Source organism: Natrix helvetica, assembly GCF_964273705.1.
Source record: "Natrix helvetica genome assembly, chromosome: 4".
NCBI lineage: Eukaryota > Metazoa > Chordata > Lepidosauria > Squamata > Natricidae > Natrix > Natrix helvetica.
Genome location: NC_138550.1, coordinates 20,759,317 through 21,015,296, shown reverse-complemented (window position 1 = coordinate 21,015,296; position 255,980 = coordinate 20,759,317). Strand labels below are relative to the sequence as shown.

Genomic DNA, 255,980 nt, shown 5'->3' with positions numbered 1-255,980 from the left:
TACCTCAGAGTGCAAAGATGGCAGGAAAGATACACAAAAAGGACACATAGACTGACCTTTTTTAACAGGACATAATTATCAAGGAGGTAATTCGTATATAATATATAAATTTACCCAAATAGCTAACAACTTCCTCTGTAGTTCAGATATGAACTTGTGTCTGGCTATGGCTATTTTGCAAAGCAGAAGTTGTGTAAGGTAACAATTAAGTTATATTTTGCTTCTGTCTGCATTGGCCACCAAGCAAGGTTTGTAATATGGGAACAACAGCTACATTTCCAGTGAGCAATCAATACAACATATATTTGTAAAAAATGTGTTTCTTGCATTTGTACGACATGGAATCCTTAACTTATGACCAGAAATGTCATGACTAAGCAAGATGGTTGTTAAATGAATCACGTCTGATTTTACAAGCTTTTTTTTTTTTTTGGCCATCATTGAGGGAATAACTGCAATTGTTAAGTGAATCACGCAGCCAGCTGGGAAAGTTGCAAATGGTGATCGCATGACCCTGGAATCCTGCAACCATTGTAAATATATGCTGGCTGCCAAGTGCCCAAATTTTGATCATGTGACTCTGAGAATTTTACAATGATCAATTTTACAGTTTTAGAGAACTGGTCGTAAGTCATGTTTTTCAGTGCCATTTTAAGTTTGAATAGTTGCATGTTGAGGACTACCTGTACAAATTTAATGTAGTCAGTCCAAACTGTAAAAGGCAGAGGTTTTTTTTCCTTTCAAGTTCTCCCCCATCTTCCTAGGTAGTATTTACATGGAAGTGAGTCTTTTTGATTGCTGCCACATTCTCTGGAATGTGAAGCTTTGATTCTTCTCTGGTTTTGGTTAGCTTTATTCACTTACTCGTCTAACTGGTTCTCATCCTTCCGATTGATTGTTTTAAGTATTGTTTTTACATTTTGTGTGGTTTTACAAGGGGCAAAGCAATTTACAAACACAACTGGGACCAGAACTGCTATCATTAAATGTGGGGGTCATTAAGCAAGCCGTGCCTTATTTTACTATCTTTTTGTAACAGTAGTTACGTGAATTATTGTGGTTCTTAAGTGAATCATGTGGTCATTTAGCAAATCCATTAAGCAATTACACTTCCTTGTTGGAAGCTGACTGGGAGGATTGCTATTCTTCTGCAATTTTGATCATGCGACCACAGGGATATTTCAATCGTTTTAAGTACGAAGGCCAGTCGTAAGTCATTTTTTTCAGCACTGTTGTGACGCTGAATGATTGCTAAACAAATGGTCGTAAGTCAACCTATCCAGGACACTTGGAGAGCATTAGATTGGGGAAATATACTAAATCATACGGGCCTCTGCAACTGAATGTGCTGATGGCTTTTGAATCTTTAATTGAAAATAGGAATAGAGATTTGAAATATTAAAAGTTAGATATGCCTTACCCTAGAACAGGGATAAGGAATTTATTCCCCAAGCTTTTGGTATGAATGAATGGGCTTTTTTTTTTTTTTACTTTGACATAATGCTGTAAACTGATAGCACGGTTGCCTACCATTATAAGGTGTAACAACAAAATACTGTAGCATATGCCTTAAAATAGACCTAACATAGTTTAAAATGGAATTTCAAATGGAAAATGGACACTTTCCATCAAAAATTGTCCAACTTTCAAAACATGATAAACAGGCTTCCAGTCACCAAATGTGTGTCTGTTCCTGGCTTCAAATCCCTTTAAATTCAGAAGTTTTAACTTGTTTCCTATTTTTATAGTAGTCATATAATTTCTTTAACTCAGTTTTCTGGAACTGCATAATATACTGATCACGGGTTGGGTTTGCATAATAAAATAGGCTACATAAGCCAATGGGTCAGATACTGTACATTATCCACATCTGCCAAATTGATTCATGAACAAAACCTGGTGTTCTAATTCCATCTCTGTTCTGCCTTTGAGTACATTTTTGACTCTTGGCAAGCTCCTGGGCAGGTCCCTGCAGTTTTTTGGCAAGGTTTTCAGAAGTTATTTTCATTACTTCTTCCTGGGACTAAGAGTGAAAAAGCCTACCTGGCGTTATGCCTAAGGCAGGACTAAAAAAACCAGTCTCCTGGTTTCTAGCTAGATGCCTTAACCACTGCAGCAAATTGATTCCATAAAAGAATTAAGGCTGGAATAACCAAAGGCCACTGCCTTTGATATTGTCCATACTAACTATTGTATCTACAGTAGTGTTTGGAAAGTGGATGGATGGATGGATACATAGATACAGTAGTGGCCAAAATTGTGGAAACCTTTTGGGAAAAGTGTACAGTATTCTTGAGATCTGATGGCTAATAACATCACGTTTTTTAGTAGTTGTAGAGATAGAGGAAAGGTTATGTAGAGGCATGCGCAGCACACTGTCATGACCTCAGTAGCTGTTTACCTCAGATGCCTATGATCTCACCTATGTAGCTTCACCAGGCAGTACCGGGAACCATCTAGATATGTGAGGCTGTACCCTGGGTGGGATGTTCTTAGAGACTGACAAGGAGAATATGCCAATAACAATGCTGTTGCTATATGCTCTTTGCTTTGCTTGTAAAAACTGTATAAAAAGAATAAACTCTGCGGAGGCAGGGAGGCATTTTGGAACGAACCCTCCTATGACTGATCTCTGAACCCATCAAGTAGTACCATAAAATTATATATCAATGGAAAGATATTTTAATCAAGAATGTAATGCAACAAAGTTTGTTCAATTATTGTATTCTATGAAAAGTTATAGCCAAATATAGCCACCAACAACACCCAGTTTAATAGTAGCAATCATTTAATCTTGGTTTCACATTATAACAGCTGCAGAACTAAAAGACTTGGTTCACTCCATGGGAAGACGTTGTAAGGCTGTAATTCATGCTAAAGATTACCCAATTAAGTATTAACTGACATGGTGATAATTTTTGTATCTCTTTTATTTCTATGGTGATAATTTTTGTATATCTCATTTTTTTTTATGTGTTTCACTTTCCTTCTTTATAACTGCTATTCTAATAGCAAATCCTTCATAAAAGTTATTGCATTATATTCTTGATTAAATTATCTTTCCATTGATATATAATTTTATGGTACTATTCAAAAAAAAAAGTGGTGTTATTAGCCATCAAACCTCAAAAATACTGTATACTTTTCCCAAAAGGTTTCCACAATTTTGGCCACTACTGTACAGACAGATGACAGACAGACAGACAGACAGATAGATAGATAATTTAATAGTTAATTTAATACATAAACATCAAGCTATATTTTTGCTAGCCGAACTGAATGATGTCTGCTTGCTCTGATCTGAATATAAGGATTAACTGAGAGGGTGCTGGATGCAGTCTAAAATGGAAATTATCTGCCCTAATTTTCAACACAATATTCATATTCTAGTTTGCTCAAGCAACTATGAAATGATTTCATGGTTAAGACAGTAATTTAAAAATTCAGCTTTGCATAGTGCAGATGGGCAACACCTTTTAATCAATTCAGGGTCTGTGCTTCCATCAATTTCACACTTTAGGCTCTTTTGCAGATCTCATACTCTAATCAATGCAGTAGATTAGGAGAAAAACAAGGAAATTAAACAGAAGAATTCTGTAAGGGCATTTATTTATTTATTTATTTAATTAGATTTCTAGACCGCCCCCTCTCCCCGAAGGGACTCAGGGCGGTGTACAGGTATAAATTTAAAAAACCATACAAACAATAGTACACATAGCTAAAATTAGATTAAATAGCCCCTGTACGAATTTATAAAAATTAAAAACTTAGACCATAAAACCAATCATAAAAATTTGAAAATAAAACTGAGGTGGGAAAGCTGGAATTAGGCCAGGCCGGCTAGCTGAAACAGGTGGGTTTTGAGTTTCTGACGGAAGGAGCGGAGGTCCGTAGTCATTCTAATGTCAGGGGGAAGGTCATTCCAGAGGGTCGGGCCCATCACAGAGAAGGCCCTTCCCCTAGGCGTCGCCCGCTGGCACAGCCTAGTGGACGGCACCCGGAGGAGTCCCTCTCTGTGTGAGCGAATCGGCCGAAGGGATGTATGGGGCAGGATACAATCCCGCAAATAACTAGGTCCTGTGCCATGGATCGCCTTGAAGATGATGGTCAACACCTTGAAATGCACCTGAAAAGCCACAGGCAGCCAGTGTAGCCCGCGCAGGAGAGGTGTTACGTGGGAGTAGCTAAAGACTCCCGAAATTGCCCGCGCGGCCGCATTCTGAACCAGCTGCAGCCTTCGGGTGCATCCCAAGGGGAGCCCCATGTAGAGAGCGTTGCAGTAGTCTAGCCGGGACGTCACAAGCGCATGAGTGACTGTGCGAAATCATCATGGCTAAGATGAGAACTGCCTTGTAGTGGAAAGACAACAACCCAAATGAGGAACAATTTGGCAGAGACCACACCCTGGAAGAGAACTCAAATGGCGTTTCTTAACATTCATCAAACCCACTGATGATAAATGATTTAGGGGCTTTTGGTGAGAGCAATGTCTAAGTAAGAAGAATTTGGTAATGTTGTACAAGTAGAATTATTCATAGTGTGGAAAATTTACAGGGAAACCCTTTTATCTAATTGAGATATTGAAGCAGACACAAGGCCCTGGCTCATCTCTAGCTCACTGTAGAGAATTCTGTAGGACATCCATGGGGGTGAAGGATTTGATTGTGTGCTTGCAATTGCCATTCTGATTTTACACACACACACACACACACACACACACACACACACACACACACACTTCAGCAGTTGCCCTGGTACTTTGAATAGTTTTATTAGAAGATGAATAAGCAATTTAAGGCAGCAGAAAGCAATGAAGAGCAATTAGTCATGGTACTTAGATGTTACATGTATGTACAGAGGTAGCATGTCTGTCAATAGCTGCCACTGGGAATTGCAAACCGAAAAGACTTGCATTTACTGTATATCCTGGTCGTGAAGTTTCCATAAACTTGTCATTGACTGTGAGATTAAAATGCTGGCTCATAAATGCAGTACAGTGGTTTTTCCTGCAACACAATTGAACTAAGATATCACTTTTAAGTCTTTATGAATGGTGCTCGGTGCTGACAGCATTGTTCTGGCTATAGCTGACCACATTGGCTAGGAACAATGAGCTGCTGCGATCAGCAAATGAAATAAAGGCAGGGATATATTGTATTGTGCGTGGCCCAGGATGATTTGCTGAAGATGGGAGGGTGGCCGTGTCAATGCCCTAAATAAATTAAATGAGTCTGAGCACACAACACTGTCCGCAAAATATTTATTCTAAACCCTCTTGTCTTGCCTGGCAGTCAAAGAGAGGCCATGCTGTTCAGATGTCAATAATAAGCAAGATAATTTAAGTAAATGTTCCTGTTCCATGAGTGAAGGGCTAATGCTTAAGATCTGAAGTTACGAAAGCTCCTTTGTCCGGCGCAGCCTGACAACCCTTCAGGATGAAGCTGTTCAGGAATGGAGGTCATGCAGCCAGCATCCTGTCTCACCAGGCGTGCAGACACACACCCAGTTCAGAAGTTGCTCTCCAGCTCTTGCTATATTTGCTTCTTTTTTGATGAGGAGGAAATTCAATCAATATCAAATCCTCCAGGGGCGTCCACAGAAAAGAGGTAAAAAAGTCAAAATAGAGGTTACAGACCTGTGATTGAAGCCCTTTAAAATGCAGTCCCTCCCTCCCTCCCTCCCTTGCAACCTCAATAATGTCTTTTCAAAGAAGAGAGTACCAAAACAGATTAAACCATTCTGCCTTTTTTTAGTGCCTGTTAGCATTTTGCTCTCTTCACTGAGGAGCTCTTGCACTTTTATTTGAAATAGATTCCAAAAAGTTTTTTATTCCTCTTAGCAGCCTTTGCCTAATCCTGCGTCTTGTGATTTTTAGCTTTCCCAGCACTGCCTTGACCTACTCTGGATAGAGTATTTGTTCTCACTCTTGGGCACTTTCACTCCCAGGTTCCTTCTCTGATTTGCAGTCTTTTGTTATTTCCTTCAATAGCTCTTTTGTAATAATGAGAGTCATCTCATGTCTTAGCTATAACTATTCAATCATATTCACTTTCCTGTTCTAAGAGTTCAAGCTCATCTTATTTCCTTTACTCTGAGCAGTACTCTATGGACCCTGAAGGCAATGAACTTGAGGATTCTTCCTGGTTTTTTTCACAGTGGCTCAGGAGGTCTAAGTAAGGTTATCCCTCTCTTACACCTGCAATGTATCAGCTTTTGTCTGAAGTTCTCACACCATTGAAGTGTCCCTGATCAGGTTTGATTGCTTTGTCCAAACACTTTTTTACTCATCTTTGGAGGAACAACCTATCTCATAGTTAATCATTTAGATACTGTACGGTCTGAGAAACCATCTTCCGTGGACATTATTTCCATGATAGTATATTTTTCCTGTTTCCAATGCTCTTCCATGGACAAGAAGGATGGTGGAGAACATCATCTAAATCCTCAGGTTCTTCATTCCTTGAGTTTCAGAACCCAAGATGTGGATAGACTTAGGAACCTTCTAACTCAGTGGTTCCCAAACTTTTTCAGTCCACCGCCCCCTTGGTGCTACAATCTGATCCTCAGTGCCCCCCACCCAGTGGTGGAATGCAATTTTTTTTACGACTGGTTCTGTGGGCGTGGCTTGATGGGCGTGGCTGGGGGAGTCATGTGACTGGGTGGTTTGCATGAAGGAATAAAGATAGTAACAGTAAAATTCAAAACTGTAACAATTAATTGCAAATTTATTCAAAATCCAATTTAAAAATCTTTGTAGTTAGTTAATTCAACAAAATTGTTGAACATGATCCAGTGATACCAGGTTTTCAAAGTCTGATAGTCATTTATCAAGAACCTTAATAACCAGTAACTTAGTAAACTCAGTAGAATTTAGTAACTACTTCATTGTTCAGTAAATTCTTAATGTGATGGATGGCTTGATGAAGTGATGCCAGTTTCCCAATGTCTTGTTTTAAGTCACTTAGCAGGAGTCTTAAATCACCACGTTCAGTAATCTGGAGTCGATTTCTTTGCTTGGAGACCACACTAAAGCCATGTTCCACCAAATATGATGTTGGAAATGCAACAAGGAGCTTCTTAACCACTGTCCATAGTGCAGGATAGCGATCAGAAATTTCTTTCTGTAACTAAAACTCATGGTACAATTTCTTGAACTTTGGCTTCAGCTCAATGTCACCAACATTTGCTTGAGGGCCCAATCTAACTGATAACCCTTTCCGTCTGTCTACACATGAATGAGTTGAAAGGATTATCAGGTGGCAATCTTCTTGAATCTTGCCAGCTTCTCTATTACATTCCTTATTCAAACTCCCATAAGCCCAGTTTTGTTCTTTTTCTTCCTAATTGCTGTTCAGGTGCATATTTGTTCCTTTCTTAGATTAGCTGACTGCATACTATCAGAAAGAAAAGTAGTTGCTTTCTGAATTCGTCTTCTGAGCATCTTGCCCATATTCGTTAGCTATCCCTGTTTGTTATGTGGCTTATCCTATATTCCTCCTCTAAGCACCCTCTACTTTCTCAGCAAAAAGCAATTACTCAGTCACCCTTAATAAAGCCTTCAGCAGCTTTCAGGACACACCTAGTGCAATTAACATCTATTCAGGAAATGACCTTTTAACCCAGATAGCTAAGCATAGAGTCGCAGCTCAGAACTTCTTTTACTCCTGTCCAATTCTGCCGCCAAGCTTTTGGTATCTCTTCCCAATTTCTTGTTCAGAGATCTGAGAAGATTTGAGAAGACACCTTGTGTTGTGGCCCAGCAGGATCCAGTTGAGCTGCTGATGGACTCGGATAGCGAGGAACCATATGAGTTTGCCCTGGATGATGTGGAGGACGCTGTGTAGGGTTCAGACTCAGAGCAGGGACCAGAGAGGCTGGTTGGCCACCAGGAGGCACTTGAGGCATGGAGCAGTGGGCAGGATCAAAGGGAGTTTGTCCCTGATGCTAGATTGAGAAAGGCTGAGAAATGGAAGCAGCAACTCCGTAGGCAGACTCACAGAAGATGATTAAGCACAGGTGGTTGTGGATTGGCCCCTCCCAAGAGAGATTATAGGTGAGGCGTTGGGAGGGGACATTTGCAGGAAACAACCGTTCGAATTAGTAGTTAAGAAAATCTATCTGTGTATTCTAGCCGTGTCTGCTCGTTTGGACTATCTGCGTTGCTTCATTTGAATTATCTGGGTTGCTCTATTGAATGTGAGTTGTTCTGGGCCCTCAGCCAAAAAATTCGTTATCTCAGTAATTAAACTGTGGCAAACAGCCAGGCCTGCATTCTGGTTTATTCACAGGTGTGGAGAGGGGGGTCAGAACACCTTGTTATGCAGATTAGGGCTACAATATATGCTCCAAATATCCAGGTTGGATGGGAACAATGGTTTCTCTATTTCTCTGCTGCCATTTAATGGAACACATGTACCCATCAGTGGTGGGTTCCGGATCCTGGTGCAAATGGTACGGTGCAACGGGGCCGGAGGTCCACCACATACACACGCGCAGCATGCATGCAGCGCGCACATGCGTACTTACCACCCATGACGCTCCACAACACTCCGTGATGCTCCAGCTGCTTGGCAGAGCATCACACAGGCGCCATATGCTCCATGTACGTGTGCATAAGCCCTGATTGGCTCAAATACAGGTAAGGAGGGCGGGCAGGTGGGTGGGCCCTCCGGAGCACCGTACCGGAAGTGTTCCTGGTGCTCTCAGTAGGCACCAGTACACCTATACCAGGGTGTACCGGTCGTATCCCACCACTGGTACCCCTCCATCCCACTGCTGATGTATCTATCTGCTTTTTGCTTTCTTTATCCTAATGCATATTACAAGCCTTTGGAACAGAAACTGCATCTAACTCACAGCTAGGGCTAAATCAGTTGCATTCCTGACTAAAGCCAGACCAACGTACCAAGCAGAGGACTGGGGTTTATGTTGGACCCAGAATGATGAAGATATACAATTCCATACAGCCACAAAGCAAACAAACTATGACTTTGGGTTAGCATAGTGTGCAAACCCGACAATTAACCTCTTCTTTTTTCTAAAGCATTGGAGAACGGCAATGATATGGCAATTACATATTTTTTTTCCAAACAGCCTGAGATAGATAAGCATGTATTTCTCCAGTTCTTCTGAGCAAGCGATGTCTTTTGATATTATTATTAACAACATATTGACTACCCTATTTTTGGGAGTATAAGACACATCTTTTCCCTCAAAAAAGAGGCTGAAAATCTGGGTGCGTCTTATACACTGAATACAGCATTTTTTTGCCTCCCAAAACCCCGCCCCCTTCACCAAAATGGCCATGCATAGCCTTTAGGAGGCTTCCAGAGTGCTCCTGGGGGCAGAAATGAGTGAAAAATGGGCCATTTGTTGCTCAATTATGTCCCCCCCAGCCCCCAGGAGCATTCTATCAGCCTCCTAAAAGTTTTCCATGCCCTTTTTTAAATAAAAAAAAATCTGGCCCATTTTCACAAAAAACGGGCCATTTTTGGGAGGTTTGCAGAGTGTAAAAACTTTTTTTTTTAAATTTGCCTCTTCAAAACCTTGGTGCGTCTTATACTCCGAAAAATACAGTATATGTTTCCCATTTGGGCATTAGATTGCCTGTAAAATCTAATCCAACCTGTTTTAGGCTGTTCAAAGGAGGAGTTTTTGGATATATTCCTTCTTTTTAACACTGCATAAGCAAAAGCCACTGAGATGTTTTAATTAGAGAGCAAGCACAGCCGGTTGCTTTCCGCTGCGTGACGCATGTAAAAACCTATCTGCTCGGATGTGCACAGAACAGAAGGTCTAAAGGAAAGCTGCTGTTCTCTTCCCCTCGGCTTTAAGCATTTTATACGCCCATGGTCATTCACAAAAAGATAGGCTCAAATACATAGTTCAGCCAAATGAACGACTAAAAGAAAGAAAATCCAGGGCATTGAAAGGAGGAAGAAATTCTGAAAGTTTTAGCATTTCTTAATTTGAAATTTATAGTAGTAAATACTAATTAAGATGTACTCAAGGGTTCTTGGTTTACAATTCTGATCAACCTAAATAAAATGATAGGCGAAAAGAGTTGGGGAGGATAGAATTCCAGTTTAATAACGCAGGAGGGAAGGCCGTTTTAAAATATGAATTTGGAGAAGTGAGAAAAATGGACTGCTCTAGCAGAAAATAATAGTTTATGCATAGAAACTATACAGTAGGAGAAAAAAGTTGGTGAAGAAATATAGTTTTCAATAATTATCCCACCTTACAACGTAGCCTTCTCCAGTCTGATATATTCTACAAGACCTAAAATTGCCATTTACAGAACTTTGAACATATTGACCATGCTGGTTGAGAAGTTCTGGAGTTAAAGGCCCAAAACATTAAGTGGAAGAGGACAAATTGTCATACTATGTCAGCAATATAACCAATCACATGTAACTTCCCAATACTCTACTACTAGCATTATGGCAACCATGGATCATAAATTTGACTGACAGGAGGTTAGGTAAGGGGAGACTGGTTATAGGAGTACTGTACTCTATGGCATAGCTTACACTTCACACTAAGCCATGCTTGGTGTAACCACATTTTATTGAATAAGCATTATTGGCTGAGTTCATGTAAAATACTAAGCCAAAACCAGAGAAACCATATTGATATATGAATTCAGTCTATGATAATTAAAACAGACTGTATGTTGTGCTCTCAATAACAGAAGTATATTCTACATACCACTTCACAAGGTCATCTAAGTGTTACAGAGATAGCTTAATCTCCTTGTTTTGCAAACTGTGGACCAAAATCTTGGAGGATAAGATAAAGTAAAAAGAGTCAAGAAGAATTTATTCTATCTCATAAAAAAATCAGATTGGGGCTTCTGTAGGCCCTCAATCTTTTTTTTTTTTAAAGCTATTCATTGTGTGAAGAAAGCACATTGTTTGTATAAAGATGACTCCAGATACAATCTGTCATGTTTTCTAAATGTTGAAGTTGCAGTGATGGGGAAGATCTTTCTGTGACACCTAGAAAGCTCCATCCAAAATAAGATAAACAATAGGTCACCCTTCCCCAATCTGTTTCCTTAAAGATACGTTGGAACTCCAACTCCTGCCATTCTTAGTGGACCATGGTGGTTGGGTAATTCTGGGAGATGTAATCATTACACAACTGGAGAGCACTTGTTGGGAAGAAAAATTGGGCTACCAGAAAGGTAGTCCAGCCATAAGATCATTTCCTATATTTCTAATATTGTCTACAGGTTTGTAGACCAAGTTTGTTTTTATTCTGCATTTGCTTTTGGAAACCAGTTATTATTTTGCCCACTTTAGTGGACAGGATAAGTGGCAAAACAGATATTCCAGGTCTAACCCAGCCTCATGAGTCATAAAAGCCCACTCAACATCAGATTATAGCTCACACAACAGAAACGGAAATAGAAAATGGCTAAAAATGGAAAATAAAGCCATGACGACTGATGAGCTTTTCAGATTAAAAAGTAACTACCCTTAAAATAAGCTAAAAATGGTACCTGGTGTGGGCAGAAAGTTCAGCACGAAGATGGCAAATCAATGAAAAAGCCCTTCAAAAACCTAGGAAGGAAGCAATAGTGAGATGAGAGTACCAAATAAGTCCAAATGTCTTAATTAATATGCTGCTTGTTTTCAATGGGAATTCTTTTCAACACGCAAGACAATATCTATGTGTGCCCCATTTAAAAACAATAACAACACCAAATCTCTGTAAATGAGTAAGTGTTAGATCTGGGCAACGAGAGACAGACTGCGGACACGAAGTGACTTAACAGCTCTTTATTAGTAGTAATAGTGATCCAGCTTACTCTGAGGTCGGAGGGTTCCCCTTTTATAGGGAGTGGGCACGCCCCTCGACCAATCAGAGGAATACCTGTTTCCCGCTGTAGGAGCGGACCAGAGGGAAGACTTATTTCGATATATGTTAATATCTAACACCCCTCCCCTCCTAGATGGGACGTTACGGTAGGTGACATAGTCCTTTAGGTAGGTGGGTGTTTGTCTTGCTCGGGCGGAACGTCGTAGTTCAGGTTGGGTTGAAGTGTTTGCAGGATCGGGTGCATGTTGGTTCGAAGTAGTTGCAGGATCGGGTGCATTTCCTTTTTTCCGTTCTGGAGGTCTTTCGCTTTCGTTGCTTGGGCATTCAGGAGCTAGTTCGGCTGCGTTGACTGGGGGTTCTTCAGCTGCGTGCGTGTTGTCCTGTTCTACGCTTAGCTCGCCGGTGTCGTTGTTCCCTGCGATGGAGTTTTCCTGCGGTTGGCTCTCTGTAGACAGGAAACTTTCGCCTTCATCCCTGATGTTGGAGTGTGTAAGGCGACCTCGAAGTTGATCGATGTGCCTTTTCCAATTTCGCCCATCTTCTAGCTCCAGCAAATACGATCGAGGACCCGTGATGCCAATGACCTTTGCTGGCATCCACAATGTCCCCCCTGTGTAGTTGTGAGCATATACTGAGTCCCCTACTCTGAAAGACCGGACCTTACTTGTAGAGTCTGGGGGAGCCGTGGCAGAGTAATTCGGGTGGAGCCGGTCCAGGTGAGACCTTAGGCGGCGACCCATGAGTAGTTCAGCGGGGCTCCTACCCGTCGTTGCGCTCGGGGTAATGTGTTGAATGAGGAGGTAATGGTCAATGCGTGTTTGCCAATCACCTGGACCCATCCTAGCGAGGGCCTCTTTCGCGAATCGCACCATTCTCTCTGCCTGACCGTTGGATGCTGGATGGAATGGCGCGATGAGGGCATGCCTGATTCCCAAACCCGCTAAAAATGTTTCAAACTGCATGGCCGTGAATTGGGGCCCGTTATCGGATACTAAAAGATCTGGTAGACCATGGGTGGCGAAGAGCCGCCGAAGAACCTTTATGACTGCCTCTGCCGTGGTTGACGTCATTAAGACTACATCTAGCCATTTAGAATAAGCATCTACAACTATGAGGAAGGTTTGACCCTGGAATGGCCCTGCAAAATCAATGTGTATACGTGACCAGGGTGCCTTGGGTTTCTCCCATTCTGTGGCGGGCGCTTCCGGGGGTGCTGGTCTCGACTCCTGACATGGGTCGCAAGTGGCCACCCACTCCTCTATTTCTTTGTCCATGTTTGGCCACCACACGTAACTTCTCGCTAACGCTTTCATTCTCACGATCCCCGGGTGACCCATATGCAAAGCATCTAATACATTTTTTCGTAGAGCATAAGGAATAACAACTCGATCCCCCCACAACAAACATCCCTGTAATACTGAGAGTTCGTCCCGTTTCGACCAAAACATTTTGAATTCCGGGTCCACATTTCCCTTCGGCCACCCCCTCCATACCCAAGTTTGCACTTGCTTTATTAAACTGTCTTTAGAGGAGAACCTTGCAACATCGTAGGAAGAAACCGGTCCCGAATCCAAATAGTCAATGAGCAATACCGGTACTTCTGGAGTGGGGTCTGGCAAAATGTCTGGTAATGGGCAACGGCTGAGCGCGTCTGCGTGCCCTAGAGTGGAGCCCGGTCGATGAATTAACTTGTAGGAGTACGCAGCCAGGAAAACAGTCCACCTGGTCATGCGTGGAGAAAGGGAGACCGGAGTGGGGCGGTTTCCCGCCAAAAGTCCCAACAGCGGTTTGTGATCTGTGATCAGTTCAAAATCGCGGCCGTAGAGGTATTCATGGAAACGTTTTACACCCGCTACGGCAGCCAACGCTTCTCTGTCCATTTGGCTGTAGTTCCTTTCGGCCGATGAAAGAGTTCTGGAGTAGAAAGCAATGGGTGCTTCTTTTCCGTTGGGCATCCTGTGGCTGAGGACTGCTCCAACTCCAAAAGGCGATGCGTCGCAGGTCAATACTAGCGGTAGAGTCTGACTGTATTGAACAAGTAGTGAGTCAGCGGTGAGCAGGCGCTTTACCCCGGCGAAAGCTGCAGCTTCGGCTCGTCCCCATTTCCATGGTGCGTTCCTCTGGAGTAGACGGTGTAGAGGCTCAGCAACGGTCGCCTTCTGTCTCAGAAAAACGCTGTAGAAGTTAAGTAATCCGAGGAAGGCCTGCAACTCGGTCTGATTCCATGGTGTGGGGGCGTCCTGGATCGCCTTAATTTTCTTTGAAGTGGGGTGTATTCCCTGACCATCGATTCTATAACCCAGGAATTCTACACTAGGCACGTTAATTTGGCATTTTTCTTTTTTAAGGCGGAGACCCTTTTCTCTGATTCTGGCCAAAACAGATCTGACTCTTTTGTTTAATTGCTCCTCATTTGCAGCGGACACCAAGATGTCGTCAAAATAGGGGACGACTCCTGGTATCCCTTGCAAAAGCCGTTCCATGACGCTCTGGAACAATCCTGGGGCAATGCTTACGCCAAATTGTAGCCGGTTGCATTTGAATGCTCCTCTATGCGTCACTATAGTTTGGGCCTCCGCTGTGGCGCTATCCACTGGCAGTTGCTGGTAAGCTTGTGCCATGTCTAACTTTGCAAATATCTTTCCTGGCCCCAACGAGTGCAATAAGTGCTGTACTACAGGCACAGGATATGCGCTCTGTTGTAGCGCGACATTAATTGTGCACTTATAGTCCGCGCAGACGCGGACTGATCCGTCTGGTTTGACTGGGGTCACGATAGGTGTTTCCCAGCGCGCGTGATCTACCGGCTCAAGGATCCCTTGTTCCACTAACTTATCTATCTCCTTATCTATTTTTGGGCGGAGTGCAAAAGGCACTCATCTCGGTTTAAGTCGGATTGGCGCCACATTTGGGTCTAAATTAAATGATATTGGTTTGCCCACATACTTACCAAGACCGGGGCTGAACACATCCTCGAACTCCTTAAAAATCTTTTCAGCGCTGCTGTTTCTCACGGCGTTGATTCCGGTGACTTCTAATCCCAGGGCTTCAAACCAATCAAGCCCCAGAAGGTTCTGCAATGGCGCGCTGGCGATGGTCACGGGCAGCTGGGCTTCGATGTCCTTGAAACGGATGCGGAATGTGCCTTGGCCCACGATGGGGACTTGGTTCCCCTGGTAGTCTCGTAGCAGGACGTCTGGAGCACGCAGTTGGCTCTTTCTGAGGCTAGGGATAGCCTGTTTCATGGATGCCCATGAAATGATCGTCAGGGTTGATCCTGTGTCAACTTCTAGCTCGCAGGGTGAGCCCTCCAAGAGGACTGTGACTTTCAGCCTTTTGGGCCGCTTAGGGCGGACCTGATGTATCGTGGTGAGATACGTTCGCAACTCCTCTCTCTGGGTCAACTCTATCTCATCGTCAACATCCTGAAAATACTCTTGTTGAGCGTCTTGATAGAACGCTCTTTCAGCTCTCTGTGTGTATTCTCTCTGGGGATACGCTCGCTCACTTCCTTGTGAGTAGTCTCTCTGGGAATACGCTCGTTCAGCTCTTTGGAAATTTTCTCTCTGGGTAAACACTTGTGGATTTCTCTCTGGGCGCCCTTTTTGATTTCGCCAAGCCCCTGGGTTGGGCTTCTGTTGGCGGTACATGGGTGGCTGCCGTGAGGCAGGGACTCCGCTCCGGCACACTCGTGCGATGTGCCCAAGTTTGTTGCAATGCGAACAAACAACGTTCCTGAACCTACAAGTAGACCTGGGGTGATTCCCTCCGCAGCTTGCGCAGGGCGGCAAACGGGATCCGGGTCTCCCCCCAGGCCTCACGTGACTGCTCTGCATTAGGTGACTGTCCTCGAACTCGGGATTCTCGTAGTCGGGGCTTGTGTCCTCGTAGTGAACTCTGGTTTGCCTCGGTGCTGGCTGGTTTACGCTGGCCCCTCGTTGTATGGTCACCGATGATTTCTCCGCTGATTCTGACGCTCTTGCTTCGTTTAACGCTGTCTGTAGGGTTAAACTCGGGTTTGCCAACAGCTTCTTTTGCAACGAAATGTCTCTTATCCCACAGATGAGCCGCTCTAAGATGTGTTCTTCCAGATCCCTGTATTCGCAGTGAGCTGCTGCTTTTCGTAGGGCTGCAATATATTGATTAACGGATTCTCCCGCCTTCTGAGTCCTCATGTTGAATTCCTTGCGGCAGACATGGCGGGAAGGTTTTGGCGCGTAATGGGTTTGCAGAGTCTGTTGCAACGTTGCCCACGATACTGCTTGTATTGGAGTAGGCGCGGTGAGGTCTCTGGCCGTATTGAAGACTTCTTTTCCGCAGTAGCCGAGGAAGATGTTTTTCTTCCTCGCATCGGTGATCCCCGTGTATTCGTTCGCTTCGAGGAAACACTCGAAACGAATCATGAAGGCTTCCCATTCGTCGTTTTCTGGGTCGAAAGGAGCGGGGGGAGCATGCATCGCCATCTTCTCTGTTTGAATTTGCCGCGCTGCGGTGATCTGAGATGGCTGTCGGAATTTCTGCCGAATTCCTGGGCTGGATCAAATCCGGAGATTCTGGAGGTAGCGTTCTTCGTCCTATCTGTCTCTCAATCCCACCTTCGTCGCCAATGTTAGATCTGGGCAACGAGAGACAGACTGCGGACACGAAGTGACTTAACAGCTCTTTATTAGTAGTAATAGTGATCCAGCTTACTCTGAGGTCGGAGGGTTCCCCTTTTATAGGGAGTGGGCACGCCCCTCGACCAATCAGAGGAATACCTGTTTCCCGCTGTAGGAGCGGACCAGAGGGAAGACTTATCCCGATATATGTTAATATCTAACAGTAAGAGTTTTACAGGGAATGTTCAGTACTCTCTTTTCAGCTGTTTTGCAGTGCAATCCTGCACGTATCTATTCATAGTAAACCCTGATTAGGATTCTGTACATTCAAATTGTTTTCAACTCCTGGTGCAGAGATGGTATTCAGCCAGTTATGATAGGTTCTGGAGAACCGGTAGCAGAGATTTTGAGAGTGGGGAAGGATTGGGGATTTTGCAGTATCCTTCCCCTGCCACACCCACAAAGCCACACCCTCAGAACCCGTAGTAAAAAAAAATTGAATCTCACCACTGCCCTAGTGACTATGTAGATTTTTCCCATTACAACCAGAGGTAGTATTCGCCCAGTTCGCCCAGTATTTATTTACTGCTGGTACCCTCCCTCATGCACAATTTGTACACTGAGCCACAGTAGCTTCACACAATCCAGCTATAGCCATAGCTCCATCTTTGCAGTCACCAACAGTATGTTTTTTTTTTCTATGTGAATCCTAAAGACAATAAAGAGTAAATAAATTAATTCTCTGCTAAGGTTTATAGTATGTATTATGTCTCCAAAGAAGCTTATTGAAGCAATTCTCCTAGTCATATTCTATCTCATAATCTCTGGGTCTACATACCAGCATACTGAGCGTGAGGTTTCCTCCTCCTCCTCCTCCTCCTCCTCCTCCTTTCTTCTTCAAAAAAGCTTTTCTCATAGTACATTTTTGAAGTCGTCTCAAGTAGTAAACAAGATGCCAATCTCTGAACTAGTTTAGGGGTCATTTTGAAATCTTACATTCTTTCCATGAACTCTGGATTAGATGACAATAATGAAATACCTGTGGCTGATTTATGGTTAGCATTCCCAGGATTCCTTGTCAGCCTAGAAAAGTTCCTTAGACTTCTTTTGTTGACTTTAACATTGTTGGCCTCAATTCCCCAGGCGGTATTATCATTCTTATTATTAGGCTGCAAAGCTTTTGATAGTCAGGGAATGTTTTGGGGTGTGGTTGAAGGTCAACAGTATACATTTTCAGTTTTGAGTAAAGGTAGAAGGCTGTGGATCCTAAGAGTAGGTGAAGGCGCAAATAGGTGATATCATGAACATATAGGACTGGTGTTCTTGCTAAAATACAAACTGTATAGGTAGATCTCAACGTAACAATAGTTCATTTCGTAACCGTTCAAAGTTACAATGGTATTGGAAAAAAGTGACTTATGACGGTTTTTCACACTTAAACTGATGAAGCATCCCCGTGGTCACATAATCAAAATTCAGCTGCTTAGCAACTGACTCAAATTTATGACGATTGCAGTATCCCAAGGCCTTGTGATCACCTTTTGTGAGCGCCCTACAAGCAAAGTCAATGTGAAAGTCAGATTCACTTAACAACCATGTTACCAACTTAACAACTGTCATGATTCACTTAACAACTGTGGCGAGAAAAGTAGCAAAATGAGGCAAAATTCACTTAACAAGTGTTTCACTTTAAGGCTCAGTTATGATCATAAGTCGAGGACTAGCTGTATTGCTTGATCTTGAGCAAGTATCTTTTCTGCAAGTTGATTTCTCATTACCATTAATGAATGCTACAGTATATGATCATGATCTCGCCCATGTGTGCCTTATAGTAGCAGGAAATGCACACATACACACACTTCCCAGTCTGATGCTGTCTAAATGTGGGACTACATCTCCCACAAACCCCAGTTGTGAGGGTTGGGAACACATTTAGAGGGCAGTAGGCTTAGGAAAGATGCTGACTTCTAGACTAGACATTTTTTGGCAAGCATGGGTATTCGGCATGCTAAGAATTCAAGTTGGGTGGATGTCTAGTGACAAGTTATGTCACCACCTTTTCACTAATCCTACCCACAACTCAGAGATAAAAAATGGGATTGTTTGTTGCATAGCCTTTGAAACAGGAGTAAAATCCTCCCAGTTTGGCCCGGTAGGGACAATTGTCCCTGGTTCTGCGAATCGGTAGTAAAAAAAAAAGCTTCCGAGGATCGTGGGAAGCTTTTTTCCCTGCTTTTTAAAGCATTTTTTTTTCTGGCTATTTGCCCAAACCGGCAGGGAACAAATGCTTTAAAAAGTGAAAAAAAGTTGTCCACGCCCACCCAGTCACATGACACCACTCCCCACCAAGCCACACCCACAGAACCGGTGAGCAAAAAAATTAGATTTCACCACTGCTTTCAAACCAGGTTAATGTCAAGCCATTGTTTAGGTCACAGTACATTCTCCGTGGTCCAGATTCAGATTCACAGCCCATGAGTACAATGACTCATGAGAAAAGACCTGATCAACAAAAACTAAATCCAAGGAAGGGTTCTTTTAATTTTTCCGAACGCCCATAAAAATGGTCTCATATCTATCATGTTTCCCCGAAAATAAGAGAGGGTCTTATTTTCGGGGAAACGTGGGAGATTTTCTTTTGAATTCTGAAATAAGTGCTTGGCCTTATTTTTGGGGAAGTCTTATTATTTTTGAGGTGCAGGAGGCGGTGAGCGTGGTCACCTCATGGCCGCTGCTGTGTTGCACGTTGCTGAGCCTGCCGCTCATTTTGTGGTGGCCATTAGCGTGACAGAAGGAGCGCGGTGGCTAAGGTTGCAGGAGCAGCCAATAGGTAAGGGCGTGTGGAGTGCATAGGGTATGTTCCCCCCTCTGTTCCCCCCCCTCTGGCCTCACCTCCTCACCTCGTGTTGTTTGCATGGCAAGCAACCAGAGGAAATGGCTAGGACCAGCTGCGCATGTATTTAAATGCTTTCGGGGAGGGCTTATTATAGTGCATGCGCTCAAAACCGATTGGGCTTATTATCCGGAGAGGTCTTATTTTGGGGGAAACAGGCTATTACAAACTCTGTGACATGTAAGCATAACACAGAGAATAGAATCAGACTCTTTGCTACCAATGTTGTAGAATATATAGCAGTATGAAAACCATAGCTAATGTTAAACAATCAGACTAAGAAATAAAACGGCAAATTTGCATTTAAAACTAATACTGTACAGCATCATTTCATAACGTCTATATATAATGTTTCCCTTTTAGCATAAGCATTCTTGTGATTCTGGGCTTGCACATCCTACTGAATAATTGTTTAAGTACAGCTGGTTGAATTACCATTGGCTGCATGCACATATCAGGCTAAGTGATAAACCAAGGTTTATAAATCTTGGTAGTTGTCTTTACATGTTACGCTAAGCCAAAACCAAACAAACATCACAGTTTTCAGATTTTCAGCTTTGAGCTAATATTTAGTGTATGCAGGCAATGCATCAATCCTGCTATTGATTTAACAGCTTCTACACAGTGGCAACCAATTAGCAATCACTTTTTACTTTTTTTCATGGTTACAGTTACCAGACTCAAAACCTCTTTAAATGTTGCTGTGGTATTACATATATTTCCTATGCCAATCTGATGAGATCAATAGGGTTCTAGTCCAAAACATCTGGTGGGCACCTTATTGAGGGAAAGGCTGTTCAAAGTCATTCTCTCCTGCATGGTAAAGGTTTTTGAAGAGTAGATCACAAAATCAGAGAAATAAGTTTAGATTGATGACTATTCCTATGTCTTTGGGATACTGATTATTTGCATCTCCAAGTACCATTTCATTGCTAATAATGTATGCACAATCCTCAACATAGGACCACAACTGAGCCCAAAATATCTGTTGCTAAGCAAGACATTTGTTAAGTGAAATTTGCCCCACTTTGCAAACTTTCTTGCCACAGTTCTTAAGTGAATTGCTGCCGTTGTTAAGTTAGCAACATGGTTGTTAAGTGAATCTGGCTTCCCCACTGACTTTGCTTGTTAGAAGGTCACAAAAGGTGATCGTGCAACCCTGGGACACTGCGACCGTTATAAGTATGAGCCAGTTACCAAGTTTCCAAATTTTGATCACATGACCTCGGGGATACTGCAACATAAAGTCACTTGTTCAGTGGCGTTGAAACTTTGTACAGTCACTAAATGAAGCATCTAAAGTATCATACAGCCAAATTAAGACCATCACTCTATCTCTAAATGGACTAGTCCAGGGGTCAGCAATCTGCGGCTCTGGAGCCGCATGTGGCTCTTTCATCCGTCTGCTGTGGCTCCCTTTTGCTGGTCGGCTCCATAATTGATAGGGCTTTTGATTAGGACAGGTAGAGGACGCCGTGCTAGGAGAAGACTCTATGGTAGGGAAACCAGTCAGCTCCAGAATTGACTAGTCAGATACAAGGAAACTGAGGTGATCAATGAATACACATGTCACAATATTCCAGGATTGGAAATGACCAGGCGTCATTTTAAAAGACCATATAGGGAACAAAGTCTCTTTGATGTACAAAAAAGAAATGTAATGTTTAACATACAAGGCAAAGCATACATTAAACCATGAGAAGTGGACGTAGAGTATGATGCATGCTTATAAGCACTATCAACATCCCAAGGCTTTTGTGGGAGCAATGCAACAAACATTGCTGAGCAAACTATTGTCTGTTACCCCACTGGCTTCCTCTAGTCATTAGCTACCAAACTGTTACTTCACAATGGCAATAGTATGACCTCCAATATCTTGCTTTTTAAATACTGTTCCAAGCAGACTGTTGGAGTGTAAAATTAGTCAATATGAACTGTTAAAAATAAACTGCATAATTTTGGCTACGCACACACACACGCACACTTCCCCTTTTAACAATCTAAGGGCAGTATTATACTTGTTCCCAGAGGTATTTTTGATTCACATATGTAACATTATTTTTAGGTGTGCTTTATAAGCCAGACTTATTGGGAAAGCACCATTAAGCAATAATCTAATTTAGGCAATCACATTGCCAGGCTTCATGGGACAAGCATTACAATAATTCAAAAAATGAAGTTCTACTGCTTTGCTTATATGATTTCAATCTTATTTAAGGTTGGCTGGTATTTGATAATTACAGAAGGAACTCCATTCTTTTAGCCCGCAAGTTTCTGAAGAACTTAAGGATTTTCTTCTCTCATCTGAACTACAGTTTATTTTCCAACTTCTCACCAAGAAATGATTCTTAAGGACTAACTCTGGGTGTTTTACACAAATTAATTAATGGAATGACTTGTCTCCATAGGCTGTAGGTGGTCCAGTATTGGAGTTTTTAAGAAGAGATTGGACAAGCATTTGTCTGAAATGGTATAGGGTTTCCTGCCTGAGCAGAGGGTTGGACTAGAAGACCTCCAAGGTCCCTTCCAACTCTGTTATTCTGCTAAATAATTGGCAGGATAATTGAAGTACCAAATATTCCTGAAGCCACATTTTCTTCATTTTTAAGGGGAGAAAAATGCAAAAACTATTTTTTTTAAAAAAACTGGTTTTTAAAAAAAGATTGAAGATTGAAATTGAGATGGCAAGGAGATATCAGTCATACATACGTCTGATTAGAGGATTCATAAAGAAGTCTAAGCAAAACTTTTTGTGTCAGAGTATAATAGAATTTGAAGGGCCAAGGGATGAGCATTTTAATTGTTTTATTTACTGGGGGAGTATTTATCCTATTATCCTACTTCAGACATACTGGTTACCAAAGGTGGTATTCAGCCAGTTCTGACAGGTTCTGGAGAACCGGTAGCAGAAATTTTGAGGAGCTCGGAGAATGGGCAAACAGGCTGGCCCCGCCCTCTCTGCCTCCCAGCCTCCCAGTTGATCTTCTTTTGTTGCCCTGGACAGGAGGACGGAGGTGGAAAGCAGGTTAGTGGGTTGGGGAGGGAATGGAGATTTTGCAGTAACCTTCTCCCAGAAGTGGGGAGGGAATGGGGATTTTGCAGTATCTTTCTCCTGCCACGCCCACAAAGTCACGCCCATAAAGCCATGCCACACCCACAAAATCACAAAGCCATGCCCACAGAATTGGGAGTAAAAATGTTTTTGAATCCCACCACTGACCAGTACGATGCAAAGATCCAGGTCTATGGAAAAGGTAGCTGGGAAATGTGGCAGGAAAGAGTATGACCAGCAGCATAGTGGATGGATTCTGTTTCAGTAGTGATGAGTGGCACCACTGGAAGATTCGAAAGAACAGGTTAGGGATAGATCATGATGGAGAACATCTATCTATGGGGTCGCTAGGTGTCAACAACAATGTGATGGTACATAGTCAAATAACTTGTGAGTACCATTTGTTTTATTTTAGTGCCTTCAAATCGGTGTCGACCTTGGCAACTGCCTTGACACGTCCCTGCAGTTTGCTTGGGAAAACTACCCTGCTGTTGCTTGGTGGCTTTCTAATGAATTTCAGCAGCCCAATCTTGAGACTGTTGGAGTCACAAAACATGGGTGGAGGCTGCAGCTGGTCACGGATTGCTTCCTTCCAAGTTCATTCCAACTTCTTGCTATTGCAGGATCTACAATTCAGTACATAGTTAGAACATTTCCCAACAGATGGCTGTTCCGCTTAAATACTTGAATGAAAGAAGAAACCACAACCTCCTCAAACAGCCTGTTCCACTGACATTTTCACCCACTGGTTTAGTAGTCCTTCTAAAGCAAATATTTCAGTTTCCTTACTCTTCTGCATAGTAACCTTATTGCAATTGCATTTTCCTGTGGTCTTTTTGCCTTGGATGAACATAGCTAACTCTTTCAATGGTTCCTCACCAAACTTGATTTCTGAATACTCACCCTACCGGTCATTCTTCTACAGAAGGACACACCAACAATTGGCTACAGCTCTCTAAATGTTGTTTTAATAACATGCAAAAGAGTATAATTATTTCATATAATCTGCACTAATGCCACCCAATATTACATTATTTTTTTTAATTCTGTAGAGAACTAGATGCTAATTTATATTCAATATGAGATCCACCAGAATATTCAGTTCAGGGATTGATTTGCTGGCCTACCCTGTTCCTTCCAGGTTGAAATATTTGGGAATAAGGATGGAAATCCTGCTTCCCTTCAGTAAACATTACTAGATACTCTTACCTTTCTGCAGGCTGAATCCCCATCTGGAGTAGAGATCTCCTCTGTGATTTTCATCTTTTTCCACATATACAGTTTGCAAGCTAAGTCATCTTCTTTATCTCATACCTGTGTCTGCTTGGGGGAAGAACAGGGACTGTACCTAAATCTAGTACTTTCCCTTGGATTTCATTTTGCCATCTTTGTGTGTTCTAGCTTGTCAAGTTCCTTCTGGATCTCAAAAACTGGCATAATAAGCCAGACTAAAATGTGTGCAGACTCAGAGCTAACCATTATAGTTAACTTATGATTCTGTGTACTTTGCAAATCCAGTAATTGGGTTAATTCAGTAAAGTACAGCTCTTACTATAAATTCAGTAAGTGCCATGTGATGACTTTTGTGTAGACACACTCTGTCTTCCCAAATGCTTGCCACTTATCTAGCTCTGTGTTATTTGCACACTTGTTTAGCAACCACATATATCTACTGATGGAATATAAAAATAAGACAAGGACAAAAAACCTGCAATAGTCCCCTTGAGCCGTTTCTCTAGTAGGCTGATATTGTATGTAAGCATTCCTTTGTTCACACATTATGCTCAAGTTATTGTCTGCTTAGTAAGGAGTAAGCCACATTTGGCTGATTTCACACAGTCTACTAAGCTAATACCACACTGCATAATTTGTTGATATACTTTGTGAATTATTCCAGTTGCAGATCATTCAATGAACCATTATTAAATGAACCATCAGTTCACACAACGTGTGAATTCAATCTCCATCTCTGCTTAACCACCTGCTAGTCCATCTAATAGCAGTAGCTAATTAAGTCAAAAAACGGAGCATAAAGCAAATCTGCCTTTCCTTTCAACATTTTTCCAGTGTATGATGCCTCTGAACTATTTTAACATGGTTAATACTGAGACAAATATACTCTGTGACTGTATTAAGTGAACCATGGTTTTCTTAGTTACGGTAATTCAATTTTCTGCACTGGCAAACACCTCCAGCATTAACTACTTGGAATAGGTTTACATAGTAATAAATTGAAGTAACAGGCACTTAGAGGTGGTTTAATGTTTTATGTGGAGAAAGCCTAGGGTTTTTTATTAATCAAAAGTCCTTAGATTTCCTTACTAATGTACTCTAAGGTCTTTACTTCCACTTTATTATGTGCAGCCATGCCCTGACTATACCAATCTCAGCCCTTGCGCATGACATTACTTTCATCTCAACCACCCTGAGTTGAGTTAGACAGTTAAAAAGAAACGCAGACATTTGGAAGATACAACTATCGATCTGAGATCAATAAAAGCAGATAAACTCCCAGAAAGAATCTTTTAAAAGACAAACCACGAAAATTGAACAAGGAGAATACCACTTATCGTTAACTTACAACACACAATTCAAACCAGTCACATGCATGATTAATAAACTGCAGCCCATACTGGACAATGGTACCTACTAATGAGTGACAAACCCAGGCTTGTATACTGACAAGCATCTGACCTGAAGCAGTTTCGCACAAGGAACAGGAAGCAACAGGACAGTGATGCTAACACGGGAAGCAGATCCTGCAATAAACCCAGATGTTTACGTTGCCCCCACATCTACACCAACAGCCCCACCAGAGGTCTCAAAAAATACACAGACAAAATCAGAGATGCTTTCTCACGTTTTCCCACTAAAGTGATATGTGCCACATTCTTCAGCAATGAATTGTAGATTCTGTGAATGATAAATGGGACAAACTTTCCTCCTAAGGCAAGTTGATTGAGGGGTGAAATGCTATTGGTTCAGACTAGTTCGCCTGAACCGGTAGTTTAAAAATGCTACCGGTTCGGACGAACTGTTTTTTCCGATGATCAGCTGTGACGCGTGATTTATATTAGCTTGAAAGCAGGTTTTCCTGCTTTCTAGCTAATCTAAATCGCATGGGACAGTGGATTCCCTCCCTCACTGTTTGCTTACGTTTGCAGGCGTGCTCGGTAGCAGGCTCCGCCCACCCACCCAGATGTCATCACTTCCGTTTTTGAAGCTCTGCGCATATGTGGATGGTCCTGCGCATCCAAACCGGTAGCAAAGGTAAGTTGATTTCACCCCTGAATTGGTTAATTACTTAAGCTTGATAACCAACTTAACCAAAACCACTGAGTAAGTTTGCAATTAAAACAAATAAAAAACAAGTCAGTAGGAATTTCAGCAAACAAATACAATTAATAGTTGAAATCAACAGTGAAAAATGTATAAAACATGTATTTTAAAGTCTTTTTTTAAGCTAATGAACAGGCCTCTCAACGCTGCAGGAAGTGTTTCTCAAAGATCTGGGGCAGCAGTAGCAGAGAACTTTTAATTTTAATCTAATTTTTAAAATGTTATTGTTAATATTAATTGGGTTTGATTTTGGATAGTCTATCTAATTTCCTTTTTAACTTTTGTAATATGTGGGGTTTTTTTATGTTGTACGCCGCCCTGAGTCCTTTGGGAGAAGGGCGGCATATAAATCCAATAAACAAACAAACAAACAGAATGATCAATCTTGAGTCGCTGCCACATAAACTTACAGCAACTCTCAATACATCTGGAGGTTCCTATAGAAAGAGGCATCTTCTCCGCCCTTAGTCTGGATCTTTGTTGGTGGCCTACGTGGTGCTGAAAAGCAAATGTCACATGATACAAAACCTACCTACCAAAATCTTGAATTAACTGACGTTTGTGGACCAGACACTTCCCTCCCTTAGAATATATCATATTAACAAAGGCATTTCTAATAACCTCACAGGTCAAAGTTCCTGTTCAAGTTGAACAAGGATCTAAAGAAAAAGCAGTAGACGATACATCTCCAAGCAACCTGCCTACATCCTAAGGTATCTCAAAATGAAAGTGAACTGGTCTAACAATAAAAGAAGACTGACTAGACACCGTCATAGTAGTGTGTACTGTACATCAAAGCTGGCATCCAGATTGACTTGAACATGAGAGATTTAATCTGAAAAACACTAATTGAAAGCAGAAACCTCTGAGGATGCCATGAAAGAATGCCTGGAGGAGTAGGTGTGGATCTAATTCAGCCCTTTCCTAGCATAAAACAACTCAGCAGGCAAATGTAATACATGCAGAATCCCCCCAAAACCCAAAACCCCACCATTGACTTTCCTATGACTCTGGCTTTGCCCTCTCAAATTTGAGTTAATGTTCTTCCATCATTGCTTTAGCTGTTTACTTTGCTGTTTCAGCTTCATTGTTCATCTGTATGTTTTAGAAGCATTTTTGAAAGAGATCAAAGAGAACACTTTGGAGAAATTGTGTTGACTTTCCTAGTAAGCATTTTATTCCTGGTACCAAGCAGATCATAAAATCACTAGTGTAGTCATCCAAAACCCTTCCATAGTCTCTTGGAATCCAGCTGAATCCAATATTTTTTTCAGGTAGATCATCTTAATAAGTCCATTAGTCTGCAAAGGTCAGATGGAGTGACTATAGCAACTTGAACAGGATAGGGCTTTGTCTATAATACAGGTAGTCTTCGTTCAGCAATCAGTTACAATGGTGCTGAAAAAGAGACTTGGGAACAATCCTTGAAATTGCAGCCATTGTAGCATCTCCCCAGTCATGTGATCACAATAGGAATACTTGGCACCCATTTTCAGGTGGCAGTTTCCCATGGCCACATGGTCACCATTAATGAGGTCACAGCTGGCTTCTGAAAAGCAAAGTCAATGGGGAAGCTGGCAGGAAGTCGCATGTTAGGATCACATGACATCACACTTAATGGTCCACGATATTTTGCATAACGGCTGCAGCTAGATGCTGGAACGTGATGATCTTAGGTTATAAATTGACACAGTCACATGACTCCATTTTACAACCATGTTACTTAGTTAGAATTGCTGGTCCTAATTGTAGTAAGTGAGGACTACCTGTAATTGGGAAACTTGAGGTGTCCCCAACCATGGAATACCTCTCTAATCAGAACACAATGATGTGAATCATGTCTTGGCCTTGCAATCAATTAGGATGGGCTCATACATGGCTGCTATATGTTGAACTGTTCCTGAGGAACCAGTCCCAAGTAAATATTGAAATTCTCCAACACCAAAAACCTAGAAGTTTCCAATGCTGAAACCAGTTCAGTTAATGTATCACAACTGCTAAAGTCACGTCACACTCAGAATAAATCACTTCCCTCCCAGGTATTGTCCAATTTTTGGCAGCCAACTGCAACCAAAGCATGACATTTCCCAGTTTCCTTCAACAATATTTGTTAAAGAGGAGTAGACTACAAATATCTTAGCAGCTATATTGCTTTGATTTTAGAACTCACCTGACTGCTCCATTTGCTGAGGCAGAAACTCAGAAGGGGGTCATTGATTTTGGATTTACTAATAGCCTCTGTGAACTGGTGTTGTGGCCCGCCAGCGGCCAATGGAGTTGGCAGCAGATTCAGACAGTGAAGAGGTTGGGGAGGAACCTGGGCCAGCCCTGGAGTCTGGGGAAGGCTCTGATGAGGGCTTTGTGTCAGAGGCAGAGAGGGGGCCAGAGCCATATGCCAGCTATCAGCTGCCTTCAGAGTCAGACGTCAGTCAGGCAGACAAACAGCTGCAGCCTGTTCCCAGTGTGCGCATGAACAGCATTGCCAGACGAAGGGAACAACTAAAGAACAGGGGTTGACTTGGTAGTAAGGCCAGATGATGAATGGCCCCTCCCAGAGGAAATAAAAGAGGAGCAAAAGGGGAGTGGAGTTTGCAGGAGGCAATTAGTTTGCTTAATTGGTTCATGACTCTCCAAGACTCCTTGCAATGTTTTGCAGATATCGGCCTGGCACAGTAATGGTATCCTCTTTTCTTCACTACCGGTTCGGGAGCGGGAGCATGCGCAGAAGGTCTGTGCTGATGTCTGGGTGGGTGGCTGGTGCGAACTGGCAGAATACTACCTCTGGCATGGCAGCTCTTCAAGCCAGATAAGGTCTGTGACTGTGAATCCTCCCTTGAAAGACTTTGCCAGATGTGAATGAGCAGAACCAGGAGTTTGCTTCATGCTCTTGGGAAGCCTCGGTCAGAACAATTGGCAAGAAGACCATTTTTTAGATCCTGGAAATTAAGAAATGGGAAGTGTCACTCCATCAAGATAGATCAGACTAGGAATCCAATATCTTGTACATCAGTACAGGCAGTCCCCGACTTACAACCATAATTGAGGCCAAAATTTCTGTTGCTAAGTGAGACATGTGTTAAGTGAGTTTTGCCCCATGTTAGACTTTTCTTACCACAGCTGTTAAGTGAATCATTGCAGTTGTGGTAACACAGTTGTTAAGTGAAGTAGGTTCCCCCACTGACTTTGTCAGGGCACAAAAGGGAATCACATGGCCCAGTGGGACACGGCAACCGTCATTAATATGAACCAGTTCCCAAGCATCTGAATTTTGATCACATGACCATGGGGATGCTGCAACAGTCGAGAGTGTGAAAAACTAAGTGTCATGGGTCACTTTTTTTTTACTGCTGTTGTAACTTTAAAGAATCACTAAACAAACTGTTTGTACATCGAGGACTACTTGTACTACTTTCATTGTACAGTTATAGTAAAAGAATTTTGCAAATCTAAATGCACTTCCCACCCTCTTTCCTTTTAACTTTGTGAGAACTCGAGAGGAGCTTGTTCGAGACATTTAGTCAGATTACATTCCTGTGCTGTCTTGGTCATGACTGTTTCTCCCATCCCTCAAGGCCATTCCTTCTTCCCTCTACAGAAGCTGCCAAAGGTTTCCCAACCAGTCTATGAATCTCTCAGGCCCTGAACTTACCATGACAAGTATCCTGATAAGGGGAAGATCGTTCTTATGAATCACAGTCACACCACTTCCCAAATGCTTTCCCCTGGCTAGTTCTACTATATCCCAGCCAATTCTCTGTCATTCAAAGCATATTAGCTTCCTTGGAAATACAGAACTTATTTTGGACCAACCTGCCACTACAGGGGAGCAAAGCCAGGTTCTTATGAAGGCAAAAACTAGTCTCTGAGGCTTGACAGATAACCAGGCCAGAGAAAGGGAGAATTATTCATTCAATTTATACAGCCGCCAATCCAAATCCATACCTTTGATCTGAAACACACACACTAACTGACCCTCCCAAAACAACATGAAAACAGTAAAAAATGATTACTTATTCAACTTACGATGATTGAGCCCCAAATTTCTGTTGCTGAGATTTTTAAGTGAGTTTTGTCCCATTTTATGGCCTTTCTTGACACAGTTGTTAAGTGAACCACTGCAGTTGTTAAATTAGTAAAACCGTTGTTAAGTTATTTTGGCTTCCCCATTCACTTTGCTTGCCAGAAGGTGGCAAAAGGCGAACACGTGACTCTAGAACACTGCAACCATAATAAATATGAACCAGTTGCCAAGCATCTGAATTTTGTTCACAGGGATGCTTCAACATTCGTAAGTGTGAAAAACGCTCATAAGTCATTTTTTTCATGCTTTTGTAACTACTAACGATCACTAAATGAATGGCTGTAAGTCAAGGACTATCTGTATTCTAATCCCCCTTCCCTTGTAAAGACCCACGAGGCTGTTAATACTAAAATTTATATTCTCAATTACTAGAAACATGAAACTCATGGAATTATTGAGTTGGGATAAACACATGGATCCTCCAGTATCTTTGCAATGTGCAGGAAAACAAATTGTCTATCTTTAAAAGCTCCAGAGATGGAAAACCCACAGCTTTTAGGGTTCCATAGGTGCAGCCCCTGCGTCCTCCCCTACAGGTGGGGCAGAAGAAACAGGGAGCAACAAGGACTGAGAGAATTGGACTGTTGCAATTCAAACTCTATTGCTATTGTATTTGCACAATGATTTGTATTCAAGTATCTCAGGAACCGGGCTTTTTTCATTGTCATATTGTGGTCGGTTGAGGATGATTCTGCCCCCACACACTCTGATAAACTGGCCAAATACTAAAGGGATAGTGTGTGTGTATGCATATACCACACGTGCCTCGCACACACCCAGACACACAAAGGAATCCATCCACTCAGCATCAAAGCAGGAAGACTGTTAGGAATCCTTATCTTATCACCCACCAGCAGCCTTGGGAACGCCTGAAGTACTCCGTGCTCTACCTTTCACCAGATTTTTTTTTTAAAAAAGACTCTAATGACTGAGGTTCAATCTGCAATAGACATCCCATCTTTTATACAGGCTGAATGTTATAATAGCCTTATTTTGTATTTCTTTTAAAGCTTTATCCAGGCCAACCACACTAGATGAGGCTGGTAAGAAAGCTCTGTCAGTCCCTTGCAACAAGGAAAAAAAGCACAGCAAGATTAAAGCATTTTAAAAGCTTTTTGGGGGGTGGGGTGGTCTTTGAGCTGTCTAATACAAGGTTTGCCCTAAAATGGATTTGATAACTTTTATTGTCCCTTTTCTATGTATACAACGGCACACATTACAATGAAATTCTGATACCTGCTCTCAAAATATATACACCCCCATACAGTGTGTGTGTGTGTGTGTGTGTATACAGACGCGTATGCGCACACATGTGATATTTTATTAAGGAATATGTCATTTATTATTTTATTACACAAACATAAAAACATAATACATATTATGAGTTATATTTGGAGTTTTATTTTTATATAAATAATTTTTATTGAGCTTTTTACAAAACAAAACATAAAAACCATATTCTACATCCATTCTTCCCATTCCTAAGACATTGGTATATCCCATTTTGTTTATCGTCATGTATACTTTCCATTCGTTTTACATTTGCTGTTTCCTTTTTACATTTATAATTCCCACAACCTAATGTTACATGTATTTTATGTTTTATTTTTAGATGCAGTAATTATATTGATCTGCAAGCTTGGAAGGTGTTAGATTGGGTAATGGATAGGCACATACAGGCTTACGGTAACAACAGCTCTTTATTGTAACAGAATAAGTGAGAACAATCAGCGAAGGTTGACAGCAGCCCTTTTATAGGGAGCTGTCAGACCCTTCGACCAATAGGACAGCAGCCCTTTTATAGGGAGCTGTCAGACCAATAGGATTAAACCTCTGTTCCCGCCGGAACAGAGGACCTTGGTGGAAACCACTGCAGTTAGTACAAGTATCTAACACCCCTCCTCTCTTAGATGGAACAATCCTACTGGTAATGTAGTCACTCAGGTAGGCGGGCTTTTGGGTAGCTCTGCCTGACCTGCGCAGTTCAGTAGGAGGGGTTTCCTTGGACAGGTCGAACGGACCTGTTTGCTCCGCAGCTCCGCTTGATGGTAGCTCCTGGAACCTTTCACAGGCCGCGGCTGGAGCTTCTAGAGCCGGTTCGCTTGGAGCTCGCTGCAGGCCTGCAACAAAATCAGATAAGTTTCCCGGTAGTCTCGGGCTTGAGCTGGCCATGGAAGGAGTAGACGTTTGCTCCGTTTGGGTAGGGCTTTGGCTAACTCGTGCAGGAGTTACCTCTGGTTGTCTCAGAGTGGAATTGGAGAGGCGGCCATGGAGTTGGTCAACATGCCTTCTCCAATTCCTACCATCCTTGAGCTCTAGGAGGTAAGAGCGAGGGCCGGTGATGCCTATCACTGTGACAGGAATCCACAGAGTTCCCCCGGCGTAGTTGTGGGTGTATGCTGAATCCCCTACGCTAAACGTCCGAATCTTGCTTGTGGAGTCTGGGGGCGATGAGGCAGAATAATTGGGGTGTAGCCAGTCTAAGTGGGACCTTAGCAGGTGACCCATGAGAAGTTCGGAGGGCCTTCTCCCAGTAGTGGCACTGGGTGTGATGTGCTGAATTAGCAAATAATGGTCAACCCGTGTTTGCCAATCTCCTGGGCCAATCCTAGAGAGGACCTCTTTTGCAGATCTCACCATTCTCTCTGCCTGACCATTGGAGGCCGGATGGAATGGCGCGATCGGGGCATGCCTGATTCCCTGAGCTGCTAGGAAGGTCTCAAATTGCATGGCCGTGAATTGGGGCCCATTGTCAGAGACCAAGACGTTGGGCAGGCCGTGCATGGAGAAAAGTCTCTGTAGCACCTTGATGACCGCTTCTGCCATTGTGGAGTTCATCAGGACTACCTCTAACCATTTTGAGTAAGCGTCCACAACTACTAAGAATGTCTGGCCATGAACTGGGCCAGCAAAGTAAATGTGCACCCTTGATCCTGGTGCTTGAGGTTGCTCCTACTCCTTAGTGGGCGCCTCTGGGGGAGCTGGTCTGGACTCCTGGCATGGTGTGCAGGTAGTCACCCATTCTTTAATCTCGGAATTCGCAGTACGCTGTGGCCTTGCGGAGCGCAGCAACGTACTTGTTAATTGACTCGCCCTCCTTTTGATTTCTGATGTTGAATTCATGCTGGCGAACGTGCTTGGACGGCTTGGGCACGTAATGGGTCCTAAGCGTCTGCTGGAGTACGGACCAGGCGACTGATTGGAGCGGTGTCGGCTCAGAGAGGTCTTTCGCCGTCTCAAACACTTCCTGGCCACAGTACCGGAGGAACATGTTCTTCTTGAGGCCTTTCGAAATGCCCATGAGGTCGTTTGCCTCGAGGAAGCAGTCATATCGTAGCATGTACGAGTCCCAGTGCTCGGTGACTGGGTCATACAGAGTCGGTGGGGCATGCATGGCCATTTTGTGTTCAGAGGGCGTTTTGAGTTTGCCGCTCAAAAATGGCTGCTCGAAACTGCGCTGAGCTATGGGCTGGATGTATTTGCTGGATTGCTACGCTCTTTTCGGTTCGCCTAGTTGCCTACCAATCCCATCCTCGTCGCCAGTGTTAGATTGGGTAATGGATAGGCACACACAGGCTTACGGTAACAACAGCTCTTTATTGTAACACAACAAGTGAGAACAATCAGCGAAGGTTGAGTCTGACAGCAGCCCTTTTATAGAGAGCTGTCAGACCCTTCGACCAATAGGATTAAACCTCTGTTCCCACCGGAACAGAGGACCTTGGTGGAAACCACTGCAGTTAGTACAAGTATCTAACAGAAAGTGATCCCAAATTGAATGGGGTTTATTTCAAAACAACCAATGTTTCGGGATATGATGGTAAGAATGGCGCTCAAGACAACTCTTGTTAAAGGTGCAGGGCACATAATATGAAAGCTTTGCACGTCCAGTCTATTTTCAAATAAAAAAGAATCAGAATGTCTCCATTAGAATAGACCTGTTGAGCTGGCTAGACCAGCTCATTAACTTCACCCCTGAATCACACCTTGCCCAGTTTGCTGAGCTAGACAAGTACTTTGCGGGAAAAGCCAAAATTAAATCAGTTCATAGTCTTATAAATCATAACTTAAAAACCGCAAATGTGTTAGGTTCACCCATGCAATTCAAAACTAAACCGCATTCTGGATAAGCAACATGTATGAACCAGTCAGTAAACCAGAGTCTAGTTTCACCCAGCATCACACTAAGAAGCCCCGGTTTTTTGTTTACCATTATTTATTTATTGAATAAGCCAACATCGCACTGACACACTCAACCGTAAGCCACGCTAGATAAAGCCAACGGCTGGTTTTGCACCATGTTTCGGTTGAGCTGTGAGGGAATCAGTTCTGGGAGTCCGGGTTATAGTATATTGGGGTTTATCTTTGTTTTATTTTTATAAAAGAACTGACGCGGCTCCACGTCAGTTCATTTATAAAAAAATAAAATAAAGATAAACCCCAATATGCTATAACCTTTCACGCTTGCAGCGATCCGGCAATCGCGCAGGCAGACTCAACGAGCCCTCACGGCGTTGCCTCAGCCAAGCTCTTACCGCCCAAAAAGCCCCCCCCCTTTTTTTTTTTTTGCTTCAGAACGGAGCGCCACGAAGGGGGCGGGGCAGACGTTTTCCGGCTGGCTCCGCCCTGCCGGTGTTTGACGGGCAGGACCTCACGATCTCGCCACCCTCCCCTCCCGCCGGCCCCGCTCCCCGCTGGTATGCGAAAAGGGAGGGAGATGGAATGACGCCGAGCCCGGGTCACGTGGGGCGTGTGGAATGCTAACAATGTAGCGAATGTCCCAACTGTGTCCCGCGGCCGCCGCATTCGGAGCCCGAGAGTGGGAAAGAGGAGAATGGAGAGAGAGCCGCGCGCCGGAGGCGGACGCCGCCGCCTCTGCCGCCGCAGCAGCCACAGGAGGGGAGTCGCGGAAGCTGCCCCCAGACTTTCCATTGGGCGTTAAGGAGAAAGAAGGGGGGGGGGGTGAGTACGGGAAACCCCGTTCCTGCTTAGTGCGAGGGCTGCGGAGGGGTGGGGCCAGGGTTTCCCCCCGGGGGGGGTGGCGCGGGCAGGCTGGTTCCCCCCCTCCCTCTTTCTTTTGCTCCTTTGCAGCTTTCTGCCGTCCTTCGTTTAAAGACCAAGGTGGGCACCGTTCTGGGAAAGGGGAGGGGGGCATTTGGCCCCGGGAGCTTCTTCGGCTCTGGTGCAAAAAATTACTCTTAATTGCTTGGGGCGGGCAAAGAGAGTCGGGGAGCCGGCCAAGGGCAGCCGTGACTTCTTGGAAGTTGGAAGAGGTTCAGGAAAGCAAAGTTGGTCCCATGCCGCGGAGGAGAGGGAGCTCCGGGGCCGAGGAGCGGAAAACGGAGTGGCGGGGTCGCGGGCAGGAACGGCCGGGGAAGACAGGGATAATAACCGAGTAAGTCTTGGGAAGGGAAGGGACTCCGGGATGGAAGGAGGTAGAAGGGCCGGATCGGCCGGCCTTCTTAAATAGGCGTGACTGGTCAGCCGTTGGAGGCCCCCGGGCCAAACCCACCCGTTGCCCTCTGAGGCTGAGATGAAGTCCGCTCAACCCCGCCGCCAAATCTGGACGCGGAAAATGGCCCAGCCGTTCGGAAGGCGGATCTTCGGCCGCTGAAATTGGCCGGTCTTATATATTCGGCGAAAGTTGGGACATCTATTATTCTCTGTCCCGGGCTCGGCGGGGAAAAAAATTGTTGCCGACCAGAAAAACCCTTTTGCCTCCATCCTGCCTTTTTGTGTGTGTGTGGCCAAGAGAAAGCCGAACTCTTCGCCTGCCCTTCGGTGTCGCCAGAACGAGTTCTAGCTGAGAACGCGGGGGCAGACGGACGGCGTCCCCCCGGGCGGGCGCTGCAGCCGTCTGGAAAGGCGCTGCGTGCAGCCCGATCCCGTCTAGGGAGCGTTTTGGGATGTCAGGGGATGCGCGTTTGTTTTCGTCTCGTGAGAATGGGGACGGCGGAGCGTTGTCTAGACGGGCGTGCCGCGGGGAAACGGAGCGTTTTGCACGCGAACGAAAAGTGCAAGGCTCAGTGGAGGGATGCGGTAGCGGGACTTGTGGAAACGTTGGAACCGTTGATCGACGCTTCTTGGAAAGTGTTTATTCACTCCTACAAGTCGACCTGTCCGAGCCGGCGGTAGTGTTAGGAGGAGGTCCGGTCCTTTCCGAGCGTAACATGGCGGAATCTGAACAGTCTTGGGGGGGGGGGGAGGTTTATTTCGGATTAAAAATGTACGGAGTGCGAGAGTGTGGCTTTTATGATTTTAATTCTGTGTGCCGTGAATGCACAATCCCAAGGTGGAACTCCACGCCGCCCGATCCTATACAACGCAACGTGTCTGAGATTTTGTGTGTGTGTGTGTGTGTTTTAAACCAGGGGTGTCCAAACTTGGGAACTTTAAGACTTGTGGACTTCAACTCCCAGAACTTTAAGACTTGTGGACTTCAACTCCCAGAATTCCCCAGCCAGCATGGCTGGCTGGGGAATTCTGGGAGTTGAAGTCCACAAGTCTTAAAGTTCCCAAGTTTGGACACCCCTGGTTTAAACAAAAGAAACAGACGCCAAAGGACGGTGCGAAAGGTTCGCGGTCTTGCAACCCTTGGCGGACAGGAGTGGCCGAGGGACCTTCGCTCATTCTCCAAAGAAGCATCGAGGGCTTCATCCTCTCCGGGGTGGTTGTTTTAGTGCGCCTTTCCAGGAGACATTTTCTTAACCCGACGAGTTTGAAGGATCGGGCCGAAAGGTTTTGGGTGCCTGGCCATTCCTGAGCCCGCCGCCCTTGGGCCGGAGCGAGCGCTTCCTCTGACCGCGCTGAAGGCCTCTCGCTGCTCCCACCGGAAGAGCCGCAGCCAACGCCGAATAAACTTTCCAGCTTTTAGTCAGTCAGGCCCCGCGCTCCGCTGAAGGAAGAAGCTGCGCCTTATTCCGCTCTGTCCTTAAACTTTCCGTCGGAGGAGCCGCCGCCGCCGCCGCCGCCTCTTCCCTGGGCTTGGCTTGGCTTCTGGGGTCGATGGGAGTTAGCATGAGGAATGGGCAGGACAGTCCCGGCGCCGTTGCCTTGAGGACCACCGCCCCTTGCTGATATTTCCTGGATGGGACGCTGGGCGAAGGTTGAGAAAGATGGGGAGGGGGGAATGAGCCACGGTTATAAATGGATTTTTTCTTTTATTGCCTCATGTGTTTCATAGAATCATAGTGTTGAAAGGGACTCTTGGAGGTCTTCTAGTCCAGCCCTTGCCTTGGGCAGGAATCTTCGTTGCACCTAGACAAATGACTTTTAAAATCCCCAGGCACCACTCCAGGAGAGAGGCTGTTCCCTTGCTTAATAATTCCCATGGTCATGAAATTTTTCCTTATTTCAAGTTTGGATCTCTGTTTGCCCACCAGCTGATTTTTGTTAGCCTATCCTATCCTGCCCACTAGTAGTTATCCCATTTTCAGGTGCTCTGTCTGGAGAATAAATGTGCACCCTCTGATTTGTGACCGTTTTTTGTGTATTGAAAGAGTGCTATCAAACATCCCTGAGCCTGCTCTTTTTTAGGCTAAAGGTATCGTTTCTTTCAGCCATCTTCATAGGGTTTAGTCATCAGCGTCTTTGTCCCTCTTTCCAGTTTCTCAGCATCCTTGTATTATGGCAACTGGAACTGAACATGGTATTCCAGATGTCATTTGACGGGGGCAGCCTAAAGCAAAACTATTCCTGCACATTTACTTATTTATTTATCTGCTTACAGATTTATATAGCCATCCAAATCACATGGGGTGGCTTCAGCCAGTTTACAACATTAAAACAATTCAAAGCATCAAACCTATACATCCCCTCCTTACCCTCCCTAGTGGCAACAAATACAATCATATCAACCACTTGATTTTCTGTATCAGCCTATGGGGTCCTCAGGCCTACAGATAGTACCATATCTTTAGTGCTTCCCAGAAAAGTAATTAGGTGCGGTCTTATCTCTGTGGGAATGTACTCCATAGGGAGGACACTACCACTGAGAAGACCCTTTGCTTGTACCACCAATTGTATTTCCCTAATAGATGGGACGTGGTGGCTCAGTGGCTAAGATGCTGAGCTTGTCAATCAGAAGATTGGCAGTTCAGCGGTTTGAATCCCTAGCACCGCGTAACGGAGTGAGTTCCCATTATTTGTCCCAGCTTCTGTCAACCTAGCAATTCGAAAGCACATTTAAAAATGCAAGTAGAAAATTAGGGACCATCTTTGGTGGGAAGGTAACAGTGCTTTGTACACCTTTGACATTTAGTCATGCTGGCCACATGACCACAGAGACATCTTTGGACAGCGTTGGCTCTTTGGCTTAGAAATGGAGATGAGCACTGCCCCCTAGAGTTGAGAACAACTAGCACACATGGGCAGAGGAACCTTTACCTTTTAATAGATGGGACCTGTAACATGTCATGCCTTTCCACCCCGGCGAGTCAGATCAATGTATCTGAAGAAAGGTAAGAGAGGTATTAACCTGGCCCCAAATCATATAGGATTTTAAAGGTGATAACCAGAATCTTGAATTGCACCCAGAATCAAATCAGCAACCAATGCAGCTTCTGCAAAAGAGGTGGCATATGCACCAATCTAGACTTGCACAAAACTGTGCAGGCTGCATTATTTCGAACCATTTGAAGCATCTGGACACTCTTCAAGGACCACACCATTTAGAGCACATTACTATAGTCCAGGGGTGGGTTCTAGCCGGTTCGCTCATGTGCATGCTTCATGTGTGCTCACATGCGCAGTTCAATGGAACTTCTTCTGCATGCGCAGAACTAAAAAAAAAGATTGTGATGGCAGCAACCGGGGAACCAATTCAGGAGTGTGGCCAGCCTCGGTCGCTGCTGGTTCTGCGACCCAGGCCAGCATACTACTACCAGTTTGGCTGATCCAGGCCGAACCGGTAGGAACCCAACCTCTGCTATAGTCCAAATGAGAGGTGACTAGGACATGCGTGACTGAGAAGGACATATCGGTTCAGTAGAAGCATAACTGGCAAACAACTTAAACTTCTGCAAAGGGCAGGAGTTGTGACTCCAGGAGATGCCTAGATTACAGACTGTGTCTATTTGGGGCAGTGCAGTCCCATCCATAATCAGAGATGGGATTCCTCCAGAGCCAAGGAGCCCCAAACCCAAAGCCTTTCTGTGTTGCCAGCGTTCAGGTTTAGCCTGTTGCTCCTCAACAACCTCCTGGCACAAAGGGAAGGTGGTTGCAACATTGCATAACTCACCATGGGCAGCGATGTTCAACTGAGTGTCATCAGCCTCCTGACAATATCTCACTCCCCATGGTGATGGATCATCTCCCAAAGCAGTTTCATTTAGAAGTTAAACAGGAGCAGACACAGTCTGGCCCTTGTGGCTTTATACCTCTACCAATAGAGCTCAAGATTGCACTGGCTACATGGGCAGCTGTAGGAGAACCTTGCATCTTTTTTGACATGCAGCTGCATTTTGTTGGATAGGGCAGAGTGTTGGAAGTCTCTCAAAATCCCTTTTTCAAACCTTTATTGTCAGAGTACAACATGTGTACAGTGAGATTGGCTGAGCCTCCCTTCGTGCACCTCCCAACACAATACAACTCACAGTGAAAGACAAAAAATCCCTAGTCCAGTGAATTCTACTAACAAAGGGCATAACCCAGTCCTATTGCACCATTGTGAACTTATTGTACGTTGCTCCGGCCTGCAAGTCAATTGTACTATATTATTGTAGAGTTGTTTTTCATTCGGGAGTCTGACAGCCCATGGATAAAAAGTGTCCTTCAGTCTGTTTTTACCTATGCTTCTATATCTCCTTCCAGATGGTAGGAGAATAAAGAAGGGCTATCCAGAGTGTGAGTAGTTCCTGAGGATTTTCCTCACTCTTTTAAAGCAGCAAGCCCTAGCGATCTTATCTAGTGGTATCAGGGAACAGCCCACAATGTTTTGTGCTGTGCTCACCACCCTCTGTAATGTCTTTCTATCTCCGGCTGTCAAGCCAGCATACCACACCGTAATACAATGAGTGAGGATGCTTTCTATTGTGGACCGGTAAAAGGAGGTAATCCGTTGTTGTTTCACTTTATTTTTTTTGCAAGACCCTAAGGAAGTGGCGTCTCTGTTGGGCCTTTCTAGCCACCTGGGTCATATTGAAACTTGGAGTCTGGTTTTAGTGATGTTGTTAACAACCTGACCAAACTTGGTGTCATCTGCAGATTTGTTGAGCATCCCCTTGCCTAACTTATTGATAAAAATGAACACTGGACCCAGAAAAGAACCTCTTGCATAACTCTACCCTATAGACATTTCTACATGTGGTGCTAAACCTATTATATTCCATATGAAGGTGAAGTCTATATGGTTAGAAATGTGACTTTCTTTTGTTCCCCTGACAAAGTTATTGAGCAGGAGGAATTCTTTTGCAGTTTGAGAAATAGCAGCAGTGATATCATAAAAAGTTAAATGATACCCTATTGGACAGAAATATGGGACTGCTAGGACATAATTGATAACTTTGGTAAGAGAGGAAGCTAATTTTGACATTTATAAATACTAGTTTCCCGTTCTTCAGGGATAAGTATTTTTTAGTTTCATATATTTCATCAATAATTTTTAGAATGTCCTGAATAGAGTTAGTTTTCTCTTGAGAATTCGACCTTCCCTGGTGACTTTTATTGAGAGTAGGTAGATCAAATTTTTCAACTATTTATTTTTTAAAAATTGCTCATCTTATATATTAAGGCCTTTTATAGTCAACAGTTCTGTTTTATCACACTCAGGCAAGTAGCTAATGAATCTTTCCTATGAAAACTAATGTTACAAAAATGTTTTTGGCCACAAAATGAGGGGTTTTTTTTGTTGTTGTCTGCTGCATTCAGCTGATTTTAATTCCAGAAAGAAAAGTTCAGTATTGACAATAATTGTTCCATGAAAATACAAGCTTCTACATGCTTGCCAACTACCCAGAGTTGGTTAGAATCGGGTAGCATCAGAATTAAATTAATATAAACACCTTTATAGTATATTAAACTTGACCCAATGAACAATATATCAGCATCAGATTGCACCAGAGTGATTTTAATTGATATAACTATAGAAAACTGAAATGTAAAATAGAATTTAGGCCAACAAAACTGATACCTTCATATGATTATGTTATGTTATGAAACAGTTCCAAAGAACAGAAATTCATGAGGAAGTAATCACAGATTGATGCATGTCTGCAGTATGGGACTTTGATTTGTGTGGGCTTGTCTTTGCTATTTGTTGTGTCCTTACCTTACTCTATGAGTGATGCTTCCAAGAGATGAGATTTTTCTTTCTGCAGACAAATTATGCTGGGCCAAAGGTGAAGTCTTTAGGGACATGTGGGAATGGTTTGCACCCAAGATATTGCAGTTGTTTGTCTGTATTAAGTTCACATTGGGATAACTGGGCTGTTACTTAGCCTTTTTTTCTTCAAGGTGCCAAGGGAATTGTGCAATGTTCTGCTCTCTCCATATGTCAAACACACAAATGAATGTAATGTAGCAGCAATTAGAATGCCATTAAACTGATTTGGCAAATTTGCAAATGCAAATTGCAGAATTGTGTAGCACAGGGCTTGCGGGTGGAGGGGGGATGTAATGGAAGGGCAAGGTGAGAAACATCAGGTAGGAGGCTATGCATAAACTTTCCTGTTTTAAAAGAGGGCATATTACCTAGATTGGTAACGAAAACCATAAATGCTCTTTGCATAGTGCATTACTGTACTGTGTTGTTAAATTTCTGACTGCATAGTAATTTTTTCTCTGGAAGATTGCTTTGGGAATATTTCAATTCTAGTTTCCAGTGAAATAAACCCATGCGCATTAAAATAATCTTCTTGGAATTCCATTGGCAATCCGTGAAAAGTAAATGATCTTATTATTGCGTATGCTTCTTACTAATATGAATAAGAAACCAATGAAGACAAATTCATCATGTTGTATGTTAAAAGTCATTATTACTCTTAACTGGTTGAAGCTGCAGATAGAGAAACCTATCATAAATTAGTTCTGGCATATTTCTTAACAGTGATAATTTAACAAAACAACAGAGTTGGAAGGGATTTTGGAAATCTTCTAGTCCAATCCCTTGCTCCGGCAGGAAACCCTGTACCATTTCAGACAAATGGTTGTTCAAACCCTTCTTAAAAACCTCTGTTGGAACACTCACAACTTTTGGAAGCAAGCCATCCCACCGATTAATTATTCTAACTGTCTGGAAATTTCTCCTTGATTAGTTTCCATTCATTGCTTCTTATCCTGCCCTCGCGTGCTTTGGAGAATTGGAGGTTGACCCCTTCTTTTTGGGGCTGCCCCTTAGATACTGGAACACTGTTACCATGTTGCCCCAGTTGTTCTTTTCCCTAGGCTAGACATGTTCAATTCCTGCAACTGTTCTTCATATGTTTTATCCTCCTGTCCCCTAATCATCTTTGTTGCTCTTATCTCCAGAGTCTCAACCTTCTTTTTATATCATGGTAACTTAAACTGGATTCAATATTCGAAGTGTGGCTTATCAAGGCATTACAACATGGTATTAACACTTGTATGATCTTGATTCTATACTTCTGTTAATGCAGCCTAGGACTCTGTTGGCTTTTTTGGCAGCTGCAGCACATTGCTGGCTCATATTTAAGTGATTGTCCACCAGGACTCCAAGATACCTCTCACAGTTTATATCTGAAATGGAGCATAGTTTCTTTACTGAATATGTAACAACTAGTTGTATAGCATAGTTTGATCTTCCTCAAGAATTTACAGTAGTCCTTTTGAGGAATACTTTTCTCCATCTTAATGAGGACTGGCTTATTCATGGAGAATTGAAATAGCAGGAGTCCTTATCAGGAGATGTGTCCCTGAGCATATATAAAATGCTAAAAGAATATCAAAAATTAAATTATAGCATTCCTTATTTAAAAAAAAACACTTATAAACTTTGTCTTGGATGAAGATTGCAGGCTAAACTGATGGTAGCAAACATTGATTATATGTGAAATAAAATGTAGACGTATTGAGAAGAATACAGGAAAATGTTATGGTAGAATTTAGAATATAGATAATGTTTTTCATGCTCAAAGGCAACTTATGCCATTTTTTCATTTTGTGTTTTATTTTGCTCTACTAATATTGACGATAGCATACCAAAGAGCAGAGACATCACTCTGCCAGCAAAAGTGTGTATAGTCAAGTCTATGGTTTTCCCAGTTGCAATATATGGCTGTAAAAAATGGACTATAAGAAAGGCTGAGCGCCAAATAATTGAGGCCTTTGAACTATGGTGCTGGAGAAGACTCCTGGGAGTCCCTTGGACTGCCAAGGTGATCAAACGAATCAGTCCTAGAGGAGATCAATCCTGTCTGCTCTTTAGAAGGCCAGATCCTGAAAATGAAACTCAAATACTTTGGCCACCTAATGGGAAGGAAGGACTCACTGGAGAAGAGCTTAATGCTGGGAAAGATTGGGAAAGATTGAAGGCAAAAGACAAAGGGGACGACAGAGAATGAAGTGGCTGGAGGGAGACACCGAAGCAGTAGGCGTGAGCGTAAATGGATTCCAGAGGATGGTAGAGGATAGGAAGGCCTGGAGGAATGTTGTCCATGGGGTTGCGATGGGACGGACACGACTTCACAACTAACAACAATATTGATTATATTGTATTGATTGTTCTCTAGGTATTTTAGAAATCAACTCTTGCCAGTTTAGTATGACAGGTGCTAAAAGTTAAATTCAAGGCATCTAGAGAGTAGGAAAATGTCTACTTCTGCTTCAGACTCTAAATATGTGGGTCATATAGGACACACAGCTCTGCCTAATTCCCACTCTTCAGAATCTGCTGTTTTAAGTAATTGCCTTTGCTGAAGAATTAGGTAGTTCCTGCAACATACAAAATAAGATTCCTTACCTCTGGTGGAAATTGTGATAAGGAGCTTTATGAAATTCATTTAATGTCAGATATGGCTTTCTATGTTCTACTGAGAAAATCTTTAGTAAATTACAAGGTGAGGGTTGCAACATGTAAGTTATACATTAGCCGCTAGATAGTATTGTAATTGCCAGATTCAGGGTAAAAGAATTTTAAGTAGTCAAGATAAGCAATGAAGAAGGTGTCTGTATCATATTGTTGAGACTGCCTCCTTTTCTAAAGCTTCTTGGATGTAAGTGGGATGTAGTGAAACATTCTGCCTGTTTAATGTTCATATTTCTTTGATAACTCCTTAGGTCATGGAGGCACAAAACCTCCTTTTCAAGAAGTCCATGCAATTCTAAACTATCAAAACTGTTCTGATCTTGCATGAATGTCACAGTGATTGAATCCAGCGCTGGCAATAATCAGACAAGCTGTGGTTTATGGGGATTATGATATTTTTTTTTAGAATCCCAAATTTGGATGCAGAGCTCAGCTAGGTGAAAAGTAATGGTAGGATGGGGAAATTTCAATCCATGGATCCTACACCAAATGTACAAATCTGTATCTGCGTCAACAACAGATCAGGAATTCTAATATGCACTTTTCAAAGTATCCAGGAGATTTTTCTAAAGACTTGGTCAAAGATTACAAATAAGATAAGAGAACCATTATTGTCATTTTTTTACTGTGAGCACGCTCATTTAAGGTTGCCTCCCCATGTCAGAAACCTTTTTTTTAATGGTTTTATTTAGTAATGCTAAAACATTGGGAGTCAAGAATTCTTGTTGATGTACAGTAAGTCCTAAACTACATCTATTTAGACCTGAGGAGTACATTCTATTCCCAGATGTTCCTCTTAATCTGTTTTGAAATGAATTAAAATGTATATTTGCTTTCAGAACTTCAATGTACTTTTCAAATTTGCCCTAGACATTATGTTTCACCAGATAACAACATTTGATGACTCTTGTCTGGGCTGAGAAGCTAAGTTGAGTCGGACATTTTACGCGGAGAATAAACTCCTGGTGAATATGATGAGGGCTTTGGACTAATTGAAAATGCATCCAAAAAGAAGGGAATGACAAAATACCTTTGTATTATCACCAAGAAAACGTATGGATTTACAAGAGTCAAGTATGAGTTGAAGGAGTTTTTGATTTTTTTTAAAGAATTAGATTTAATAGCTTATATTATAGTTCATGGTACTGTACTTTTTAATATATTTTAATTGGTGATTTGGAAGAGGAATATATGCTTCCCAAAATTTAATATCTATACTCAGTTATTGTAAAATAAATGTGTGTGGCTGATCTTTATATTCTTTCAGTATACATGTGGTTGTTGTAGCTATTTATAGAAGAAAAGGGGCTTTCCATTTTGCAAAAAAATCTGAGTTGTAAGAACTGGAATGAAAATATGCCTCCTTTCCAAAGCAGTGACAGAAATGGTTGTGGTTTATTCCCATTCTTCGGCATGGCTAGAGAGGAAAAATGTTTAAATACTTAATTTTGTTTTGTATATTTCCTGCTTAGAAATATTATTTCTAAGCTGCCTGGTATTGTATTGTTAAATAGACTGCAGGAAAATCTCTTTTGCTCTACAAATTACGATGAATGTATAAGAATGATAATGAACACATAAGTCTTAATAGAACTGCAAAGATTCTTTTTTGTTCTTAATTGAAAGACGAAGTTCTGTATACATTGGCTCTGGCATCAGGATCCTAACCATGCATTTGGCTCTGGAACAATCTCCTACATAAGTACCGGTAAATGGGAATTTCATGAGAGCATCAAAATGCTGAAAATACATACTGTAGGTTGCAGCACAGAAGAAATAAGATACTACATGGCTTGAAATTAGGGATCCTAAGTCATAGAATCATTGAATTATAGGGCTGGAAGGGATCTTGGAGATCTTCTAGTTCCAACCCCCTTGTGGAATGAGGCTTTATTCCATTCCAGACAAATGATTGTCCAATCTTTCTTGAAAACCTCTAGCAATGAAGCACCCATGATTCTGGAAGGCAACCTCTTCCATTAATTAGTCATTCCCACTCTCAGGAAATTCCTCCTTAGTTCCAGGTTGGATATCTCTCTGATGAGCTTCTACCCGTTGTTTTTTGTCCTGCCCTCGGTTGGAGAACAAATTTACCCCCTCTTCCATATAACATTCCTTTCAAGTGTTGGAAGTCAGCTATCATGTAACCCCAACGCTTCTCTTTGTTAGGCTGAAGATACCTTGTTCCCTTAGTCATCATTGTATAGTTTAGCTTCAGAGCCAAATCACCTTTGTTGCTCTTCTCTACACTCTTTCTAGGGCGTCGTATCTTTTTTTGTACCATGGTGACCAGAACTGGACACAATATTCCCAAGTGTGGCCTTACCAGTGCTATATAGAGCAGCAATAGGCTGACATTGTAAACTGTCATCATTGCATCTTGCTGGATGGGTCCAATGCTCAAGTCTGTCAAGATCCTTCTGAATCTTAAGTCCGTCTTCCAAACTATTATAAGTCACACCCAAGCTTGATATCATCTACAAATTTGATGAGTGTCCCTCACCTAGATAATTTATGAAGAGCACTGGGCCCAAGACAGAACCTTGAGGTATCCCACTGCATGCTTCTCTCCACATAGATGTAGTTCTGTTGAGAAGCATATGCTGTGTGCAGTTGGTCAGCCAAGTGCAAATCTATCTAGTGGTGGTAATGTCTATCCCATTGTTCTGTCTTACTAAGACAGTGGTCTATTTTATCAAATACCTTATTGAAGTCTAAGTATATTGTATGCACAGCATTTCCTTGATCCACTAATTTAGTCACTTTATCAAAAGAAGGCAATAAGGTCTGCTTGGCATGACCTGTTTTTAACAAACCCATACAGGTTTCTTTCAATCATCTTGTTCATTTCTCACAGATCCTCTACTTTCTTATCTTTTCGAGGGTTTACTCAAGTACTGATTCATGCTGATTGGTCTATAGTTTCCTGGAACTACTTTTTATGAAGATTGGAATCACAGCAGCTTTTTTTCTGATTGTCTAACAGTTCCCCTGTGCTCCAGGAACTATGAAAGATTTTATTCAGTGGTTCCATGATCATATGTGCCAGCTCCTTCAGTACCCTGGGATATCAACTATCTGGTCCTGACAATTTGAACTCATCCAAAGTGGATAGATGTTCTCTTACCATTTTTTTTTTAGAAATATTTTTTGACTTGTATTCCTGTTCTGTCTCCCACAGTGCTGCTTTTCATAGGCTGGGCTGTTTTTTTCCCCTTGTGTATAAAGACAGTTGTAAAGAAGGAATGAAGCAGTTCTGCTTTATTGATCTACCTTTTCATGAATGCTTGGATGGATTTCCCCTCCCCCTCCCCCCCAAAAAACTGTCCAAGCCTTTGCTTTTAACTACTGCATCAACCTTGCTTTCTTCAAGAAGTTGTCATCTTGTGGTTTCTGAGCATTTGGTGTAGAGGTGGTATTCAGCAGGTTCTGACCAGTTCTGGAGAACTGTTAGCGAAAATTTTGAGTAGTTCAGAGAACTGGTAAATACCACCTCTGACTGGCCTCGCCCCCATCGGGAGGGAATGGGGATTTTGCAGTATCCTTCCCCTGCCATGCACACCGAGCCACGCCCACAGAACTGGTAATAAAAAAATAATAATCCCACCACAGATCTGGTGTATGTGTGTCTTTGGTTCATCATGCTTCTTGAAGACTTCTTTATTCCAACTTTTCTGGTCTGGTCTCTGTGTGCTTCATCTTTCATTATTCATTCCTTTTAGATGATCCCATTTCTTTCTGGGAACAGCCAATATGCTTTGTCCCACTAGGTCCCTGTATGTTTATGAGTATTATGACTGAACTATTGTACCATGTTGCAAGGTGGAGGAGTGCAAATTTCCTGGTCATCTTGCTGCATAGCAATTTATCTCATCACGCTTCAGTCCCCACTGCATTCCATTCCCCCATAACTTGCTTTTGAGCAACTTGCCTTTTCCCCCAGTCCTGTTCATTTTGTGTTGCAGACTGTAAACTATAAAAGTCGGTGCCCATTCTCAACTGCTGGAAAAACAATTCCAGATCAGAAAAATGAACCCAATGACTTGTAAAGGGATTGGATCCATTCCTGTGGTTCTCTCATTATTGCCATTGATGAAATGAACTCCAATATTCTTCCCCTAAACTAAAGACAATATGAAGGGTGGGGAGGGTGGGGGAAATCTCAGGATCATTTTCTCTGGGAAACTCCCGTAAGTGATTTGTGCAGTGATCTAGTCTTCATAGATTAGGTTTAAAACATAAGGTTCCTTGTTCTACTTTCAACCTTGAACTGCCTGTTTTTGTTATTTCATTTCTTTAGAATTTCCTTCTAATCTGCTTCCTCTAACATGTAATGCTGTTAAACAAAAAGATTAAGAATTTCTTACATGTGGTTTTTAAAAAAAAACTGTGTTTAGTGCTGAATTGGTGTAATATGAAATGTTATGGTTGAATCTAACCGAGGATGTTTTATATCCTGCATAGTTTTAATATTTTATTATTTATTGATTTTGGTTTTATAAAACAATTACTATATAAATAAAAGCAAGGTAATTCCAGGTAATTCTTAAGGAATACATTAAGAAAAAAAATTAAAGTACGACTTGCATAACAGTATCTTTGTTCTTTTTTCTTTCAGACACTGGAGAGAAAAGAAGAGATTGGAAAACCATTTGTCTGAAATGGTATAGGCTTTCAGCTTGAGCAGGGGGTTGGACTAGAAAGCCTCCAAGATCCCTTCCAACTCTTGTTATTTTTTAAAAATCAGCAAGAGGTTTTTAGGATTTGTGTCTGACCATAGGAACTATAAAAACTGGGCTGAAGAGAAAGGATATCAGCTACTGCTCCATGACTATTGATCCTTCTGTGTTCCAGAGACTGGGAAAAGTGACAAGATTTGCTGTGGAGGTTTGCCACCTGCCTGTGAATTGATTTCAGGGAATAATGTTTTATAACAAACTGATACCTTCCAGAAGAACGACACTGAATATCCACATCCCTTTGGTTATATGCAAAAGAAGTTGGTATTGATGCTGAAACGACATTGGATTAACCATGAGGCCAAAGACTTTCCCTGCTACTACTTACTCTGGGAACAGCAGACAAAGATTACAGGAGATCAGGGAAGGTCTGAAACAGCCTGCCAAAGCTTCTAGTCAGGGATTACCCATTGGACCAAGCAGTGAAAGTTCTCTGGACTCTAAAATTCTAGTAGGAAAGGATGCTGCCAGACAGCAGCAAATCCGACCGGCTGCCAAATTTGGAAATTACCAGAAAGCATTGCGAGAAATCAGATATTCTCTATTGCCCTTTGCTAATGAGTTGGGCACTACCTCGGCAGTTGTTGAAGTCAATAGACAAATGTTGCAGGAACTGGTAAATGCAGGATGCGACCAGGTGAGTATGCATTTACAGGGGAGATGGGCCAGAAGGCCCATTCTGTGCAGGTTGTGTTGACTTCTGGATATATTGGAATTACAAGTGGGCAATTAAGCTGCTGTTCAGTACATTTAGTGCATTGATTTAGGATATGACTTTTGTTCTATGGTCCTATTGCCATTTCATATGCTTGGCGATCATCCCACGGTTTGCTAATCAGAGTTTGTTGAGTAGGCCGTAACTCATTAGGTCACACTTCATACCGTAGGAATAGATAAACTACTAGAGATAAACACCTTTTTTGGCCAAGGGGCCACACTTTTAAAATTATGATGTTGATCTGTGAAGGCTTCATGTTCTTAACTGCACCAGATGAACAGCCAAATATTTTCATTTTAACTTTTTTTTTTTTGCAAGGTTTTCTGGAAGCCTTAAGAGCCCAAATGAATGTGGAATTTAATGCACCCCTTTTAAGCTTCATTTCAGTGAAAACAGTAGTAAAAATTCATCATTCAAAATCTGACAGTTTGCCTATTGGAGAAATGTAGGATGCTGTAACCAAATGGGGCTGACAGCTGCTTGTAGCCTGTAGGTCATGAGCTGGCCTATAGTCATAAACCCTAGTTTGTAAATCACAATGTTAGGGGAGAAACAGCATTCCAAGCCAACAATAATCAGGCTACTTCATGTCATATGTGAATACAGGCTCTGTATATTACAACCATCAATTTGAAGATTTTGGATAATGTTGGAGTTGTGAACCAAGCCATTGTGTTTTGTACCTGGCTGATAATCAGTAGTTTTGGACTATTACTGCTTTCCCCAAAATTGAACATTCTACATTCCTTTGAACTCCTAAATATCTTTGAGTAATGGTGATCAGAGGAAGCATTTTTCACTGCATAGGATTAATTCTGCTTTGTAGGAATCTGCCTGATACTAAATCAAGCCTTTGATCCAGCTAATCCAACATTGTTTTACCAACCTTTGATTTGTTTCCCAACTCCAGAATGTCAGTCTATAATCCAGGGGTGTCCAAACTTGGGAACTTTAAGACTTGTGGACTTCAATTCCCAGAATTCCCCAGCCAGCCATGCTGGCTGGGGAATTCTGGGAATTGAAGTCCACAAGTCTTAAAGTTCTCAAGTTTGGACACCCCTGCTATAATCTTTCTGATCCTGAAAGATGCTTCATAAATAAGGAGAGCTTGCACAAAAGCGTCTTCTTTCAGAATGTTAAAGCAGCTCTGTCTTATAGTCCAAGCTTGCACTATTTTCCAGGCTTGTGTGGCTGTTTCAGAAGCCGTTCTTTATCCTTAACCATTCAAAACGAGGTGCTCCAAATCTGCTCCCATGCAGTCCAAGGCAAAATCTTGCTCTACAGAGATCCAAAGGATTACATTTGGAATCTTCTCCATCACTGCTTTTTCGATTTAGCAACTTTTAAAATATGTGGATTTGAACTCCCAGAGTCCCATTGTCTGAGGAACTCTAGGACCATGATGGCGAACCTATGGCATGCAGGCACAGCAACCGTTGCCCATTTCTCTTCCGGGTTCCAGCACACATATGCGCACCGGCCAGCTGGTCTTTGCATGGGTGTGAGCAGGAAAAACTCAAAGCTCCCTGGTATGCATGTGCGTGCTGGGACTTCCGGTTTCGCACTGGCCAGCTGGTCTTTGTGTGCGTATGCGCGCCAGAATGTGACTTGGTGCTGAAAAGGTTTGCCAACACTACTGTAGAAGTTGAAGTCCACACATCATACACTTCTACGTAAAAACTGTACTACTGAACTAAAGAGAAATACACCCTCTGACACTTCCTGAAAAACGCTCTTAAAAGCACTGTGGCTAGATTTGGGGGGGGGGGGGAATGTTGGGGGGGGAATGTTGTTTTTGCGTTTGCTTTTTGCCTAGTCCTCAGTTCTTTCAGATTTATTGAAAGTCATGTGATGTAAACACTGCAAAACCTGGGGTTATAAATCCAACAACTAGAATGCTCTGAAAATTTTATGACTGCAGTTGAAAGTTTAACACTGAAGCCAAGCAATCATTTGTTGAAAAATAATGTTTTTTTTTAACCATTTATTGAATTGCTTCATAAATGTTGCAACTGTTCCCACATTGTGTGAAGTGGCCTGTTGTGTTAACCCAGGCATTGTGGTTGGTAAACTGTCACTTATGATTAGCATTAGGTATGATCCCAGATAGTTGTGGCTTATTTAGCAAAGCATAGTTAGGCGGGGTATCGCATAATCCTGTATGTGAGCCCAGTCTCTTAAGTATTTTAAATTTTATCTGTATAACTATCTACTAAGAAAGTCTTTATAAAACCACAACAATTAATTTTACTCTCTTAGTAATATCTGCATGAAGCTCACACTGCTTTAGATGTTACTCTTTCAATGATTATAAGATAGTCCCAGAACTTGTACAACTTCATACCAAAAGGCATGACCTTGCTCATTTAAAAAATATGAAGCCAGAAATGCTGTTAGTGGCCTATCCAACTGGTAAACAAAATTTGCTTAGCTTGAGAGTGCTTGTTGCAGCCTTTCAAGAAAGAGTGGAGCACAAGCCAGATGTGTTTCTTGCAGATCAGTAAGCCATTTAGAAGCACCGCAGGCTATTAAATGTGGAATGCTGTGTGCAGTTATAGATAGTAGCTTTCAGCATTTTAATTTCATGGAATGCAACCGAGCATGTGATTGGAAGAGTTCAACCACTTGAAGAGCTTTAAATTGTATTGTGATCTTTCTCTCTCTCACTGTTTGAGATGAAAAAAAAAAAAGCTGGCATGGTTTTCTTGTTTCCATTGTAAATCAGTAATGCGGATATACCTTTTTGAATTGTTGCAATTTGTCATTGGATTACAAAGATGCCTTGAGCAACTATGTGAATGCACTTGGTTTTTCCACTAATACTATTTTCCATTATTGCCTTCTGGTTTGTTTGTACTTCCCACTATCCACTGTAGCCCTGAGATTTAGTGGTGGCTATTGTTGTTGTTGTTGATGTTATAAATCTGCCCTTTAGATTGTTAAGGGCACCCAACTACAAAAAAAAAAAAAAAAAAAAAAGACTAGGCAGCTTACAAAACAGATCTGATCATACTCCATTCTTTTCAAGTCAGCTGCATCAGTCCCCTGCCCCATTTCTTGGTATTAGGATCAACAGAAAACCCAGGATTGTAGGGTGAAAAAAACATCGTTGTAAAATATATTGAAAGAAGACAAAAGGCAGACCATTTCTTTACTTGAAAAAAAATGCATAGATGCATTCATGTTTTCACTAGAATTCAAGCTCAGCTCAGTAGCATTTTTGCTTCTTGACACTCAGTTAAATTCTTCTCCTCCTCCTCTTTTCTTTGGCATCTGAAGTTTCAGCTGTGGTTGTCAGAATGCTAAATTTTGTATCCACTTCCCAGTTCTTTGCTTGGGCAGAGCTGAAGGATGTCCCTAAGGGGCTGCTCTTTAGATTAATAGCTATACAACTGATGCCCTATTGGGTCATCATTTCAGAGATATTTCCTTACCTAAACAGAGAAATGGAATAACCAAAAGGCAGTGGGAGCAGGAGAAGCTTCCAACTTCCTGCCAACTTGACCTGCAGCTGACTGCTCTCCGGCAGGCTATGGTGGGACCAGCCTACCTGGCCTCCACAGGGCTTGGGCGGGACCAGTCTACTAAACCTCTGGGCAGTGGCTCAGGAGACTTAAGTGACCACAAATTTGAAAATTTCAAGCACAAATGTCAATCCCATTGAAGACATGGTTCCCAGAATTTGGGTGCTTTGTGTAAATTAGCCCATTTGAGGCACCTTGGTTCAAAAATGTTGCCTTAGTTCAGAGGTCGGCAACCTTAAACACTCAAAGAGCTACAAAGTTCCTAACCGGAAGCCCCCCATTCAATTCTTGAGCTGACTGGAAGTCCGGTTCCCCCACCTTAGAGTCTCTTCCTAGTGCGGCATCCTTTTTCCTCTGCAAACCGGAAGTCCGGTTCCCCCACCATAGAGTCTCCTCCTAGCATGGCATCCTTTTTCCTCTACCTGTCCTAACCAAAAGCCCTATCAATTGTGGAGCTGACCGGCGACAGGGAGCCTCAGCAGAGGGATGAAAGGGCCACATGCAGCTCCAGAACCATGGGTTGCTGATCCCTGCCCTAGTTAAAAGTTATAGACAAAAGAGTTTTAGTATTGTATAGCTACATTATATAGGAATCTGAAATATTAAACACTTGATCTTAGCCAAAAGACTGAGAAGCAGTGGAATATTTATAACTACTTATGGACAAGGGTCAGCATATCTGAGAACATCTGCTTATGCCTATCTTAAAGTTACAAGGTTGAAATTTGTTATGGCCGCATTCTTGATTATACTGCATTGTGCTAGATGCATTCTGAAATGATAAGGTCCCCTAAAAGCTAATGCATCCATTAATTTGTTGTGTTTTTTTGTGGATGACAATGCTTTTTCCCCCAATCTGATGTAAGAGACTAATATTGCTGTGTTTCTAGAAAATGCAGCAGTATATATTTATGATGCTTGAAAGCCTTTCCTTAGAAAAGGAGCCTTTCCTTAGAAAAGGAGCCAACATTGTCAGATCAAATACTTATGCAAATACGGGGAGGTTTTTTTCATCTGCCGGGAAAGTTAATAACACAGTTCCTGGTAAAAAGCTTGAGCTGGGAAAGAGGTGACTCTGGTTTCATAATATGCAAGTGACTTACAGGATGCTCTTCTCTAGTGAAGGTGGATGACGCAGACAGGTAGGAGGAGCAAGATGGTTGAATGTTCAATTATGCATAGAATTGGGAACAGTCTGCTTGTGGATAAAAATTTCTGCCTAGCTATAATTGTAGAATGTATTATGAATTTTCCTCTCTTTTCAAATATGTACATCTCCAGCCAAAAATAATCTGTTTTTGTTTCCCAGTGTCTGATTTCCTCCTTAAAAGAAATGTCATTTTTATACTGGCTAATTTTCCTGTAAAATTCATTGGCAGAGCTGAAGCCTTTCCCCCAAATTGTTAATTAAACAGATATATAAACAATAAGACATAGGAGTTTCCAGTTCTCAGGATTTTTTTTTTTATGAAGAGCATTCACAGGACTAAAAAAAAAGACTCAGTATATTTCTTGTTTTCTATGAATATGCAACTAAAGAACAGGACAACAGTTTTGTAGAAGCAATATAAATCATGCATTAAAATCTATCTCTTCCAAACTGTAGGGCTATGCAGTGCTTTATATTCAAAAATAAAAAGGTACTTCAGAACACACAGGAATGCACAATATAGCACTCCCTGCAGTTTACCTGAAACTAAATATAGGTACCGTATTTTTTGGAGTATAAGACGCACCAAAATTTTGAAGAAGCAAATTAAGAAAAAAAAAGTTTTTGCACTCTGCAAACCTCCCAAAAATGGCCTGTTTTTCATGAAAGCGTGCCCGTTTTTTTTAAAAGGGCATGAATAGCCTTTAGGAGGCTTGTAGAGTGCTTCTGCGGGGTGGGGGCAAAAACAAGCAAAAAAAAGGCTCATTTTTCGCTCATTTCTGCCCTCCCAAGCCCCCAGGAGCATTCTGGAAGCCTCCTAAAAGCTATGCACAGCCATTTTTACAAAGGGGCAGGGTTTCGGGAGGCAAAAAATGCTGTATTCAGTGTATAAGATGCACCCAGATTTTCAGCTTCTTTTTGGGGGGGAAAAGGTGCGTCTTTTTAATTTATTTTTTAAATTTTTGACAAACAAAAACAAACAAAACATAAAACAAAACCTTCTTCAATTGCATATAGCGTGTCATTTGGTTACAGGCTTTTGTGCATAGATATCAAATATATATAAATACATTATCATTATACAACATTTGTTCAACTGCAATTGTTATTCCTTCATTTTGAACAAAGTATTCCAGGTATTGGGTTCATATGTATAATAACATTTCATTGCATCAATCTTAATCTATTTAATAATAATATATCTTTATAATATCACTTATAGCATTTTATTATTCTTATGGTATGAAAAATTCTCCAACCTGTTTCATTTCCATTTCATTTTTTTAACCCCTTATAGAATAAATCCCATACCTTATAAAATTGTTCATCTTCTTCTTCTCTAATTTCAAATGTCAATTTACTCATTTCAGCACATTCCATTATTAAGAAAAGAAAAAAGAAAAAGGTGCGTCTTATACTCTGGAAAATACGGTATTCCTTGACTAATAACCATTCATTTAGTGACATTTAAAGTTAAAACAACTCTGAAAAAATCACTTACAACCTGTCCTCATATTTTATGACTGCCACAGCATCCCTATGCTCATATGGTCAAAATTTGGGAGCTTGTCAACTACTATTGACAATTACAATTTCAGTATCCCGGGGTCACATGATATCTATTTGGGGACTTTCCTTACTGGCCTCCGACAAGCAAAGTGAATGGTGGAAGCCAGAATCACTTAACCACCACAGCAAAAAAGGTTGTAACATTAGGCATGACTAACTTAACCACCACCTTGCTTAGCAACAGAAATCAACTACCAATTATAATTGTAAATGAAGGACTACTTTTATGCCTTTTCCCAGGACTGAACTGCAGATGCAGAGAGCACTTGCAAAAGCTTCAGAAAAGACACAGCTGCTTTCAGAAGATGCAGAGAGATAGGTGTTTCATCTTTGTGCTTTTGACTCTGAAGCACTTTGCAATCCTATTAAATTGAAATATTCTTTCTTGCATTTAACCAAATTGTGTTAAACTTTTACTTAATATCATTATTTAATTTTATTATGAGTATTATCACTTTTAAGAAGAACTTGCTGACTTTCTAATCATAAATAATATAAAAGTTAACAAGAGAGCATTTAGAATGCACTCCGTTGCCTGGTTCTAAATATGGTTTATTTGATTTTGTCTTAGTGTGTTGTATGGTTCTAGCAAGTAGGTTGTGTAATACTTACCTGTATCATTTGGCACTATATATGACTCCAGTTGTTGAACAAGCCAGGGCTTAATGTGGCCAAGATTTCATATTCAAGAGAGATATTTTTCCTCTCTTTTTTGCAGTTTATCATAGAAATCTTGGTTTCTATATTTAAATATGCAGGTAGTACATTAGATATTTGGAAGCCAAAGGAGGTACAGGCATATCAGATAGGGAAATACTAGTCTTTCTGATATTTTGAACCCCGTGTCCCACTATTGTCTTACATTAAGTCATAAATTATGGTTTATAATAGCAGGGTTAATATATCATGCACATTTAATCAATGTGTTTTGCCTGATCAGCTGAGCAACCCAGGGTCTTTTCAGTGAGGTTAGCTTGTAAAACATTGCACTTGTGGAATAATTAAAAACAAATGTCATATCTTAATTCCATACATAAAATCAGTTTCCTTATAATAGGATGTGGCTGCTTTTGTGTAAGCAAAGTATAAAGTAATGCTGTAATAACTCACATGGTAGTATTTTATCCATGTATTTGCCTACATTAAAGAAAAATAAGGAGTTAAAATAAATAAAACGAGCTATATATGCATGAGAACTGCATCTTATTTTGCAAAGAGGAAACGGCTTCACCAGGTCATAGATATTTCTATTACTTGTACCTTTGTATGGTCAAAAAAGTAACTTCTGACCAAAAGGTTAAGAATGCTATTAATGCTTCCGGAAGTGATATCACAATATTATCAGGGTGTAGTGGTTCCTCTTGGAAGGTTTTTATGAAACCTTGATTCTTCTTGATAACTTAGCCTTGACAAGATTCTAAATTGTTTTGGGAAAAACACAAAAGCTATGTTTTGCAGATAGACCAATCTTCTTTTTAAAAAAAAACTTATAGAAAAACCAGTTTCTTATAAGGCAGTTTTGGTGATCTCCATCCAAGATTAGGCTTTTAGCTCAATATTTTTATATTTCTTGATTTTCAGATAGTCTCCTCTTTTTTCTTGACCTCAAAGAATGTGGATTTTAAAGTATGAAGTAACAATATATTGATTTTACTGACCAGGAAATGTTTGTCATTAGAACAGATTTCACCAGAAGTAGCAGAGCTCCTTGTTTGACTTGTATAATGAACACAGGTAGTCCTCAACATCCGACCATTCATTTAATGACTACAGTTATGATAGTGCTAAAAAAAAATGGTCCTCACATATGGCTGTCACAGTGTCAGAGTATGGCAACCAGCATTTATTTAGGATGGTTGCAGGATGGTGGAGTTTCCATCAGTGGTGGGTTTGTACTGGTATTACTACCGGTTTGCTCGTTCGCATGTGCAGAAGCATCCGGGCAGGTGGATGGAGCCTCCTGCCGCCACCACTATTAGTTCGGCTGAACGGGGAGCAACCCACCTCTGGTTTCCATGATTGCTATTTGCAATCTTGGGGCTTCCAACAAGCAAAATCACTGGGGAAAGTTGGATTTGCTTAATGTCCACATGATTTTCTTAATGACTGTGGCAATAAGTTAGTAAAATTGGATGCAACTCACTTCGCCTCATTGCTTAGTAACAGTTCCAGTCCCAACTGGGCTTGCAAATTGACGACTGCCTTATATACAATACAATGTAAGGATTTGCATTTGTTGTTATAGCAATTCATCCATTTAGATTTGTCCCTTAAAATTACAGGCGATTAGCAATTTCTTCCTAAGAAAGACTTTGAGTTTATATATAGTTTCCATGGAAGCTAAAATGTAACAAAATTAATTGTGGTCAGGATCTTTATGGAATCCAAATTATGCACATCACCTTATAAACTATGAATCAGATTTATCAGTCACAATGACTGGTGGCACACATTTTAAGCCGTGATGTGGTTTGCTTAGCTTTGGCTTAGTATGTTGAATGAAACCCAGCCACTGAAGTGGTTTATGGCTTATACAAAGAGATTTTGACAATATGAACCAAGTTAAAATGAATAATCCAGTCGTCGGAATGAACTGGAGATGGCTTATTACAACAAACTAAATACAACTAAGTACAGTGTGTAAATATTACTTTTGCTTTCGTACCTTGGCTCAAAATTAGAAAACAAGCAGTTAGAAACACAGAGGCTGAATGTGAGAGGATCAAATCCTGAGCTATTGCCTTAAAAGAGATACTGGCTAAAAAGTAATAGTTGTCTTCCAAGCATCAGAACCAGAGGAGGCATTCAGTGGTTCGAACTAGTTCTGGGGTACCGGTAGCGGAAATTTTAAGTAGTTCGGAGAACCGGCAAATACCACCTCTGGCTGGTCCCGCCTCCGCCATTACCTGTCCTATATTCCCTTGTTTTTTAGCTCAGCTGATTCTCACGGCAGAGCGGATTGTTGTGCCTCAGGTTAGCTAAACAACAGCTCAGCGCACCAGCACTGACACCGAGGGCGGTCTTTGAGTGCTGCGGCAGGAAAATATTTGGAATCCCACCGCTGATCAGAACCATAGGTTGGTTCTACACTGGTGATGCGCTTGTTTCTTTGTTTCCAGAGATTTAGTACATGAACGACAGCACAGAGAGGTGAAAATAGACTTCATCTACTAGTCAGGGAAGGGGAGAACATTCATTAAATTGATATTGTTCATTCTAGAGTTTGCAGATGCTTACATCACCATGTTTCACCTGGTGACAGGTAGGTGAATAAGAGAGAGATTGTAAGCAAGTAATTGCATGACTCACAGTACAAATGCAGTTGTGAAAAGGTAAACAATTTAATAGATCTTGAAAACAGAAGACGCTGAAAACTGAGTTGCCGGAGACATCCTACGCTAAAGGATATTAATGCCAGTAATAGTCAGGAAAGTATGACGAGGTGCTTTGGAATGCACAAGCTACATGCCAGTTTGCACTGGGCTATCATTTAAGGCACCATATGGATATGGGGTGGAATCAAGATTTTCAGGTTTTTCTCCTAGTTTGGGGGACAAGTGTTGAAAAAGTTTGCTTTTAAAATTTATACCCAATCCCTATACTACAGCTTGTGTATATTTTTTTAACTAGAAACATCCAATTTCTAACAGTTTACAGACTGTCCCAGGCTTTGTAGCATATCAGGGGCCCTCAACAAAACTGAGTGGTTCAGAATCTTTAATAAAACATATTTAGAAGCGAAATGAGCGTCTTAAGCCTCTGTAAAGCTTGTCCATTAAACCCCTAATTACAAGTAAAAGATATTATAGAAGGAGGTGAAATGTTTGGCTTTGTGTACTCTAGGGGGACTCCAGGGGGATTCAGGTGGGCTGTGTTTCTGTCTTTTTGGCTTCAACTGGTGTTTTTCAAATTTTAAGAGGTGCAGAAGTCCACACGTCGTAAAGTTGCCAAGACTGAGAAACGCTGCTCTAATAGGAAATTCTGCTGCTGCTTTGTAGCAGTAGTGGCCAAAAAAAGACACCAAAGGGCCACAAAAAGGAATTTGGGACCATTTGTGGCCATTGATAATCTTTGGAAAAACATAAATATTTGGAAGAAGATGATTCAGGGTGATCATTCTCAGCTTTAACTTGTAAGAATTCATTAATTTGGAAATGTACCTTATTTGTTGAAAGCATAATATAGTTCTAAAATCTAGAAACTTCAGACCATATTTCAAGATTGGGGAACTTTAACATCAAGAAAAAAAGTCATTGTGTTATGAACATTTATTGAGCTAATACATGTGGAAATGATACTGTTCTGTAATTAACTTGTGCTTTCATAAAATTGCAGCAAGCTAAGTTTAATAACTAATGATATGGCTGAAGTTATTACACACACACACACACACACACACACACACACACACAAAACAGACGCATACACACTCATACACATATCTTACATGAAGTATGTTTCTTGCAGCACTTTTTACATTAGTTCCATGATGAAAGAAACAGAATATTTAAACAGATTTGAAACTGCAGCCACATTTACAAAAGTCAATAAAGGCTGGGCAAGAGTCATAAGCTACCTGGTCTCAAATAATTTATGTGGTGGTCTCCAATTTATTTGGCACTATCGTATTTGCCCGAAAATGAAACAGGGTCCTATTTTCTTTTGACCTCTGAAAGAAGCACTTGGCCTTATTTTCAGGGGGTCTTATTATTTTTGAGGTGCAGGAGGGAGCGAACATGGTCACCTCATGGCTGCTGCTGCGTGTTACAATATTTTTGGGAAGGGCTTATTTTCAGGGGAGGGCTTATTTTAGCGCATGCGCTCAAAAGCCCAATTGGGCTTATTATACAGGGACGTCTTATTTTCAGGGAAACAGAGTAGACAAATTCTGAAAATTGGGGTGGGAAATATGGTCTGTCTTGAATATTTTATGCTACCTATTTTGCTGTGGAAATTTTATGTTATGTACCACCAAGAGTTGTATGATTGTGGTGGCATACAAATATTTCCAAAACAAGGTTTAGGTGAATGCCCAATAGCTGTGGTGATTCCAGGTTTAAGACTTCTAAACAAGATCAGTACCTTGAATTGAGTCTAGCAACGCATTGGAAACAGCTGCAATTAATGTTAGAGTGGTATAATGGTCATGCAATAGTTAATACGGTATATTTTCCTGTTTTCTGAGATGAAGGTCCTGCAGCTGTTGCTTGCTTTCTCCCTGGAATCTTATTCTTGGTCAATTGTAGACATAGACAGAAATTGAATAATATTGCTGCAGCTGCTTTGCATGGAAATGCCTGACCTTTTGGATGTTTCATCTAGCTGATTCTTTTGCCTCCAGCAGGCACGGAACAATTCAAAAATTGTACCCTACCTTTTTCAAACTCAAAGCAAACTGATGGCGTATTAATTAACAAGCCTTCCTTCTAATGGTCTAGTATGTTGACAGTCTAAATTCCAGTCTTGCAGCTGTTCAGGCTGTATCATAAGAATATATTCAAAGAGGAGTTCTATTTTTCCCTTCTCTCGGGATTTTAATATTCCCTTCCTTCTCTGTCATTTGTTGTGTTCTGTCTGTATGTTATGTACAAGTTGGTTTGGAATGTCCTGGCAGCTTTAGTGGAGATTTAAAGACTTCAAGGGAGTCTGACCAGAGAGCTGTGGAAGGATTAGTACACTGCAGATAAAAATAATAATTTATTAGATTTCTAAGGCCACCGATTCAAAAAGACTCAAGAGGGCATGCAGAATAAAAACCATGATAAGAAGACAAAACCAGTACAGAAAAACCAATGTATTATCTCTCCAATTGTTTCTGGGTACCATCATCTAGGGCAGGGATTGGCAACCTTAAACAATCAAAGCCATTTGGACCCGTTTCCCATTGACTGTTTCCGGCCACAAAACTTAGCATATGTAGTTGAATTAAACATTCTGTTTCCTTCTGAAACTTTTCTTTTCTTGGCTGGCCTACTGGGGGGTCGGAAAGCTCAATAAATTGCATGCCAGCGGGTGTCGCACATTGGCAGTTGTGACGCATATTTTGAGCGACAGGGAGCTGCAGCAGAAGGATAAAAAAGCCACATGCAGCTCCAGAGTCGTGGGTTGCCCACCCCTGAGCATCAGCTGCCGGTGTCTTGAAAGAGAGCCTTTTCTGCTGCGGTTCCTGCCCTTTGAAACATCAATTCCCCTGGGATTCGATTGGCCCTGTCCCTGTTGGCTTTTCATGAGATCAGGTCTTATAAAATTATCATTCTCTTCCCATCTTTCAAAGAATGATAATTTGATAATACAAACCCCCAAAGGCATCTGTGCTGTAAAATAGATAGTCCTCAAATTACAACTGGAATTTCAGTCATAGGAAACATTAAGCGGGTCACCATGAGACCAGGCCCAGTGTTGTGTCCTTTTTGTGGCGCTCATTAGGCAAACGTGCCAGTTGTTAAGCTTACACATTGTACCCAACGAGCGGTTTTTGCTGAAACAGATGTAAACACCAATTTCTGGCAAAAAAAAAAAAAAGCCATATCATAGTCACATGATCACGAGACACTGCAAATTGTGAGCCGGTTTCCAAGTGCCCCAAATGTGGGGAAGGAGCTCTATCGGAACTTTGACATTGGGTCATAAGTAGCTCTGGGAGGGTCATCATAAATTTGAATATTTGCTAAGGTACAGGTCGTAAGTTGAGGACTACCTGTTCTATAACAAGTGGAAGAAAGGCTAACTGCACAAACTAGGAATCATTCCCTACACCAATGATAGCGAACCTTTTTTGGCTCGCATGCCAAAAGTGGGGGGAGCGCAGGGGGGTTGTGTGGAGGCGTGCCACTCCCATAATACTATGCGCATGACCCCAGTGCGCATGCACGCATCAACAAAGCTTCCCCCTGTTTTTAGCATGCTTTTTTCGCCCTCCCTGGGCTCCAGAGGCTTTATAGGAGCCTGGGGAGGGCGAAAACAGCCTCCCCCGCCTCCCTGGAGGCCCTCTGGAGGCTTCAGGAGCTTCCCTGAAGCCTCTAGAGCGTGACAAACTGGCCCTACGGGCAAACCGGAAGTTTGGGAATGGACTTCCAGTTTGCTTGTAGAGTCGTTTTTTGCACTCCAGAGCCTTCATGGGAGAACGAAAAAGGGCCCTACGGACAAACCAGAAGTAATTTCCGGTTCACACGAAGGGTCATTTTTTGTCCTCCGGAGCCTTCAGGGAAGTCTCCTGAAGGCCCCTGAAGGCTCCAGAGGGCTAAAACAGGCCCTATGAGCAAACCAGAAGTACGTTCCTGAAAAATGGCCTCAAAAGAAGGCATAAGTCAGCTGGTCACCGCGTGCATGCGTGCTGGCCAGATAACAGAGCACCGTCTCGCGTGCCCTGACAAATGGCTCTGTGTGCCACCTGTGTCACAGCCCTACACCAATTCTTACCTTCAGCTGGATCAGAAGGGCTATTCATTTTCATAGAAGAAATAGGGGAAAACAATTTGTACAGAATAATGTAAAGATCAGTGGTGGGATTCACAAGTTTTTACTACCGGTTCTGTGGACGTGGATTGGTGAGTGTGGCATGGATTGGTGGGCGTGGCATGGTGGGCATGGCAGGGGAAGGATACTGTAAAATCTCCGAACTACTCAAAATTTCTGCTACTGGTTCTCCAGAACTGGTCATAACCTGCTGAATACCACCTCTGGTAAAGATCCACATTGAAGCAATACCTTTTTGTTAGATGAATTCCGACCTTTTTGATTCTGGACTCTGTCAAGGAAAATGGCAAACAAAGCAAAAAGTAGATGGAAAGAAAAGAACTGGCAGAGATTCAAGCCGTATCTGTATTTTGTTACTGACTCGGATGAAATGTGGGAATGAGCCACAGACATTCATACAGGGTTCCCATCAGGTGCGAAGAGAGTGTCAAGTTGCATCAAAATTCTTTGAATGACTGCTAGGGAGAAGAAGAAGCAAGCATATATCGTACAATTCACCAGTACAGAATAATCTCGAATCTTTGGCAAACATACCGGTACATAGATCATTTCGAGGGGGCTGGGAGTAAAAGATAAAGAAGGGGGGAAATGGAGATTGTTTAAAACATCTTATTTGATGATCAAAGATGAATTCTCTTTAAAAAAAAAAACCTGCCTTGATATATTTCAAAACCAAAACGAACCAGGGGAGTGAAAAACATTTTCCCCAGCTGGAGGTCTTGACTGGGGAGAGTTTATCATCCATCATACATTGAGAGCTGAACACTCAACTGGAGAAGGCTGATGGAGACAATTCGAGGACCAAAAAACAGATTGTGGAGAAATGAAGCAGCAGATGGTGGACGGAAGAGCAGTGTGTGGGAGGCATCCGTGCTTAGAGGAAATAATCAGCCAGAGATAAGGAATGGCAGATAGCAAAGAGAAAGCACAGAGGTTCAAGAAAATTACCAGGATCCGCATAAGAAGAGCGAGATGAAGAAAACAGGATGCAGAAATGGGGAGTCTCATATGGCAACTGGTTTAGGAGTTTGTTACCCACACCAGAAGCTCTTACGATGCAGCTCAATTTATAAGGGAGAGGAAGGAAGGATTTGTGTATGTGTTGAATGGGATACTTTTTGCTATAAAATTATGCCCCATAGTTCTGTCCTCTGAGCTAACAAAAATTGTGCTTAAGCTATGTATCCCACACAGAGAGAAAGTTCCCAAAGAAAAATATGATTTAAATAGAGCCATTCAGATCAGCTAACCCTAAGGATTTATTGCCTTTAATGTTTTTCTGAGGTCATCTTAAAGATAAAAATGAGACTCTTTAACTGAATAAAATAGTTGGAAGGGACTTTGGAGGTCTTCTAATCCGACTCCCTGCTCAAGCAGGAGACTACCATTTTCAGATACTAAATGGTTGTCCAATTTCTTCTAAAAAATTTCCATTGTTGGAGCACTCATAATTTTTGGAGGCAGATTCTTCCACTGACCAATTGTTCTCATTGTCAGGAAATTTCTCCTTAGTTCTGGGATGATTCTCTCCTTGAGTTGTAGACTGTCAACAAAATCAAGAAATTCAGGTTTGTGTAAGCAAAGCTTCCATTACAAAATAGTATGGTTACGCTACATCTTCTTATATTTTCAAAATTTCAATTTTAAGGGGAGATGCTTTGCAGGCATTTTGCGGTGGGGCACAATTTGGGGGTGGCAGGTGGGGCAGAGAATGGGGTGCTCTGGCAGCTGCTTCTTGGAGCCCACTGCCCAAGGCCTTAAGTGTCGCTGCCAGTGACCTTGGTTTCATGCCCCCTCTCCCGGATAACAGCCACAGAAGACAAGAGGCAGCGTGCCGGGTGAAGTTTCACCACCCTCGCCCCAACGAGCGAGGGCAGAGGAGAGTCCAGCAGTCCAGCACCGGCACCTCTTCGTCACTGCCAGTGCTGGATTCTCCCCTGCCATCGCTCGTTGGGGCGAGGGTGGTGAAACTTCACGTGGCGCACTGCCTCTCCTCTCCTGTCGGCTGTTATCCAGGAGAGGGGGCGCGAAACTGTGGTCGCTGGCAGCGACTCTTAAGGGCATGGGCAGTGGATTCCAAGTACTGGCTGCTAGGGCACCACATTCCCTGCCCCACCCAAATTGTGCCCCACTGCGAAATGCGCATTTTAATAGAGCCACAACACAGGTTTCCTTTGCTGCCTGCGCATTCCGGGTGGCCAGCAGCCAAGGCGCCAAGCCAGCAATTGGCCGGCTGCCTCTAATCTGCCTGCCCTGTGTCCACGCTCGGCTCCTGCACCTTCGCCCGACTGCGCTGCACTCTCGCTTTTCTCCCTGCCTCTCCCAGCTGACGGTGCTGGCCAGGAGAAAACAGGCGGCGAGTCTGTAGAGGAGGAGGAGGGTGCATGGCTCTGCAATGTGCACCGGGGAACTGGGAAGGAAAGCATTTTCAGGTGGCAGCGTGTGCTGGAACTGCCTGCCATCTTAAACATGATGCACTTGTTTGGCCTCTGCATGCGCCCTTTTTGGAATTGGGAAAGGGACCCTACAGCCCCAAAACACCTTTGAAAAGGCTTTCATCGGAGTTCCCCAGGCAGCTTCAGGAATCAGGCGCCATATGAAAGTGAGGATCCCCGCGGCATGGAACCCCCTGAAAATGCAACGCACGGAGCGGGTGGGTGGAGCTACATTCGGAGTATAAGACGCACCCAGATTTTCACCCTCTTTTGGGGGGGTAAAAAGGTGCGTCTTATACTCCGAAAAATACGGTATGTATTTCTTCAAGATATTCTGTGGGCAGTTGGTTTAATAATTTGATCTGCACACAACTGATGGATTTCTTGTGTTCTGTCTGACAGGATTATTCTCTTTGAATCCTAAACAGATTTGTAGACAGAACAGATTTTGTACATAATTTACATTTTTCTCTGTGACAACATAGAAGGAATTAATAGAATCTAGTTGTTTCAAAAGTAGTAACTGCAATGCTGAAATGGTTAACATATTATACCTTTTATAAAAACAATGTCAGTCAGCAGTATTTTGTTATAAATACAGTGTTTGGAAAAAGTGTATAGGGTAAAATTAGCAAAATGCATCATTGATGCTAATGACGGAGAATAACCTCATCACAGAAGTTCATTGGAAGTGCTATCCAGACAGATTGCTTACCCTGAAAGTTGAGGTCAAGATGTTGCTATCAAGTGTATTTGTGTTTGTGGCTATGGGAGAACGCAATAGAATGAATGGTTGCTATTTATGATGTGGTATAATTACACTCTTGACAGCTGAACACATGGAGAGTATGTCTTGATGATAACTAGTAGAACATGGGGGGAGGACCTGTTATCACAACTCATTGCTCTTAAAAAGCCACGTATCAATCACTATTTTTAATTAAAGATAAACAAGCAAGTGCATCTTGCTTGAATGCTGTTTTGCATATGTTGTTCTTTACAGAGGAGAATATGGCATCTGAGATCCTTCAACATGGTTATGCTATTATGAATGAACTGAAGTAATAAAGTAATGAAAAGAAGGATTAGGGATGACATGATAGCAGTGTTCTAATATTTGAGGGTCTGCCACAAAGAACAGGGGATCAACCTATTTTCCAGAGCACCTGAAGGCAGGATAAGAAGCAATGGATGGAAACTAATCAAGGAGAGACACAACCTAGAATTAAGGAGAAATTGCCTGACAGTTAGAACAGTTAATCAGGGGAACAACTTGCCTCCAGAAGTTGTGCTCCAACACTGGAGGTGTTTAAGAAGAGGTTGGACAACCATTTGTCTGAAATGTTATAGGGCCGTGATTGTGAACCTATGGCATGTGTGGCGTCCCCCGTTCTCTTCTGGGTTACTGGCGCACAAGCATGGCCGATGTTCAGCTGGCCTTCATGTGTGTGGCAATGCCGGAAACTGGAAGAGCTGGTCTTCCCTTTTCTGGCATGACCATGCGCGCTGGCAAGCTGATCGTCATGCGCGCATGTGCGCCAGTAACCGGAAGTCTAACTGGCTGGCATGCATTTTCCAGCATGGGCATGTTCCCTGGACAGTTCCTCTTCCAGGTTGCGTCCCAAACTTGGTGCTGAAAAGGTTCGCCATCGCTGGGATAGGGTTTCCTGCCTGAGCAGGGGCTTGGACGAGAAGACCCCCAAGGTCCCTTACAACTCTTGTTATTCTGTTACTGTCTTGCAAATGGGAACCTTTCTTCTTTTGACTTACTTTAGTAAATTAGCAAACTGCCATGTCTGAATTCATAAACATGTCAGCCAGGTTTAAAAATTGCCTTTGAAGATGTTGGCGAACTTTCCCTTCCGAAATATCGTTGGATTTCCTTACTGAACATATTGCTGGGTATTGCTATGTAGAGGATGGGAAGCTTTTTTTTAAAGAAATATAGCTCTCAGCTGACTCAGTTGAGTTTTACATCCAGTGGCAGAGCCAGAACAAAACCGGGAAAACAGCTTTTCCTCTACGCATTCCAGAGCTTCCTTAATCGTTTGCACAGCCATAAGTTGCTGCGGACTTTTCAACTCAGCATTAAGTGCTCTTCTGAAGCCAGGTTTTCAAAACTATTTTGGCATGTTTTTAAGATTTAACAATATCAGAACCCGTTCTTTCCTTTTGCAAAATCTCGCTTCTTTTGTGGCAAGTAAAGGTAAAGGAGTTCTGTTGCGTTTTACTATGCTAATTGTTGCCAATCATATGGGTCAGAGCTCTTCTCCATTTCAAGTCCATTGAGCCTGCACTATTAGAAGACATTTCCACAGTCATGTGGCCAGTGTGATGTCACTGGATGCTGTTACCTTTGCACCTAAGTGGTACCTAATTATCTACTTGCATTTGTATGCTTTTGAGCTGCTAGGTTGGCTGGGGCAAGAATGGGAGCTCGCCACATTCCAGGTCTTGAACCTGGGCTGCCAGTTTTCCAGCCAACAAGCCAAGTGTCTTAACTGTTGAGCCAACGCGCCACCCCTCTTGTGTCAAGGGAGAAAGGTAGGATATATAGATAGTCTCATTTAACAACCACAATTGGGATAGGCAACTTTCTGCTAAATGATACAGTCATTAAGTGAAACATGACAATATCTAACTCATGATGTCACTTCTACTGTGGTCAGTAAGTGAATCATCGGCACAATGTCACATGACTACAACTTGTGGCAGCTTTCCCATTTACTTTGCTTGTGATAAATCAGCTGTGAAGGTCACAAGCAAAATTATATATGACCACAGGATGCTATAATAGTTGTTCGAGAACTGCTTTTTCAGTACTGTCCTACATTCAAACGGTTGTTAAATAGGGGAGTCATTAACTGAGGACTTCTGTATATTGAATAAATAGCATATTGAGGGCTGTCAGAGATTTGATATATTTAGATTTTACATTGTAATGCAGTGAAACAAATTCAGCTGCTACATATTGATGAGAAATAAGCATATAAACTGTGGCTGTTAAAGTTACTTTCAACATTACCACTACATTTTCAGTGTGTGTATTCAAAAGGTATTTCAATCCACAATATTAGAGATTGACTTCGAAACAATATGTTGATCTGATCTAATACGAAACTTGTTATATTTATTCAAAACTTTATTGTCTTTTCAGTCTGAAAAATAGAATAATTACAGCAAGATTTTGACAATATACAATTACTAGAGGAACAAATTCAAAAGATTAAAATAAAAGGCTGTATAAAATGGATCCTTTAATCCAAATAAATAAATATAGTTGTCTAAAGCTATACTGATTTTCCTGCAAACGTGGGAAATGCCACTGAAAATATAAAATGGCCTGCCCCAGTTTGTGGCATCCAGTTACATTGTTATAGAAATTACCTTATTTTTCAGAATTTAAGATGCACCTTTTTCCCTTAAAAAAGAGGGTGAAAATCTGTGTGCGTCTTATACACTGAATACAGCGTTTTTGGCCTACCGAAACCCCCACCCCTTTGCAAAAATGGCCATGTAGAAGGTCTGGGAGCCTTCCAGAGTGCTCCTGGGGGCTGGGGAGGGCTAAAATGAGCTAAAAATGGACCTTTCACACCCCCCCCCCAGCCACCAGGAGCACTCTACAAGCCTCCCAAAGCCTCCGCATGCCCTTTTTTTGCTCATCCCCCCCCCAGCCCCCAGGAGCACTCTACAAGCCTCCCAAAGCTCTGCATGCCCCCCCCCTTTTTTTTTTTTTTGCAAAAAACGAGGCATGCAGAGAGTTTGGGAGGCCTGCAGAGAGCAAAAACCTTTTTTTTAATTTACCTCTTCAAAACCATGGTGTGTCTTAAACTGGTGCATCTTATAGTCCAAAAAAATACGGTAAATCAGTTTACATCCATTTTTAAAATTTTGCTTATTATTATTAAAGATTTGTACTGCTTCTTTTTGAAATGGATATTAGTGCTAGGATTAGCAGAGATAATGCTAAATGACAGACACACTTATCTCCAAGTTGTAACAGTTCGCAGAATTCTGACCTTTGGTTGTCTGACTGAAGGTCACTTGGGAAGCTTTTCACAGAATCATTCTGCAGTTTAAATGAAAATCTCATTGGTTTTGTTTTTTTTATCCCAGCCATATTTTCTGGTACGCCCTGTGCTGATTGCTATTATTAGCTAATTTATCATGTAACCCTTACATTTGGGTAGCAGAAAGACATGCATAAATGTTGATGGAGATTCTCAGTCATCCAGGTCATGGTTGTCCCAAAGGTGCTTTTTCACAAGGGAACTGGACTTTCTTGTCTTTCGCTTGTCATCCTTTGAAGACGTTTGGCTTCTCATCATTCCCCACCATCCAGTCAGAGCTGAAGAAGCTTCTTGATGAGAAGCTACACCTCTTCAAAGAAAAAGCAGAAAGTCCAGTTGCCTCTTGAAAAAGCACCTTTGGGACATTGCCATCAGCTCTGAGCCTGTCATTCTAGCCAAATTGGCAAAGGACAGATTTTGACCTGTTCGCCTGACGGTCTTGGCTAGTAGCCCTGAATTTGAGAAACGTGCAGTCATCCAAATTTAGAAAATATAGTCATTGAGGATTATCATTACTTCCAGGTGAAAGCGCCAATTAAGTTGTATCTTATGGTCAAACAGGTGTGGCAATAAGGACTAAACAGCAAAAAAAAGGTTACATATTATTCATAGGTAACTACCATGTTTCCCCGAAAATAAGACAGGGTCTTATTTTCTTTTGACCCCCAAAATAAGCAGTTGGCCGTATTATTTTTAAGGTGCAGGAGATGGTGAGCATGGTCAGCTCATGGCTGCTGCTGTGTTGCAATATTTTTGGGGAGGGCTTATTTTAGCGCATGCGCACCAACGCCCGATTGGGCTTATTATCCGGGAAGGTCTTATTTTCAGGGAAACAGAATAGAAAATTGCTCTAGTTTAAAAAGTTATGGGTGGCATAAGAAAAGAATTTTGCTTATCTCATACAGCTAGTGCTCGACTTACGATCACAACTGAGCCCAAAATTTCCATTGCTAAATGCTGTTAAGTGAGTTTTGCCTCATTTAATGACCTTAGTTGTTAAGTGAATCACAGCACTTGCTAAATTGGTAATATGGTTATTGGTCAGAAGGTCGCAAAAGATGATCACATGACTCTGGAACAGACTCATGTGTTGGTGGCAATATTCCAGAGGAGTGGTGGGATTCAGCCACCTATTCAGGAGAACCGGTTGTTAACTTTCTAAGCAGTTTGGAAAACTAGTTGTTGGAAGAAATCTCATTTTGTTTTGTTTTTTTCACTTTACAGGGCTAATCCTGTAAGGAAGGCAGGAAGGAAACATTCTGGTGTTGTTTTTAGCCTAATCTTCATTGCCCTGCTTACAGAAACCACTTCTCCTTATTACATTGTAACAGCTAAGGCAAAGCGCCCATCAACGTGTGTGATGTTGAGTTGGCCACGGCCACCCAGTCACATGACCACCAAGTCCCGTCTACCCAGCTCGTCATTAGGGCAGAGAATCAATTGTTAAATTGTTTGAATCCCACCACTCCTCTGGAATATTGCCACCAACACATGAGTCAGTTGCCAAGCGTCTGAATTTTGATCACATAACCATGGGGATGACAGTCATACTCATAAGTCACTTTTTTCAGTGCTGTTGTAACTTCAGACAGCCACTAAAGGAAGTGTTGTAAGTCGAGGACTGCCTGTATAGCAATTAGTTCCCATAGAGGTCAGAAAGATGCAGGATATGAATGAATAATGCTCTCCTATCCCAGCAAACGATACCAACAGACATCCTGTCTCTGAATATCAAAAAAATGTAGCCACAATCAACTGAAATCCATCATTACTTCTTAGGTAGTAATGATTTATTTTAGGTTGTTACTTTGCAAAGAGTTTTCTTTTACTTTTCCTCATTTAACTAGCTTTCAGGATTATTGGATGACCTTAGACTTCAATACTGTGAGAGAAAATCTTCCTTTCTGAACTATTTAAATTTTAAATATTTCTACCATATTCCCCCCCTCCCAATTGACTATTTCAGAAGCTAAAAAAGGAAGATACCTCATACATTAGGTCCCTTGATCAATTTAAGTGTTTGTTTCATCCTTTTTGAAGGATAGTTATAAAAAAATATTCCATGTATGAATGCATTACTGATTAAATCATGGCATCTTACTGAAACTATTAATTTTCATCTTATTTCCTAATGATACTTCACTTTTATTTTATTAAGCCCAACAGTACTTTTTGGATCAATCATTGCCACCTCAGATTTCTATCAGTTTATATACTGAATTACTTTTTTTTTGGGGGGGTGTTCTTGTTTGCTTGTATGAATTTCCCTAAATAAATGGATACAATACTAGCAAAATCAGTCAATTCACTTGCTAATCCTAGGTTAATGACCGTAGAATAAATTCAAAAGCAGGGCCCCAATATGTATGCTGCAGGGGTGGATTGCTTGCTGCCTGCATTACTGCTGGTTCGGCACACATTTTGCACAAAAAATGTGTTTGTGCGCATTTGCGCCTAAAAAGGCCTGTGCATGCGCACAATGTTAGAAAAGTTGAAATAAGTTACATTTTTGCAATGAAGATTGTTCTGCACATGCGCAGAACCAAAAATCAAGATGGCAGTGCCGAGGATAGAACGGGTTCGGGGGCGTGGCAGGCCGAGTTACTACCTACTGGTAGGTAGTAACTCGGTCCAAACTGGTAGGAGCCCACCTCTGGTATGCTGGAAAATTCTCACTGTTTAAATTCTCTAGTATACATTATTGATGGATTATTCCTCTCTATTTTCTGTTCTTTAGTCAATGACTGAGTTAAGGAGAGCTCTTGTCTTATGTGCTCGCTGTATTTTCTCAGAAACCTTTTCAAAAGCCTTTTAAAGAGCTCAGGCAGCCATTGTCTGCTAGATTACCTCATTCACATGCTTGTTGACGCCCTCAGAAAATTCAAAAAGGTCAGAGAGGCAACCATGTTGATGATTCCTTAACAGGCTTTATCTTCCTATAAACCCGATCATTTTAACTCTAATAACACTTGGCACCCATTTACCCAGAACAGATGTTTCCTGGAGCTTTCTTGGTTCCTGTACAAAAAGGAACCACTGCCCGGTCCTGTTCTGAAGGTCATCTCACATATATTTGCTGAAGGATCAGCATGTTTATGTTTTAGTGCTTTAAAATCTCTTGGACGGATTCCATCTGAACCAGAGGAATTATTTGTTTTTCATTTGCCTGTTCAACGTAAAACGTATCTTGTCAGCACAATCTTTCCTCAGATTTCTCTCATTAAATTATCAGTTCAGATACGGATATTTGCACTAGGATGCTATGTGCTGACTACTAAGTTACCTTGGGGACATGTCCTAGTTATATTGCTCTTCTTTAGGAATTTGCCCTTCTATAATTTCTAGTTTATAATATGACATTGTGCCTTCTTTCTGAAGTGCCAAGGACAGTATTTCCCATAGACTTTTATGCTGAGATAACTATATGTCCCTATTTGTCTCTTCGTCATTAACGTTCTTTTTAGCCCTATAGCTCTGATCCCCCAAGCACCCCAGTTTCCCCCTACACACACACACACACACACACACACACACACACACACACACACACAGAGTTTTGGCTCAAAGACTTTTAATATTCACTTCTGAACACTTAGGCTGTATGCCTTTATGGAAACATCTCTGCCATATGTGTTGTCATCTGTGAGCGCTTGCCTGCTTTGATTTTCCTGCTTTATAGTTCGTTTATGTCCTACTTTTTAATAATCAAACATTTTTACCTGAACTCTGCAGAGGTGATTGATGCCGAACCAGATGTTTTCCAGCTCATTTCATTTTCCTGGCTGGAGATGGGATGGATCTGCTACTAGTTCTATCCTGTTTTAAATTGTTACCTTCTTTTTAAACACAGTATTATTTCCACAGTGACTATCAAATTGGATTCTTCTGCCCATGCATTCCTTCACACTCCTCAGGTTTTCCTGGTAGCTGATTCTGCATATTCAGTGGTGGGTTCCTACTGGTTTGGACTGGTTCAGCCGAACCGGTAGTGATTTGATGGCCTGAGTCACTGGAACCAGCAGCGACCCAAGCCTTCACGCTGTCGAACCAGTTCTCCTATGGCGGTGCCATCTTGATTTTCAGTTTTGCGCATGCGCAGAATAATTTTCATAGAACAAATGTAATCCCCCCCCCATTTTTAAAAACATTTTGCGCATGCGCAGACCTATTTATGAGCAAATGCGGGGCACGCACCGAACCAGCAGTAATGCCAGAACAACCCATCTCTGCACATATGAGCTATATAACTTTTCAGTTAAATATAGTTTGATCCTCTCAACTTCCTATTTAGAAACCTGCACTTGGCTTCCAGAACCTCAAAAACCACAATGTCATGGGTTCCACATTATTTACGCCATTGTGCATCATGACTGCTGAATCAGTCACAGAATTATTTACCAAGCTAAAGTGAGATGTGTAGTTTCGTTCCATCATGCAGGATGACTTTTACAAATCTTTTTCTCTGTCATATCATCCACTCCTATGAAATCTCAGAAGCATATCCATGACAAAAGAGAGCATCTGTTCATCACCAAGGAATGGAGTAATTCTAATATTTTTCCCTCTTTGGAGTGTTTTCATACAAAAAAGCCAAAAAAACCTCCATAACAGCAGAAGAATTGTTACCTTGCTAATGAAATGACATTGTCTTATCCCTGCAGACCCTCAGCCTCTGAATATTTCCATTTCTCCACATCAGTTTTCCTGAGAAAGAATTCAATCCAGAAAACACTATCCAAGTATATTCTAGATCAGGGGTGTCAAACTCATGGCCCGTAGGCTGGATGCGTCATGCACGCCCGGTTTAGTGGAAGGGAAAAAAGTCACGATATGTCATGTGACGATGCCCTGACAATGCAAGTTTGACACCCTTGTTCTAGATAATAAGTCTAAGCATGCTTATATAAGGTCAAAAAAAGTATTTAAAACTCCATACAAATGTAACCATGTTCAACCATATAGCCTCATCTTTGTTCTAGCTGACCTGTGAAAATGAGGCAGCTGCTTTAATGTGTTGACTCATTAAAGGAGCCATACCCTTTCTTTTCTTTTTGCAGGCTTGCGTAGAAGCATGGAAAAAAATGGCCGCTTTAATGAGAAATAGGTGTGCTTGCATGAAGTTTGAAACAGTTCATTCAAATTATTTGCAAATTGGTCCTCTGCACTATGGGATAGGCCCATATCTCTACTAGTTCTCTACCTCTATAGCTTTCTTCCTTAATTTCATTTTGTTTACTTCCATGCACTATTGCTAAACTCACCTGTCTGCCTAACCTCTTATTATAATGATTTATCATTTAGATGGAGGTGTGTGCTCTCTTAGACTCCCGCTCATGTCCTGAGAACTGTTCTCCATCAATGCTCCTCTAATTTCTAAGCCTCCCCCTCAGGTTTTCCTTTTAAACCCTATGTAAAGGTTCAGTTTCATTCACCAACTCAGGATTGCGTCTCCTAGGACTAGCTGAGTATTTATAGAGCTGAATAGCTGCTGGCCCATCCCCAAGTAGCTAAATAAATCCCTTCAGCCACTACCTTGTGCTCAGTGGAGGTCTATTGTAATGAAGTTGATCCAGTTTTCCCGTGTGTGTGTGTTTTTTTGTGTGTGGTATTTTTCCACGTTTGTTGTCTTAATGCCTTAATGTATGTAACAGGTACAATTTTAAAAATGTAATCATGGGCATATCCTGCAGAAGCCGGGGCCCCTGAGTATACCATTATAAAACCTTCATAAATGGCCCAGAAATAGAAATTACCATGTGTTCTGGGAAACAATATTGTCTTCCTTGAGCTTCCAGTGGACCAGAGACTTAGCAGCATGAATAATCACAATGAACTTTCCTTAAAAGGCTAATTCTCCTTTCTTTTGAAGAAGCCCATTGTTCTGCCACTCCCTTGAAGAGCTCTGGATCTTCTTCCGGCATCTGTTGCCCGTCCTTCTTGTGAATGGAAAAGCACATTGTTTATGTTTGTATTAAGGATGGGATTTTTAGCGGTTTCCTTTGGTCCACCTCTTGAACTGCCTGTTGTCTCCTTCAGGCATACCAATCCTTGGGGAAAGGATTCTTGTCTGTTTTTGAGAAGAGGAGGAATCTTTCCATAAGTTCTTTCACAATCTTTACTTAGGATTATAAATATACTCTGGCAACCAGCTCCCTTCCCTCCCCCCCTCTCAATGAAAAATGTCGCTGGGCAGTCTTATAAAACAACTGGAGTCCTATCCTCTGCCAATGTGAGTGGGGAAGTAAGCCAACACAGAGGCTAAAACAGGGGAAGCTGTCCGCTGCTATTCCAGCCTTGATGAAATAGTATTTAGGTAAAGAGTGCATGGAAATAACTTCTGGCTATGAAACGATATTTATTTTCTCCAAGTGGGGGTGGTTAATGTAGTCCCTGCTTAACAACCAATCATTCAGCCAGTATTTGAAGTTACGACGGCAATGAATAAATGATAGTTACAATTGGTCCTGCAGTTATGGCCACAGCAAGGCCCCACAGTCATGTGATCGTAATTCGGCCACATGGCAGCCTACTTGCATTTATGACAATGGCATACATTTCAACTCTCCCCACCCGCCTGTCTCCTGCCATCTCTGCTCTCTTGGCCACCCTGTACTCCCCAACTATTTGTTCTCATATTAATTATTTTAAAAGAATATGAAGGATGCCATCTGCAGCATATTGTACGAAGAGCTGCTGCAGGGTGGTGTTGTGGCCCGCCAGTGGCCAGTGGAGCTGGTGGCAGACTCAGTCAGTGAGGAGATTGGGGAGAAACATGGGCCAGTCCTTTAGTCTGGGGAAGGCTCTGATGAGTGCTTTGCGTCAGAGGTAGAGATGGGGCCAGGGCTGTCCAACAATTATCAGCTGCCTTCAGAGTCAGATATCAGTGGGGCAAAAGAACAGCTGGAACCTGCTCCTGATGTGCGCATGCACAGAGCTGCCAGGATAAGGGAACAGTGAAGGAACAAGGGCCGACTCAAGAGTAAAGGCACAGGTGGGCAGTGAATGGCCCCTCCCATAGGGAATAAAGAGGAGCGAAAGGGGAGGGGAGTTTGCAGGAGACAATTAGTTCAGTTCATTAGGGTGAAGATCTGTTCCTGACTTCTTGCCAAGTAATTGCTGCTACAGTGTGGCATTTGGATGATATCAGCCTGGCAAGTCTCCAAGCCTGATAAAGGTCTGTAGTTGTAAAAGCTCATGAAAGACTGTTTGCCAGGACTTTGCTGGAGAGGAATTCCCTTTAACCTAAATAAAAGTTTTTATCAGGACGAGGTCTGCTTCATGCTCTTGGGAAGCCTAGGTTAGAACAGGTATCCCTGTAGAACTGAATATTTTTTAAAATATTTGGAGCATTCTAGCTACAGGCCAAAACCTAGTTCATTTGAGTTTGTGTCTTGAGTTGCTAGTGATGTTAGTGAGCATTCTCAGCCAACTAGTTCTAGAAAGCTTTGTTCTACCCCTAATATGTGGGTTTCTAGACCTTTCGAAACACCTCCTTGTTTTCCCTTTTTAGTTGAATAGACAGTTAATTGGGTTGTACATTTTGAAGCTTGAAACTGATTGAACAAAAACCTTAAAACAACCATGCAGCTATGCTTGTTTTTAAAAAATGAAAATGGGAATTACTTTTGCTACCAGTGTTTATAGAAAGATGGTGCAGGAAAGAATGCCTCTTTTAATATAACATTTTCTGTTATATAGAGTGTACATAGAGTGTAGTGGTTCAGATGCCTGGACTAAGACCAGGGAGACTCAGGGTTGGATCTTCTCTCAACCACAGAAATTCATTGGGGGCAGTGGTGGGATTTAAAAAAAAATTACTACTGGTTCTGTGGGCATAGCTTGGTGGGCATGGCATGGCTTGGTGGCCGTGGCTTGGTTGGCATGGCAGGGGAAGGCTACTGTAAAAACTCCATTCCCTCCCCACTCCAGGGGAAGGTTACTGCAAAATCCCCATTTCCTTCCCATCAGCTGGGACTCAGGAGGCAGAGAATAGATGGGAGCGGGGCCAGTCAGAGGTGGTATTTACCCGTTCTCCGGACTACTCAAAATTTCCACTACCGGTTCTCCAAAACCGGTCAGTACAGGCTGAATACCATCTCTGATTGGGGGACTTTGGACTACTCAAAACCCAACTTACCTCATAAAATGGTTGTTGTGGGAAAATCAGAGGAGTGCAATCTATATTATTTTGAGCTGCTGGAGGAAAGGCAGGATACAATAAATAAATATTACTTGCGTTTTTTCTTTTACTTTAAAGGCATAATCTATTCAGATATAATGCATCAATAAAATGCATCAGTTCGTTGTACTTATATTGCATAAAATATTTCCAGATTGTTTACAGATATCTTGTGTTTATTTAATTTTGTCTAGGAAATGGCTATTAGAGCTCTCAAACAGACTGGGAGCAGAAGCATTGAAGCAGCTTTGGAATATATTAGCAAGATGGGATACTTAGACCCTAGAAATGAACAAATAGTCCGTGTAATTAAGCAGACCTCTTCAGGTAAGCAAGTTACAAATCATGTGTTTCTCAACTATTTCAAGGTGGATCTAGCTCTGAATGTACACCAGATTTAAGACTTCAGCTCTCCTAACTTCGCTAGATGTAGCGCCACAGTATAAGGCAGGAGGAAGAGAGATGATGGTCCTATGGAAATCTCTACATGAAGTTCCATGACTAGATCATTTTATGTGATAATCTCTCATGTAACTGGGTGGAATTCTTGCGGAAACTCCATTGCGTTTAATGTTAAAAGATTTGCGATTGAAATTTCCTTTTACAAGGGAAAAACTAGATGTAAGAATTCCATGCTGTTTTCAGCACAAAAATAAAAGGAACAACATAGTCTATGTACATCACTATTTTTCTTTCCCCATTCTTTCACATGTGCAGCAAGACCAATATGCTTATAAAGAAACTTCAAGAACATTTTATTTTTTCCCCAAAATTGATTTCATGCACAACGAAAAGTAAACTTGACCGGGAACCAGTGCTTAAACAGTGGACACAGTGAATAATTGTTTTAAATCTGGCATGGTTACATAAGGCTCTCTCCTTCCTTCTCTCTTTCTGTCTCCCTCTGTGTGTCTGTGTGTGTTTGAAAGAAAGAACAGCATTTATTCATATACCTATCTTTCTGATGTTAATCCATTCATTGTGTTATTCTCCACAGGAAAAAGTATAATGCCAAGCAGTGTAAGCCGAAGGCCAAGTTTTGAAGGATCCACTGAATCTTTTTCACCTTATCACCAGATAACTAACCCAGCCTACGAAGGCACTGGCTTTGGTGCTGAATCTGCTAATGTGCTCAGTGAAGTTCCCAGGCCATATATGGACTATTTACTTTCTGCTTCTCAGTCTGCAACCATGAATGCTCCTGTACAAAGGCCACCATGCTTAAGCTCCCACAACACTCCTGGCAACCTTCAACAGAAAGCTTACCCTACTAACATGGATTCCCCGGTCATCAGCTATCCAGTGGCAGGTCATAGTAACCAAGCTTTGCAGTTGCAGGGTACCCATGGCTCAAATAGTCCACATTACGGCAGACAGCCTGTGATGGTGCAGAGTGAGAGTCTTGGATATGGAATTCAGCGGAGCCATTCTTTTCAAAACAAAATGCAACAAGAAGGAGGGTATCCGAGCCTCCCTAACAAAGCAGCTGTTGCACCTAACAATTCTGGCCATGGGTTCCAGCAGGCACCGGCTGGTCTATACATGCCACATTCCCATCACAAACAGCCAATCCCAAGTTCTCATCCAATTCACGTAATCACCAGAGGTGCTCCGTTTAGTAATGAATTTTCAGACAGCCCACCCCAGGGTCTCTTAACCCCATCTAGGAATAGCCTGAATATGGACCTATATGATTTGAATAACTCTCAGATTCAGCAGTGGCAAACAACCTCTTCCTCCTCTTCCTCTTCTTCATCCCGTCGTGATTCACTACAGAGCCAAGCATTGGAAGCCTCTCCACGGCAACATGTACCCTTCAGGCCCGACGCCTGTGTCCCCAGTAGAACCAATTCTTTTAACAACCACCAGCCACAAATGCCCGTACCTATGAGGCAGGCTGCTTCGGGCAAAGCTGAGGCCTCCATTCCTTCTCCAAATACCATCACGGCTGTCACAGCTACTCATATTCTCCAGCCAGTGAAGAGCACAAGAGTGATGAGGCCTGAACCTCAGACTGCTGTAGGCCCCGCGCATCCAGGTTGGCTACCTTCACAGTCTTCGGCACTCGACAACCTAGGAATGATGGAGCAGCACCCCCTTCCTGTTGGAGGAGCAAATGCCTATCAGTTAGATGTTGATTATAGCAATCAGGAACTCAGGTGTCCTCCACCGCCATATCCCAAACATTTGCTGCTACCCAACAGTTCAGAGCAGTTTGATATGAACTGTTTACGTCCAGGAATGGAACAAACCATTCGGAGAATCCCAAGCTCATCAAGCAACAAATCTGAGGAAAACGGAGAAAGGAATGACAAAATCAAGACGGCTAAATCCGAAAAAGTGGGCAAGGATAAAAAGCAAATACAGACCTCCCCAGTCCCAGTGCGGAAGAATGGCAAAGATGAAGAGAAGAGAGAGTCCCGAATCAAGAGCTACTCACCATTTGCCTTTAAATTCTACATGGAGCAGCACGTGGAGAATGTTATAAAGACCTATCAGCAGAAAATGAATCGCCGGCTGCAGCTAGAGCAGGAAATGGCCAAGGTGATTTACTTTTGTGGGGCGGTGTATTTGATTTTGTAAAACTTGTTACGTTAGGACTTTCCATGCACACATAAATCATACATAACAGTGCTGTATCTAAAGAAAAGCAAGTTTGTAGGTCTTTCTCTTTTTTACATACAGCATCACTTCGTCTAAAACCAAAAGGACATTCCTGTTCCTTTAACATGTATTTGTACCCTATGACTCTCATTAAGTGTTGTACTTTATGATTCTTGACGAATGTATCTTTTCATGTCTTTTTATGTACGCTGAGAACATATGCACTAAAGACAAATTCCTTGTGTGTCCAATCACACTTGGCCAATAAAGAATTCTATTCTATTCTATTCTAAATAAAAAAACATAGATATAAAGTTTTCCTCCAGCATGATTAAGGGCTATTCTGGTGACAGTCCCTGCCACTTTCTTGGCAAGATTGCAGAACTCTTTTGCCATTTTCTGTTTCTTGAGTGTGATTGGACCAAGATCATCCAGCTGGCTTGGTGAAACTAGAACTCACAGTCTCCTGTTTTCTAGCCTCATGCTCTAACCATTATACCAAACTGACCTAAAAAAGCAATTCTCACAATTGCACGTATTGAATCCAACCAGTTTTTATGTTTGTCAATAGTGTCATGAAATGAATACGATTCTGAACACATTGGGAAAAACTCATTGGGGAGGCCTATGCTGAATATACTCCTCCCCTGATATCTAATGGGAAGGTCCTTCTCTGCAGACTTTGGACTGTCCAGGCAGATGTTAGAGGAAGCCTGGCTTATTTAGGCAGTAAACCTGAACATAATTAATCTGTGCTGTATTTAAAAATGTAGAGCCCAGGGGTGGTATTCACTTACCTTCCCTACCAGTTCGCAAATGTGAGCCCATATGCATGGGATGCCATAGAGCTGGGGTGGGTGGGTGGAGCCACCCGCGATTTCTGCTACCGGTTCAGGCGAACCGGTTCGAACCAGCAGAATACCATCTCTGGTAGACCCTCTATCCCAGTGATAGTTAACCTTTTCCTCATCATGTCCCAAAAATGGGGAGAGTGCAGGGAGACCGTGCACGGGCATGCCACACCCATAATGCTATGTGCGTGACCCCACGCACATGCACACACAACCCCACTCGCCCCCGCTTTTGACATGTGATGGACCGGTTTTTCGCCTTCCCCAGGCTCTAGAGGCTTTCTAGGAGCCTGAGGAGGGCAAAAACAGCCTTCCCTGCCCCCCTCCCCCAAGACCCTCCGGAGGCTTCCCTGAAGCCTCCAGAGGGTGAAAAAGGGCCCTATGGGCAACTCGGAAGTTTGGGAACAGACTTTCAGTTTGCCCGTAGGGCCATTTTTCGCACTCCGGGGGCTTCAGGAGGCTTCTCTGAAGCCTCCGGAACGCGAAAGACGGCCCAGCATGCAAACCGGAAGTCCATTCCCAAACTTCCAGTTTGCATGTTAGATTGTTTTTCACCCTCCGGAGGCTTCAGGAAAGCCTCTGGGGGGCGAAAAACGTCCAAAAAAGAAGGCCGAAGTAAGCTGGCTAGTGTGCACATGTGCACTGGAGCTGACAGGGCAACACCTTGCATGCTCCACGGGCCACCTATGGCACGCGTGCCATAGGTTCGCTATCACGGCTCTACCCCCAACCTGATTCCCTCCAAATAAGGGGAAACTAGCTTAGAACTTGAGAATTGGACAAAAAGATGATTGGCTGTAATTTAGAGTTACAGTATAACTAACATACTTGTGTAGGTTTCTGATAATTGTTGCCATGATACTGATTATTTTGCTTCTTTTTCCTCTCTCTCCCCCACCTCCTGATTTTGACTAAGGCTGGGCTTTGTGAAGCAGAGCAAGAGCAGATGAGAAAAATTCTCTACCAGAAAGAATCAAACTATAACAGGCTGAAAAGAGCTAAAATGGATAAATCGATGTTTGTAAAAATCAAGACTCTAGGCATTGGTGCTTTCGGTGAAGTCTGCCTTGCTTGCAAAGTAGATACTCATGCTCTTTACGCCATGAAAACACTGAGGAAGAAAGATGTGCTCAACCGTAACCAAGTGGCTCATGTCAAAGCTGAAAGGGACATCCTTGCAGAAGCAGACAATGAATGGGTGGTCAAGCTCTACTACTCCTTCCAAGATAAGGACAACCTGTACTTTGTGATGGACTACATCCCAGGAGGAGACATGATGAGCCTGTTGATCCGAATGGAAGTCTTCCCAGAAAAATTAGCTCGGTTTTACATTGCTGAACTAACTTTAGCCATAGAAAGTGTCCACAAAATGGGATTTATTCATAGGGACATCAAACCAGATAATATCCTGATTGATCTTGACGGACACATCAAACTGACTGACTTTGGCCTCTGCACTGGATTCAGGTGGACACATAACTCAAAATACTATCAGAAAGGTAGAGTGCCTATATAGTTTTAAAAAGGAATAACTAATAATGCTAGGCTTTGACATTTTGGTTACTAAATTGTCACTTTGCAGGGTATAAGAACCAGATCTCTCTTTTACAAATTTACAATGTAAACATGTTGCCCAGAAAAGAAGAGGGATTGGGTGCAGGGTTATTATAGTAGAAGTGTGCATGTTCTTTTTTATTCATCCTTGGATAAGCTGAAGTGCAATGCAACGACTCTTTAATTTGACAACTTTCTTGAAAAGCAAAGCTAACTGAGAATTCAATTAGACTGCCAGATTGGGTTAGGCTAAAATAGAAAAATATACATCACAGCTGTTTAAAAAGCCCATTCCTGAAGAATATTCAGAAATACAGTAGAAATTTAAGATAGTGTCCAAGGTTTATTTATTTGAAGAATTCATAACTCACTTATTAGGTAAGTTCTTTGAACGGTTTGCAAAACATCAAAAACATCAATATTTTAAACAGAACGATGTAAAATATCTTAAAAGACATAAGAAAGGCAATACCCTGTGGTGTTTTGGGAAGGAATTCCAAGTAGAGATAGCAAGTGAAACCTTGAAGAATCAGGGAATTTTTGGTAAGGTTGGTAAGAGATTGAAGAGTAGAGAAAAAAGGGTGGAAGGCAGACTAAGTAGGAATGTAAAGATAAGAATAAAACTAGGAACAGACACAAAATCAGTACAGCTAGTTTTCAAGTTACAACCATTTAGTGACCATTTGAAGTTAACAACAGCACTGAAAAAAGTGACTTAGCGTATTTTTAGGAGCATAAGACGCAACGGAGTATAAGACGCACCAAGGTTTTGAAGGGGCAAATTTTTTTTAAAAAGGTTTTGCACTCTGCAAACCTTCCCAAAACGGCCCCGTTTTTTGCAAAAACGGACCCGTTTTTCGCAAAAACGGACCCGTTTTTCGTCAAAAAAGGGGCATTAGGAAGCTTATAGAGTGCTCCTGGGGGCTGGGAGGGGGGGAAATTGAGCAAAAAAAGGCCAATTTTTTGCTCATTTCTGCCCTCCTGAGCCCCCAGGATCTCTCTGAAAGCCACCTACAAGCTATGCACAGCCATTTTGGTGAAGGGGCAGGGTTTCAGGAGACAAAAAAATGCTGTATTCAGTGTATAAGACGCACCCAGAATTTCAGCCTCTTTTTTGAGGGAAAGAGGTGCGTCTTATACTCCGAAAAATACGGTATGATCTTTTTTCACACTTGTGACTGTCATGTAATCAAAATTTGGATGCTTGGCAACTGACATATATTTATGATGGCTGCAGTGACCAGAGATCATGGCTCACTTTTTGTGACCTTCTAGTCAATGGGAAAACCAGATTCACTTAATAACCATGTTACCAACTTAACAGCTACAGTGATTCACTTAACAGCTGTGGCAAGAAAGGAAACTCTTTATAAATAAATCACCCACAGAAAAATGTTAATACAAATTGCAACATCAATGAATTGCATTCTTCATATCTAGAATATTGTAATGCAATTCAGTTTGAATAATGTCTGCTTTTGTTTTGTAATTTGGGAATGTTTGTATGGATCTTTGATTGTAATCTGCTTTTTTGTTTTTGTTTGTCTTCTTTTGAAAGGGAGTCACATCAGGCAGGATAGCATGGAGCCAAGTGATCTTTGGGACGATGTATCTAATTGTAGATGCGGAGACAGGTTGAAGACCTTGGAGCAGAGAGTTAAAAAGCAACATCAGAGATGCTTAGCCCATTCCTTAGTTGGCACTCCCAACTATATCGCGCCAGAGGTTCTTCTACGTAAAGGTAGATGGTTTTTATCTTTGTTAGAAAGGCATTGTTACTTTGAGACCCTGTTGTTCTCACTTGTGCTATTTAATATCATCTTAAATCCAACTGTTCATTTATTTATTAAACTGTTATTTACCGTCTGAATATGCCATCCATATCTAGATAAACTCTTAAAAGCTGTAGGAGGTTCATCTTTTCTTATAACAAAGATAGAGTTACAGAAAATCCATAACTGACTTTCCGACCTAGACAATTTCCATGAAAACAGACTTGGCAAAACCATTTTTACAACAAATATTGGGTAAAACAGATGACAACATTCAGGATAGGTGAAATTTTATGAAGAATACAATGCTTTGTATGTTTTCTTAGCTTTACAAGTTCAGTGAATAAAATAAACTGAATATTCTTGAATGCACATTTTGTTTGCATTAGTGGGTTCTAAATGAACCATTTCCATGATTTCATTTTTTTAGATTAAAAGATTTAATAAGCCTGCTTATAATGGGATGTACCTTATGGTGGTAGTGTTGATGGTGATGGTAATAATCATGATCTTTAAATCTAGCACGAAACAATGAAAACATATATTTTTCTGCCTACCTTTCAGGATATACTCAGCTTTGTGATTGGTGGAGTGTTGGTGTAATTCTCTTTGAGATGTTAGTGGGGCAGCCTCCATTTTTGGCATCAACTCCTACAGAAACTCAGCTAAAGGTATATTCACTTATTGTTACGTTTATGTATATTTATGGTGTGTGTGTGTGTGTCATTGGTGGATTCCAGATCCCATTGCAACTGGTACACTGCGACAGGGCCGGGGGTCCACCATGGGCACATGCGCACCCTCTGCCCTGTAACACTCCAGCTGCTCAGAGGTCGCGCAGGTGCTGTACGCTGCTTGTGCGTGCACAAATGGCTCGGTTAGCTCAAATAGAGGTAAGGAACGGGGTGGGCCCTCTATAGCACCATTCCGGTACGTTGGCTGCTGCTCCCAGCTGCCACCAGTACACCTGTACCAGCTGGAACCCACCACTGGTGTGTGTGTGTGTGTGTGTGTGTGTGTGTGTGTGTGTGTGTGTGTGTGTAAAGGGTCAGACTACCTTACATTAAAATCATCTCAGAAAGAACCAGTAAACAAATAGACTATTACAATTATATGTCATTACTATAGGACACAAACCAAATAAAGCCCTTCCAAGTAAATCAAGTATATCCAAAGATCCAGTAGTCCAAGGGAAAAAAATAGGGTTATATACAACATAGATTGTAAGGATTGTAACAGCCACCATGTAGGTCAGGCAGAAGACTAGCAGAATGCATCCACGAACACCAATTAGCAGTCAGAAGACACAATGAAAATGCCTTAATCTCTCAGTACACGGACAGACTCAAATATGGTTTCAGCTTGGAAACTCTGAATATACCAGACCAAGTTAATCCAAAACCGCGATGGAATTCCTGAAAGCGTGGCATTCAGACAAATCAGCCATCAGTAGACACATAGATATAAACTATGTTTACATACCATTCAAAACAGACAATAAAAAACTAAAAAGAAACAAAAAGATCAGAATCCCTAGCAGCCGACACTCAGATAAGAGTAAAAACCAGAAAATAAATACCCCAATCAAGGTACCACTAACGAAATAACTACATCCCCACCAACATTGGTAGGACAAGCTACTGTATATACAGTAGACAGGGAGCAAACTTCATACTAGCACTGAAGATGTTTTCTAGTTGGGTAATGAGACATCGACAAGCAAAGAGAGCACCAAGGATTCCACAGTTAAACTCCGATCTACATATACGTATTCTTTCCTATTGATTATTATATAATTGTGTTGTCCTTGGGGAAAGTTAAAACTGTTCTCTTTTTCACGCAAACACATACACCTATGAACTCTAAATGGGATTGATTGTTATTAAATACTTAATCAAAATAGCTTTATATGTGAGCTAATGTATATCTATATTGGCAATCAAAACTCTTGATTTTTATATTGTATATATAATACATAGACAGGGTACTACCGTGTCTTCCCCAAAATAAGAGCCACCTGGAAAATAAACCCCAGCATGATTTTTCAGGATGCTTGTAACATAAGGTCCACCCCAAAATAAGCCCCAGTTAAGATTGTCCGCCAGACGGACACATTTAGTACCGTATTCCCCCGAAAATAAGACCTAACAAGATAATAATAAGCCCTAATTCGTCTTTTGGAGCAAAAATTAATATAAGACCTGGTCTTATTTTCAGGGAAACATGGTAGACTACTATATTATATCCCTGGGCATCTCTGTCCCTCTAAAGGTGGATCAGGTTATTTGTGGGATATCATTTGTTTAGATAGGCGTATCACTTAAGTCAGGGGTGTCCAAACTTGGCAACTTTAAGACTTGTGGACTTCAACTCCCAGAATTCCCCGGGCTGGGTAATTCTGGGAGTTGAAGTCCACAAGTCTTAAAGTTGCCAAGTTTGGACACCCCTGACTTAAGTGGTCTCTTTATGTAAAAGTAAAGCAATTTAAGGGTTTTTTTGGTTGTGTGGAGATTATTGGAATTATCTGTGCATTAATTTGAAAGCATTTTTGCTTCTTCCGATCATTAAGTAGGGCATATTTAGCAGTGAGATGGGCCCCTTTGCACAATGGTATCTGTAGTTTCACTAAATATTTGCTACTCTCCTTGGTTCAGAGACTGCAAGACTTCAACAAGATTATGATGAAAGAACTGAGTCAACTGAGGACTATGCTAAATATGCAATTAAATTTCTTCCTAGAATCCCTTTATGAAGTAAGAGTCTTTCTGCCGTGATCTGGTTATCTATTAAATTTGCTCTCTTTGTAAGTGAGGTGATACATACAAAATAAAGCAAAAGGCAGAATTGTCTTTGAGTACCAAACAACTGCAGAATTATTTTGCATGCGGATGTCTTGCATTTCATGCAGATTGATATTCAACATTAACTGTATACTTCTATTTTTTTAGGTGATAAACTGGGAGAATACTCTGCACATTCCCTCTCAGATTAAGCTCAGTCCTGAAGCTAGCGACCTTATCACAAAACTCTGTTGCTCCGCTGAAGAGAGACTTGGAAGAAATGGAGCAGATGATATCAAGGCTCACACCTTCTTTGACTCCATAGACTTCTCCACTGACATCCGCAGACAGCCAGCTCCTTACGTCCCAAAGATCAGCCATCCAATGGATACTTCCAATTTTGATCCAGTTGAGGAAGATGGGCCTTGGGATGACTCCAGTGAAGACAATGCCAGGGCATGGGACCCTCAGGCCTCATCTAATGGCAAACATACAGAACATGCCTTCTATGAGTTCACTTTCCGAAGGTTTTTTGATGACAATGGATACCCATTCAGATATCCAAAGCCTTCTGGGCTAGATATAAACCAGCCTAGAAATCCTGATACAGAAGACAAAAATGGGCTGGATCAGAATGGAGCCTGTCAACCTGTATATGTGTAAATGACTGTACAGAATCCTAAAACAAAACTTTATTCATAAATTTAGGGTCTTCCTTACATAGTTCTTGGTTAGGATCAGTTCCAGTTCAGGATCATGCAATTCTGGGGAAAGAAAGACTTGAAAAGAAGGTTCTAAATGCTAACTGTTTCGGATTTTAGGCCATATAGAACTGTAAATAGCTTTGTTGATGAGTGCACTTGAAATCCAGATTTCAGTCTAGTTTCTAAAGTCTGGTGTGTTGCATTCTTAACCAACTTTTTCTTATCTGCTGTTGCATTTACATGCTTCTATGGCATTGTGCTATTTTTTATTTTATTTTAAGTGAGCAAAGAGCACTTACTTTTGTTTATAGCAGGGTTTTTTTTCCTACTAAATTATAGGAATTAACTTTTGACAAATCATGCTGCTGTTCTTCTTTTTCTCATTTGTTAAAATTTGGAATCCATCGCACTTATGTCACATTTTAGGAAAATACATAAGATCGAAGAACATTTGATTAAAAGTATCTGTGCAATAATATTTAGTCAGAGGAAAAAAATGTATTACGTCTAATGTCCTAAATTTACCGGTGCCATTTTTTTGTATTCAGACCCTAATCTTGATGTATATTTTTCCACATTTCAAAATTCTGACACAATTGTCAAAGCTGCTTTTATTTCCCTTTTGAAAAATATGTTGGAATTTAGTATAATCGTAGTCTGAGCAAGTGGCAGTCAGGATGTGATATCAATGATTGGTGTGTGGAGAGTGTTGCATGGCTTGTGTTATTTTGTTTTTCTGTTTGAAATGACCTTTTTCTTGCCATTCACAGGCAGGTCCTGTGCATCTATTTTTAATGAAGATCTTTAACTTTAGACCTTCAATAGGTGTGCTGATAAAGTATTGTGTGGATGGTTTTTCTATTATGATTGCGTGCTATCTATTATACACTACATTGCCAAAAGTATTCACTCACAACTGCTTCTGATTTTGTGGATGGGTGAGCAAATACTTTTGGCAATAGTAGTGTATGTTCTCTAAGACAAATGGCAAAACTCTAACTCATGTAAGGATTGGTGGTGTGTATAGGGGGAAGGAGAGCTTGGTTTAATCAGTTGTCTAACTTCATAGGATACTTAGCCTCCTATAAAAGGATAAACACCAAACCATAGCTTTCAAGATCACTTTGTGATCAAAGTCTATGGCCCATCTACCTAGCACAGTGCACAGTATTCAATGTGTTTGTAAGTTGCCATATAGTATTCATGAATATTATCATTTAGTATCTGTATGCAGAAATATATAATGAGAATGTTCAGTTCTCTGTGCCTTAAAATGGAATCAGGAGCCTTATATTCTTTTTAAAAAATTTATAGGACTCTTCTAAGCTATAATGCTAAGTGACAATGAATTTCTGGAATGTATTGGACATATAAAGTTGATTTATTGATTCAGATGATTAGGTATAATGTACTGACTCCAGGCAGTGCAGGGTAATTTAGCAAGCTGTTTCTTTAAAACAGAGGTTTTCAAAACCCTGTTGTCTAAGACTCTTTTATTGGATATGCTGGAGATTGAAAATGGGACTCTTATCTACAATGCATACACTTCATCAACAGGTTCTTCTAGTCCTCCTTAAAATGCAATTATTCATTGTCGTGATTGCATTTTATGGTGGAAAAATCAAAGTGTGCAGCTTCCCTTAATCATTTAAGCAAGAGTAAAGAACTTTTTCTTCCTTCAGATGTTGCTGGACTAATCATTCCCTTGTTATCAGTTTCCTAGCATAGTCTATAATGAAGAATGTTGGGTTTTAATGAGCGCCAGCATCTGATTTAAGCATCTCTGAGACCAAATGAATATTAACAAATCTTGGGTATGTTTTCTTTTTTGCTTACCCGTGATGATTTCCAGATCTAGAAACTACATACATGATAAAAGCATGGAGGTGTACTTCGTTTCAATCTGCAGGTAAGCCCTATGTCATCAGTATAAAGAAAATCAGAGATGGTACAATCACATAATAGTTTATCTCTACTATGTAAACACAGCAAGGCTGACACCTCCAAGGCTGTGAACTTATGACCTGTTTAAGTGGAGAGATTTATCTTAACCAAGTATATACAGAACAGAATCTATTTAGGTGGCAGCCATAGTTGTCTTAAGTGATGTATCAAAATGTTGGTCTTGATTATACCTGGTCCATTATATTGTTATGTACTATGATAGATCAAACTAATCCTTCATCTCTATCAAAATACAAACATACATTTAAGATTTTTTTTTAATTGTTTAAAATACACATTTTATTAGCTATGTTAACATAAAGAATACTCAAAGTGATAATGGAATGCTAAAGATAATTAAGCCATAAATATCATCATTTATATTCTATATATACCTAAATAGATTTTTCTTTCAAATCCTTAATTCAGATTAGTTTAACAGTCCTATTTTAAATAACTGATTGCAATAACATTTGAGGGCAATATTCCACTGTGTGTTTGCTTATTTTATGTTTTTAAATCTAAAGCTTCAGTTTTTCCTATGTTATTCCATATGTTATTTCTTAATATTTTAATCTATCATATCGTACCCATTGTCTAGATACTATCTAAAACAACATCTTTAAATCCATCAGAGTAAACTAAGCAAAATGATTGTGTATTTGTTTACATTTGTATGAAAGGAGTGTTCTGAGATATGCAGTGCTTGTGGTGTGGTGGTTTATGAAAGATTCAGTATTACTACTTTTTATATAATGCCATTTTTATATTTACATCTATCTGTCATCCTTTTATGTGGTAGGTTCTTCCTCAGGAACTCAGTTTAACTGTTATTTATTTATCATTTGCCTTTTGAAAGCTTCTGCTGGCACAATTTATTATTAAAAAAAAATGAATCAAACTCCAAGATGTCTCTTTTGGGTTCTTATGGGCTATGAAATTTGTTGGAAGATTAAACCAAAATTGTGGTCTGTTGAGCTGAAGATCAGCATGGACTCGGTACAGGGATTCCTCATTCACTTAGCAACTCCTAATTGGAACTGGCAACTCTGTCACCAAGCAGCATGGTCATTAAGTGAAATGTCATGTGACCGCTCTGCTTAGTGGCAGTAGTTCCAGGTAAGCATGAGGTAAAGTTGTCTTAAGTGAAGTATCAAAATATTGGTCTTGATTATACCTGGTGCATTATATTGTTATGTATTGTGATAGATCAAACTAAATCTTCATCTTTATCACAATACATTTTTATTTTAAAAAATACACATTTTATTAGCTATGTTAAAATAAAGAATATTCAAAGTGCTAATGGAATACTTAAGGTAAGTACTTAAGTGTAAGATAAAGGACTTGAGGTAAAGGGACTGTGAGTCCCTTGGACTGCAAGGCGATCAAATTGGTCAGTCCTAGAGGAGATCAACCCTGACTGCTCTTTAGAAGGCCAGACCCTGAAGATGAAACTCAAATACTTTGGCCACCTAATGAGAAGGAAGAAGGACTCACTGGAGAAGAGCCTCGTGCTGGGAAGGATGGAGGGCAAAAGAAGAAGGGGATGACAGAATAAGGTGGCTGGATGGAGTCACTGAAGCAGTAGGCATGAGCTTAAATGGACTCCAGAGGGTGGCAGAGGACAGGAAGGTCTGGAGGAACGTCCATGGGGTCATGATGGGTCGGACACGACTTCGCAACTAACAACAACAACAAAGGACATTAATTCCCCCATCCATCTATCTCACCCCCATCTTTTCCCTTTTGGCTGCCCATAGCCCTCAGCCCTTCCGACTGTGCCCTCAGTGAAAGAAAAACCTGGCTGGCACATGAAAAAGGATTCTGGCCACTGCACAAAAGAACATCCCAGCTGGTAGAGTAGTAGCATGCGATGCAGCGGGTGTGGTGACACAGAGCAGGGCTGGGCAGCTGCTGGCAGCAAGTAGGCAGCCGAAAGTTCATAAATGCAGGTGAACGTGAAATTTGGTTCAGATCAATGCAGGGCACACTGCAAGAGATGAAACTTTGATGGCTCCCCATAAGTCCCTTCGTTCAGCACCATCGTAACTTCAAACAATTGCTGAACAAGTGTTTGTGAAGTGAGAACTACCTGTATAGATTAATCACAATGAGTCAGAAACCAGGAATGCAAACTGTTCAGGAAAAGCTAGGGCGGTGGCAAGAGGTCAGAAGAAGCCATTGAGGTTGAGAATCCAGAAATTGGAGAATGAGAAAAGGCATTAGAATTGTTTCATAATAAGTTGAATGCTAAGTGGAGTATCCACAGTTACAGCTTTACTCTATTTAGGAAACTTGGAGGCTTTAAATTACTTGTTCTTTTTGCCCTGGTATGTTAGCTGTGACAGGGTGAGAAATTGGCCAGCTGTAGCTACAATTTGGATATCTCTTCTATTTCTGAACCTGGACAGAAGAAGGGAAGATGTTCTGCAGCATGGGATGTCCAATAAGATTCCCCTGATCACTGAGACATCATTACTATCATGCATGTTAAATGGTTCAGTGATGATGAGAAATTGGAGAGAGCAGCCAATAAGTTGTCCATGAGATTAATGTGTTACATTTTTGCTAACATGAATAAAAATTTTGCTTTCATAAATATCCCTTTACGGGTTTATTTAAATGGACTAGTAATGGCACCAATCGTGGGTTCTTACAAATAATATTTTCATAGATATTCCTGTTAAGTTGGGTATGTTCCAAGCTGGTTTTAAGAGGTTGCATTTTTAATAGCTGCAGTAAAGTTTGAAAAGAATTTATAAACTTCTTAGGGCAAATGGAAAAACTGACAAGAGAAACCCAAAGAATTTTCATTAATAACATTTCAGAAATAAGAATAGGAGTCACAACATTCTTCTATTAAGCATTTTAGGTATCATTTTAGTTGGAATAAGAAGGCTAGTGATGGTTAAAGTCTGAAGTCTCCAGAGTTAAATTGAAAAAATAATACTAACTTTGTATGAATTCTATACTGTTAGCATGCTCATGAATCCAGACAATTTTGATAACAAATCATAGTTTATTTCAGTGCATGATCCCATCAATTATTTAATTCTAGAATATTTAGCACAGCAACAAGGTAGGTTTTTCTGAATTTTGTGACAAATTAGCTTCCTACACTTTTTTTTTGCCTGCAATTCAGTTCTCTAGCTGTTTCATAACATTCCCATGAATAGCTGCTGGCTTGAATCCTGTAAGTTTGTGGAGAGAAAATTACTAGTCTCCCTTTCTGTGTACAGCCCCCACTTAATTCAGGAAGGGCGCTGAATCTCTAGGAATGCTTTTTCAAAGGGCACAGTAGGCTGAGGGGAGGAATGGGTGGGAAAGTTTCCTTCTATAAACATTCTTAAATCATCTTAGAATCCAAGCCATTGTTCTGTACAAAGCAAAACTTGCCTTTAATGAAAACATTTTGAAAAATGCAGTGATATTGGCAGATAATCAAACATGTCATTCCAAACATATTTCACCCCCCCCCAATACATTTTTTTGTTGTTGAGATGATAGTAAATTTAGAAAGTCATATGGCATAAATTACTGTTACTTGTTATCTTCCCAACCAATTTAAAGAAACTTGAGCAGGAAACAATATATACAGTCAATGTTAGAGCAAACAGAGCTCTGAATATATTTACAAATTATATTAACATTACAAAGAATTATGTTCCCATTAAAACGATGCCAAATCCCTAAGGAATCTCGTGGCTGAATAGATAAAATGTATTTAAAGATATTTAACCAAACTGGTAAAGAATTGTAATGCTCGAGAAACTCTTAGAGGAAATGGATTATTTAGATATTTACCAGTCTGGCTTCAAACAGACATTTGGCATGGAAATGGCCTTAGTTACCTTGATAGATGATCTGTACCTGGGAAGACGCAAGAGGAGTGTTTGATACTCAAGGACCTCTCAGACTTTTGATAATGTTGACTAGGGAATGAGGATGGTTGAGATGAGAGGCCTTATTCAGTATTACCTCCAATTCTACTACTTGTGTGCACCGCAAACCAGAAGTGCATTTCCTCTTCCTGCTTGCAGCCCAGACAGTGTGCGTTCATGCAAAGCACACACTCGCAGTGCTCCCTTTTTGGCATTCAATGCCATGCATGCACATGTTCCCTTTTCGGCACTCGGGGCCAGAAAGGTTTGCCATCCCTGATATATAGCAAAACCTGAATGCACTGAGTTTTATAGTCCGGGTTTTCCATCTGTGACTTAAATTTTCCATTTTCCACAAAACAAAATCCATGAGCATTTAAGATTGAAGCAATGGTGCGTCCCTTCACTCTGGATTCAGTATTTGCTGATTCTGTAATGCTTGGAGATTTAGAAGGCTGATTAGTTTGTGTTAGGAACTATGGGTGAGACCTATGACAAATGAAATGAGATGTGCAGTATACATATTATGGTTACAAAGGGCCCCCTAGTGGTAAAGAAAACATGTGTTTCAATAGTCCTACACAGACCTTACTCAGCTTACAAACTTTTGAGGTTTGAACTCTCATTGATACAAGTCTGTCTGCAACGCCATCCTAAAAGGTTCGAGGAGAAGGCAGGAAAAGATTAGTTTCCAGCATGCCACTTATGTAAGTGACGCAGCAGAAACTAACCTTTTTCCGCCTTCCTCTTGTATACTGTTCACAGATCTCTTTGTCTACTGTAAGATAAGAACTGCATTGTGCATGTTTTTTATGCTTGTTGGACTTGAGGACTTAGGACTTCCCAGGACGTAGCCCACTTGCAAGAAGAGCACTGTCTACTGTATCAACGTTTCTCAATCTGGTGTCTTCTGGGAACGTTGAATAATTCCTTTCATCCTTAGCCAGCAAAGTATGGGGAGACATGATAGCAGTGTTCCAATATCTCAGGGGTTGCCACAAAGAAGAGGGAGTCAAACTATTCTCCAAGGCACCTGAGGGTAGAACAAGAAGCAATGGGTGGACACTAATCAAGGAGAGAAGCAACTTAGAACTGAGGAGACATTTCCTGACAGCTAGAACAATTAATCAGTGGAACAACTTGCCTCCAGACGTTGTGAATGTCCCAACACTGGAAGTCTTTAAGAAGATGTTGGATAGCCTTTTGTCTGAAACGGTATAGGGTTTCCTGCCTAGGCAAGGGGTTGGAGTAGAAGACCTCCAAGGTCCTTTCCAACTCTGCTATTATATTATATTGTATTGTATGCCAGCTAAAGATATGGGAGCTGAAGTTCCACACATCTGCTGTGCATCAGAAAAGGGCAAACTATGTAACGGCTCTTTTTTTAAAAAAATGATACTAATATATACAATTTTTAATTAAATGTAGAGTCAGTTTGATCAAGCAATTTAAGCACCAGGATTGAAATTGGCAGATTGAGAGTTCTAGCCCTACCTTGGGTATAAAGCCAGCGACGTGACCTTATGTCAGTCACTCTCTCAGCCCAACCAACCTTGCAGGATTATTATTGTGCTGAAGATAAGAGGAAGGTGCATTCGGTATGTTCGCCATCTTGAGTTATTTATAAAAATAATAAAGGTGGAATAAAAGTAAATACAATTCAAAAGATTAAGCATTGTTCTTCATTGAAAATCGTTCAGTCAATTTTCTTTAAATGCTAAACAATATTATAATAATCTGAAGAAATATGGTATTATGGTTATATGGGTAAGGTGTTATGGTAATAAAGTGTCATTACCATAACACTTTACAGTGATGAGCAGGTGGGGTTTACAACTGCTCTCTACTGATCATAACCAGTGGTGGGATGATGCTGGTTTACAACCAGTTCAGTAAGCCACATGTGCTTAAAGTGCTTGTGCGCAGCGCTGAAAATGGAGCTTTAGAAGCTCAGCTGCTTTCCTTTCAAGTCAGCAACGGTAAGTAAAACTGCAAAGGGGGGGGAATCAAGAAATAAACGCTAGGATAGAGCAAGGGTGGGTAGGCGGGACCAACTGATCGTCGGAGCTACCGCCGGTTCGCCTGAACCGATCTGAACCGGCTGAATGTCACATAAAATTACCCATTTTTTCACAACTTCTGCGTATTTGGCTGTTACTGAACTCTTCACTAAATTCTAGTTACTAAACTCTCCAAATTCTGTTTCCAATTTTATTTTACCAGCATAGATCCTATCAGCATATGGAAAGTGGTTTTTTTTAAGCAGCACAGTACATTGGTTTGCATTTGTTTTTAATTACATTTCTCATATCTATGATAAGTCACTCTCATTGCATTTGTGAATAAGCCATTTGGAGTTTTTTCTCTGTAACTCCTAATAATCTTCTAGTTAGTGAAGAACTGATGAAACATGAACTTTTATCTAAATAATAAAATATCCACCATATGGACAAGTACAATTTTAATAGTCGAATAATTTAGCTTTATAAGACTATTTATTTCAAGTCCTGAGGCACAATCTGTCTAGAAGATTAGATTCATGATGTACATGCAAGAACACTTTGTCCGGGGATACTGCTGTGTTCCTTACGAAATAATTGGTAAGATTATCGTTTTTATACTATTCTTTTTTAAATAGTATACTAGTTTGCATATTTAGTTTTGAATAACTGTGATATGTGAATCCAGTCACTGTGGTTTATGCCATATCAAACGATATTCAATTAATAGCCGATAACCCGGTGTTGCCCAGGTATATATTTATAGGGGGAACATTGGTCTGGACCAAACGTAATTTCTAATGTTGGATTTTCTCCCTTACCAGAGGAAGTTCCCTTGTGAAGTCCTGTGAAGCCATTACCATGGCAACTCCACTGCGCTGTACAGTAGAAGCCAGTACAGCACAACAGGCTGCATCTTAACAGAACACCCCCCCAGGGGTTTTAGGGTTGTCTTACCCCTCCTCCCAAGTATTTTTCTCCAGAAAGTAAGTCATCTGTGTACCAAGTATGGTTGAAATTGCTTGGTGCATTCCAGAGTTATGCTGGAACATACACACACACACACACAGCTGTTTTTATATATATAGAAGAAATATGATTTATTAATCATCAAACTATATAGCATCTATGTATCGGTGTCCATCCTTGTCCATACTTCTGCACACCTGATTCATGTACAAAATAAATTAATTTTCAGAATTAAAATTTGTCATGCAATGGAATAAAATGCTAGTTTCTAAAATGATTTTCACTTTCAAGAAAGCCCCTGGATCCTACGCAGGCTTATGACTTCCTTACAAATAAAAGTTATTGGCAGTTATAATAATCATTATATTAAAAAGGCAAAAGTGATAACCTTGAGGAAGAGGAGGAAGAATCTCAACTAAGATTATGGTCAGATAAAAGAAATCTGAATCTTTTTCAACACCACAATTCAAAAGTTCAAAGTTCTTTCTACCCTGCTTCTTCGAAGTCCACTTTTTGCTTCCAATAGTGTCACAGATAGAGAATTGTTTGTACAGTTCTGATTTTTGAGGCATAGACACATCACAACGTGTGAATATCTTCTCCCAAGACCTTCAGAAGACCATGGGGGCTGCTCTCCCAGGTCCTATTTTGTGGTTATGCCTTGACTGCTTGTTGTTTTATTAGTGGTGGTTGATCTTAAAAGCCTGAAGTTATCTACCTTTTAGATATGAATTCTAAGGCTGGTTGCTACATCTACTGGCATTAGTTTGGTCTTCTTTATATTTAATTTTAGGCCATGTAGGACGATTGTTTCTTAGCAAACAAAGTTGGAAGTGATGGAAGAAACTGGAAACTAACAGAATTGAAAGATAAAAGAACGGACACAAGTAAGAGAAAGAAACCTCAGGTTCTGGTATCAGTGCACAACATATTTTATTCTGTATATAATCTAGAAGACAGAGTCGGTTCACAGTGAACATAAGACCAAATCAACCAAATAATGTTTTCATATACCGTGTTTCCCTGAAAATAAGGTGGGGTCTTATTTTCTTTTGACCCCATGAAATAAGCACTTAGCCTTATTTTCAGAGAGGTCTTATTATTTTTGAGGTGCAGGAGGCAGTAAGTATGATCACCTCATGGCTGCTGCTGTGTTGCAATATTTTTGGGGAGGGCTTATTTTCAGGCGAGGGCTTATGTTAGTGCATGTGCTCAAAAGCCCGATAGGGCTTATTATCCAGGGAGGTCTTATTTTCAGGGAAACAGGGTAGGTGTTCTTCCATGACATTATGGCTAATATACAATAGATTAATCCCCCCCCCCTCTCCTGGCTCTTTCCTGATTTATCTGAGATTGCATCAAAGCTCTTTTCTCCTTTTGCATTGCTGCAGCTTGTGGGTGGTTTGTTTCTACTTGACAGAAACTCTTGCTTTCTTCCTGTTTCCGTGTTCTGGTCCTAGTACCATCTGCAAGTATTTAACTTGTATGTCTCCTTTTCCCCAGTCCAGTCACAATGTGCAGCCATGATGAAAAACAGTGGGAAAAGTAAATGGTTGCAAAAAGCCCAGTGGCTTCATCCTTTCACCTTCCCAGCTTAAAAGGATTTTAAATTGGCAGCTAGAAAGCATTTCCTTAATGCAACTGATATCTCCCCCTACAAACACACACACACCACGCACACACTTTTGAGACCTGATCAAGGGATCAAATTCAAAATGAATTGAAATGAATTGAACATTGAAAATGTTAAGAGGGAGTATGGGAGGTAGGTAACAGGGGGGATACTGCAATGACGACTTCTTTGCATTCCCCTATTGGTCAAACTATTTTCCAAGGCACCTGAGGGTAGAACAAGAAGCAATGGGTGGAAACTAATCAAGGAGAGAAGCAATTTAGAACTAAGGAGAAACTTCCTGACAGTTAGAACAATTAATCAGTGGAACAGCTTGCCTCCAGAAGTTGTGAATGCCCCAACACTGGAAGTCTTTAAGAAGATGTTGGATAGCCATTTGTCTGAAATGGTATAGGGTTTCCTGCCTAGGCAGGGGGTTGGACTAGAAGACCTCCAAGGTCCCTTCCAACTCTACTATTGTATTGTATTATTGTATTAACTAAAAGTGGGTACTGGGTGACTCAGGGGGTTCTGCAGAGTTTTGAGCATTTTAAGAATGAAAGAAGTGAAGATGAATGAAGATTGTGCTTGAGTTGAAAGCTCCTGGAAGAAAAACCAATACTGTTTACATAATTTAATCACGATGGATCAAGAATGCGGCAACTGCACTCTAAAGTTTAGACCTTTTGGTCTAGATGAGATCATATTCAGAATATGCTAGACATAATGCAGGTGAATGAGTTGAATGGTCAAAAGATATTCTGAAGATTATAAAGATTATAAAGTTGGTCTTCACACAGTAAAAAAAATAACAACCTCGTAAATCAGTTTATTAAAACAAGGAATGGATGGGTACAATATCTCTACCCCAAAGACATTAATTTCTAGAAAAGGGCAGAAGAAATTAAACAATGACCATACAATAAATACAGCTAACATTTGACACACAGCAGTGAATTCTTTCATAATAGCATTGTGGTTTTGTTAAGTAACTCTGCTTACCTGAGCCTTTGTGTCTTGGGAAATACTTTATTGTAGTATATGCCTTGCAAGCCAAGAAAATACTATTTACAGTAGTTACTTCATTTTGTTTTCAATATTGCCCTGGTGTCTCAGGATTGATGATGCTATTCATCAAAGATGAAAACTTTGGGCCAGATAAAATGTATTTGGTAGACAAGTATGATATACAGATTAACAGAGTTGGAGGGGACCTTGTAGGTCATCTAGTCCAACACACCCCACCCCTGTAAAATACCATAAGGATCTCCACACTGTGACTTACAACATCTGATATTAAAATGGATTATATATTATCATGCACTACATATTCTTGCATAATTCTCACTATACTGAATTATTTAAAACAGAAGGCCCTCATAATAGAGATATATATGGTTGGCTCCATGCTTAATTTTAGAGTCAAAATTATATAAATTCCACATTATGTAGTATTATGCAAACTTCTATCACTTTTCTGATGTCTCTCAAAATTTAGCTATATGTTGTGCTTTTTGGGAGAATCTACCCTTAAAAAAAAACCTAAATGCCCCAAACCCCCTAGACGGATTGCATTAGCTTCCAATTTGTTTGGAGAAATAATCCTTTGACCTGGATGACTCTCAAATATTTGAGGGGCTGCCATAGAGAGGAGGGAGTCAAGCTATTTTCCAAAGCACCGGAAGGCCAGACAAGGAATAATGGATGGAAAACTGGCCAACGAGAGATTCAATCTAGAAATAAGGAGGAACTTTCTGACAGTGAGAACAATCAACCAATAGAACAGAAGTTGTGGGGGCTTCATCACTGGAGGCTTTCAAGAAGAGATTGGACTGCCATTTGCCAGAAATGATGGAGGGTCTCCTGCATGGGGGGGGGGGGGTAGACTAGATGACCCATAAGGTCCCTTCCAACTCTTTTAATCTGTTAAATCTCTCTCGAATCCTTTGCGGCTGGGAACGGATTGGAGTTATTTGTGGCTGAGAATGGAAAGGACCAGTCCCACCGGCTTTTCTCGCAGTTTGGCCGGCAAAGGGCTTAAATCAGGAGTCCCAAACTTGGCCACTTTAAGACTTGTGGACTTCAACTCCCAGAATTCTCCAGGCTGGAGAATTCTGGGAGTTGAAGTCCACAAGTCTTAAAGTTCCCAAGTTTGAAGATCTCTGTCTTAAATGAATCTCGAGTTATTGAGAGCTGGTGGGTGTTGGGTCTTCTCGTCGAGGGAGCGTTCAAGGCTTCCGACAACCCGCTCCAAGCCGTCACCTCTTCAGCCCCCGCATGGGCTTCAGGGCTGCGAGGGGTGGGAAAGTCAGGTCGCACACGCCCGCATCCCCCCTTCCCCTCCCGGACCTGACGGAACTGCTCTCTCGCCATTCCCCTTCCCCCCTCCCCACCAACCCCGAAGCCATTTCAGGAGGACAAGCCGCCGCTTCCGCGGCCACCCCCGCAGCCGTCGGGGAAAGCGCCTCACGACGGCTCTGCCCGACCGGCAAGACCTCCCCGGCCCTTCTTCTGCCCCCCTCCTCCGGCCTCGCGGATTGGCTGGCCGGCCGCCTCGTCCCAGAATGCACTGCATGGCGCGTCATTGAAGAGAGACCATGATGGCGGCGGCCGCGGCGGCGGCGGGGGGAGCCTCCGAGGTGATCGCTCAGCTGGAGAGCGCGGCCAAAGTGCTGATGGTGAGGGAGCCCGCGCGGGTCGGCGGGTCGGCCGTGAGGGCGGAGCGGATGACGGGGCGGGATAAGCCGGGCTCTGTCCTTAAGGGGAAGCCCCGTGTCGTGCCCCTTCCCCGGGGATGGCTCTCTTTGGACTCCTAGGGAAGCATCCTCGGATAACCCCGGGAGGTAGCATCGCCTTTCGTGCCCTGGAAACTTTTGCAACAGGACGGGTCTTCCTCTGCCTTCTTGTCTGAAGCGGCAACCCCGTGCATCTTTCCTCCAGCTTTATATAAGCCTCTCCCCCCCCCCCTCCCAGGCGGGCAGAATCACGTTGCTTGGCCACCCTTCGCTTTTGTCCCTGCAGCTTTACCATCACCTCTTTAATGTCCTGCGAGGCTTGGATTCTATTCATTGGTATCATCGTATCCCAACGTAATTCTTTCCTTTTCACTTCGACGTCCACGTGCTCAAATTTGTAACCAGGAGGAGTGGTTCCCCCACTTCCCAGTTTCTATCCTGGTTCTCTTCTCTTCCCCTCCCCCCCTTCCCTTTTAATACCATTTTTCATGTTTCCTGATAAGAATGTTTTAATATCAGCCATCAGCCATTTAATAATAAGAATGTTTTAATATCAGCCATCAGGGGTAGAATTCAGCAGGTTCTGGAGAACCGGCAGCAGGAATTTCGAGTAATCTGGAGAACCAGCAAATACCACCCCTGGCTGGCCCCAGAGTGGGGTGGGAATGGGGATTTTGCAGTACCCTTCCCCTGGAGGGGGGTGGGAATGGGGATTTTGCAGTATCCTTCCCCTGGAAGGGGGAGGGAATGGAGATTTTGCAGTATCCTTCCCCTGGAGTGGGGTGGGAATGGGGATTTTGCAGTACCCTTCCCCTGGAGTGGGGAGGGAATGAGGATTTTGCAGTATCCTTCCCCTGGAGTGGGGTGGGAAGGGGATTTTGCAGTATCCTTCCCCTGGAGTGGGGAGGGAATGGGGATTTTGCAGTACCCTTCCCCTGGAGGGAGGAGGGAATGGGGATTTTGCAGTACCCTTCCCCTGGAGGGAGGGGGGAATGGGGATTTTGCAGTGTTCTTCCCCTGCCACGCCTACCAAGACACGCCCACAGAACTGGTAGTAAAAAAAATTGAATTTCACCACTGCCTCTAATACACAGCCATTTTACCAATACTGCATGTAGTTTATTGTCTTTTCCCTTTTCTCTCTCTCTCTTATATTACACCAGTGTTACCGAAATGGCTGTTCGGTTTGCTTTTTGTCTTTCTCAAGGGTGGATGGATAACAACCAAGTTACAGTAGTAGAAGCTTTTCTTTTGTGAAGGTTTTCTGCAAGGCTAGAAACTCATGCTCCAAAATGCTACTTGTGACTAAGCTAAAATAACTTTGCATTTGTTCTCTCTCAATGAATTAAATGTATTAAAACAGAAAAAGTTCAAAACCATTCTCACAGAGCAAAGAATGCTTGTCTGTAATATGTAATCTTCTAGATTAGTAGCTTTTGCTGTACCAATGTATGGGATGCCTATAGATTTACTGAGTAAATGGATCATAATTTGTTCTAATTCCCAGACAGTAAATAGTGGACATTTTGTATAATAACTCCATGCAAAAAAGAAACAAGCTACAATCAGGCTAGTTTTATCTAGATTTGTTACATTGGCTTTCTTTTCTTAAATTCAGAATGATGCTTCATATTTTTTATTTCCCTCCTTAACAAGTTCTTTGGTGTAATAGGCTATCAGATTGCTTTTTAGAAATAAGAGGGCTACAGACCATATAAACAGATTAAGAATCCAGATGGATTTGAAATAAGATTTTGAAATTAATTATAAGAATCTTCCCTGTGGGAAAATGGTGTTGTTTTGAATTCTTTAAAAAAAACAATTGGAGGGGATTTTGAACATTGAAATTTGACTTACTATTATAGAATGGAGCAATGTCATTTTAGCTAGTGAGATTATTTGTACTTGTTACTGAACATATCTCTGTTTCTTTGTATCAAATATACATCAATAGCTCTTTTATGGCAGGTGCTTTACAGTTTAGCTGTAAAACAATGTTTTTAATGTGCTAGGAGTGCAAAAAGCACTCCTAGCAAATTACAAAGTCAGGACAAAAGAGTCCTAGCTAGTCCTCACTCTCTTGGAACAAAGTTTTATTAGAGGGTAAGATATAGCATTCAGATATAATAATTCTGATATAGTCTATTACTGTACCATATGAGATCTCGGAACATCTAGCTTGGCTCTTAAGAAGTCTATAAACTACCTGAGGCAAGAGTTTAACTTGCTAAGCTTGAGCAATTTTGAAATACAAAGCAGGACTTGCTAATGCAGAAGGTGTGATCCAGGATCCCACTAGATGTGTGCCAATGATATACATTATAGTCTGTACTTGATTGTGAATACATTTTTATAACAATTTTATTGAAATTTAAAATTACAAATAGAAACTAAGAAAAGTAGAAACAAGAAAAAATAGAAATTGCAAAAAAGAGGAGAAATATATATTAAAAAAATTATAGAAAAAATATAGAAAAACATAACTTTCCCTGCAATAAAACAAGTATAAACATTTTCAAAAGCTTAACACATCTAATATTTCAATCCAAACTCTCTTCATCCCATAACTTGTATGTATAAAATGAGAAAATTGATTTCATAATTCACAATTCTAGGTTGACCATGAACAAGTTTAGTTAATTTGCGCTGTTTTCTTCTACCAGTCAATGCAAAGTTTTGACTTTTTAAATTATTTATAGATCTCCAAACCCTCTGAGAGAGAGCAATAAACCACACAGAATGTATATCTAAATCAGGGGTGTCAAACTCACATCGTCACAGCGGTGTCAAGTGACGTATCAGGATTCCCCCCCCCCTTTGCTAAACTGAGTGTGAGCGTGGCCAGTGCGTGATGCATCCGGCCTATGGGCTGGGAGCTTGACAACCCTGATCTAAATGAACTTATTTGGTAGACTTTAAGATTGCCACCTATCATACAAAACTTGAATATAGCCAGGAAATTGGAATATCATAAAGTACAGTAATATGTAAACTTCGGGAATTGGTGAAAGTTTTTTTTTAAAAGAGTGCTAAATAATTTGGCATTACATTATCCCAATTTTATCCACCTTTTTTTAAGGTTCAGACTGCTTTGCACTATTCTGAAGTTGTAATGAATTCCTTGCAAAAGTACACAATGTGTGAACCTAGCAAATAATGCTGAATTACATCTTTTAGTATTCTTTACTATTGACCTAGTGGCTGAGAATTACCCAAATTCTCAGTGTTTGCATTTGTGCACTTTTGATATATAGATTTTAAAGTTTATATATTCATAAGGTAATTTAGAATCACAAACTAAGAACCTTACTATTATAAATTTAGACTACAATTTTGTAAGCATATGTTTGGATATTAGTGCTATTGAACTAAGTGAAGTTTGATTCTGAGTAAGCATATTTAGGACTGCATTTTCAAATAGCATGCCTAGATATAATAAATGTAGGAATTATATAGCTTCTACTTGTATCTTGAACATATCCATAGTTCTTTTCATTTGTCATTTCACTAGTTTTAAGTCAAGTATCTAGTAGAAAATGTGAATAATTTTTATCAGATTTGCCCAAATTGCAAATATTTGATTTCCATAATTGCGAGTATCTATACTGTAATTGTATGAATTTGTACTGTAAATGTACAAATCGGTAAAAAAATGAAAACTTGATGGAATGTTTTTTTCCTCTAGTTTTCCCCAGGACTGTTTGTGTGTGTGATCCTTGACTTTTAGCAACCGTTCAAAATTACGACAATGAAAACAATGACTTATGACCATTTTTCACACTTATGACTGTTGAAGCTTACCCAGAGTCATTTAATCAAAATTCAGATGCTTGGCAATTGGTTCATATTTATGATGGTTGCAGTATCCGGGGACGGGGAGGGTTCATATGATCATCTTTTGCAACCTTCTGACAAACAATGTCAATGAGAAAGTTATATTCACTTAACAACCATGTTATAACTTAATAACTGCAATGATTCGCTTAACAATGGTGACAAGAAAGGTCATAAAATGGGGCAAAATTCACTTCAATTTTGCGCTCAGTCGTAAGTTGAGGACTACCTGTAGCTCCTGCTCTTCCCAGTTGACTCAGTCTTCTTCCTAGTTGCTATCCCTAGTTGCAACTACTTCTTAGTTACTATCCCTTAAGATGCAGCTTTCCTACAGCAGTTGGAACAAGTAAAGGTGCCAGCGATAACCATGAGACCAGCTTTTGATGTTTCAGGTCTTCAAATTGCTTATATACAGTGGTGCTGGGTGGGGGGCAAATTTTAGTTCAGTATGTGATACTTGGATACATTTTGTAAAAACGTCAGTGAATTCATTCAAAAATTAACTTCTTTTTCTTTTTGGTGTAATGAAGCTCAGCAGACTATCAGAGAAAGCAAGGTGTAGCAACTTTGATTGTAACTGATGTACGTAGCTTTACCCTGCATCAATTTTATGAATCAGAGCAGTCTGCATATTAGTATGTGCTGCCATCTGCTTGTAAATCTACAACACGGTACAGTACAAGTGGTCCTTGACTTACAGCAATTCATTTAGTGACCTTTTAATTGAAATGGCGCTGAATAAAATAAACTTATACCAATGTCCAGTTTTTGCACTTAACAACCGTTGCAGCATCTCCATGGTCACGTGATCAAAATTCAAATGCTTGACAATTGATTCGCATTTATGACGGTTGCAGTATCCCAGGATCATGTAATCAACTTTTGCAACCTTCTGACAAGCAAATCAATGGGGAAACCACATTAGTTTAATGATCATGTTACTAACTTAATTACTGCAGTGATTCACTTAATAACTATGGCAAGAAAGCTCATAAAATGGTGCAAACCTCACTTAACAAATGTCTCGCTTAGCAATAGAAATTTTGCGCTCAGTTATGGTCATAAAGTCAAGGACTACCTGTACAGTAAAGCAAACAGACAGAAGTCTTGCCAATGAGAAAGTTCTCTTCTGAAAATAATCCTGAAGAATGGGAGATAATTCATGATAATCATGCCCAGCTTCTAAACACTGTAACATTTCTGGCAAGAGATCAGGCGTCCCTAAAATTTGTGGTTTCTAGATGATTGACTTTTTAATCCCATAATTTTTAGAAATAAAGCTATTAAAATTGCTCAGATTTGCTAGTCATGACCAGCCTAAGTCCCACTGATTTCATTAAGTATATCTCAGCGTGACTAAGTAGGGATCAAACCTTAAGCTTTTATACAATACTGTATTCTTACGGGTTGATAATTCAGATAGTATCTTAATGTATTCTGTGTCATGACTGATGATCTTGGCATGGGCTTTGCTCTCAAAGTTGCCTGTAAATATTTTAAACAAAGAGTTAGTTATAGAATTCTGCCTTTGCCAATAAGTTGTTTGAGGAAAGGGTATGAAAGACTCAGTAAAAGTACCATATTTTTCGGAGTATAAGACGCATTTGAAGAGGCAAATTTAAAAAAAAAGTTTTGGCACTCTGTAGACCTTGCAAAAACTGCCCACTTTTCATGAAAATGGGCCTGTTTTTTGTCAAAAAAAGGGCATGCATAGCCTTTAGGTGGCTTCCAGAATGCTCCTGGGGGCTGTGGGAGCCAAAAACAAGCAAAAAAGGGCCCGTTTTTCGCTTGTTTTTGCCCTCCCCAGCCCCCAGGAGCATTCTGGAAGCCGCCTAAAGGCTATGCATCTTTTTTGAGGGAAAAAGCTGCGTCTTATACTCAGAAAAATACAGTATATAGTACTTTCATTATTAGAGAATATTCTCTAAAGCAGCATTCCAAAACTTCCTATTTTCCTGTAATGCGTCTGGAGTACATCAGTTTGAAGAAGGTTCCTGTAAAGGAATATGGGACTATTAAGGCATCTGGAATGAAAAAACTGGATAAATGAGGATTACAAACATAAAATGGCTAATCTAATTAAATTGAATTGTGGTACTTTTTTTTTAGAGAGACTTGATTTATTGTAAAGAAATCACATCATCTCAGGATTTTGTGACGCCATGGGAAAAATAATTTTAATTTTGCATGCTAAATTCAACATACAAAATACATTTTTAATCCCATAGCCATTCATGAATAAGGAAGTTCCTTCCTAACAAAATATGTACGCTTGCCTGAAAAAAAACACTTAACACATTGACCTGGCTCACACAACTTACTAAGCCATAATGTAATTTGTTTGCTTTTGGCTCAGCATGTCATACAAACTGAGTCAATTATGACTTAAAAAATAAGCATACCAAGCAAATCATGGTTTAGTGCAGTATGTGAATTTAATTACTGACTCCTATGTTTTTTGTATTTTAACAAGTGCTACAGCTTTGAGTATTAAATATCAAAGAGGGTTACTCTACACGTAGATTTCTGTAACATTTAATTTTGGAGTTTCTCAAGAGTTTAAAACACCAAATTCTGCACAAACTGCTAGGTTAGTTAGATATTCTTGTCAGTTGTGATGTTGGTGGCTTATTTTTATTTTTGTTGTGGACTTGCTGCTAAGAATAGCTTTTCAACTGAGATATTATCTTTAGATAGTGTCTTGATTCAATATTACTTACAGAATAATAAAGGAAAGTACTTTTTTTCTTTTTTGTAAAATAATTCGTAAATTGCCTTTTCTATTTCCTTTTTCTTTTGTTTCCATTTAGTTCCTAAATACTTTAAAAAATAAAATACAATAGAAATTAAAAATATTGAAGTGTGTTGAAAGTGCCTGTTAAGAATGTCATGTCAGCAAATTCTGACTTTGAATATAATCTGAGGAAAAAAATGTTCTGTTTTCTTCAACTATAGCCGTTGTCCCTGGATTGTTTTTGAAAGAGCCTTGTGTTGCTGATAGCATTAGCCGTCAGTTATGCAACTAAAGTAAAATTTATCATCTATGTACACATATTGTTATGTTAGTTTTATATCCTGCCTTTCTCTGGCTTTTCAAAACATTCTCCCAAAAAGCTGAATTATAATTATTTACCTCTAATATCTTGAGAGGAACATATATTTTAAACTGGTTTTCTATTTGGCCTATTGTCCTGACTTTCAAAAACTTCCAAGAACTTGCATTTTTCTATCCCTTTATTTTTACATTCCAGCACATCCTTTCCCGTGACCTTCACTTCCCTAGTTCAGTTCAAAGGCTTCCTGCTTTCTCAGAAGATTATATGCTTCCTGTATTTTCTCAACATCTGTAAGATGCTATTTCTTTATCTTTTTTGAAATCCCTCCTCAAAATGCTGCTTTTTCATTAACCATCTGGCAAAGCTTTCTACTTCCTCTTGTATGCCATGTTGGGCAAAAGCTCTGGGAGTCATAATCCTAACGGATCTGGAAAGCAGTGGGTTGAGGAAATCTAACTTAGAGTGATCACACCTGTAATAAAAGAGGAGCCTGCAGGTTTCAGTTATTGTCTATTTTACATTTTACCTGTGCTTCTTTTCATGTGACTGCTTGTTCCTTAGCAAATGTTATATTCCAAGTTCATTGGAACAACAATCTATCTTTTTTGTGCTATCTTTAACCATTTTGCCCATTGATCCCCCCCCCCCTTTCTCTCCTTGTATACATGGCTATGTATGTATGTATGTATGTATGTATTGCAGTGGTGGGTTCTGGCCAGTACGCCCCAGTACGGGCGTACCAGTGGCTGCTGGGAGCAGCAGCCACCGTACCGGAAAGGTGCTTTTTAGGGCCCACCCGCCTGCCCTCGTTCCTTACCTCTATTTAAGCCAACCGGGCCTTTTGTGCATGCACGCGCAGTGTACAGTGCCTGCGTGGCGTTCCGCCGAGCAGCTGGAGCGTCGCAGGGCAGTAGGTGTACATGCATGCACAGTGCGTGTGCCTGTGGTGGATTCCCGGCCTCGTACCGGTTGCGACAGGATCCAGAATCCACCACTGATGTACTGTATGTATTTATGTATGTGTATATATGTGTGTGTGTGTTATTGTGTTCATTAGTTGTCATTAAAAAAAATTTACACTAAGAAGACCAACTTTGGATACATTGGGAAGAGTTGTTCTTTACATAGGAAACAAGCAACATTCACTTAGATACGTTTTCTAATTGGCAATTACAGGTAGCCCTCAAGGTAAGGTGGTAATTAGGACTGAACTTTCCATAGTTAAGTAATGCTGTCAAAGTGTGACTTCATGTGACCTCACTTAGTGACAGCAATTCCCATTGTTGTCATTAACTGAATCCCACTGGGCAAAGACCTACCCTGATCCAAGCCATTCCTGGTTTGTTCTTCCCAGTAAGGAGCTTAAGTGAGATAAGGAACTATTTTCTCTGCCTGCTCTTGAAAGGCCCCACATTCACACACCTATTCCCCCCCCCCACGGCCGCCCTTATTTCTGCCCAAACATCAGCAGTCTTTGCAGTGATGGCGCTGGGACTGAAATAGAGGCCTGGTGCCTTTAGCAGTTTCAATCAGCTACCGTCTCCACCCAGGCCTCTACTTCAGTACCATCACCACTGCTATAGAGTATAGCAATAGCATTTAGACTTGTATACCGCTTCACAGTGCTTTCCAGCCCTCTCTAAGCGGTTTACAGAGTCAACAATTGCCCCCAACAATCTGGCTCCTCATTTTACCCACCTCGGAAGGATGGATGGAAGGCTGAGTCAACCTTGAGCCTGGTGAGATTGGAACTGCCAAATTGAAGGCAGCCAGCAGTCAGCAGACGTAGCCTGCAGTCCTGCATTCTAACCATTGCGCCACTGCGGCTCACGGTATCATTCAAACCCTGTGCCACAGTATCCTGGCCACAGCCAGCAACCTCAGTGCCACAGCACAAAGCCCGACCACTCTCGCTACCTTGCACTCTGCTTGCCCTGCCCTGCCCAGTTAAATTGTGCATTCTTCCACTGCTGCTGAAGTGCATGTGGCATGGCCCTATGCCAGGCAACTGCTGGCCATGCCAGACTTTCTTCCCAAGGCCGCTCATGCTGTTCTCCCAAAAAGTGTGCATCATTCTTGTAGTGCTTCAGAAAGCTTTCAGGGACCTTCTGAAGCATTGCGAGAATGATGGCTGCAACCTGCAGCACAGTGGGTGCAGCTTCAGAAAGAGCCTCGTGTGGCCAGCAACTTCCTCACATAGGGTCAATCTACGGGTGCCTCACCAGCAGTGGGAGGAAGGTCACCTGGTTGTGACAGGGCCTGCAGAGCACAGAGAGGTGGAGGCGGTTGGGCTTTGGGTTGAAATGGTTTGAATTGGCACTCCTCAGTGATAGTGATGCTAGGGTTGTAAGACAGGTAGTCTTTGAGTTACGACCACAACGGACCCCAAAATTTATGTTGCTAAGTGAAACCTTGGTTAAGTGCATTTTCCCCGTTTTACGACTTTTCTTGCCCTAAGTTGTTAAGTGAATCGTTTACATTTGTTAAGTTAGTAACCCGGCTGTTCAATGAATCTGGCTTCCCCATTGACTTTGCTTGTCAGAAGGTCGCAAAAGGGGATCACATGACCCTGGGACACTGCAACCTTCCTAAGTATGAAGGAGTCGCCAAGCCTATGAATTTTCATCATGTGACCACGGGGTATGCTGCAACGGGCATATGCGTGAAAAATGGTCATTTAAATCATTTTTTTCAATGAACTGTTGTAAGTTGAGGGCTACCTGTAGAGGCTGGGGCAGAGGTAGTTGGCCGAGACTGAAATGGCTGAAGACCCTCGGCCAGTCCCAGGGCTGCCACAGAGCAAGGCTCTGTGCAGAGCTGCCAAATGGGCAGAAATGGGGGTGAGGGTGCAGAATATCGAAGCACCCCGTAAGTGATAAGGGCAGTTAGTTTTCCAAACACCTGAATTTTGATAACCATAACTTTGGGGACCAGTCATAAGTACTATATGGTTGTTGAACGAATGGTCATTAAGCAAGGAGTAATTATGTAAGACACGGCTCAGTGGCTAAGACGCTGAGCTTGTCGATCAGAAAGGTCAGCAGTTCGGCGGTTCGAATCCCTAGCACCGCCTAACAGTGAGCTCCTGTTTCTTGTCTCAGCTTCTCTCAACCTAGCAGTTCGAAAGCATGGAAAAATGCAAGTAGAAAAATAGGGACCACCTTTGGTGGGAAGGTAACAGCGCCTTTGGCATTCCATGCGCCTTTGGCATTTAGTCATGCCGACCACATGACCAAGGAAACATCTTTGGATAACGCTGGCTCTTTGGCTTTGAAACGGAGATGAACATTGCCCTCTAGAGTTGGGAACAACTAGCACGTAAATTACCTTTAATTATATTATATAATTACCACACTAAATTATTTTTAGTATGATTCAAAGGCAAAAAGATGTTTTGGAGCACTTGGAAATGCTCCTTATAGCACTTGCCTGCAATTCCTTAAAGCTGCTACATCTTTTCTTGAGGTGGCAGGTAGCACAGCAGGGGTGGGTTCCTGCCAGTTCTAACCTCTTCTAGAGAAGAGGTTCCACAAATCTACAGTGCCGTTTAGAACGGGTTCCAGCTCCCTCCCCCCCACCCCCCCGCCCGTCCGCACATCATCATTCAAGATGAAGAGCGAGAGGAGGAATTCTGGGAGTTGAAGTCCACAAGTCTTAAAGCTGTCAAGTTTGAACACCCCTGGGTTTTTTTTCTAAACGGTTAGAGGTGGAAGGGTCTTGTAACTTGACAGCTTTAAGACTTGCACACTTCAATGCCAGAGTTCCTGAGCCAACATGACTGGAGGAGGAATTCTGGGAGTTGAAGTCCACAAGTCTTAAAGCTGTCACGTTTGAACACCCCTGGTGTTTTTTTTCTAAAGGGTTAGGGAAGGGTCTTGTAACTTGACAGTTTTAAGACTTGCATGCTTCAGATGCCAGAGTTTCTAAGCCAACATTTTGGTTAAACAAGAGCATTGTTAAGTGAATTTCACCACATTTTACAAGTTGGCCACTCCCACCCAGCCACATAGCTGGCAAACCACTCCCACAAAACAGGCAACACCTACAGAAGAGGTTCTAAAAAAATTTGAAACCCACCACTGTAGCATAGCTACTCTTCATAGCTACAAAGAGTTATGAAGACAAGTGTTTTTGGAAGGAGTTGTACACAACTGTGAACTCAAATCCTCAGAAGACCTTTTGCCTTTAGAGCTCAGGTTCTGCATACTTCTATATCTATATTTATATTGCTCAGAAGGGAAAAAAGAATCCCTATCTTCTTCGCTCAAGTTCAGGAATACTTGATAAAATCATTACTTTGAAAACTAAATTTGGACTAAATCACAGGACAAGTCATGTAAAGAAGAGAGCAGTTTCAAAAATACTTTTACTTTTGCTATAATGAGGACTCATCTGTTTGAAAAAAAAAAGTCCACTGAACAATCACAGAAATTGATAAGTTTAAGTAGCTCTCTGGATGGTTGTTGAAGTCTTAATTAGATATCCAGAAATCTCCAGAAATAAAAACTTGTAAGCAAAGCAGTTTTCCCCCTTACAATACAATACAATACAATTGTAGAGTTGGAAGGGACCTTGGAGGTCTTCTAGTCCAACCCCCTGCCTAGGCAGGAAACCCTATACCGTTTCAGACAGATGGATATCCAACATCTTCTTAAAGACTTCCAGTGTTGGGGCATTCACAACTTCTGAAGGCAAGCTGTTTCACTGATTAATTGTTCTCACTGTCAGGAAATTTCTCCTCAGTTCTAAGTTGCTTCTCTCCTTGATTAGTTTCCACCCATTGCTTCTTGTTCTACACTCAGGTGCCTTGGAGAATAGTTTGACTCCCTCTTCTTTGTGGCAACCCCTGAGATATTGGAACACTGCTATTGTGTCTCCCCTAGTCCTTCTTTCTATTAAACTAGACATACCCAGTTCCTGCAACCGTTCTTCATATGTTTTAGTCTCCAGTCCCCTAATCATCTTTGTTGCTCTTCTCTGCACTCTTTCTAGAGTCTCCACATCTTTTTTACCCTTGTGAGATACAAAGTTAATGCTGGTGGTTGACCAGCACAAATGTTACAATTCGTTTTGTAACCAAAATAGGATATATTTGGGGACCCACAATTTTGCCTAGAATTGCAGTGTTTGATGATGATTTGTATTTTGAAAGGGTCGTCATTTGCACAATGGGACTTCCTTTCCCTCATTTTCCTGCAGACCTCCATTCTCTCCCCCCCCCCTTCAATCTCTTACACACAGGGAAAGGAATTGCCATGTTCTCTCGATGGAGGCCATTCCTGTGTACAACTATTCTTAGCTGTGAAATTGCTTATCCGGAGCAATATAAATTCCTTTAGCACGGTCTTGTTAGTCGATTTTTAGTGTTCCTCTCATTCCTATGTGTTATAAAATGCTCATTGGGCTTTTTTATTACTATAAATTAATGCACTGTTGTCAGTTTTTCCCCAAGCTATTTAGAATTCTCATAAATCCTTATAACATTATGGTAGTACTATTATTCACAGGGAGTGGGACAATTTGTCTAGACAAAGCTTTCCTAAGCTCAATATGGCCATTAAAAATATTGCTGTTACAACTTCCTTGTCTGATGTTTTCCCTAAGTAATAACATTTCTCAAGCGTGGGTTTGATCTCAAGTGTCTTTCTGCTTCTTATTGTACTTATTCTCACCACTTGGAACTGATAAGCGTTTTGGAAAAGTATTTTGATCTTTGTAGTGACGTAACTTGCATTACAACCCAACTTTTATTTCAACCCAACAGATGGCAGTACTTCCCCAATTGTGTCTGATTTTAGAAGCTAAACTATATTGGCCATGTTTGGTTGGGGGGCCACCTTGAAACCACAGGACTGTAGGCTAGACATCCTGGAAGAAGGCAGTGGCAAACAACAACCATGCTAAAACTGCATATATGGCATTGTCAGAAGTTGAATATAACTCAAAGGAGATTTCATCTTTTTAGTGATTCTAATTAATCAAACTCAATATGAGCAATCTTGCTTTTTTCTGAATTAGTGCTGGAATTGCACTAGAGGGCAGCATGCTACTAGACTACAGTGTGTGAAAATTCAGGTTTCTAACCTTTAGTTTCTTCCTGGGAAGAAGTATAGTATTCCAGTATTTTTACATAAATGAAGTTAATTTTAAGATGTGCCATTTTGTAAGCAAGAAAATGATAGTAAAGGGTATCTTAATCTTAATTATTTGCGCGCCACTGATAAAGTTTATTTGTAGAACTATGATTTATTGATATATCTTATTTAGTTGCTTCTCAGCTTTGTGAAATGCTAATAAAAAACATCGAAGGTAAAAAAAAAACAAGTACAATAATGATCACACTGTAGGCATGTTACCTTCATAAATTAATATGTCATAATATAACAAATACATCCATAACCGATCCAATGTTCTTTATTGGTAAGAAGATACATAATATTGGAGTTGGAAAGCGCTTTTCCCCACATTTAAATTAACATTTCATTACCCTTTCTGTGAAATATTGGAAAAGAAATCTCAGTAGAATAACTTTCCCTAGCTTTGGCATCCATCAGATGTATAGGCTTTAAGCCCAAGAATTCTCTACCTGTCTATTCTGGTAGGAATTTCTGAGAAAATCTACACATTGGGACGGCGCCCACACAACAGAAAAGCAGCAATAGGACAATTTGATGAATGCAACTAAATGATTCATATGAACACATCTTCAGGGTACTATTGAAAACCACATCATAGAATCATCATTATACAGTCTTATTACTGGAAATTATACCACCATTTCTAGGGATGTTGTCCTTTTACTCTTTGCGCATTATTGTTTTCATTTGGTGGTTTCTTGGTTTTAATCCTGTGCTCACCTTCCAAAGTCACATTTGCAAAATGGATGGCTATACAAATCAATATCATCTGATCTGCAAAAATCCACATAAGCGCTAGATTTCCATCTAGCTAAGACCGTGATGGTGTACCTATGCCAGGCGTGCCACAGGTGGCACATGGAGCCATCTCATCTCTGAGGGCACGCGAGCTGTTGTCCTAGGTCAGCTGCAGCATGGATGCGCACACGGGCCAGCTGATTTTCAGCCTTCGAAGAACCTCTTGGGGGGCTGGGGGAGACCGTTTCAGTCTCTTCAGGCTTCAGGAAAGCCTCTGAAGTCTGGGGAGGGCAAAAACGGGCTTACCGGAAGTTTGGAAATGGGCTGTTTCCGGCTTCTGGGGGGACTGGGGGGAGGCAATTTTCACCCTCCCCAGGCTTTAGGAGGGCGGGGGGTCATGCGCGCATGCACAGGGGGCGGGGCAGCAGGAGGTCATGCACGCATGCACAGCGGCGAAGTAACAAGGGGGCCATGCACACATGCGTGGGGGGGCACGTGGGGGGGAATTGAATTAAGGTTGTGGGCATGCATGCATGCATTATCGCAGCGCTCCCACACACTTTCAGCACCCGAGCGAAAAAAAATTAGCCATCACTGAGCTAAGAGTTAACATTTCTATATTTATTTCTTTATTGTGAACTGTCATACAGAGTTTCTAAGCCAAATATAGTTGTCCTGTTATACTGTCATATCAAATGGTGCTAATTACATAGTGTAGGCTGGATTGGTTTGGATTGGATTAACAGGTTGCAATACAATACTTCAATGGACTAGGTTAAGTGATGAGCTTTCATTTGATGTATTAATTAGTTGCTACTTTATTACTACTGCCTTCATACTACCTTAATTCATTGTGTTTTTTTATAGATGAAAGTAAAGGTTTTTTATTGTGATATATACTTGAATAAGAAATGGCAATTCTTTATATTCTATGGTTAGAAAAAGTCTTTATTTTCTCTGTAGGCACCACCCTCCATGGTCAATAATGAACAACGTCAGCATGCCGAACACATATTTTTATCGTTTAGAAAATCAAAATCGCCGTTTGCAGTTTGCAAACATATTTTAGGTAAGTCCTGTGTTTTGATCAATGTTCCGTTAATTCATAATCATGTAGCTTTCTAAAAAGACTAAGGATATATGTGTGAAATGCTACTTTTTCTAGCCGTGTCAATATGGATGCACATATTAAGCACTGTTAACTTGAAAATAAATAACTCTCATTTATCCTAGTGAGTCTTGGCTTTATGTAAACATGGTTAAGAAGTTTGATTCCAATATTCAAATACAGCTGATTCCAGAAATTGTACCCTTACACCATCTTAAGAACTATGACACTTAATTTATGCTTTTTTTGAAGAAAACTACAGCAATTTAAAATATTTCTTGCTTTCCTTCCAATGAATCAAATACAAAGTGATTTTGCAGTATTTAAAAGATCATCACAAAACCAAACTGGACAGATTATACATGTGTAAGAAATTAATGTTAATAAGGAAATAAATATCCAGATAAAGGTTAACAGAATACAGGTAGTCTTCAGTTAACAGCTATCTTGTTCAGCAACCATTTGAACTTACAACAGCACTGAAAAAGTAGGTTTACAATTTGTCCTTGAGCCAGTTCAAGGTCCTTGTAATCAATAGATCACAATTTGTGCACGTTGCAACTGGCACTCATATATGATGTCATCCTGTGGTCACATGATTTCCATTTGTGACCCTCACAGCTGGCTTCTGACAAGCAAAATCAATTGGAAAACCAACAGGTAGTAGTAGCATTTCGCAATCATGGACATTGTGTTTCATAGCTATGGATGATTTGCTTAACAACTGCAGTGAAACTGACATCCTTGAGTCAGGTGTAGCCATGTGATGCTTCACTTAATGATCACTTCGATTAGCATTGGACTTGCCAGCCCCAATAGCAGTCATTAAATGGGGAATACTTAAAGAACTATTATATTTGGTGGTAAACAGTGAAGCAGTGTTGGTACGAAAGAGAAATGTCTTGGGTAGATGTTACAAAAGCATCCAAACATACTAATAATAGAAAAATGTTAATGGGAAAATTGCTAAAGACAATGGTGTACATCATGGGTGTCAAACTCGTGGCATCACGTTGCTCTCATTTGACGTTTCATGACATTTTTCCCCTTCGTGGAGCTGAGGTGGGTGTGATCTGCGTGTTACGCATCTAGCCCGCAGGCTGCCAGTTTACATGCTTCTCAGGAAAAAATTATACACTATTGGGATAGAATCTTCTGATTTCAGACTGCTGTTTTGTGTTTTCTTGCTAGTGAGATGAGTACAATAGCATCATCCTTTTAGTGGCTGGGCATATGATTGTGGCTAGGATGGTGTTAATACACTGAATTGGAGAAGAGCAAAATATTATGGAATATTTTCATGTCACCACTGGATTTTCACTGGGAGAATTGTCTCTAAAAGTGTCTGCTTTTTGCATTGATGTGTGACCATTCCCTATAAAAAAGTCACTTTGGGTTTAGCACTTATTTATGCCTAATATTTACTTACTTCTAATTTTAACTTTCTGATGCTGGTGCTTCAGTAACTTGTTGTTTCTGCTGTTGATTTATGTGTTTTTATATATTTTTAAATATCTGCTGCAAAATACATATAGCTGTGTTTGAACGTTGCAAAGGACGGGCTTATAATTGCTGTGAATCCTTTAGAAAAAGCTATATAATTTCAGACAAAAGTAAAAATAACGTTAAAATTATATTTTTCATGTGGAGGTCTACAAGGTATGTGTTTCAAGCTTTTGCCTATAGATTATGAGTTTATAAACCTGCATTTCTTTAACAGAAACTAGTAAAGTGGACTATGTCCTTTTTCAAGCCGCCACAGCGATAATGGAAGCAGTTGTACGAGAATGGATTCTGTTGGAGAAAAGCAGTATAGAATCACTACGAACATTCCTTTTAACGTATGTCTTACAAAGGCCAAAGTAAGTACAGAGCATGGTTTAAAACATTGATATAGGTTTTTGAATAAGAACTTTAAAAATTATATGCTTCCCAATTGAGATAAATAAAGTTCTACATTCTACATAATGAATTGGCTTCTGTTTTCATAGTCAAAGAAAACATGATTCCCTGGTGGAGTCAGTGCCAAATATACAATGGGGAGTTTCTGTCCCTGCGATTTCCAGTTTAAAATATGATGTCAAATGTAATGGAGAGACATTCTAGGACCGTGATGGCGAACCTATGGCACAGGTGGCACGCGGAGCCATTTGTTAGGGCACGCAAGGCGTTGCCCTATCAGCTCCAGTGCGCATGTGTGCGCTGGCCAGCTGACTTTGGCCTTCTTTTCAGGCCGTTTTTCACCCTCCGGAGGCTTCCTTGAAGCCTCCAGAGCACGAAAAACTGTCCCTATGGGCAAACCGGAAATTCAGGAACAGACTTCTGGTTTGCTTGTAGGGCTGTTTTTCGCCCTCGCCCAGAAGCTTCCCTGAAAGCTCTGGAAGGCAAAAAATGGCCCTACGAGCAAACCAGAAGTCACCGTTCCCAAACTTCTGGGTTGCCCATAGGGCCGTTTTTTGCCCTCCGGAGCCTTCAGGGAAGCTCCTGAAGCCTCCGGAGGGCCTCCGGGGAACGGTTGGGGCTGTTTTCGCCCTCCCCAGGCTCCTAGAAAGCCTCTGGAGCCTGGGGACGGCAAAAAAAGCGTGCCAAAAGCGGGATGGTGGTGTCATGCTGGCTGACACGCATAGCATTATGAGTGTAGGCATGCCTGTGCACGCCTCCCCCCTGCTGTCCCCCCGCTTTTGGCACGCGATCCAAAAAATGTTAGCCATCACTGTTCTAGGATGATTCCAGGGACAATATTAATTAATACAGACTACTTGATGTAGGTAATATAAAATAACTTCTTATGTTCACATGCATGTTAGTAGTTGGTGGTGATTGTTCTAGAAGTTGGTATAAATTAGGGGGGATGTTCTAGAAGTTGGTATAAATTAGGGGGGATGTTTCACTTTTGGTAGGGCCACTCTAAAAGTAATAGGGGTACTCAAACCCTCCTGGAGGTTTTGCTTATTGGGTTTTTGCTGTTCATTGATTCCTCTTGTCTGTATAAGCCCATCCATTGGCTTAGATCTGTCTGAACAGTGGGGGGATATTGCATGAAAGGAGGGATTGCCCAAATTAAAGGGATTGAAGATACAGTTGAAGCTGTATCTCCAATATAGATACCGTTTGAGAGGTTGTTCTGTGTTCCAGCTTTGAATGATGCACAAAGGGCAGATTAAAGGAGGGAAGAAAAAAAATGACAAAAATCCCTGTCTTTAAGTAAGATTTTCTTCTTAGTCTTGCATAAAACATGGGATTAGGGTACATGGGTAATTAACATACGCCTCTCCATCTCATAGATACCATAATAGGCTTCTCAGAGAAAGAAGATGGCAATTTGCAAAATAATATTAAGTACAGAATATTTGCAGGTTTTTCCTTTATCAGGAAAACAGGTAACTGCCTCCCCATCATTTTCGTGGGTGGTAAGCAAAAAGATCAGAAAAGCTCTGTCCTAACAAACTATAAAGATAAATAGGCTGCTAAAATAAACATATCCAGTTGCTAAATTTTTATAATCTAATTCCATTTTTTTATTTCAATAAATATGATTAATCTTCCAAGCTAATGTTTATTAACTGTTTTAATGTACCATATTTTTCGGAGTATAAGATGCACTTTGTTGCCTCAAAAAAGAGGCTGAAAATCTGGGTGCATTTTATACACTGAGTACAGCATTTTTGGCCTCTTGAAACCCCTTTGCAAAAATGGCTGTGCATAGCCTTTAGGAGGCTTCCAGAGTGCTCCTGGGGGATGGGGAGGGCACAAATAAACGAAAAACAGACCATTTTTTACCCAACCCCCAGGAGCACTCTGAAGCCTCCTAAAGACTATGCATGCTCTCTTTTTTTGACCAAAAAACGGGCCGTTTCTTGCTCATTTGGGGGGGGGCAGGCTCCCTCCCCAGCCCCCAGGAGCACTCTACAAACCTCCTAAAGGCTATACATGCCCTTTTTTGACAAAAAACGGGCCCATTTTCACGAGGTCTGCAGAGTGCAAAACCTTTTTTTTTTTAATTTGCCTCTTCAAAATCTTGGTGCGTCTTATACTCCGGTGCGTCTTATACTCTGAAAAATACAGTACTCCAGAAAGTGAAAAACCTATTGCTGATTACATACTGCAACTAAGTCTAAGAGTACATTTGAAAACCAATAAGCAAAATATCAGGGTTGAATCTTATTTCCTGATCCAAATAAATAGATGTCACCATTCTAGAATTTAATTCAGCCAGATAAAACTATTGTAAACAGCCACAGTCGCTATATAACAATTTAATAAATAAAAATAGAAAGTGTGCTATGTGTATACGAGCTGCGCAAATTACAATGGAAGATGCAACACGGGGGATGCTGAAGGATATGAACTGAATCTGTTCCAAAGACTAGATACTCCCAAGGCTCCTTTCTAAAAGCAGTACAGCTAAGAAGAGTTTGTATGTTTTTGTTTTGTAAACAATAATGTGGTCACTTTGATCAGTGCTGAATGTATCTTATATTTTATTTTGCAGCCTCCAGAAATATGTGCGGGAACAGATATTGTTAGCAGTAGCAGTAATAGTGAAACGAGGTTCTTTAGACAAATCAATTGAATGCAAAAGCATTTTTCATGAAGTCAGTCAGTTGATAAGCAGCGGCAATCCCACAGTGGTAAGTTCCCGTGTTTAAAAACACAAGTTTCTTTACATCATCCTGGACATTTTCTTCCCTGTCATTATACTAATTATTTACTTTCAGGAATAATTTAAATCTCCCTCCATGCTTGTGCCTTCCAAATCTGCCTGGAATTGCTGTATCCATTGAGCATTCTCAAGTCGCAATCGCAACACAGTTGGAAATAAGGAGTTGAGGAAAAAGACACTAATTCAAAGAGATTCCCCATTCTGCTCCATGAGTAGATCAGACCTAAACTGCTCAGGGGGGAAAGTTTGCCATTAAAAGGTAAAAAGGATAGGCAGCTGTACAATATATTTAGCAATTGAAGTATAGCAATAAATTATGTTCTGTTTTTCTGACACCAGTGGTATTGGTATGCTTGGATTCAACTTTGCTCCTTAATTACCGCGTAAATTGTTTTTGAGTCTCATATCTTTTTGACTTCCCAGTTAAATTATTAAGTGATAGATAGAATAACAAAGTTGGAAGGAATCTTGGGGGTCTTCTAGTCCAAGCCCCCTGCTCAGGCAGGAAACCGTATACCAGTGATGGCTAACCTTTTTGTTGTCGTGTGCTGAAAGCATGTGTGTGCCCGCACCCATAATGCAATGCACATGCAACCCCCCCCTGCGCTCCCCCCGCGCATGTGCCCACGACCCCTCCTGCGCCCCGTTTTGGGACTAGTAGGCCTCCCTGAAGCCTCCTGGGACCAAAAACAGGCCATGGGGGTGGCATGTCGTACACCCCCCCGCACTCCCCACACATGCGCGCACATCTCTCACATATCCCCTGCCCCCTGCACAAGCGCAGCAGAGACCTGAAAATCAGCTGGCCAGTGGGAGGTGCGTGCACATGCACGGTGGAGCTGAGCTGGGGTGATGGCTCATGTGCTTGCCGAGAGGGCTCCGCATGCCATCTCTAGCATGTGTGCCACGGATTCACCATCATGGCCCTATACCATTTCAGACGGATGGTTGTCCAATCTTGTCTTAAAAACGCCCGATGTTGGAGCATCCACAACTTCTGAAGGCAAGTTGTGCCACTGATTAATTGTTCTTACGATCAGGAAATTTCTTGATTCTAGGTTGTTCTAGACAGCCAGATAGATGTTGAGGTTGAGCACTGAATTGCCAAATTTGAAGAGTCATCGCTTTTTGTATCTCAATGGGTTTTCAATAAGTTATCAGAGATTTTATTCCTATTTGGTTTGGTTTACATCTGTTCCCTTGCTGTGTTCTGTCCGTAAGTCAGCTGTTGGAATGGCCTAAGGAAAGACCTTTTCCATTCCCCGGGGAAGTGGTAGGGTTGGGTAGAAGGGATGTGTGCCGACTCCGAACTGAAGATGGCAATATAAAATTTACTCGGGTTACATTTTTAGAAGCCGATGGGGAAATATCCTCCACCCCCTCATGCAGCTGTAAATAGAATTCCAGCACCTTATTTCCACTTGCGCCATTAGTTCCAATTCCATATGGTGTGCCAGAAAATGCTCCACTCTGGAAATGAGTTATCTGTACTGCTTGCTAAAACCTTTGGTAGCTAAAACGGAATGGTCCAAGAGAGCTTATCTGCAATAAAATGAATCCAATGCTATGTGTGTAGTGTCAGGATTCCTAGTAACACCCCCAACGAAAGAAAGAAGACTCCGAGGCTTCCAGACCTGACATATAGCAAGAAAAAAAAGGTCTAAGAATAGCAAAACACATGTCAAAGGGCTGCGAAATGTACAGATACTCATAAAATCCTTTACCTGTAATGACGACAACTTCAACCTTATATTAATAAAGCATAAGTTGAGCATTTGTCAGCCATTTGATTAGTTTAAACATTCCCCAGCTTTGTGACTACTTGAACTACTATGTTTTAACTCTCACTGGAAGATTAGGACAAGGTATCCATACTTCATTACAACTTGAATTATTTTTGCTAATAGTTCATACTTAGCACTGTTTCTCCTCTCATCCATTTCCATTCTGAGTAAGGGAAACGATTAGCTTTCAGGTTATTCAACTCCACATCTGCCTTACACTCCCATGTGAGTTTTCAGATATCAATCAAAATAACATCTTTGGTTTTCAACACTTAGAAAGCGGTTCCCTACTGCACATACTCTGGAATATTATTCACAAAGACTTACTACGTTATTGCCAAGTATGGGATATTTACATTTGTACATTTACCTTCACATGTCAACTTTTTATTCTGTGAACTCAGATGACATACATAGTTCCTTCCTTACCACTTTATCCTCACAACAATTTTGTAGGGTTAGGGGTTAATAATTACTGAGTTCCTGCATCTCAGAATAATTGTCTGTTCTGTCATAGTGTAAATGCCATTCTCTTTCTTAGAGTTGACGCTGAGCAATCTGTTTTAACATTTGATTGAGTTAAATTTGATAGTGCTAAGGCCTGATGCAGGCTGCCCATTTATGATCCTTTGGCAAGTGTCCTATATGCACAGTTGATTAGTTCATTACCGTATTTTTCGGAGTATAAGACACACCTTTTTCCCTCAAAAAAGAGGGGGGAAATATGGCTGCGTCTTATAAACGGAATACAGCATTTTTGGCCCACCGAAACCTCGGCCCCTTTGCAAAAATGGCTGTGCATCGCCTTTAGGAGGCTTCCAGATGCTCCTGGGGGCTGGAGATAGCAGAAATGAGTGACAAATGGGCCATTTTTTGCTCATTTCTGCCCCCCCCCGCCCCCAGGAACACTCTATAAGCCTCCTAAAGGCTCTACGTGACCCTTTTTTGACTAAAAACGGCCCCATTTTTGCGAAAAACGGACCGTTTTTGGGAGATCTGCAGAGTGCAAAAACTTTTTTTTTTTAATTTGCCTCTTCAAAAACTTGGTGCGTGTAATACTCCGAAAAATACTGTATGTGCCAGCAGATCGTGTTGGCTCTTAGTGACTACATATATTTTCTCCTCGACAATCTGCTTTTATATACAACTGGTGGTATGTGTAGTCCTCAACCTACGACCACAATTGAGCCCAAAATTTATGTTGTTAAGTGAAAAAATTAAGTGAATTTATCCCATTTTACGACTTTCCTTGCCACATTTGTTTAAGTCAGGGGTGTCCAAACTTGGGAACTTTAAGACTTGTGGACTTCAACTCCCAGTATTCCCCAGCCAGCATGGCTGGCTGGGGAATTCTGGGAGTTGAAGTCCACAAGTCTTAAAGTTCCCAGGTTTGGACACCCCTGGTTTAAGTGAATCACTGCAGTCACTAAATTAGTCGCATGGTTGTTAAGTGAATCTGGGTTCTCCACTGATTTTGCTTGTCAGGAGGTCGCAAAATGACTCCTGAACACTGCAACCGTCATAAATACGAATTAGTTGTCAAGCATCTGAATGCAAATCAGGTGACCATTGGGATGCTGCAATAGTCACAATTTATATGTCACTATTTTCCGTGCCGTCGTAACTTCAAATGTTTGCTAAATGAACTGTTGTAAGTGGAGGGCTATCTTGATTTCGTAAATAGTAATCTACACTTAGAAAGCGTAAAAAAAAAGTTTTAGTTACTCGCTGAGGCAAGGCAAGTACGACATTCATAGAGCATGATTTTATCTCAGGGAACTGATTCAATTACATTTAGTCCCTTTTCCCAGTATAGCTAACATTGGTCTCTGATGGACAGAGCTTCTGCTAAAAAGCCAATTACTAATTTTAGTCTGCTTAATTCATGTTTTCCACCACTGATTCCAAGATGCTGAGGAAATGTATGTGGAATAAATTCCATTTAACCACAAATGCCTGCAGCCCATTGGTCCTGGGCCTCAGTACAGAATTCTCTTTTCTGCTTTGGCTATTTGGAAAGATTCCCTGTTCTGAGATCTAGAGTGTAGGTTCGTGTGTGGGGGTGGGGGTGGGGGGGGTGTTTGCGTGTGGGTGTGCGCGCGCCCATGTGTGGCTGTGTGAACTTTCAGCTGCTGGTGGAGCTTCATATTAATATATAAAAATAGCCTGTTCAACAACTTGTCAAGCGTTGCTCCTAATGTGTTCACTGAGTTATGTGTGCCTGGAGGACTTCACTGAAGGAAGATAAACATGTTCACCACGAGTCATGCAAAATAACAGATTTGGGTAAATTAGATGATGGTTAAAAACTGCATGAATTTAAAAATGGATCACATTTCCATCTTAACCCTGCACACGACAGAGCAGACCCCAAAGGAAATATAAGAAGATGCTAATATATCCTCAGCCCTGGTTTATATTTGACACCAGTAGTCTTTTAAGTCTTTGCATTGTTCCCATTTTTTGTGTATGTTTTGCAATTAGACATGCAGAGTTTGTTTCTGGCTGTAATATAACCTAAAACCCAAGGGAGTTTTTAAAAACTGAAAAAAGGTTTAAAAGATTAAAGTGATTGCAAAGAACAGGATTTCTTCAGATCTGTCAAAGACTGTTAAATCATTTGCATGCCATAAGAAGGAACAATACAAACACCCTTTATGCTAATTACATTTAATATAACACAGATCATTTGTGAAGATTCAGGAAAAGTTGGTTATATAAATGTCATGCTACACTAGTACCCCAAATCCAAAATAACACATTTTAAAAATTCAATAAGAATATGATTTATAGGAATAAATAAGAGCCTCGGTGGCGCAGTGGTTAGAGTGCAGTATTACAGGCTACCTCTGCTGACTGCCAGCTGTCTGCAATTTGGCAGTTCAAATCTCACCAGGCTCAAGGTTGTCTCAGCCTTCCATCGTTTCGAGGGGGGTAAAACAAGGACCCAAATTGTTGGGGGAAATATGCAGACTCTGTACGCTGCTTAGAGAGGGCTGTAAAGCACTGTAAAGCGGTATATAAGTTTAAGTGCTATTGCTAAGTGCTAATAAAAGATAAGAATGCAGTTTATGATTTTATATTTTAGAACAGCTTGTTAATATTATGGGGAGGGCATGGATAGAAAATGTTCGTTAGGTCTAGGAATTAAATTAATTAGAAGTAGTTTCAAGCTTAGAAAAAAAAAGAATAACATTATTCTGTGCATTATTTATTTAATGTATGGCAATGGTACATTAGCCAGGAGACTACATGTTTAATACAGAGTAGTTGTTTGGCTGCCTAAGACTGCTAATCCATTCGGATCACGCTCATGCACTATCCAGAGCGCACCACAAGGAACGAACTAGCTCTGAACTCAATACTATGCATTGAAAGCTGTTCTTGAAAAACTGCATACTCAATGCTGATTTGGCTGACTGTGGTTAACAATGTTTAAACAATGATGCTTTATTGTCGGTTTTCATTTAGGGATGGGAAAAAGACACAAGGAATTTCTGTAGACAATCTCTTCGGTGCCTGACTCATTTCCTTATCCTCACAGAGCCGAGAGATTGGAGAAGAAGGGATTCCAAGAGAATAAGCAGGCACACAGTGGGGAATACAGAGGGCTGTTTGCATAGTGCACTCATGGCTCCCCACCTGTCAGGTGTAAAAAATCGGGAACCAGGGTTGTTCAAATGAGTACCAGTTTATTCCATGCTATCTCTAAACAAGAATCTGAACTAATGATGGCCAAAGCAAATTGGCAATAGATAAAAGTCAAGGGAATTCAAGGAGGGCTGGATTTAGATCTCTTGTGGGTGTGAAGGGATCCTAAACTGATGATGCTCTTGAACCTTCTCTCATGCTCAGCCTGGTCATCTCCTACACAACCCTTCCTGGCTGCTGGTTCCATTACATTGCTTCTGATGTGTTACCTATTTGATGTGTATTATCTATTACTTGCTTGTAATTCCTTCCTCTCCAATCTACGGGATCCACTTGGCAAATGGGGGCAGGAAGCCCAGGTCACATACAAAATAACATGTACTGACAGTAATGGTGATCTTATAACTGAGCAACACTGCAAAGATTGTAAATGTGGGCATTGGTTATAAAGTTATTTTTTTCAGCACTTTTTTCAGTATCTTTCATGCTCCAATTTATCCTTTCTAAAAAATTTATTATTATTTTCAAACAAACATACATAAAATAAAAATGATCAGTTCCCTGCATGTGAAGAAAAAAAAAGGACGAAAAATAACGAAGAAAAACAAAAAAGAAAAATATTTAACTACAACTATATTTCAAGTTCATGTGGTTTAATAACTTTAAAAGGGAAAACTATGCTTTCAGTGTTCACCAAACCTCCCAAAAAAAATTCGCGAAGGGAGAGGTAATTATTTTTTGATTAACAAAATATGTAATTGGCTCAAAAATTGCTAAATCTTATATCTCTGATATCCATCCTTTATATCGTCAGTTGAAATATGTTTCCATCTCCAAAAACATTTGCTTTTTCCTCGGTAATTCAACGTATTGTACAACATTACTCCGAAAGGAGACTAAGAAAGAACATGATAACATTGGCGTTAGAGTGACCTCAAATACCGTATCTTGCAATGGCTAACGCAAATAATCATTAGTGGTAAGTGTGTTGTGTATCATTCAGAGTTTATTTTTATTTGTTAGTTTATGCTTTTGTTATACCTAAAGTGAATTTTTATACCTTTTCTCTGATAGAGGTTGTTCAAGGACAAGAAATTAAAGAAAGTCACTTCTGAGGTAGTCTTTCTAGAGACTGTTTCGATTTCGTTTTGCTTTCATTGCTAGCAGAGTTGTATGGTGGCACCGCGCCTGTTTCCTCCCACTGTATTAGTTATAAGTGTCTCTTGAAGGATGTTATCAAATACTTCCTGTCTTCTTAGGCATCAGTTAACACTGACAATATGGATTTCACAGAAGCATTTGAAAAGAACAGCAGCCCTATAAATCATCTTGACAGTATGGGAGAATGATTTAAGACAGTAGGATTAACTCGATGGGCTAGGAAAACACAACTGTGCCACCTCTTTGCCTAAAGTACATTATTCTTTTGCTGATATAGAGATAAAAATATGTTTTCTTCTGCATAGGAAAAGGGTAAGATCGTCCTAAAGGATTCTGAAGTTTCGAGAGTTAATTTTTTTAACAGCCAATTGGTCTAAACCAAATGTTTCATTTAATGCTGATGACTGAAGCACAAATGCTTGATGCAGACACAACAGTTTTAGCTCTGAAATTTATTCTCTGATCAGTTTCTAAGTTTTGGACAGGTGTGTACTGGCCTCTATATTTTCCTAAACTCTTTGAACTCTTATATCCTTTCATCCTCTGTAACCTAAGCACATTCAAATACTGGTGCACGTTTTCCACCAACCGCCCAGTCACAAGTGTGAAATCCATCCTAACATTCATTAGAGCTTTAATTTTTTTAAATTTAAATGAAATTCTTTTTTTAAAGGCATGAACCATCCTTTATCAGAATGCAATAAAGTACAGAAATATTTCACAATGTTGTCTATTTTTCAGTGCATTGCGGTAGTTTTTCTTTGCTTCTATTTTTAATGGGGAAGTAGCTTTAAGAGGGAGTTTATTAAAAGTTTTTTTTTAAAGAAAAAAAAAACAATGATTGTCTAAGACTGCTTAACTTCCACTGAGTATCTGATTGCCCAGCTAATCTCTCTTAGCACATTCTGATTGATCTCCTGTTAGAGCAGCTGAAAGTCTCTTTTAAGCGTGGCAGACTTTTATAACTACCCAACTGGGGTAAGTGCCAGGCTATTCTAAGAGATAATCCACTCTCCAAACAAGAGAAATATTTTATGTTGTCAGACCAGGGTTATTGTTTGAGTATGTGATTTGTTCATGTGGTAGAACTCATAACATTTCTGTTAAGTGAGGCAGTAGACTAGTTTTATAGGTTCACCCTTAACTGTTCTCTCTGTGCTTGCTCATTAAATCTGCACTATGAGCTGCAGTTGTTAAAAGCACATTTTTTGGCCATCTTTGTTCTAATTTTTATAGAGTTCTACGATATCTGAAAATTAGCGTTCCAACACTAGAAAATGCAGTTTATATAGTTCTTTAGCCTCTTATCTGTTCATGCAGAATCCACACCCTTCCTCGTTCCACAATCAGCTATAATCCATATCTTTCTGGCTGCAGATAATAAGAAAATAAAATTCTCATTAAGGCCAATCCAGACTGTAGTGGTGCATGTAGTTAATGGCTCCTGTTATTCAGTGCACATGACACCACAACTCCATGAGGTACATTGCTTCAAGTATGCTTCTGGGTACAATTCCTGGTTCTGCCAATCACCTTTAAAGCCCTTCATGGTTTGGGGCTGGATTATTTATGGCAGGGGTCCCCAGCCCCTGGGCCAGAGGTGATATTCAGCTGGTTCTCTCTGGTTCGGGCGAACCGGTAGCAGTGCCTGCGGGAGGCTCTGTCCACCCACTCTGACATAATGCACGAGCACTGCACATGCACAGAAGGTGGTGTTTATGCGCAAATGAGGCGCGTACGCTCACATTTGCGAATCAGTAGGGAAGGTAAGTGAATCCCACCGCTGTCCCGGGCCATGGATCACTACTGGGCCATGAGCAGCAGGCAAGCGCGTGCATGCATGTTCCATCTCCTTCCCACCCCCACTATTCCACAAAGCCGGAAAGTTTGGGGAACTCTGACTTATGGGACACTGTCTGAATTGTTTCTATCCATCCCATCTGGTCTGGCAGAATAGACATGCTTTGTGTCCTGTCTCTGGAATATCATCCCTCCAGAGATCAGATTGGCCCCAACTTTGCTGGCCTTCTGCAAGGCTCCGAAAACTCAGTTCTGGGCCCCCGGGTATATAATGAAGTACATTTTCTGGTTGTATTGACTGTATGGTGCTTTTGTAATTTTCTCTCAGGCTATGCAATTTATATTTTTGAGTTCGGCAGCGATATAAATCTAATAAAAAAAGTTTTTAAAAATGAGTATGAAACTTTGTGTTATTGTGGATAGAGAGTCCAGGATCATTATGGAAATCAGCCATTACATTCAGCTTTCATATATATTTCTAAATTGTTCTTTTTATCTCTTTGGGATTTATATAGCAAAGAAGACTATTAATTTTGCACATAGTGACTGTGATAACTAGCTGTGTGTGGGGTCAAGGTATTGACATCAGAGGCATTTCTGAACAAAGGATGTTGCAGTTGGTGGGCGGATGGCACTACTGTCAGCTGTTGCATGACCTCGCATAAATAGTATCATCACAACTTTAATCTTTCGGGAGTTCAGAGGTAGTGTGCATATTTCTGTTTAACCCCTGGACGCTTGCCTGCATTCATGACCCTTTAACAATTCCTATTCCTCTGCCCATCCATGGCACCTTGGCTCCAAATAGTCTAGGAATAAAGCCAATAGTTGTATACTTCCATTGTATGTACATCTATTGTGACAAATATAAAACATGCTACCTTTTGCATAATATGTGGAGGAGCGAGATGTTATGAAATAATCATCTTAATATTTGATACATTAAAATTTACCTTAAATATTCAGCTGTAAATAATTTTGGACGAAGGAAATACCTGTACATTATTCATTTAATTCTGGAAATTTATACACTTAGCATTTGGCTGTTTCACACATGTTTTTCAGTGTCAACTAAACTTACACAGATCTCTGCTACTCTGTAGAAAAGTTTAGTGGTATATATGGTGAGGGTTGTCTTTGCATTTAGCCTTAATTCTAGATAAGCCCTATTAACTTTCAGAATAAAGCTACAGCAAATGCCTTTATTCTTGGGGAACCTTTACTACTAATTTAAAGTTTTAAATTTTCATTAAGAAGGCATTGATTATAAGAATTTCTTAGCTAAGTAGCTGGATTTGACTGACCCAGCAGGCGACTTTCACATATAAGCAAATTTATAGCAATGATTGAAATGTACCATAAAGTCTGTGTAAGTGAACCATAATTTTTGACATTTTTAATTACGGTATTTTGTTTAAACTGATATTTTCCACCAGTATTAACTCACCTTCAATAATTAGATCTATCCTGTTATGAACTCCTTTTGGTGGGCGGGGAAGGAGCGAAAACCTCCTAATGAATCAGTGTCTACTTGATGAAGTTTTAAAATTTGTATGGTTATAATAGTAGTGTTCACCAAGACCAATTGGGGATTTTTAATTAATACGTGGTTTTGGGTAGTATGTTATGATCTTAAAAATTTACAAATATATAAAGTGCAACAAACGATAAATATTGAAGCATCTTAACATGAAGAGTTTACACAAATGTTACTGGTACCCAAGTAACACTTTCAGCCCAAAGATAATTTGCGCTACTTGCCTAGTAAATTATTTGTCTAAAATTATTTCTATACTGTGCTAGATTAGGCCAGAGACACACATACATTCCTGTTGATTTTAGTTCAAAATGTGCTCCCAAAATAGGACAAAAACCAAATCAAGTTGAATTAACTTAAGTCAGGGGTGTCCAAACTTGGCAACTTTAAGACTTGTGGACTTCAACTCCCAGAATTCCCCAGCCTGGCTGGGGAATTCTGGGAGTTGAAGTCCACAAGTCTTAAAGTTGCCAAGTTTGGACACCCCTGACTTAAGTAAAGTCCAGCACTGATTGCTTTGCTGGGATGACTTTCATTGGGGTCTGGAAATGGATAGTTCCCTTCTCTTGGCACTATTAAACTTCTCAGTAGCATTCTGTATCATCAATTATGGCATCTTTCTGGAATGTCTATGAAAATTGGGAGCAAGGGGAACTATATTACACTCTTTTTGGAGTGCCAGTTCCGGTAGCAGGAGAAATTCTCTCCAATGAAATATAGAAAGATGGAGTTACTATTTGTTTATTAAGGTTCTTTGCCACCTGTACTTTTAATTCTGAATAGGTAGTGTTTCCTCTGAAAGAACTTACCCATGATTTTCCATTATGGCTGGAGGGGGTGGTCTTTGCCCAGTTTTAGTTGATGTGCCAGTTCTGGCTTAATGGGTTAAGAGGTTTGGCTGTTGTGGAAGACTCCACCCATGCTTCTTCCTTCCCCTGCATTCTTGGCCTTCATCCTTCATCAGTCCAACTCAGCTGCCAATCAAACAGCACCCACCAATCTAACAAGGGAAGAGGAATGAAAAAGAGAAAATGGCTGCCTGGGAGCTCTGCCATCAAAGGCCTTGTGAGAAAGAAGCTGAATAAACAAAGCCAAAGTTCTGGGGTCAAATAAAGAGACAAACTAAGTGATAGCCAGCCTTGATGAGGTGAGACGCAACTGACTCTCACTGGGGAAGAAAGACCACTTATTTTCTTCCCTTTACCATTTACGAATAAGCATTCAGAAGAAAAGGGAAAGAATCAAGAAGCCCAACAAGCAGAAAATGTGAATACGTGCATATCCCTTAGTGGGTATGCATAGTAAAGACTGACAGAAGAGAAATAAAAAGCAGAAACTAAAAACAATAAATGGCAAATTTAGCTTTGTAAGTTTTTCCATGATAAAATAAAAGCCATCCTCTAAGACAAGGGTGTCCAAACTTGGGAACTTTAAGACTTGTGGACTTGTGGACTTCAATTCTGGGAGTTGAAGTCCACAAGTCTTAAAGTTCCCAAGTTTGGACACCCCTGCTCTAAGAGATAGGCAACCCAACCAACAGCCAAGTTTCCAGTGCTTTGGGCTTATTGAGTCTGGGTCAAACTGGTTACTGGTGATTCAGAAAAGAACGTGCAACAACCACAATAACTCACACCTGTATCATCATATGACTAAATTACTGCAATGAAAAACTACCCAGAAACTGCTGCTGTTGTAAAATGAGGTGGCCTACAGTTTGGTAGATAAAAAGTCCTACAGTGGCTTCTAGTAGGTTTATGGTTGCCATTCAAAGTGCTGATTTTTACATACAAAGCTCTTTGTAGCTTTGCACCTGCTTTTTCCAAATAGAATCAATCCAACAATATTCTCTTGATTTGGGGACGTAAGGATGGAATGATGCTGGAAGCAGTTTTTCCAGTGATGGTCCCGGCTCTATGGATTAGTGTCCTTCTAGATGCCAGTTTGACATTAACCATGACACTATTCTGATAACTGGTGAAAATTGAACTTTTTCTAAAGAACAGGGAGTTCCTCCTGGGGGAACAAGGGAGTAAGCCCCTAGATATGGTGGATTAGACCATTACTATTTTTATGAGTTTCACTCTATTAATATTGTTTTATTGTATTTTATGTCACTGTTTTTCAATAAGTCTGGGGATTGTAATCAAGGCACTATACAGAATTGCTGAATAAATAGATGAATGTCCCTACTTCTGAATTAGTAAGCATTCTCTGAAATATCTATTATGCACAAAATAGTTTCTCCGTATTTTTTAACTACCATGGGGTTCAAAAACAACAATATCAAGACCAAGTAAGAAGTGCTTTTTTGACTAAATTCAAATCGGAGAATAGATGTGACATTATTTTAATGATAAAAGATCTGATACGGCATAATAAAACTTTTGTACAACAAATTATTCAGCTAATAATCTTTTTTATCAAATTTTCTCAGCAAACTCTGGCCTGTTCCATTTTAACCGCATTGCTAAGTGAGTTCTCAAGTTCAAGTAAAACCAGCAACATTGGATTAAGCATGGAGTTTCATGGCAATTGCAAACTAATATTTCAGGTAAGTATGTGTTTCTGTGTTTCCAAGAACAATGTGAACAGGGAAAGATACATGAGATTGCAGATATATGGAAGAGAACCGTGTAATACTAATAATGCAGGAGGAATTAAACTTCATATTAGAAATTGTGGGGGGTTCCTAGGTGATACTTTTGTCTTTTCCTTATCTCTCATATATTTCCAGTTACTCAAATGAAAGTAGTAACAATTGAACTACAATGCATACCATAAGGAAAGGTTGCAAATACTACCAAGAAAGTTATAGAAATAAAAATGAAAGGCTGTCCATAGAGTAGAATTCTTTTCCAAATGATAAGAGCCGTGGTGGCGCAGTGGTTAGAAAATAGTATTGCAGACCAACTTTGCCCACAGTCAGGAGTTTGATCCTGATGGGCTCAAGGTTGACTCAGCCTTCTGTTGGTTGGTAAAGTGAAGACCCATATGGTTGGGGGCAATATGCTGACGCTGTAAGCCACTCAGAGAGTTCTGTAAAGCACTATGGAGCGATATATAAGTTTAAATGCTATTGCTGTAAGAGCTTAGAGGAACACAAGTTTTAATAAATTAAATACAAGCAGACAACAAAAAAAGCATTTGAGCAGCCATACCACTAATGAAGTATTTAAAAATCCAGCAATTAAAAACCACAAAACATTTCTTTACATTTTTTGGAAGCAAAAGATGTTGACATCATTGACTGAAACCAAATAACTAGTTCCAGATGCAATCCATCTAAGTGTTTTTAAAGACTAACATGTGAAATTGCTGATCTTCTAGGAAAAATATGTAGTATTATTCTACTTATTAGAGAACTGGAATGGAACCCAGGAATTATCAAGGAGGTTACATGCCAGAAATTTAACATCTGTTCTGAATAAATGTAGAAAGCACGATTAAAGATAGAATTATCTATCACATCAAAGAAAAATAAGATGAAGAAAAAAGTATACAACTGTCTTTTAAAAGTAAATCTTGAATCCTGTCATATTAACTATATCCTGAGTGTCAGTAAAAATATTTATTAGTCAGGGAGACATTAGTAGGTTTTTCAAAAGCCTTTTGTTAAAACTCTCTAAAAATTCCTGGAAAACTTAATGCCCTTAATTACATATTAACAAACATAATGTCATAGGTTTACATATTAACAAGCAGCAAAATTGGTTCAACGTAAAGGGATGCACATTGAGGGAAAAATCAACTGCCCATATATACTGCTGAGCCTGGTGATCGATTGATTGATTGATTGATTTGATCTGATCTCAGCAGATGTCTCTGGGCAACTCACAGTTCAGAAGCATGTATTATAATTAAAAACTTAAAAATTTTAAAACAATAAAAAACATTAAAACACTTAAAAATATTGAAACATCTTAATTTGAGCACATACAAAATAAGACAAATGGGCTGTTAACAATAGGAGGCATGGCCATTGGTGCAGGTAGCACCACAGGCTCGAGAACATAGCCAGGTCTTTAAAACTTTATGGAAGGCTAGCAGGGTGGGGTTTTAAATTGTTTGGAACTCTTTAAGAAAAAAAGGGAGTAAATGCATTTCTGTTTGAAGAAGCATGAATAATTCATAAAGGGCAAAGACATCTAACTTTACAATTAATTGATGAAGCCAGATGTGTATTGCTAATCATGAAAACAAAGAGTGGTGGCTCAGTGGCTAAGACGCTGAGCTTGTCGATCAGAAAGGTCCAAGAGTTGTAATTAAAATGCTTAATTTGATTTGCATACTGATTTGTATTAGGCAAAATTGAACAATTATTAAAACATCTGGCCTTTATTCTGTGCAGGAGGACGATCTCCGTCAGATCTTTATGCTCACAGTAGAGGTACTACAGGAATTCAGCCGGCGTGAAAATCTTAATGCTCAGATGTCTTCAGTCTTTCAACGTTACCTTGCACTAGCCAATCAGGTCTTAAGCTGGAATTTTCTTCCTCCAAATTATATCCTTTTGATAGTTTGTCAAAATTCTGTGAAAGTATACCTCAGTTTCAGTACTATGAATCTTGTAAAGGAGAAGCAATCTCTTAAATCTAAAGAAGGTTAAAATCTGAGCATGCTAGAAGTCTATCAGGAAGTAGATGTAGTGATTAATCCAAGGTGTGTGTGTGTGTGTGTAGAATCACACCTTTCTTTCTTTTTTCACCCAGAAATATCTACTTAAAAATGCACACGAAAAAGCTAGGTACAGTGTAATAAAAATTGGCTTTATTAGGGTAATATGAGCATAAAGCATAATATTTATTATTGTTATTATTATTCTAATAAGCAAAGTTATTCTCTAAAGCATGTCTTTTTATAGTTACATAAAAGTAAAAGTCACATTCCCCATAATTCAAATTTCTTGGATAGCCAATTGAAAAGACTCTGAAGGGACATTAAAGGAGAGGCAGACAGGCAGAGAAATAGAACAGAAAGGGTGACTTCTGGTCAATATCCTACTGTATATTGCAAACTGAGAGGGGATAGTTTAAAATCTGCCTTCAGATCCCCTTTTCCAAGAGTTCCCTAATAAAGAACTTACATTAGGGCAATGCCAGTTAGATTGAACTTCTTGACACCTTTAATCTATAAACTGGGAACTTCTTGGCTGCTCCGGCAAAAATTTCACTCTTGCCCAGCTCAAGACATTCCCTTATATCAGTGGTTCTCAACATGTGGGTCGGGACCCCTTTAGGGGTCGAATGACCCTTTCACAGGGATCGCCTAAGACCATCGGAAAACACATATTTTCGATGGTCTTAGGAACTGAGACCAATTTTATGGTTGGGGGTCACCACAACATGAGGAATTGTATTAAAGGGTCGCGGCATTGGGAAGGTTGAGAACCACTGCCTTATATCAAAGCTTAGACTGTTATATAGTTAGAAAAGTATACTTATTGGGAAAAGGGAATATACCACATATGCAGAATTGTGAAGAAGATCAACACAATTAGTCTAGGCTGATCAGGTGCTTGTTACATTCTTGAATAAAATCTTGACTGTCGGCATATGAACTGTCACAGTTCGTAGCTAGGGATCTAGTCAGAGGTAGCATCTAGAGCTCCTCATGGAACATTTATATGCTCCACTTCTCTGTCTGTATATTTTGTCCCTCTCTTTTGTCTTTTTTTTAGCACCATCCTCAGTTCTACAGAACATAGAGGAAAAGTGAAAGCCACTTTCTCTGTGAAGGTTGTTTTGTCCAGCAAAGCCAAAATGCTCATCAGCCTTGGATGTTCTGGATCTAGCTAGCAAGTAAAAAAAATATTTAGCAATTAAAGCCATCTTAGTAATCCTTGATAGAATTCTAAAGATGCAGTCTATTTTTCCCAAGTTATGACACTGTATAAATAGGATTACATGCTTTTTAAGGGAACAAAAGCTGAATTGTTTTGATTCTGGCTTCTAACTGTAGGTCCAACTTATCAGACACTTTAGGGGGCACTGTTGTGCCATATCAAAAATCTAGAGATTTGTCTTCTTACCTTATGCCAACAAAATAGTTTGAGAACTGGGATAGCTCCCTAATGTAGAAGGACTACAAATTTGGGATTGTTTAGAACAAAAGACAGTGAAGGGAAAAATAATAGAGGTTTATAAAAGCAAGCTTTATGTACATATTCCCCTTAATGAAAAAAGATTCAAGAGCGACAGAACAAAATGCTTTTTTAAACTACATACCATATTTTTTGAAGTATAAGACGCACCAGAGTATAAGACGCACCAAGGTTTTGAAGAGATAAATTAAAAAAAAGTTTTTGCACTCTGCAGACCTCCCAAAAATGGCCTGTTTTTCGCAAAAATGGGCCCATTTTTTGTCAAAAAAGGGCATGCATAGCCTTTAGGAGGCTTATAGAGTGCTCCTGGGGACTGGGAGGGCCAAAACAATCAAAAAATGGTCTTTTTAAAAATAATTTCTGCCCTCCCCAGCCCCCCAGGAGCACTCTGCAAGACTCCTAAAGGCTATGCACAACCATTTTGGTGAAGGGGACGGGGTTTCGAGAGGCAAAAAAATGCTGTATTCAGCGTATAAGATGCACTTTTTAGCCTCTTTTTTGAAGGAATAAGGTTCGTCTTATACTCTGACAAATACGGTAATCAAAGTGTGAAATCTGTTGCCAGCAATTGTAATGGGTGTTAACTTGGATGGCTTTAAAAAGGGAAGGATTAGGCTATCAATGACTAGTAATAGTCATTTACTACTTTCTGAATTATAGGCAATATGTCTTTTATACAGCTTAAAGAGAAGATAATGCAAGATAATATTGGACCCTGGGTCTTCTCAGTCCAAATATTTAACCACTACACTGTAGCTTGGGCGAACTTCCAAAGTAATCCCTGTCACCGAATGCAGGTTTGAATGGGATTCTTTAACAAGTTTTAATTCATAACTCTTAATTCTTGATTCCATTTCTTCTTCAGAAAACAGATGAATTAAAGGGGAATTTGATGTGTATCCGCTTATGCAAGCCTTAATGTTAAACTGTTTTGAAAGTATGCTGTAAGTGTCAAAGTGAAGAGCTACAGCTTTGGCTTATAGAAAAAAAGGAGAAAATCAATTTTTCTCCAGCAATTGCTATTACAGGACTTACAATAATACAATACAATAACAGAGTTGGAAAGGACCTTGGAGGTCTTCTTGTCCAACCCCCTGCCTAGGCAGGAAACCCTGTACCATTTCAGACAGATGGCTATCCAGTGTTGGGGCTTTCACAACTACCTGGAGGCAAGCTGTTCCACTGATTGATTGTTCTAACTATGAGGAAATTTCTCCTCAGTTCTAAGTTGCTTCTCTCTTTGATTAGTTTCCACCCATTGCTTCTACCCTCGGGTGCCTTGGAGAATAGTTTGACTCCCTCTTCTTTGTGGCAACCCCTGAGATATTGGAACACTGCTATCATGTCTCCCCTAGTCCTTCTTTTCATTAAACTAGATATACCCAGTTCCTGCAACCGTTCTTCATATGTTTTAGTCTCCAGTCCCCTAATCATCTTTGTTGCTCTTCTCTGCACTCTTTCTAGAGTCTCCACATCTTTTCTACATCGTGGCGACCAAAACTGAATGCCGTATTCCAAGTGTGGCCTTCCCAAAGCATTATAAAGTGGTATTAACACTTCACGTGATCTTGATTCTATCCCACGTTTATGCAGCCTAGAACTGTGTCGCCTTTTTTGGCAGCTGCTGCACACTGCTCATATTTAAATGGTTGTCCACTAGGAGTCCAAGATCCCTCTCACAGTTACTACTACTGAGCAAGGTACTACCTATACTGTGCCTGTGCATTTTGTTTTTCTTGCCTAAATGTAGAACCTTACTTTTTTCACCATTAAATTTCATTTTGTTAGATAGTGCCCAGTGTTCAAGTTTGTCAAGATCCTTCTGTATCTTAAGCCTGTCTTCTGGAGTGTTGGCTATTCCTGCCACCTTGGTGCGCAAATTTGATGAGTTTCCCATTTATCCCCTCATCCAAATCATTGAAGTTGTTGAAGAGTACTGGCCTAAAACAGAGCCTTGGGGTACTCCACTGCATACTTCCCTCCATGTAGATGCAGTTCTATTGAGGACTACACGTTGAATGCGGTTGGTCAGCCAGTTAAAAATCCATCTAGTGGTGATGCTGTCTAACACGCATTCTTCTACTTTTTCTAATAGTAGGTTATGGTCTACTTTATCAAATGCCTTACTGAAGTCCAAGTAAACTATATCGACGGCATTCTTCTGGTCCACTTTTATGTTGTCTCTCCTTATTCAAAATTAAAATAGTACTTTTAGTATTTTTAAAATTGAATGCTGTGTGTCTGTCTATCAGCATTTAATATAGAGTATTTTAATAGAAAAAAGTACCTGTTGAGTAATCGACTAAGAACAATTATTATTATTAACCATGTATTATTTTATCATTGCCTTTGATGCTTTTCAAAATAATAAACAGATTTCCTGTGCACAAGAGATTTACTATTAAACATAAACAGACTGCAAAAGGAGAGGGAAATGGAAAAAAACAAGGAGAGAGTATTTCATTCACTCTACATGCTTAACTAAGCCTCAACCTGTGTATCAGAAGTTATGGGCAAAACTTAAAGCTTGTGAAAAAGTTGAATTTTGGATAGCTAATGTTAGGCAGAAATTAGGGGCAGCAGTTTTAAGGCAGCAGTTTCTTTATATATCAAAGAAAAAAGGAAGATTAAAAAGAAACAAAATGTAAGAGAAGATAAGTTCATAGATAAACTAGCAACAGAGTTTTGGACTCGGCTACATGGCCAGTGCAATGGAAAAGGTGTCAATAATGTTCAATAAAATTTAAACTATTATACTTATTTTTTAGAATAATTAGTACTCAGCTACAAAACTAATTGAATTCTATTGTTCTCTGTCGTGTTGTTCTCTCCCCCCAGCCAACCGAAATAAATATCTGAATGTTACATAAGATTCAACAATGTACTCTTTTGTGTTTGTTAACTTTCAAAAACCTCCAAAAGCTGTACATCAATCTTTAGGCAGATTGATAATTAAATTGTCTTCTTTCAAATATACTGTTTTTACCAGATTTACATGTAATTTAGTGAATAGCAAATGCATATGCATTCTGGATAACTGCCCTGTGTTTTAAGTATTCATAGCTTGCAACTTTGGAGTAGTGTTTAATGTAAATGCACAAAATGATATTATGTTTGTATTTTTACACTGATTCTCTATGTATACTAATATCCCTTTTGTAGGATCATCTTGTATTATCTGAAACATAGCATATGTTTTAACTTTTAAAGACTGCTCCTATGTAAAGTTATTAACAAAGAAACTCAATCAAAATTAATGTGATGTGTGTGCATGAGGTTGGGATATAAAGTTCCAGATTTAAACCATGTATCCATTATCCCTGCTGTGAAGTGTGTAGACATGCATGCATATGTGTAATTGATACATTTTTTAATCTAACAAGAAGCTAAACTCAGTTGAATCCTTTGAAGTATGTAGGATATGCTAGTAGGTTTCAAAGACTTACATTTCCAGGCAGCATCTGATAAAACCAGCCAAAAGCATTTTAATATACAAAGCATATTTTGGACAGGTTTGATACCTGTTGAATGTGGTGTCATTTTTGTTCCTTGTCTCATCGGAACGGTTATTACACGATTAAGCCACTATGGAATGTTTCGTCATTGTGATCAAACTGTTATCTGGCATTCCTAGGGTGTTCTTTTTTGCAGTACAATGTCTTTTATTCCTTGTCCTCATGCATGAATTATGCTGTGTATGTGAAGAGGCTTAAATTTTGTTTCCATTGCATTCTTTCTGAATGGGACCTGTTGTATCAGGGATTTAAAAAAAAAGAAAAAGAAGAAGGCCAAATTGGAATGTTGTTGTTGACCTTGACACCAGACAACTAGGCAGACATTATATAGCTATGTTTGAATCCTCACAAAATGTGATGCTAAAGCCAACAGAGTCCTGGCGTGAGACCCTCCTGGACAGCAGAGTGATGGAGCTTTTCTTTACAGTAAGTTCCATTGTTCTCTTTTGCTAGTTTAGTAGCAACAACGCTACAGCTCCCATCACTTCTTTCTCAGATTGTTGTTGGATTTTTCCCTCTCTTGGATGTGGTAGGAAGACTTCAGGTAAGAGTTGCATAAATCATACTCTATGCTTCACCAACACAACCGGTTAAATCTTTTAAATCGGTCAATGTTTGTATTGATTCCTCTGCATTGTGTTCATTTAATTTAATAATGGTTGTGATTTGAACAGCGTTGTTGGATATCTTTCAGCTACTTCTTCAGTATTGCTGGTCAAATAAAATTTCTCTAGTTGAGATTGTAGACACAAATTAAGCTATGCCTGCTCTCCTCTTAGGCATTATGCAAATAGAGTAAAACAAAACTAAAGGGAGCTTAAAGCTGCTTCCCATTTGGCAACTTCCTACATGGGTAAGGTTTCCATTTAGGAAACCTATGTTTATTCTGGCATGTACCATAAGAGTGCCTGCATGATGCATATGGCTTTTCCTCTGGAATCTTAGTTCTGTATAAGAATTTGTGGCATTTCATGTGAACCAGCCTGTGCTATTTGAGTTCTTCATTAAATGTTCAGTCCAGTCATCTGCAAGTTCAATATGCAGGAGAAGGAAATCCAAATTTAACTACGATCAATATCCAGCAAAGGAAAAAAAAGAAAAATTCAGAAGCAACAACCAAGCAGATAGTGTAACAGTCATACTATGTCTAAAAATTAAGCCAAGGTGAGGAACAAATTGAATAAAATATAAGGAAATGGTGTAAAACAAGCTAAAAATAGTTGGTTTTTAAAAGCTCAGAATCTATGGGAATTTTTAAAAGGTTTTTATTTGTTAAATAGAACCAACACGTATTAATCATTCAAAATACAATAAAATACTAATTAGAATGCATTAAAACTAACAAAATCCCATGCAATACCTATTATTCTAGAATTAGCTCAGTGCTTTAATGTATTATTAAATCTAGACCATATGGAAATTGCTCCGTATTCTTATGTTTCTAAAATTGAGAGAGAATACATCTCCTGAATAGCAATAGCAATACTTTTTTCAACATGATGAGTATAAATTTTCTCCCCCAAGGTATGATTATTTTCTATGAATTAATGGAGAAGTGGACTATGTTTTTAGCATTAGACACCTGCCTTAGGTAATCTATTTTTGGAAGATAAACAGCAACTGTTCCCCCTCCGCTAAATTAGAACGAGATAGCTAGAATTTGGGATTATTGCTTGTAAAATAATTGATGAGTTTAAGACTTTTTTAATGCTTTTATATAGCATGCTATTTTTTCAAAACATTTAACATTTAGTTATGGTTATGTAGTTACTTGTACGTTTTTAATCTTGCTCAGGCATTTAAAAAAAAACACTTGCTGGCAGACCACTTAACAGCTGCACACAATATGAACAGCTGTCTAGACAACCAGACAGTTGCTACTGTCAGCTGGGACCTCCTCAAGAAAATAGCTTTTAGGTTTACAGGTTAACCCTTTCTAATGTAATTCTTCATTAGCCAGTTTGGGTTAAATTCCTTTGCTGGTGAAAGAACTATTTTTTAGATTTAAGTATTGTTTTCACCAGATTCACTTTTCCCAATAAACTTCAATTCCACATTAATGAAATGGAGGTTAATAGTTTTATTTGGATCTCCAAAAGAGCTATCTCCTACATATGGTTATAAATTCCTCATTTAGAGTGGATCTGCTCCATTTGTAACTTAATTTAAATAATATATTCCTTGATTGTCAGCAAAATCAGTAGTGAATTTAATTTTTAAAATAAGTACATGTGTCTTTCATTATTATCTAGAGAATATATTCTAGTTTGTAGGTATTCTATTTTTTTTAACTAAACTTCCAATTTTCCCTATAAATAAAAATAAAATCTCCATTTTTCACAACTGTGTATTTTGTTGTAGGTATAACAACTGTACATTATACTTTGTTGTAGGTTTTCTGTATTTATTAAACGCTATGTATTGTGAGCAGTTCATAAAACATGTTAAGCACATCTAATAATATAATAACAATAAATATTAATTTAATGTGCCTTTAAATTGATTGTGAGACTAGTATTTGTTAGGTTATAATGACCATTTGAAGTATTAAATTTGTTTAAACAAGGAGAAAACAGTTGTCCCATATTACTTTATAATAATATATCCTAAAAGCATATCAGGACATTGAATTCAGAAATTCTATTGTGCATCCAAGGTTGTCTTTTAAAGATTGGTCTCTTAATGCCCACACTTGCTATAAATATTCAGTCTACAAATGATTGATCTATAGGAGTGATTTTGTCGTCCATGAGGATCCCTTAAGGAGGCTAGTGCCAAAAAGGAGAGCAGTCTCGCAGACTGAAACAATAGGATTGAGACTAAAGAGGTTTGGGAAGTTATAAGAAGATTTTGCTTCAAGGAAATGCATTTGGTTTCTTGAGAGTTTGGTGTTTACCTCTACTAAAGAAGCATCTATATAATCTTGATTGAACTTGTCGACTAACTTTAGCAAGGCACTGTAGCCCAGGCATAGTTAGCATAATAGAGATGGCTGTCATTATTGCTGTTTTTAGAAGGAGCAGCATGTCTGACTGGCTGGCAACTGTTTCCCTCTCAGACTTAAAATGCATAGGCAGTTTAACATGTAGGTAGGTCCCTGGCTTTGACTAATTTAATATGACTGTTTGAGTTGATCTACTGAAATGGCAGTTTGCATACATACCAAGGAATGACTACTAATACACGAGATACTAGGAAAGGCTGTTTATGTGGTGGGGTGTGTATGTGCGTTTGCTCACGCTCTTTAGGAGTGCGTCATGTGATTATGGTAAAAGAACATCTTCTTTCTTCTCCCCACCTCCTCATGTGGTGTTAACCCTCTCACTTCTGAAAAGGTGCATCGAAAAATTAGAGAAGACACCGATATGGCACAAGACTCTCTGCAGTGTTTAGCCCAGCTAGCCTCTCTTCATGGGCCAATCTTTCCAGATGAAAGCTCTCAAGTTGATTATTTGGCTCACTTCATTGAGGGATTGCTCAATACTATCAATGGGTAGGTAATATGCTTACTTCCTAGAATTCGGGATTGCTGGGGAAGGGAGGTGGGACTTGTGTTCTGTTGTTTGAAGGTCAGTTTGAAGAGTGGCATAGCATTACAACATAAAGATACCTTTCTGAGCAATAATGAACTGTTTTTCAACTTTACAATAAAGTTATTGGGCTATTCTCTTTTTTTAAAAAAATGTTCTGTCTACAGGATTGAGATAGAAGATTCTGAAGCTGTGGGCATATCCAGTATAATCAGCAATTTGATCACTGTATTTCCTCGCAATATATTAACAGCCATTCCAAATGAACTTTTCTCTTCGTTTGTTAACTGCCTCACACATCTCACTTGCTCTTTTGGAAGAAGTGCCGCCTTGGAAGAAGTTGTAAGTAGCAACTTTAATTTTGTGAGGTTCTTCCAAAATGTTGAAACTTTAAAATACTTTTAGTTTTATGTAATGTCTAGCTTATGGTGCTATTTCCCCCCGCTAGTACTCAATTAATTTGTAATGGTTACAGTGAGATGCATCCTTTTCTGTGATCCTGTTCTGATTTATGAAGAAATTTATAGTTGATTTATAGGCTCCTAATGAATTACAAAATCACCCTGACTTAGAGCAATGTTCTAGAACTAGATGCAGAATTAGCAGTTCTGCAGTGAACTATATATTTACGTTGTGTTCTGATATTTTCCTCAGTTTAATATTGTTTGATATTAGCATGAAAAAATGAGGTTTTGGCATTATGTTACTCCAATTAATACATTTTAGTTCCTGTTATAACATTTTGTGTGGGGATTATATGGATATTGTTGGATGTTGCAGGTTGAACTGGATAATTTCTCACATGTGAACGTTTTTGTTGCCTTTACTGCATTATTTATAAGTTTAAAGCAATTAACTGAAAAGAAATAGATAAATCTGTATACCTTGGGATTCATATTATAAGGATTCTTCTGTATAGTGGCTTATAGTTGTAACTGTATTTATAAGGGAAATACAAAACTGAGTAAGAGCAAGGCATGAAAATTGGTAATGTGGGCTTTTTTAAAATCTGAGCTTCTGGTGTTAAAGAATCTGTGTTGGGTCTCCAATTTAATGGGATTTTTTTTCATTTAATTGTTCTTTCCTATAAAGTACTCCATATCTCTCTCATCTTGCATTTTAATCCACATACATTTTATCTCTAATGCTCCTCCACTATTGAGTAAGAGATCTATGTACCATCTGTGTGACATCTAGTTTGGGCTTCCAGAATTGTCTTCAGCTTTTGCTATGTAAAATTAAGATTTAGGAATAAGAGGCGAATTTCAAAGTTCCACTTTTCAAATTTAGCAGAACAGGTCAAGAGTAATTGTTGGATGGACCATCTACTATATATTGCCTGAGTGGATTGGACAGAGCAAACCAATTTCCCTACTGTGTGCTGGTGTTCACTTTTGAAACTATAATAGTGATTTTTTTAATGTATTGGAATAAAAGGTTTTTTTGAACACTTGTGAATTTTGTCTTGAGATTGATAGTTTGAATGAAATATCATTTACATTTTTACCATCATTTAGAATGCATTATCCTCAGAAATTCAGAAAGCCATCTTATCACAGCAATGCTGAAAGCAATTAATAAAATATTTGGTTTTAATTTTAGATATTAAATCATTGTGGCCTTTAGTTTCCTGGTTTTGGCACACATGGCGGTATCTCAAACACCAGATGGGTATATTTCCTGCAGAGGAGTTTGCATTGACAGTTCTTAATACCTTGAAGGTTTATACTGGCACAATATGACCTTGTGTCCCAAAAATGTTTTAAATAGGTGTTCTTAAGTATATGAAGAAGTGATATGGTAAACAATGTATTTTTTCAATTGCAAATGCAATTTCCATGGGTTGGCCACATATTGATAATGACAAGCGTATAGGATATCGCTGCATTGGAATCTAGGAGAGATATCCGATGCTTCAGATCCAATTCTAATTAGATATGTCAGATGATATAGCCATCTATGCCCAGCAAAAGATGCAGCTGCTTTAAAGAGTTGAGATGAATACAATGTATGTGCCTCTAGATACTCAAAATAGCATTTTTTTCCAAATCAGACTGAATCTCTATATAGTTCTAGAATCTAATAAATTCAGCTTTCTACCTTATTTAGGAATATTTCACGCGGTTGTAGCTTGAATTACTAAAGGAATGTTTTATTAGTCCTGTCAACACTACACAGATTTTTAAAAAAACAATAGAAAGTTTGCTCCTTCCTTACAGTATTGATTTTTGCTTTGTGTTTTTAAGTTCATAGTGAAGAAATAGATTTTGAATGAAGCAAAAAAAGGGGGGTGGGTGAGTTTTACTGTTGTGCTGTATTGATTTTCCTTATCACCTTTGATAGATTTTTCCATAATATGTAATAAGTTAGTATGGGGCTAAGGTCCCCAGCGTTCTTGCTAGCATATAGCAAGCAGCAGGCAATTATCTTCCCGCATTCTTCTTAAATAGCAACGGATTTTGGCATTGCAGTGGGCTTTGTAGTAATCAGAAGCGTGAGCCTGTTCCAAAGCTCCGTATAACATGAGATTTACCTCAGACCATTCCACTCATAGAATCATTAGAAACGTTTTGTCATGTTGACTGAGAAAACAAGGAGTGGGATGTGTGAATTGAACCATGCTGATTTCGCTAGCTCTGAAACTTTGAAGTAATGATGTAAGATAGTCCTAAGTCTTCTTCAGGAAGGGCCCGTTGTGCCCCTTTCACTATTGGAAATTCACAACTAATGAATAAACCCCATTACCCTATGTATGAAATTATTAATTGTTCATTAGTTTAAACAGTATGTTGCGCTAACCAGCAGGTTGGGAATTACTGGTTTAATTTTTTTTATGGGGCTTTTGCTAATGTGTCAGTATTAATAGGAAAAAAAATTTTTACGTACCAGCAGATTTGTAAAAGAGATATGAAAACTCCTGTTATTTAATTATTATCTAGAACCTATCTGTTATTAGTTGTAGCATTGTAGCAAATCTAATGCTTAAGTAGGATTTAATTCTTATCTATTAGATTTATAGCCCACCTTTATTTTGTACAAGTCAAGGTAACATGAGGTACACAATATTCTCCCCTCCTATTTTCCTCACGACAACCTTACATAGTAGCCTGAGTAAGAATGACTGTTCAAAAGTTAACTAAGTCGCCTAAGGGGAGACTAGAGCTCATAGTTTTCCAGTTTCTAGCCCAGCACTACGTTAAACTGATTCTCAGTTTTTAAATGAATTTAATTTTTTTAAAAGAAAAATATATATAAAACATTTGATATAAGCAACACGCACATAGGAAAACCATACCATCTTAATCAGCTTGACCCTCTATACCCCACATTTCTTCTGTATATTGTTAACAAAATTTGCAGAATTTGTTAAACAATGAAATAAAATTGGAGCTTTACTTTTACTTTTCAGAATAGTAATTTCTAACATTATTTTCCAGTTGCTTTTTTGTTTTTGTTTGAAAAATCAATTTTGTATAATTTAGTTTGCTTATAGATATATTTTTGGATATGTAGTATATAAAAGTATAGTTTATTCAAGCAACATTCCTTCGTTTTTTGGATTTAATTTACTTTAAATTAGTAAATTTAGTCTCAATTACTTTTATAGACAGATCTACAAACTAACAAAAACCTAAATAATATAGCAAAATTTTTTTAACAAAAAGAGTAAGCCATCAATGTTATTATGTATATTAAAGCCATCAACACTATTATGTATATTAAAGCCATTTTGCCCTTCACTATATTTTGTTACTGCATTGCTTTTCAGAAAAAGAGAATTAACAAAATCAGAGAACACGTTTGCCTTGTGAAATGTTGTAAATCTAAAAGTCTTATCAGTATCCACAAGAGAAGCTCTTTCTTCTCCTTTTGCTTTAACCATTTCCATGGACTTCTGAAAAGGGAAGTCCCATAAGAGTTTGACAAGATTCTGTAAGAAATTAAGGGGGAAAAGTTACTTAAATTCAGCCAAATAAATTTTAAATTTGACCTTAAATTATAGCTTCTGCTATAATGTGAAAACACCTCTATTAGGGGTCAGAGGTTTTTTTGGTATGAACATTTGAAAACACAGATTAATTTCTTTCGTATCTTGTCATTTTATATATAGTTTAATACGTACTAGGAAGTATTTGTGATCCAGGTTCTTTTAAAAATGAATTTTTAAATTAAATTGTTTGGGAATAGCTTTTTAGTTTCTCCCGTTCACATCTTTATATCTAATGCCGTATAAATGAAAAATAAGACTAGCAGAAAATCTCTCCCTCATCCACGTTTGATTATATTTGTTGAAAAAGTCTGCTGGATTACTTGACCACTGTAATCTTAGTGTGTAAAGGTTTAAAGAACTAAGAACTTCATATTTCAAAAGTTAGAATGTGATTTTTATTATAAGAACACTTTCTAATCATTTATTCTTGAGCTACTATTGGGTTTATCTTTTTATTTGGGAGACAACTGTTTGAATTGTTTTAAATCTTCTGATTTTGCATAAGAGAAACATGTTCTCTGTGTATGTCTGTCCTATGTATGTGTATGTGGTAGTGTTTATTTATCAATCAACTTTTGTTTTCATTTTTAAAAATAACAGTTTACCGGAAGAGACTTCTTTTCCTAAATACGAATTTCCTTTCTCATCCTTGCAAAATTGGTCCAGAGGCTTAAGGGAATTTGTGTAACATTTTGACAGGAGAATAGAGACACTGCTAATGGGAAGGAATATCATATGTTATTTCAGTTGTACAACTATTTGTTTGGATTCATTGAAGGTTTATAGTGTAGGGGGTTCAAATCACAATAAATTATTTGTTAGTCTAAAAGCCTACTGCAAACAGTGGAAAAAACAGCTGTTGTTGCAAGTATACAGACAACTAATGGGAAAAAAACTATTCTTGCAAATTTACTGAGTAAATATTGATGAAAGCTCTAACAACTTTTGGATAACTGGTATTTTTGCTTTATTTCTTTAGCTTGACAAAGATGATATGGTATATATGGAGGCATATGACAAGCTTTTGGAATCATGGCTTACCTTGGTACAAGATGATAAACATTTCCACAAAGGCTTCTTTACTCAGCATGCTGTTCAGGTTTTTAATTCTTACATCCAGTGCCACTTAGCTGCTCCTGATGGTACAAGGAATTTGGTAAGTTCTAGAGGCAATTTTGAAAATCTTGAGATGTAGAATAATTAAAACGTTGATTTATTTAAACATAAACATGAATAAGGTATTGACCAAGATTAAACAATCATACTAAACCTGTGTGTGTGTGTGTGTGTGTGTGTGTGAGAGAGAGAGAGATACAGTATACGGTAAGTGTAGTTTTCTCTGTCCCAATTTTGCTGCCTGTTCAGTAAAAGCAAATGTATTTACAGTACTACACAAAAGGTTTCAAATACAGTGATTTCTGTTTAAAAGATCTTTAATAAAATGTCAAAGACAAGGTGACAAGTCTAATGAAATAATAACCACAATGGGATAATTAAAATGCTTTGTCAAAATAATGCAGAAATCCAAATCCATCTCCCCTTCATACTGACTCCTCCAGTTTTATTGCTTTCTTACATTTGATTCTGAGAAACCAGAGTTTAACTATACTGATATAATTATCACTATTTATCTATCAGCCTTGGATTATTGAAATTGGATTTAATGATAATTCTAGCATTCCTCTTGGGGCGGAGAATACTTATTGATGATTGAGGACTCTCAGTCCTCAGTGACTAGGTTGATGATGGCCAAAGTGCCAGCCAATATATTTCATAATTAAGGCCTTTGAGTTTGTGGGTAGATCATTCCAGCATAATTAGTTTGTGCAGATAATTCATTAATTTCTCTGAGATAAGTTCATCCCCATGCCTGTTTACTTAGAAGCCACAGCTGACAATACAAAAATTTCTGGTTTGTTCAATATCAAAGCAGCAGCTACTGTTTTTCAAACAAGAAGCACTCTCCATAGACAGCTGTGGCATTGCAGCTATTAAGAACATTATTGGGTGGTGGGATCAAGGGAAGAGGATTGAAAGAGCCTCTTAGAAGATGAAAGCATGGCTTGGTTCTAGTTTCTAGTATCCTTGCTAAGATATCTGCAATGATTTTAGATGGGATTTCAAGGTTTTTGTGTGTATATGTACTGCGGAGAAAAACCTGGTTTACCTCAGTTGACAAATATGGTAATTGTGAATTGATAATTAAAAATAAATACTTACTCTTAATTTTGTTTTGCACTAAACAGCTTCATTATTACAATCTAATGTGTTCAACAACGAACAATACTGTTTTGCGTATGTTACTGCAGAGTGCTATTGCAGGAGTCTTGGTTAATGTTAAAGGATTCTTGGTTAATGGCCATATTTGGAAAGCTAAGAGTATGTGGTAGTGCCAGGACTGCCATGGGAGAAGCTTGCCTATTTAAAATACAGCTGTCACTATCAGTACAACTGCCACAAATCAGTGAGTTCTGGAGGATGACATGGGATAAGTCTGAGGACCTGTTAATTGGGGGTGTTAGTGCTACTGTTGATGATAACAATATGCTCTCAAGTACTGTATATCATGAAATAGAAGTATGAATCTTATTTTTGAGTGCCGGAATGATAAAATCATGAGCATTTATGTCCTCCTCAGTTTTGGAGACTGACTCAGCCTCTGCAAATGCTTAAGTCCCTAAAAAAAGCTGTGTTTCCAAGCTGTACAGAATTGTAAATGAACATTAGTAGCCTCCTCTGTCATACGCAGTTTCCCCTTTAGCAGTTGGTCTGAAAATCTACTTTGGGCATTCTATGAAACTCAGCGTGGTTGACTTCTCACTTGGGTTTGGAAGGCAGCAGTGAGCAGAGTTTGTAAGTTTGATAATAAAATAACAGTAGTGAGCAAAGAAGGAGATGGCTTGTTACAGAAGAGGTTAAAATTTGACCTCTTGGATGTTTTGCATTTAAAAAAGAAGAACCGCTAGTTCCACTTCAAGTACAGGTATTCCTCAAGGTAAGACCTTAAATGGAGCCTGCCCATTAGGGATGTAAGTCAAATGACTGTTATAAAATGAATTGGACTTATTTAAGCAACACTTTTATGCACTTGTTAAGTGGGTCGATAGATAAACAAAAATCAGGGTTGCTGCTTGCTTCAGTTCATTAACTGACCTCTGCCATTATTAAGTGAACCAAGGTAATTTGCAGGGCTCCCCATTGGAACCTTCAGAAGAAAACACTGTTGCTCACCGATGAGGCATCCATGTGCCTCAGAACTGCAGTGACTCCAGGCATGTGCCCAGATTTAAACTGGGGTATGTGTGTGTGTGGGGGGGAGGGACGGGTGAATTTTGAAGACACTGAGAAGAACCTCCAGAGGAAACCCCTGCTGCCTGCCCATCAGCTGTTCTACCAGCTCTCAACCTTAGTACACACTAATCCTCAAAGCAAAAGCAAACAAACACAGTACAGTAGAATGCAAGCAATCTCAAACTACGTGTAAACAAACAGTACATAGAAGGCAAAGGAAGTTTACAGAACTGAAAGGGCTCCCTGTAGGCTAACATTTGCATCAGCAATTCCAAAGCAAAATGCAAACAACCACAGTACTAAAAAAAAAAAGTTTGTAAAACGTATTTACAAACAAGCACCATAGTACAATGAAAAAGAAAATTTTAAAGTACTTACCAAGGCAACTGCAGTATTCTATTCCTCAAGGTCATGTGACCATGAGAAAAAAAATGTGCCAATCATATATGGGCCTCCCCTGTTGTAACTGTGGGTGACCAGGGCAGACATAAGACTAAAATGCTTCAGAAGTGACTGGATCCAGGTGACATGATTCCAGAGGCTTTATTTTGGTTGCAATTTCAAACCCGTGCTTTTAAGTCCATTTTTGGGAGGGCATTCATAACTTTGAACAGTCATTAAATGGCCCTTCGTACCTCGAAGACTACTTGTAATTAAGAAATGTATAGGTGATTTCCTAAGGGTTAAGTAAAAAGAACAATTCTTAAAACAGCATAGTTTATGATCTTGGTACTTGTGTTCACTATAAATCTTTGATCTCTTTCTGCAGGTGCTCTATTGCCTGCTCTTCAAAATTTTATTTATAGTTTATTACGTTGATGTTTTGTGAAATACGGTAACTTTAAAAAATATTTTGAGGCATTTAATAAATAGTTGTACAAAACTCATGTATGGAATTAACTCTTTCTAGATCCGATGTGTACAATTTTATCGATTTGTTTACCAGAACTTAGAGATTGTGTTTAGAAATCACGCTAAGCCACGGCTTGCTACACAAGCCATTGAATCCTTATTTACACTTTTCCCACCAGCCTTAAAATGCATAGAGAATTATATCTTCTTGTCTAATCAACAAAGATCAGGTGATACCTTTCCTAAAGATTAATGGATAGGTGGAAAATTGAAGAACCTGAAGAGGCTGCAATGTGTCTCTCTCTGTCGTGTTTGAGTTTGAAACGGTAGCTGCGGCTAGGAGCACAGAGCAGGGCATAGTACTATAATACAATACAATACAATACAATAGTAGAGTTGGAAGGGACCTTGGAGGTCTTCTAGTCCAAACCCCTGCCTAGGCAGGAAACCCTATATCGTTTCAGGCAAATGGCTATCCAACATCTTTTTAAAGACTTCCAGTGTTGGGGCTTTCACAACTTCTGGAGGCAAGCTGTTCCACTGATTAATTGTTCTAACTGTCAGGAAATTTCTCCTCAGTTCTAAGTTGCTTCTCTCCTTGATTAGTTTCCACCCATTGCTTCTTGTTCTACCCTCAGGTGCCTTGGAGAATAGTTTGACTCCCTCTTCTTTGTGGCAACCCCTGAGATATTGGAACACTGCTATCATGTCTCCTCTAGTCCTTCTTTCTCTTAAGCTAAACATACCCAGTTCCTGCAACCATTCTTCATATGTTTTAGTCTCCAGTCCCCTAATCATCTTTGTTGCTCTTCTCTGCACTCTTTCTAGAGTCTCCACATCTTTTTTACATCGTGGTGACCAGAACTGAATGCAGTATTCCAAGTGTGGCCTCACCAAGTCATTATAAAGCGGCATCAACACTTCACGTGATCTTGATTCTATCCCTCTGTTGATGCAGCCTAGGACTGCGTTGGCTTTTTTGGCAGCTGCTGCACACTGCTGGCTCATATTTAAATGGTTGTCCACTAGGACTCCAAGATCCCTTTCACAGTTACTACTACTGAGCAAGGTACCACCTATACTGTACCTGTGCATTCCATTTTTGTTGCCTAAATGTAGAACCTTACTCTTTTCACCATTGAATTTCATTTTATTAGATAGTGCCCAATGTTCAAGTTTGTCAAGATCCTTCTGTATCTTAAGCCTATCTTCTGGAGTGTTGGCTATTCCTGCCAGCTTGGTGTCATCTGCAAATTTGATGAGTTCCCCATTTATTCCCTCATCCAAATCATTGATGAAGATGTTGAAGAGTACTGGGCCTAAAACAGAGCCTTGGGGTACTCCACTGCATACTTCCCTCCATGTAGATGCAGTTCCATTGAGGACTACCCATTGAGTGCGGTTGGTCAGCCAGTTACGAATCCATCTGGTGGTGATGCTGTCTAACCCACTACTGGGAGACCAAAAGTTACAGTGTACTGAAACTTGATATTATGAATATCAAAGTCTGTTAAATATTTATATCCCTCCATCCAAATTAAATTGATGTTCTTGATCTGCCATTGATAAGCTCACTATCATTGGTTTACTAGTGGTCATGTGGCAAGCCCAACTGCCACATAATAACCCCATCTATGACGTTAACATCCCAGAATCCAAAAGCTGATGGATTTCTGTGTCCATGGAGGTGCAGAGCCTAAAGATATTACTTCCTGGTGTCAGATATTGGAGCTCTTCTTAATTGTAAGGGATGGGAACGAGGGAGTTTAGCTAAGCTTTTGAGAGGAGTTTCTGCAAAGTTTCTCAAAGTCGAGTTTTGCACATATTTACTTGCAAGCTGTCCTAAAACTGTATAGGTGTGATATTTTACAGCCAATCCAGAGCACAGAAGCTTAGTGAAGTTAAAAAGAGTTTAAGGCAGGCCTGTTAAACTGGCGTCCCGCAAGCCGGATGCATCATGTGCAGGCCACGCCCATCCCAGCTCTGCAAAGGCAAAAAGCTTTGTGATGCATCATGTGATACAATCGAGTTTGACACCCGTGATCTTTTGTTTCTCTACTTCAAATGTGGTTCTCTTTTTTTCCTTGGGCTTCCCACCTTGGAAGCCAAGAAGGCAATTTTGGGAAAGGGAAGGTTGAAGAAAGGGTTATTTCCTCTAAGTCTCAACTTCTCTAGGCTACCATTAGCCACATACAATGTTGAACTAATTCTTCCAAGATCTAAGGTGTGCCTTGTCAAGCTAATTGATATTCAGTGAGTAGGAGAGATCTTCTTAAAGCTGATTGATTGGGGCAAAATCATTCTGGCACATGGCTCTAGCACATACAATTGAAAATATGCTGTGTTGTCAAGTATTTGGCATCTTCTAAGTCATAATTTATTAATCTCCCAATTAGTAATTACTCTCCAGGTGGAATCCTCAAAAGCAGCACTGAACATCTACATAAAATTTTAATAGGTATCTCATGCAGTATGTTGATTTCAATGAGTAGTAATGCCCAACTGCCTGCTCTTTCTTTCAAATGTCACCTTGGTATGGTCTGTAGGGAATTCTGCCCAACTGAACTGAATAGGGAAAGTAAGGAATTGTTTCTCCCCTACAATTTCTTTGGCAAACTTGCATAGGAACAGAATATAAGTGTCTGCATAACAACCTGTGGGACTCATCCTTGAAAATGCTTGCCAAAATACTGTATTAACTGCATTACAGCATTGTGCAAACTTGTGATCTGTAGCTCCTCCCCCTGAATTTGCTGTAATGAAGCACATATGCCGCTTGTTCTGTCAGTGAGGTATCCTGAACAACTGGACCTCTTTAATAGCAGATAATAAGGAAGCTTCAAGTTTAATGTCACACGTATGAAGCTGACAAGTATAGAAAGCAAAAACCACTTGTATTTCTGGAAATACCTTTATTGCTACATACTAGTGTAATAGAATTCTAAAAGCCTACCAACTGATTTTCCTGCATGAGCTATATGTAGTATAGTAGGCTTTTCTGAATCTTTTTCTTGTGCTTCCCCCTTCCCTGGATTCAAGAATACCTTTTGTAATTATCCTGTTTCTCCTTTAACTGTTTGGCTCCATGCTCCCTATTCTCATGGTTTGTTGGTTGTTAGTTCCACCACAGAGATTCTCCTATGCAACCCCTTTGTTCTAAATCCTGTAAAATGTTTGGAGAACTGATGCTTGTAATAATATTAGAAATAAATGGCTCCTGGTTTTTTGTTTTTTGTTTTGAAAATTGGATTAAGCAGAACTCAATCAACAATCTCCCCCCTACCCCCCCTATATATAGCCGAGCAGAATTTCAGCTTTGATTTTAACAGACCAAAATGAGCATGAACAAGGACCTTTAGCTATAATAACTGGGAAGGAAACTTGACATTCCAGGACTGTCAACATACGTTTCTATGTAACTTCAGAATTTTGTTCCACAAAATATGAGGGCCAACTTGGGGTAGCTTCATGGAGGAGAAGGTCCTAGTTTATGCTACTTTTAGTCACTATGGCTGTTTATTATCTCTCATCTCTTAAACAGTATGTATGCTGATTATTAAGAAACATGATCAGAAGAATTTTCACAGATAGCTGATTTTCCCCTGTGGGATTGGAATGCTGAATTGGGTGTGCTTTTGGTCCTATCCAATAAAGTGGTCCTGTGTTTTTGATATTACAAAGAGAGAAAGAAGAAACATGCAATAGCTGCAAATCCACAGTATATCTTTTTCTACATTTGTACTTTTTCACCTTGAATAACACCTGGACATATTACCTTATATTTGCTTGTGATGGGTCAGTTTTTAATCTATTTTATTTAAACTATTAACACATTCCAGAAAATCAGTTTTTACAATGTGACAGGCTTGCATTCTCTTTTTCAATTCAGACTGCCAATGGTGTGGCTTCCAGGGAGGAGGAGGAAATAAGTGAGCTGCAGGAGGATGACAGAGAACAATTTTCCGATCAGCTGGCCAGCATAGGCATGTTAGGAAGAATTGCTGCTGAACACTGTATACCTCTTCTTATCAGGTATAGCTCAAGTCATTTGTATCCTTTGACATTGTCTTTGCTGTTTTCATTCATTGCATTTTCATTGTGGAAAAGAATAATAAGCTTGTTTAATGTTTCCCTTCAGTTTGTTAGAAGACAGAGTGACAAGGCTTCATGGCCAGTTACAAAGGCACCAGCAATTAATAAGTTCAGCTGGATCAAGCTCCATTGACAATAAAATGCTTGATGACTTGTATGAGGATATTCATTGGCTTATTCTAGTCACAGGTGAGTAGAGACTTCTGCACATGGGCAACTGAGATAATTCTATTGGAAATGGAGGTTCCTTTGTCAAAACTGTTATAGATTAGCTCTTCTGTCAATTGTGTATGTGTAGTTTACTCACATAGATGCACCCTTATTTTCACAACACTCAAGTCAGGAAAAATGGTCTTATGTGAGTGTGGTAGTTTTCTTTAGCACATAGCAAAAAACCCTACCAAAAAACCCCACCAGATTTGTAGATTGCGTACAAGGGTTTTAGTGCTTTTGATTTGTTTCCATTGAAAAAGAGGAAAATACAGTACCATTGAGCAATATTTTGGGATTTTTGTTGATAAAGGAAAGCAGTTTCTGTAGGCATGAAAGTTTTCTTGCTATTTTGGCCAAGTTGGAATTTTATTAAAGCGGAAAGTAGAGGAACAATTTTACCTGGCACCATTGAGTTGAGGTTTCCAGTTGTCCAGTATGACTCAGTGAAGCAAATTACTAGCTTCCTGAGCCTTTAATCCCTTCCCTCAAAAAACCAGTTACAACTTTGAAAATATAGTCTAATTGTTTTACAGTATTTGAGAGCAATTGCTTTTTTCTTGAATGAGGATCGCTGTATTTAGGAAGGATTAGCATTGGTATATGCAATACAGGGAACCTTAACATTTAGCTCAAGGCCTTTGGAATAGGAAAAAGAAATGACAGTTTAAGAAAAGTCCATCTAAACTGGACTTGAGAAAATGGCTATTACTAATTAGCCCAAGGCTTCATTTATTTATCAAATTTCTATGCCACCCATATCTCACTTAGATCACTGGGTGACTTACAAACATCATAAAATGAAATAAAAACTTGACTAAAAGCTCAATACAAAATTAAAAGCAAGGTTAACATTTACAAGTTAATTTAAAAAAAAAGTTAAGAAATTAGGAAGGCTACAGTATAATTGCTGTATTGCACTACTACAGTCAAAAATTTTTGGACATTGACATAGACTCCTAGATTCTTTAGACTAGTACCTGCATTAACATAGGAAGGATGCATAGATAGGGTGAAATTTAAATGCATTGCATGCTGTTGAGGACTCAGTAGTTATAAACCATACAGGAAAGAAGTCTCTTGAAACAGCATCTAATGATCTCCTTCAATTGCTTGGGAAACCAGCGTTGTGTGAGCCTTGAAGGCCAAATTGCCTCTTAATCCTTTGGCCTTCAAGAATAAGAGCCTCATCCTATCATAAACTGCTTTTCCATTAATCAGCATAAAACTCATTCATATTTAGCTCAGCATTTAATTCAGATGGAATGTGTGCCAATACTTTGTATTAAAAAGATAACTGCTAACAGAATTACTATAGGGACAAATGGAAAGGTCATCCTTTCATGGGGAAAATAAAATGTGTATTCATAGAAAGTGAAATATTTGACTTTGTAATAGTATATACAAAAAGAATTTTGAAATTGTGGTTGATTATAAAACTGAATATGAGTCAAGATGTGTCATGGTTTTCAAAAATGCTTAAGGAATGTTAGGTTTTATCAATATAAATATGCCTCCCAAACTTTAGAATAGTTTTGCTTTGCTCTGCAACAGGCAATCTGAGGTACTTTGTCCAGTTCTGAGCATTAACATTTTTAAAGGATTCAATCAAACTGGAACAGGTACAAAGAAGACAGTGAGGACGACTTGAAGCTTGGAAATTCAGTTCTATGAGAAAAAATACTTAATATTGAGAAAATACAATTGAAGAGAGTCATATGGCATTCTTCAAAAAATACAAGAAGTTATGTTTGCCATCATCGCTGTGATGGTGCAGTGGTTACTGCAGGCTACTTCTGACTGCCAGCTGCCAAAGGTTTGGCAGTTCCAATCTCACCAGGCTCAAGGTTGACTCGGCCTTCCATCCTTCTGAAGTCAGTAAAATGAGGACCCATATTGTTGGAGGCAATATGCTGACTCTTGTAAACTGCTTAGAGAGGGCCGTAAAGCACTGCGAAGCTGCACATAAGTCTAAAATGCTATTGCTATTCTAGAATGCAGGGCAGAATAATAGATTTGAGTCTTAGGAAGACCAATTCCAACTGAATGTTACTAAAAAAATGTCCAAACAGTAAGAATAAATATAGAACAGGACCAATTTTTGAGACAGGATGGATTCCTTTTTGTTGGATGCATTCAAGTAGGAGATGGCCATCTGTCTGGGATGCATTAATTAGGATTATTGAACTGTGCACAGTGTATGTTATATGTATAACCCCTGGAAGGAGTTAATTGGTTAGAGCTATCAGTATTACAGGGATTTTTGAAAAGGTTCCGTCTAGCCTAGACTGCAAATGCAAAAGACTCTTTAAAAAGTAGTAGTGACATGATGGCCAAGATGGGAGATGTATTATTCAAAAATTATATTTTTTATGGGATTTAAGGTGAATTTAGTTTTATTTGCTACTTTCTCCCTAGTAATTGTAGCTGTTTATAGACTTTATTTTGACATGTAGAAATCGAATACAAAACCAGACTGAACTATGTAATATAAATGCAAGTTTTAATTTAAGCATATCATAGAATTTAGCTGAATATTGATGTCAGTTTTCTCAGCATCTTTTTGATGGCCCTTAAAGCAGTATTTAATTTAGGCTAGGTAACCTGAGGTCACTACTTTCTTTTTTTGTTTGTTTGCTTTTAATTTTAAGGCTACCTCTTAGCTAATGATACTCAGGGAGAGACTCCGCTAATACCTCCAGAAATAATGGAGTATTCCATTAAGCATTCAACTGAGGTTGACATCAATACAACGCTTCAGATTCTTGGATCTCCAGGAGAAAAGGCCTCTTCCATTCCAGGGTACAACAGAACCGATTCTGTTATTAGGTAATTTATTTAGTATTTTAATGCCAAATATTGAACGGTAAATCAGAAGTAGATAGGGCTATCATTATAAATTATTAATCCATGATAACAATGTGAATGTCAGAACTGGTGAAAGAAAGTTAAATAGGCTTTCTGTAGAATTAAAGTGTAGTGACCTAATATTGATGACTGAGGGGAAAAACTGTAATATAGTTAAGTTTTTTTGCTCTAAGCAAACATTACGATGCACTGTGGTATAAGTGAAATTCTGAGGTGGGGGTGGGATGTTAGTATAAGAATAACATAAGCCGCATTTTTGGAGGACTGTGTCAGACAAAGGAAATACATTGCTTATTAAATGAAAACGAAATGAGTTGTTGTGAACATGTTTACAGGCATGTGACATGGGCGCATCTTTAAATCAAAATAAATATCTTATAGCAAGGCAGAAGTGACTATTCAGAATGTGTTTCCCAGAACATATTTTCAGTTTTGTAAGCCAGTATGAAGTCACAGAATGCTTTCTAAGTCACTAAAATTAAAATTCTCAAGTAATTTGTTGGTCTTTGGGTAAAAATTCAGAGAACTTTGAGGAGAATGTGTTAAAGGGTTTTACTCTGTTAAAAGAGGAATGCCTGTTTCTAACATCCCTCAGTAAGGAAGCATTTTGAATTAAATTTTTAGTATCCATCTGTTAAAAAACTTTTGTTTTATAAGAGAAAACCAATATCTTTATTAATATACATATGGTCTCTATTATTTGCTGTAATAAAGCTGCTACACTGTATATGGTATGTAATGTTGTAAGTGTTGGCAGCAATAAGTATTTTCTGCAGATCTCAAGATCAAATTTCTAAAAGTAAAGAGAGATGGACATAGAACTCTTAAATTTTAAGGAAATAAATAATTTGACTGTTTAAAAGATAAATATACAATAGACACTCTGCATTTCCAGAATATTTATAAAGCCACCAGGATAGCAATTTTTTCAGCAGTTCCTTCATGCTTACAGGAACTGGGCTGCCTTAGAGCATGTAGACAGGAGGTGCAAGATAATTCATTTGGTGTTCCTTTTGGGGGATCTGTATGTGTTGCCATTGAACTGTGGCATCACTTTCCCTCTTTCCTCCAAGATACTTATTATCCTCTGAAGAGACTGTTTTCTTTGGGTTAGCATGCTCCTTCAGGGATTAAATAACTGAAAATCAATGCTGGGTCTTGGAAAACTCTTCAGCAATATTAAACTAGTCTTGGGCTGAAGCGTTATAAGGTTAACTGATATAAAGTCTCAATAAAAATTTCAAATATTCTAAGCAGGGTTGCTGTATTAATCTTGGAGAATGAATTCTTCCTGCAACAATAACCTGAGATTTCCAAATTAAAGATTGAGGATTTTCATACTAGCCTCTAAGGTAAAGAATGGGCAGTATATGCCACTATTCAGCGGCTGAAAGAGTGAATACCTGGGAAACCGAATACAGAATATATAGAGCCGAGGTGGCCCAGTAGTTAAAGTGCAGCACTGCAGGCTGACTGCTAGCTGCAGTTCAAATCTCACCAGGCTCAAGGTTGACTCAGCCTTCCATCCTTCCGAGGTCGGTAAAATGACGACCCATATTGTTGGGGGCAATATACTGACTCTAAACTCCTTAGAGAGGACTGTAAAAGCACTATGAAGCAGTATATAAGTCTAAGTGCTATTGCTAAAATCTTAGCGTTTCAAACAGAAAACAGTGTTTTCTACTGGTAGAAATGGTGACATTGATCGTGTCACTCAGTTATTCCCCTGAAAAAATCTAAAGGTTTCATGTACTTAAGTATAAAATCAACATCAATGAGTGCTAGGGGGAAATCACGGTATCATTAATTTTCTTCAGGTTATTATCTTCTGTTCTAAGAGTTTCGGAAGTGGAGTCTCGAGCAATAAGAGCAGATCTTACGCAGCTTCTGAGCCCGCAAATGGGAAAAGATATTGTGTGGTTCCTCAAACGGTGGGCAAAAACCTATCTCCTCGTAGATGAAAAGCTATATGACCAGGTAAAACAATTTTAAACTTGTGGACATTTTTACATTTAATTTCGAATTTCTTAAAAGCATGAACTCCGAGATTTTGCAACAAACCGCATGAGCTTATTCATTGCAATATTTAAGTAAGTATGATCTGATCTAAATGTACAACAAAAGAGTTCTTTATCAATAATAAATAAAGATATAAATAATAAAGAGGCTTTAGAATGGCTTTTAGGGAATTTATATAGGGGGAAAAAGCATTCAAAATAGCACACAATTTTTATGATCTGAAATGATAATCTCTCCTCTCAGCTGCTTCTGCTGCATGTGTAGACCACCTATATTCCTCTAAACTTAGTAGGTGCATGCCTGCGGAAACACCATAATGCAGCTGCCCCCAACCCTTTGGGCGCCAGGGACCAGTTCCATGGAGTGCAGTTTTTCTGTGGACTAGGGAGTGGGAGCATGGTTTTGTGTGCTGCCTGGATCCCACGCTTGTGCGGATGGGGCTTCATTCACTTGCATGGTCCGGTTCCTGGCGGGCTTGAAGCGGTCCTGGTCTTTGGCCTGGGGATTGGGGACTCCTGCCTGCCATAATAAATTTGTCTATTAAATCTGTGTGTGCCTTCAATCATGTTATTCCTAGTGCATTTTTTGAACAAAACAGATATGTATTTTTAACTTACAATAAACAAAAAAAAGCTAAGCAGTCAGCCAATGTTCTTATCAATACACTGTACTACATTCTGTGGCATTCACAAATATTACTTTTTTATTTTTTAGATAAGCTTGCCATTCAACACCGCATTTGGTGCTGACACTGAGGGTGCCCAATGGATTGTGGGCTACCTTTTAGAAAAAGTACTCAGCAATCTTGCAGTATGGAGTTCTGAGCAAGAACTTGCCAATGACACTGTGCAGCTACTGGTAACTTTGGTAGAACGGAGGGAGAGGTAAGCCTAAAAGTTACACTCCTAGATGAAAAAATAAATGTTTTTCTAAGAATCCTGTGAAAATTTCTAGATGAAACTAGATGTTAGTAGACTCTGTGAACATATAAATTAGTAGCTGTGAGAAATATTAGTCATGCTGAAACATCTAACTGGTGCCATCTATCTGGAAGGCAGATAGATGAAATATTTTTATGTTTATTTTTCATGCGTTGATGGGTTAAATACAAAGTAGATATGTTAAAACCTAATAGAGTTTAAAATTCCAAATGTGTTTCTTTTGAGGACAGATCACATAACCAGAATACATCTGGGCTATATTCACAATATAGATTGTTTGCCCATCAAAGTATGTTGTAAAGATGCATGTTTGAACTACTTCAAAAGAGTTTTAGGCATACATTGAGGAAAATAGGAAGAGGTTAAAATATTTGGAAGTGTTCTTACTATCCAATAAGTTCAAAATGATACTGTTTGAATGAACTATATTGCAGGTATGGTTATAAGTTGAGATCCCACCTGACTAGACCCAATTTTACAATATATTTTTGCAGTGGTCATTAAGCAAAGACCACAGTCATAAGAGCACCTATTTTCCAAAACAGACACTTGTTCAGGCCAGTCGTAACTTCAAATGATCTTTTAAAAGGCTGATCATCAGTTGAGGACAATCTTATTTAGGGGCTGGAATGTAAATACTTAATTTACAAAATGATTCTTTCTAGAAGGTTGATGAGTCTAGTGCTAAGCTACCATTGTTAAGATACCATCAGTGGTGGGTTCCTACCGGTTCGGCCGATCTAGTAGTAGCTTGGCGGCCTGGGTCGCTGGAACTGGCATCAACCCAGTCCTGCCACGTTCCTGAACTGGTTCTCCCAGTGGCGCCATAGGCGGCGCCATCTTGTTTTTTGCTTCTGTGCATGCGCAGGGCAATTTTAGTTGTACCATGCATGCTCACACAGTGCACATCAAGCGCACGCGTGGCACATTCCTGAGTGAACTGGCAGTAGTCTCTGCCGGAACCCACCCCTGGACACTATACTTATTTCCAAGGCATGGAACATGGTTGTGATTACTGTTTTTGATTTGATCAACGCTAAGAATTAAAAAGACAATTTGCCAAACCTCAGTTTTACTGCTAATCTCTTCCAGAAACTGATTGCTTCATATTATTAAATAGTAATGGCAGTTCCAAAGCTTACTTCTAAAGTTCCTTTTAACTTAGGCTTATATATAAATACATATAAAAACATCTGCTGTAGCCAGTTCAGGTTTAAGTGAGTTCCCAAAACAAGAGTATTGTCGGTAAGACATAAATTATTTTTGTCCTATTTCTATTCATGAACAAAACAAAAGGGAAGGATTTTTTGGACAACACTTAATACTAGTGCCAGCTCACACCATATCATTACATAAGTATTTGTTTGTTAAGGATCTGTTTAAATTTTTTATCTGGGAGAAAGCTGGTTTTATTGAACTGTTCCAGGCTGTTGCATCGTTACTTATTGTCTTTCAATGTTTTTCTGTAAGGGCAAATTTAGTAATTCAGTGTGAAAACTGGTGGAACTTAGCAAAACAATTTGCTAGACGGAATCCCCCTCTTCACTTTCTATCCAGTTCAGTGCAACGTACGTTAATGAAAGCCTTAGTTCTTGGGGGTTTTGCTCATATGGATGGAGATACCAAACAGCAGTACTGGACAGAAGTAAGTGAAATCTCTGCTTCAAAATTCGGGATGAGTGATATCAGCAAGTGACAGTTTGGCATTCAGTAGTCTTGATTTGTTATCCTTGTTGACTTTATTATTTTATTTATTTATTATTGGAATTTGTCAAACAAAAACAAGAATAAGAGAATAAAAATACAATGACAGGGACAAATAGGCACGTTAGTGCACTTATGCACGTCGTCCCCCCCCCCCCTACTGATCACTTAAGTATGAAGTAAGATCCATGGAAGTCAATTTGTGACTGAAACTGTGAAAATGTATAGCTGAGATAGCTGAATCAGGTAAGGAATTCCAGACTTTGACAACTCTATTATACAAGTCATATTTTTTACAGTCAAATTTAGAATGATTTACATTCAGTTTAAAGTGGTTGTTTGCATGTGTATTGTTGCGATTAAAAGGACTTAAAGAATCCTTTATTTTATATTAAAACATTAGAGCATTATTTACCTCCTAGCATTGCATTATTTGGGAATGTGTGCATACCATTGAGTCAGTTTTTGATTCTTGATGACTGCCTGAATTTGTCCTTGCAGAGTTTTTTTGACAAGGTTTAGTAGTTCGTCATTGCCTTCTTCCTAGGGCTGAGAGAGAGTGACTGGCCCAGTGTCACCCAGCTGAATTTGGGCCTAATGCAGGAGGAGTCCTGATTTCTAGCCTGATACCTTAACTACTACAGTGAAGTGATTCTCATATATCTAATAATGCAATATTATTTGTAGTGTAGTTTATTTCACCAAGTTTCTTAGGTAATATAATCTATAAATTTAAGCAGTATACTGTTACTTAACATTAAAATGAACCAACACATATCCAGAGGTTAAATGAGTGCGTACAAAATATATTGGTGGTGCATAGTTGCAAACTCTCTAAATAGAATACTTTTCTATCTGTTTTCTTATCATTTATTACCAGAAATTGGTTATTCAGGGGTAAGGAAAGAAATCTGTTGCCAACCTTATTTTTGTTTCTGGATTGGGAAATCATGGGATATATTATCTTGAACTGCAAAAATATTAATTCTTACAATTTGAATGCAACAATAAGTTGATTTAAATAATATATTTAAATACTTTAAGTCATTCTTGATATTCATGCATCAATGCTTTCATTTTTCAGCATATTTTAGAAACTTTTTTTTTACTGATAAACTTTTATTTAAATAAAAACTGTTTAAATAAAAACAGTCCACCCATCATTTTAACTCCACAGTTCAAGACTACTCCTGTCCATTGGGTTATCCATCTCATCCTTTAGATCAGAGGTGTCAAGCTCGCGTTGTCATAGCAGCGTCACATGACATCTGGACTTTTTTCCGCCTTTGCTAAACGGAGCATAACCAGTGTGTGACGCATACGGCCCGCAGGCCGCGAGTTTGACAGCCTTGCTTTAGATCAGTAGTTCTCAACCTTCCCAATGCTGCGACCCTTTAATACAGTTCCTCATGTTGTGGTGACCCCCAACCATAAAATTGGTGTCTCGGTTCCTAAGACCATCGAAAATATGTGCTTTCCGATGGTCTTAGGCAACCCCTGTAAAAGGGTCGTTCGACCTCCCAAAGGAGTCCCGACCCACAGGTTGAGAACCACTGCTTTAGATCTTTATTTTTCAACCTCAACTTTGAGATGCATTGACCTCAACTCCCAGGAGTCCAAACATCTTAAAAGATGCTGAAGTTGAGAGGCATTGCTTTAGAACAGGGGTGTCAAACTGGATTTCTTTGAGGGCCGGACCAGCATTGTGGTTGTCCTCCACGGGCCAGCTGGTGGGGAAGATGGGACGAATGGCAGATAGGACAGATGCCTCCTGCAGCACCCTGCCAGCCAAAACAGGATGCGCACACCCACTCACCCATTTTTTACTAGCAGAGGCACTGTGGGCCAGTCCTTTGCTGTTTCCAGGCCACCCCTGCAGGCCAGATCTAGGCTCCCTGTGAGTTTGACACCCCTGCTTTAGAAGCTGTTTTGAGAGGGTACCTAATATATTGTGTTGAGAAGAGTCAGTGGGCTCACAGTGCATCATTCCAAAGACCTCAGAATGATGATTCTGCAGAGCACTCACCTGTTTTGGAGGATGGTGGGCCATTAATACAAGGATGTGGCTGCTGCAAGGGGAAAGTTGAATGGATCAGAAATGAGCACCTCGTCCTTTTTCTCCATCCCCATTTTCCTGCTTTAGCTGTTTAGCAAAGGCCACATTTTGCCAAATATACCTCTTCTGCACACACACTTTTGTGAATACGCACACATGTATAGAGAAAACAGACACAAACTAAAACATTAGAGGAATACTTTGAAAAAAAATAGTTTTCCCCTCTCCTCCCTCTTTCATTTTAGCTATAGGCATGATCCGTTGCCTTCCAGGATTTAAGCATGTGATATTTCTTAATCAATACTTCCCCTTTCCTCTTTAAGGAAGCTTCTCCAAAAATGACTTTTTAAAATAGTATGATGCATGTGTTTAAAAAAAATGTGGCTGCAAAAACGAAGGCTGTATTCTTGAGCCAAAAACAGCTAGATGTAAAATTTTACAATGGATAATGAGCCCTTTTGACAAACAAAATATTATACAAAGCCAGATGGGACAAGTCAACATAAAAAAATTCAAACCATGCTTATCACGTTTTGAAGGCCTAATGTGTTCAAGATGTGTTAAAAGAGCAAGAAATTATATGACTCCTCTACCAGTGAGACTCCAGAGACAACTGTTCGGTTGTGACTCAGTTTCTCCACTCATCTCTTCCACAATTGTTTAAAACAATGCCATTAGCCTTTTACAATCCAATTTTGCTACAGATGCCCCAAAAGTGTTTTTTTCAAAAGGCAACTGAACTTTCTTAGGTTTTTTTTCTTTTTTTTTCATGAAAACCTTTTGCATTCAAGAAACTTCTTCATTTCTGACTGAAGGGGGGAAAAAAAACCACAAGAAAATCCAGTTGCCTTTGGGGAGAAAAAAGCATCTTTGAGACAACCATGACTTGGATGATTGAGGATCTCCATAAGCATTTTGCTATGGATGTTTAGATAAAAGTTAAAGGTTCAGCAGTTTGAATTCCTAGCGCTGCGTAACGGAGTGAGCTCCTGTTACTTGTCCCAGCTTCTGACAACCTAGCAGTTCGAAAGTATGTAAAAATGCAAGTAGTAAAATAGGAACCACCTTTGGTGGGAAGATAACAGCATTCCGTGCGCCTTCAGCGTTTAGTCGTGCCGACCACATGACCATGGAGACGTCTTTGGACAGTGCTTCGGCTTTGAAACGGAGAGGAGCACTGCTTTCTAAAGTCAAGAACGACTAGCACATAGGTGTGAGGGGAACTTTTACCTTTACCGTTAATGCCTCTAGGACTAATCTTAAGCTTCTTCTAGTCTTGGTTGTGTTATATAGATTGTGTTATATATAAAAAATACTATTATCCAAGATAAGTGTATTTACATGAAAAATATTTGGGTCAAACTCTTTTTGTCTGCAGCGTTCTGCAGGAAAGCTACAGTGTACTTCTTTTTATTTTTGTTTTGCAGGTTCTTCAGCCATTGCAACAAAGATTCTTAAATGTGATAAACCAAGAAAACTTCCAACAAATCTGCCAGGAGGAAGAGGTGAAACAGGAAATCACTGCCACCTTAGAAGCACTTTGTGGTATTGCTGAGGCTACCCAAATAGACAATGTAGCAATTCTCTTTAATTTTCTGATGGACTTCCTTACAAATTGCATTGGACTAATGGAAGTGTACAAGAATACGCCAGAGACTGTTAACCTCATTATAGAAGTTTTTGTTGAAGTTGCACATAAACAAATATGCTATCTTGGAGAGGTAAATAAATTTAAAAATATATTCTAAATATAGGATATATTCTGGAAATGTACATATATGTACAGTAATATCAATTTCTTTTCACATCCTTAAAGCCTTTTTTAAAAAAAATATTTCTAATAAAAGAAATTATTGAGCTCTGTAAATTGAAGCATGTCCATATTTTGGGAGAATCTTTTGAAGAGCTTGGCATTTTTAAACGTTTTTAGTATTATCAGTTAGGTTGAATTAAAACTGAGAGTAGATGATTCACGAAATGATGCATTCGTTTCGTGCTGACTTGTCCATTTGGAGAGAGTTTGGGTTAGATATTATTTATGTCTCATGCTTTGCTTGCATTATCTGTGTGGTGAGGCTGTGTTTCTGTCAGATAATGGAGAATATGATCATGTCTAGAAGAATACAGGTAGTTCTTGACTTATAACCATTTCTTTAGTGATCATTCAAAGTTACAATGGCATTGAAAAAGTGACTTATGGCTGTTTTCCACATTTACAGCCGTTGCAGTAATTACCATGGTTGTGTGATCAAAATTTAGGTGCTTGGCAACAGGTTCATATTTCTGATGGTTGCAGTGTCCCGGGGTCATGTGATCATCTTTTGTGACTTTCAGACAAGCAAATTCAATGGCAAGCCAGATTCGCTTTACAACCAAGTCACCAACTTAACCCTTGCAGTGATTCACTTAACAACTGTGGCAAGAAAGGTCATAAACTGAGACAAATCTCACTTAACAACTGCCTCACTTATTAACAGAAATGTTGAACTCCATTGTGGTCATAAGTCAAGGATTACCTGTACAGGTTCTCATCAACAGAATACTTACTGCCTCAGAAGCTGCAACTTAGAAGGCGTATGCCCCAATGTTAACTGTTAAAGATACATTGGATGTTTGCTTACTTCTTCCAGGCACAGGCCTCCTAAACATGGAGAAATTAATAATACCAAGAGATAGAATTTCCTACAAAATGTTATACTGTACAATGGAAATTCTACACTGCTTAAATGTATTCCTGACAATGTGATTTACTATGTTGGATTGTATTCCCTTCAGGCAATAGGATTAATAATGATTAAGAATTGTTATTTTATTGTTTTAAACCCTTGAATATATTCCGCTTAGTATCAGTTGCAACTGAAGTAGTTTCAAGGCCTGAGTAATAAGTACATTCTAGCAAGTGTATATCCTTCATTAAGCCGTCTTTTCTTTCTTTTTTTTTCCTGCAGTCTAAAGCCATGAATTTATATGAAGCTTGTCTGACCCTACTTCAAGTATATTCCAAGAATAATTTAGGTAGACAACGAATAGATGTTACAGCAGAAGAGGACCAATACCAGGATCTTCTCCTCATTATGGAGCTTCTCACTAACCTACTTTCAAAAGAATTTATAGATTTCAGTGATACAGGTAGGGAGAAATTTAGAACTGAAAATAACATGGATGAAACTTAAAGAGCTCTTTATCTCTTGACACCAGTATGTAATGAACAAATACCAGAGCTCTGTTGGTTCTCTCTCTTAAATTTCAAAGTTAAACCCTTAGTTCACTGATGCATTTATTCAAACTGTGATGTTTTCCTGTTTGGCTCTTCAGTGGCTTTCAATTTTTTTTTCCAATCTTTCTTCAATCTATTGTTTGTATTTTTACAGAATGCTTAAACTAATATTGGAGAATTTAAGCAACCTGTTGAGAAATAAAAGTAATCAAATATCTCTTTAAAAAGTAATATAAACGTTTTTGAAGCATTTGCATAATGGCATTCATAAATAGTAATTATAGAATATAGATACAGATAGTCCTCGATTTATGACTTACAGAGCTCCCCAAAAGCTACTTACAACTTGGTTCCAAAGTTATGGCAGCTGCAGTCATTCACCCTTAAAACTGACCATGGGGATATACAGCACCCTCTCCACCTATCTCCCCAAGGGTGGGAGGGTGTGGGGATCCAATGGCTTGGGAAGCAGGCCCAAGGCCTGTGGTGACCCCAGGGAGCAGGAAGTGAAGTATGTGATGCCTCAAAATGGAGAAGGCCTGAGGCAGGATCTGTTCATTTTGATACCTCATCAGGAAGAGCAAGAATGGAACGTGTGTGTGTGTGTGTGTGTGTGTTATGAGATGATCATGTGGGCATTTCACTTCTTGGCCAATATGACTTCCAGCCTATCGGGGAGATGGGTAGCATATTCATTTAAAAGGAAGGAAGGAAGGGCTCCATTATAGTTGATGATTGAAGACTACCTGTAAGTTGGTAAAACTGTATTTGTCTGTTTATAATATATGAAACCATTCCACAAGCAGATAATTATTCATTGTAACCACAGTTTTTCATTGAATTTTATATTTATTTATCAGCCAAATCTTTGTGGCTAATAAGATTACTGTTTGGGTTTTTTACCTTGTACATTTTGAAATATAAGAAGATATGTTTAATTAGAAGTTAAGCAGATCATTAGTGAATCATTGCTTTAAAATATATTAAAGTGGTCTCCCCTTACGACAAATCTAAATTTGAAAGTTTGAAATGTATATATCTTATAATTGTATGTCTAGAGGTACATTAATTACAAAATATTTTATAGTTTTTGTTAGAATTTTAGACTTTTTTTCCACCTTAAAATTGATTTCCTATTTTTCTTGTTCAACGTCTGAGTCTTTTTATTCACCTTAGAATCCAAAGAAGAATAAGAAAAAAGGAGGTATAATTTAAATATGCCTCCCTATACTGTTTAGTTTTTCTAAAGGAAATATGTTTTTAAGATGAACTGCAGAAGAAAAAGTTACGTTTGGTTTCACCTTACTGGGATTCAAGCACTTCATTCCAATTACTTTAATTAATAATTTATGAAAGATTTCATGCTTACTAAGGATGTATGAAATTCTAAGCTTGGAGTTCAGAAAATATTTGCAGATAGTTGAATTTGTTCTTATATTCCTATATTTCTCCCTTCTCCACCTTTTTAGATGAAGTATTTAGGGGACATGAACCTGGGCAAGCAACAAACAGATCCGTATCGGCAGCAGATGTTGTCTTATATGGAGTGAACCTAATCTTGCCTTTAATGTCCCAAGATTTGTTAAAGGTATGTACAGTTCCATGCAGGGTTGCAGAAAGAGATGGGGAATTTTGACCATCCAAAAATTTTTAATCATTATAATAGTGTGTCTCTAAATATGGCCATGGATTTTCTACTACTACTGGTATTCTCATGGCTGACTAAAAATGGTCATTGGCACTAACTCAGAGCTTCAGCCAAGCTCATGCCTGCCTTTAAACAACCTTTTAAACCTAGTGCTGTCTAAATGTGTTAATAGTACCATCTTTGGAATAGCTTGGTATTGGAGAATTAGCATAATGAAGCAGTTAATATACTAGGTTGAGTCCGAGGAAATAACATGCATGGTACCTCCCTTGGGTTACAATTTTCAGAAGTTTAATTGTAAATCAACTTCACCAGCAGGGATGGTATTCAGCAGATTCTGACCAATTCTGGAGAACCGGTAGCGGAAATTTTAAGTAATTCAGCGAACTGGTAAATACCACCTCTGACTGGCCCCACCTCCATCTATTCTCTACCTCCTGAGTCCCAGCTGATTAGGAGGGAATGGGGATTTTGCAGTAACCTTCCCCTGGAGTAGGGTGGGAATGGAGATTTAACAGTATCCTTCCCTGCCACACCCACCAAGCCATGCCACTCCCACCAAGCCACGTCCACAGAAGCGGTAATAAAATTTTTTGAATCCCACCACTGTTCACCAGAGTTTATTACAATAAGTGATCTATGGTTTCAACAATGGGCCATGAATTACAAAAATATGTCAGCTTTAATTCTGTATTGACCTCAAAAACCTAGGACTATATATGTATTGCAAGTTGTGAAACATATAAAACTAATAACCCTTGATTTTGAATGCCTGATATTACTTTGTATTCTTGAAATGTAATTATTAAGAAGCCTCATTAACATGAACTTATTTACTTTTTCCTTCCATAGTTTCCATCACTATGTAATCAGTACTACAAACTAATTACTTTTATTTGTGAAATATTTCCTGAGAAAATTCCACAGCTTCCAGAAGACTTGTTTAAAAGCCTTATGTATTCATTAGAATTGGGGATGACATCGTATCCTTTAAGATCTTCTTTTGGGGGAGCAGGGAAAGGACTTACTCAGTTGATCTCTTTATTTTTCTCTCTTTAAATCATTACATTATTGTATACTTAATATATACACTCTTAAATATATGCCTTAAGAATGTCAAGAATTTCAGTTATTGATGATTTACCTGAACATTTGCATTGTGTTGTTTTTGGGTTGTCAATTATTTTATGTGAGAGAATCCACCTATTTCTTATTTTATTTTGGCAGAGAGTCTAATATAATCTTTCATCAGGTTCTGCATATTCTTTGCTTGAAGTAACTTTATAATGAGAAGCAGTTATTCATTTATTGCAACTTTCCCATCCTGTCACCAGTAAGAACAGGGATACATGTGCCCCAGATTGTTTAAGCCTGTTGCTAGAGTATTCTAGCATTTAAAATAGTATGGGAATTCCCCAATAGGAAAAATAAAACCACTTTTATAATTGTGCAGGGATGGAATCTGTTGTCCTTGTACAGTTTCTAGATTCAATAACATTTTAATGCAAAAATATTGAGATATTCTGTGCTTCTCACTCATTTGCTACAAACTGTTGTGGCCCTCTACACTTGATTATTTCTTTCACCCTTCCCTCTTTGCTTTCCTTAGTTACATTTGGTTTAAACATAGAAATGCAATAAGAGCAATTTCTAGGAAGAAATAACAGAGGAGGAGTCAATTTCAACCACTTAATGGTAATCTTAGCTTGAAATATATGGGAAGATGGCAGTTTTTAAGTTCTGTTTACTGTTTTTCCTGACCTACTGCATAATTTCCAAATACCCCCCCCCAAAGGAATAAATATATTTCTTGACTTTGAGTAATCAGAATGAGTTCAGATGTTTGCCAGCTCTGCTTAGAAGCTCTAACGCCATTAGCAGAACAATGTGCAAAAACACAGGAATCAGAGTCATCCCTCTTTTTAGCAACAAGACACTTTCTTAAGGTAAGATACATCATTCCATATATTATTGTGTACTATTGTGGCTTGGATTTCAGCATAGCGCAATACCGTCGTGTAATATTATTGGTGTTAGCAGTTTTCTCCAATGGTGGGACTGCATGTTTGACCTAGATGCTGGGAATTCCAGCTCAGTTCATTTGCTGTAATGGCAAATACAATATTGCAAAATAGGAAATAGATGCTGAGGGGGAGAAGCCTTAGTGATCCTTCAAAAAGCTTTGAGAAAGAACCTTATGCCATATTACTTATTGGAAACCACTTTTTCTTGCCAGCTTTTTGGATGCAAGACAGTAATCAGGTTAAAACCACATTTGATGCCAGCTTTTGTAAAATGAACCCTGCGTTTAGACCAGTGTTTCTCAAACTTGGCGACTTTAAGTCCTGTGGACTTCAACTCCCAGAATTCCCCAGCCAGCTATGCTGGCTGGGGAATTCTGGGAGTTGAAGTCCACAGGACTTAAAGTCGCCAAGTTTGAGAAACACTGGTTTAGACTATTGGTTACTGAGGAGCACAAATAATCTATTAAAAAGTACCCAGTTTTTCCTCCAGAAAATTCATTGTTTTATGCCCATGGGAGTGGGCTATATTAGTAAGGAAGTTCAAAATTCTTAACATGATTAAACAGATAGATTAGGGGTCTCTGCTTCAGCCATTTACCCTTCCATTTGTTATATGGTGATAACACTGTTTTAACTTACACATCGTTGCAAGAAATTTTGTTCATCATTTGAAAGTTAATTTTTAGTCCTCATCTTAAAACACAAGCTTCTACAAAGTAGTTGTCACTTTCAGCTTAGCACATTTTTTTCTTAAAAAGTCAGGAAATAAAGTTTTGTTTTTACATTTTAGATGGTTTTTGATATGCTGGTACTGCAAAAGCACAATACAGAGATGACAGCTGCAGCAGGAGAAGCATTTTATACATTAGTATGTTTGCATCAGGTATGATATTTTATGGTGTCATTATCTCTTCCATGTTGCATGTTTAAGGGTCATAGAGGTCTATAATTGAATCTTACAGTCAGGTAGAATTAACTTGATGACTTGAGGGAAAGCTACTATCTTAATTTTAAAGAAATATTCCTAGCATCCAAAATTGGAAATATATTTACATTGTAATTCTATTAACAAGTCAGCCTTTGATATTATTCCACAGTTAATTTTTACTAATACATTTTTTTCTGAAATATAAATGTGATTATTTTCTTTACAGGCAGAATATTCTGAATTAGTTGAAACTTTACTATCAAGTCAGCAAGATCCCATAATTTACCAGCGGTTAGCAGATGCTTTCAACAAACTTACTGCAAGCAGCACTCCGCCTACGCTGGACCGTAAGCAGAAGATGGCCTTCCTCAAAAGTTTAGAAGACTTTATGTCAAATGTCGGTGGTCTTCTCTGTGTAAAATAAATACCAGAACTGTATGCCTAACTTAGACCCTTTTTGCAAAATGCACTGAAAAATGCTGAAAGCTGACGTAATCTTAAATGCCTGTTGCTGGGTTTTTTGCAGCCATCTAAAATTTCAGAGAGCCTGGAAGTTTTGAGCAGTGGAATAGGAGGTGTCAACTCTAAAATCAGCTTCTGCTAATATGTGTTAGCCACCGTCTGTCATATACCTTTTATGTTGTACAGAATAAAAACAGAAAAACTGAAATGTTTAAAAGAATTCCACAAGTGCATACAGACATGGGCACAGTAAACAAAAAACAAAACAAAAACCCAAGAATCAGTGCCTTGTCCCAGAAGTCCTCAAGTAATGATGAATCAAACTCCTATAATATTTTTTGTTATTGCTAAAAAGTCCTTTTTGGTGCGTGATTTAGACACATACAGAACTGTAAAACAATTCTAAGCTTTATTTTTCCTCTCTGAAAACTGTGTGTAACCCAGTGAAGAAAAAAACCACCAAATGATATTTTTAAACTTGGATTTAGTGTTTTGTTTTGTTTTGTTTTTTTGCTTTTTTTACATCAACCTGGCGTTGCATGTTTGTGTAATACAACTTTTTACATTATATGCTGCTGCCCTAAAGTTCAGAAAGAAGAAAGGTGTATATTTTTGTTTCCCCTGAAATGAACTTTAGGAACTGTAGCCATTTCATTGCCTTAATTTAAAACAAAAAAAATAGTTGAAATAAGTTAGGTGAGTTATCTAAGGCAAGCTTTGAATCTTCAAAACTGGTTTAGAATGTTGGCACTAAGCTGCCATGTACCTATTTGCAGCTCTTGTGTGTTGAGAGTATTATGTCTGTGAGTGTAAACAAAAATCAATGTATACCTTTACTTTTAATATTTGTTCAGTCACACCCATGTCATACACAACTGCAGTGTATTTCAAGATTGAATTGTTTGCTGAAGCAATAATGTTTCAAATTATGTAAATTATTGATTGCTACAATTTTTTTTTATGTTGGGGCATTACATTCAGTGGCTAGACTACATGAGCATCAAACTCTTCTAGCAAAGGCCGTGCACATTTGACTTCTTGATTCAGAATATGGACCCGTGGTTTAATATTTTGCCACCATTGTCAAATTTAATAGTGCTGTCTTCTGCTGCTCTGATCCCACTTGTTTGGTGTGTTGGCACTTTAACTATGTAAGATTACCTGAATGGTTTCATCCTGCACTCACCAAATAGGTTGCCATGGGAACAAAGTGGCAGGATATCAAGAATATGGAAGCAGAACATTTATTCATAATTGTAAGCCAAACTAAACCAACCGAAATATGTATGCTGCTGATTAAAAATAACCTTTATTTTAATGAAGGAAGGAGATAATTTGTCTCCAGAACCTTGTGCTTCATACTTTCAAGAACTAAGCTATTGGATATTAACAAATAAAGATTTTTACATTTTATATAGACATGTAAGCCCATACCTCATCCTAGCATCATGTTTGCAATTCCATGCCAGTCTTGAGCTGTTCATCTCAACATTTAATCACACTACCCATAATTATTTATATATCATTTGAAATCTTTAATATTATAGAGTTTTATAAGGGTCCAAGACTTCTTTAATTCCTTCTCATTAAACCACAATCAGAAATCAAGGGAAAGATGGGCCATGGTTTGTAAATCTTTCCTATGAACTGTAATGTTTTCAAAACCTGAAGAAAGGAAGTTGCTTCCTTGAAGAAAGAAACAAAAAGGTTAAATAAAAGAATGGCTCCGTTCAGAGATCACTATGAACTAAATGGCTTGGCCTTCAGGACATCCTGTGACAAACCCTTTGCACTTGATTTAATTTAGTATGCATGAGTGACTGAGCGGAGCAAATGATGATTATTTAGCCACTGATTGGTCTCCTAAAAATAAGTTTTAAAACACATATTCCTAACAAAGGAATCCATAATTTGCCATGATATCTGAACTGAGCCTAAGTTGTTCAATTCTCAATCATATTGTTCCATCCCTTTCTGTTAGTGTTATTTGTAGAAAAGGGAAATTGTTTTGGCTTCTGATTTGTTTTAAAAATTGGGTTTGTCCTGTGGCTCCAACATAAATTATATGTGTTTGAATTATGATGAATTCTACATGTGTCTTTTAAAACTCTTAACATTTAAGTTTCTAAACCAATTTGTTTTCAAAATTTTACTCATGATGTTGAAACAAATTGATGGCAATTTATTGATAGGATATAACTAAGCTCTCATTTATTGTGAATAACAATTCTAGCTTATAAAATTAGTGCTTAAAGGTGCCATGTGAACTTTTGGAAATGTGAGACATAATGTTTATCTCTGGAAGCATTGAATAGCCAGTTTGCACAATTTCCTTAAAGTGGAAATACTTGCAAGGCGACAATGAATTGTGCCCAAGAATTCCATTTTCTTGACTGTTTGGGGAAGAATCTGCTAAGGGCCTGCTGGGCATTATCGGTTTGTTTCAAATGACTCTGTTCCAGATTTCTGCACCAATGGATGGTGGTTGTGCACAACAGGTCTTACTGGATTGTTTCTAAATTGTCAAGGATTATTTGCAATTTTAAACTTGCTTCCCGATTTAAAATGTATATTATATTAAAGGGACACTATCCAATACATTTTTATGTGAAATTTTGTAATCGTTAAAAAAATTTCTAAGGAGGTTATCTTTCCAGTTTTTGTATTTTTTTAAAAGTATGAATAATACTATCTTACTCCTACTCCATCCAACATGTTTCCAGATGTAATACAATGTATCTCCACTCCTAAATGTTGACATTTTAACAATCCAGAATTGCTCTACTAAATCGGAAAGCTTACTTTGCAGCATAGAGAGATTTATCACACTGGAGAACTCTTTTATTACTGTACTAGACTCTGTCCAGATCTTTATAAGAAAGGAATCTTTCATGGGATACGATGTACTTCTTTTAGTGAAAACACAGACAAAGCCAATTTTAAAAAATGCATTTCAGTTAGCTGAAGTTCTTTGAGAATTTAGTTCAATATTCAATAATCCCGATGAGTCTGCCTTCAGGGAAACTCAGAGAAAAAGAAAACAAAGTAAAAAAAACCCACTTGCATTAAGATCCCATTGTGCAACCTACAACTTTATAATTCAGACATACCAAATATGATGCTTCGACAGAGCAAACCATTTTCTTGGACTATCTTTCTAATGGTAGCCATCGCTGTTCTGTATTTACTTCCAAATTATATATTCAGCTCTATTGCTAGATTTTCAAAACATAAAACATGAATCACATCCTTTCAGCATAGATAAACTGACCTTGTTTTTATCTTAGGTGTTGATAAGTACTATTACACATGTCAAAGAGGTCTGGAATTCTAAACTGAGCATGTTAAAATGCAATTCAAATATTGGGTTGTCATTTATTACATTTAGTGAAATATATGCAACTTCCATATAAAGGCAATGTGAAAAATTGATAAATTGCTTAAAATTCAAATTAATTGTCCTATTTGACAGCTAATTTATCACAATAGATTTTGAAATAATTCAACCTTGTCCCAGCAGTTACTGGTGTTAAACATATACAGTAGTAACATATCTGCACAATAATACCAGTCGGTTACAGTAGGTTGCCCAGTATTCTGTGATTTTATTTGAGTGGTTTCCTCTAATGAACCACTTCCAAACAGAATTTAAACCATGCAAAAGAACTCCATCTGAAAAACAATATCATCCTTATAAATTATTGGAACTGAAATTTAATAACGGCATTTTCCATTTTATTTTATTAATCTGTGAGCTGCTGAACAGCTTCTGTTTATGGGTTTATCTCATTATTCTGAGAGTCAGCTTCATTAAAGATTATTTTAAAAGCAGGCCTCAAAAGTAATAAAAATCTATTTTTCCAAATCTCGTCTGCAAAAATTTTGCAAGTACAGTATCACTTTTTGTGGTGCAACATGCTTTGTGTGTCGCTGTTCTGAAGATTTAGCAGCAGTCCTATTTCAATCTGATAATCACAATTGGAAGCAATCTCTTGAATTTTGTGAGCCTTTTGCATAGGCACACGTAGCCTTGTGCAGTGAATATTGTCCCTTAATGGCTATTATAGAAATGGAAAGCTGGGTCTGAAGCAAACAAAATAGATTGGCAGAGATTACATGAGTTCCATAATTCCACTATTCATTACTGTAGTTGGAATTGCTGGAATATTCTATAAAATGAAGCCATATTCAATGTAATATAAATAATAATAATATAATAATAAAAACCTTTTAAGCCAGAATATTGGGGAATGACATATTTCTTGTTAAATATTTTTTTGTGTTTTGTCTATGTGCAATTACCGCTTCTTTTTTTTTTACTATAAGCTGACTTCCTCTGAAGCGTAAAAATGGTTTTTCAGTTGTTTCTATCAAAGATAAATAAAAATAATGAATTCAGTTTTGCACTGATTCAGTCTTCTTGCTTTAGAATATCACTAGATAAGGTTGAATTTGACTGCTGGTCTTAGTAAACCAAGCTTTTAGAATGAGGAGACAGCCATAACCAAATGTGCAAAATATAATTAACTTCTTAACATCACTGATGCTATTTTGATCTTCTCTCTTCTTTCGGAAGAAGTAAGACAGTTATTAAATTCAACCAATTTTATTTATTACAGCCTTAAATTATTGAAATATTCCAATTACTGGAGTTGAAACATACTTTTTATTTTCTATCTTAAAGATTTTGGTACCTAAACTTTATATCTGACTGAATCTTACTAACATAAGTTCAGAACTTAACTGGAACATTGAGTTTGCCAATTACACTTCTGTTAAATGTCTTGTTTTTAATTTTAATAATTTGTCTGTTTATTAAGCTCAAGAATTACTATTCATTTAGGTCAGTCTCTTTTTATTCCAGTCCTTTTGTGCAATGGAAAATATTTAAAACCACAGATTGTCTGAAATGAAATTTTGCTTTAAATTAATAAGATCTGGAATAAACTTGAAAGTCATGGGGGAAAATGATACTATTTTTATGTAAAGAGACAGATTTATGCTGTCTTGCATGATTGGATTTGGGTTCTTCGTATGCTTTCATTTTTTAATACTCCTGCTATTCAAATGAAGCAGCCTGGTCAAAAAAAAGAAAGAAAAGAAAGACAGTCAAGAAGGTAGTGAAACAGCAAGAAATAATTTTGTTTTTCTGTCTGCAATCTTAACCAGTTGTAAATGACAGTGGGTGTTTAGAAATTAGAATAAATGTTTTGAATCGCATTTGAAAACTTCTCCGTAAATGTAAATGATAATCTTGGTGCTTCAATATGTGAATTTCAGTACTTTATTTTTTTTTATTAAAAAGGGTCAGGTTCTCATTAAATGTTTCATTACATAAATGTGTTTAGTTAAAATTCCAACTTTTTTCTATTGCATCTAATCCTTGTTTTTATAAGATCTTTTTTAAGGTTTGTCTTCAATTCTAAAGTGCATTAGATTGCCTTTTAACCAAAAAAAAAAAAAATACTGAGGAATATGAGAACCTTACATAGTTTGTATCTTTTGAAGGATGGGTGATTACTACAAGAAAGATTGCAAAGAAAACTGTCTGATTATGTCTCTGATTCTTTGAACTTAATTTAGTCTATCCCACTACAAAATGGTTGGGGGAAGAATTTTCACTGACCCCCAATAGATATATTTGCAATGCTGTTTTAAATATTGTTGTTTCGACTGTATATTTTGTTTGTTATGCTCCATTACTTTTAAACGTTTTGCTATTTTTGAACTATTGCTGTATTTCTAAGAAATCTCTTAGGAAAATCTCTTCTCACAACATCAGCACTATGGCAGTGAATTCTTACATTCTTCTATCCGTCCTTAATGGAAAGACTGTTGGCCAAAATATTTTCGGACTGCTTTAAAGCTGTTAACGCACTTTTATGACTTTATGGCTGTTGAAAATGAATTGTCTTGCAAATATTTTGATAAATATATGTACTCAATGAAAAACAAAATTTTACTGACTCAGGAAAGCAAGTTGCAGTAGATACATGTCTCTTCTTTTATAAGTGGAATATTTTCATCTGCATATTTTAAATAGCCAGATTATGTTTACAAGTTAGAACCTTAAAAAGCGAGGTGGGTGGGGGGTAATTTAATGCGAAGATGTGAAGAACAGGTCGATTTACTTTTAAATGTATTTGTTCTCCAAAGTTCATGAAGTTAAGTTATATATTTACCTAATAGGTAACAAAGAGTCAAAGCTATTTTAAGTTATTTTCTTTAGCAGACAATTGTGAGCAGTAGGATGAAGGAGCAGGATAGTTAATTTGAGGCTGCTTGAAATATAATCAAGAGACATTTATTTAAATTATTTAAATCTTTAAAGACAGATGAATAGGATGTACTGAAAATAATTTGCTGATGGTTTGGCTAAATACATTACCTTTGAGATTATTGGAGAAGGATAATTGTCCTTTTCTTCAAAAATAGAAATGGATAATTTGACAAATTATGGACAGGTCAGTCTAACAATATGTGGGAAGATTTTGGGGAGTAGTTCATTAAATGTGGTAATTAACATATATCAGCATCAGGTCTTCACCCATTTCAGTTACAATAGCAATGAATGTACCAAGGACAACATTAGGACAGATTGTCATGAAGAAAATCTAAGTGTAATCTTTAAGTTTTCCATGACTCGATGGCACATAATTAATCTTGACTATAACTTTATGAGGTAGCTTAGTAGATTGTGGGAATGCTATATATAAACCATGATTTCCAAAAAGCATTTGACATGACATTCTGATTAGCAAATTAGGAAGTATAGGTCACGTATAGTTGATATAAAAATCACAATCATCAAATTAGAGTAAAATACTATGTAAATGCCACACAATTTACATAGTATTTTACTCTAATTTGATGGTTGATGAATGTATACAGCCCTGGGTCCTATATACATCAACCTTTTTATTAATTTGAGTGAAGAAATAAGGAATGCTTCTTAAATCTGTCACTGACACAAATTTTAGGAGAATTCTTTATACCCTACAAGACATAAAACTAAATGTGAAAAGATCTTGGTAAACCAGAAAAACAGACTGGGGGTAAAAAAAACCACAAATTGAATACAGTGAAATGTGAACATTGTCAATAAGAAAATTGTCAAATTGGTAGGTATGGATATTTGAAATAATTATGAAAAAGGGTGTTTGTTATACAGAAAGGAAGTCCTGATGAAATACTGTCAAGGAATAGAAGAGTTTTTGTGATCAGAGACTGAATGCCAGTCTCTGAATGTTGTAATGTGAAGAAAGTCAATAAATAGGGCTTACAATGCAGCACAGAATGGAGGAAGCAAAGAACAAGATAATTGTAACCGTCCTGAAAAATCACTACACCACAGTAAAGTAACCATCATTTTTCCTGCCATCCATCCTGCATTTTTATGACTACTGTATGAAATCTAAAAAAAAATATTGGTTCAGCACAGCAGTTTATTATAAACTGAATGTGAGACAGTAGGATATGACTATTTAAAAAGGCAAATGCAGTTACAGCTAAGGCATATCAACAGAACTAAAATAATAATAGTTGCACTTTGTTCTGCATCGGTCAGACCAGTGGTGGGATTCAATTTTTTTTACTACCGGTTCTGTGGGCCTGGTGTTGCTTGGTGGGTATGAGGGGAAGGATACTGCAAAATCCCCATTCCCTCCCAATCAACTGGGACTCAGGAGGCAGAGAATAGATGGGGGCGGGGCCAGCCAGAGGTGGCATTTACCGGTTCTCCAAACTACTCAAAAGTTTCCGCTACCGGTTCTCCAAAACCTGCTGAATACCAGCTCTGGGTCAGACCCTCTTGAATATTGTGTGAACTCCACATTTTTAGAAGGATGCAGAAATGCTGGAACGAGTAATTGTAAAATGTTAGAAGAGTGGGGGATGTAACAGTCTTCAAATATCTAAAATAAGAGCTGTACAGACTTCAGATTCAAAGTTGGAAAGTTATTTTGGATCCAGCATTGTCCACTGAATCTAAAACATTTTTCTTGCTGAAATTCTGAAGACTACAAAACTCTGAAGAGAAGTTACATGAAAGAAAGTCAAAATGCAAGACCCGGAATGAAGAATTTGAAGCATCATAAGTCAGATTCAATTTTTAAAATTCTATCAAGAAGAGCAAAGTGACAATGGTATTGGGTTGCTTCTTACCTTACAGATTGCACAATTATCTGTTTCAGGGTGCTTTTCTGCACTGAGCAAGGTGGCAAATTCTGCTCAAATGCCTAACTTTCCAACTTTATGATTGTAAGATCAAAGGAAATGTAGGTTCATGTATTGTATTATATTTTCTCCTGGGACCCTCTGATGGTGTACCAGATGTATTGTTAACTAAACATTCGCTTCACTTGTGTTTTACCTTGTTTTGCTCAATTTACATCTTTTGATTCTGAAGTTATTGTTGGGTTGAAAGGTTGTTTTACTACCTCTACAGATTTCATAGTGTCTATAGCATGACATTGAATGTAGCCTCAACACATCTGGATTGAGCCAGCTAGGAAGAACATTTAATAGGAGAACAAGACACTTATTCTTTCTTCGTAATAGACAGGATATTCCATACATACTCAATAGTCATCTTAATTTTTCATATGCAGCAGTCTCTCATACTGCAATATTTTACTAAATCAAGTGAAATTGTTCCTGGAGGAAAGTTTTAAATTATCTGTTTAGTAATTTTTAAGGTATAGATGTGTTTTTCATAATGGTTTATTGAAGAGACAAATGATGTATTATAGTGGTTAAGATCTTACACTGGTGATGTTAAAACTTATAATTAAAAAAAGAAAATTAAAGGAAGTGTACCACATGTTTCGGAGTATAAGACGCACTGTTTCCCTCAAAAAATAGGTTGAAAATCTGGGTGTGTCTTATACACTGAATACAGCATTTTTGGCTTCCCGAAACTCCACCCCCTTGCAAAAATGGCATGCATAGCCTTTAGGAGGCTTCCAGAGTGCTCCTGGGAACTGGGGAGGCAAAAATGAGTGAAAAACAGGCTGATTTTTGCTCGTTTCCCCCAGCCCCCAGAAGCACTCTACAAGCCTCCTAAAGGCTATGCATGCCCTTTTTTGACAAAAAAACGGGCCCATTTTCATGAAAAACGGGCCATTTCTGGGAGGTCTGCAGAGTGCATACACTTTTTTGGTTTAAATTGCCTCTTCAAAATCTTGGTGTGTCTTATACTCTGGTGTATCTTATATTCCGAAATATATGGTATGTTTCTAATCTCACCAGAAAACCATATTATAAAGAAAATAAGTATGATTAGAACTGTTTGATTCTATAGTATTTTAATGCAGAAGAAGCAGAGTTCTATTTTCTTGCATGTTGTTGTCTTGTATCACTGCCAATGCTCTCAAGTATCACACATCTAAATCTATCACCCAACATTGTGTATATCTATCCAATTAGCAAGGACACTGCAGTCACAATGTTCCTGAAAACATTCTGAAATAAGGTGGGTATCCAAAACATCTTTAAGGATTCCATTGTCCCTACTTTCAAAAACTGTCAATCCAGAAGACAAAAGAAGTTTATGATGTGACCTGCAGTCAGTACAAGCATGCCAAAAAAAGTAATTCCAAACAATGCAATAATATTTCATTGATTAGCCTACTATAAAATCAAGTTTGTACATGCATAATTTTGAAATCTTATCAAGTAATAATTTTGAAAGCATTTATTTTTGTCATTTTTTTATACTGGCTTTCAATCATGTTCCAAAGAGATTTTAAGAAAACAACTGTAGATTTACTCAATTTCTGTTTTAAAAATAAAACCTTATCTTTTTTGCTTTTTCTCAGAATTTAGTTTTGGATTATTCTTCCGTAGAACCCAGTAATTTCTTGCAGCCATCTAAGATTTCAAAGACAAGCAGGATTTGCCACTATAAATATGATGCCATGTGCGAAACATCAATAACTTTTCCTTCTTCTGAATTTTTAGTTGAGGATTATGGTGGAAAAACATCTCCGCTTAAATAAACAATTGAGCTACCAGGCCTAGTTTGCAACAGTGCAAATAATTACTTGATAGCAACCAAAAGATACAGAAATCTCTACCTCTCTGCTTCCACCCAAGTGATTCTGCAGATGGCATCAAAAGGCATTTCTGGAATTTGGTAGCCCTTGTTTAGTGTATCTTATATTGTGTCTCTCAGGGACGTGGTGGCTGAGCTTGTCAATCAGAAAGGTCGGCAGTTCGAATCCCTAGCGACGCGTAACGGAGTGAGCTCCCATTACTAGTCCCAGCTTCTGCCAACCTAGCAGTTCGAAAGGACGTAAAAAATGCAAATAGAAAAATAGGGACCACCTTTGATGGGAAGGTAACAGCGTTCTGTGCGCCTTCGGCGTTTAGTCATGCCGGCCACATGACCACGGAGGCGTCTTCGGACAGCGCTGGCTCTTCGGCTTTGAAACGGAGATGAGCACCACCCCTTAAACTCAGGAACGACTAGCACATATGTGCGAGGGAAACCTTTACCTTTATATTGTGTCTGAAGTTACAACAGTGATAAAAAAAATTAATTTTGCAAACAGTCCTCTCATTAACTTCCTTTGCAGATCTATAAAGCAAAGGAAAGCTGAAGTAAGATTTAAGCAGAGTCATGGTTTCACTTAGCAACTGCCTTGCTAAGCACGGCTCACAACTGCCGTCCAAGTTGTGAGTCCCAATTATGATTAATTCAGGGGTGTCAATGAGGGCCTAATGAGTCACACACAGGCCACACCCACCCCAGCTCCATGAATGGGAAAAACACCACGAAACATCACATGATGGCAATGTGATGTGGCAAGTTTGACATCCATGCTCTAACATATATAGGTTAAATGAGTACCCATATCTGAGTTAGAGTATACAGAAAATCTCATTCTATTCCAGAAGCACTGCATCTTATTTGTAGGCTTTTAATTGACAAGTATCGAAAATCCAACTTGTTCATTTCCTAAGATAAAATTGCAGGAGATTCTCTGCAGAGCACATCTATCACATTCAACTATATCTTCAGTCAATTTCACCATGGTAATACAAGTTTGGGGTCCCAGTTTGGCCTAGTGATTGGTGAGAAACAGGAGACAGTTCTAGTTGTATCTTACGCATGAAGCTCTCTAGGAGACCTTGAGCCAGTCATTCTCTTTCAGTCTTAGGAAACAGGCAATAGCAAACCACTTCTAAAATCTTTGCAAGAAAACTGCAGGGATTACTCCAGGCACTCACCAGAGCCAGATGGCTATACTGACTTGAACACACACACACCAAAAAGTTTTGGACAAGTTATTAATTACATAGATGAGCTTTGCATAACACATTAAGCAAAAAATATACTGTGGCTGACCAGTCTGCCATTCAATTATTTAATAGCCACAGTACAACATAGAGAAGTATAAACTTCTGAAAACATCAAATCAGATGTTAAATTCAGTTTAGATAAGCATTCATTCAGCTTCAATCTGAAGTGAATGTCAGGAGTCAATGGCGGGAGACAGTTGCCATTTCCCTGGGCTGTTTTATTTGAAACAAAGGGCATTTTATAATATTGCTAGTCCCACAAGATAGACCCAACTAGGAAACCATTGCCATATAGATCGATGCTACTTTTACTGTAAAGCTTAATACCAAAATTTTGCAAGTCTATAGAGAACACTTCCGGTTCCCAGGTTCACATGAGTTAGGGAGAGCCTTGTTTGAGATTTTTTCTCAAGGTACTTTTTCTTGGCTCAGGCTCATTTTATGAGATCATCCTATTGCTTTGAAAGGCATTTCTTCCAGTCCTTTAAGGCCATTGCTTCTTTTTTCTAGAAGTGTGCCTGCATGTGGCCTTGTCTTAAATGTAAGAACAAATCCCCCCCCCCCCAAGATGGAACTTAGTAAAGTCAGTAAAATAACATCTTACCATTTTTGGAGAGCCATATTCACACGTATTCATCTGATTTCATTGGCCTCACAAGAGGTCTGTGATGAATCCTTTCTATTTAAGGACGAAGTAGCAACAAAATAGGTTTTTTTGGGGGGGGGAAACCACGCAAAAGTGCTACATTTTGTTTATTTTCAACCGAAAGCTTACTCATGTTTAATAAAAAGGCACCACTGGGAATCAATTTATCACAGAATTCACAAACACTTGCCCCTCATTGGTGGATTAACATTCTAATGAGTGCCACCCAATACTATGAATAAGTCCCATGGGTGATACTTTTGAGCAAAATTGCCATTTACACAATTAACCGTTGTAGCAATAGTGACTCACACAAACATCAATTTGGTAGGCTTGTTTTAGCCATGGAAACTGAATGGAAAAGTCCTCCCTTGCGTTGCAAATAAATCTTGAAAAAGCCTCTGAAGTCCCCCTCAGTGTTTTATCGTGACAGACGATAACATTGTTTCTCTGGGCATTTGATATTCGATAGAATATAAAAAGAATGGGAGACTCTGTAAATCATACGATGACCCAGCGCCCGTCCCGTCCCACTTTTTTTTAGCTCTAATATGCCCTAAAAAATGTAGTGCTTGACAAGAAACAGGGAAGCCTTGTTCTTTAGCTCCCTTTTCTTTTTTTCTTTTTTTTTTAAAATTTATATTTATTATTTTTACTTATAATGCAGTACTGCAGAGTCGAAGTGACCACACATTCACATTATACACAATTAGTCTCAACCATTAACTATTAGCCTACTTAGTGCATTATCTATCCTTCTGTCCAATCACAATATATACAGTTTGTTCCAATCTTGTCACCTTGTCTTACACCAATCATAAAATCTGTTCCAGACTTCAAAATATTCTGATTCCCCTTTATTTTTAAGTTCAAGAGTGAGCCTATCTGCTTCCGCACAGGCCAACACTTTTCTGATTATATCTAGCTCTGATGGTGTATTTTCTTTTTTCCAATACTGTGCAAAATTTATGCATGCCACAGTTAGTACATGTATAATTAGACAGAGTACATTTTTCTTAAACCCCTCCGGTATTAAGCCTAGGAGAAACATTTCTGGTTTAAACAAAATTTGGTCCCCCACCATTTGTTCCAACCATGATTGAATCATTTTCCAATATCTTTTGGCTTCATTGCATGTCCACCACATATGATAAAAAGTGCCTGGTGTTTTTTTACACTTCCAACAATTTGGGGCCAGATTTTTAAACATTTTGGAGAGCCGTGCTGGGGGGGAGATGCCATCTGTAGAACATCTTATAAAGATTTTCTTTATACTTCATAGCCATTGTTAGTTTCCAATTAAGTATCCAAAGTTTTTCCCACTTAGCTAATTCCACATTATAACCAAACTTTTTCACCCAGGTGACCATAGTTTCTTTGATATGTTCCTCCTCGAGTTTATATTCCAATAAAAATCTATACAGCACTTTGATCAACTTGTTTTTTGTCTCTATCAAAAGTTTATCTAACATTGTGTAATCTTTAACAATACCTTCCTTCTTCCTATCCTATGCAAACCTTGATTGTATCTGTAAATAAGACCACCATTCTACTTGTACCCCTTGTGATGCCAATTCTAATCTAGTTTTAATCTCCCCCTGTCTGTTCAATAACTCTTTATATGTAACAATATTTTCCATATTAATTAAATTTGGGTGTATGTATGCTTCCATCGTAGATAGCCAAATGGGTAGCTCCCTTTTCCTTGGCATACTACTTTACCATATTTTTTCCTTCCTTCCTCCCTTCTTCCTTCCTCCCTTCCTCTTCCTTCCTTCATTCTTCCTTCCTCCTTCCATCCATCCCTCCCCTCCTACCTACCCTTCCTTCTTCCTTCCCTTCCTCCCTTCCCTCTCTCTCTCCCCGTTCCTTCCTTCCCTCCCCTTCCTTCCTCCTTCCTTCCCTTCCTCTCTCCCCCTTCCTTCCTTCTCTTTCTTCCCTTCAGTCCTCCTTCCCTTCCCCTTCCTTCCTCCTTTCTCCCCCCCTTCCTTTTCCCTTCCTTCCCTCCCTTCCCCTTTCTTCCTCCCTTCCCTTCCTCCCTCCTCCTTCCCTCCCCCTTTCTACCTTCTCTTTCTTCCCTCCCCTCTCCCTCTCCCTCCTTCCCTTCCTTCCCAATAGCACCTGCTAAAATAGCAACCAGGCAAGCGGCTCTCCTTCCGCGCTAGAGGGCGCCGGAGCGGGCTGGGTTACCGGGCGGAGGAAAGGCGGAGCTCCAGGAGAAAGAGGCGGTCGGGAGCCCAGAGGCCTAGGCTGCTGGTGAGTGGACCGGCTGCGAGCCGACGGAAGGCAAGGGGAGCGGGCTGCCGGGGAGGGGAGCGCCAGCGGTGGAGGCAGAGCCTGCTTTGGGTAGCCGAGAACGGGCGCACGAATAGGGGTTACGGCTTAGTCTCCAGGGCCTCCCACGAGGGTTTGTGGCCGAATGGCTACCCTGCACCCGCCCACGCGACATCTACGTTTCGCCCGGGCGGGATATGCAGACCCAGCCCGGCCGATTAGTTCCGAGTTTTAGCATGGCGTTCCTCTGTCTGCAAGCAAGCGGCCGACCGCCAGATGGCAGCAGCGAGAGCGCTCTTTGCTGCCGCCTACTGGTCGCCTCTATATTCCTATACCTGTACTGGCGTGCCGCGTGAATGCAGAGCTTTTTGATCCGCGGTGCAGCGTGACTTACAAAGGCAACCACTGAAGGCCCATTTCTGCCTGGGCGCCCAAAAGATGGCATCAAAAGAATGTGAGCAGAAAAGAGGAACCTTTGCGGTTTGAGTCAATAAAGTGGAAGTAAGTAAAGAAGTAAGCACAGTTATGGTTTCACTTAGCAACTGTGCCTCCCTAATGCCAAGTTGTGGTCCCAATTGGGGATCACTAAATGAGGATTATTGGCAAACAAGTATATAAAATGAAAAAAAAAAAACCTCTTGCTTTTGCTTTTCATTCATAAAAATCTTTCATGGCAAAATACTTGAATTTTATAGCTAAGTTGTTTACCTTTTGCCAATTCCATTCAGCTGATAAAAGGCCTTTAATCTCATGCTTTATGTCTAGAAATGAAGGATGATGATGATGATGAAGAAGAAGATGTTCCTCAGCTTTCATCTGAAGCTTTAACTGCTCTGCAGGAGTTCTATGTCGAGCAACAGCAGAGAGAAGCCAAGACTACTGATAAAACTCACAGTTATTCTGTTGGCTCTATTGAAGAGGACTGGGTAAGCATTTTTGCTAAAATACGTTAATGGTGACTCCTGTGTAGAAAGGCCCACAAGTTTTCACTTCAAGTTTCCACGAATGGAAGCAGCAGGGAGTAAGTTTCCAGTGAGCTTAGAGCACTGATTACTGATTTTTAAAATCATTCATTTTAAATGATCGTTTAAAAAAATCATTTTTTTAAAAAAATAGTATGTGCACCTTGGCAGCCATTACTTATGTCATGGAGTAATCATGTTAGTCCAGCTTTATTTCCCATTCTACAGCTATTGCATTCATGGCTGCTATGAACTGGGGGCAGATACAGATAGTCCTCGACTTACGACCACAACTGAGCCCCTAATTTATGTTGCATAGTTATTAAGTGACTTTTGCCCATTTTATGACCTTTTTTTTTTTTTTTTTTAGAAAAGAATAGAATCCTTTATTGGCCAAGTGCGATTGGGCACACGAGGAATTTGTCTTTGGTGCATATCAGTGGTGGGTTGCAGGCGGTACGCCCTGGTATGGGCATACCGGAGCCTGCCCGGAGCACCGGATACCATTCCGATACGGTGCTCTGGAGGAGGCCATCTGCCCGCCAGAGCTCGTTACTGGTCTTTTAAGTCTTTGGCGCTTCTGCGCACATGCACAGCACATACAGCGCCTGCGCAACGCTCCGCTGAGCAGCTGGAGCGTTGCGGTGGCTCGTGGAAGCGGTAAGATGCATGCGGCGCTGTGCACATCCATGTGGACGACGACGCGCCCGTTCCAACTACCGGTTGGAACGGGATCTGGAACCCACCACTGGTGCATATGCTGTCAGTGTACATAAGGAGAATAAAATGCATTCATCAAGAATAAAAAGATATAACACTTGGTGATAGTCAAGGTTACTAATAAGCTATCAAATCTCATTAGGAAACAATAAAAACAATATAAATTGAACGATACAAGCAACATGGTTATAGTCATAAGTGGGGAGAGATAGATACTAGGAAGGAAGAGAAGAATAATAGCAATACAGTCATAGTAAATTATTGACAGTGTTGTGGGAATTAGTTGTTAAGCAGAGTGATGGCATGGGGGGGGCGGAAACTAAGTAAATCACTGCAGTTGTTAAGTTAATAACATGGTTTGTTAAGTGAAGCTGGCTCCCCCTTGACTTTGCTTAATCCAAAGGTCGCAAAAGGTGATTCCATGACTTTGGGAAACTGCAACTGTCATAAATGTAAGTCAGTTGCCAAACATTTGAATTTAGTGTCAACTCAAGAACATGATTGAATTCATAGAACAATTTGTGAATGGTAGCTTAATTCAGTGGTATGCCTACTCACTCTTAGTTTTTCTTTGAAACTAAATTGATTTTTAAGATTTCTGTTATTTCTGTCTTGATACCATCTAACTTGAATCTAACTTGAATCTGCCAGTATTTCAGTACCAAGAATCCTTTTTAAAAAGACAATGGAAAAAAGGAGAAGGGAAAGGGAGAAAGGAAATAGGTGTAGGAAAGAAACAAAAAGCAGTGACTTCCAGCTTCTTTTGGTGCAGTAAGATGCATGATAGTTATACTATTAACTTTTTACTTATATAAAATAATTAATACTGGCCATTTCTATAACAACAACATACAAAATGATGAAAGCCCAAAATCAAAGTTCGATTTTTTGTCTCTTTAGAGCAGGTGTCAGCAACCTTAAATACTCAGAGCCACAAAGGTACTAACTGGAAGCCCCCCTTTCAATTCTGGAGCCAACCGGAAGTCCAGTTTTCCCATCATAGTCTCCTCCTAGCGCGGCGTCCTTTTTCCTCTGCTGAACAGAAGTCGGTTCTCCCACCATAAGAGTCTCCTCCTAGAGCAGCATCCTTTTTCCTCTAGCTGTCCTAACCGAAAGACCTATCAATTGTGGAGCCAACCAGCGACAGGGAGCCGCAGCAGAGGGATGAAAGAGCCACATGTGGCTCCATTGCTGACCCCTGCTTTAGAGCAGAAAAACCAGAAACGGTTTCCAAGTGGAAACAAACTTATTTACATTCTTTCCCCTAATTACTTGCGGGATCGCATCCTCCCACATACATCCCTGCGGCCAATTCGCTCACACAGGGAGGGACTTCTCCTGGTGCCATCCACTAGGCAATGCCAACGGGCGACACCAAGGGGTAGGGCCTTCTCTGTGATGGGCCCAACCCTCTGGAATGACCTCCCCCCCGACATTAGAACCACTTCTGATCTCCGCTCCTTCCGGCAAAAATTGAAGACCCACCTGTTCCGATTAGCAGGCCTGGCATAATTACAACTGTCCCTCCTGGCAAATGTATTATCATCTGGTTATTTTAGGGGTTTTTTAATTTATTGTGTCTATTTTAGGGGTTTAAAACTTATATTTATATTAGCTTTGTACAGTTCTTTTAATTGTATTTTAACCTCCTCCATGCCAACTGTACATATTTAACTTTTTATTGTATTTTGTTATATTCTGTATGGACTGTACACCGCCCCGAGTCCCTTTTGGGAGAGGGGGCGGTCTAGAAGCATCAAATATAAATAAATAAATAAAATAAATAAATAATGTGTATAATTTACTTTGCCGTGTCCACCAATTCCGTCATCCATTCTTCCCTGGATGGATATTAATTCTTTAAATTGGCATTTCAAGCAAACCAGACCTCTGGGTTGTAGCAAATAATCTTCTAGGAATGTTACTGAAAAAGTTATGCTGTTAACATTTGCACTTTTTTTTTTAACCCTTTCAGCAACTGAGCCAGTTTTGGTATGATCCTGAGACAGCATTTTGTTTAGCTGATGAGGCCATAAGAGCAGCTGGGAAAGGTGGCAGGTAAATTCTGTTGGCTTCTGTGACTATCTTATAAAAATGCTGCTTATTTATCTATCAACCCTTTCTTTTCAGCGCATTAAACTACAAGTAGTCCTTGATTTGCAACCATTTGTTTACCGACCATTTGAAGGTAATGGTAGCACTTTAAAAAGTGACTTACTGCCGGCCCTCCCACTTAAGATAATTGCAGCGCCCCTACAGTCACATGATCAAAATTTGGGTGCTTGGCAACTGGCATATGTTTATGATGACTGCAGCATCCTGGCTCATGAGATTATTTGTGACAGCCTCAGCTGACTTCTGACAAGCAAAATCAATGCGGAAAGCTTTATTTGCTTAATGCCTGCAAGGTTCACTTTTAACAGCTGCAGTGATTTGTTTAACAATTGTAGCAAAAAAAATATATCACAAAATCAGGTTCAACTCCCTTTACAACCTCCTTCTTAGCAACAGAAAGTCTGGTTTGGAGTTGTGGTTGTAAGTCCAAGATTACATGTATGATGTAGTTTTGACTAGGGGGGGGTCATGGTTAAGACACAGGACTGTCAGATTGAAGATAAGAGTCACTAAGTAGTTTTTTTTTTTTACATTGAGCTCTCAAGCATCTACAAACGGCTCTGGATCGTCACAATATCCCACCTTTCTATTTTACGGATAAGGGGTTGAGATTGTTCTTTTAATGAGCCTTTGATCTATGGAAGAATCCAGAGCTTTATCCAGGATTATCAGGGCTGGGGGGAAATATAAAAAAAAATAAAGAAAATGACCACAACTATGCAGTTAAGGCTTTGCACATTTTTACATGCGTAGAAACAATGGCGAGGCTTCCATCCTGTGTTTGGGGTTTCCATCTTCAATTTCTGACTGTCTTCTCCCCCCACCCTCATGCCCCCACCAGAGGTGAAATCCTACCGGTTCCAGCCAATTAGCCCAAAAGCAGTAGTAAAGAAAATGCTAAAAAAAAGTTCCAACCATTGCCCGGCACAGCTGATGATCGCACAGCTGATTGTCAGAACTTTTTTAAAACTTTTTTAAGCATTTTTTTACTACCGGTTTGCCCGAACTGGTGTTTAAAAAAATGCTTTAAAAAAGTAAAAAAAGAATTCCGCTGATCAGCTGCGTGACAATCAGCTGTGCTGCGTAATCATCAGAACTTTTTAAAACTTTTTTTTTACATGCGCATACGAATCGAACCGCTAACACTTCCGGACATCTTACCCCTGCCCCCCCCAATGGTGGGTTCCAGATCCCGTTGCAACCGGTGCGCTGCAATGGGGCCGGGCATCCACCACATGCACATGCGCAGCGCGCGCATGTGTACTTAGTGACCGCGACGCTCCAGCTGCTCGGCGGAGCATCATGCAGGCACCGTGTCTGTGCGCGAAAGGCCCGATCGGCTCAAATAGAGGTCAGGTGGGCCCTCCGGAGCACTGTACCAGAACGGTACCTGGTGCTCCTAGCAGGCACCGGTACACCCCCACCACTGCCCCCCCCCTAGACATTTTTGCCTTCATTAGCGCAATCATCAGGATTACTTCCGATCTCCGCTCCTTCCGTGTACAGCTGAAGACCCACCTCTTTCAATTATCTGGCCTGGCTCAATCGTAATTTCTCTTATTCCTCCTAACTGTTTTTTAAATTGTCTTTAAATATTAATTCTTAATTGCATATTGGGTTTTTACAATTTGGGGTATTTTAATGCTGATTTTTAGCTGTCTAAATGATGAAATTTGTTACCTCCTCCGTGTATGCGTGTATGTGTGTTTTGTATTTATGTATGTTTATGTGCTGTTATATATCTTTTATGTTTTATGCTCCATTGTACGCCGCCCCGAGTCCTACTTGGAAAGGGAGCGGCTAATAAATCCAAATTATTATTATTATTATTATTATTATTAATCAGCAGTTTTTGATGCACAGAACTCTGAGGCTGGTTCTTTAAAAAGCCTGTAATATTTGGACTTGTGTTAACCACAAGTGCATAAGAGAAGTGTACTTAGAATAGTAGAAATAGAAGCAGCATATTTTTGGGAAACCTTGTCCTGTTTAATCCTGTTCTATGTATAAACAGATTGACAGGGTCTATTTATGCTTCAGTCCAGAAGGTACATGTTACTTTTTGAGGGGTAGGTTATTTCTAAAGTTGACTTTGGTTACAGGACTATGCATATTCACCCAAGAACAAGACTGCACTGTGCAATGAATAATTATTTAGTATTTATTTGTAAATAATTATTCATTCAGTTCTATCGAATTGGCACTTTCCTGTCTCTGGTGAGGGGCAAATAATTCTGCCAGTGTGTTATTGAACAAGAGTGATGTTTGTGAACTCACATACGTAGTTGAATTCAAGAAAAGGTGTGAATTAAGCATTTTAATGTATTAAATAACCACTTCTTTCTTTGCTTCATTATCCTTGCCAGGATAGCTTGTGTCAGTGCCCCAAGTGTTTATCAGAAACTGAAAGAGCAGGATTGCCAAGGTTTTTCAACCTGCATTTTGGAATATGACCAGAGATTTTCTGTGTATGGAACCGAGTATATTTTCTATGATTACAACAGCCCTTTGAAACTTCCAACCCACCTTGAAGCACATAGTTTTGATATTGTCTTAGCAGACCCACCTTACCTGTCTGAAGAATGTCTCCAAAAAATAGCAGAAACCATCAAATACTTAACTAAAGGAAAGATTCTGCTCTGCACAGGTACATCACTTGTTTTCTCAAATTCATTTGCCTCAGTCGTTTTTGTAAACGTAACAGTAGCCATTTGTAAAATCATTATTATATAGCTGCGTACACTGAAAATAAGTTTATATAGAACAGGAGTGTGAAACTCAAGGCCCGGGGGCAAGATCTGGCCCGCAGGGTGCTTAGATTAGACCTACTGGACCACTCTGAAAACAGCGAAGGACTGGCCCATGGTGCCTGCCAGCAAAAACGCAGGCGACCCTCCCGAGCTCTATTTTCGCTGGCAGAGGATTGCAGGAGGCTGTCGCAGCCGAAAACTCAGCCCGTGAGCCCATTTTCACTGGCAAAGCACTCGGGCCACCACAGGCACCTCTGACACAAATAACATTGAGCTGGCCACACCCACACTGGCCGTGCCCCCCCCTCCCCGAGGTCAAACACAACTATGATGCGGCCCTCAATGAAATCAAGTTCGGCACCTCTGCTATAGAAGAATGTTCTGATAAAACTTCAGGTGGTCCTCACTTTGTGACTGCCTCATTTAGTGACCATTTGCAGTTACGACGGATGAAAAAGTAACTTTTATGACTAATCCTCAAATTTACCACCTTCGCAGGTCTGTAAAACAAAGGAAAAGTGAAGTAAGATCCTAGCGACAGTTGCAATGTCACTTAATCACTGCTTCTCTAAATGACTTACAAGGACTACCTGTAATTAAATATTTCTCCTATCATTGTTGTGCCAAAGGGGACCTGTAGACAGCATTTGAAGTTGGGGGAAGTAAAAAAAAGGGAGAAAGTACAGAGAAATAACACAAACACTATCAGAAATATCAAAGCGCAGCAGCTTTGAGTATAAAACTGTAACTGAAAACAGGTAGTTAAAGATTTAGAGGAGCAGCAATAACTCATTTAGATCATACAGTAATTATGAAGATGGATTGAAGAAGTTGATGGCATTTGGCATACATTTCAAAAACATGCTCTATTTCACCTAAGATACATATCCAGGTAATCCTCGACTTAATAACAGTTCATTTAGTTTCCATTCAACATTACGACACTGAAAAGAGTGACTTGTGACCATTTTTCAAACTTACAACCATTACAGCACCCCCTTTTGTTCATGTGATCAAAATCCAGATGCTTAGCAACTGACTCCTACTTATGACGGTTGCAATGTTTCTGGGTCACGTGATCACCTTTTGTGACCTCCTGACAAGAAAAGTCAATTGGGATGGCCGATTCATTCAACAACCATGATGCTAACTGAACAACTGCAATGATTCACTTAACAAATATGGTAAGAAAGATTGTAAAATCGAGCAAAACTCACTTAACAAACGTTTCACTTAGCAGAAATGTTTGGCTCAATTTTGGTCGTACGTTGAGGACTGCCTGTATATTTTTGGCATGGTATGACCAGATATGGGGGATGTGGTAGAACTAATCTAGGTAACTCAGTGTATTTGATTTATTGCTTAAAAGAATGCTGCCCAAAGTGTTACTTGATTCAAAACATATGGTAGAACAAATACTCCTTTTGGGTAGGTTTTCGTGGCTGGTATCTGTTAAAACAGCCATTCTGTTTTGGATTGTATTTTTATCACAAGGTTCCCGTTTGGGAACTAATCAGCTCTTCCCCACAGTGAAGGATTTGTAAGACAAGAGAAGGTGAAAAAATGGATATCCTGGGGAAGTCATTTGAGAAGAATTTGCATTTTTGATAGCTTTATCCTAACAATGGTGCTGTCGGAACATGTAGGTAGTTCTCGACTTACAACTGGTTGCTTAACAACGTTCAAAGTTATGAGAGAGCTTTTTCATGTGAAAAAATGTTGAAAAAACGAATTACAGTCTGGATTTGAAGTTACATTGAGCCCATCCCCACAATCATATGACCACATTTTGGGCACTTAGCAACCGGCCTACATTTACTGCCATTTGCAGAGTCGTGAAATCACAGGAGAAGGATTTACAAATAAATACATTTATTTCTGGTTTCCAGTAAAAATTGTGCCGTAGCAAACAATGAGTTTGCTACATGACCACCATGCTTGCTTTACAACAGCCATGTTTGCTTAATGACTAACACAAAAGAGGTTATGCAATCGGGCACAGTCATGGGCGACTGACTTAACAACCTTGACTAACAACCATAATTGCAGGTTCTGTTAATGGTCATAAGCAGGGGTGGGCTTCAAAAATTGGAGCAACGAGTTCACTGCCCCATTGCTTGGTGGATGTGACCATAGCGGGCATGGCCTACTCGGCCTCCTGCACCATGGCAGGGGCATTTTTCATCCTCCCCAGTCTCCAGGGGCCTTCCTCGAGTCTCCGGGAGGGTGAAAATTGCTTCCCCCGGGCTCTGCAAGCCGGAAACATTTGCAGACTTCCAGAACCTCCGATAGGGCCATTTTTCCCGCTCCCCGAGCCTCCGCATGGGCCCTGCACTTACCTGGTATGGCCATGTGCAGACTCCTGGGAGGGGTGGGATGGGAAGAGCCAGCCAGGAGTGAGATTTGGGGGTTCGCGGAACCACACAGAATCCATATGAACCCCCAGCAGCCCACCTCTGGTCATACGTTGAAGACTACTGTAGCAGTTTCAATGTGGATAGCAAGAAAGAATTTTCATTTTTACACCCAATTTAGGAGCTTTCTGGGAGCATCTGATCGGACCATAATTGGAAATACATAAAATCTGTTCTGATCTAGCAGGTCTACTCTAAAGTTTTGTTTTGTTTTTCCAGGTTTAATCATGGAAGAATATGCGGCTAAATATCTTGGTGTGAAAATGTGCAAGTTTATTCCAAAACATGCTCGGAATTTAGCTAATGAATTTCGATGCTATGTGAATTATGATTCTGGACTGGATTTGGATTCTCTCTCTTGATAACCCAATAAACATCAATCGGATTTTTCAAACTTTAATGATTTTTCCTTTTCTGACATGATGTATTCGTTAAATTTTTTTGTTTCTGGTTACATTTCAGCTGATATGAATTCCTTTGTAAGGGAGATAGGCAATTTTGAAATTTGATTAAAAAAATATTTTTCTATGTTTGCTTTTTGGTATCTTATGTAGAAGGAATTGCCATTATCCATAATTAGTGTATAGTGTTGATTTCAATTATTTAAGATACCTGTATTGGATTGTACAGAGCTACCTGTCTGAAATAGAAAAGGGATGATAATTATTTCAATATATTGAATTCCTCACACTTTTCAAGAAGTTCAATGAATATTGCTGCTTTCAAGCATAAAAGACCATCACTGCATTAAAACATTAGGAGTGCATTCACAATATTATTTTACTATACACCATTCTTCATGATCTTCATTTTACTTTCTACAGTAATATATGTGTGAAGCCACTTAAAAACATCTTTTGATGGAGGAGATAAAGAGTTTTCTGTTTTCGACTCCACACCGGACTTGACAGGGCAAGCTGCAATAAAGTGAATTTTTTTAGACATCGATAGTTTTATTACCTGCCTTGATTTTGAGGCTAACAGAGTTAAATTGGATTGCAAATGAACTGCAAAATTGAAACAGCGATGTGGAAGTGCCCCTAGAAGTCTCCCCCACCCCCACCCCATTTAAAACCATGCAAGATTTGGTTTTTGTCATCCTTGGTGTCTTCTGTGTACGGCACGCTTGCCACAGGTGGCACGTGGAGCCATCTCTGAGGGACGTGAACCGTTACCCTAGGTCAGCTGCTGCGTGCATGCGTGCTCCGCCCAGCTGATTTTCAGCCTTCGAAGGGCCTCCGGAGGGCCGGGGAGGTCGTTTTTGCCCTCCCCAGGCTCCAGGAAAGCCTTCCACTGGGCCTACCAGAAGTTTGGAAGTGGGCCATTTCCGGTTTCTGGAGGGCCAGAGGAGGCCGTTTTCACCCTCACTAGGCTTCAGGAAAGCCTCTGAAGTCTGGGGAGGGTGAAAAACAGGCCTACCAGGCCTACTTACGGGCCATTTCCGGACTCCGGAGGCTTCAGTGTGACCTGCTAGGCCTAAAACAAGGCGGGCGGGTCATGCACTCATGCGTGGGGGGGCATGCAGGGGGGATTGAATTATGGGTGTGGGCACGCACACTATCACACACACGTGCATGCTTTCGGCATCCGAGCCAAAAAAAGGTTAGCCATCACTAGTAGTAGAAAATATGTGTGTGTGTGAATGCATGCTAAATCTGGATTTTCAAATATTTGAGTGCTTTCTGTAACTACAGTGAATCTTGATTTTTCAATGTTTTACAAATGAGGGCCATCCTGCCATTGACGTTTGTTAAATTGTGTATTTTAATATTATAAAATAGTTTAATATTTATTTCCCTATAAAATAAATGTTGACATGGAAGAGAAGAAAGGCGCATTTGACTTGGCATAAAACACTGCCTCATAACATGGATTGCATTCATTATCTTCAGACTACAGTCTGAGACCAGATACTATTTTTGAAGTTTGCATTTAAGTTGTCAAATAATTTCCTTGAATTGGAATTTTTTGTAACACAATCTTTGCTTAATTCCCATGATGCATAAATTGCCTAAAGAAATACACAATATAAGTAATATCAAAAGGAGGGAGAGGGCATTTATCATCATAAATTGAGGACACAGACAATATCACCCAACCTTTCTGAAGTTCTTTGGAAATTTAACCAATTCAATGAATGCAAAGATCAATAATGTCTCTCGGGTTATAATAAGGTTAGAAAATAAAGTCAGCATGCAAAGCTCAGATGTAAGCAAGCTAAAACAGATGAAAAGAAAAGCTGAAGAACTAGAAGACCAAAGAATACCTGAGCAAGAAATATCACCTAGAAACAAGGAAAATCAAGCTAGAAATAATAAAGTAGCTAATAACAGCTAAAGCCAAGACGATCAGCAAATGCATATTTGCAGAATCTCCAATTTCAGTTGAATTAGAAACATTTCTACCAATCTGTCAATGGACAGATTGCAATAAACCAGACAAAACCTGACAGAAGAAAGCAAATTTCTGATCGCAGCTATGGGGCAACCCAAAGAAATACAAGAATGCAACTTGAATAAAAGAGATAAGAATTTTTAAAAAAGCTGAAATGGGGGAAAAACTTGCAATAACAGCAGAAGTGGTTGAGAAAAGTCAAGGAAGATCAAGAACTGGTCAACACCAGATGAACTGCATGGTTTAGGTTGAATGGTCTACACCTACTCATTGCCAAGCAGTTTAACAATATACTACGAGGAGGTAAAATTGAAGATAAGTTAACATCTGGAAAAAGTTATCTGATAACGAAAGATCCAACAAAGGGGCAGCACCAGGCAACTACAAGCCAAATTACCTGGTTACCAACAACTTTCAAATTGTAACTGGTTTGGTAGTTGATGTAGTCCAACTGCGTCTAGTTGGAAATCAGCTCTTTCCACTTGAGCAGAAAGAGCTGTGAGTTCAGGTTTTTGTTTAGGTAATAGTACCAAAATACATTTTTAGAATCCGTCTTTGACAACAGTGAATAGGAAATCAATTTTCTGGCATGAAATAAATTAAAATCATATGTTTGCCTTGATGAAATCATGTGTCATTTCCACCCACCTTATAAAGTAAAGACTCCGTGAGTGGCTTCAACTGCAAATGTTCCTGTTTTTCAATAGAAATACAATGTGAGCCATATGCTTGGTCTGGGAGATAATTTAAAGAGAATGTTTGGTGGGAAAGGACACATATCAATGATGGACATAGAAACAAATTCATCAATTGGTTAAGCTGTCTAGATACACAGGACACCGTAAATGATTAATCTGTGATATAGAAGTTTAAAGATTTCCAGAGACACAAGAGAATGATAGGAATCCAGTACAGATACTTCAAAAATTCTTACCTACATTGTTCCTTAGATTTTGATTAATCCATCTTGTTTCCTAGATGGAACTGGTACTTTAGGAATTCACCATAGTTCTGTTTTATTTCCGTATTGTATGCCCAGGAAGAAAATACTCTGTTTTGCTTGAATTCTTGCTTGGATGCAGTGGCTCTCTACAATTTCAAACAAAGGGTTTTCACATTGACCAGAACTTGATCTTCTTGTCTTTTGGATCAGGACAGAATGAACCCACTTAATCTCTGAATAACAGCCTTATAGAAGACAGCTATCCTTTCCCTTCAGTTTTCTCTGTTGGGATAAATAAATTGTTTTTTCCATTCTTTCTAAGATTAATTTCCAGGCTTTTCTTTTTCCAGCCTTCTCAGCACATGATTCATAATTGCCTTAGAGCTGGACAGTACTGTACCTAAATCTGATTATCTGTTTTGTCAATATCAGTTGAAGAAAAGCACATTGCTTGAAATCTGCTTCTGATTCTTTGGTCTCATCATCTGCTTTTTATTTCTATTGCAAAAAAGTAAGGGTAGAAATAAAACCTTGAGGTTTTTTTAGAAGCTAAGTGCAAAATTGTCATTTCATTATTGCATTTTATGGAGGGAGAGGGAGATGGAATGATGGAAACAGGAATCCAGTCCCTCTTCTGAAGTGAGATCCAATTCCCAATCAAATGCAGATTTAATCACCGATTTGTCACAGTTTGCTCTTCTTCCCCACCTTATAGCTGTTACAAACAGAGAGCTCCAAGGATAGTCACCAATGAATAATTTGGAAATCAATTTGAGAAATGCGAATTTAGTGTGGCAATTGCAGTTGGGGGAAAAGGAGCTTGAAATGATTAAACTCCAGTAAACAGGGCTAAGCAGTTTTTCCTTGCATCTTGCTGCTTTAGGAGGTAGTAGCAGATGCCTTGTGCATACACAATTCAGAGAACTTTTGCTATTCAAGAGCTTGGCTCTTGTTTTCCTTGAATTCGACCATTTCTCTCTTTTGAGAAAGGAATGCCAAGAGACATTTGTCTGCCTTTTGTTTTGGTTTTTTTGAACTCTCTATGATTTCATTTTATTGCTGTCCATTTATGTATTCCCAAAGCTATTACCAAAAGTTAAAATAGTTTAGAGAGGCAATTGGCATATTTCCAGGTGTCTGAAAGGGCTCATAAACCAGACAATGTTTTGCTTTGCACAATGAGAAGTAACCTCTGTCACAGGCAGCTTTTCTCCAAATTGGGGCTCTTCAGGACTTGGCCAGCTACTGCAGTGTAGCTGAAGGTTGTCTGATTGAGGTCATCTTTTGTAGTATAGATGGCAAGATTTGCTTCAGCACAAATGATGTTTCAGGATCACTGTAATCTCAGAACTATGGCTAGCATGGGCCAGATTAGGATGTAAACAGGGGTGGGCTGCTGGGGGAGAACCTCTAGCTAAGGTTCTGTGCAGTTTGGAGAACCCCCCAAATCCCACTCCTGGCTGGTCCTGCCCACCCCACCCACCCCTCCCAGGAGTCTCCATGCAGCCTGTTTTGGATGCAGGTAAATGCAGGGCCGCATGGAGGCTCAGGAAGGGCGAAAAACAGGCCTACCGGAAGTTCGGGAAAGCCTCCAGAGCCTGGGGAGGGCAAAAATGCCCCCCCAAACATGGTACAGGAGGCTGACTAGGCCCCTCCCACCATGGCCCCACCCAACCAGCAACTGGCAGAGAACCCTTTGCTAAAATGTTTGAAGCCCACCCCTGGATGTAAGCCCAAACTTAAAGTAAAACCCAAACCTGAATGTTTTTAAACAATGGTTATTTATTCTATGAACATCAATTGATTAGTACTTAATATTTCTATAGTTGGCAACCCCCTTTGGTACATTTCTGCTAGAGCTAATAAACAACCAAGATCAATAGCCACTGACAGATCTATTCTCTGTACATTTATTTAGTTCCTTTTTAAAAAGCATTTAAATTGATATCCATCAGCAAGCTTAATGTATTCAATAGTTTTTAACAGTTCTAATGTAATTCTAGTGCTTTTGACACAATACCCTATTCAACTATTTTTTGTCCAGAATATAAGATCCTATATACCATGTCAAAGTTACTTACACTTAAAAAAAATCAGTTGCAGATGCATAGCTAATTTTTCAGCATTTTTTGAAAAAAATGTTTTAATTATTCACTTATATTGTTCTTGCTTTCATTTTCAGTGGCCCTCACTTGCATCCTGTAAGGATGTAGAGAAAATGCAATGAAACATTGATTTCTTAGACCACTGAGTGGGGAGGTGGCATCCACTAAGTTTGAATGTTTGCTAAATCAGAATTTGTCATTTGCATCAATGTATGTCATGTGTGTTATGTAATTGATACGAATAGCATAACTTTCAATAACAAGTTCATTTGATGGATAAACCATCCAAATGAAAAGTTTGTCCATTGTATCCAAAACCTATTGAACCAAGATTTTATTGTACACAAAAATCTATGCTGCGTCCCTGCTCAGAATATCTTGAGTAATTGATAGCAAAGCCCTGAAATATAGAACATCTATCTAGCGCTTGTAAATATATTTAAATGCTTCAATGTAAGTGTTGCCCAGCATTGCAATTGTCCAGGATCTGTCAAATCTCCAGTTATGGGGAGAAAAGCATCTTGCAAACCCCACTGTTTTTTAGGTAAAGGTAAAGGTTCCCCTCGCACAGGAATGCTAGTCATTCCCTCTAAGGGGCAGTGCTCATCCCTGTTTCAAAGCAGAAGAGCAAGCACTGCCTGAAGATGTTCTCTGTGGTCATGTGGCCGGCATGACTAAATGCCAAAGGCGCACGGAACGTTGTTACCTTCCCACCAAAGGTGGTTCCTATTTTTATACTTGCATTTTTACATGCTTTCAAATTGCTAGGTTGGCAGAAGCTGGGACAAGTAACGGGAGCGCTAGGGATTCGAACCGCCGAACTGTCGACCTTTCTGATTGACAAGCTCAGCGTCTTAGCCACTGAGCCACCTTTTTAAAGGAAGTACAATTTTAATTACAATTGACCCCAAGTTCTGTGAAATAAACTGAGACGAACTCTGTTTCAGGAAGTGGAGATTACAGTTCTCTGAAACGGAAGTTATGAACCAAAACATCCTTTGTTTCTGGCCTCCTTTCCATTCCTCATTTGGATACTGGCTTGTCATCATTCTGATTCCCCAGCAATTTTACTGCTCTTTTATCTATGCTGGAATTCACTTGCTGTGCTTCTTTTTCATGTTCTGGTACACAGGTGCAGCCCACAGGAATGGAGACATAATCCTCAGTGTAAACGTAGCGGCCGCCCGTGCAGGATGTAGTTCGGTGCAAGATGACTGTCGGCATGAAGACTGGCGTACTTCGAAAATGGAGATTTTCTTCTCCATAATCACCTGTAAGACAGCCCTTGCACAGGCAGTAGGCTTCAGGAATGTATTTTGGATACCTGGTAGAATCGTAGGAGATTCTGTGCCAAAGGAAATGAAGAAAGATTTCACTAAGGAAATTTTGTCCCAATTCGCCCCCCCCCCCCACCTCTCATGCGGCTCTTTGTCCCTCTATTACTTGGGTAGACTTGAATGGAGCAGAATGTTGAGATGTTCTTTACATTATCATGCTGTTATTAGGCCAAGAGGAAAATAAACTAAGCTAAGAACTGGACAATTTACTGTCACCTGGAATAATGCAAGTTGAGTTCTCTTGTTTGGATCAAACATCAATATGGAAACGCTTGGAGATGATGGGTACAACTACACAATCAGCCCCCCTTTTCTATTTTATTATGTCATTTATTTTAATTTATCATTCATGCATTCATTACATTTCTAGGCTGCCTGACTCCCTGCCAACTCTAGACAGCTTACAGATAAAAACACAAAGAAAAGTCACTGGCGACTGGAAAAACCTATGCCTCATGTGCAAATAGATTGTATACCCACTTTTCTTTTAAGAAAAGGAACTAAGAATTGATGACTGGCTGCTAGGAGTAAATATTGTCTAACACAAGGGTGTCAAACTTGATTTCATTGAGGGCCGCATCAGGATTGTGTTTGACTTCAGGGTGGCAGCTTGACGTCACTCATGTCAGGGGTGCCTGTGGTGGCCTGAGTGATCTGCCAGCTAAAACAGGCTCATGAGCTCCATTTTGGGCTGCAAGGAGCTCAGGATGGCTGCGTGTGCCTCTCCCGAGCTCCATTTTTGTCAGACACCGTGGGCTGGTCCTTTGCTATTTCCAGGACGGGCCCGTGGGCCAGATCTAAGTGCCCCGCTGGCTGGATCCAGCCCCTGGGCCTTGAGTTTGACACCCCTGGTCTAACAGAACTGCATCCTCCCATATTCTTAATATTAGCTTTAACCCAACTCTTTTTCTTCTTTCCTTTAGCTGTTCTTTTAATGGATTATGAAGAAATTTAGGCTTATTTTACACATTTTATGTAAAATGAAAGCTCGTTTGCTATAGTAGTTGAAGCACCATGCTGGAAACTAGGAGACTGCTTTGGAGGTGAAGCCATGGGGTGACCCTGGTCAGTCACTTTTTCTATGCCCTAGGAAGGAGGCAGCACTGTAAAACACTTCCACTTAAACCCACTTTAAAATCTGAAAGGTAAGGAGGAGGAGGAGATGATCAGGTTACCTATAGGACCAAGGGGAGACACTGTTGAGATTGATAGGGAGCCGGTATTTCTTGTCAGTAGTCAGCCTGCCTCCCACTGGACAACTGATGTTCTGGTCATTTTCCAAGGGCTCCAATTGCAGGGTGTGATGGAAGGCACTGAGCATGCCAGCTGTGAGTCTTCCATACAGCTGTTCCAAAAACTCCTCCGGTCGGTCTGCACAGGATCGAGAGCGCATGGGACGCTTGCTTATTTTGACAGCTTCTACTGTGGGGAAACTCAGCGCACACAAAAGTAGAGAGACCAGTATCCATCCCTGTAAAGAGAGGAGATGAAACAAAATAAAAGATATTTCTAACGGGGTGGGTGGATGGAGAAACAAAGTTACTCACTCCCCCCCCCCTCAAAACGCTACAGAATTTGACATGCAGAAAAAGAATGTTGGTTAAAAACAATTTCAGGGAGTTTTTCTTGATGATCATATTGTTTGTTTAAGCCTGAATTTGTCAACATGGCATCTGCAATCTTCTCCAATTCTTCTGCCAGAGTAAGTTAATTTTGTAACCCATATCCAGAGATGTGGTGTAGTGGCGAAGCTACTGGGGTGGAAGAGTGGGGTGATCCAGGTTCTAGTCCTCCCTTACTAATGGAAGCCGTCTGGATGACCTTGATGCTTTAGTTTGGATTCCTGTCCTATTGCAATGCTTTAATTCAAGTGTTCTTTTCTACCTCTTGGTTTCTGGCCCATTATTGCTAGAAACTGACTCAAGAACTTCCTGTCAGGTGAAAAAGAGCAGGATCACACATGAAGTTCAAATTAAACTGATTTAATATTACTCATGCCTATGCACAGGATAGGACTATTTAGATGCTAGAATTCAAGAGTGGTTGGACTCAGTCCGCTTGTGGCTAGGTAGTGAATTGTCTTTTGACTCCCTCTTCAAGTTCCGCCACTTCTGTTCCTTGTAGAGACGGCTATTTCCAAAGGATTGTACTATACTTTGGAAATAGCCATCCAGAATCATTGGTTGAGATGGGTAGCTACAGAAATTGAATACATGAGTGTATAATATAATTTACATAATATTTTATAATATAAATATGACATACCTATATAATATTACATATAATTATATAATATAGCTTGGAAAGGTGTTAGAACACAAACACAGGATCTATAAAGCTTTCACTGTCCAGAATATATCGTTACAATCACAACCGAAGCATTGCAGAGCCTTCATGCCCATTAAAAATAGTTTACATGCGGAATTTTGCCCCAACACCTAAGGCTATCCTTGTTTAGCATCTTACAATGCTTTAGTTTGTCCTATTTCCATGGTTGGATTCCAGTGTTCTTTTCTATTACACGTGTCTATGGAGATTGTCAATCATCCAATTCATGGCTGTCCCAAAAGAACTTTTTTCAAGAGGCAACTGGACTTTCTGGTTTTTCTTTGAAGACGTTAAGCTTCCCATCCAATATTCTTCAGCTCTTCTTTTCCACCTTTTCGTTTCTTTTCTTTCTTTTCTACCTTTTGGTTTCTTTTCTTTCTTTTCCACCTTTTCGTTTCTTTTCTTTCTTTTCTACCTTTTAGTTTCTTTTCTTTCTTTTCTACCTTTTCGTTTCTTTTCTTTCTTTTCTACCTTTTCGTTTCTGGCTGAAATGGCTAGATTGTTGCTAGAAATGTGCTCAAGAATTGGTAAGATCAGCTACAACGGGGCACCCAAGTTATTCGTATAAAATACGTTTCCCCTGAAGCGCCAGCGAGGATCGAACGGGGCTCGTTCAGGCAGACGGCTCTTCTGGGCTTATTCTCCGCCTGTTACTTTCCATAAAGCAGCCTGGCGGCCAACCGTCGCAGTTCCGCCACTTGTTACTCACCGCCGCCGCCCCGTCTCTCCAAAGGCGCGCTTGTACTCGGCTCGTCCCGACAGCTGGCCGTTTCGCGCTCAGCCCAAAGCCCCGAGACGAGCGCCTTGCCTGCGCCTTCATCTTACCCCGACGACGCCCGCTCTTTTAGTTCCCACGCGAGCTCGCCGAAGAAGCAGCGGCAGCAGCGGCGGCGAAAGGAAGCGCGGCGTTTCGGCGGCTGGGCTAAGCCGTCCCGCTTGCCCGCCAAGCCGAACGGGGAAGAAGCGCAAGAGCCAAAGCGACCCAGGCCGGAGCAAGCGGCTCCGAACCCGTCGGGTGGAAGTTGGGCATCGCGGGCAGGTCAAAAGGCCTCGCCCCGATTCCTCCCCGCCTTGACACGCGTCTTTACCTTGGCCGTCTGCATGGCAGGGACGCCTCAGCGCGCGGAGCGGCGGGAAGGGCTGGCTAGGCGACCGCTTGGGTCCTCCTGGCCCTGGAGGCGGCGGCGGGGGGGGAGTTGGAAAAGCGTCCGGCTTCTCGCAGCAGGACCCCCGGCTGCCGGTGCCAGAACCCTTCAAGGCTCCGGAAGAAAAGGGCCAGTTGCTCGAGAGCTTCCCTCGCTGGGCTGACTGAAGCGGGGAACGCCGCCGGGTCCTTTCGCGCGCCCACCCGGAGGGTGACGTCTTGCATCGGAGCCCCGGGACAAAAATCATCTAAGCCATAATTGGATGCTGTTGCAGCCAGATTTCGAATGACGAAGAGCCGTTGATTCAACAACGCGGGTAGAAGCCCACCTCACCCCCTCAAAAAGAGGGATGGAGTTGGGGAACTCCAACAACTGGCCTCCAGAGGTGGTGGGGGTTCCAACACTGGAGGATTGGACAACCATTTGTCTGTAATGGTGTAGGATCTCCTCCTTGAGCAGGGGGATGGGTTAGATGACCTCCGAGGTCCCTTCCAACTCTATTATTCTATAAGGGTCTCCTCCTTGAACAGGGAGTTGGACTACAAGACCTCTGAGACCCTTCTAACTCTGTTATTCTGAGTAAAGGGTTGGACTACATGACCATTGAGACCCTTCTAACTTGTTATTCTGTAAGAGTATTCTGCTTGAGCAGGAGTTTGGATGACCTCCAAGGTCCCCTCCAACTCTTGTGATTCTATTATTCTGTAAGGGTCGGCTGCCTTAGCAGGGGGTTGGACAGGACTAGATGACCACCAAGACCCCTTCCAACTCTGTTATTCTGAGCAGGGGGTTGGACTAGATGATCTCCAAGGTCCCTTCCAACTTCATTATTCTATTATTCTGAGATGACAAGATGGTTGGTGCTTAAGCCAGTTCTTTATCTGGATTTCTTTCTATTTAGAAAGAAATTTGAAGTCCTATAAACTGGATCCTGACGTGTAAAGAAATAGTTGTATAGGTAGTCTTTGATTTACAACAGTTCGTTGAAGTTACAACCCAGCACTGGAAAAAATAGTGATGTGTGACCATTTTTCAAACATAAGCATTGTGGTATCCCCATGGTCATGTGATCAAAATTCATCCGCTTGGCAACTGACTCAGGTTTATGATGGTTGCGGTTTCCCTTGTCTTTTGCACCCTGACAAGCAACATCAACGGGGAAGCCAGATTACCTCTATGGTAAGCACTTTGGGCAACGTTTTCTGGGAGGAATCCCTGTCACAAAGCAAATAATTGTTGGCTCACATGGTTGTAGGAAATAGGAGTATTTTTGTAAATATTTTTAGTTTCACTTTTTCTCCAGAGCCCACATACCAATTTCTGCATTGGTGCAACTGCAGTCCATTGAGATAGATGGTGACCGTGATATTATGAGGGTTTACCATACAAATCCCAATATTTTCATTTGTGCTTATTACTACAAGGAGGTACAAGATCCATGACTGGGAGTTACCTACAGAGCACTTTAAATGAATGGCTTACTTTTGTGTGTGAGTGTGCGCGCGCATGCCTATATCCTATTTCGAGAAACAAAATAGTTGCCCAAACTTGCTCTGATATACTTGCCTAGGGAAAACAAGGTCAGTGTTGATAAATTAAGCATTGGACATTTCGCTCCCTGTTTCTCATTTAAAGAATTAAATTGTAACATTAAATTCAATTAAATTGAAGCATAGGGTTTCCTGCCTAGGCAGGGGGTTGGTCTAGAAGACCTCCAAGGTCCCTTCCAACTCTGCTATTGTATTGTATTGTATTGTATGGTGCAAATTGAAAACGTATTTAAAAAAGGCAATGCTGCTCTAAAGTAGTCTTTATTCATCTTTAAAACTTCAATAAATCACCTATTTGTGATGGAAAGTTGTTTTAGAGGGGGTAAGATTAATTTATCCGTTTTGCTTTTTTCTTGCTTAAAACTTTTATGCAATGAAATATATATAATTAATGAAAATGTATCATTATTAACTGCAAAGGACGATATTTGGGCATTGCTCCATTTTTCTACAAAATTATTTTCCAAATAATGACAAAGATGCAGAAAATAAAAGGCCTCTATAGATTCAAAAGAGTTTTGCTAACTTACAAGTCCAGAAAATATCTAAATTATGATTCTCTAAAGCTGGATGTGATGTCATACTATAGGGCGGCTTTAGTAAACATGGAAAAATATGTAGGCTTCCTAATCTGTCAGTTAATTATTTATTAGCTAATTAGAAAAAGTGAAGCTCTGAAACATTCCCTTTGATTTTTTTTATTCAAATCTATCATTTCTTAGATGTGCCCAGTACTAATGTCCTACTTCAGTGGAGTAGATTGTGGAATAATTCCCACAATCTGCAGAAAATGAACTTGACTCTGAGATTAGAACAGGGGTCGGCAATTTTACACTCAAAGAGCCATTTGGACCCGTTTCCCACAGGAAAGAAAACATCAGGAGCCACAAGGTTCCTAACCGGAAGCCCTCGTTCAATTCTGGAGCTGACCGGAAGTCTGGTTCCCCCACCATAGAGTCTCCTCCTAACATGGCATCCTTTTTTCTCTACCTGTCCTAACTGAAAGCCCTATCAATTGTGGAGCTGACCGGAAAACCCGCTCCTTGCCATAAAGTCTCCTCCTGGTGTGCTGTGCATCCCCTCCCCCAACTGGAAGGTCCTCTCAAAATTATGGTGTTGACTGGTGACAGGGAGCTGCAACAGAGGGATGAAAGAGCCACATGCGGCTCCAGAGCCAAGGGTGGCTGACTCCTGGATTAAAACATTGTTAAACACAAGTTCTTGACTGATGGGATGCTGCAGGTATAGGATGGTTTATAGAAAATTTATTCAGTTACAATAAGGACCAATTTTACTTGGTTAAAAATATTCTGTGATACCATATCATGGCATAAATAAATCTCACATGCGCAGAACTGTATAAAATTTTGCCGTGTACAAGACAGGGATTTACCATTTTGCAATTTGGAAAACGTGGATAAACTGTGGTCAAATATAATCAAATAATGATTAGGAATGATTAAAATTCCTTACACTTAGAAATTGTAATTTATCTCCATCGATAGCATTGTTAGATATTCTCAATTCACTTTCTAAAGTATTTGCCCAAGTGCCCTGGAATGATTCTCCTGAATCAGCCACAAAGACCTGGGAGGGGCTGATATGATTAACAAATCCACCTGCCATCACCATTGTTTTTGGCCTCCATGACTGATGTCCCACCAGTGGCGTAGCGTGGGTTGTCAGCACCCGGGGCAAGGCAAGTAATTTGCGCCCCCTAACCCGTGGATTTTAGCACTCGAGTCTCTTCCACTAGATTAGTTAAAAAACCCTTACCCCCTAAGCACATGTATTGTTTGTTATGAAAATACTGATGTAATTAAAGTAAAATGCATCTAAATACAAATTTATTTTCAAACACTTTATTGAGTGCGAACATGCATTACACATTCTCCACATTTTCAGCAGGTCTATGAATACAAATCTACAAATGTAGTAACCTAGCATGGGCCATGCTATTATATGTCGCCTCACAACCATCGTAAACGACAAAAAATATCAAGAACAAAAACTAAACATCAAAATGGAACCATACCCTGGAGATGATCCAAGACTGGGCTAGTGGAGCCAACTTCCTTAATCCTGTACCTCTAATTGTAATTCTTTAATAGAAATGCAAGATATCAATCTGTATATACAGATTAATTTAAATTCGCCTGCTTTTAATTAGCGCAAATTTTTCAACAACGGAATTGAAATCTATATTAAAGTCTCTCTCAATGGACAGTATTGCTAGATTACTCAGTCTTTCTTGGCTCATTGTAGATCTCTGATATGTTTTGATTAGTTTAAGTTTTGAGAAACTTCTTTCACAACTCGCTGTAGAAACAGTGATAGTAAGAAAGATTCTTAATGTGACAACAAAGTTAGTTAAACTTTCTTGCAGCTTCCACTTATACACCCAGCGAAGCAAATCTAAAGCTGACCGCTGCTAGAAGGATAACTGGCTTCTAAAAGCCAACATTGTGGAATGAACTAACATGTCTCTGTCCATATCTAAATTGTGGCATATTTAAATATAATCCTATATTTTAAATATAGTTATGAGTGAACAGGATTTTTAAGTGTTTAATTGGTAGCCAATATGTAAATTAGAATTTACTTTCAAATAATAACCAAAGAATATATAATACTGAGAAGGTGACATAGACAAAGAAAATTGCATGACCATAACAGGATGAAAAAAAAGGAATAGCATGGCCATCTTTGCATATTGAGACTAATCTTGGGGCCCAACGTAACTTTTTATCAAGCAGACATCTTTCTTAAATTGGTTTTTAATGCCTTGGGACCTATAGATGGATATAGGTTATGCACATCTGACAAATTATGCTTTATTTATTTTTATGTACCATTGTGGGATTCACTTTTTCAAGCATGGGTAATAAAATGCTTCAAATAAGTACAAAACCTGATATATTTATTACCATTGTATGTAGAAAGCAAGGAACTAACTAGATACCAAAGTGAAAATGCATATAAACAATCTGAAATGTAGTAATTGTTCTTTATAATCATCAATTGAAAATGCTGGTATTTTGGTGTGCAGGGAAGATCAAAAGAAGCAATTCCTATTCCACTGCCCTTTATTCCTCTCAGAATGGAATACCAAAGGAGGAGCAGCCTTCAGTCATATGGGCATGTGCAAATTTTCTACCTGTTGACACACCTCTCTTTGTAAGATGCTTGCTGGAAAGTCAGGCTCCAGAGGAAGTGTGTAGGAAATAAGAGGAAACAGCTTTGAAGAATAACTCTATTCTTCTGTTTGTTTCCCTGCTTTTTACACAATACTGAGGAAAGGACAAGGCTCATCTAGCCTAGCTCCTATTCATATGGAGAAAAGGAAATGGAACAACATTGAAAATCTGGTGCCTCCTTCCTACCATGCTACTCCATCACAGAAAGTACATGATCAACTATTTTGGCCCAACACATTTCTGCCGTCTTCTGTTCCTTAAGGTGGGGCAGTCAGAAGTGGAGAATGGTTCGAAATCGGCTGTTTTTATTTATTCCTGGGTGGTCCCATCTTAGCACAACCAGGGGCGGGATTCAATTGTACCCATCAGGCACCCTTTCCCTGTCTTTTTTGGCTTAACCTTCCAACTCGCGCCTCAAGTTCTTCGCCTCGATTGGTTCAGCTCTCCGGTTCTCTGGAAGGCCTGCACACGTATATTGTACTCTCTCTCTCTCTCTCTCTCTCTCTCTCTCTCTCTCTCTCTCTCTCTCTCTCTCTCTCTCTCTCTCTCTCTCTCTCTCTCTCCCTCCCTCCCTCTCTCTCTCTCTCACACACACACACACACACACACACACACGTTAAATACATAAATAAATACATACCTCACTGCCCTCCCTTCCCCGCTGGAGTGTTTGGGCACGGAAAGTGTGTCCGCAAGAGAAAGCTAGGGCGAGCCCCCTTCGTTTACAACCCGAGTCGCGGGAGCCCGAGTTTTTTTGCGCGTAAGTGTGTGCTGGAAGGAGAGATAGACAGAAAGAGAAGGAAAGAAAAAGGGAGAGCGCGGCCGGGAAAAGGGAGAGAGAGAGAGAGAGAGAGAGAGAGAGAGACTCTCAGTGAGCAACTCCTGACAGAGTCTAGCCCGACAGCGCGCCTGAGACTCTTCAACTGGGAGAGCGTGAAAATGCGAAAGCAGTAACAGCCCTTCTCGGCTGCACCAGCTGCTTCTCTTCGCCAGCTGCAAGCGCCCGACTATCGCCGGGAGAGAAAAGGTGGGGAGGGGATTCTGGAGGGGCCACATTCCCTGAATCCAGTTTCACTCTTTCTCTCTCCCTTCCCCAAACCCAACCTCCTCTCTCTCCCCCTCCTCCCCGCCTCGCTCTCCCCTCCTTTCTTTCTTCCTCTCGCTTCCCCTCTCTCCTTTCCTCCGCGCCCCCCCAGATGTTGCGCCCGGTGCGGCCGCCCCCCCTGCACCCCCCACGCTACGCCACTGTGTCCCACCACTCATGGCTTGACTCTTAAGCTTTCCTTTCAGTGGCAATACTTCAAGTAGACATCTTAGGATGAGCAATTGTTCTCCAACAAAACTCTAAGCTTATCAAGGCAAACAGATGGGTTATGATATAAAGATACTTCAGCCTGATTCACTGGTCCCACAGATCATCATTTAGGTGGTTTGGGTAAGCATAAAAGATATGAGATAAAAGATATGATTGATAACAAATGCACAAGATTTTAAATTCTTACTATAAAAACTTTACTTAAAATAAAGATTTCATATATATATATATATATATAGTGTTCAGATAAATATAAATCTCTACTAAGATTATTTTTTCTTTTGCAACTTTTAAAAAATAATTGAACTGGTCTAAAAAGTTATTCTGGAAGCAGATCATCGCCTACGTCTTCATCAGCAAACTCATCTTCATCCATTTTTTTCCTTAGGGCTGTTTTTGGCCTCTCAGCTTGAGGTCCAAGTGGATCCAGGTAGGAAGCATCTATATTTTGAAATGAAAGTAGAAAAAATAGATCTAAGAAATTTGTTCGCTTACTGAATAGCTGGAACAGTTCCCCCAACTTTTTATATTTATCCACTGAGTGATATCAATATACTAGAAGGTAATAATATAATCCAAAATTATCTTGTTAGGTTAGAGAAGTGGGCTGAAAGTTAAAATCATTAAATTAAACAAAGACAAATGCAAAGTCTTTAATTCAGATAACAAAAATCAAATTCACAGATTTAAAAATACAGAATACGAGGCTTAGAAGAATATTTGGAAGGAAGGAAGGAAGATGAGTGGGAAGAGTGATGTGACTTCAAAAAAGGCAAATGCAATTTTAGACTACATCAATATGAGCATAGTTTTTAAACTGTAGGAAACTTTATTCTACTTTGCTCAGATTTTACAGAAATGAATACATTCACAAAGTACAACAAGGATAACCAGGCACTTAAAAACTATGGCATGTGAAGAGACTAAACAATTAGGAAATTTTTAGCTTTGAAAAATTGTGGGGGTGGACGGTGGAACAGCACTTTTCAAATACCTAAAAGGGTGTCAGTCAGAGGAAGGTTCTGTGAACCTGTTCTCCATTATGTCACAGTACAAGGTACAAAGTAAAGATTAAACTACAGGTAAATGGATCCTAATTAGATGTTAAAATAAAAATAACATTGTGGAACCAATTGCCCAATGAAATCAATTACCCGGTGAAATCAATTATCTAGTGTATGCGTCTCTTCACTAGATGTATTCACATGGAGGCCAAACAGCCATCTGTTGTGCATGTTTGAATTTGGATTCTTGCACCCAACAGAAGCTGGATTTACTGTCCCCCCTCCAATTCTGTGTTAGAATAAATCACATTTCACAGTCCAAGGAAAGTAGTCGTTCACTTTTCTCCAAAATTGAAGGATCTTGTGCATAGGTGGGTTCCTACTGGTTCAGCCCGGTTTAGCTGAACCGGTAGTGGTATGGTGGCCTGGATTGCTGGAACTGGCAGTGACCCAGGCCTGCCACGCCCCGAACTGATTCCCTGGTCACCGCTGCTGTCATCTTGTTTTTGAGTTCTGCGCATGAGCAGAACAATTTTAATTGAATTGTGCATGTGCACACGCAAAGCGTGCGCACGAGCGAACCGGCAGTAAAGCCCGCCCCTGATCTCATGTCTTGCCCTATCAAATTTTAGAGACCTTTCTCCCAGTAATACTACCGTATATTCTCTTCTGCACCAATGAAGACAAGAATCTTCAATTTGGGAGCAAAGAAATGTCATGAATCTGTTATGTTGGAGTCAGTTGCAAAGCATATATTCTTCAGAAAAGCAAGACTGCCTGACACATAACTTGCCTAAGATCTAAATGAAAAAAGTAGTTGGAACACAAACTGCTCCATTAAGCCCACATTTCACAGGCAAATAGCTGCAGCCACGAAATAAGTATCTTGCCTCAGATCTTGAATATCTGAAGAAGGGAGGAATCAGCCTCAAACTGTAAACTTTTTCTCTTCCCATACAGCTCTGGCTTTCTCTTCCAAACTCTCAACTCAATTACTAATTCCTCTCTATTTCTATCTATCCCACTGGAGGCTCCTTCACTCACGCAAACGTAAATTCAATATCCCGTAACAGACAAATATCCAAAGACTCTTGGCTTCCTTCCCTCCCTCTTCTGCCTCTGCCTCCCAGCAATTTGCCTCCTTGCAGCAAACAGCAAACAACCCTTTTCAGTTTCAGCACAAGCAGCTGATTGTCGGTTGGATTCGCCAATCAGCTTTTTCGGGCTGCAGGGATTGCCAATACCTTATTACTGGCTCTGCATGCCCCATTTACTCTGAAAAATATGGTAATATGTACCTTTTTTATGACTAGTCACTATCCTTGTAAATTTTTGAGCCTACAAAGATATCTGTTACTATGTCAATGTCTCTACTTGCATTGGCATGGCATTTACCATAACCTAGGGTATTTTACAAAACAAGGAAGAATAATCTTATTTTAGTATTTTTTCACAATTAATAGAAGACCCTATAAGTCTTTCTTACTTCCAGATACCAACGTGTCATCGCCGGAATATCTATGTTGATGTTTCTTCCCAGATATGCTAATGATGTCCCTTTGATATCACTTTTAGGCTGATAGGCCATTTTAATTCCACTTTTTATACTGTTTTTCTCATATAAGCTTTTGCTTAAAGAGTAATAGTTCGCCTCTCCTCCCATTATAAAACCTTACTTATAGCAATGACGTAAAGAGTTAAATTTTGGGTTCTGCAGATCTGGCCAATTCTGTGAAAGTAAATAATTAGACATACACTTACCTATTTCTTTATTAACACTACTTTCATATGGCTCATTTGTTCCTGGCAAAGATTTCAACTTCGCACTCAGACGTTCTCCTTTAATTGCCGTGCTACCAGGTTCTGACATAAGAGAGAATAATGTTCAATATGATTTTAGGTGAACGTAGCACAAAGAAATATGTATGAAATATGACATTTTTACAAAGTTAGAGCATTCCACATACAGTGACTTTGCCATAACCCAAATGAGTTACTTGAAACTATGACCAGATTCTGACCATGAATCAATCTGTTCTGGATTGCTATTTTAGTAATCCTTACAAGCTACTGATAAAACTGGTTTGTAAGGTAAACAGCAAAAGCCAAGGCTGATTTGACATGCCTTACCTAAGACTTTCAGTTGAATTCAAAGCCAAGTTGATTTCCAAACCCTCCTGGCTCACAATCAATGTTCCTAACTAAAACTTGTACTCACAATATGCCACACCTAGGCACAATAACGTCAATAACGCATGTCATAATATAACTTGACCCAAAGGCAAGATATAAATCTAATAAATACCAATGGCATGGTGCACATGATGTCATGCTCTTCTCCTTCAAAGAAGGCTAGTTTTTTTTCCCGTCTGAATCAGAGTCATCAGGAATCTCAGAATTCATTAGTTTGTTAATTGTGACATTTCATAGGTCCGTGATGGTGAACCTATGGCATGTGTGCCACAGGTGGTATGCAGAGCCCACTCTGCGGGCAGGCGAGCCGCTCCCTCAGCTCAACTCCACCGCGCATGCCTGTGCGCCTCCTGCTGGCCAACTGATTTTTGTGTCTCTGCCATACATGTGCGGGGGTGCATGTGGGAGATGCGTGCACATGCACACGAGGGGGGGGTTGTTGTCATGCGCACATGTGTAGGGGCGGGTGGGAGCGTGGGCGGTGTGACCATTTTTGGTCCCTGGAGGCTGCAGGGAGGCCCATTAGGCCCAAAATGGGGCACGGGGGTGTCGCTTGCGCATTGCATTATGGGCGCGGGCTTTTGGCACATAACGCAAAGGCACACTACGACAGCCATCACTGTCATAGGCTCTTCCCTACCATTCCCTGAAGACCTTAAGAAGCTTCCTTAAATCTGGTTCTCTTGGAGCAAATATTTTCATCATGGCATGTTTCTTACTGGAATTACATACTTCCATAAGCTGCAGGTTTCTGTTCTTTAATAGAGAATCACTGTTATTTCCATTTGCTTAACAAGTTGCTAAATTTCAGATTAACTACCTGCATTTTAGTTTTGCTCAGACGGACTTCTATTTGAATGACTGCTCACATTGATTGTTTCCCTATGGACTGTACACCGCCCCGAGTCCCTTGCGGGAGAGGGGGCGGTCTATAAGCGCTCAGTAAATAAATAAAAGAAATATATTTTAGAGATCCGAGTTTAAACAGATGACTCTCTCATTTTAATGTTTTAGTTCCCTGCTGAGTTTTATGGAATGTTGCTCAGAAAAAAACAAGCATTTGGCATAAAATTTTCTACAGTCAATCATTTATTCTTACTGTCTCTTCAGACTGAAATACAATGGATACTTTCAAGCAGTGTTTCCCAAACCTGTGTAAATTACCTAAAATTGATCAAAAATTGTTTTTCTTTGACACATGAATCCATTACCCAATCACAATAGGAACATTTAAATTGATTTAAATCCATTTTGGGTGAAAAGGACTTTCTGATAAGCCGTTTGAATAATAAAGGAAAAAGGTTGTCTATCATTGCTTTAAGAGAATATATCCCAATAGCACTCAAATTTCTATGACAATGTTTCATGGTCTGAATTAAAAACATTATGCAGTATAGCATGCCAAAAAGAGAGAATACTGAACATCTGTTATTTAAAAAGTTACATAACAAATAACTTTTGAAATTTGTCCCAGGTTCTAAAGCAGGGGTGTCAAACTCGATTTCATTGATGGCCGCATCAGGGTTGTATTTGACCTTGGAGGGCCGGAGTGGGCGTGGTCAGGATGGACATGACCAGCATGACGTCACTCATGTTGGGGGGGCGCCTGTGATGGCCCAAGTGCTCTGCCAGCGAAAACGGGCTCCCGAGCTCCGTTTTCAGCTGCAACAGCCTCCTGCAATCCTCTGCCAGCAAAAATGGAGCTCGGGAGGGCCATGTGCGGGCCAGATTGAAGCACCCTGCGGGCCAGGCTGGCCCCCCGGGGCCTTGAGTTTGACACCTCTGTTCTAAAGCAATGTGTGATGCCACGGCATTTGTGTTAGACCAAATACCTCTAAAAATAATGTTAAAAAAATGTACTGTAGTAGGCAAATTGTATATGTGTAGTGGATTGTGCATGAAAGCACGTAACAAATTTGTGTGTTGCAGTTCAAAAAAACACAGCAAATTCCATAAAGCAACCCTGACAGATCCGTGAAATGAGGAACAGAGATAAACTAAATCGAGACATTGCAAAAATGGTTACGTTCACCTAACCTTAATTAGAATAGTACTCACCACCTCCAGCACTTCCTTCTCTGCGGGCACGGGCGCTGCCATTTCTACCAGACCTGACACGCTACGAATGATGGAAAAGACAGAATTACTGTTTAATATCAATAATGATTACAGTATTCTTTTACCTGAATGGGACAACTTGCCACAGACAACTCACTGTGGCCAACTTGCCACGGGACAACTAACTGCGGGACAAGAGTTACACTAATATCAAAGAAATGGCAGAATGGAGGGACAAAATGAAATGTGAATGACAATAATTAAAACATTCTTAAAAAATAATTAAATTGAATTATTGAATTGTCCTGCAGTGAGTTGTCATAGACCCTTCTTTTACACCCCACAATTCTTCCTGAGACTACTTACTACATTTTAAGGCTAAGAAGGTTGATGAATATATGTGCATTTGTCTAGGTTAATGCATACTCCACAAAACACAATATATTTCTCTGAACTTCTTGGATTGTGAGCCTTAAACATTAATAATGCAATTCCATCTCTCAGTTACGAAAGACAGCATTGCTTGAATGCAAACGCTACGCTCACACATTACGATGTCTAATTCTTGGGAACAACTTGATGCGTATGAAGGCCAACAGCATCTAGCGGTTGTGATTTCATATTGATGTGTATAATAATAATGCAACAGTTTTTCAAATTTTATTTATTTATTCCATTTTTATAGCCACCTATCTCTATCCAACTGTCTGAAATATTAGAGGGCTACTTTTTCCTTTATTCATTCCCAAAGCTGCGGGTAAGGAAGAGATTGTGAATAATTTAAACAGTGGCAGGCAGGCATGATATTGTGTCATGCTGCTTTGCCATTAGTTGAACCACCGATAAGAATGTGCTGTGACAGTTATGGCAGCCATAACCAAAGTGCTAAGTGTTTTTATTTATCTTCTGACATGTTTTTATTGTCCTGATTTAAAGTAAACACAAAGACGTTTTTACCATTATGTGCTGTAGCACTCAAAAGCTATTTTGGTGGAATTGTATTATTAGAAAGTCTAGGGATGTAACACAAAAAAATATTCTTAAGAGTATTTAAATAACTTGTGCTTCTAAAAATGACTTATACCTGTTCCCTTAGTTCTTTCAATTTTTCTACTCTTTTCAGCTTTGTTGCATATTCTTGCATTTCTTTCATTCCCATATCTGTGCAGAGTCGAACTAAGAACCGTAAGCCTAGAATATAATATATACAATATTAAGATCATAGCAAAAGAGCAGCATTTTTCTTCTAGCATTAATACTGTATGTGGTGGTGGAAATGTGCAAAAAAACTGAACGGGAGTAAAAATGCATTCACGTGTGCAGCAATACAATACAACACAACACAGTATGGATTGGCAAACTTTTTCTGTAAAAGAGCGGTTTTCTTTCATTCCTTCATCTCTGCAGGTATAGATGGAAATTTTGCAGGCCAAGAAGACCGGCAGCCATTTGACAATGCCAGCTTGTTAACAAGAAAGTAATTGAATGCAAAATATTTCATTGTGGCATTAAATTGGCCAGATTTCATAGCACCCCATTTGAATTCTTAGACAACAGGAGTTATCAGAATCCTGCCTGCAAAATCTCTTTTTGTTTTTGTTAATAAAAGAGTGCATGTATTTTTCTAAACTCTCATATTTCTATAATAAATGCTGAAAAGTAAGAGGGATAGTTTTAAAATATATGTATGTATGTATGTATGTATGTATGTATGTATGTATGTGTATATACACACACACACACATATACGTGTGTGTGTGTGTGTGTGTGTGTGTGTGTTCCAGCATAACTCTGGAATGCCTCGAACAATTTCAACCAAACTTGGTACACAAATGACTTACTCTCTGGAAGCAAATACTGGGGAGGGGGGGTAAGACACCCCTAAAACCCCTCAGGATGTGTGTTCTATTAAGATACAGCCTGTTGTGCCGTAAAATGGCTTCTACTGTACAGCACAGTTGAGTTGCCATGGTAACGGCGTCACAGTACTCCACAAGGGGGCTCCCTTTGGTAAGGGGGAAAATCCAACATTAGAAATTCCATTTGGTCTGGACATTTTCGCTCTATAAATATATGCCTAGGCAACACCGGGTTATCGGCTACTTGAATATATTAATGAGTTTTAAAAGTCACTTTTAATTAGATCATCTATTATCATAAACATACTTATTAGTTAGTAATACCTATTAAATATTATAGCACTTACTTCCTACACCATACATCAGAATGTACTTCTAGAGAGTACCTGTGCCTGACAGATGTTTATGAACTCTCGTAAAAATCCAACTTGTGCACTCTAGGTTCCATCAACCTCCTTTTGCTTTCTATCACATTTGATGCCCGGCCATATAACAGAATTGGAAGGGACCTTGGAGGCCTTCTAGTCCAACCCCCTGCTCAAGCAAGAAACCCTATACCATGTCAAGACAACTGGTTGTCCAGTTTCTTCTTAAACCCCTCCAGTGTTGGAGGGAAGTCATTCCACTGGTTAATTGTCCTCATTGTTAGGAAATCTCTCCTTAGTTCTAGGTTGGTTGTCATCTTGGTTAGTTTCCATTCATTGCATCTTGTCCTGCCCTCAGGTGCTTTGGTGAATAGGTTTGGATCCTCTTCTTTGGGGCAACCCCTTAGATATTGGAACACTGCTATCATGTCACCTCTAGTCTTTCTTTTCATTAAATTAGACACACCCAATTCCTGCAGCAGTTCTTTGTATATTTTAGCCTACAGTACCCTGTCATCTTTGTTGCTCTTCTCTGCACTCTTTTTATGGTATTTCCAATAATTTCTTGTGCATTTTAAAGACTCCTTGTAACAGGTCTTTCCCATGCCCTGCAATGCAGATATTGTATTCAAAGAGGGCGTCCTCTTCTTAAGACACCTGGAAAGTCTATTTATGCAGGAGATATGTGTACAGCAGAGACCCAGATGATAGATAGGTTGCTTTACACCGGGGGAGGGGGGGGTTAAACTCACGGCGTCACAGCAACGTCATGTGATGTATCTCCCTTTCGCTAAATGGGCGTGACCAGCATGTGACGCATCCAGCCTGTGGGCTGGGAGTTTGGCAGCCCTGCTTTATACTGACTAGGATAGCTCCTAAGTCTGTGATGGCAAACCTATGGCATGTGTGCCACAGGTGGCACGCAGAGCCATATTTGCTGGCACATGAGCTGTCAGCTCCATCATGCCAGTCACCTGATTTTCGGCCTTCCGAGGGCCAAGGGAGGCTGTTTTCGCCCTCCCCAGCTTTCAGGAAAGCCTCCGGAGCCTGAGGTGGGCGGAAACTCCCCCCCATGCAGGGGGGGCATACGCATGTGTAGGTGGGCAGGCTGCATTTAATTGTGGATGTGGCCATGTGCGCGCGCGATAGCACACACACAGACCATTTAGCCATGCCTTTACAAAAAGGTTCGCCATCACTGCCCTAAGTAGTGAGGCAAATATTTGTGTGTGAAATAATCCAGCAAAAAAGTGAGATAACTATAAAATGCAGTGAGCATTATATTAGACAAATTACTTACATTCAGCATTATCTGGAAACCTTCTGTGAATTGTCTTGTAGGTGTCCAGAGCTTTTTGATAGTTACCTATTAGCCAGTAAATAAAGAAGGAAACAAGCTCAGATAGATAGGCCAAATTATAGCTAGGGAAAAATATTAAAACTAAAATGTAATAGGTTTGGACACTTACCACTTCTTCTATAGCAGCTGGCAACCATCAATTGCCATTTCACCTGGGTTGGTCTGTAAAGTACACATATCACAATGCAATGCAACGGAAAAGCTTTCCTTAAATATCTAGCATATGGATTAAATTAATCACAATGAAACTGCTCAGTGTGAATATTTTCTTGGACAAGCAAATAATTTCTTTCTCTCTAAGGGAGGGTAAAATATGCATCTGAAGTAAGTTTCAATGCCAATTTATAATCTGAAAAGAACAGCACTGAAGATCATACTCTGTTCTGGATGGATGAACTCCAACCATTTTAACACTACTTGGTCCAGCTAACAGGACCCTATGTGTTGCAACTCCTTTATCTGGAGAGCAGAAAGCAAATGCGTATGAATTATTAGATGGTTATATTATCTCAGCATCACAGTTTTCGCTTTTAAATCAAACCATACTTTCACGTAATTTATATTATTACGGCGCCTCAGATAAATTCTGCAGCCCATTTTCCCCGCAGCCCTACTGAGAGATGCTGTGAGTGATGTTTGGCATATAATCAGTGATTTTAACATTTAAAACAGAAACGTATTTCTCAGAAAGTTGATAATAGGAGAGATAATTATTGAGATTATACATTTAACGCTCAGTGTAACATATCAAGGGCAGGACAATTTATTTGAAGCACAGCTAGAGGCCAAGGTTATTCTATTGCCTTCTTTCTTTAATTTTAAAATTGACGTTCTTCCTGCTTTATCTATGACTATTGATTTTGAAATGCTCAACAAAGCTTCAAGTTTCTTTAAGTACCTCTATTGATCTACATTCATTAAGAGATAAATACTTTTCTATTGATCGTTTCCTAAAAGACTAGTGAAGTGTTTCCTGAATTATCAAGTTATAATTAAATCATAAAACATTTTTTGATGTATTATGAAATTCAGACTAGGCTTCATTTAAAAGATTCCATCTTTTAATAGCATAACAATAAAAAGAAAATGGTTTAGTCCTGTTAAATTTATTTCTGTTAAATTCTTAATACTTTCATGAGCTGTGATCGCCTGATTCAGGCAGAATGCTTTCAGCCATTCCTTTGACATGTTTATTGTCACCACTAAAGTTTTTAACGTTTATCAAATAAACCCAGTGGTATCTAGTCAAAATGTAACACATATTCTTGGATAAACTGGCATACTTTAAGGGTATTGACCTCTTTATATCAGAACAGATCTAGAAAACTGTAATCCAAAATAATTCATCCTTCTAATTGCTTAAAGAGTTACCTGAATTCTCCTTAAACTTAAATCATAGCACAACTATTTTAAACGCATCAAAGAAACACTGAAAATAATACTTGAAAAACCATCCAATTTTCTATACCTAATTTATATCAGTGATAACAAGATTGCAGAAAATGCCTGTAGAAGTGAAATGACTCTCAACATACAAGTGCTGTGATTACTTACTGAATAAGTGCTGCTCTTTCAAAGTAGTGAATGGCTTTTTCACAAAATTGTGTGTCAATGTAATAGGCTCCAAGCCATTCTATGACCTCAATGTTTGAAGGGAAATACCGATAGGACTAAGAAAATAAAAGGGTTGAAAGAAATGCAGCATTAGCGATATGTTTTATTTTGCTCGTAGGTTACACATTTATGTGTAATTCTCCAGCTACTGAAAATACATAATACATGCATGTAAAAAAGTAATGTACTAATACATTCATTAATCACTAAAGAGAATGTACCCATTTGCAATTAACAGAAAAATTATGACATTTGATTTTAAACATTGCTTATTTCTTGCATATTTGATTTTCAAACATTTTAAAAGTGAAATAAGGAACCACTTCCTCACATTATGATTTTTACTGGTCAATGATACTGTAATAAAATACAGTACATTACATTTGTTGCAGCGTATTACAATTACAATGTATAATGTGTTTCCTTTGAATCTATACAGTAGCCAAAACTGATTTATTTTGGGTAAGCAAATTATATAGCTTAATAATTATGACTGAATTGTTTGGCTTAAATAAGCAAAATTTATATTTCATAAATCTATAGACAATGTAGGAAAAGAGCTCTGGTAGCCTATGGTAGCTAAACATGGTGGCCATTTGATGCATAGGAAAACATGACCCTTGAGGAGAAAATGTATATAAAGTGATCATCGCATCACCTCTCACTCTCTCTGCAAACAGTTCAAAATGTTGGTTGCTAAGGCAAGGCTACAATGAGAATATTTATTTCTCTATTTCTCTTGATCCAAATAACCTCAAGTTTTCCAAAAATCTTTCATATTACCATTGTGAATGACAATACATTGTATAAGGGAAATCAATCTATTTAATCCTTTATGAGGATTTTTCCATGTGAAGAATGAGATTAAAAATCAAATGTAACTGTTGTATTACTGAATGAAATGTTTTCTCTGAGGATTCCATCTTGTTGACCAATAAAATATATATTTAGCATTAGAATTATTTTTATTAATCAGAATGTTTAATCCTTATGCTCTTTGCCATTTTAAAGTATCAAATTAAATGTATTTTCACTTACATAATATGCCTAATGTATATAAGAAAATGCAACAGATTACCCTTCCTCAATAACGAACCTCAGATGCACCAGATTTTAATTCCAATAAGCCCCAGATAACATGTAAGATGAAGGCTGGTACAGAAATGTAATTTTTAAAACACCTACCTCGTAATAATATTGAAAAGCCTGAGACTTGTCACCTTCACTATCATAGAGTTCCCCAAGTTTTGCCAATGCGTGTGAGTCCGTGGGAACAACACTAATAAGTTGCATAAGCCACTCAATGGCCTGATTAGGGTCCTCCATTAATTCATATCTGAAATATGGTCAGTTAAGGAATATCTTATGAGGATTCTCTCTATATCGTGCAAGGTTTAGTTGAGCACCTGCTGTGCTCTAGTTGAATTTCATAGGACGCTGAACATCTGAAGAGTTAAACATTGGATTTGTGGAAAAGATACATGCTTGCAATTTGGAAGAGAACCTGGGCACTATTTCGAAGAATTGCATGGAGCTTCAGGAAAGAATCCAATGCTTCATCTAGTCTGCTTAACTTTTTGTATGATAAACCTGCAAAAAAAGATATTTATTATGAAAAATATAAAGTTAGGTAAATTGCATTTTCCATAATATAACTAAATGTCACACATGCTCAAAGGTTATCCATTTTGGGAGTCTTCTTAATAATAAGAGTGCAGAGAAAAGCAACGAAGATGATTAGGGGACTGGAGACTAAAACATATGAAGAACGGTTGCAGGAACTGGGTATGTCTAGTTTAATAGAAAGAAGGACTAGGGGAGACATGATAGCAGTGTTCCAATATCTCAGGGGTTGTCACAAAGAAAAGGGAGTCAAACTATTCTCCAAGGCACCTGAGGGTAGAACAAGAAGCAATGGGTGGAAATTAATCAAGGAGAAAAGCAACTTAGAACTGAGGAGAAACTTCCTGACAGTTAGAAAAATTAATCAGTGGAACAGCTTGCCTCCAGAAGTTGTGAATGCCCAAACACTGGAAGTCTTTAAGAAGATGTTGGATAGCCATTTGTCTGGAATGGTATAGGCTTTCCTTCCTAGGCAGGGGGTTGGACTAAAAGACCTCCAAGGTCCCTTCTAACTCTGCTATTGTATTGTATAATAAAACTGATATAAATGCTGACAAAACTCTGATACGGAGCTTAGCAAGCAGTTTTGGCATCTTAACTAGAAATTGTGGATGAAAATGTCATGGGAGGGGGCTTCTGATCCTTTGCTTTATTCCCATTCTCTCACAATGCTAAAATGGGGAAATGATGGGTCTTAAAAACTCTTTGATTTTTTCTAAGGCATCTACAATAAACTACAATAATTTCAAAATGACAAATAAGTTGTCATCCACTTATGACTATTCATGGGATTACGACGGCTTCAGAAAAAGAGCTTTATTGCCCACCTTATACCCCCATGGTCAGCACTTGCAAAGCACCTGGCAATCATGTAATTGTCATTTGCAATTTTCTCTGCTGGTTTCCCCAGAAAGTCCGTGGGGAAACAGGCAGGGAAGTTTGTAAGCTGCTGCTGACGCCTGTTAAGAGAAGTCTCTCTCATCTCTGGGTGCTGGCTGAAAGAGCTGCCTACTGAGGGCAGGTAAATTCCTTCAGAGGGGTGGCTTTTGTCTACACACCCGAAAATACCATCTTGGCCTTCCAATTGTGAAACACCCCCCCGCTCCTCAATTATGAGCAAAAACTAGCTCTTAATTTCCTGTTTTAAAAATGACACATACCGAGTTCCAGTCATCTCAAATTGCAATCCAAGTTGACTCGTGACTTACCAATATTATAAAGCGCTTCGGTGCATGACGAATCATTTCTTAAGGATTCCTTATAAAACTCTGCTGCCTTCTCATAATCTCCATTTGTGAAAATGGTGTTTCCTTTATTTGTCAGAGCAGCTGGATTGTATCTGTCAGAATTTACGGCTAAATCTGCATAATTGCTTGCTTGCATAATCTCATTTTCCTAAATTAAATAAAGAACATATCTTATCTGGTTGCTGATGCTTTGGAAATTAACCATTTAAAATATATATATTTTATTCCACTAGCGCTTAGACCTATATACCACTTTATATGCTTTACAGCCCTATCTAAGAAGTTTACAGAGTCAGCATATTGCCACCAATAATCTGGGTCCTCATTTTACCCACCTCGGAAGGATGGAAGGCTGAGTCAATCTTGAGCCTGGTGAGATTCGAACTGCCAAATTGCAGGCAGCCGGCAGAAATAGCTTGCAGTACTGCATTCTAACCATTGCGCATCACGGCTCTTGGTATAGATTCATATACATAGATTTGTTAAGTGTTGTTTCAAGCCCTCAGTTTTTATTAAAACCATATTATTAGATTTTAGTATCTATTAAGATTATAACCCATTGGTTAAGTGATATAACAGTATATCTACTTTCTAAATATTTTGCTGGCATGGTTTTAAAAACCGTAGATCAAATTCTTACATATTTAACGAATCCAGTTCAGTTATCTTTTTGTTCAGACGTTTGCCTACCAGAAGTATTTCTACTCCCGGTTTCCTTAGAATTAATCTGAAGTTCCCTTCATTGCTTCCTTCCTCTGAGAACCCATGAGCCAATAAATATTGCCTTTAGCTGATCAATTAAATATTAGGAGAAAAAATATTTAATCAATCCTGTTTCCATTATCAATAGTTTAATTTTATATTTTGCATGTATTTTGCTGATGATTTCCCCAAAGATCCAAGCGGTTGTAAAGGAAGGGAATTTCAAAGTTGCCAAAAGGGTATCATTCTAATCTATTTTAAGCAGCTATTAAATAATACATCTTGGAAACTTGCTGTGGCAGAAATGGATAAGCTGTGGCTTAAAGTCTGTGTCACTTAGATGTCAACATGTACAATTGAACTCAATGCTCTGTTACTTAGAAAGGCAGATTGATCTACTTCAACTTTGAGCTGTTATCTTTAAGAAAAGAAGCATATTTCATTTGAAGTGAACAATTTCAAGATAATTAACTTCAACAATTAGTAAAATGTACACCGTGGATATTTGTTCTTAAAACTACTGACTATATTTAAAAGTAACCATATGAGAAAGCCCAGAGACGCTTTATATCTTCAGACTTAGCTCTTTTTAAAAAAATCTTTAATTACTCACCAGAAAGTATAGAAAAGAAAGATTTGTGGCAGCTGCACTTTTAACTCTGCTATCCTTTTTTTCAAACATCTTTAAAGTGTCAACAGCCTAGAAATAATTCAAAAGCAAAGTTACTCTCAATGTAAAAAAAAACACCCTACCCAGCTCTACTGGATAGTTGCAGAACATGAGCTGCTTCTGAAGACTGTTCTAAAACTTCAGTTAGTGAAACTTCTAGTTTGAACTACCATATTTTTCAGAGTATAAGATGCACCAAGATTTTGAAGAGGCAAATAAAAAAAAAAGTTTTTGCGCTCTGGAGATCTCCCAAAAACGGCCTGTTTTTTGTCAAAAAAAGGGCATGCATAGGCTTTAGGCAACTTATAGAGTGCTCCTGGGGGCTGCGGGAGGCAAAAACGAGTAAAAAAAACGGCCGGATTTTGGTAGGCCAAAAATGCTGTATTCAGTGTATAAGACGCACCTAGATTTTCACCCTTTTTTTTTTGAGGGAAAAGGGTGCGTCTTATACTCCGAAAAATATGGTAGTAAAAGTTGACAATAATGTGATTCCAAACACTTCAGGTCTTCCAGTCCATTTCAGGACCAATTTATATACTGATGCTAGAATTGCCAGATCTAGCCGGGGAAAATCCATCTGTTCATTTGATGGCAGCAACGAATTAGAATTTTCTTTTGACTTGTCTGCATTTCTGCAGCCCAGAAATTATAGTCCTGGTTGATATCAATCTTAAAATCCTTGAGAGGGTTGGAACCAATTTATTTATTTTATTTATTTATTTCTTGGATTTCTAAACCGCCCCCTCTCCCAAAAAGGGACTCGGGGCGGTGTACAGTCAAATAAAATGCAGATAAAATACAATAATATAAAACAATTAAATACTAAACATTTGGATGGAGGAGATAAGACTGTACAAGAAATAAATATACTATAGAAACCCTAAAAAACATCCCCAATTAAAATACCCAAACCCAATTGAAATATCCCCGGGAGACAAAACTAAGAGAGTGCCAGGCCAGCTGATTGAAACAGGTGAGTCTTTAATTTTTGACGGAAGGAGCGGAGGTCGGTGGTAGTTCGGATGTCGGGGGGGAGGTCATTCCAGAGGGTTGGGCCCATCACAGAGAAGGACCTACTCCTAGGTGTCGCCCGCTGGCATTGCCTAGCGGACGGCACCAGGAGGAGTCCCTCCCTGTGTGAGCGGATTGGTCGTAGGGACGTGTGTGGTAGGATGCGATCCTGCAGATAACTAGGTCCTATGCCATGGAGCGCTTTAAAGATGGTAATCAATACCTTGAAACGCACCCGAAAGGCCACAGGTAGCCAGTGCAGCTCGCGCAGGAGGGGTGTTACGTGGGAGTATCGTGTACTTCCCATGATAACCCGCGCGGCTGCGTTCTGAACTAGCTGCAGTCTCCGGATGCGTCCCAAGGGAAGCCCCATGTAGAGGGCATTGCAGTAGTCCAGGCGAGACATCACCAGCGCATGAGTGACCGTGCGCAGGGCACTCCGGTCCAGTAGGGGGCGCAATTGGCGCACCAGGCGAACCTGGTGGAACGCCTCCCTTGCCACGGCTGCCACATGGTCCTCCATTGACAGCCGGGCATCAAGGAGGACGCCCAAATTGCGCGCCCGTTCCACAGGGGACAGTTGTTCGCCCCCTATGGCCAGCGATGGTGTCAGCTGGCTGAACCGAGGTGCCGGCATCCACAGCCACTCGGTCTTGGAGGGGTTGAGTTTGAGTCTGTTGTCCCCCATCCAGACCCCGACGGCTTCCAAACACCGGGACATCACTTCGACAGCCTCGTTGGGGTGGTTTGGGGTTGAAATGTACAGCTGAGTGTCATCAGCGTACAGGTGGTACTCAACCCCAAAACCACGGATGATCTCACCCAGCGGCTTCACATATGCGTTGAACAGGAGAGGCAACTCCTTCTGAGTGTACTAGCCTGGACAATTAACTCAGTCCTGAACCCTCTTCTGAAATCTAGTGGCAAGAAAAGAGAGAGGAAATCTGTATCCGAGGGTGGCATTTTGTGCTTCTAGAATGTTACCCACAAGACAGCTTGATCGTACAGAATCTTTGTCTGAGAAAGAAAATGGTGGGACATTTGCCCACTTATGCTCCAGATGCTTCCTTCTCCCAAGCTCAGGACAGTAATTTCCCTCAGGAGTGGCAGGAAATGAAGACAAACCATCAAGCTCTCAACAGCAGTAGAGTCTTTGTAAGGACACTGGGTTCATTAACCTCACTTTTCTAAAACCTTTTCATAAATTGACTAATGGAGTAAAGTAATTATTTCAATTTGTTAAAGATATGAAATTATATTCTGATCATGATTCAATGTAAAAATTTACCAGTAAAATGTTTATGAAAACACTGTACCTGATTAAAATCTTTTTGCCGCAAATAGGTAATTGCTTTATTGATTTCCAGGTCATTGGCTAACTCTACGTACTGAGATGTTTTTACCATTTCAACACACCTTCAAGATAAAAAAAAGAGAATTTTTGTTCTTATAGTGAGTCTTTCTACATTAAGAAGGCAATTGCTTAAGTTGATCCTATAAATTGATTTAAATACTTGACAATTTTACAGACCCAAATATTTAAAAGGAGATTCACTGAGTACTCAATAAATTACCAAAACATTAATAAGGTGAATTTGTTGTGTAGTTCTGTTTTATAACAGCCTTATATTGTAATTTTAGAATTAATTCCCCTCAACTGAGAAAGGTTATATTGTTTGTTACTATACAAGATCCAGACATTAGATCTTTCAAGTGTAAACACACAATCAAAAAAATACCAATTATTTCATTTTACTTCTTTCATTGCATATGACAATGACATAGTATACAATCTTTAAGAGAATCAACCAGAGGATAACAGGTGAATAACGAAGGTCCATAGTTAAAAACTGACACCTACCAGTCATAACCTACTGCAAATGAAGTTTCAATTGCTGGAGCAATTAGTTTAGCAGCTGTCATAATATACTTTTCTGCCGTAGCTTTCCTAAAAAAAAAAATTCTAGTGAAAAGGGGCAAGGCCTATATACACATAGTAGCTAACAGAAAACTGCATTGAAGGACTTACTAAATAAATATAAGATTTAACTATTTAAATAATAAATACTAAATAAAAACATCAGCTAAGATACTTTGAAAGGAAGCTGATTTGTGTCTTAAGATAAGCTTTTAGGGTACAATCCTCCATTAAAAGTGCTGATTAGGCCACTCATTCCATCCTCACTTCGAACCCTGATTCTTTGAGTGTGGAGAATAAAGTAAAATACCAGTAGGCTCGGGAAGTTTGAAGATTTCGCAAAAGTATAAATATTTAGATTCTCCTACCACCCGTCCAACTCTAAAGAGCAAAGAGTTAAAAAATAGGACTGAACTTGCTCCAGGATTGTCCCCAAGGAACTTTTTTCAACAGGCAATTGGACTTCGTTTTTCCTTGAAGACATTTCGCTTCTCCTCCAAGTTCTGAAGAAGCTTCTTGGATGAGAAGCGAAACATCTTCCACAAAAAACAAAGTCGTTGCGTTTTGTAAAAGCTCCTGGATGACTGAAAATCACCACAGACATTCTGTTCCAGGATTATGGAATATTACTAATATTACTAAATCATAAAAAGAAAGATGGAATAGAAAATCAGGAGGGGGTGGAATGGAATCAAATACCTTGAAGAGGGAAAGATTATTTGACTGGCACCTTAACTAGGAAAATTCCACAGTGTAACCTATTATTGACATGTTACCTGTCCAGTTTTTAAACCTGCCTTCCCACCTATTTTCTCACACCTTTTATGAGATTGCAGAGGTGAGGAAATGTAGTAAATAAATGAAAATAAATTGACTTCTAACTAACATAACCAAAGTAGACAGACAGAAAAGCACACTGAATTCATTTACTTCTTCTGTTGCTTAAACATATCTACAAAATATGAAAGATAATGAAAGGCCTTTGGAAATAATATGAGAGAGACTTACCTTTCGTGTTCCATTTGTCGTAAGCTATCATTCTTAATAGCTTCTATCAACAGGTTTGTATGTGGATCATCCTAAGAACAAAGAGGAAAATTTAGTCATTGGGGTTAGGTAAAAAAACAGGAATGGATATATGGATACAGAAATGTATTCAGGAAAACCATAACATTTAATGTGTCATACTCTGTAAACAGGGGTGGGATCCTACCAGTTTAACAACCGGTTCAATGAGCGCGCGTGCACAGTTCGGAGAATACTTACCTTCCGGATTGCTGCTTGGGAAGGAAAACTGCCACTCTGCCCCGCGACTCAGCTGAGAAGATAACGGTAGGTAAAACGCGGGGCGGGCAGGCGGGCCCAGATGATCATCAGGCGAATCGATAGAATCCCACCTCTGTTTGTAAACTATTTTTATTCAGTCAATAAAACCGAATTACTTAGCAGATCTTATTGCAAGATTTCAGCAGCCTAAGCAAAAGATTCATTTTTTAAATAACCGAGTTACGTTTGTATAGCAGGTTAGATGCTTATTTCTGTGCCGAGCTGAGGATATATTTCAGTTCCAGAAGTATCAATTTCTATTTACTTTTTGATCTAAAATCCCTTTATGCACAGAGGGACTTTATTAAATAATTTTGTACTTACTCTGTCATTTATAATCTATAGAATGATGTACACCTCCAAATGAGAACTATTTAAATACTGCTAGAATGCAACCATTTCATCTGTGTAATAAACTTTACTTCAAAACTGCAGTTAAAATATTTGTTTGTTAGGGAAAAAAAAAGATCTGATGGGATGAAATTACTATTGTTTGATATTGATCATAGTTTTTATGGCACTGTTACAGGGGGTGGGATTCTACAGGTTTGAACCGGTAGCTTCGACGATCAGCTGGGAATGAACTGCTTCACTCCCATGATCAAGTGGGCCCGCCCGCCCGCATGCCCTTTACCTACCTTTATCTTCTCAGCTGTGTCGCGCGGCAGAGTGGATTGCTGAGCCTCAGGTGTTTTCCTTCCCAAGCTGTAATCCGGAAGGTAAGTGTTCTCTGAACTGTGCATGCACGCAAACGCGTGCGCAAAGCAAACCAGTTGTTAAACTGGTAGGATCCCACCCCTGCACCGTTATACTATATGGAACATTCTTTTACTTTCTGCAACCGGTTCTGTCTATAAATGGCAGTTTATGAATTTGTGCATACTTACTCCTTGTGAAATATATTTGTCGTCATCATCAATCTCCAGTGGAACAGCAAGCAGTTTTTGGAAGGCTTTTTTCATTTGATCTCTGTCTCCAGTAGCAAAGTAGCACAAAATCAAGTTGAAGCCTGCCTTCAGGTTTGGTGATGTGCTCATAATGTGCTCAAAGGAACTAATGGCATCAGTATATTGGCCGGTTTTAATAAATGCAACGCCAATGTTCTGCATTATTTTAATCCTAATGAAATACACCATTGTTAGAATCTAATATTAAACTGTATCTTAAAATAGGTATCCTGTGACTGCTGAACTCTGCTTAGAATACAGTCAAAAATGCAATTTAACACTGTGTAGAAGAAAGTAATAACAATACCAAAACAAATTAAATATGAAAAATTGCCAGCATAAATTTCCCTATTTGCATGCAAATATCAGAGTAGGGATTTGATGTTTTTACTCCACTGATTCAATTTATAAATCCAACTATGAATACCTGTGGGCAATGTGTGTGTGTGTGTGTGTGTGTGTGTGTTAACTCTGGAACGCCTCAAACAATTTCAACCAAACTTGGTATACAGATGACTTACTATCTGGAAAAAAATACTGTGGCGGTAAGACATCCTAACACCCCTCGGGGTATGTGTTCTGTTAAAATACAGCCTGTTGTGCCTTCAAATGACTTCTAATGTACTGCTGTAAAATGGCTTCTAATGTACAGCGCAGTAGAGTTGCCAGGTTAAGGGCTTCGCAGTACTCCACAAAGAGGCTCCCTCTGGTAAGGGGGAAAATGCAACATTAGAAATTATGTTTGGTCTGGACATTTCCCCCCTCTAAATAATTACCTGGACAATGCCGGTTTATCAGCTAGTATACAATAAAACATTATAAAAGTATATCATTATAAAAGCAATAACCACAAGTATAGAGGCATGTCCTACGAAAACATTTGAAAACAATATTTATTACAATTAAGAATGGATAAAAATCATCCATCGGCCATTAAAAACCATCAGAACTGTTTTTCTGCCTATCTAAAGCAAAGTAATACAGTGTGATAATCTCATCTCCCTTAAAAGGAAAATACACAATAAGGACCCACTACTGAAAAGGCCTTTCTTTAAGTTACACAAAGTTGTAACTAATGACTGATACGTTATATGAAGGAAAGCAATTCTTGACAAAATTGGCCTATTCATTATAGCCTTCATCCAATTCCCACCTAAGCTGTCTCCTGATCAACAAGTTCTTTATTCAATACCTTACTGAATATCAGGTAATGTTATAGGACATTTGCTATCCTTCTCTGAGTCAACTAAGTTGGATCACACACAGTGGTGGATCCCTAACCAGTTTACAACCAGTTTGCTGAGAGGGCGTTTTGCACGTGTGCTGGTTGCTTCGCGCGTGCCCGCCACATGTTGCTGCGCATGCGCAGTTGACGGAAAACTGTTCTGCGCATGCGCAGAAACATGCCAACAACAGCAGAAGAGACTGGGGAACCGGTTCGGGGGCGTAGCAGACCTGGGTCGCTGCCAGTTCCAGTGACTCAGGCCAACATACCACTACAGGTTTGGCCGAACCCGTAAAAATCTACCACTGATCACATAGTATTATTAAACTATTAATGAGAGGTAGATGAAAGAGAATCAGATATCAGCCACCTACAACCCTTAAAAGGAAGACTTATCTGTAAAAGATACACAATTGTAAGGACACTAAATTGCTTTCCACCTTATTTCTATATGCTCTTTTGCTTGAAGATCCCACGTCATATAAAGAGGGCAGATAACCAAAATGCTTTCTTCTGTCATGTCTCCTTTGCCCTCAAGATAATATGAAGATAGCAGTGAAATAATCAAAATGTCACCTCAGTAGATAGCATAGTGACGAGACCAACAGGCCTCTGTAGACAGAAAATAACAAATGGTCAAATCTTGTTGGAATTCACCTCATCTCCTTGTGGACACTTGCAATCTGATCTAGAGCCATTCGATAGAACTTGATAGCCTTTGAATAGTTCCTTTGCTTCAAATAAATATTTGCCATGTTCACTTTCAGCATACCTATAAAACAATACAGAATAAGATGTAGCTCATATCCCAGTAATTTTCCAGAATATCATTTAGGCTCTATGTGGCTATAAAACATATATAGTTGATTTGGAAGAATTTGGAGAAGAGGAAAATAAAAACAATGAGCTACTTTGGACAAAAAAAGAAAAGGAATGTTTGGCACCTTTATTTTCCAGTTGCATAATTATATGCACAGCAGTCTTTTTTTACTTACTTTGGGCTGCAAGTTTACTTCTTTATTTGCAAACCACAATTTCTAGGCCACTTGAGTCAAACTTGATTTGTTTATTTGTATCCTACCTTTATTATTTTTAAAAAATAACTCAAGGCAGGGAAGATATGAGGTGAGTTGGGGAGAGAAAACGATTGTCCAAGATCGCCCAGCTGGTTTTTATGGCTAAGGCAGGATTTGCCATCAGTCTCCTGGTTTCTAGCCTGGTGGCTTAACAAGATCCCAAACTGGTTCTCATTTTACTTAAAAGCAACATTTCAATATGGCTTTATTGGGCCTGTCCAATTTACAGACCTGCAAAACTAGGCCTCAAGAAAAACCTCAATTCTTTTATTACTTGAGGATTATGCTGGAACAAATATCAACATTTAAATGGGGAACGGTATACAGATTTTTTTCTGTAGCTTGTAAACTAGCGGGCAAAGTTGTCAGAATACATAGTTTAAGAATACAATAATTAAATGCAGAGATTATCAGAGTTGTGATATCTGGACTGTAAAATATAGATGATCAAAAGTCCAATTATTCCTGACAGAGGAACTTATTAAAACTCAAAGGGACTACTGAACTGGCAATCTCTTCTATTAAATAATTCACCAAAAATTGTTACTTCAGATTTGAAAGTATGTCTGACAAAAGAAAAATATCTCACAGGGTTCATAAAATGGCACCAATTTCTACATTTGCCCAATATCAATGAACAGACTACGATAAACATTATACACTGTTCAGAATCACCAAGGTATGTGCTGGGTGGCTGTATAAGTTTGTTACATAAATAAATAAATAGTTCCCATTTGGTATAATTTGGTATAACAACAAATCAGCATGGTTTCATTTGATAAAAGTAAAGTACCTCCATTGACAAACATTTTGTTTTTTACAATGACCTGATACGTATTTAGTGCTTCTGCATACATTTCATTAGCAGAGTATTGGCTAGCCAAATTGAAGAGCACCTAAAAGGAAAGAAATGAGAATATTACCACTGTCTTCCACAAAGCAACAGTTTCTTCATCATAAAATTGCAGCGGTTAGTAGTGTAGCAACTACCTAGGAAAAAAAGAGAACTGCTGCCCTTTGGAAGAAAACAGAAAGCAACTACACCACGGAAGAGATCAGAATAGCTATTAGCAGAACATTATTGAAAATTTGGTGTGGTATATACCCTATTCTTCAAGGAAAGGGTTGAGAGATGTGGTCTTTTACTTCTGAGCCAGGAGCCCTTTGAGCTGACTGGTACATTTGGAGTTGCAAGAACCCCGTTGTGAGACCTTGTGCATGATGGGAAGTGGCCATGAAGCCTTTCCCATTCGCACAATGGCAACTCTGGAACCACAACTGATTAAAATGTAAAGGCAGTTAAGTGAAACTTGACACTGCTAGCTTCATGGCAACAATAGGAAAAGATTTGTCACTGCCTTTTTCCAGGATTTTTTTTAAAAATATGGCAGCCTAGCCAAAATAATCACTTTAAAGCAGTCCCCCATGCCCTGTTTTGGCCTGGAAGACCTCCTGCACCAACCTGGAAGCCAAAGTGGGGCATAGGGGTGCTGCATGAGCCCTGAAAATGCAATGCAAGCGCTCTTACATATTCCCCCAACCCCCTGTGCATTTGCATGCACATTTCCCGTATGTGTCCCACCCTCTGCCCATGGGTGCATCCCCCTCATGTCCCCTGTGCATGTGCAGCAGAGACCCAGAAACCAGTTGGCTGGTGGAAAGCACGCACGCAAGCGCGGCGGAGTGGGGTGACGGCTAGCGTGTCCGCAGAGAGGACTCTGCGTGCCACCTGTTCCCCATCATGAACCTACAACTTCCTCGCTATCTATTACACTTCCTCTCCACTTATCTTTTTATTAATAAGCTGCTTCAAAGGAGGTGTGAGAGTGTTATCATTTCCTTCACCCAAATACTATCTCCCTGAAATGCACATCTATCAGATAAGCTTATGAAAGGACACAGCTGTGTTAAGGAGATACTGACAGGTATCATGTACATACCCATTTAGATATGAAGCCCTACACATCCCTACTGCCAGGTGTAGAATATGGCAACCAGATGCTGTTAATATATAGAGCTAGGTTTGAAGCTACAGATCAGAAGTCTTTCATTCCTTTTCTCATATTTGGATATTATTTTGGGAATCATACAAATTTAATAAATAAATCCATGCTAAAAATATTACAATATTATTTATATTATAGAAAAAAATGAAAATTACTACTAAAATGTTCTGTGTTGCATTATAAACAGAAATACAAATAAAATCAATTAGCATATTCAATCTTTATAAAGCACTTTCCAGAATACATTTTGCAGATGCCAAATGTGGGGAAAATATGCTACATATAATTTATCTAATTAAATTAACTAGTCAGAAATAATTGATTTAGTTCAAATTTATATGATGGTTCAACAGCTATAGGCTTTAATTCTACTTTAGAACGACTAGTCTAAACTGAAGTTTAGCTGGCATAGCTTTAATTTTGTGGGGTTGTTTATTTAGTAATATTGCTGTTGTTACTTATCCAGGGTTATATTGTATAAGATGGGTGGGCATATAAATCTTTAAACAAAGAGACAAATAACACATGCCTACTATCAATATTGGCAAGGGCAAGCCTACAGTTCTAGGATATTTTTGAGCCATCTGATTTATGTTGTTTATGGGCTTTAAATTCAAACAGGAATGCTGACATTCAATTAAATATAATTACAATACATGCCCTTTAATATGTACATACAAATATTCATCTGAGAAGGTCATCATTCAGGTATAATTAAACCCATTCTTGAGATTCTGAATGTGCATTGTGTGTTTTTATGGTTTACTTACAGTATATGTAAGATCAAGGTTAATATTAGCAGGAGACATTGTCTGTTCACGTTGTCTTACTAAGGCTCTTTCTTTTCTTCCAGCATCTTTCGCCTTTTCTAGAGCCTTGAAGAAAATAGTTTATGTTTCACTGGTGCCTTATGCCCTCTCATAGACAATGCTGCATAAAACAATTTTTATACTGTATACATTTACACAAACCTACTTCTATGCTTATAAAATCACTAGTAAGATGCAGCATCAACAAATACACTCATGTCATAAGGATACTCAAGTAGGGAATGCATCCCTCACTAGCATATTTTAATGCTGTATTTTGGTGGAAAGTGAGTTTACAAATTCTATTTTTGAGTACTAAATGAAATCTAAAAAAACTACCGTATTTTTTGGAGTATAAGACACACCGGAGTATAAGATGCACCAAGATTTTGAAAAGGCAAATTTAAAAAACAGTTTTTGCACTCCGCAGACCTCCCAAAAATGGCCAATTTTTTTTTCAAAAAAAAAAGGGAATGAATAGCCTTTAGGAGGCTTGTAGATTGCTCCTGGGGGATGAGGGTGGGGCAAAATTAAGCAAAAAATGTCTCGCTTTTCACTCATTTCTGCCCTCCCCAGCCTCCAGGTGCTCTCTGAAAGCCTCCTAAAGGCTATGCACGGCCATTTTGGTGAAGGGACGGGGTTTTGGTAGGCAAAAAATGCTGTATTCAGTGTATAAGACGCACCCAGATTTTCAGCCTTTTTTTTGAGAGAAAAAGGTGTGTCTTATACTCCGAAAAATACAGTATATATACCAAGAAAGGTATGAACAATTATTTAATTTGAAAGACGGAAGCAGGAACTAGTTTCTATATGCTTCTTGGTAAGGGCAATTGTAGCAAATTCCTTTTCAACAAAAATTGGTGTCTCTCACAGCATAGCTTTACAGTGACTTTGGGTTTTTTGAAAGATGGAACAACATATTACCTTTCCGCTTGAAATCCTCAATGCTCTCCTCAAGTATTATAGATAGATGGAGGTTTTTTTAAATAAACACAGAAGAAGCTGAATTCCAGCCCAAACTTAATTCTAAAAACCTCAGACTTACAAAATTGCAAAATATTATGCAATAATATTTAGCATCTAGATTATGCACTCTTTCAACATTTCTTAGAAACAAATATTTTTATCATTTTCCATAAAAGGTTTAAGCAAATACAATGGTGTCCAGAAGCAAAAATATGAGCAGGCTACTAATGGTCATTTTATATTAGTATATTTCCCATATGAATCAATTGGTTAATCAAGGGAGTTGCACTAGTTTTTTTTTAAACTTTATACATAATGGATGAATTCATATAGCCGCTATATTTAGATGTGATGAGATTTGTGCTGAATGTTTATCTAACTAAGATTTTTATTATGGCTCTCCATCTTTTATTACTATAAACAAACTGACAATCTGAAAACTATAAAAGCAAGAATACAGCTTTGTATTTTAGGATGAAGTAATAATTTACATCTTACCAATTTTAAATCTCCACAGCTGTGAGCAATGCAGCTTTCTTCCACCAACTCATTCACTTTTTTTTCTAACAGTTTAATCTTTCCTTCTGGACTGAAATAAGGAAAGAACAGAATCGTAAGGCATCAGAAAAACCAAGGCAAAAAATCTACACTTTGGTACATATATTAGGTGTCCTACGTTACGTTCTGCTTGGGCTGCCCTTATTTTTATATATATTTATTCCATACAGATAATTCTATACTCATTTTTCTAATTACATACTCGGGTTGGACTATTTCTGAAGAAGAAATTCAAAAATACATGGTCCCTCAAAAGATCTCCCAATAACTTTTTGTAGCAAAAACTGTGGAGGTCAAATGATTTTTAGCTAATGAAAGATTCCCATGCTACTGCGTATGGTGGTCAATCTGATTTATGAAGAAACTATTTCCTGCCCACCTCCCAATTATGTTCCAACTATCCAGGGCAAATTTGAGAAGCATACACAATAGCATGAAGTGGAAACAATCTGACTTACAACAATGACTGTTTAATCTGCAGACAAACACTAGATACAAAAAAGGCTGGGCAATGTATTTATTTGATTTATATTCTGCCTTTCTTTCAATAGCTTAACATAACTTCCATGGCAATCTCTCTTCATCATATGAAGCTAGCCTGGGCTGAAAAGAAATGAGTAGCCCAAAGTTATGCAGTTCATTTCCATAATTAAAAGTGAACAACCTGCCCCCAATTCCCACCCCGTCGTCCAACCCCTTACTGAAACACAATTGATGTTATCCAGTGGTATACTATCAAAAACTAAAACAATGAAATTAATAATGAATCACATCTATCCCAGTCATAGGAAAGTATTTGAAGATGGCATTGTGGGACATCAAAAGATTATCCCACAGTAATTAATCTATAATACCAGTAGAGAAAAATGAAGATCCAGCTTTTTCCAATCAAATTCTGTTTTATTTCATTTACAATGAATGATGCATATGCTATTGATTTCCCCCCAAAAAGACATGAAAAAGTAACTGTAATACTATCTACATACCTATCTTCATTCTTTGTTTCTAGAGGAGGTGCTGGGCCTCTTGCCTGGCCAAGAGGATCAAATGCAGAACCTACAAAGCAATAAATGTAACTGAGAACTCTAGCAATATTTCTCTATTAAAGCCTCATTTTTTAATCATTTTTAAAATGTATCTTTATTTGATATAAGTTCAGTGGCTCAGTGGCTAAGACGCTGAGCTTATCGATCAAAAAGGTTGGCAGTTCGGTGGTTCAAATCCCTAGCTCTGCGTAACAGAGTGAGTTACTTGTCCCAGCTTCTGCCAACCTAGCAGTTCAAAAACATGTAAAAATGCAAGTAGAAAAATAGGAACCACCTTTGGTGGGAAGGTAACAGCGTTCCATGCGCCTTTGGCATTTAATCATGCCGGCCACTTGACCAGGGAGATATATTCGGACAGCACTGGCTCGTCGGCTTTGAAACTGAGATGACCACTGCCCTCTAGAGTCAGGAACGACTAGCACATATGTGCGAGGGGAACCTTTACCTTAACCTCTCTTTCTACACAAATAAGTACATAAGGCACTCCCAAAATTAAAAACAAATACAATCCTAGAAGATAAAACTTTAAATGTACGGTAAATAATTTAACAGTTTAAAGTCTGATAAATGAATTGTGTCTACAGAGTTTTCTAAATACCAGATATGTTGCACCAAGCACCACTCCTAAGGAAGGATGTTTCGTAATCTGGAAGCAATGCAGGAAAAAGCCCTCTCTGACATGGCATTGTCAGTGAACCTAATTTCAGCCCAGATAGGTGCATAACAGGATGAATGGCCCCTTAGATAGTGAAATCCTAAGCAAGTGGTTTAAAGCTCTAAAGGATAATGTGACACTTTAAACCGTGCCCAGTACATGCAAGCAGTGCATGTCTTTAAGTAAAAACAGCATGTAATCTATGTATCTTGCAGAGTTAACAGTCTATTGCTGGATATTGTATAAGTTGCAATTTCTAAACATTGTTCAAGGGCAATTTCAAATTTCCAGGAGTCAAAACAGGACACAACTAAGCTAAATCTGACTGGCTTAAGAAGACTGATTCAGCTGATGTGCATAAATACATACATTCCTTGTCATAGCTTGTCCTGCCCCCCGGTCCCTGAATCTAGAGTCAGCTGAGGATTGAGGAAACCACTTCCAAACTGCAAGTTTACTTTTTTAGATGAAATGCACTCCCATCATAAACTTCAGTACCTAGGTCCATTTTCTTATTGACCAAGAGCATCTCTACCTTGTTAGGCTTCAATTTCAGCTTATTCTCCATATAGCCAATAACTGAAGTGACGCGACACTCAAATATATTAATTGCTTCCATAGAGTTGAATAACAGGGAGCAGCGGAGTTGGATGCTACCAGTATAATCATCTCAACCCATTCCAAATCTTTGAATTATTTCTCCCACCAGTTTTAGGCAGATATTAACACTCTGTGAGATGCTATACATCAGGGGTATCAATCTTGATTTCATTGAGGGTCGCATCGGGGTTGTGTTTGACCTCAAGGGGCCAGAGTGTGCATGGCAAGGGTGGGCGTGGCCAGTTCGACATCACTTGTGTTGGGGGGTGCCTGTGGAGGCCCAAGCGCTCTGCAAGCAAAAACAGGCTCATGAGCTCCGTTTTCAGCTGCCATGGCCTCCTGCAATGCTCTGTCCATGAAAATGGAGCTCGGGGGGGGGCACATTTTACTGGCAGAGCGTTGCAGGAGGCCTCGGCATCCCGTTTTTACTGGCAGAAGCACCGCAGGCCACTCCTTTGCTATTTTCAGGGTGGCCCCATGGGCCAGATCCAGCCCCCAGGCCTTGAATTTGACACCCCTATTATACATCAATAGCCAAAGTGTCATTTAGTCATTCTTTAGCATCACAGGAAGGACTAGAACTGCTTTTAAATCATATCCTCAACAGACAACCTTGTCAGGTGCTCTGGAAGGACACCATAGTTGATAACATTATTTTCCAGATAACATTATCGTTTCCAGATGTCTGGTAGATGGGAGGTATCGTCACAGCCCTAGTCAACAAACGAGCCCCACCCACTACCCAGGCCATTACAACACAACAACGGACACACAGCTAGCACCAATCAGCACCAATCTACCAATCATGATACAACCACACAACCAATCATTCCACTTACTGAAACAACACCAGCACTCCACACCCCCCCACCAAGATTTATAGAAAGACGGCAGCTCTGACCACGCTTTAAGCCGAAAACTCCAGCCTTAAGATGGTGAGACCTCGCCGAAACGTTGCCAAGACAATCACAATCTTACACGGGGAAAGACCCCAATACAACAAGACCAGCATACCTACACCTGTGAAAATCTACAAAAACATACACACACACACACACACACATATATATATATACCTCTTGTAGCTGCTTTGGTGTAACCTGCTGCCTGCACTGCTGTCATAGGTCGAGTAACACCATCCTTAAAGAATAAATGATGAAAATCATGAGGAAAGCTGGTTTTTACATCATTACTATATAATGCTCATATTAAGTGTCAAAATAAGGCAAATACATGAAACTGAACTGTATTAATACTTCAACACAGTAATTTCAGTTTGAGAATTTCAATAACAACTTGTAGTATGTAGGATTTTTTAAGTTAGTTGTTATACAGGTACCGGTAGTTATCAACTTACAACCATTTGCTTAGTGTCCGTTTGAAGTTACAGCAGCACTGAAAAAAGTGACTTATGACCGTTTTCACATTTACAACCATTGGTCACATTGTCAAAATTCAGATGATTGGCAATTGGTATGTATTTATAACATTTGCAGTCCCCCAAGGACATGTGACCTTCTGCCCAGCAAAATTAATGAAGAAGCCAGATTCACTTAACCACCATGTTACTAACAACTGCAGTGATTCACTTAACAACTGTGGCAAGAAAGTCATAAAATGGGGCAAAAGTCACTTAACTGTCTTGCAAAATAAATTTGGGGCTTAATTGTCGTCATAAGTCAAGGACTCTCTCCCTCTCTCTCTCTCTAGCTAGCTAGCTATTTATCTATCTAGCTATCCACACACATACCACATACATACATACATACATACATACATACATACATACATACATACATACATACAATTTATTGTTCAATATTCTGCAATGAAATCATTAGTTTGTTTCAAAGGGGCTTTCTGCATACATTTCATTTATCCCATTATTGTGAATTTACAGAAGTATTACAAATTTTACTACTGTAGGTTCATAACCCATATTTTAAGGAAATTTTTATTTTTCAAATTTGGTGTTATAAATGGAAATATACCTTTTAGGTAAGAATTTTTTATTAAATGCTAAAATTGAGTACCTAATGATATGTTCTCATTTTCACTTATGTTTCATTCCTTACATTTAAAACCAGCTGTTCCCCATCATGACGCAGATAGTCTTAGATTTACTAATTGCTGTCTATAAATTAATTGTAGCAAAAATTATAACAGTATTACCTGTAAAGCTGCTGTCATTGGTCTGCCCATTGATGAAGACAATGTTGTCTTTGACTATCATGATGCAAGAAAATATTTTGATCAATCATCACTCCAAGTTCTATTTCTAGGGGAATAAGCAGGTCTGGAGCACAAAAATCACTATTCTAGCAGCGTAGAAAGTGACACTGCTCAAATGCCAATGCAAGAGCCAAACAATTTTATTATGTCTATGATATGGAATTCTCACTTCAATCTTCAGATTTATAAAGTATGGCGTTAGGAGACATCTCCTAATTGTTATTTGTTTTTAAATATTTTTAAATATTTATATAAATTAAAACTGGTGCCAGAGAGAAGAAGAGCATCTGGCTTTATATAAGAGGAGTTGCTTCATTTCCAATATCCATAAGTCACTGCCATAGAAAACTGCTTAAACTACTTTCTTTCATTTCTTGCAACAAATTCAGCAGTTCTGTTCTTGGTCTTTTGTCTTTCTCAGTTGTGGTTCCATTTTCCAGCTCTCTTCATTCATAGGATACAACTTTCCCTAACTTGGGGAACATAAACTTACAGGGTTACAACTCCCAGAATTCCCAGGCATGATGGTCATAACTACTACTGGTTGAGGATTCTGGGATCTACTTCCAACATATCTGGAGAATAAAGATTGGAAGGGTGACTTATATTCTGATTATTCCTGATTTCAACAACCTAACAATAAGTTGCATTTTCCTCCTTCCACTGCCAATACTTGATGTGACTTAACGTATTCTAAAATGGGATGTGTTGTTTCAAATTATTGAAATAACTATCCCTAAGTAATAGTTTTTGGTTTTCTATCTAGCTTTCAAGGGACATCACCCCTCAACTCTGGAACTTTGCTTTTCCCTTACAGATTTTTAGTCCTTCTTGTGAGCATTCAAAATATGAGAGCTACATAACTTGACAGGTTGACTGGGATCAGGAACTTTGCACTTAGTATGTCTTGTTGGTGAAAAAGCAGAAGCAGAGAAAGAAGAGCAGGAGAAAAATATGCAGAGAATAACAACTTACCACATACCCTGTAGCTAAAGTCCGTGCACTTGATGTACCTGGAACTTTGGCCGTAAGCTTGTAAAAAAGAATTAAGTGTTAATTAAGCATTAAGAATTATTTTACAAGAACTAGAAAGCAGTAGTTTAAATACAATTACTATGTGTAATTACAGTGAAACTATCTAATTATCTCTATAAAATTACATTAACACTGTCAAATACTGTTTTAGCATCATCTTTGAAAAGCATAGAATAAACATAGAAGTTGAAAAACATCCCATAAGCAACCCACTGCTATTCCCTTGCCAAGGAAAATGCATGAAAACATCAAAGAAGTTACCAGGACTTGAGCTTGATTCAAAGAAATCTTCAGTTTGCTGTTTTGAACTTTTGGCACAAATCTTTGAAGATAATTTGTTATCTCCGAAGAGATAGCGATAAAATCTCTGTTTGTGTTCATTATTGAACAGGTAGGCAAAGGAGAATCAACTGTAAGTACAAAGGTCCTCAAGACTTAGCTACCGTGTTTCCCCCAAAACAAGACAGGGTCTTATTTTCTTTTGACTCCCGAAATAAGCACTTGACCTTATTTTCGGGGAGGTCTTATTATTTTTGAGGTGCAGGAGGTGGCGAGCATGGTCACCTCATGGCTGTTGCTGTGTTGGAATATTTTCAGGAAGGGCTTATTTTCAGGGGAGGGCTTATTTTAGCTCATGAGCTCAAATGCATGATTGGGCTTATTATCTGGGGAGGTCTTATTTTTGGGGAAACAGGGTATTTTTCTGGCATGGGGGATCAAGAGGTAAAGTGAGCCTCATAATGTGTACATTGAGTGCTTTCTCAGTTGCCTTTTTTTTTACTCTGGGTCTTTATTGTTATTTATTCTTTCCATTTTTTTGTATTTTGTGTTCTGTTAGCCATCAGAAGGAAGATGGGTTGTCATATAAATCTATTAAAATGAATATATAAATATTTGATCAATGATCAGCATTAAGGAGTAAAGTGATGTATGTCCTTTGTAGGTATGCAATTATTCTGGAGATCCAATCTCCAAAATCTCCAACTAAGTGATCAGCTAGTAATATTTTTTTAATTTTTTAAAAAAATTCTGTTCCAGATCCAGATATGAGATCTGTTGTTAATTAATATTATTATTGCCTGGCTATATGAAATGGACTAGTGGCCCTTTATTTCTCACTGTCAAAGTAAATTTATATGCTCTTGTATGATTTCATCCACTGACTTCATTTAATTGGCTAATTATTGCATGTATTTTGTAATTCATGAAAATGTGTTGTCTTTACACCTAGTCTGGAATACCAGAATGATTATCAGAACATGATACTATTGTTAAGTTACAGTATTGACATACATGTTATCTATGTTTGTGCAGGCATGTGTTCATATACATCAGAGGTCTTCAAACTTGGCAACTTTAAGACTTGTGGACTTCAACTCCAAGAATTCTGAGAGGTGAAGTCCACAAGTCTTAAAGTTGCCAAGTTTCAGGACCCCTGATATACATGTTTTAGAAAAGTAAAAAAATCCTGGCAGAGGAACTTTTTAAAAAGTAGAAGCAAACAGCTATAAAAAGAACATCATATATATTATTCCATTAAGGGTAAAGTAAGGAAGGACTACTGTTTACCTTAAACAAGTACTGTAAACAAAGATGTGGAACTAGGCTAAAAATATTATAAAAGAACTGTGCCTCTCAAGAAGTTTTGTAAATGCTTACACAGATGCTTTGTAATTTTTAACTTACCGGAGGCCTTCTACCATGGCTAGTTTTCACAGCCTGTTGAAAAGCTGGATCATTCTCTAAATCCTAGAAAAACATACAAAACTATGAATGTCGACTTTATTATATTTATTTTATTTTATTTTATCAGACTTATTAGTCGCCCCCTCTCCCCACAGGGACTCGGGGCGACGTACACAAGCAACGGTCTACGGACTACAAAGGAGGAGGTAAAAATAAATAAATACAATAATCAGAGAAGTTAAAACCCCAATAAGAATAAACGTTTAAAAGCTAACATTGACAATTAGAATTAACCAAGGGGTGGAACAGTTGTCGAGATTATGCCAGGCCGGCTAGCCGAAACAGGTGGGTCTTCAGTTTACTGCGGAAGGAGCGGAGATCGGTTGTTGTCCTGATGTCTGGGGGGAGGTCGTTCCAAAGGGTGGGACCCGCCACAGAGAAGGACCTACTCCTGGGCACCGCCCTCTGACAGTCTCTAGAGGACGGCACCCGGAGAAGGCCCTCTCTGTGTGAGCGAATGGGCCGCAGGGATATATGGGGCAGGACACGATCCCGCAGATAACTAGGCCCTATGCCATGGAGCGCTTTAAAGATGGTGACTAACACCTTGAAGCGCACCCGGTAGGCCACAGGAAGCCAGTGCAGCTCGCGCAGGAGAGGTGTTATATGGGAGAACCTCGATCTCCCCATGATTACCCGCGCGGCTGCATTCTGGACCAACTGCAGTCTCCGGGTGCACCTCAAGGGGAGCCCCATGTAGAGAGCATTACAGTAGTCCAGGCGAGACGTCACCAGCGCGTGAGTGACTGTGCGCAGGGCCCCCCGGTCCAAAAGGGGACGCAATTGGCGCACCAGGCGAACCTGGTGGAACGTCCCCCTCGCCACGGCTGCCACATGATCTTCTATAGTCAGCCGGGCATCAAGGAGGACGCCCAAATTGCGTGCCCGTTCCACCGGGGCTAATTGTTCATCCCCGATGGCCAGCGATGGAATGTGCTGGTTGTATCGGGGAGCCGGGAGCCACAGCCACTCTGTCTTGGAGGGGTTGAGCCTGAGCCTGTTGTCACCCATCCAGACCCGCACGGCTTCCAGACAACGGGACATCCCTTCAACGGCCTCGTTGGGGTGGTTTGGGGTGGAAATGTACAGCTGGGTATCATCAGCGTACAGGTGGTATCCCACCCCAAAACCACGGATGATCTCGCCCAGCGGTTTCATATATGTGTTGAACAGGAGAGGTGAGAGGATCGACCCCTGAGGGACCCCACAAGTAAGGGGCCTCGGGGTCGACCTCTGCTCCCCTGCCAACACACATTGCGTCCGGCCAGAGAGGTAGGAGCGGAACCACCGCAATACGGTGCCTCCGATCCCCAACCCCTCCAGACGGCGCAATAGGATACCATGGTCGATGGTATCGAAAGCTGCCGAGAGATCTAATAGGACAAGGATGGAGGAACAACCCCCATCCTTTGCCCTCCAGAGATCATCCACCAACGCGACCAAGGCCGTCTCAGTACTGTGACCGGGCCGGAAGCCGGACTGGCGCGGGTCTAGATAATCATCTTCCTCCAGGTGACGCGGGAACTGTTGAGCCACCACACTCTCAACAACCTTCGCTAGAAAAGGAAGGTTGGAGACAGGACGATAATTTGCTAGCTCCTCTGGGTCCAGGGAAGGCTTCTTGAGCAGGGGTCTCACCACCGCCTCTTTCAAGGCGGTTGGTAAAAGGCCCTCACCCAACGAAGCGTTCACCAGCCCCAGTAGCCAGCCTCGTGTACCCTCCCAGGAAGCCAGTACCAACCAGGAGGGACACGGGTCCAATAAACATGTGGTGGCTCGCAGTCGCCCGCGCAACCTGTCCAAATCTTCGGTGACAACAGGGTCAAACTCCTCCCAGCGTGGAATCTCAAGACTAGCCTCGGACGCCCCCTCTGGAACACTGCGGTGGGTCCACTCCCTCCGGACCCGATCAATTTTATCCTGCAGGTATTCCCCAAACTCCTCTGCCCTGCCCTGCAACGGGGGATCCCACTGTCCCTGCGACAGCATGGAGCGGGTCACCCAAAACAGGGCGGCAGGGCGGTTCTCTGCGGACGCTATAAGGGTGGCACAATACTGACGCTTGGCCACCCTTATTGCCACAAGGTAGGTCCTTAAGTAGGCTCTTACCTGTGTTCGATCGGATTCGGAGCGGGAGGATCTCCACTTGCTCTCTAGGCGTCTCCTATGGCGTTTCATCGCCCTTAGCTCCCCATTAAACCAGGGGGCCCGGGTCGATCGTTGCCATCGGAGAGGCCGCAAAGGCGCAACCCGGTCCAAGGCTCCGGCGGCCGCACTATTCCACGCGGCCACCAGGTCCTCTGCCCGGGAGCGGGACAGGTCTGCAGGAGGTGGCCCAAGCTTCGCCTGGAACCTATCTGGTTCCATCAGACGCCTGGGGCGGAACCATCTGGGACAATCTGGTTCCGCCTCCCCGTGGCGGGGAGTAGCGCCAGGGAAGTCCAGTTGGAGAAGTGAGTGATCTGACCATGACAGGGGCGTGATGACTAAATTCCCTATACCCAGATCACTCGTCCACTGGTCGGAGACAAACACAAGATCCAGTATGTGGCCTCTTTCGTGTGTGGGGTCCCGAACTACTTGAGTCAGATCCATGGCTGTCATGGAAGCCATGAATTCCCGGGCTACCTCGGATGCCTCTCCCGTCGACGGCAGGTTGAAGTCCCCCATCACTAGTAGCTTGGGGGTCTCAACCGCCATCTCCGCGATCAGCTCGAGGAGTCCGGGCAGGGCCGTTGATGTATGGCGGGGAGCCAGGTATACTATCAACAGACCCAACTGTCTCCCTGGGCCCCATTTCACGCCCAGAGACTCACAACCGGATGTCTGCGACACAGTGAATTCTCTCGGAGTCAAATCTTCCCGGATGATTATCGCTACCCCACCGCCCCTACCCTGGGCCCGTGGCTGATGGAACACCCGGTAACCTGGAGGGCACATTTCACTGAGGGGCAACCCCCCCTCCGGGCCCAACCAGGTTTCCGTTATTCCTGCGAGGTCCGGCTCCCCCTCTGAGATCAAGTCACTGATGAGGGGGGGCCTTATTATAAATAGTCAAATAGTCAGCATTTTTCTTTAAAAATTGTATTTATTAGTATATAAATATATTTATCTTGAATTTGTATATTTATATTAAAATGCATTATGTGGACTGAGTTTATTCTACATATTTATGCTTCTATACAAATGACATACATGTCAGCTACCATTCCTTCTTCTTCTTCACTTCCTCTTTACTACTTCGAGTGTTGAGGGAGATTATTATAATAGACTACTATTATATTACTCCTACTCCTCCTTAGCAGCATAATAAAACTCATCTATGATATCCTCTGGTATTTAATAAATTTTAAAATATATATGTTTTATCAAATTTACTATATATTTCTATTTGTGCAAACCTGATTTATTTACATTTGTTTCCTTTTTTTCCCTTTTATCTTATCTCTTACCTTTAGTTTATTCTGGGCTTTGATGATAATGCAACACAAAAGAATAAAACAACTGGTAAATAAATTTTACCTCTGTATCAAAAGTAGGGTTATAATCATTATAACCAGAATAAAGATCATCTTCATCTGCTTCGGGTGCCAAGTGGACATTTTTCATCATTTTAATCTGTAAAACATTAAAAGTGTCAAAATACTGGCTTTCATTTTTTTTAGCATATCTATCAGACCCTGCAATGTTTCTATAAATCTGCTTGCAATTATAATAATTGACTTCATCATAAACTTATACAATTTTAAAAACAAACAAGGTTATGCCCCAAAATGACAACATCAAGAAAGGTCCAGTCTAAAATTCTAAGGTCACAACTGAAGGTTGTAAACCAAGTGCTGGTCTCTTTCTCTTTTTCAGTACTCCTTCATGCTTTCTCTCTTTGAGACAAATTGTCAACAAGGACAGTTTTGCTGGCAGTGCATGTGAAAGAAAAAATAAGAGAAGAAGCCAAGACACTGAGAGCCCAGTTTTCATTATGGTGCAGCAGCAAAACAGCAAATGGTAAGGGAATGCAGCTTTGTGTCTATTCACTAAGAAGTCCCACTGGCATAATCTGACTTTCTCTTAAGAAAACACATTTGATCTTTCTGATCAATCTTGTCTGATTGTGGAAGACTGCCTGGATAAGTCCATGCAGTTTTCTTAGCAAGTTTTTTTTCTCTCCCAGAAATGGGTTGCCATTGTCTCCTTCCTAGGGCTAAGATGACTACAAGGTCACCTTGCTGGCTTTATGGCTAAAGCAGACTAGAACTCACGATCTCCCGGTTTCTATCCTGATCCTTTAACCACTATACCAAACTGATTCTCAAGAAAGCAAGTACAGGATAAGACAGTAATCTTAACACTACAATTCGGAAGCTAGTCTACTGAATTTAAAAGAACTTATTCCAAAATTGGTGTCACAGGACTGAAGTTTAGTCTGTGTATGTGATCCCAAACACACTTCTAAGGCAGTAATTCTGGAAAGTATAATACATTCGATTAACATTTGCACGTGCTTCTCAGGAGCGGTTATATCACTGCCCTGTTAGTAACATCGGAACCTCATTTCAGAAATAATAAAAAATATGATCCTAGCTCATTAAAATCTCACATTAACACCAGCACTAAAATGGGCACCAGGGTGCTGGGATACTAAACCCAAATACAAATCAAGCTGATTTTGCTGGCAGGTGTTTCAAGCCAAATTGTGTGGGTAAATATATTCCTCCAATTATGCAATCCTAAAGTTTATAGGTTCAGGCTAGCCCTCTGAATTAGGATCAGATATAGGCAGCCACTGGCACAGAATCATGCTGCATAGTTTCTGAACAACTATGGCAACCAGATCATCTTCAAAGGGATTTCCATGCAAAACATGTGGCAACAACCCCCTTGAAAAATAACCAGAGCAAGTCTGGAGAACAATTCTGCAAACTCCACATAAGGCTGTAGTCAGTTTCTTTAAAGATAACTTCTGGCCAGTATCCAATTCCCAGGTTGCAGTACCTCATCCTAGGTAAGATCCTTTAACCTTTGGATGAAAATGGGTTTTAGGAAGGAAACGTCTTCATTGTAATTCCTTGGTGTTGATAGTTGTGAGCTGTCCAGAGTCATTGGAAGTTGGAGAGCATGCAAGTTTAATAAATAAATAAAAAATAGAAAGTCCTTCCCTGACTTGAGCAGGGGGTTGGACTAGATGACCTCCAAGGTTCTTTCCAGCTCTATTCCGATTGATTGACTGAAGGCACAACCCTAGCCGCCTCCCGCGATTCTCCGCAACAGGAGGAGAGTTTTGATTTAACGCTCACCTGGCTGAGCCGTTCCAAGGTCGAGAGCTCCAGCAGTGATGGAAACGATCAGAATCTGTAAAAAGGCAAGGGGAGAAAAGAATGGATGTTAATCGGCTCAAATCCTTTCTTAAAACAACCCTTAACAGCCACCGCCAGCATACTTGGAATTTTTCCGTGTCCCGCTATCTCCCAGATAACCTAAGCCTCCCTCCCATTAACGCGGCTTTTTTCTTTGGCTCTTCCCAAACAAAGCGGCTTCGCAGGAGAAAAGCGACCCTCGTTGTTTTGAAATATAGGGCCTGGACTCTCAAGCCCACAATGCATCACTTCAGGTTGCTAAGGAACAAGAACGCTCTTTTAAGGAGGAAGAAAACATCCGAACATGCGCAGTAAACCCCAACGAAGCTCCCGCTAGCTAGACAATTATTGCAGCGTCCTGTTTGCCAGCCGTGAGTCATAGCTAGAAGTCTGGCAGCAGAGGTTAAAAAAAGAAAGTAAGGAGCATTGCAAAGAATAGCTAGTAAATACTGATTTACAGTACTTTTCTCCAATTTTTCGTGGTTCAGATTCCACCAGGCCCCAGCTAATATATCATGTTGGCTGGGGATACTATTATACTTCTATATAGTTTGTAGTACAACTATATTTGTGGAGGGAATAATGGATTATGTCTTGGTTGATTTAAAAAAATTAAGCAGTGTCAGACCTGGTTAGACTTTGGATAGGGGACAACTAGAAAATTCCAGGGCCGTGAATTAGTAAAAAATAAACAACCAGAAAAGGCAGTGGCAAATCATTTTCACATTGTTGTTTAAGGAAACTATATGGATACGCTGATATGGTCATCAGAAGTGAAGTTCGGTTTGAGAACATCATTTTTAGCTTTTTCATTTGTACATCTTTCTATTGGGTAACTGAAAATGGGCAGTGTTTATAATGCATACAATTCTGCTAAAGAGGTGTTTTTTTAAAATTCCACAAGTATTATGTAAGATTAATAAATGAAGACACATCTCTTAAATCACTAAACGCATGTATAATTATTTAACCAGGAAGTAATTATGCAACTAATATGGCACAACTTGATGCTATTTAGTGCAATTTGTTCTTTAAAAGCAGCTGTGTGGGATGGAATCAGATCCAAATCTATCTCCTTATATATATTTGTTGAGTGAAATGTTGCATGCCTGCTATATAAAGGGACAAGTAGCTGAAATATTGCATTAAACCACCATGATTTTTAAATGACAAACAAATATCACTAGTTTTTACAAAATATAATAATGGTGATGCTTATTACTAATATCTTGAAAAAGTTTCTTGAAATAAACCCAGAGGTTTACTGTAAGAATAGGAACAAATCTAAATGGAAAACCCACATTTCTATCAGTTATTTTAAGTGAACTTTTCTGTTATTATTCCCAGTACAATTCTTAGTGAATTTTACCAATTTAGTAAGAGGCTACCAGACTCTACTTTAAGTAAATTTCCTACGCATCTAAATAATGGACAATAATTTACTGCTACTATAATATTATAATCTTATTTAATTTAATGTATTTCATGTGACATACTAGTGCTTATAGGATATGGTTTAAAATTACTGATGTATAAAAACAACACATTTTAAAAGTGTTTTTAAAAAGCTAGGAAAATGAAGTTCAAACAATTACTACTTTTTATTCAAGCAGGGTATCAAGATCACTTGAAAAAAGTTCACAAAAAAAGCAATTGTATATTTTTTAAAATAATTGTTAGTGGCTCCTCATTTTGCAATTATTTAGGCACATGAAATGAAAAGAAGGAAAGCAATGTCTCTTTGTATTGTAGGACATATGGAGTTGGTTTATAAAGGCCTGTTGATGAAGGCCTATCAGTAGACAATCAGTGTAAATATTTGCTCATGATACCCTTTGGTGTCACTTTCCCCTCCTGTCTCATTAGTAGATTAAACATACTTGTCTGCATGATAAAGCTTTATCTAAATCAAGAAGAATCTACCTACAAAGAGGTGGTTACCCCATGAATCCTTTCCTTGATTCCTTTGGAAGACAACAGTCTATTGTTATCTTTTATTTGCAGGGTCATCTAAGGCTCTTTCAATTTTCTAGACTTCTTTGGAAAATGCTCCTCATAATTTTTTTCTAGGATAATTAGAATAGGAATAGACTTGCTACAATATTTTCAAGTTTAGCTTTAATACTATCTACAATCCTATGCACAAAAAAGTATGCAATTAAATATATTTCTCCCAGGAGTAAATTGCAGTGAATTCAATGAGACTTTTGTTACAACAGGCATATATAACAATAACTTTCTACTTGGGATGGTTTTATTAATAGGGCTATTTATCAAAAATTTGAAGTAAGAAGGTCAAAAGTGAATAGCAGGCTATGCTTTTCTAAAAAAAAAAACACCAAAATTTACATGATCATATGATTATATCATATGATTATACAGTAGATTGGTGGTTTTTTTTAAAATCTAGTACATTAAAACTTCATCTAAGATTTAAAAATAAAATGGTTTCTAATATTTTGACAATCTGAAAATGGAAATTGCAGCTCATATTTTAATCAAGATCAAATTAAATGTATTTAAATCTATATATTACTGATAAACCAATGTTTTAATTATTCTGCATTAGTATTTTGTTATTTTTACCCTTGATATATCTCAAACATTAATGTATTTTTTTCAAATTATACCATCCACACATCCAATCTTAAAATCTTGCTAATTATGTCAGCATGATCTTTAACGCCTTTGCTTTTCCCATGGCTTCTTTTTCTTTCAACATAATTTTGCCTGAAGCGGTCTTGAACTTGTAACTCCAGAACATAAAAAGCAAACTTTAAATAATGGCAATTACATTCATATTGTTCCCAAATAAAAGTTGGCAATCTCTTTCCATAAAGCAGGCAAGCATGAAATTCAAAAATATTTCAAAAATATATGGCTTTGCGTGACAGGAGCTCAGAGAGGATGATGTTGGGAGCCCTGTAAGGTCTGTTCATATGTTGTTTTGGCACCTCCATCATTGACATGCAGAGCAAGATTAGTGACTTCCTTTTTGGAAACTCACACCAGCCACTTCGTTTTAATACGAGGATCGGATTCACAAGGTCTGATTCTGTCCCCCGTGACTCCCAGAGAAAGGGGAAGTAAGTGGCAGCGGGTGGACATTGACTCTGTTGGGTCTACGACTTCCTTGGCAGAGACACCCAGAAAGGGAAAGTGAGCGAGTGAGCTTTCTGATCTTTTGTCTCGAGGGATCGAAATCACTGGATCCCGATCCTCCACTGGCCCTCCCGGAATGAGCAAAACAAACTTCTCCACCTTGATCCCTTCAACTCCCTTGACTCCAGCTCCATTCTCCAAACACTAATGGGTCGGGG

At 39.8% G+C, this 255,980-nt stretch overlaps 5 protein-coding genes and 1 long non-coding RNA gene across 12 annotated transcripts; 3 read left to right on the top strand and 3 right to left on the bottom strand.

Annotated features, from left to right (window-relative positions):
- Nucleotides 1-35,534: 35,534 nt before the first annotated feature.
- On the top strand, nucleotides 35,535-90,740 carry LATS2 (large tumor suppressor kinase 2). The gene is made up of 8 exons (XM_081951665.1): nucleotides 35,535-35,936; nucleotides 48,389-49,146; nucleotides 77,825-77,957; nucleotides 78,628-80,174; nucleotides 82,002-82,584; nucleotides 84,198-84,380; nucleotides 84,976-85,082; nucleotides 87,360-90,740. The coding sequence occupies exons 2-8, from the start codon at nucleotides 48,805-48,807 to the stop codon at nucleotides 87,852-87,854; spliced, it is 3,390 nt and encodes a 1,129-aa protein (XP_081807791.1). The 5' UTR covers nucleotides 35,535-35,936; nucleotides 48,389-48,804; the 3' UTR covers nucleotides 87,855-90,740.
- A 10,033-nt stretch (nucleotides 90,741-100,773) lies between these two features.
- Nucleotides 100,774-180,024, top strand: XPO4 (exportin 4). Of its 4 annotated transcripts, none has more exons than XM_081953281.1 (23): nucleotides 100,774-100,982; nucleotides 115,768-115,873; nucleotides 117,633-117,774; nucleotides 120,405-120,543; nucleotides 132,943-133,059; nucleotides 134,857-135,010; nucleotides 140,437-140,549; nucleotides 143,459-143,616; nucleotides 143,821-143,995; nucleotides 148,624-148,800; nucleotides 155,677-155,819; nucleotides 155,926-156,068; nucleotides 158,741-158,918; nucleotides 160,796-160,934; nucleotides 161,691-161,860; nucleotides 163,388-163,562; nucleotides 167,105-167,398; nucleotides 168,626-168,806; nucleotides 170,364-170,482; nucleotides 171,395-171,525; nucleotides 172,371-172,488; nucleotides 173,357-173,449; nucleotides 173,721-180,023. In XM_081953281.1, exons 1-23 carry the CDS (start codon nucleotides 100,902-100,904, stop codon nucleotides 173,916-173,918), a joined length of 3,444 nt encoding a protein of 1,147 aa, XP_081809407.1. In that variant the 5' UTR covers nucleotides 100,774-100,901; the 3' UTR covers nucleotides 173,919-180,023. The 4 variants fall into 4 exon arrangements, with proteins under 4 accessions (XP_081809407.1, XP_081809406.1, XP_081809408.1 ...); XM_081953280.1 differs by having other exon boundaries at nucleotides 100,775-100,982; nucleotides 160,775-160,934; nucleotides 173,721-180,020; XM_081953282.1 differs by lacking the exon at nucleotides 100,774-100,982 and adding an exon at nucleotides 101,123-101,147 and having other exon boundaries at nucleotides 160,775-160,934; nucleotides 173,721-180,020.
- An 846-nt stretch (nucleotides 180,025-180,870) lies between these two features.
- On the bottom strand, nucleotides 180,871-188,156 carry LOC309392247. The gene is made up of 3 exons (XR_014175404.1): nucleotides 188,028-188,156; nucleotides 185,865-185,939; nucleotides 180,871-184,535 (listed from the first exon to the last, which is right to left on the bottom strand). It is a non-coding gene; the product is annotated as an uncharacterized lncRNA (long non-coding RNA).
- EEF1AKMT1 (EEF1A lysine methyltransferase 1) lies at nucleotides 187,958-197,541 on the top strand. Of its 2 annotated transcripts, none has more exons than XM_081953286.1 (5): nucleotides 187,958-188,162; nucleotides 188,946-189,106; nucleotides 191,838-191,920; nucleotides 194,344-194,624; nucleotides 197,361-197,541. In XM_081953286.1, the coding sequence occupies exons 2-5, from the start codon at nucleotides 188,948-188,950 to the stop codon at nucleotides 197,501-197,503; spliced, it is 666 nt and encodes a 221-aa protein (XP_081809412.1). In that variant the 5' UTR covers nucleotides 187,958-188,162; nucleotides 188,946-188,947; the 3' UTR covers nucleotides 197,504-197,541. The 2 variants fall into 2 exon arrangements, with proteins under 2 accessions (XP_081809412.1, XP_081809413.1); XM_081953287.1 differs by lacking the exon at nucleotides 187,958-188,162 and adding an exon at nucleotides 188,536-188,681.
- On the bottom strand, nucleotides 197,399-207,074 carry IL17D (interleukin 17D). Of its 2 annotated transcripts, XM_081953285.1 has the most exons (4): nucleotides 206,958-207,074; nucleotides 205,096-205,391; nucleotides 203,715-203,928; nucleotides 197,399-197,540 (listed from the first exon to the last, which is right to left on the bottom strand). In XM_081953285.1, the coding sequence occupies exons 1-4, from the start codon at nucleotides 207,066-207,068 to the stop codon at nucleotides 197,538-197,540; spliced, it is 624 nt and encodes a 207-aa protein (XP_081809411.1). In that variant the 5' UTR covers nucleotides 207,069-207,074; the 3' UTR covers nucleotides 197,399-197,537. The 2 variants fall into 2 exon arrangements, with proteins under 2 accessions (XP_081809411.1, XP_081809410.1); XM_081953284.1 differs by lacking the exon at nucleotides 197,399-197,540 and having other exon boundaries at nucleotides 202,366-203,928.
- A 6,650-nt stretch (nucleotides 207,075-213,724) lies between these two features.
- Nucleotides 213,725-252,893, bottom strand: IFT88 (intraflagellar transport 88). Of its 2 annotated transcripts, XM_081952914.1 has the most exons (27): nucleotides 252,744-252,893; nucleotides 252,601-252,655; nucleotides 250,829-250,924; nucleotides 247,247-247,309; nucleotides 245,501-245,557; nucleotides 244,466-244,519; nucleotides 243,370-243,433; nucleotides 240,979-241,048; nucleotides 239,933-240,023; nucleotides 238,430-238,534; nucleotides 236,447-236,549; nucleotides 235,235-235,349; nucleotides 233,293-233,524; nucleotides 232,088-232,158; nucleotides 231,023-231,109; nucleotides 230,478-230,577; nucleotides 228,094-228,180; nucleotides 226,740-226,926; nucleotides 225,390-225,498; nucleotides 225,094-225,244; nucleotides 223,849-223,964; nucleotides 222,404-222,456; nucleotides 222,235-222,300; nucleotides 219,795-219,901; nucleotides 218,711-218,771; nucleotides 216,221-216,322; nucleotides 213,725-213,896 (listed from the first exon to the last, which is right to left on the bottom strand). In XM_081952914.1, exons 3-27 carry the CDS (start codon nucleotides 250,916-250,918, stop codon nucleotides 213,775-213,777), a joined length of 2,463 nt encoding a protein of 820 aa, XP_081809040.1. In that variant the 5' UTR covers nucleotides 250,919-250,924; nucleotides 252,601-252,655; nucleotides 252,744-252,893; the 3' UTR covers nucleotides 213,725-213,774. The 2 variants fall into 2 exon arrangements, with proteins under 2 accessions (XP_081809040.1, XP_081809041.1); XM_081952915.1 differs by lacking the exon at nucleotides 244,466-244,519.
- Nucleotides 252,894-255,980: the final 3,087 nt, after the last annotated feature.

Coding starts and splice junctions, on each gene's coding strand:
- IL17D (XM_081953284.1), bottom strand. CDS start 207,068: ATGAAGGCGCAGGCAAGGCGCTCGTCTCGGGGCTTTGGGCTGAGCGCG. Junction 205,392..206,957: donor GGAGAGACGGGGCGGCGGCG/GTGAGTAACAAG, acceptor CTCTCTTTACAG/GGATGGATACTGGTCTCTCT. Junction 203,929..205,095: donor GTCTCCCCTTGGTCCTATAG/GTAACCTGATCA, acceptor CCTTTGGCACAG/AATCTCCTACGATTCTACCA.
- EEF1AKMT1 (XM_081953286.1), top strand. CDS start 188,948: ATGAAGGATGATGATGATGATGAAGAAGAAGATGTTCCTCAGCTTTCA. Junction 189,107..191,837: donor GCTCTATTGAAGAGGACTGG/GTAAGCATTTTT, acceptor TAACCCTTTCAG/CAACTGAGCCAGTTTTGGTA. Junction 194,625..197,360: donor AAAGATTCTGCTCTGCACAG/GTACATCACTTG, acceptor TTGTTTTTCCAG/GTTTAATCATGGAAGAATAT.
- IFT88 (XM_081952914.1), bottom strand. CDS start 250,918: ATGATGAAAAATGTCCACTTGGCACCCGAAGCAGATGAAGATGATCTT. Junction 235,350..236,446: donor CAAAATGTTTGTCAATGGAG/GTACTTTACTTT, acceptor ATTGTTTTATAG/GTATGCTGAAAGTGAACATG. Junction 216,323..218,710: donor AGAAGGAAGTGCTGGAGGTG/GTGAGTACTATT, acceptor CTCTTATGTCAG/AACCTGGTAGCACGGCAATT.
- XPO4 (XM_081953280.1), top strand. CDS start 100,902: ATGATGGCGGCGGCCGCGGCGGCGGCGGGGGGAGCCTCCGAGGTGATC. Junction 120,544..132,942: donor GCAGCGGCAATCCCACAGTG/GTAAGTTCCCGT, acceptor AAATTTTCTCAG/CAAACTCTGGCCTGTTCCAT. Junction 167,399..168,625: donor AAATATGCTATCTTGGAGAG/GTAAATAAATTT, acceptor TTTTTCCTGCAG/TCTAAAGCCATGAATTTATA.
- LATS2 (XM_081951665.1), top strand. CDS start 48,805: ATGAGGCCAAAGACTTTCCCTGCTACTACTTACTCTGGGAACAGCAGA. Junction 49,147..77,824: donor TAAATGCAGGATGCGACCAG/GTGAGTATGCAT, acceptor AATTTTGTCTAG/GAAATGGCTATTAGAGCTCT. Junction 84,381..84,975: donor AGAGGTTCTTCTACGTAAAG/GTAGATGGTTTT, acceptor CCTACCTTTCAG/GATATACTCAGCTTTGTGAT.